Here is a 288,358-nt window from a genome sequence, read left to right on the forward strand (position 1 = left end):
ACTGACTCAAGAACACTTCTTCCCTGTTGTCATCAGACTTCTGAATGAACTTACCATATATTAAGCTTATCTTTTTCTACACCCTCTCTGTAACTGCGACATTATATTCTGCACCCTCTCCTTTCCTTCTCCCTTATGTACTATATGAACAGCATGTTTTGTCTGTATTGTGCACAAGAAACAACTTTTCATGAATAAATCAAATCAAAAGTTGAATAGGGATGAAATGGCTGTCAGAAGAGCATGAAAAGTAGTACAGGAAAGCACAGTTGGATTGCAATTGAGTCTGTGTTTATATGTACCCTGTTTGTGAATTTTCCCTCACCCGATGAAGGAGCAGCGCTCCGAAAGCTCATGATTCCAAATAAACCTGTTGGACTTTAACCTGGTGTTGTGAGACTTCTTACTGTGCCCACCCCAGTCCAAGGCCGGCCACTTCACATCACAGTTGGATTTAAACATAGGTAGCAGTGTTTATTTTCAGAACTTGTGGCAAGATGCCATGTATTTACTTATAAATGCACTGTCAACCTCCATCAGTGAGTGTTCCGACTGTATAGTGGAACGTGCTAACCCGGCTCACATTCTAGCCACCCCCACGGAGCCGTTGTGACGTCACAGGGGATTCAGGGGACGTGGCACGCGGAGCTGGCGGCCGGGGGCCGCTGTGATTGGTCACAAGGCAGCGTTTGAAAGGCGGCCGATTGAGAAAGTCCTGGAGCTGTTTGTGGGCGGCGGTTTGGAGTTCGGTGCTCGCGCCCGGTCCCTGGCAACCGGCACCTCCCCTCCCCCCCCCCCCCCCACCCCGGCAACCAGCACCTGGGCCGCCCGCTCGCCAACTCGGCCGGAATGGCGTCTGCTGGCAAGTGGGAAATCGTCAATAAGAAAAACAAGAAAACCACTTTGACTAGAAATGAAAAGAAATCGGCTCGGAAAGCTCTGACCGAGAACATGCCTCGGATAGACCCAATCCGTGAGTAAGAAGCCTCTCTAGAGTCAGTGGCCTTCCCAGCGTGGCTCCGGAGGGAGAGGCCCATGTGCCGGTTAAACCTTACACAGCACTGCCTGGAAATGGTGGCGGTCCCTGGGCCTCACCGTGCGCCTTTAGCGGTTAGCTCACGTACTCTGTTCAGAGCTGACACTGAGCATCTTAATTCGGACAGGTTGACATTTTGATTTGAATCAGGGTTGTAGTGTTGTTTCTCGAGACACTGTTGTAAGTCTTTTTTACGCTGCTATAAATTGTGTGTTTCAGCTAGTGTTGGTTTCTGTAGCAGCAGCGCGGGAGCATTAGTTCTCACTTGGATTTTACCGTGTGTTTGTAATTAGACCCTCGACAGTGATGATCATTTTGGTGAAGTGTCAATGCTGCTAAAGTGTGACGTTGCTTTTAAGTCTAGCCCTTGTCTTGCTAACTATTCTGGATATTATATCAATTAAACTGTTTAATATCTGGCTTAAGTACGCAAGTTCTGTTGGGCTAGCTTGTTTTAATTCTATTGGGTGAATTGAAAATTTAATGTTGAAGGTATCTTAGTAGTGTTTGCCAGCACTTTAAAAAAAATCAAATTCACATGATAAGAATTCAGTTTCTGATATTTTGTTTTTCTTGTTCAGTAGAACTGCTCGTTTTCAATTTAGGATCGGCCAAATAAGCAGTTAGTTAAAATTGGTATGAGGGGATTTAAATTCATGCCACAATGACTCTAAGGAACTTTCCAACACTGAAACAAGTTTAAGATGACTTTTGAGAATTGCCAGTGATGGTAACTTTAATGTGAAATTAATACCAATTGAATTTTTAAAATAGTTTGAAGTGGTGTGTTTGTTAATACTACATGTATTAATACTAGCATTCCAGTGCTATGCAAAAAAAATCTACTATAGAATTTATAGCTTTCATCTTGTCTCATCCCTTTTGTGCACTTGTCATTTGATTGGAGAGTGGATAAATAAAATATGTTGAGAGCATAGCCCTTCTCTGGTTGCTGTGATTTTTCTCATCTGTTTTGTCTCTTCTGAAAATGGTGATTCCTTGCTGGCATATGATTCAATGGGCATCTTGTATTTTGTCCAGCTGACTGCTATTCATGTGAATGTTGCTTGGGTACTTGCCTGCAGACATCTTTGCAACTGAGATTTAAAAACAAATTACTGCGGATGCTGGAAAATCTCAGCAGGTCTGACAGCATCTGCGGAGAGAGAACAGAGCTGATGTGTCAAGTCTGGATGACTCTTTGTCAAAGCTCTGATAGTCAATTAACTATACAAATGTTTAACTTATTTGTATAATCAGTTTACTGAGCTATTTGGTTTTATTTTTTTTAAACTACTGCCCGTCCACTTATGAAAAATAGTTCTAAAGTCTGCTCCAGAGTAAAGCTAAGTATAAATTGAGAGCACATGACCATGAGATGGGTGACTGCCTTCAGGAAGCCACCATAGGCTAGTTGAAATTAGTGCAGAGACCACTCTAAAATCAATTTTTAGTAATTAAAAGTAACAAATTAAACTCTCCCCAGCATATTTCACAAATGATTACCTCCATGAGCCTGTATTCATGGTTGCAACTTTATGTCGCTCAGTTTTCTTTTGTTTAGCAACTGCTAAATACTTGGGTCTTAAAGGTTTTTAATCGATAAGGGAATCTAGGGTTATGGGGATAAGGTGGGAAAGTGGAGTTGAGGATTCTAAGATCAGCCATGATCTCATTGAATGGTGGAGTAGACTCAATGGGCCGAATGGCCGCCTTCTATTCCTATGCCTTATAGAAATGTTTAATGGTGATTTTACTGTCTAGTACAGCAGTGATTTTAAAAGGACCAGATGGCATATGATGCATATCAGAGTATTGGTTCGAGTAGAACTGCCTTTGTTCTGATTGAAATGTGTCGTGTCCTTGATTATCTGGGTTTTTTTTCACTCGGATGATTTTAATTTTGCTGGTTCTTGCCTGTGTCGTGCCTACAACATTGTTGAAAGATTCTGCCTATTGAAGTACAAGGAATAATTTTTTCCACAGCCAGAATTAAATAATCCTCAGTGAGGCAGAGTTTTGTAAAGCAAAAGTCAAGTTGGGACACCCTTTTGCGGCTCTGACACTGCCTAAGTTGTGAGACCACAATTTATTAATGAGTTTATTTTTCAGTTTTCCTGTATGTAATTCCAAAACAAAAGGCTTAAACACATCTCCCTTTTGCATAGGCTCTTTTGTGAATGCTGCTTGAGAGATGCACTTCTGTCTCTATAGGTTTTTTTCCACCAAAGGTGATAGACACTGAGTGCATTGGCCTGATGCAAAAGGTTCTTGCTATAAGGTAGTAACTTCACCTGGAGCAAATGGTTGTGGAATATGTGAGCATCAACTTTGTGCTTAGTCTCTACAACTGTTTTTTAAAATTCATTTGTGGGACGTGGGTGTTGCTGGCTGGTGAGCATTTATTGCCCATCCCTAGTTGCCTTTGTTTAGAGGGCAGTTGAAAGTCAACTACGTTGCTGTGGCTCTGGAGTCACATGTAGGCCAGACCAGTAAGGACGGCAGATATCCTTCCCTAATGGACATTAGTAAACCAGATAGTTTTTCTGACAATAGACAATGGTTTCATGGTCATCAATAGATTCTTAATTCCAGATTTTTTTTATTGAGTTAAAAGTCTGCCACCTGCTGTGGTGGGATTCAAACCCAGGCTCCCAGAACACAGTTTTTGGATTAATAGTCTAGCAATAATACCACTAGGCCACTGCCTCCCCAAAACATTGGAGGATGCAGGCATCCATCCTGCTACTTCTCACATGCTAAGCAAGTATCCTATCCTTTGAGCTAATCCCTCAGATTAAGTGCCCTGCAGACATGATAATTGCCCTGCATTAGATACTGATGCATTGTGCAGCATCATATTCTCTTACTGCAGAGTGACGCCAGCAGCGCAGGTTCAATTCCCATATTGGCTGAGGTAATTCATGAAGTCCAACCTTGCCCCCTCGCCTAAGGTGTGGTGATCCTCACCACCAGTCATAGCCTATGGTCATCTGCGACGATAGTGACTTTTCCTTTACTCTGTTACTCATTGAAAGATTCTGGCAATATGTAGCTCTGGCAGTATCTCTACCATGTTTTGGATGTGGAACTTCTGCCTTTTTTGAATCTATTGGTTTTATTTTCTTTGGATATTAATGGACCTGCTATATTTCCAACCTTGATAGTTTTGTGTTCCTCAGCTGTTTAATTTTTAAGTATTTCATAAAGTTCACTTTCCTCTTATTTTTGCTAAAGTTACTGATTTCTTTTTTCTCCAGCCTGCAGGCAGCAATGGTATGGCTGCTTTTATTGCCCATCCCAAGTAAGCTCTGAGGAGGTGGAACTCCACCTTTTGTAGTCTGTGGTGATTTGTGCTCCCACAATGGCTAAAGGCAGAAACATTTTTTTGACCTGGCAATAATGAAGGCACAATACTCTTATTCTCTGGACAGCCAGTTAGTGAATGATGGTGCTGAGGCCAATATTCATTTAATCTTGCGTTTGTTACAGAAATAAATATTGCCAACATACCTGCTAAATCAACCGCACTACAGTTTCAATAAGATTTTGGTTTGCTTAAATGAAACTACAGTTAATATTCATGTGCATGCAATTAATTACAAACTATATACAAAATAACACTTAAAAATGAGATGGTATTTAAATTGGAGAGAACTTGAATGACTGTGCACTTATGGTGAATTTCTTGCCATTGGTGGTGAACGTTAGGCTGGGAGATGCTTTGACACAAGCTTGATGAGTTACTGTACTGCAGTAGTTTACACTGCAACCAGAATGTTGTTAGTGGACCTTTTCTTTTTCACAATCCATTTGGAATGTGAACATCACTGACAAGGCAATGTCTATTTCCCAAACAATCCTTCAGATGGTGATGGTGAGCTGCTATTTTAAACTAAGTCCATCTGGTGTAGAAAGGCATTCCGGGCTTTTGATCCAGCAACAGTGAAGAAATTATGATATTTCCAAATCAAGATGGTGTTTATCTTGGAGGGGAACTTGCAGGTTAGTTCCCATGCCCCTGCTGCTCATCTCTGCCGAGATGGTGGAGGCAATCAGTTTGGAAGGTGCTATTATCGTAGAACCTCTACAGTGCAGAAGGAGGCCATTTGGCCCATTCAGTCAGCACTGACTCTCCACCAGAGCATTTTACCTAGGCCCATTCTCCTGCCCCCACCCCTATAACCCCAAGTATTTAACCTACGCCTTGAGATGCTAAGAGGCAATTTAGCATGGCCAGTGCACATCTTTTGAGTGTGGGAGGAAACCAGGCAGAGACAAGGCAAATGAACCTATTGAAGGAACCTTGGTGAGTTGCAGCACTATATCACGTAAATGTTGCATGCAGCTGCTACTGCATGCCAATGGTGGTATGAGTTAATGTTTAAGATATTCGATGAGGTCAATGATCAAGTGGGTTGCTTTGTCTTAGGTGGTGTCAAACTTTTTGTGTTGTCAGAGCTGCTCCTGACTTGTGCTTTGTTGTTGGTGGACAGGCTTTTGGGGAGTCAGATGAGTTACTTGCCACAGAATTCCCAGCCTCTGACCCTGTTCACAGTATTTATGGCTGGTCCAACTCAGTTTGCTGCTGGTGACCACCAGGATGTCATTGGTTTGGGATTCAGTAATGGGAATTGTAATGTGTGTTGAGGGGAAATGGTTAAGTTCTCTTTTTGGAGATGGTCGTTGGCATAAAGGTTACTAGTCACTACCGGTCCAAGCCATAATGTTGTCCAAGTCTTGTGCATGTGGGCACAGAATGCTTCAGTATCTGAGACATTGAATGGTTCTAAGCACTGCAATCATCAGTGACAATCCCCACTTCTGACCTTGTGATGGAGAGAATGAAGGTCGATGATGGCTTGGCTGAGGGCACTACTCTGAGGGACTCCTGCAGTGATGTCCAGGTGCTGAAATGATTGACCTCCCAACAACTGCAACGATCTTCCTTCGTGCTAGGTATGACTCCCAGCTAGTGGAGTATTTTCCTCCTGATTCTCGTTGCCTTCATTTTTGCTAGAGCTCCTTGATGTCACACATGGTTACGTACTGCTTTGATGTCGTGGGCAGTATTGTGTATTGTACTATGAAGATTGTTTCACAGATGCTTGTTGTCTTGTCCAACTGGTCACTTTGAGTGTTGGCAGGCTTTTGACTGCAGGGGACGTAACTACAAAGAACAAAGAACAGTACAGCACAGGAAACAGGCCCTTCGGCCCTCCAAGCCTGTGCCGCTCCTTGGTCCAACTAGACCAATCGTTTGTATCCCTCCATTTCCAGGCTGCTCATGTGACTATCCAGGTAAGTCTTAAACGATGTCAGCGTGTCTGCCTCCACCACCCTACTTGGCAGCGCATTCCAGGCCCCCACCACCCTCTGTGTAAAAAAAAAAAAATCCCTCTAATATCTGAGTTATACTTCGCCCCTCTCACCTTGAGCCCGTGACCCCTCGTGATAGTCACATCTGATCTGGGAAAAAGCTTCCCACCGTCTGTTGCTGTCTTCACATATTGTCCAAATGAATCCAGTACCACAGCAACAAACTTTTTTTGCTCCTTTTGGACTGAGATCATTTGCCAATTCTGACAATTCAAAGTGTATCTAATTGTTCTGCATAACTGTTGAGAACCATAGAAAACTGATTTGAGGGTGAATGATAAAAGATAACATGAGGAAAAACACTTTTTTTTAATGCATGGTTATGATCTGGAATGCACTACTTGTGTGATCAGATTTGATCATGGGCATTCAAAAGGGAATTAGATAATTACTTGCAAAAAATTGCATGGTCACACATAAGAGTTCATAAGATATAGGAGCAGAATTGGGCCATTTGGCCTATCAAGTCCTCTCTGCCACTTGATCATGGCTGATATGCTCCTCATCCCCATTTTCCTGCCTTCTCCTCATAACCCTTCAACCCATTACCAATTAAAAATCTGTCTAACTCCTCAAATTTACCCTTTGTCCCAGCATCCATCGCACTTTGGGGTAGCGAATTCCAGATTCACAACCCTTTGGGAGAAGTAGTTTCTCCTCAACTGTTTTAAATTTGCTACCCCTTATCCTAAGACTGACCTCTCATCCTAGAATGCCCCACAGGGGAAAGCATCTGCTCCACATCTACTTTATCCATACCTTTTATCATCTTGTATACCTCAATTTGATCTCCCCTCATTCTTCTAAATTCCAGAGAATATAGGCCTTAACTGTTCAATCTCGCTTCATACGACAAACCCTCATCTCTGGAATCAATCTCCTCTGAAATGCCTCCAATGCCACTACATCTTTTCTCAAATAAGGGGACCAAAACTGTGCACAATACTCCAGGTGCGGCCTTACCAATGCCTTGTATAGTTGCAACTTCCTTACCTTTATATTCTATTCCTTTAGCTATAAATGCCAACATTCCATTCGCTTTCTTTATTATCTGGTGTACCTGCATGCTAGTTTTCTGTCTTCTGTCCATAAGCCAGTCACCTATCCAATCAAATGAATTAACCCTAATCCCACGTGATCTAACCTTGTGAATTAACCTTTTGTGCGGCGCCTTATCAATTGCCTTCCAGAAGTCCCAGATATACTACATTCACAGGATTCCCATTATCCACTTTGTTTGTTACATCCTCGAGGAACTCTAGCAAATTAGCCAAACATGATTTTTACTTCATAAAACCATGATGACTGTGATGGATAGGGTTTTGATTTTCTAAATGTCCTGATATTGCTTCCTTGATTGAGTCTAACACTTCCCCAACAACAGATGTTAAAGTAACTGGTCTGTAATTTCTCACATTTTGCCTCACATGGAAAAGAAATGGGTGGGTTGTTCTTGCAGAGAGTTGGTAATATGTAGCTCTGGTTCTGATTTCTGTATCCAATGCCTGTTCTGCCAAAATAGTGAATTTGGACATAACAAAGTATTCAAATTCATAATGCCCAGAGCCAGCTTATTCATTTGAGTCTAAGCCAGAATTGAGCATAAGAAATGGAAGGATTAACCTGTTTACTTGGCTTGTGCTTTAGTAAGTCTCCTGCAATGTTTACCAGAACAAATAAGCACTCAATGCCAATATGACTCAATAACAATCTCGACACTTTCTTTAATATTGTCAAACATCCAAGCCACTTTCACTGGGAGAATCATCAAATAACTAAAGAAATTACCACGCTGGTCAGCTGAGAGTCTTAAATCTGCTGGACTTGTATGTTTATCTCATGAAAATAGACTGGCTAATTTTAAGTGAGCATCTTGCACTTTATAGACAAATGAATAAAAAAACATTTCCACAGTTCTTTGCTTGATGAAATTTGGTGAGGAGCAATTCTAAGTGCAGATAATATCCCATTATTATAAAATTCACAAGTTCAATGAACATAACCATAGAATGGGGCGAGAATTGAGTTGTAGACTTTTTTTCTCTCCCCCCCCCCCCCCCCCCCCCCCTCAAAAACTGCTAAATTGTGATTTTGAGCCTTGCTTTAGGCTTGTTTGTTTTATCATTGTCATCTAGGTTGTACTATAGAAATAGAACCATAGAAAATTACAGCTCAGAAACAGGCCTTTTGGCCCTTCTTGTCTGTGCCGAACCATTTTTTGCCTCGTCCCACTGACCTGCACTTGGACCATATCCCTCCACACACCCCTCATCCATGAGCCTGTTCAAGTTTTTCTTAAATGTTAAAAGTGACCCCACATTTACCACTTTATCCAGCAGCTCATTCCACATTCCCACCACTCTCTGCATGAAGAAGCCCCTCCCAATATTCCCTTTAAACTTTTCTCCTTTCACCCTTAACCCATGCGCTCTGGTTTTTTTTCTCCCCTAGCCTCAGTGGAAAAAGCCTGCTTGCATTCACTCTATCTATACCCATCAAAATCTTATACACCTCTATCAAATCTCCCCTCATTCTTCTACGCTCCAGGGAATAAAGTCCCAACCTATTCGATCTCTCTCTGTAACTCAGCTTCTCAAGTCCTGGCAACATCCTTGTGAACCTTCTCTGCACTCTTTCAACCTTATTTACATCCTTCCTGTACTCTTACTATATTTTTGCTACTTCTACACTACATGTTGTTTTTGTTTTAGTGACGTAGCCAATCAGCGATTTGGTTCTTTTGCTGCCCACTCCTCATGCTCCTTTTAGTGATGCTAGGCTAGGATTGCCAACTCTGGAGGTCACTTGATCATGTGACATCTGTTTGAAACTTATTGCATTTACTGTGTAATGTTAGGACCTCCATAGTTGAATATCTTTGCAGCCTGTGCCAGCAGCAGTTGTTACAGGAAGTTCAAAGAACTAGGAAGCTTCCTGGATACCAACCAAGGGTGACATCTGCAACTGTGATGAATCGCAAACTCATTTTTGTCACAGATCACTAGTGTAGGTGCTTGGAAGGCTCCTGGGTAATCCAAACTGACCACCTTGCATCCAAATACCTGAAAATCAATTGACTAAACAAATTCATTTCTTGTGCTGTGATGAATGTAAGTTGGTGTAAATCAACATTGCAACTCTTCCAACTTTTTCAGGAGGGAGAAAGCAACAGTTAAGATGAAATCTGTTTGGTACCCGAGACATCTGAAAAAGATGTGAGTAATACACAAGTCTGTGAATGCCAGGTCATGGCAAATGTACAGGATAAGCTCATATTTCTATAATTCCACTTAACAGTTTCAGAGTTTGCAAGCTGTATTTCTGATTACATTCGAATAAGGATTTTTTCGAGGCTAGTTGGTTCCGCTCTATACTGCTGACTGTTAACCTTACTGAACTGGAGTATGACAGGCTAATCTTAAAATGGCAAGTAAGGAATGGTTGGGAATCTGAGATAGACGGCTGTATCCAAGTAGGCCAATTCAGATATGGTCCTTAGATGGTTCTGTATTGCAAGCAGCACTGCCCAGGAACCATTCTTAGGATTACTGTCTTGCAGTCTCTCCCATGTGGAGAGTCAAAGGCTGGGTATGCAGTTAATAGAAGCAGCAGGAACAATAAAAGCATGAGTAGTATTGTGTGCAAGATATGAGCAATTCTCAATGGAACATGGAGAGGATGTCTTTGTGAAGAATCTCTTTAAACTGATTGTGAAAATCGGACTCAGAATTATGATCGTGCTTTTCATCAGTTTCTGAGCATGTACAAACATGAGACCTGGTCCTCTAAACTTAACAGCTTTAACTCGAACAATTCCTTACACAAGGTTTCAGCGGCCTATCTGGTCAGGTTTTTCTAAGAGTGCAGCCAACTATTTGGGATTGCCAAAATGCAAGGCCATTTTAAATGTGTAATAAACTTTGAAGCAATTTTTTTTCAAGTTCAGGGTCTGCAACCTGTGCCTCCAGAGCCACATGTGACTTTGGGAGCTGCAAATGAGATGTTAAACCTTGCCAGTGGGTCGCATTAATGTGAGAAAAATCTTTTTTCATTTAAAAAAATAAGGTAAAGAACTGATTTGTTATGCTACACTTCAATTTCAAATAGTTATTTTAATGAAAAACATCATACTAACATACATATGACTATAGAATTAGGAGCAGGAGTGGGCCATTCGGCTCCATCGAGCCTGCTCTGCCTTTCAGTAAGATCATGGCTGATTTGATTGCACCTCCACTTAACATTCTGCCTACCCAATAAACTTTGAATCCCTTCTTAGTCAAAAACCTATCTACCCCCACCTTATTCAATAACCCTGCCTCTGCTGCTCTCTGGGGAATCGAGTTCCAAAGATTCATGATCCTCAGAAAAAACTGTTCTCATCTGTCTTAAATGGGAGACTCCTTTTTAAAACTGTTTCTCTCTGCCCTCCCCTCCCAAAAACCCCAGTTCTAGTGCTTCTCAAGGGGAGAGCATCTCTCTCTGCATCCACCCTGTCAATTCCCTCATGACAATCTTGTGTTTCAATAAGATCACACTTCATTCTTCTAAACTCAAATGGGTACAGGCCCAACTTGTCCAATCTTTCCTCATAAGGTAATCATCTATCAGTTGAACCTTTTCTCAACTACTTGTAATGCATTTATATTCTTTCTTCCTAAAGAGACAAATTGTTCACAGTACTCCAGATGTTGCCTCACTGATGCCTGTAAAACCTAAAATCCCTATTTTTCTGGACAAAAGCAAATTACTGCAGATGCTTTGACAAAAGGTCACCTGGACTCGCAACATCAGCTCTTTTCTCTCCTTACAGATGCTGCCAGACCTGCTGAGATTTTCAACGTTTTCTCTTTTGGTCCCTATTTTTCTATTCAATTCCTCTTGCAATAAACAACATTCCATCTGCCTTCCTGATCACTTGCTGCAATTGCAGACTAAGTTTTCCTGATTCATGAACCGGGGCACCCAGATCCCTCTGTGCTGCAGAGTTCTACAATCTTTCTCCGTTTAAATAGTATGCTGCCTTTCAATTCTTTCTTCAAAGTGGATACGTTCATGTCTTCCCACATTATATTACATCTGCCATTTTTTTTTTATCCACTCACTTAACCTATCTATATCCCTTTGCAGCCTCATTGGCCAGAGTTTTTTGGCTGTTGTTGCTGATGGGATATTCTGGTCCTCCTGACAGCAGACCCCCTCCATGGGTTTCCCAGTGGCCAGAGGTGCATTGACGGGATCAGAAGATCATATTGCTGGTCAAAGGTAGGCTGCCTCCACTGCTGCGAGACATGCCGTATGGGGGAAGGGGTGGCGGTGGGGTGTAATCCTGCCCCTTGTGTCCTCTTCACAAGTTGCACTCCTTTCTACCTTTGTGTTATCAGCAAAGTTTCACAACCATACACACAAATTAATGGCTAAAAAAGTGTCTTTCCTCAAGTAAACAAAGATGACCTTACTGGCAATCATTTCTTTTTAGTCAGAAGGAATAATTCAGTGGTCTGCTTTAATTAAATTGGGCAACATTGCCTTCATGTAGTGTCATTGATCTTTCAAATCAATGGATTGCCGTTGAAGTGAGGTACAGAGACATGTATGCAAATGAGGAATTTGTGTATAACAAACTCCCCTGCAGTTGAGTGACCCAAATAATTGATTTAAATTGAGTGAGGAATATTGGGTGAGGGTACTGGAGCCCTTTTGTTCTTTGGTTAAAGCTAGAGGATCTTTTACGTTCACCTGAGCAGGCAAACTGCTAACATCATTTCTCTTATAAACCAACTTTGAAATGCATTTTTAGGTTTTCTACCATTTGATCTGTTTGGCTATTGTCTCCTACCAAGGTAGGGAGCAGCTTGCTTCCAGAACTCTGCCAATGCTCACTTTGTTCAACAGTTAGACATGAAATATTAGAACTGGATGGAAACAGTGGGGCTGAAATCCCTGGAGGCTTATGTTGCTGTTTTTGTGGTGGAATGGGAGTTGAGATACAAACCTTGCCTCTGTCTCAAGCCTTTATTCACAGCAATCCCATGCCTCTGCCTTTTTGTCTGTGGGAGGGGTGGTGGTGATAGAGGGGTGGGTTAGAAAAAGGAGAGGCTATTGTCAAAATGACTCCTAACAACTTGGAGAGCATGAAGGTCAGGCTGTGTTGGCTGAAAGAAAAAGTACCTTTTTATATTGTGGTCCCCACTATTGGAACTACAAGGACTCCTTCATCCTACCAAGTGTACTGTGGAGAGGCAAAACTGGTGGATAGTATCCCTTTGTTTCTTCAATTGGAAGAATCACAAGATATGCACGCTGCGTCTTCTTGATATAGAAAATGCATGATTTTCTAGTCATTAGTCGATTTGTATAGGCGCGTGTGCCTTCCTAATCCAAAATAACACTTTTTCATTCTGCTCTGTGTTTTCTCTTTCCCATCTGAACAAGAGCAATCTAGTAAACATTAGAGGACTGAGCCAAATAATTCCTGCTTTTATTTTCTCCTCCCTGATACTAGGATATTCAACTCTATTGCAGAGTTCACAATGCATTAGTCGAGATTTGGTCGCGCTTTCAGCATGTCATGTGGGAATTTGCCATATGGAAATGTTAGTGTTTGTTTTCAAATGAGTAATATTTCCACTCAATTTCTCTGGACAGCTTGTCCTATCATGATATGCAGCCTTTATTTATTTGAAATCTAATGGAATTGCAGTTGTGTTAATGCTGTGGAGATGTCTAATTTTATTGCTTAAACATAACTGTTAGCAATATTTAGTTGGTCCTGAAAAGTGGCTTCAGTTATGTTTGGTGACTAGGAAATCAGTCTGTCAAATATAATTTCACCTGATGGACAATTTTCTTTTCTTTCTGTAGCTCCTTTGAAACCTTCTGAAACCCTCTTTGAGCTTGGATTTGAGAAAATGGGGAAGAAACAAAACAAAGAGCAAGTTCCTCCAATATCAGCTTCCGAGTACCAGCAGCAGAAGTCTTCCTCTGGAGGAAAGATGATCAAGAAACCCAGTGGTGATGCAGGACTGAAGCACAAGAGGTTTCCCTCTTTGGAGGCTGCTGTTAAAGCTGTATGGGCACAAAAATATATTCCTATTTTCTGGCCTTTCAATTTTATAGATTTCATTTGCTGTACCAAAGTAGTTTCAGTTGGAAACCTAGTAAAAGTTTAGCAAAATTGAATCCTTAGCCATCTTTTCTTGGAAATTGTTATTGGTTGAATGTCACTATTTACTCCTCTTTTGCAATTCGTGTTCAGTAACATTTTAAGAATGGAATTTTGGCATTCTCACACTATTTGACATAACCAATATTGGATGTTAGTCTTTGGACATTCAGCTTTATTTCATTTCAACTTCTGAGCTATGTTACTAAGCTATGTATTGTGCTATTAAGCTATTATGTTTTTATTTTCTGGCAAATTAAATAAAGTGATTTTGATGTCACTTTTGAAATTGGAGAGCTTGAGCCCCAATATTTAACTCCGGGTTAGTGGCCCCATTTGGAGTGCCAAGCTTCTGCTGAAGCATTATCTATCTTGTTTTAACCGCGCCTAGTCAAAAACTCTTCGGAAATGCTAGAAAATGTCCAGTGTTGCCTAATAGAAATTGAAGTTATTACCATATAATCTAAAATGTAGCTATTGTCTCCGCAGCTCGATTTGAAAGAACTTCAGGAGCAGCTGGATAAAAGCCAGAACTTGTTTCCTGGAAATCCATCTGTTTGGGTGAAGGATTTGGCTGGATACTTGAATTATAAGTTGCAAGCACCAGAGACAGATCCTACCGTCAGTCAATATTCCTTTGGTCAGTTGGATTTTAACATATTAATGTTGTATTATGTTAATTTCCCTTGCACTGAATTTACAATCATTATAGACTCAGTTATTCATTTATGCACTCACTGTTGGTGTGCACCTGCATGGAGGGGAGGGGGAATCTTAATCCACTAAGGTTGATAAATATTTTAAAATTTCCTACAATTAGTGGAGAACTGCTTGGATGAATATTTAACCTTTGTGGCTCATTTGCAAAACCAGAGCCAAAAATGAGCAAACATGTTTGGTCCATTCCTGAGGATTATCAACCAATAAGGCAAGAATGGGCATGTCCACAACCATACTCAAAGATTACTGGTGGGCAGCTTAAAATGGAGCAGGATTTATCTTTCATGGAAACGATGTACATTCCATGGTTCCAGTAACCATCACAATACATTAAACTGGGATTGTATTTTTGCAATGATATGATTTTCTAAAAAATAGTTTGTATTAAAGATTTGTACACTGCCATCTTTGCTAACTTAATTTTTGACCAACTTATTATTTGCTAATTTAAGGTCGGCCTGTCTGATAAATCATTATCCGTTTACTCTGGCAATGTCTTGGTCGTGACATAATTGGTTTCATAGCTGTTTGTGTCATTATCTACCTTGTATTTCATCAATGTCCCGTCCCCTCGTTTTCATCTGATACCATGTGCATTTCCCAGCTGACCAAGTGGATTTCTCATTTGTGAATCTCAAGAATTTGAGGTTGATTTGTGTGACTAGCACAATGTTGACATTTTAAAATAACTGATGCTTGCTATTTCCCCTGACTTCTGCTGTGTAAACACCTGACTTCTGTTCAATCTCCTAGATGCATGATTAAAGGTAGGAATGTGGTTGAACAGAAATGTAGTTGTCTAAGTATAGAAGTCACTGAGAACTGGTTGATGGACACAAAAAATAATTAAGGCTAATAGAATGTTGACCTTTATCTTTGGGATTGCAGTACAAAGGGGAAGTTATGTTACCTTAAAAGAATTCTGGTAAGTCCCTTTTTGGAGTATTGCATTCAGTTCTGAAAATGCATCTTGAGAAGATATAATGACCTTTGAGGGAATGCAATACAGGTTCACCAGAAAGATGTTAGAGGTTAAATTATGAGGACATTGCATAGATAGGCTTGTATTCCCTTGGATATAGAATATTTTAGGTTCTCTGGATAATCAAAGTTGTTAATAGGGTGAATGGAAATAAACTATATTTCTTCTGACGGGGGGAGTCCCAAGTGGGAACATAACTTTTAAAATGAGACCAGGTTATTCGGGGGTGGTGACAGAAAATATTTCACGCAAAAGATAGTGGGAATGTGGTACTCCTGCGCAAAAAATTGCAGAGTGTTAGTTGAAAGTTTCAAAGGAAATTCTCAAGCTGATGATATCAGGATCCTTGTAAATAAAGTTGTCATTTGTGGTTGCCACTCTAATCAACTGACAGTAGCAATAGGAGTTTGTTGCAAATGGGAGGCACAAGTGCTGCTTCATGAGTTGCATGTTGCAGTGGACATCTTATCTCCGTATAAAATTTTAATCTTAAATTGGGAGCTAACATCCTGTTGTAAAGGAGAGTTCAATGAAGATGTATTGCATTCCTCGTTGATGCCAGTTCTAAGATATTGAGCACAATATTGACACAACAATTCATTCTTGACACATGTGGTGTCTAGATTAATTCTGTAGTGTAATCACATTTCCTCGTAAGTTTATGGGGTTGATGGAGGTTTCTTCCAGTTTGCTGATCTCTTGAAGATGTTTGATTTTAGGGAGAGCTCCATGAATACTCACATTTTGCCCTGGTGATGACTTTGTTGCAAGTGTGTGGAAGAAGGGTATTGAAGCTGCACCATTTATGATCAACAAGGCAATGAAAGGCATATCAGATCCTGAAACAATAAATGTGTTGTATTTGTGCTGGTGTTTCATGTCCAGACTTGCAGTCTTGTGTCAATTCTAAATGTTTAACATGCCTCCTTTACAAATATTAAAATTCTATCTTGCAAGGCAAGAATTCTTACCTTGTTTTCAAATCTTTAAAAATGTGTTTGTTTTACAGACTATCCATATAGCCTTGCTAATAAGGAGCTTCGGAATACAATCAAATCACTGTTGGCAAAAACATCAGATAACCTGGAACACTTCTTTGACCACTGCATCTACACTATGTTGCGTGAGCAAGATAAGGCTGCAGGTAATAAGACCATTTAAATACCTTTAATATTGTCACTATAAATGTGATATCAAGTTCAATTAAAATCTTTTGGCCTTCTCTTAGGTTTAGCTTGAAAGCATTGTTCCGCTTGACACCAACTTTAGTTTTTTTTCTCTCTCCATTTATTGATTTTCTTAACTGTTGTCTTGCATAGAATATAAGACTTTAGCATTAATCCTTCAAAATTTGGACTACTTTAATGTAATTCCAATTTTTGACAAACTCCCATTTTTAATGTCCATAATGCTTGACTAAAAAGTTAGCTGACAGGAAGTTTTTTAAATTATGAAACCATAAATAACATAAGATTATATACTGGACCATGGGGTTGGACAGATGTCTTGTGAAAAGTAATGTTGCTTTTCAAAATTGTTCACTGCTCCTACTTATTTGAGAATTAGTAAATGTGTTTCTCACAGAACTTCTGAAGCATTTAACAATATACTTTATCAACTTACTAGTGTTTTTGTAGCATTGGCATTTATTGCTAATCTCTAATTGCTTGAGAAAGTGGTGGTGATGCCACTTAGAACAGCTGTAGTAAGTGTGGTGAAGTTGCTTCTGATGCAGATGGGAAGTTCCAGCATTTTGATCCAGTAGTATTGAAAGATATAGTTTGGTGGAGAACGTGGAAGGTCATGGTAGAACCATAGAACATTACAGCACAGAAACAGGCCTTTTGGCCCTTGGCTGTGCCGAACCATTTTTGTGCCTAGCCCCACTGACCTGCACCTGGACCATATCCCTCCACACCCCTCTCATCCATGTACCTGTCCAAGTTTTTCTTAAATGTTAAAAGTGAACCTGCATTCACCACCTCATCTGGCAGCTCATTCCAAACTCCCACCACACTCTGTGTGAAGAAGCCCCCCCTAATATTCCCTTTCAACTTTTCTCCTTAACCCATGTCCTCTAGTTATTTTCTCCCCTAGCCTCAGTGGAAAAAGCCTGCTTGCATTCACTCTATCTATACCCATCATAATTTTATACACCTCTATCAAATCTCCCCTCATTCTTCCATGCTCCAGGGAATAAAGTCCTAACCTATTCAACCTTTCTCTGTAACTCAGTTTCTCAAGTCCCGGCAACATCCTTGTAAACCTTCTCTGCACTCTTTCAACCTTATTAATATCCTTCCTGTAATTAGGTGACCAAAACTGCACACAATACTCTAAATTCGGCCTCACCAATGTCTTATACAACCTCACCATAACATTCCAACTCTTATACACAATACTTTGATTTATAAAGGCCAATGTACCAAAAGCACTCTTTACGACCCTATCTACCTGTAATGCCACTTTTCATAGAATCATAGAATCCCTACAGTGCAGAAGGAGGCCATTCGGCCCATCGAGTCTGCACCGACCACAATCCCACCCAGGCCCTTCCCCCACATATTTACCCGCTAATCACTCTAACCTACGCATCCCAGGACTCTAAGGGGCAATTTTTAACCTGGCCAATCAACCTAACCCGCACATTTTTGGACTGTGGGAGGAAACCGGAGCACCCGGAGGAAACCCACGCAGACACGGGGAGAATGTGCAAACTCCACACAGACAGTGACACGAGCCGGGAATCGAACCCGGGACCCTGGAGCTGTGAAGCAGCAGTGCTAACCACTGCGCCACCGTGCCGCACTTTTAGGGCATTATGTGTCTGTATTCGCTGATCCCTCTGTTCTACTGCACTCTTCAGTGTCCTACCATTTACCTTGTATGTTCTACCTTGGTTTGTCCTTCCAAAGTGCAATACCTCACACTTGTCTGCATTAAACTCCATCTGCCATTTTTCAGCCCATTTTTCTAGCTGGTCCAAATCCCTCTGCAAGCTTTGAAAACCTTCCTCACTGTCCACTACACCTCCAATATTTGTATCATCAGCAAACTTGCTGATCCAATTTACCACATTATCATCCAGATCATTGATATAGATGACAAACAACAATGGACTCAGCACTGATCCCTGTGGCACACCACTAGTCACAGGCCTCCACTCAGATAAGCAATCCTCCACTACCACTCTGGCTTCTTCCATTGAGCCAATGTCTAATCCAATTTACTACCTCTCCATGTATACTTAGCGACTGAACCTTCCTGACTAACCTCCTATGTGGGGCCTTGTCAAAGGCCTAACTGAAGTCCATGTAGACAACATCCACTGCCTTCCCTTCATCCACTTTCCTGGTAACCTCCTCGAAAAACTCTAATAGATTGGTTAAACATAACCTACCACGCACAAAGCCATGTTGACTCTCCCTAATAAGTCCCTGTCTATCCAAATATTTGTAGATCCTATCTCTTAGTACTCCTTCCAATAATTTACCTACTACTGACGACAAACTTACCGGCCTATAATTTCCCGCATTACTTTTTGAGCCTTTTTAAAACAACGGAACAACATGAGCTATCCTCCAATCATCCGGCACCTCACCTGTGGATACCGACATTTTAAATATATCTGCCAGGGCCCCTGCAATTTCAACACTAGTCTCCTTCAAGGTCCGAGGGAATATCCTGTCCGGTCCTGGGGATTTATCTACTGATTTGCCTCAAGACAGCAAGCACCTCCTCCCCTTTAATCTGTATAGGTTCCATGACCTCCCTACTTGTTTGCCTTATTTCCATAGACTCCATGCCAGTTTCCTTAGTAAATACGGATGCAAAAAACCCATTTAACATCTCCCCCATTTCTTTTAGTTCCATACATAGCCGACCACTCTGATCTTCAAGAGGACCAATTTTATCCCTTACTATCCTTTTTCTCTTAATATACCTGTAGAAGCTCTTAGGATTATCCTTCACCTTGTCTGCCAAAGCAACCTCATGTCATCTTTTAGCCCTCCTGATTTCTTTCTGAAGTACTTTCTTGCACTTTTTATACTCCTCAAGCATCTTATTTGCTCCCTGTTGCCTATACATGTCATACATCTCTCTCTCCTTTATCAGAGTTCCAATATCCCTCGAGAATCAAGGTTCCTTATTCTTATTCACTTTGCCTTTAATCCTGACAGGAACATACAAACTCTGCGCACTCGATTTCTTCTTTGAAGGCCTCCCACTTACCAATTACATCCTTGCCAGAGAACAGCCTGTCCCAATCCACGCTTTTTAGATCCTTTCTCATTTCTTCAAATTTGGCCTTTTTCCAGTTTAGAACCTCAACCTGAGGACCAGATCTATCTTTATCCATGATCAAGTTGAAACTAATGGCGTTATGATCAAAGTGTTCCCCTACACACACTTCTGTCACTTGTCCTAACTCGTTTCCTCATAGGAGATCTAATATTGCATCCTCTCTAGTTGGTACCTCCTATATATTGATTTGGAAAATTTTCCTGAACACATTTTACAAACTCTAACTCATCTGGACCTTTAACAGTATGGGAGTCCCAATCTATATGTGGAAAATTAAAATCCCCTACTATCACAACTTTGTGTTTCCTGCAGTTGTCTGCTATCTCTCTGCAGATTTGCTCCTCCAATTCTCGCTGACTATTGGGTGGTCTATAATACAACCCCATTAATGTGGTCATACCTTTCCTGTTTCCCAGCTCCACCCATATGGCCTCGGTAGACAAGCCCTCTAATCTGTTCTGCCTGAGCACTGCTGTAACATTTTCCCTGACTAGCAATACCACCCCCCCACCCTTCATCCCTCTGCCTCTATCACGTCTGAAACATCGGAACCCTGGAACATTGAGCTGCCAGTCCTGCCCCTCCTGTAGTCAAGTTTCACTAATGGCTATAATGTCATAATTCCATATGTCAATCCACGCCTTCAGCTCGTCTGCCTTCCCCACAATATTCCTGGCATTGAAATAGACACACCTCAGATTATTACCACCCCACACAACCCTTCTATTTGTGATTTTGCATGAACTATTAACATTTATTTTCACCCCCGCTCCACTATCTACTCTGGCACTCTGGTTCCCATCCCCCTGCAGATCTAGTTTAAACCCTCCCCAATAACACTAGCAAACCTCCCTGCAAGTATATTGGTCCCCTTGTAGTTCGGGTGTAACCTGTCTCTCTTGTACAGGTCCCACCTGCCCCAGAAGAGGTCCCAATGATCTAGAAATCTGAAACCCTGCCCCCTACACCAGTTCCTCAGCCACGTGTTCATCCATCCGAGCATCCTACTCTTACCCTCACTGGCACGTGGCACAGGTAGCGATCCTGAGATTACTACCCCCGGGGTCCTGTTTTTTAACTTCCTACCAAGCTCTCTATACTCACTCTTCAGGACCTCCTCACTCTTCCTTCCTATGTCATTGGTACCAATGTGTACCATGACATCTGGCTGATCACCCTCCCACTTCAGAATGCTGAGCACGCGATCAGAGACATCCCTGACGCTGGCACCCGGGAGGCAACAAACCATCCGGGAGTCTCTGTCACGACCACAGAACCTCCTGTTTGTACCTCTGACTATCAAGTCCCCTATCACTACCGCTCTCCTCTTCTTCCACCCTCCCTTCTGCGCTGCAGAACATTGTCCTGAGAAGATTGGTCTCTTTCTATCTTCCTTTTGTGAAATGTGTAGCTCCAGTCAGTGGAAGGTTTTTTGATCTCTGATTTCAATTTTCTCTGGCTTCTTGATGCCACACTTGATCAGACGCTGTCTTGATGCCAAGGGCAGTTACTTTCACCTCGTGTTCATGTTTGAACCAAGGTGATTAATGAGGTCTGGGGCTGAATGGTTCTGGCAGAATACTAGTGTCAATGAGCAGTTTGTTGATTGGTGAGTACTGCTTGATAGCACTATGCTATGATAATGGCTGTAATTCTCTCTTGTAGCGAGAATGTACCTAGATAATTTTGCATTGATGCACTCAATAAAATACCACAGACTGGTTTGCAACATTTGAAGCCTTGGGATTAAAGTGGCTGCATGGATACAAAAATTGGTAAGAAATCTATTCCTTTCAGACTGGAAGGAGGTGCAGTTGTGTCCTTCAGGGGTTGGTATTCTGACCGCTGCTCTTTATGACGTTGTATGAGTGACCTGGATTTAATTAGAGGACCGCCATTTCAAAGTTTGCAAATGACATGAAACATAAGTTGTAGGGAACAGAAGATGAAACCAGATTTGTGGAAGTTGTAGATTGGTGAGATGGGCAAACACATGGGAGGTGAAATTTTATACACAGAAATGATGAGCTGTAGATTTTGATATGAAAAATGAGAAGGTACTATAAACTAAAGTGTACAGTTTTAAAGGTGGTGCAGAGACAGCCACAAGTTTCCCTCCAAGTGGCACCATCTTAACATAGAAACTGGAATGGACCATTCAGCCCATTGAGCCTGCTGTGCCATTCAATACAATTGTGACTTCAATGCCTTTTTTTACACTATCCACATAACCCTTTACATTATTGTTTTGATTTGGAACTGTGTCCACCATTCCTCCACTGTCACTGTCAAAGTCTTGAAACTCCCTCCTTAACAGCACAGTGGTTTAATCTTTAGAGGACTGCAGAGGGGAATTGGGAATGGGCAACAAATGCAGCCCTTGCCAGTGATGCCCTCACCTAATTAAATATTTTTAATAAAAGCAGGCCTGTGGGGAACAGGAATGGGTGAGTCAGATAGCTTTTTTAATGTGCTGTCATAAGCACCATGGACCAAATGGCTTTCTTCTGGCCTCTGCTTTCTATGCAATGTCAGTGTTGTAGCTTGACTAGAAGACTGCCTAGTTATGAATTGCAGATCTTTGACATTGTGGCTGGGTTGTTGTGGGGCCCCAGTGGATTCTGGTTCTTGTTGCATGGAGTGAATCTAATCGGCTGGAAAATGATACCTGTCATGATGTGACCCTTTGAAGATGCTGGGAAGCATTGTTTACACTGTGTGCTTCTGCCTGAAGTTCGTTACAAATGCTTGACCCTTGCTTGTTGCGCTCATAAGAACAAAGAAAATTACAGCGCAGGAACAGGTTCTTTGGCCCTCCAAGCCTGCACCGACCATGCTACCCAACTTAACTAAAAAGAACAAATTGTCCTGGGCTCTGCTAATGTTGAGAAAAGGTATGTTCAGAGAGCTACTTTTTCCTGTTAGCAATTGTCTATCACCTTGCATGACTGGATGTTGCAAGGCTGCAGAAATTTAGCCCAATTCATTGGTTGTAGGATAGCTTATAAGCATAATGTTTCGCTGTTTAATTGTAGTCTTCGGTAAATTCAGGTCAGGTTGTTTGTTTAATTCCTCTCCTGTAAGAATGTACAGCCAAGTATTGATTCTGTTCCACTAATAAATAAACTGGAGCCAGATGAGTTTATAGAAAACTTATTGCTTTACAGATTTCCCGTATTGATGAGAGACCTGGTAACGTATATAGCCAAAGTAAGGCATGTTCAAATGCTATCAAACATTCTATTATTTCAAAAAACTTGCTTCTTTCAGGTGAATCCCTGCATGGCTACAGAATTTGTATTCAGGCTATATTGCTAGACAAACCTAAAATTGGAACAATGAATCTTGGAAAGGTAAGCACAGATCGTGCAAATGATTACAGCTTTGTTTTATATTTTGAGGCATATTTATGTACAAGTAGTAGTTGATACTTAGTCTGCAATGCTTGCAAGAATCTTAAGTACAAATTATGTACGTCTCCATGTGTGGGTAAGGCAGTGTGTAACAGGTAACTGGGTACCAGCGGGCTGTTCCTCCATTACATTTCTCTCTCCCCATCACATTCTTAGCAGTTAACATACTGAAATTTTAACAATTTGAGGCTAATGAGGCATAAACTGTAATCTTTTAGCGACATGTTGGCTCATTTTCTTTTGAGACATATTGAAGCTGTACTCTTTTGGAGACTATGATTTTTGTCTACTTCAAAAGTCTCTGGACTGATGAGCAGTCTAATCTAATCAGTTTTGCAGTATGTGCAATGAGACAAAGGTTGGCCACATTTTTGTGGGGGCAGCACTCCGAAAGCTAGTGGCTTGTGCTACCAAATACACCTGTTGGACTTTAACCTGGTGTTGTGAGACTTCTTACTTGCTGGCATCTCCACATCTCATTTTTGTTGTGATAGAAGAAAACTAAAAATATTTATTTTTTGAAGTTAACTTTAAAATATTCAGCTAAAGGTACAAAACATTCCTGGGCAGTCAGTGCTTAGCTTACAACCATCTCTTTCAGAGCAACAATACTGATGGCCAGTACACCATTCTTTTTTGGTCCGGAATGGTGCCAGGGCTAGAGACCATGTAGAACTATGGGAAAATGTTGTAACCAGTTCATTAATGTCAGTTGGGCAAATTTAAGACACGGGTAGGAGAATTGCTCATTTGCACTTGGCATAAGGAACAATTTCATCTGCAGGATGTGATTTTTGCACAGTTCGCTTGTTAGGATTTTTTATGAGAAGAGTAAGGGGTAGTTTTGAGTGGGCTGGTGGTAGGGAATCTTGACTACTGCCTGCAGATGTCATTTTGAGTGCTGCCAATGATTAAAATTCCTACTGAAAGGATTGTCTGATTGTGGACATTGCCATAAGATGTAAGAACAGGAGTAGGCCATTTGGCCCATCGGGTGTGCTCCACCATTCAATGAGGTCATGACTGATCTGATATTATAATCCTCAACTCCACTTTCCCATCCTACCCGCATAGTCCTTGATTTCCTTATTGATTAAAAATCTATCTATCTCCGTCATGAACATACTTAACCCAGCCTCTGCAGTCAAGAATTCCTCATATTTGTTGCCCTCTGAGGGAAGAAATTCCTCTATCTCTGTCTTAACTGGGCTCCTTGCTGTTAGAACCAGAGAAAATAGTCTAAATTCTCCCACAAGGGGAAACAATCTTTCTGTATCTACTCTAAGTGCCCTGAGAATTCTATATGTCTCAGTAAGGTCGTGTCATTTTTCTAAACTCCAATGTGTACTGGTCCAACTTAATCAACCTAAGAAAATCCCTCCATACCCAGGATCAACCTAGTGAGCCTTCTCTGGACTGCCTCCAATGCCAGTATATCCTCCCTTGGATAAGGGGACCAAACCAATATTTTGAGTGTGCCTAACGAGTGACTTGTATAATTTTAGCAAGACTTCCCTATTTTTATACTCCATTGTCTTTGAAGTAAAGGCCAACCTTCCATTTGCCTCCCTATTACTTGCTGAACATGCTTTTTGTGATTTATGCATGAGGACCCCCAAAACCTTCTGTGCTGCAGCTTTCTGAAGTTTTTTTCTATTTAAATAATATTCAGCTCCTTTATTCTTCCTACTAAAGTGCATAACATCACATTTTCCTACATTATTTGCCATGCAAATGGCAAGTTCTGGCTAAACTGAAAATTATTTATCTGAATTATGTGAAGTTTCAATAGTTTATGAAAAATTAAATGTACTGTTCATGAGTTGAACTAATAGCTCAGCAAGTACTATAGACGGGTGGAATAATAGGCTTTACACAGACTAAGAGCTGTTTGCTGTGTCAATTACTTGCATCCTCCTTCAGTGTCAATGGAAAACATGGTGTTTGATAGTGGGTCTTCTGGGGTATTATTAATACAATATTGAGATTGCCAGGTTTTAATAAGTTTGTGACCCATTAGAATGATATGTTTGGCTGGCTTTTGTTTCATTTCACCTCGGCTGTATTTTATATAGAAAGAGAGGCCTTTGACTATCAGTGGCTAACTAAGGAAGTTTACTGTATAATACTGTGAAGATTAGTGGTAAGTCAGAAGATTGGATAAATTTTAGAAACCAGCAAAGAAAGATGGGGGTGGGGTGGGGAGGGAGAAATTGGAATCAGAAAAAGATGGCTTGAAGTATAAAGCCAGAGAGTTTCTATAAGTATTTAAAAGGAAAAGAACTAAGTGAACATTTGTCCCTTGGAGGATGAGACTGGGGAATTAATAATGGGAAAGAATTAAATGGCAAAGATGTTGATCAGGTTTTTTTTTGTCATTCTCCCCATGTCTGTGTGGGTTTCCTCCAGGTGCTTTGGTTTTTCCCACAGACCAAAGATGTGTAGGTTAGGTGGATTGGCTATACTAAATTGCCCCTTAGTGGACCTGGGTGAGGTACTCTGTCAGAGAATGAGTCTGTGCAGACTCGAGCTGAATAATCTTCTGCACTGTAGGGATTCTATGATTCACTTTGGACGAGGCCAAAAACACCTCAAGAATACTTGAAAATGAGGTAAAATGGAGAGAGGAACACAATTGGAAAAGGTACTGAGAAAACTATTGGAACGAAAGGCCTTGGGCTTGATGGTCTGTATCCTAGGTTCTTTAAAAGATCTGGCTGCAGCGATCATAGATTCATTGATTGTGATGTTCCCAAATTCCTGAGTTTCTGCAAAGGTCCCAATGGATTGAAAAATTACAAATGTAACACTTCTGCTCAAGAAAGGAGGGAGATAAGTAGGAAACTTCAGTCCAGTTAGCCTAACATCTGTCACAGGAAAATACTAGTATCTATTATTAAGGAGGTAATAGCAGGATGCTATTTCTAAATTGGGCATAGTCAACATATAAGAGGGAAATCATGTTTGAAAGAAGTATTGGATTTCTCTCAGCAAGTAACAGCAAGGTGGATAAAAAATAACCTATAGATATTGAGTACTGGGTTTCTAAAAGGTATTTGATAAAGTGCCGCATCAAAGGTTACTACACAAAATAAGGGCTCATGGTGCAGGATGTAATGCATATTGGCATGGATAGCAGATGGTTAATTAATAGAAAATGGAGATTTGGGATAAATGAGTCATTTTCAGCTTGGCAAACTGTAGCTGGTGGAGTGCCACAGGGATCAGCTCTAGGGTCTCAGCAATTTACAATAAAGGGACAATGTATGGTAGCTACAATTGCTGATGACATCAAGATGGTTAAAGTAAGTTGTCAAGGGGAGGTAAAACATTTACAAAGAACATAGATAGATGAAGTGAGAGCAAAAATTTGGCAACTGGAATATAATTTGGGGAGAAGTGTGAGGTTGTCCACTTCGACAGGAAGAATGAAAAAATCAGTCTATGATTTTAGTGTAGAGAGACTGTAGAAGTCATGGTACAGAGAGACCTGGTGTCCTGATGCATGAATCACGACATGTATCTGGGTACAGCAAGTGATTTGTAAGGCAAATTGAATTGGCATTTATTTAAAGGGGAATGAAGTATGCAAGCGGTAAGCTACAGTGGTACAGGGCCCTTAATGGGAGTGCATCTGGAGTACAGCATATCATTTTAGTCTTAAAGGCTATAGAAGCAGTTCAGAAAAGGTTCACTTGACTGATTTATGTGATAAGAGGGTTAGCTTGAGGAAAAGTTGTTCAGATTTGACCTGGATCCAATGGAGTTTAGAAGAATTAGAGGGCATTTTTTATTGTAACATACGATCCTGGGGGAATTTGATGGAGTGGATGTTGAGAGGCTGTTTGCTCTTTGGGGGAAAGTCCTAGAACTGGAGGATGCAGTTTAAAAATTAAGTGGGGGTGATTAAATCATCATTTTTGATGATGAGGCAATATTTTTTCTTGGGATCATTCGTCTGTGGAATTCTCTTCCTCGGCAAGCAGTGTAGACTGAGTTGTTGAATATATCTGAGGATGAATGAAACAGATTTTTGACCAAGGGAGTCTCGGGTTTTGGGAGATAGACAGAAAAGTGCAGTTGAGGCCACAATCAGATTGGCCAGGATTTTACTGAATGGTGTAGCAAGCTGTAGGAATCAAATTGCCAACAACTGCTAATTCTCATGTTGTGGAGGTTGGTGGTAGAGTGTACCATGCCGACACTATAGTTATGAAAGCCCACAAGACCTCTACTTACTCAGAAGACTAAGGAAATTTGGCATGTCAGCTACGACACTCCAACTTTTACAAATGCACCATAGAAAGCATTCTTTCTGGTTGTATCACACCTTGGTATGGCACCTGTTCTGCCCAAGACTGGAAGAAATTGCAAGAGGTCGTGAATGTATCCCAATCTAGCACGCAAACCAGCCTCCCATCCATTGACTCTGTCTACATTTCCGCTGCCTCGGCAGAGCAGCCAGCATAATTAAGGATCCCACACACCCTGGACATCCTTTCTTACATTGGGGGAAAAAGATACAAAAGTCTGAGGTCACGTACCAACCGACTCGAGAACAGCTTAAGTTGATCTTTCTCTACACCTTAATTATGACTGAAACACTACATTCTGCACTGTCTCGTTTCCTTCTCTATGAATGGTATGCTTTGTCTGTATAGCGCATAATAAAAAACAATGCTTTTCACTCTATACTAATACATGTGAAAAATCAAATTTAAGGTTAGGGCCCCAGTGGAAAAAACTACATAATGTTTTTTTCCTCCATACTTAACGGCCCACAAATAATCTTTCAACTTTAAATAAGTCCTGCATTTGAATTCCAATTTTGTTAGCTACAAAGCAAAAAATAATTTGCTCTTGTCGCTTATCCCAATGTTTTATTTATTTTTAATAAAGTGGTCATTTTAATTTTTCAGTACCTGGAATTGCTGAGATCCCAACATAACAAACCAATTAAATGCCTCAGTATCATGTGGGCCCTGGGACAGGCTGGGACAGATTTGGCAGAAGGATTAAAGGGTAAGAAATCAATGGTGATCCTGGGATATTTGGAAATAGTTTGAATTGAATTTGTGCTGTGGTTAATACTATCCAATTTATTCATATTTCTTGCACCCCTCCTTGGGTTTCTGAAGTTACTGCTGCATACACTTTAATGTTTAAAAAGTAGACTGCCGTAACTCTTAATTGAAACAAGATTAATTAGGAGGATCTTTGTACAAGATTTCCCCTCCTTTTTGGTTTTAATCTGAGAATTTGAACAACATGTTTAGATAGTTCAATTTTAATAATGCAAGACATTCTCTATTCATTTGCAATATATTGTGGTTTAGAAAAGTTGTTCTCTTCTTCCCATTTTAGTATGGCTTAACATCATGCTTCCTGTACTGGGTGTTAAAGCTCTGTCTGCCTATGCAATTAGCTACTTGGACAGATTGCTAATGTGAGTAAATGCAGAACTTTTTAAAATAAACTTCAATATGTGGAAAGCCTGTATCAAAATCCACCATATATGCATTGTGTGGCTCTGCTGTATCTAACAGCAATTTTAATACAGAAGATTGCCATGTGCTTTCTCTGTAAAGTTATTTGGTGATTCTTTTCTCTGCCAGTTTATTATGTATGTTGTAATTGGCTTCAAGTGCCACTTGTAAAGTATTTAATTGCACAAGTATCTGGCATGAAGGGGCTGGATAGGGTAGAGGTGGAGAGATTCTTTCCACTTAGAAAGGAAACTAGAACTAGAGGGCACAGCCTCAAAATAAAGGGGGGTCGGTTTAGGACAGAGTTGAGGAGGAACTTCCTCTGAGGGTGGTGAATCTCTGGAATTCTCTGCCCACTGAAGTGGTGGAGGCTACCTCATTGAATATGTTTAAATCACGGATAGATGGATTCCTGATTGGTAAGGGAATTAGGGGTTATAGGGATCAGGCGGGTAAGTGGAACTGATCCACTTCAGATTAGCCATGATCTTACTGAATGGCGTGGCAGGCTCGAGGGGCTAGATGGCCTACTCCTGCTTCTTCTGTTCTTATGGTTAGCTCAGTGATTGACATTGGATTCAGAACCCAAGATCTTAGTTCAAATCTCATTATGGCAAGTTGTGAAATTAAATTCTGTAAAGTCTGCCAGTTTGTTGCCTGATCATTGCATTTGCTGGGTGGTTATAAAAACTTAATTGGCTCACTAATGATGTTCAGGGAAAGGAGAAATTTGAGTTACTCTGAAGTAGAATAGACAGACATGACATGTACAAAACATCCACCTTTTCTCAACATGGAGTATTTGAGGCAAATGCAGCTTCCCTTTTACTTGCCTCAAGTAGGAGTGACCAGACTAATTAATACAAAGCTAATCTTTATTCTGAAGCAGACAACTACTTCTCCCAGTAAAAGATCAAATAGCAGTAGAACCCAGTGTGATGTTTAATAGTAATATGATCTGTTCCCCTTAATTGCATCTGCATTCATTGTAAAAATGAAAAATTCATGGGAGGAGAACTTAATTGTGCCCTTGCCGCCACTGAAAATTGCAAAGGAAAAACTCCATAGCTCTGTCTAGAATGGTAGACAAGTTGCATTCAATTTCTCAGTGCCTTGACTTTAGAATGGACTTCAAAGTTAAATGCCATTGCATGGTTAATCTCTTAATATGTTTAGTTAATTTCTTATTTAATTATGTAACTGTTAATTAAACCTTCATGACAGTAACTATTCCCTTGTATCTATTTATCATTCTCAGGATGCATTCCAATCTATCCAAGGGATTTGGAACTATTGGACCAAAAGACTTTTTCCCATTGCTGGACTTTGCTTACATGCCTAACAACTCACTTTCACCCAAGTAAGTTAGAATTTTAATTCTGATACTTGTTTAAGAAAGCTGCAAGTTACTGAGATTGTTCTGGTCTGTGCTTGAAGTTGCTTAATGACTTGACTGTGCATTAGATTTTTTTTCCCGACTAAATATTGGCACAGATTAAGTGTACATGAAAAATGTTGTGAATATTTATTGTGCATTGAAAAATGTAAATCTGTTTTTGCCCAGTTCCCAATCCCTCTAGAAAAGTGCAATATAGATCTCCATATGCACACAGTTTAAGCCAGCCTAGTCGTCAATTGATAAATGCTGGTACAACCATAAGAACTACACAAATTAATTAGTGTTTAATCGTAACGACATGCACTTTCCTGAGAATCTTCAACCGCATATTTATTATTTGACTGTTTTAAACCAGTTAATGGCATGTCTTTAATTGCTCTGTTGAGTTTCTTGTTTATATGCCTTTTTCTTTTGGAGCTCAGGAGCAAGTTAACATATTAGGCTAGTGGCACTTGTACCTCAACCATTTCACCTCATTCTATTCTTGGAAGCCAAGCTTTATTTGTGCCTTCAGTATTCAAAAGTTTAAAAAAAAAATTCTTGTGTCTTTTTCAAAATATGAAACCCCAATTCCTAAAATATTTATTGCTCTGTTGACAAATTAGTGTATTTTCTGACACATCCTAATTCTTTCAGTTTACAGGATCAGTTGCGCCATCTTTATCCGAGGCTGAAAGTGTTGGCATTTGGTGCCAAACCTGACTCTACACTGCACACCTACTTTCCCTCTTTCTTATCCAGAGCAACCCCCAACTGTCCTCCAGAAATGAAGAAAGAGGTAAGTGATGAGACTCTATTTTTGATATAAAATGGAATTTTAATGTTACCAAAAACTGAACCAACTTTGGTTTGGGTTTTCCCATTAATGCATTCACATTATTTAACAAAAAGACAAACTTGTCGAAGCTTATTGCAAATTCTTTTTACAAGGTTGAGGAAGGATGTTTTAAAATTATATTCAACGCTTGAAAAAAAACGTAATTGTTTTAACACCAAATGAATTTCCAATCCATCTGAAACATCTTTAAAGAAATCACTCAAAGCTTCATAACAGGGATATTGAATTCTTAATCTTTCATGAATTCTAATACTTCATATTAAATGTATTGAAAATAGTAACTATGTATTGAGATTTATCATTTCAAACCATTTTGACAGTCTCTAATTCTCCCCAGCTAACAAAATAACTGAGCTGAATAGGTTGAGAAAATCATAGGTTCCTGACTCAATTAAGTTAGCCTTAATCTGCTCTGTTGAAATTTAACAGGTGTCAACATTAGTCTCCATCACCACCTCTCTTCCCCCATGTTTTAAGTAGCTTGTGCACATTCTTTGTCTATCTATGCTTGTGTTTAAAAAAAAAAATTGCAATTGAGCAATTATCCATTAAAATTAATCTAAGGGGTCAGCATTCTGAAATGTGTCATAATAAATGAAGAAGAAATTGCTTGCATGCAACTAATTTATTTTGCGTTATCTGTTTATTGGGTCTCGCAGTTGTACTAGCTGAGAACTTAACCTCTCGTTGATCAGTTGAAATGTGATGTATTTTTGTATTCAATTAAGCCATTGATGTAAGTTATTAAATAGCCTGAATCGCGCATCTTTTATGAATTGGGATAATATGAGCCTAATGTCCCTTTTGCTCAACTTTCAGCTCTTAAGTTGCATGGTTGAATGCTTGACCACAGATTCCAACAGTTTCAGCGTTTGGAGACAGCTGTACACTAAACATCTCTCTCAGTCCAGGTGATTATTGCAAAAGCTTGCAAAGAGGTGCTATGGAATAATTGTCATCCTTTTTTTTTCTCTAGCATCCATATGTAGATTTAAACTGGCATAATCAGCTGATGTTTGTCATACCCAAATCCAATTTGTTAACTGGAGTTCTATTTTGAATGAGCTGATCTATTGTGGTTGGAATTCCGTAGTAGCTTCCCATGAGTGCTTGCATTTTTTGAGATTTAAATTATTTATTTATTGGTGTCACAAGTAGCCATACATTAAAATTGCAATGAATTTACTGTGAAAATCCCCTAGTTGCCACTCTCCGGCACCTGTTCAGGTACATTGAGGGAGAAATTAACATGGCCAATCCATCTAACCAGTGCATCTTTTGGACTGTGGGGCGAAACTGGCGCATACAGAGGAGACCCATGCAGACTCCGCTGGGATCCAAGCTGGAATCGAACCCGAGTCGCTGGCGCTGTGAGGCAGCAGTGCTAACCACTGAGCCAGTATATATTTTGAGAAGCCCAGACTATAGTTCTCAACCACTTTTCCTTTGACCGTGAATACACTTAGTCCTGGCAACGTTTGGACCTTTGCCACAGCACAATGAGCAGCAGGATTATTTAGGATGCCTGTCTCCTGCCTCCCCTCAATCCTCAAACCAGAGTGTTCTGAGATATCCTACTTTCAGTTGTAGCTACTGAATAATCCTGGTTCTAATTCTTTCACTTTGAAATGCAGCTACGAATTTTCAATCGCCTCCGGTGTCTTGGTTTGCATATTATGTTGGCAATTCCCAGCTGTACTACTTGGGAACAGTTCCATACTCTGACCTGAAGATATTCTGTTAAATCTTTTTTAATCAGCGAGTAGCTGCAAGAGGTTTACAATGTAAAGGAGTGAATTTAGGCAGTAGCTACTGAAGCGCACTGACACTTTGATAGGTGATTTGCTTCACGCTGTAGAGCAGGGCAGTTCCTTTCATACATTCAGTATTTTTTCGCAATGGAATTATCAATGGTATGTGAGATGTCAAAAAATAATTGTTTTCATTAATTAACATTTCTATTGTTCATATCTGAAATATAAAGTAAAATCTTGTTAATTGGAAGTTTTCTGAATTTACTTTCATCCCAGGCCTCCAGTAGTTATTCCAAATGCTTTGTTCCCTTCAGCATATTTGATCTGTGCTGAAAACCTGCTTTAAAATGTTGACAGTGTCAACTGCTTTAACTGCGAGCCTGTTTTGATGTACCAAGTTCTTTTTCTTTGAAAAAAAATCCTTTCCGTGTGCAATTCTCCCTTGAGAGTAGTTTGATTCTATAAACTGCATCTTTTGGTTCATTATGCAGTTCGGCTTAAATATTTTTGTATTTATTATCTGTGCCTTATTGCATTTTCCCATGGTTAGGGTTTCTAGTCCTGATTTCCTGAGAATAGCATTAGCAACATTTACTGTCCTTTGTTTCTGATTGTAGCACCTATATTCATGAAATATTTTAACTGGAATATCAGAGGTGCACTTGTGAATGGTGCACTATCAATTCTCAGTTGATTCTTTTCTTTCAGTCTCCTGCTCAACAATCTTTTGGAAACCTGGGACAACACGCCAGTCAAGGTATTTTTTTCATTTATTTTCAATTGCAGCTAATCGCTTTTTAATTTGCACATCCAGAAAATTGTGTTTGAACCATTTTTCTTTTTTGTTTGTTCATGTAATATAGTATTTTGTCTTCAAATATTTCTTCCCCCAGGAATAGTATCTTTTTTTTGTCTTGATTGGAAAACCAGCGTTCTGCCATTTAGGCTGGATATTAATTCAATTGGAAAAGGGAACTTCTTGCAGGTTGATGTCCAGACATATTCCAAATTCAGAATCATCAACTTGGGCTTATCCTGAATTTTTGTAAAACTCAGACTGAGATGAGATGCCATGTTGAATTGTTTCTGCAGTAACTATTGAACAACTGACCTTTCATTGTGCATGGAGTTGTGCTGTTTTGTGCAGGTGATCTTCTGACACCGCTCCATTATGCCACTGGTTTTCTCTGTTTTGCTTTTATGTTTTCTTGTTCCAATAAAATGTTTTTACTGCAAATACTTACAATTTTGTGCTGAAAATCTAGTTCTTTTCTAGAGTATTAGTCTGAAGTTTGTTTCCTTGGTGATTTTTTTTCAAGTAACAATTTTCAGATTTTTATTGCAATTCTAAATTATCAATGAGTAGTAAGTTTTTAAGGTATTTGCATTTTTAATGCATGGGAAACTCCTTTTTGAATGTAGTCCCATCCAGGCTCTCTGTCGTGGGATCTAAATGGTGCGGTCAGATTTTTTTACCAACTATGTTATGTACTCTGCTGTTTGTGCATGGAGAAAGCTCCCCCCTCAGTGAGAAATTAGAAGCAAGTTCTAAACCAACTATGTTCTTGAGCACAGAGTTGGCTGCAATCATGTTTAAATGTCTCGAGCATGCACATATAATGGATTTACAACACTGAAACACTTGGTTTTGGTATTTATCCTCCATGTGTGCAATGGTTCTAATGCCTTGTACCACCTTTGTCCCCATCTGCCATCACTTCCCTCTGCTGCCTCCACAGGTCTCCCCAAACTAGCTCCCACCTTGTAACCATCTACCCCTTATCATGATGAGAATGTAATAATTGCTGTTTTCTTCCTCTGAACAAAGTTTTATAAGAGGGCGAAAAGGAAGGCTAATTCCATTTTGGAAGTAAAAGTTTTTGGACCATTGGGGAAATGTGACTAAAGGAGTGATCCAGTTGCATTTTATTTTTGGTGTAATAGTTTCTATCTTTGATGTACTTTTGAAAGTAAAATTGAAAACTCCAAATAGTGCGTTATGAAATATGTTCATGGAAATAAAATTGCTGATCAAAGTGGGGAAATTATAATGACCTGGATTTGCACAATCAAGAAGATGCTATGGACTTAAAAATGGCCAGATCCAGTTTCGGCTGATGAGGCAAAGGGGGCAATGCATGATTCACACATGAAATTCAAGCTCAGTGCTAAGTTCAAATGGATCCCATGTTGGCTGTTTCAAGGACCTTAACCTGGGTGTCGCAAATAGATGGAGTCGACATAATACTTTAAGGGTGGATAACATCCATGTAAATTGTATGAACTGATTTTTTTTTTCAGTCTCTGTTGGACTGCTTTGCTTGATAGGCCATCTGCTACAAGTTAGAATAAAACAGTAAAATCTAGTTATGCAGTTTGAGTTTTGTTCACTTTACTATGGGCTATTATTATATCATTATCAATATTTGGCTGAGTTTCAAAATCTACAGTTAACTGTGTGTGCATTGGAGTGAGAGCTGTTATTCGATTGTTAGCTCATTTTTTTATCTCCATGTCTCGGTCTGCCCATGGTGGATACTAGGTGGGTGGGTAAGAGGGACCATGGGAATTGCATGAGGATGACAGGGGATTTAGAGGTGTGAGGGCTAGAGGACCTAACAGCTTCTGAAACAACAATGGTGAAGTCCCATACAATGCTAGCTTTTCTAACTAGCTTGCCTTTGCACTTGCCTGCCCCGTTGGCACCTGCACTTTGCTTCCAGCGTTTGTGGACTAAACTCAATCCCCCACGCAGCTTGCCCTGGATAGTGAAAATAAGGCTAAGTGACTGGACCTATGGGCTGTGACAAATTTTGAATGTGTGCTGGATGTAAAATCTTTATTTGGATGAGTATATTTCTGTGTAGTCTATATTTTAAACCTTAATAAATTAGTTTTTAATATTGAATTTTCTTAATTGTAGGTGCAGAAAGCTCTGCAAGAAACTGTTCGCTCATTTAAAGTTACAAATGAAGAACTGTCTGGCAGGCAAGGTGCCACAAATTCACAAGAAATACATTCCTGCAATACTGCATGCAATGTAAGAAGTTAAATGTAATGATACTTGCCAGAGTAGGGAAAGCCGCATTATTCCATTGTTCAGTTGAGTTGGATTGCCCTTGTCTGGTTTATACTTCAGCCCTTCCAGTTGTAACCTCAAAAGCTTTTCTTGTCTCCATCTTTTTGCCTCTGGAATACTTGGAGATCTACCCATGCCCCCTCCTGTTTTCATCTACTTGCTGTCCCTTGTCAACAGCATCTGGATCTACATGTGCACTGACAACACCCAACTCCTACCTTGCCTTCAATACCGAAGTGAGGCTTCTTGTCTGATATCCAACACTTGAAGATTGAAGACACCATCTTTGGCTACCATCATAAACTCTGTTCCCTGGCCATTGTCTCATCCTGAACCAGATTGTTTGCAATCCTAACATCCTTAATTGGTTCTAAACTGAGCTTCTAACCTTGTGTTCCACATCACAATGGTAATTTACTTCCACCATTTAATATTGGCAGTATCTGCATAAGCTTTGATTTTTTTTTTGTGTGCTGATAAATTCATGCTTTTGTTCAACTATTCAAATGCTTTGTTTTTCACCCTTCATAAACTAGAGTTTATCTGAAACTGTTGCTTGTATCTTAACTGTCATGAGTCCTGTTCACCCATCACCATTTGTGCCCTTTGATCCACCAACTCCTTAAAAAAAATCCTTGTGTTCAAATCTGAATTTACCATCTTTGACTTTGACTTCCTCAACCTTCAGTACTCGTGTTCCTCCAAATCTGGCATCTTGGGCAATTCGCGTTTCTTTCACTTCACCTTTGTCTGCTGTGCCTTCATGTGCCTCTGCCCCAGGTTCTGCAGTTCATTTCTTAAATCTCTTTTTGAGATGTTTTTAAAACCAAACTCTGACCAACCTTTCAGTCACCCATCCTATATCTCCTCCTTTGGCTCAGTATCAATATTTCTTTGATTATGCTTCTATGAAGCATCCTGGATGTTTGCAATAACATAAGCACTAAAGTTCCAATTGTTACAAGTAGTGGCTTCTGCTCTGAACCCTAATTGTAATTTTGTGATGGCTATTAACATTCTCTCCTCAATTTTCAAGAACCTCCTGCAGAAGCTGAAGGGTGGTGGATTCCCATGGTTCCGTCTGTTACTTGTGCTAATGATTTTTGCGGCAGGCTTTGTGATGCACGATATCAGAACACATGGATCCTTCAATGGTTCGTAAATCTATGTTAATATTGAATATTACCACTTTTTTGATGAAGTTTAATGCTTTGGTTGCAAGGATGTGTTGCAAAAATCAGTATACTATGTTGTTCACAATCAACGATTGCATTAAGGTTCATGTTTCCTCCTAAATAAAGGATGTGGAAAAATGAGTTCTGATATTTGTTACTGATTTTGAAAAGTTCATTTAAAAGAAATTGCACTGACTTGTTCAAAATTAAACATCTGTAGCCTTGAGACAGAATGTTTTATGCTACGTTTTCATAGTTTTATGTTTCAATGTTTTAAAACTCTACGGTGACTTACTGTTGTTGCTTATGGCTTGTGGTATCGATCTTCTATTGAAGGAAAAATTTGCATAATTTGTACTAATTTCTGTTAAATGGAATAATTGAACAGGCTTTTTTGACTGCATTGTGTAATGAAAGTTAGATTATCTTGCAGAGAAATTTCAGACGAGTGATCAAGTTTATTTTACGCTAAATGTGGTTAAGTTGGATTGGGTTTTTAAAACCAATTAGATGAACAAAGCTGGATGGTGGAGAATAAAAGATACGATGTTGGATAATAAACATTTAAAATAATTCCATTGTCAATGAAATATTCCCTTGCAGATTAAATCTGCACTGGAAAAGTAATTGAAGTGTGGCTATCTAGAGAAGTTAGAAACAGTATTTGAGGTTTTTGCCCAAAAAAGGGTATTGACTGAGGCTTTTCAGATTCAGCAAAGGATGTCCAAACAATTGAGGAAGGAAATAAACGGGAAGTGGCAATAAATACCAAAACAGGCTATGAACTTTGACATGTAAAAATGAAGGTAAATGTGAATCCCTTAGTCAAAAGGTGACAACATTATAAGTGGAATGACTGAAATTAAAGATTTTCCCTGTCTTCACTGAAGGCATATACCTGCTTGAAAATGCTAGGAACCCAAGATCCATTGAGAGGAATGTAAAATAGTTATTATTCAAGAAATAGTACTAGAGGAACTAATGGGACCAAGACCTGACAAATCCCTGGACCTGATGATCTTCAGCATAGGGTCTTAGAGATGGAAGATACTCAAGGCCCACTAAGTCCTAGATTCTAGAGTGGCCCCTGTAGATTGGAAGGTAGCAAATGTAATACCAGATTTGGGTTCTTGGGATTGGGTTAATATATTAGCACGGATTGACTAACATAACAAAACCGGGCCACTTTCAGGACGAAAGGTATATAGCAGAGTGCCTTAAAAGTCATTGCTTTGATCTCAGTATTTAGGATTGACTTAGATGAGGGGAGCAAACATAGGCTTATCAAGTTTGCTGACTATACAAAACTTGAGTGGGAAATAAGCTGCAAAGGGATATAATGCTGTTGTGAAGGGAGTTCCAGGGTGATTTTGATCTAACGACAGTGAAGAAGCGGGGTACATAGTTCCAGGTCAGGATGGCATGTGACTTGTAGGAGAACTTGCATGTGGTGGTGTTCCCATGCATCTGCTGCCCTTGTCCTACAAGTTAGTAGAATTGGCTTAGAACATCTTGTAAAAGAAGCCTTGGTTGTTGTAGGTAATAGACTGCCATTGAAGCAAGTTGCTTTGTCCTGGATGATGTTGAGCTGCTTGAGTGTTTTTGGAAAGTATGCCCTCACACCTCAGACTTGTGCCTTCTAGATGGTGGACAGGCTTTGGAGACTCGGAGTGAGTTACTGAAAAATTCCCAACCTATCACCTTTTTTAAGCTCAGTTTCTGGTCAATGGTAATCCCTAGGTGGTTGCTAATGGTAGATTTGATCATGTAATGCCATTGAGTGTCAAGGGGAGGATGGTTAAATTTTTGTTTGTTAACCCAAGAAGGTCGGAACAAAACGTTTAGGCAGAACTGAATGATGGGAGGCCTTCAAAGGTTTGGGTATGGAGTTGATGCATTCCTTCTGAAGGAGCATGGAAAAGCATTCAAAGCTGGGGCTCCGAGCTAAAGGTTTAGATACCACTTAAGACCGACTGAAATGGTGTTGATCTTGAGGCTTTTAGCTTAAAAGCTTGTTTTAAGATAATTGATTAAGAATACAATTTAAATATATTGAAATTACTTCAATTGGTACAGTTTAATTTTCAATTTATTTAATCTGTGATGGTACCACTATGCATAGTCCTTTATTTATGATTACAGAATGCCTTTATGTTGCTGTAACAGTATTTGTCCGCATCATGAATGATGCTGCATCAAATTGGATACACATTGCCACAAATAGTCAGTTTTGTTTGAGAACTTGAAGTTAAGTAGCTTACTTTTAATGCTGGTTATTTTCCACAAACAATTCAATTAAATCTTCAAATTGTCTCATGCTTGCTTGATGAATTAAAAGTTTGGCAATGCAATGGAGATTTTTAACAGACTTGAGGCAAATAAAATTTGAACACTATGTAATCATGACTGCATCCTTTACCAGAAATGGTCTCCAAATTTGACTGCAGGAATATATTGTTGGAGTAAATCCGAAATTAAAAGATACAAGATGGTTACCTGGCACAAAATGGACTCTGTGAAAAGATATTAAGATGTGCTGACTTAGGCATAGACATTGCACAACGAGCTAAATCATGTTGTCTAATTACTACAGGAAATAAACCAGACCTTGAGGTCCAGATGATCACCTTAACTTAAGATAAGGCAGAACTAAAACAATGAGTTTTGTTAACAAGATCAGTCATTGATAGGGGGGGGGCATACTTGGATAACGATGTGATAACTGCTAATGTCTGTACTTGTCCACTATTTGAAAATGTATAAAAGCTCAGCTGCCATTTTAAAGTTGAGAAGGTGACCGTACACTGCGGAGAGCCCAGCACTTCTCTCAAGCTTTGTCCGATAAACTGCATGTTGAATCTTTAAATCTGACTCTGAGTGGTGATTTTCCCACAACAATATAGTTTGGTGGTGGCTCCGATTTGGGTAAGGAAGCTTCCTTTACGGGTGGCCTGTTGGCACTACTGCCTCGCGGAGCTATGGCCTTCGGGTTTGATTCTCGGCTTGGGTCATTGTCTGTGCGGAGTTTCCTCCCACAGTCCATTTTCTCCCTGTATACGCACAAGTGACAGTGTACGACTATGGAACATCCAGTAATGGACACAGCTACTCACCTGTTGGCCACACTTAATGGTTTGATGTTTCAGGAGTTTTTCTCTAACAGATTTGGGTAGGTGGCAGGGTCCAAGGATCAGAGGAATAGCAGTGAACAGCAATACATGTTTTAATTGGCTTTCTAAGCAGTGCCCATTTGGCGCTATTTATGTCTGTCATATTGTGTGACAACTTTCCATCAACACAAAATTGCCATTAGCTTTGCATACATTCTCTTTGGCACACCACATGTAGTGGGCTCCGTGGTTAAAAATGTGGGGAACTGATGGCTCCAGATACATGTGGGGCTGACATTATATATTGCAGTTCTTCTGATCATCTTGGTCAATCCTGCCAGCTACCTAAAGGTATTCTGCACATTGGTTATTTGGGAAATTTTAAAGAAAAACTCTAGCTAGAAATATCATTTGAGATATTGAATTGAATTCTAGGCTGAACACTGGGGCATTTTCATAAGCTACTCGCTTACTATGATCTGAACTGTTTGAAACTGCTGATGCCTGTAATAGAAAAATGTGAATTCCATTGTTACTGACTGATCTATTTAAAGATTTTTTTTTTCCCTCCCAAGCATCATCATCTGCTCATGTCCTACAGCAGTCCGGAATGATGTCTGTCTCTCAGCAGGCATGGAATAAAATATCTCATTATTCCAAACAGGGATACAGGTAGGTGCAAAATGGGTGTGCTTGATCCAGATTGCCCTTGCCACTTTTTTCAGCTGTTCCTTCATACAAATAAAACTGAGCAAGTACAGCTGGACTTCTATTATCTATTATTTTGTCTTGTCCTTGTTAGCTGTTGGCCACACTTAATGGTTTGATGTTGCAGGAGTTTTTCTTCAGTAACTGAAATTTCCATGGTCCTAAATAATATACAGACATTAAACCCAGACAATTGAGCTTCTCTGTCTATAAAGTTTTAATTTGGAAATTGCTGATCTCGAACTTGAAATATTCAGCAATCCAAAGTTGCCTTTAGTTATTCTGCCATTCGCCTTAAATGGGTGCTCTCTGGTTCTTGACCTCTCTGCCAACAGGAACAGTTTTTCCTACTTTCTGTATTAAATCTCTTTTCAAATGGCCTGGCCCCTCAATCACCTCCTCGGGAGGACAAGTCTAGTTTCTACCTGACCAATCTCCTTTTTTGGAGGCAGATCATTATTCCTTTCAGTTTTGCCTCCTAACCTTTCATTCCAATTTACCTGAGACACATCCATTCTCAACCTATTGAAATTAACCCTCTTCTAATATCTTTACTCTAGATTATGGTCTTTGCCTTTAGAATACCTAACTTGAAACATATTTGCTGATCGCTATCCCCTAAATGTTTCCCTACACTGGATATGCTTGACTCGACTCACTTCCCAGGACTAGCTCCAGCAATGCATCCTTGTTGCTCTGTAACAAACTGATTAAGAAAACTTCAGAAACCTCCCCTTCTCTGCCCTTTACATTATTACTATCTTAGTCTGTGTTAGGATAATTAAAATCCCATTACCACTTTTTTTTCCTCTATCTTTCCCATGAGTTAATGGTCCAGGATATATCTAGTAGTGTAATAACAGTTGTATTGTTAATTCTAACCAAATAAATTGTTCTCCAGGACATCTTTGCTCTTTGGCACTGCAATATTCTCAATGAATACTGCCATTCCACCATTCTTTTTTTTTCCTTCCCGACATATATTCTACCCCGAAATACTTGGCACACAGTCCTGCCATTTGTCTTATTGCTGCATTATATTCCAATGTGCCCAACTGTGGCTGCAGTCTGCCTACTTATTTACCACGTTTTGTATGTTTATGTACATGGTATATTGCTGATTTTAGAACTTTTTTCACCACCCCTTCATTTGACCCCACCGAATAACTTACTATTTCTTACTCCAGTTCTGTGTCTCTCTGCCAGCCCTTAGTGTACTTTGTTTCTCCATTCTGATACTACATCGTGGTTTCTGTCCTTATACTCCTGATCATTATTTTTGCAGTTGGATAGAAACAAATACTCCTTATTACTACTCAGAGGCTGTAACAATATTTGGACCAAACCTTGAACTGGTTTGGAGAAGGCTGACTGAATTATTTGTATATGTGAAAGAAATATTGTCAAGTCACATTGCATGGATCACTGAAAATCTACCCAGACTTATTGAGTGGGTAAGTATAATGTTCTTACAATAATTCTATACGTGCAGCAGGCTTTGAGGGAATGTTGCATTACAGCAGCTTGTAGATTCTGCCAAATGAATCAATTAAAATGAGATTTAGTACAGGTTTTTTCTCCAGTTTTTGCTAGAATCATGTTCAAACTTCCGCACTGGTAAATTGACAAGATCACTAGTTTCCCTTGTTTTGAATGTTCTACATGAAATGTCGGTGTCTTGTATAAGTGATTTTTCACACTGCAGTTTAAGAAGCAAAATGGGACCCAATAGTCTCCATTTTCACACTCTCTCTAGTGCTCTAGAATAAATTACTCAGTTTTTGTTGTGTAAGATCATTTTGCACAGATTGTTAGTAATCTTATCTGGGGATCAACAGTAGAGTGCCAATTAAATCATGGTTCTCAGTTATGTAACATTTAAAAATCCCATGTAAAGGTTGAGTCCTAATGGCTGAGTATTTCTTTAAACTCTCCAAATGTTTACTTTAAAAAAAAAAGTACTGGTAGTTTAGGTCTCTCTTCGCATGTTTCTTGTTCCTTTTAGTGTATTGGGCTGTGATAATGACCACAGGTACAGAACAAAGCTGTTTATGTATCCATAGTAGCACATACATACCTTAATCATTTTGCACTGCTCCTCTTATTTTTTTACATTCCTGGGGGAGAGTAATACTCATTTGAAAGTAGTGACTTTGGTTTTTGGCTGTTGTTTTGTGGACTTCTGAAATACAGGGACAAGGACAAAATCTGAAGTATGGATTTAGCTTAATATTTTGGTGTCTAGGTACCATGATTAACTTTTTGTTTTACAGCTTCATTCTAATCTCCCAGATGTGGTGCTGCGGTTTGTAGAGTATGTTAAGGAATTGCTTGTCTTTGTACATCAGAATTACCTATTTCCAGCCTTGGAATATATGAAAATGGTAATGAAACAGTGGTGGAAACAGCTTGCTAATTCTTGCGAGTAAGTATCTCAGCTCTCTGTGTACTTGTCAATTGGATTGCTTGCAATTAAACCCTAAATTTTCTTAGTTGGCAATAAGATGCTAACCTGACTTGCTGTTGCGTATATAGATGTATCTTAGCTATTCTCTTGGGTACAGTTATGCTGGCCATACAATAGATATGAATAATTAAATTGCTGGTGTTCCACAATGATTGCACAACTGAAATACAACAATAGTACTCTACTGCAGCCTTGACTTTTACTGCATGCCTCCTGGATGTGCTTTTCTGATCTCTTTAATAGCAGTTTTAAAAAGCACTAGCGATAAACGTGTAGATAGGAATTGCTGAGCTGCTTTACTTTACAGGCTGCCAAGCAACAAACAAGTTCCTTATGCTTAGCTGATCACATTTTTCCTCAAATGGGGGAGGGACATTAATAAACCATGTGCCTTGTTCCTTCTGAGGGCTATCTTTTTGCATCACCTTATTAAAAACTGACCACCTACATTATTTTGCTTTTGGATACAGACTAATTTTTAGATCTTGGGGCGTTTCTTGATTGCAAGTGTCCCCCAGGTGTCTATAGCAAAATGATTTTCCGTTATGCTTGTTATTGGATTCATTGTTCTCTTTTCCTCCTCTCCCTGATGCCCTTTGAGCTTAAAATGGACACCTGCCCTCAAGGAATGTGACTATCTTAGTGAATGGGCATGATGGAGCAGTTGACATTGTTATTTTCTCAGTGAATCCAAAGCGGCCTGGCTGGCTTCAATATACACTTGCCATGCTGGGGGTGGGGGGGGGGGGGGGGTCTTATTTGAATCACTCATTTGTGTTCTCAAATACAATCCTGAAACAACTTGATTTCACAATCCTTTCCATGAAAGAGACATTTCAAATATTTATCTAATTCTCCTTGGATGAGAAACAAATTGCAGAGATATAGGGAAAGAGTGAGGGAGTGGGACTAAATAGATTGTTCTTTGAAAGAGCTGGTGTAGACTCTAATGACCAAATGGCAGCCTCCTGTGCTCTTCTGATTTCAAAATTCAAATGTTGTTCTGTTGCCAGAAAATTGAGCAATTTAGCCCTAAATGAATTTGCTGTTATTTTTATTTATTGTCACATATATTAGCACAGTGAAAAGTATTGTTTCTTGTGCGCTATACAGACAAAGCATACTGTTCATAGAGAAGGGAACAGAGTGCAGAATGTAGTGTTACAGTCATAGCTAGGATGTAGAGAAAGATCAACTTATTGCGAGGTAAGTCCATTCGAAAGTCTGACAGCAGCAGGGAAGAAGCTGTTCTTGAGTCAGTTGGTACGTGTCTTCAGACTTTTGTATCTTAATTTAAAAATTTCCCTGTTAGGAACAATTCTGTTTCTTTCTGCCTGTCCTTTGAAAGAGATTTCCTTAATGTCTCCTGTGTAGGATCAAAAGTATTGAACAATAGTCTATTGTTCTGAGTACACTAAATTAAAATCTACAAATGTTTGTGTACTTGACCTCAAGCGGCATAAATTGATGAAACTCAACCTTAATCTCGGGGGAATAATTTTTAAATTAAACAGTTATGAGAATGGTCTATTATTTCATCTTGTAGCTCTTTTAAAAACTATTTGGCTGTGGTAATTAGTTCTTCCTCACCAACAATACTATATTAATATGCTACATGTTAAGTTCAGTTTACTTGTTTGCTGTTCTTTAATGACTCATTTTGTACTGACTGGTATGGATACTACTGTCTGGCACCAGTTTGCATTGCTGCTTAATGAAGGGCATGTGGAGCCATACATTTCCTGTTCTATGTGGTGTTAGTTTGTTCCATAGAACTTGCATTGCTCAATTGCTGTAGGTTGCACTCTTTAGTTTTGAGGAGTTGGTGCTGCAACCTTTGGAGATATGATTAGTTGTCGAACAGCATTGCTTATTGCAATGAAGTATTTTCAATGTTTTGTTTTAAATAAGCTTATCTGATCTCTTGGTTGTGTTCAAGATGTTTTAACCATAAACTGTGATGCTTTCAGGATGCTGAACTTGAATTGTTGGCATTCCATTATGATTACAGTTTGGAACCACAGTCTGATCTAGTTGGAACTCTACATTTATAAATTTCTATATTTAATATGTTTATGCAACATCTTGCCTGTTAATCTTCAGGGGTGAAATCAGCTGGAACTGTATGAAGACACATTTTGTGAACACTACACACATAACGTGGAGTTATCTACAGAACACAACGATAGCTGTCAAAAACTGGGCCTCCTCTGTGATTTCCAATCACTAAACAGAAGCATATGCCACTTTGGTAGTAGCAGTTCAGTTGGAGCATTCTTGAAGAGAGTTATCCTTGTTCCCTGCTGTGGAGAGGATTTGAAATTGATTTGAACTAAAAGTATAAATGCCACTTAATTCTTTTGCTTTTGTTATGACAATTTTTACCTATCAAGTGCATGTATTTTGTACCCACTTTTTTCAAAATTGTTAAAGATGTTAACTGTTGGTGTCTTCTATATTGACTTTATGCATTCTTTTCTGCACATTACAACATTGTTTAAACGTTCAGGAATGTTTAACATGGTGTAGGAACACAGCTGTTCATATCTTGCTGCAGTAATTAGACTTTTGATTTCAACATGGTTTAATAAGATTACAGTATTTTTTAAAAATCCGTTGTCATACAAGCCGGGTATGCTTAAAATGTAATGGGACACTGTATTTTTAAGTAACTGCAACAGTAAAAACTGATAAATGTGTTTAGTAGACTCAGTGGTTTATTTTTGATTGTAGTAATTAAAGCAGTGTGTGCTGCATGACATCTGTCAAAGTTGTATGTAAAATATTTTGTCATGTTATCAGATTTAGCTTTTTAGTTAAACAGTACTCAACTTTGGCTATGATATTTGAAATGGGTTCCAATCTTTTGTCTGGAAACCATTTTTAATTTGACAAAACTTAGTCTTCTAGGCAATGGAGTATTTCTAATTTCTTTTCATGAATATTGTAAATCCCAATACATGCAGTCAACATTTTTGAATTGCCTCTAGTGGTTATTATATCTTTAACATCAGACATGCATCCTCCTATCAATAGTCTAAAACTCCATTCTTCAGTAGTAATGAAACGATAACCATATAAACTTCACTTCACTGTCCATTTTGAAGGCATGATTAGGTTACACTAAACACTTTTTAAAAAATCTTCCTCCATCATGGTGTGGCAGAGATATTTTAAAGCAAGTACCCCCTCTCTCTCCTTGCACCCCTACCTGCTGCTGTTTCTATCTTGCTGCATTTGTAACAGTTACCAGACCATCAATCTAGTATAAAAATGTAATTAAGATAACTGTCTGAATTGACTGGACATACCAAAAGAGCAAATTTCCAGATAACATCTTGTCAGTTGCCCTACTAATGATATCAGTGCTGTTATAGCATCTAACTTACTCCTTCATGGGCGTTGTAATTTATTGACTTGCACAAAGTACAAAACTTTACCTGCAGAATCTCCATTTGTTCTATAATCTTGCATGTTGAGACAGTTTTTGTATGGCATTCAAATTACTTATGATTAACGTATGCCCAGGTCAAGTCAATATATTTGATCTGCGTGTATGAGGGGTACTCGTTATTGCTGCTGCATTTATATCTAATATTGAAGATGACTTGTATTAATAAAATGAACATTGCATAAAGAAAATAAGTTATATTGTGACTCAGTTTTTGGATGACGAAATATATTGTGTATGCCTGATGACATTGGTGTTTGGTAATGTGTGCAATTATTTCAAGCATGATTGTAGGCTGCATGATTGTATCATTACTTTAAATAGTGGTGTTCCAGATTCTTGCTAGGTCTGCCCAGTTCTCTCAGCTGGATGATTGCATGGTTTAAAGGAAATTGCTCCAACTGCATCCTGCTCTTTGAAGATTCATTTTATTGGCAGTTGATGTTTTTGCTATCTTAATCGAGCAAACCTTTCAGATACAATACGCTTAGATGTACAAACACATCTAAACTTAACTTTTTAATTAAAAGCATGCATTTTTTGCCAAATGCTTTATGAACATTTTTCAAAAGGAGACCCAAGTGATGTGAAGGTACTTGCAGAAATGTTTTTGCTCCCTTTTAGTATAATTTTTCCATTAGAATTTTCCATTGACAACTAACCTCAGTGTTGCAACAACAAATATTCTTCCAAATGATCTACATTATTGGAAAGGACAGGAGGATTATATTCGGTGAAAAATGTGCTGAAGATTGCATCAGTCTTTATGAAAATGTAGTCAACATTTGTACTGTTTAACTAAATGGAATAGATGTATCAAAGTTTGAAATATAGTTTATGGTTTACCTAAGTACATTAAGTTGGCAGTTATATAAAAGGTTGTTTCCCAGTCATTGCAGTTTTCCTTCTACTTCTGCTTTCTCTTCCAACCAAAGTACTAAAAGCAAATTTCTTGTTTGCAATCCAATTTTACAGTGCAGTAGTCATTTGGCCCATCACGTGCCTCCATTTGACATTTTTTTTATAATTGATTTTTGAGGTGAAATACTGTTACCTTGTTAATTGACTAATTTATTAAAGGGTAAATTTAACCCAGAAAATTATATGTACATATTGATTATGGGACCAGCGTGATGAGTGGTGAAGATTATGCAGATTGGCCAAATACATGTTAATCCTGCTACAGAACATGAGCTGTTTCGATGTAAATTTCAATCATGAATTTATTTCTGGTGACAATAAAAAGGCTATTTAATCAATATGTTGTCCTTTTTTATGCTTGTAAGTGTCACGTCTTGCCTTTTCACTTTGTACCAATATCTCATTGTTGTTTCAGGTTACTGTACATCTGGGCAATTCATTCTTCATGCCTGGTCAGGTGGAATAAGTTCCATTGTCATTGAACCAGAGGAGAGTGGGATAGTGGAAGCCCAAGCTCCTACTCTGGGGACATGGGTTGAAATTCCATACAGCAGTTGGTGCAATTTGAATTTGATCTTAAATTAAAAACCATTCTCAGTAATGGTAACTATGAAACTATCAATTGTCATAACACATCTGGCTCATTTTTAGCGAATGACATCCACACCCCATGAAAGCATACATTAAAAAAATTGCTGGTAGATCTAACATGGTGCGAGGCAACCTAGGCTTGTGGGCTGCATGAGTGGCCCTCACCTCACTGGGCTGTAAGATTGAAATCAGGCATGTTCACTAAGCATAAACCACTAATACCGTAGAATACATTTTAATACATGTAAAATATTTTGTGATACAATGTTTAATTATATGAAAATTTCAATTGGTTAAAAACAAAAACATTTGATTGGTTGTGGTAGGAGGACACGGCTTTCCATGTGTGCAATCAGCATGCACTTGTTTTTGCTTTACATGCTCATCAGTATATGAATGGAAACTAGCAGAATTTGGTCAACAAAATGTTTCCAAATGCTCGTGGGCTGCAGGTTGCCCACCTCCGATATAGCAATTGTTCGGAGTCTCTGCAGTGTTAGAACCACAGCTGATAACAACACCGAGCAAGCTGGATCTCGGATTGAAATCCATCTTGGCTGATTGTAGTTGTTCTTTTGTATTGTAAAAATCTGGAGGGCTAGTTATTGAACTCAAAGCACGTAACTCCAGTGATAACTTTTTTTTAAAATTTGAAGAATTCGTTTTTATTAAAGAAAAGATAAAACTTAAACACACAAGATAAGATATACAAGATCTTACAAAATAACCCCCAAAAATGCTTTGCACAAACTACCTTTTTGGCAACAACCCTTATAAATTAACTGAAAAATCCAGGAAAGATTGTAATGTCTTTATAACTTTTCATTTCTTAGACTGGAGACAATTTGACTTTAAAAACCTCTACTTTGATTAACCCTGCCCTCCCCACACGCACACACAGCTTTCCTTACCTACATAGAATATATGCAACCATGGCAATATAAAAATAGTAAGATGTCTCCCCAACACCAGGTTAAAGTCCAACAGGTTTTTTTTGGCAGCACAAGCTTTCAGAGTCTCCGGCTCCTTCAGATGTGAGGAGTTGTGTTCACAAATGGCATATGTAGACACAAACTCAATTTACAAGATAATAGTTGGAATGCGAGTCTTTACAGGTAATCAAGTCTTAAAGGTACAGACAATGTGAGTGGAGAGAGGGCCAAGCACAGGTTAAAGAGGTGTGTATTGTCTCCAGCCAGCACAGAGATTTTGCAAGCCCAGGCAAGTCGTGGGGGTTAAAGATAGCGTGACATGAACCCAAGATCCCGGTTGAGGCCGTCCTGGTGTGCAAAACTTGGCTATGTGTATAAAAATAAACACATTTCATCACAGTACAGGGTCACCTTAATTTCAAGAAAAGAGGCTTTTCCCTTAAGATATCATCCAACTTTCTACAAGGTCCATGCTGATACATATATTTCAAGGCTTGATTTTGATGACGCCTTCCGTTCTTGAAAGGAAGTAGAGACAGTACTTAATGAATTATTTCTGGCTGATGAAACAAGTTTATTGTCTGCTGGGAATGGATTTACATTGCTCGCTAAAAGAGAAAATCAAAGGAAAGGGCCCCATTTCATAGTGGCATCTGCTAAACTGAACATGTGACTATTTGAGGATTTGTAATTCCAGTTCTTTTGCACAGTAAAGGGAAGATTTATACCATTCCTTCATTATTAAGAATGTGGGAATGAGATTGCAATGACACTGGCAGTGTTCAATGCTGATACTTGGTGAATCAAGCTATTGTGCCCAATTTCTATTGCATTCTCGTAAAGGACTCATGGGCAGTACCTTTATTTATCATCTACCACATTACCAAGTCACTAACAGAGCGTCCTGAAGTCCAAGTCAACTGTCCTCAATAAGAATTGACTTTTTGGAGATATTAATAAGAGACAATTCGAGACGCCAGCTTCTTTTTCTCTCAATCTTAAAGTAGGATACCATTAAACTGAGGAGATTGACAGCCACCACTTCCAAATGAAATATTTTGTAAGATCATTTTTTAAATTCTAATTTGAACACGGGGCAAGTAGTTTTAACAGTTAATGAGTTATGTTTGCTGGTAATGAGGGCGGGGTGGGGGGTGGAGAAGAATTAATACTTAGGTGTCTCTTGATATACAAGATTATATCATAATTTTTCATGTTAACGCCTTGGCGAGGTGCTAAAGCAGAGGTTGTAGTTAGTTCACTATTGCTGAGTACAATAGAGGAAAGGTATAAATTGAGTGACTGATATGTGGTCAGTTAATATAAATGTCTTGGTATATGTCCAGTGTTTGTAGCGCTGACTCCAAGTAGCAAAACATCATGGATGGGAATTGCTCACAATTGACCGACTGAACTATTTAATAATGGTAGGATGTAAGGATTTTGGAGGGTTAGTTTAACAGTTAAAGAACAAAGACAATGATTTTGAGGATGAAGTAGCAAAAATTTGGTGGAGTAATGTGTACCTGATAGAGGAGTGTATTGTGATTGGGTAGTGAGCAGTTAAGGAGGGAGAGTATTTTTTAAAATATTTTTATTGTAGATTATACCCCATTTTTACAAACAGTGCAACAAACCTTCAAGGATTGGTACAGTACAGCATAATCATTTTTCCACATATACATACAGAAAAGACCAAATATAGCAATTGGTTTGGAATATCAATTACAGTTCATTATAATCATAATTGTAATCGCAATTGGCACCTCCATATGGATAATGAAGGGTATTATACAGAGTAGGGTATATCAGGCTAACACGATGAAGCCATGAGCACATGGCACAATGGTGCACACTATCACACACAGGATAACAAGGACCAAGCTACATAGCATTAGGGAGTCCCTACTGAGTCAAGTACAACCAATTGGAGCCTCAAATAGCACCTCAAAACCTCCAAAAAATGAAAGGATACAACAGAAAAAGGGGAACATCAGGATACAACCCCAAAACCAAGACATGGCATTACAGTGTACATTCTCACACACAGGATAACAGGAGCAGAGCTATATAACCTCATGGGAAGAGTACAGATAAAACAGAGCCTAGGTAACTAAACTTACCCAGGACCCCACAAATAACAGAATACATTCCATCAGGAAGACCTAAACCTATAATATAATCTCCACACCTTATCTAAGTGCAAATTTTCAAATAGCTGCTATTCTTGCCTATACATCCAAAGAAAGTAAGGGATATTGATCCAGAGAAAAGAAGAGCCAATAAGTCAAAGATTCTCACACCATGCTTGGGCTCACCACAAAATAAGCCTCATTTATCTGCTCAGCCGGGAAATTTAACCCATTTCCCCACCAACTGAGAGAGAAAAAATCGTCAAGACACCCACAGATGGGATATCTTGAGGAAAGATATAATCTTCGCCTAACAAGATGATGGATACCCATTGGGGCCAAATATAATAAATCAGAATCTATATTCATTACCTGACCCAGATAATGAAAGGAAACCCCAGAGGGAGAGAGGAACACCAGGATAAGATCAAAGATACAAGATGTGATTTGACACTCTGCACTCTCACATGGAGGATCTCAGGAACATAACCACATAACCTCACAGGAGAAACTCAGATAATGCGGAGCCCCAGTTTTGGGTTCACACTCAGGCCCTGTAAACAACAGGATACTATCCCCACATGGGAATTTAAACCTCAAGAAGGAGGTTTGTCCAGAAGTCCCCAAAAGGGGAGGACAGTCTGCACCCTCATCTAGTATATACTCTGCAGGGTCTGGGAAAGGATAATCAAAGATGCTACTGCCCTATAACCCTATCCGGCCAAAGTAAGCATAGAACAATGACACAGTTAAAAGAAGGGTTGACAGGCCAGGAGTATTCGCGTCACCCCTGGGCTTCAAACAAAACAAACTTCCCCTTTCTCCAGTCACATCTGAGATGTTATTCAGACCCCACCACCAACCCATTTTTCCCCCATAAAGGAAACCCTAGCAACAGGAGGAAGAATCGCCCAGGCATCCATAGCTGGGATATCTCGGAGGAGGACAAGAATCTCCTCCCAACAGGATGATGTGCTCACCATACATTCCAGGAGCCAAACTACCAAGCAGCCAATATCACAACCCACACAGCAAACCCACAACATCCTATACCTCCTGCCACAAAGCCAATTTTGGATCCAATTTGCCAAATTGCCCTGGATTCCAAGAGCTCTTACTGTTCCCATGTGGAACTTTGTCAAAAGCCTTACTGAAGTCTACATCAATGGCATCCATACACCTTGTCACCTCCTCGAAAAATTCAATCAAATTTGTTAGACATGATCTCCCCTTGACAAAGCCATGGTGACTATCCTTGAGTTATCTCTGCCTCTCCCAAATGGAGATCATTTCATTCCCCGAGACCTTTTACCTATAATTTCGCCACCATGGATGTTAGACTTACGAACCCATAATTACCTGGTTTTTCTCCACTTCTCTTGAATTATGGTACCATATTCGATGTCTTCCAGTCCTCTGGCACCTCTCCTAAGGACGGTCACCTCAGCACCTCACTGTACCGCAAGCCCACGGATAACCTCATGATGCTCCACTTCTCCAGCTTCCACCCTAAACACGTAAAAGAAGCCATCCCCTATGGACAAGTCATCCGAATACACAGGATCTGCTCGGATGAGGAGGATCGCAACAGACATCTCCAGACGCTGAAAGATGCCCTCATAAGAACAGGATATGGCGCTCGACTCATCGATAGACAGTTCCGACGCGCCACAGCGAAAAACCGCACCGACCTCCTCAGAAGACAAACACGGGACACAGTGGACAGAGTACCCTTCGTCGTCCAGTACTTCCCCGGAGCGGAGAAGCTACGGCATCTCCTCCGGAGCCTTCAACATGTCATTGATGAAGACGAACATCTCGCCAAGGCCATCTCCACACCCCCACTTCTTGCCTTCAAACAACCACGCAACCTCAAACAGACCATTGTCCGCAGCAAACTACCCAGCCTTCAGGAGAACAGTGACCACGACACCACACAACCCTGCCACAGCAACCTCTGCAAGACGTGCCGGATCATCGACACGGATGCCATCATCTCACGTGAGAACATCATCTACCAGGTACACGGTATCTACTCTTGCAACTCGGCCAACGTTGTCTACCTGATACGCTGCAGGAAAGGATGTCCCGAGGCATGGTACATTGGGGAAACCATGCAGACGCTACGACAACGGATGAATGAACACCGCTCGACAATCACCAGGCAAGTCTGTTCTCTTCCTGTGGGGGAGCACTTCAGCAGTCACGGGCATTCAGCCTTGGATCTTCAGGTAAGCGTTCTCCAAGGCGGCCTTCACGACACACGACAGCGCAGAGTCGCTGAGCAGAAACTGATAGCCAAGTTCCGCACACATGAGGACGGCCTAAACCGGGATGTTGGATTTATGTCACATTATCAGTAACCCCCACAGCTTGCCTCCTGGGCTTGTAGAATCTCATTAGCTGTTCTGTCTGGAGACAATACACATCTCTTTAACCTGTGTTGAATGCTCCCTCCACCCACATTGTCTGTACCTTTAAGACCTGGCTGGCTTTAGAGATTCGCATTCTAATTAGTATTCTGTAACTTGATTTCTGTGTCTGTGCACTGTTTGAGAGCAGATATCCACTCCATCTGACGAAGGAGCAGTGCTCCGAAAGCTTATGGTATTTGCTACCAAATAAACCTGTTGGACTTTAACCTGGTGTTGTGAGACTTCTTACTGTGCTTACCCCAGTCCAACGCCGGCATCTCCACATCATGACCTCTCCTGCAGCCAGAAAGGATTAGTGTCACAGCCCCTGCAATCTTCCTTCTTGCCTCATACAGCAGTCTAGGATACATCTCATCTGGGAATTACCCACTTTTAAGCCCTCTAGGATCGCTAACACCTCCTTCCACTCAATGCTAATCTGTTTAATTATATCACAGAGCTTTTAATTATATCACAGAGCTCCTCCCTGCTTTCTGTACCTAAATTGTCCTTCTCCATGGTGAACTCAGATGCAAGCTACTTATTTAATACCTCACCTTCGTCTTTTGGCTCCGCACACAGATTGCCACTTTGGTCTCTCATGGGCCCTACTCTTTCTCTGGTTACCCTCTTGCCCTTAATATACTTATAAAACATCTTGGGATTTTCATTTATTTTGCCCGCCTGTGTTTTTTCATGCTCCCTCTTTGACCCCCTAATTTATTTTTTAAGTACCCCTCTGCACTCTCCATACTCCTTAGAGCATCCACTGTTTTCAGCCTCCTGTATCTGCCAAATAAATGTCAGTAAAACAAAGGAGATAGTCATCGACTTCAGGAAGCATAGTGAAGAACATGCCCCTGTCTACATCAACGGGGATGAAATGGAAATGGTTGAGAACTTCACGTTTCTAGGTGTCTAGATCACCAACAACCTGTCCTGGTCCTTTCACACCAACACTATGGTTACGAAAGCCCAGCTACGCCTCTACTTTCTCAGGAGGCTAAGGAAATTTGGCATGTCTGCTATGTCGCTCATCAACCTTTACAGATGCACCATAGAAAGGATTTTTTCTGGTTGTATCACAGCTTGATATGGCTCCTGATCTGTCCAAGACTGCAAGAAACGACAAAAGGTCGTGAATGAAGCCCAGTCCATCACGCAAACCAACCGCCCATCCATTGACTCTGTCTACACTTCCCGCTGCCTTGGAAAAGCAGCCAACATAATTAAGGACACCACGCACCCCGGATATACTCTCCTCCACCTTCTTCCTTCGGGAAAAAGATACAAAAGTCTGAGGTCACGTACCAACTGACTCAAGAACAGCTTCTTCCCTGCTGCCATCAGACTTTTGAATGGATCTACCTCATATTAGCCTGATCTTTCTCTACACTCTAGCTATGACTGTAACACTATATTCCACACCCTCTCCTTTCCTTCTCTATGTATGGCATGCTTTGTCTGTATAGTGTGTAAGAAACAATGCTTTTCATTGTATACTAATATTTGTGACAATATTAAGTCAAATCAATTCAAATCAAAAGCCTTCCTTTTTTTCCTTATCCAATCCCGTATTTCCTTGACATCCAGGGTTCTCTGGAATTTTGGTCCCACCTTGTATCTTTATGGGAACATGTTGGCTTTCTCTCTATTTCCTTTTTAAAATGACTCTCACTTATTTTCCTCCAAGTGGTTGCTCCCAGTCCACTTTGACCAGAGCCTGTCTTATCCTATTAAAATCGGACTTCCTGCAAGTCAGAATGAATTTGATCAATTTAATTCAGTTATTTTATGGAGTAAGCTAGAGTAGTGTGGCTTGGACTTTCAAAAGAAGTTTGAAAAAATATCACATTATAGATTTGTAGCAAAATTAAAGCCGATGTGACTAAAGGGAGAATGAATAAAAATTGGCTAAGGGACAGAAAGCAGAGATGAAAGATTGTTTATCAGACCTGAGGAAGGTACACAATGGTGTTAGACCGACTGCTCTTTATATATATATAAATGAGCAGGACTCCTGCCTAACTATTTCTTGCTGCAGTGTTCCCTGTCCTAATCCCTTGTGCACCTTGTTGCTCTAATATGAAATCTGACCGTAGGCTATTACTCTTCCTTCTCCAAAGCTCTGAGCACTCGCTCCATTGCTACCTGACACTTGAGCTAAGCAACTGCTGCTTCATCTGCAGTGACCCTCCTGGACCCTTCCACGTGGTGGAGCAGGTGCTGCACTTCACACCTTTCAGTCATTCCCTTCCTCCTACCCCACCAGTGTCCATGACCACCGACCTGAAATCTAACTTTCAAGCGGCTACAATTTCCTCGTCCATTTGCAGAATGTTTTAATGTTCAATGAACTCTGGGCACATCTCAAAATTGCAACACTGCTCAGGACATGGCGCGTGTAGTGGAAGGGTTAACTGCGCCTGCGTCCTGGCTCATTGATAAAATGTGAATGGCGCGAACAGAATGATGACTCGTCGGCTCTGTGCACACATCAGAGCGCGAGGGCAGATCGCTCACCAGCGCCTTCGATAGCTCAGCTGGTAGAGCGGAGGACTGTAGCTGTTCCGTGGCCATCCTTAGGTCGCTGGTTCGATTCCGGCTCGAAGGACATTTTTTTTTATTTTCCCCCCCAACTTCTCGATAGCGACACGGGCAGCCTGGAAGGAGAATTAATTAGCCATGGGAGCAGAACGATACTGCCTCCGCCGGTGAACAATCAGATTTGGGCCGGGGTGAAGGACGCCGTAATGAAATGCCTCCCCCACTCTTTCGGACTCGTGGAATAGCAGCGCACGCGGAGGCCGAGGCAGCGCCTCCCTATGTTCACCCTGAGGTAGTGACTGCAGTTGGTATTCATTCTTCAGCCATTTTCGTGTCCTCATTGCTGTACGGGGGATTAGCTCAAATGGTAGAGCGCTCGCTTAGCATGCGAGAGGTAGCGGGATCGATGCCCGCATCCTCCAATTTTTCTTCCGCAAAGGGCATTGATTTTCTATCAGTGCTGTCCAATACAATTAAAATCACCTTCAATTGGAAAGTATGCTTCTTCTGTTCTTATGATATGCTCTCAATTTTGGCATGTGTGGATAGCCTAAATGGCCCAGGAACAGAGGTGGCGCAGGCATGGGAAACCAAGAAAGGTTGTCAATGCCCCTGGAATGGGACACAATGATTTTCCAACACCAGCCCCTCCACCAATTAACTACCAATTTCACCAGCTCTCTCTACAGAAAGCCAGTCTCCACTTGAAACAGGAGTGGCTGATGGAGAAATAAATGGGCAGGGTGGGTGGGAGAGAATGTGGGGTTCTGAGGAAAAGAGTGAGGAGTTGGAAGAGAATGAAGAAGGGGGCGGTGAGGAGATAGAGAGCAAACTGGGGATTAGAGTGGGGGTGTTAGTGTATGGTGGGTAAGGGATTGGAGTGGGGTTCAGTGCAGGGGTTGAGTTGGGAGATACTGGACAGTGAACAATCAGTGGTTAAAAAAAAAGAGTGGCATGGGCAAGTTGGGCCAAAGGGCCCGTTTCCACGCTGTAAACCTCTATAACTCTATGACGGGATTTTACGGTCTCATCCAAAAATTCCCACCCGAGGTCAACAAAGATTTCCGTTGTCGAACCGTCGCCCACGCCGATTCTGTGGCGGGCGAGGTGGTAGAGTTCCGGTCTATAATTCTAAGTAGGTTAACATTGGGGGATGGTGGACAGGAGATTGGGGCAGAGGGTACTTCGATTTGATTTGTTATTGTCACATGTATTGGATGGGAGGGGGATGGGATGGGATGGGGAGGGTTTTTCTTAGTGGATGATCAAAGTTTTGGGGTGGGGAAGGGGAAATTAGGCTTGGGTGAGAGAGAGTAAAAGTTAGTCCGAGAACAAAGAACAAGAACAAAGAACAAAGAACAATACAGCACAGGAACAGGCCCTTCGGCCCTCCAAGCCTGTGCCGCTCCCTGGTCCAAACTAGACCATTCTTTTGTATCCCTCCATTCCCACTCCGTTCATATGGCTATCTAGATAAGTCTTAAACGTTCCCAGTGTGTCCGCCTCCACCACCTTGCCTGGCAGCACATTCCAGGCCCCCACCACCCTCTGTGTAAAATATGTCCTTCTGATATCTGTGTTAAACCTCCCTCCCTTCACCTTGAACCTATGACCCCTCGTGAACGTCACCACCGACCTGGGGAAAAGCTTCCCACCGTTCACCCAATCTATGCCTTTCATAATTTTATACACCTCTATTAAGTCTCCCCTCATCCTCCGTCTTTCCAGGGAGAACAACCCCAGTTTACCCAATCTCTCCTCATAACTAAGCCCCTCTATACCAGGCAACATCCTGGTAAACCTCCTCTGTACTCTCTCCAAAGCCTCCACGTCCTTCTGGTAGTGTGGCAACCAGAACTGGACGTAGTATTCCAAATGCGGCCGAACCAACGTTCTATACATCTGCAACATCAGACCCCAACTTTTATACTCTATGCCCCGTCCTATAAAGGCAAGCATGCCATATGCCTTCTTCACCACCTTCTCCACCTGTGACGTCACCTTCAAGGATCTGTGGACTTGCACACCCAGGTCCCTCTGCGTATCTACACCCTTTATGGTTCTGCCATTTATCGTATAGCTCCTCCCTACATTATTTCTACCAAAATGCATCACTTCGCATTTATCAGGATTGAACTCCATCTGCCATTTCTTTGCCCAAATTTCCAACCTATCTATATCCTTCTGTAGCCTCTGACAATGCTCCTCACTATCTGCAAGTCCTGCCAATTTTGTGTCGTCCGCAAACTTACTGATCACCCCAGTTACACCTTCTTCCAGATCGTTTATATAAATCACAAACAGCAGGGGTCCCAATACAGAGCCCTGCGGACCACTAGTCACAGGCCTCCAGCCGGAAAAAGACCCTTCCACTACCACCCTCTGTCTTCTGTGACCAAGCCAGTTCTCCACCCATCTAGCCACCTCCCCCTTTATCCCATGAGATCCAACCATGAGAGTCACAGTTTACACGAAAAAGGGCTTGTTTCAAATAGGTTCACCAAGAAGCAAAAGTCTAGAAACACTTCATAAGCTAAACATGCAGAAAAGGCATACAACACAACAGTGGAGAACAATTTACTGGTCCCAGATCAGAAGCAGGCAGGGAAATGCTGTTCTCCATAAACCAGCAACCCTTTCAGAGCAGTTCACTGGTCCTGGATCTGACAGATGGGTGGAAGAAGAAGCATGGTGCTGATCTCTGGAGTTGGAGGTGACAGGCTCTTCTACTCTGGGTCTTCTTTACCCGAGTGTAAGTCCAAAGCCAGCATAGATTCAGATCAAGAAGTATAGATCCTCTATCCAAAGTTTTTTTTATCCCCTCTTGAGAAAGCCCATTTATATACTTTATTTCTAGAGGCTGGTGAAAGGTAAAGCACAATCACCTTTCAGATGTTCAATTTGCAAGGGGGTGATACTCAAGGTAGATTCCTCTCATTTCAGTCTGAACACCATGAAGTTAGTCAGCTTCTGGCCTTTCACTTGCTAGAACATCATGTTTAACCTTTACCCAGATGACTGGTTTAGGTATGGACAGGAGGTCCGATCTTATCTGGTTTCAGGAATGTCCTATGCCAGGGCTTTATGCTGGAATCATGTCCTTGACAGAGATCTGACGAAGGAGCATTGCTCCGAAAGCTTATGGTATTTGCTACCAAATAAACCTGTTGGACTTTAACCTGGTGTTGTGAGACTTCTTACTGTGTTTACCCCAGTCCAACGCTGGCATCTCCACATCATGACTACCATCGACGCCACAAACTGCCGGCTCCAAGTGGAGAGGATCTCCAAGAAGATCGCGTATATCGACACAGACATCAAGTTTCTACAAACATGCAAGAAAGCAGACAAGATACCGAAAGGACTACGGATCACGAACCCACTCAGGTCAACCTTTAACACGGACTACGCTGAGAGACTGTGCCGTCGCACCTCTCTCACCCTCCTCAAACACCTCATACACCAACTCTACAGCAAACGCCGCAGCCTGGAAACCAAGATCGAATCCATAGTCTCAACCTGCGCTCAGGACGCAGACCAGCTGCGAAACTCTGCCAAGCAGACGAGACAAAGGAACTACACCATCTACATGCACACCAAGAACAGGAAACTTGAGAAACTCGGCATCACCACCAGCAGCAACCAAGCCTCCCCCGGTACCACAGTAGAAAACAGTACCACTGCAGGAAAGTCCATTGTCAACCTATCGGACTACACACTTCAGCCAGATGAAATCGAAGTTCTCAGCCGAGGGCTCAACTTTTGCCCCACTACCAAAATAGACCCCATCAGTCTCGCAGCGGACACAGAGGAATTCATCAGGCGAATGAGGCTGTGCGAGTTCTTCCACAAACCCCAAGAGGCCAACAGCGAACACAATGAGACAGCTAATGAACCGGAACAGCAGACAGAGAGACCCGCAGTGCAACCGAAGAGGAAAGAGTCGAATTGGACTCCTCCGGAAGGCCGCTGCCCTCGACTTGACATGTATGCCCAAGCCATCAGGAGGTGCGTCAACACCAAATTCATCTGCCGCACTCACAAGACAGCACCGAACATCACCCAAGCACAACGCAACGCCATCCACGCTCTCAAGACCAACCGCAACACTGTCATCAAACCAGCAGACAAAGGAGGGGCCATCGTCATACGGAACAGAACGGATTACTGCAAAGAAGTGTACCGACAACTGAACAACGAGGAACACTACAGACAGTTACCCACAGATCCGACCAAAGAACACACCCGTCAACTCAACACTCTGATCAAAACCTTTGATCCGGACCTTCAGAGCACCCTCCGTGCTCTCATCCCACGTACTCCACGCGTTGGAGATCTCTACTGCCTCCCAAAAATACACAAGGCAAACACACCCGGCCGTCCCATCGTTTCAGGAAACGGAACCCTGTGCGAGAACCTCTCCGGCTATGTCGAGGGCATCTTGAAACCCATTGTACAAAGAACCCCCAGCTTTTGTCGCGACACTACAGACTTCCTACAGAAACTCAACACACATGGAGCAGTTGAACCAGGAGCACTCCTCGTCACAATGGATGTCTCGGCACTCTACACCAGCATCCCCCACGATGATGGCATTGCTGCAACGGCCTCAGTACTCAATGCCGTCAACTGCCAGTTTCCAGATGCAATTTTACAACTCATCCGCTTCATGCTGGATCACAATGTCTTCACCTTCAACAACCAGTTCTTCATCCAGACACACGGAACAGCCATGGGGACCAAATTCGCACCTCAATATGCCAACATCTTCATGCACAGGTTCGAACAAGACTTCTTCACCGCACAGGACCTTCAACCGATGCTATACACTAGATACATCGATGACATTTTCTTCCTTTGGAGTCATGGTGAGCAATCACTGAAACAACTATATGATGACATCAACAAGTTCCATCCCACCATCAGACTCACCATGGACTACTCTCCGGAATCGGTTGCATTCTTGGACACACGCATCTCCATTAAGGACGGTCACCTCAGCACCTCACTGTACCGCAAGCCCACGGATAACCTCATGATGCTCCACTTCTCCAGCTTCCACCCTAAACACGTAAAAGAAGCCATCCCCTACGGACAAGCCCTCCGAATACACAGGATCTGCTTGGATGAGGAGGATCGCAACAGACACCTCCAGACGCTGAAAGATGCCCTCATAAGAACAGGATATGGCGCTCGACTCATCGATCAACAGTTCCGACGTGCCACAGCGAAAAACCGCACCGACCTCCTCAGAAGACAAACACGGGACACGGTGGACAGAGTACCCTTCGTCGTCCAGTACTTCCCTGGAGTGGAGAAGCTACGACATCTCCTCCGGAGCCTTCAACATGTCATTGATGAAGACGAACATCTCGCCAAGGCCATCCCCACACCCCCACTTCTTGCCTTCAAACAACCACGCAACCTCAAACAGACCATTGTCTGCAGCAAACTACCCAGCCTTCAGGAGAACAGTGACCACAACACCACACAACCCTGCCACAGCAACCGCTGCAAGACGTGCCGGATCATCAACACGGATGCCATCATCTCACGTGAGAACACCATCTACCAGGTACATGGTACCTACTCTTGCAACTCGGCCAACGTTGTCTACCTGATACGCTGCAGGAAAGGATGTCCCGAGGCATGGTACATTGGGGAAACCATGCAGACGCTACGACAACGGATGAATGAACACCGCTCGACAATCACCAGGCAAGACTGTTCTCTTCCTGTGGGGGAGCACTTCAGCAGTCACGGGCATTCAGCCTTGGATCTTCAGGTAAGCGTTCTCCAAGGCGGCCTTCACGACACACGACAGCGCAGAGTCGCTGAGCAGAAACTGATAGCCAAGTTCCGCACACATGAGGATGGTCTAAACCGGGATGTTGGATTTATGTCACATTATCAGTAACCCCCACAGCTTGACTCCTGGACTTGCACAATTTCACAAGCTGTACTGTCTGGAGACAATACACATCTCTTTAACCTGTGTTGAATGCTCCCTCCACCCACATTGTCTGTGCATTTAAGACCTGGCTGGCTGTAGAGATTTGCATTCTAATCAGTATTCTGTAATTTGATTTCTGTGTCTGTCCCCTGTTTGAGAACAGAGACCACTCCATCTGACGAAGGAGCATTGCTCCGAAAGCTTATGGTATTTGCTACCAAATAAACCTGTTGGACTTTAACCTGGTGTTGTGAGACTTCTTACTGTGCTTACCCCAGTCCAACGCCGGCATCTCCACATCTTGGCAGAGATAACAGGCCGCCCGGGGGAATGTCACAGATGAGTGACTATTCCCCCACATAGTACAGGGTTCTGACTGAGCTCCATTTGAGCCTGACAGGAGGGTTCTGGAGCTCACAGGGAAAATTTTGCCTTAAAGATCAGATCAAGGAAAACAATAGCAACTTATATTTATATAGCATATAAATACAGAAGATTCTGGAACACATAACATCTGTGAAGAAAAGCAAAATCACAAACTTCTGATGAAAAATAATCAATCAGAAATGTTAATTTTACTCTCTCTCTTTCTCTCTTCACAGATTCTGTCTGACCTGCTGAGTATTTCCAACATTTTCTGTTTTTATTTCAGATTTCAATCATGTCCCAAGGCACTTCAAAGGTCTATTATAAATTAAAATTTGACACTGAGGCACTTAATGTTTGGCTGCTAGCAGGTTCGCAATTTGTGTTAAATTTGTCATTGACAATTTAACCACTTAACTATGAAGGCTACCCCTTGATGTGGGTACAGATTGAGTTTCCTGGTATCACTTGTCTGACTTCTTCTTTGATGTTTTGCTTTCTCTCTGAGACCCCTGCGGCTGATTGCTATCCATGATGTGGAGATGCCGTCCACTTGGAGCCGGCAGTTTGCGATGTCGATGGTAGTCATGATGTGGAGATGCTATCAACAGCCAACTTCATCTTTGAAGATCATCTTCTCATTTTGGCTCAGCTAATCCTTTTTGTTCCAGTAACTAAAATTGTTTTCATACAGTTTGCAAGATTATTCAGGCAGTTTCAGTTCTTAATATGTCTTAGTTTTTACAGGTTTGTTCTTGACCCTTTTTCTCATTTCTATTTTTTCCAACTGAGGGATTCAGTTCTTTCTCCCTGACCTGAATTCCTCCTGCCTTTTGGTTTGAGCAGTGCCGGATTTAGACTTGGTGAAGCCCTAAGCTATATAAAGCTTGGAGGCCCCTTGTTAAAAAGTTACACAAAAAGGTCTCACAAAGGTACGTACCAAAACAGGACCTTGGGTCGCCACAAAAAAATTGAAAACATAATTATGCCTTTTAATTATTTAATAGCAAGGTATTTAAAGTGAAAAGTACAAATTATTTTCAAATGAATGCATTGACTGATTACATACTTATCATTTGGCTGGCTTGATCTCTCTCATAGATTTTGGTAATTTTGGTAATTTTCTGAAATTTTGTGAGGCCCTAAGAACAAAGAACAAAGAACAATACAGCACAGGAACAGGCCCTTCGGCCCTCCAAGCCCGCGCCGCTCCCCGGTCCAGGATTGAATCCTGAATCCAGGATCCCCGCCCAATTTTCCAGCCTATCTACATACCAATATCCTATCCACCGAGCTGTCCCTCACAGCTACGATGCTTTGTTCATTACAACCTATTAACTCACCCCCACCCCCCCATTCCAGACCATAAGCTGTAGCTTGTTTAGCTTATGCCTAAATCCGGCACAGGGTTTGAGGATAAACATGAAACTAAATCCTAGTGATCAAATAAAAGAGAATTGCCCCAGTCACCTCCTTGACATTTTCCATTCAATTGGGCAAGCATGTGTCAGAACTGTTTGATCAGCCACATCCCTCTTCACATTTCTTACCGTAAGTAGTCTCACACACCAGGTTAAAGTCCAGCAAGTTTATTTGGTAGCACGAGCTTTCGGAGCATTGCCCCTTCATCCGGTGCGTGCAGGATTTGTTTCGCAAACAGGGCATATAGAGTCATAGAGTCATAGAGGTTTACAGCATGGAAACAGGCCCTTCGGCCCAACTTGTCCATGCCGCCCTTTTTTTTTAAAACCCCTAAGCTAATCCCAATTGCCTGCATTTGGCCCATATCCCTCTATACCCATCGTACCCATGTAACTATCTAAATGCTTTTTAAAAGATAAAATTGTACCCGCCTCTACTACTACCTCTGGCAGCTTGTTCCAGACACTCACCACCCTCTGTGTGAAAAAATTGCCCCTCTGGACACTTTTGTATCTCTCCCCTCTCACCTTAAACCTATGCCCTCTAGCTTTAGACTTCCCTACCTTTGGGAAAAGATATTGACTATCTACCTTGTCTATGCCCCTCATTATTTTATAGACCTCTATAAGGTCACCCCTCAGCCTCCTACGCTCCAGAGAAAAAAGTCCCAGTCTATTCAGCCTCTCCTTATAACTCAATCCATCAAGTCCCGGCAGCACCTAGTAAATCTTTTCTGCACTCTTTCTAATTTAATAATATCCTTTCTATAATAGGGTGACCAGAATTGCACACAGTATTCCAAGTGTGGCCTTACCAATGTCTTGTACAACTTCAACAAGACATCCCAACAATATATCGACACAAACTCAATTACAAGATAATGGTTGGAATGCGAGTCTTAACAGTTAATCAAGTCTTTACGGATGCAGACAATGTGAGTGGAGAGAGGGTTAAGCACAGGTTAAAGAGATGTGTATTGTCTCAAGCCAAGATAGTTAGTGAGATTTTGCAAGCCCAGGCAAGTTGTTGGGGTTACAGATGGTGTGACATGAACTGAAGATCCCGGTTGAGGCCGTCCTCATGTGTGCAGAACTTGGCTCTCAGTCTCTGCTCAGCGATTCTGCATTGTGTGTCGTGAAGGCCGCCTTGGAGAACACTTACCTGAAGATCAGAGGCTGAATGCCCTTGACTGCTGAAGTGTTCTTCAGGAAGTGTTCTCTGACAGGAAGGGAACATTCCTGCCTGGTGATTGTCGAGCGGTGTCCATTCATCCATTGTTGTAGCGTCCGCATGGTCTCCCCAATGTACCATGCCTTGGGACATCCTTTCCTTACCAATTACATACAGTCGGAGGCTCATCATCCTGACTTTCAAGTCTTCTTCAAAACTGTTTATTTCATCATTGTTTTCACAAACAAACTTCCCTCAAACTTCTCAGCTTGCAATTTTGACAGATTTGCCATCCTGTGACACCAGTGTTAATCAGACATTGGATAACAGTCTGTAGAAAATGTTCTTGTATTCATAAAATCTCACGTTATAGCATGAGGAGGAGTCCACTCTGTTCATCATGTCGGTACTGACTCTGCAAGACCAACTCAGTTAATCCCACTCCCCTGTCCTTCCCCTAAGGCCCTGAACATTTCTCTAGAATGGCCTGGATTTTATGTTCAGTGGCTAAGCAATGGTATTCATTGCTGACCTCAACCTCATGTGGCCACTTACCTGATACAATGATGGCTGGGGGCTCGGAATGAGAATTTCACTGTTCAAGCAGGATGGTTCCCTCATGTTGTAAACTCCAATATAGCTCTCCATTGTTCTTTAATTGTGTATGGAAAGGGCAGAACATGTTGGTGCGAATACTTAATTGATGGTTCATGGAATTTTAGTTTTAGAAATTAAAATTTAACTGTGGGAAACATGACAAATGCAACTAAAGCAAGCTTGGAGCTGATTACATTGTAGATTGGGGTCTTAAAGGATCAACAGCTAGAAAGGTAAGAGCTATGGAACAGCAGGTGAGATTACTTAACTAAAGAGCTGGAGATGTGGGCCAGAATTCTCCAACTATTCACACCCCGCTGCCACTGCTGCTGACGAGAATGGAGAATTTGGCATTCAACCAAATCTCCATTCACTGCTGCGGGACCAGAGAATCCCAGCTGCGGGCGAGGTTGAAGAATCCGGCCGGTGATGTCTGAAATGCTTGGAAGCACAAGAGCAGTCCAAAGAGATGTTTTTAGGGAGTTGGATCTAAATTATTTTAAAACATCCAGTGGACCCCGAAAGGTGGTAAAACCTATTTACTTCATCAGATCAAAGAAGAAATTGTAAATCATGAATAGTTGACCTAAAGTTTGGAGTATGTTAAGTCACTATGGAGATGGGTGGAGCTTAAGAAGGTTCGCTGGTTTCAATTTATCTGTGTGTTTGCTGGGATAGTTTTTTAGTTGAAGGTTGGGCTGGTGTATGCAGTTTGCAGCTCACTAAGAGAAGTTAGCCAAAATAAATGACACTTAAATAGACCTCCACTATAAGCAGAGTAAAGAACTAATGTCATCATTGACTGCATGGAATGTGGATGAAGCTTGATCTCAGTTTGAATGTTATGAGGGAACAAAAGCTTGAAGATTGCCCAGTTTAAAACTAGTGGGAAAATCTATAGTGGGCTTCACAGAGTCTTATTGCAAGCGAAAGTAATCAGTTGAATTAGCTTAGATGTACTGGAAAGTAATCAGAATAGGGGACTTGAGACATTCACAGTAAAGAGATGATGCATGTCAGTTTCATCTCTGAGAATAGCTGGAGTTGAAGAGAATTCTCCAGAGGACTTTGGCAAACTTATAGTTGTTCCCTAAGGAAATAAATAACTTTAAGATATCGTAACAGGTAAGATAATTCTCGGGGTGGGTAGGGGGCAAGTAAGAAGTAAACCTATGGGCCTGGCAAACGTGGGTACAAACTATAGTGTTAGCTTGATCACATTTGTTTTGTTTAATTTGTTCTATGCACTATAAAGTTTGTGTTTTGTTTGAAAGGCTTGAAACCTTGCGGATTACTTCTGTTGGTTAAAATAGCTGTCCGTATTTCTCTTTAACTGTGAACAGTCCTGGTTAACTGGATTGCAACAATGTGATGCAATTAATAGACGCCCACATAATCTATCATAACTATGCTGTCACAGTACCTGTCATATGTATGTACACAGGATTTTATATAAATCTGAATATAATCACATTAAAAATGTCAAATATAAATTTGAACAATAGGTAATTATAAAACAGATAAACTTGAGCAGTTATTTTATAAAGTCATCAAGTTATATATATTTTTAAAAGTCACTTAATGATATTGGAAAGATTTTTAAAGTAATTTAAACTAAATGTAATCATTTAAAAAGTTACGTCAATATTCAGATCCCTTCCACATAACTTTTGGATTGCTACACTGTAGTACACATAGAAATAGCTGCTAATCTCACTGATGGAACATTCATAGCTTCACCATCATTACCCCCACAAAATCCAGGCTGATGTTCCCTGGTGGCCTGACTTTCAACAGTAGCTGGGCAGAATTCTGCTGCAGTGGAGGAGTTGGAAAAGCCAGAATGAGGTAACTGGCAGCCACGATTTGGAGAGGAGGTTGGTGATCCGAGACTGGACAGCCAATCGTTGTTGCTGGGCAGGAAAAAAATGAAAGAGCAAACAAAAGAAGAATAGCTGCAGAAAGCATTAAAAAAAGAAAATGATAAGGCAAAGTCACCAATCTGTCTCACACGGTTTCTTAGACCCTCTCTATTGTATGTCCTCTGCAACTTCCCTGACCCATATTAATTATGTAATCTTTCCAGGGTGGCACAGTGGTTAGTTAGACTGCTGCCTCACAGTGCCAGGGACCCAGGTTCAATTTCCGACTTGGGTCACTGTGCGAAGTCTGCACGTTCTTCCCATGTCTCTGTCGGTCTCCTCTGGCTTCCTCCCACAGTCCGAAAGACGTGCTGGTTAGGTGCATTGGCCATGCTAAATTCTCCCTCAGAGTACCCGAACAGGTGCTGGAGTATGGTGACTTGGGAATTTTCACAGTAACTTCATTGTAGTGTTAATGTAAGCCTACTTATGACACTAGTAAATAAATGTTTAAAATCACTGCCAAGCAATCATTGACTGATTTCTAATTGTGTGACCTAACAAATCTTGCTGAAGTTCTCCATAAATCTCATTGTCCAGTAGTATTCAGATGACTATTCTGTTCATTTTACTTTTAAATAATCTCATTGGCATTTGGTTAGCATCTGAGAGGTTTGAGAGGACTGTTGACTAATGCAGTTAAGTGGGCCACGTTGTTTAGCAGATTTCAGTCAAGACAATAATGTATCTTTGGCCCAGCTAACTATTTGATCATCTCTTTGGTAACCTTTGCTTCTTAATTTTGACTACTGTGACTCGTTATTTCAAATAACATGACTGAAACATGATTTCTGCCAATGGTTCATGGCAACAACTGCTGATTGGTGACTGGCAGTCAGTAAGTATGGTAAGGATGGTATCACAAAGACAAGCTGACATCACTGGGTAGTTTCTGCAAAATATTCTAATGAGGGTCATAAAATATAAATTAGGAGGGAAAGATTGGATTATTTTCTTCTCACTTATTCCATGTTTAACAGAAATGTATGCATTACAAACAAGTAAGCAAAGGAGTAGCAGTAAAAACATGTTTTATATTATTATCTTTGAACAAGGCCACATGAGATTCACTGATTTAAAATTCAAATAGGGAATGGCAGAAGACTATGTGAGGGTGATGAGTTGCTGGCATATGAGGTTATATTATTTCCGAGTGAGTAGGGCATGATGGATGAATGGCTTTGTCCCAGTCTGTCTCATATGTAGGAAGAAGAGGAAACTGACAAGAGCAGAGATAAGGAAGGAGGCAGTTAATTGGAGAAATGAAGTGAAATAAAGGTAGGCAAATTTTAACAACAGAAGAAAAAGAGAAAATAAAGTGGGAAAGAGACTGAGGTGCAAACAAAAGAACTGAGCACCTCATTAATTTCTTTAAGGACCTTGGTGGGCAACAGGATAGATAGCATTTGTCGAGGATAGAGGATCGGTAATACATACATCAATCAAAGCTATTCTACCCAATCAGAAAATCGGTAAGATGTGACCAATAATGTAGGTCCTACTTAATAGAAGCCAGAGGGAAAGTTTGCCTTATATAACAGCCAAAAACAGGGGTAATATGTATACCCAGATAAGTAAATCCTGAAGGGGACCATCTAAAGGGAAAACGAGAAGGTGGTGGGGGCAGGGCTATACCCCTTAACATACCCAGGGACAGAACCTCTGATTTTGTGAACTTAATTTTATAGGCTGGGAAAAAGCCAAATCTAGCTACCACACCAATGATAGCAGGAACAGAGATATTCAGCCTAGAAACAAACAGCAACACATCATCTGCACAGACCGTAATTTTACGCTGCTTACCTCCACTAGTTAACCCACAAATCTGGGGGTCATTTCTGCTGGCCTCCACCAGAGGTTCAATAGCCAATGTAAACAATAAAGGAGATTAAGGGGCATCTCTGCCTAGTCCCTCTCTGAAGGGCAAAATCATCAGACCCATCACCATTTGTAAAGACCAATGCCAGTGGTCCCCTGTAAAATACCGCTACCTGAGTCTAAAAAAGCCAAAGCTTCAGAAGGATTGCCAAACATCTTAATGGATCCTTTGAAAATAACCCTCAGGATAGCAGGATAATGTACGGCATACTGTAATCCAGAAGCCTTCAAATGATTTCTAACCTTATTGAACCCTCTACAACGTTGCTATATTGCCATCAAGAAATCTTGGAAGAACGAGACTTCACTCCATCATAGAGCCAAATCTCACCACATCAGGCAGCTTCTAATACTTTTTGGCGATCCCTGAAGTTATGCAAATGCATGATAATAGACCGTGGAACATTAGTTGTCCCTCGGCCTTGAGGCTAGGTACAATGTACTCTTTCAAGCTTAATACACCCAGCCTTCATGTTGAGGTAGCCAGCTCTCAAAAATATAGCAAGGAGCTTACCCTCAACTCCCCCTGGAAAATCGATCACACAGATGTTCTTCCTCTCTGACAAACCATGCAGCTGATTCATTAATGATTGCAACTGGGCCTCGACTGAAGAAGCAGCGCTCTCAACATTAAGGATTCTTTCTTCTATTTCACCAAACCTCTTGCTGGTATTCTGCAGTTCATCAGGGTGAGCATTGATATTCTGCTCACCACAGGAATCGGAGCAGGCGAGGAGCGGACAATGGGGAGGTCCGTTGACCTTGGGTGGGATTTTATGGTTTCGGGACGAGTGAGGCCATAAAATCCTGCCCACTGTGTCAAAACACTGAGTTTGTCTTCTATAACTTTAATAATATTGGCATTCATAACCTGCTATGCCTTGGACCCAGAGCCTGCTCCTCAACCAGGTCGCCATTTTGAGGGCCCAGCTCCATCCCAAATGCCCCCGACTGCTCCTGTTTATTCAGGATTTTCTTGACACTCCTCAGCATTTTGTCACCAAAACACCACCAAAAATCTTCCAAGAACATAGCATGAAAAATTCATTCCAGGATAAGGTGATTATGAGCTGTGCATCAGAATGAAAGAAAGGATTCAAAAATGAGCAGCTCCAGAGTTCACGGAAAGACAACTATTCATAAGAACACAAGAACATAAGAACTAGGAGCAGGAGTAGGCCATCTGGCCCCTCGAGCCTGCTCCGCCATTCAATAAGATCATGGCTGATCTTTTTGTGGACTCAGCTCCATTTACCTGCCTGCTCACCATAGCCCTTAATTCCTTTACTGTTCGAACATTTATCTATCCTTGCCTTAAAAACATTCAATGAAGTAGCCTCAACTGCTTCACTTGGCAGGGAATTCCACAGATTCACGACCCTTTGTGTGAAGATGTTCTTCATCAACTCAGTGCTAAATCTGCTCCGCCTTATTTTGAGGCCATGCCCCCTAGTTCTAGTTTCACTTGCCAGTGGAAACAACTTCCCTGCTTCTATCTTATCTATTCCCTTCATAATCTTATTTGTTTCTATAAGATCTCCCCTCATTCTTCTGAATTCCAATGAGTATAGCCCCAGTCCACTCAATCTCTCCTCATAAGCCAACCCTCTCAACTCCGGAATCAACCTAGTGAATCTCCTCTGCACTACCCCTCCCAAGTGCCAGTATATCCTTTCTCAAGTAATGAGACCAAAACTGTACTCCAGGTGTGGCCTCACCAGCACCTTATACAGCTGCAACATAATCTCACTGTTTTTAAACTCCATCCCTCTAGCAATGAAGGACAAAATTCCATTTGTCTTCTCAATTATCTACTGGACCTGCAAACCAACTTTTTGTGATTCATGCACAAGGACACCCAGATCCCTCTGCACAGCAGCATGCTGCAATTTTTTACCATTTAAATAATAGTCCATTTTGTTATTATTCCTACCAAAATGGATGACCTCACATTTACCAACATTGTACTCCATCTGCCAGACCCTTGCCCACTCACATAGACTACCTATATCTCTTTGCAGACTTTCAGCATCCTTTGCACACTTTGCTCTGCCACTCATCTTAGTGCCATCTGCGAATTTTGAGACACTATACTTGGTCCCCAACTCCAAATCATCTATGTAAATCGTAAACAATTGCGGTCCCAACACTGATCCCTGAGACACACCACGAGTCACTGATCGCCAGCCAGAAAAACACCCATTTACCCCCACTCTTTGCTTTCTGTTAGTTAACCAATCCTCTATCCAAGCTAATACATTACCCATAACACCGTGCACTTTTACCTTATGCAGCAGCACCTTGTCAAATGCCTTCTGAAAATCCAGATACACCACATTGTCCACTGCGCATGTAATGTTCTCAAAGAATTCCACCAAATTAGTCAAACATGACGTGCCCTTCATGAACCTATGCTGCATCTTTCCAATGGGACAATTTATATCCAGATGTCTCGCTATTTCTTCCTTGATGATAGATTCAAGCATTGTTTCTACTACAAAAGTTAAGCTAACTGGCCTATAGTTATCTGCATTTTGTCGACCTCCTTTTTTAAACAGTGAACGCTTGCATCATGGGACCCAAGTTTTAAGACTTTTACTGTAACATAAACTAAAGCAACATTGACTAAACATAAACATTTCAGTGGACAACATAAACTCTAAATTACAAAAAAGACTCTTCCTCCCATGTACATTCAGAGCAACTGAAAATTTCCATCCATGATTATACTTCAATTTCTCCCTAAGTAGACACTCTATTCTCTTGGAGCCAGTCCAAAGTGATTCTTAGCTCCCGAGAATTTGCTTCTTTTCTTTTATCAACTCCTACTCTCTCTACAGACTTTCACAGTGATGTTTGAACTGAAGATACTTCCCTTCAGCAGGAGCTATATGAATCATCCAGCCTTGTTTAGATCCTCATGAACCACTCCCTCCAAAATGAGCATGTGCCCTCACCCACATTCTTGTGTGATGAACCAAAGGGACTTGATGTCTCTACATCTCTGCTCTCTCTCTGAGATCCTTGTAGACTGACGTTGTGAGGTTCAGTGATATTTTAAGGAAACAAACTGACATGGTTTCCTCTGGACTCTCCCTCTCTCAAAGTCCATCTCCATAGCAACGTGAGTTGCATGGACGTTGGATCATGCTAATTAGCTTTCCTTTAGATTCCCAACTTCATTCTATCTTGAAACTAAATAGACAACTTAAAGTATAGCCATTTACAAAAGCAGCCATTCCTAACACCTTCGTGGGACTTTGGCACTAAGGTCTGGATTAATGATTGAGAATCTCTTCACCATTTTGAAAATAGCAGATGAGCCTGAAATGTGGAACTCCACCCCCCCCTCTGCCCCCCCAAACACAGCACCTAGCATTTATATGGGGATAGAAATTGGCCTGGGTCAGGATTCATGCATAGATATTTTGCAGAGGCAGCTGCCCATTTAAATCACTGGCTGCTTCACTCATTTGTGATTTTGTTGAGTCAGTTGTGTGAAACATATGTGCACAGCTAAGTCCCAATAGAAGCAGGTGTGAACTTTGTGGAGTCCTTTGAAAAGGTGGGGTACTCCTTTGGAGAGGTAGAGTACCCTTTTGGATTTGGTCCCAGGACGCCTTTGGAAGAAGTCAGGTGTCCTTTGTGGGAGGGGAGGTCAGATGCCTCTTGGGACAGACAAGGCACCCCTTGGAATTGTTAAAGATAGGATGAATGTTTGTAAAAAGTGCATAAACTCATTGGGGGCAATCTTACCTTTGCATCCCGTCGGTAGAGAGGTGAAAAATCAGGTTCGTGCCCAATTTCTCGCTATCGCGATCTTACCAGTCCCGGATACCTGGCAAGATCAGCCTCGCTAGGCAAGCCTCCCAGAAAGAAAACCATGATTCAAGAAAAAGGGACAGAGTTTTCCAGGTTGATGATTTAGTTATGGCCAGGAATTTTGATGGTGGACCAACATCAGCGGTAGGCAGGATTATGGAAAGAACGGGACCAGTCTCATACATTGTTGAAGTAGAGTCGCCATGTAAAAAAACATGCGGATCATTTGAGGAAGAGCATTGAGCCTGATATAGGGGACCAACAGGTGTGTCCTGCAGTGGACTTGGGCATGCCAGCTACTACTGATCCGGTGGCTCTTGTGGTTAATGCGGAGCTGAGGAAACCCGTGGTTTCTGAAGTCAAGGATGTAGAAGCTATTGAAGAGTATATTGAAGAGTATATTGACTCTGGATTGATGACTTTGCATTTTGCATCTGCCTGCCCAGATTCTACATTCACTGAAGGATCCAGTACCGTTCTGAGAAGTTCCTCCAGAGTCCGGAAGTCTCCGGACCCATTCACTTTGTGAATGGACATTTTCTCTTGGGTGTCCCTGATGTGTTATCGTGTCCTGCAAGCCTACATAAAATGATGATAGGTGGACTCAGGAGTTGGGGGGGGGGGGGGGGGGGGGAAGAGTGTGATAACGTGGATGCATTAAAGAGGTGATTCTTTGAGGGCTATGTGATCAGGCCAGATTTTATGGAGAAGCTGCGCAGAAAGCCGAGCAAATCGAGAGCAAGGGTGCACGTCCTGGAGGAACCTCAGTTGGAGCAAAAGAGAAGAGTAGACTTGTGTATTAGTTGTGTCAGACCTTTATCTTGCATATATATAATATTGATAATAAATTGTTCACTTTTGAAGTCACAACGAGTTGCCTTCAACTTTACTACAATCATCATTGTGAGAACAATGTGACTGAATAATATTATTTTTATTTGCTGCTCATTAATTGTTGGTAACCATGTGACCAGAACAGAAAATTACATCACAGTGATAACATCACATAATAGTTTTGAAAAATCTTCAAAACAGTGTTAACAAGATCAGAAATGGAATATAAATTGTCCACAATACTTGCTATGTAATTATTCTAAACTTCATTTGCAATGATTTGTATTAAAATATGAACAATAGCATAGCAGGAACTATATAAAGCTGTTGTGCAATATGCAAAATACATCAACTATGCTTTGTCAAACAGAATTATGGACAACATCCTGCAAAATCCACTATTAATTTTTTATGATGTTACATAAAGAAACAATCAGTGTTAACAATTTTCATGCCTAACTTATTTACTTTTTTCATGATCCTTAATGGGTCTCTTCATCATATGAAGCAGAGGTAACCTCACCATATTACCTCAGGGTATTTGAAACATTTCTCTCTCCTACTTGTTAAGATTTGTGTTTTTTCAGTGCTGCTTTACTGCTACATGTTATTAGGTTGATTTGAAGAAAAGAGAACTATGGTGTAAATGGAATACAGTGTATAACTGCTGGATGTGATACTTGTGTAATGAACAAGTCTAACTGTACTCATTATAGCATGTCTTGAAATGAGGGTTTTATTCAAAAGTGCAGAGCCGATTTGATTTTTAAGCTGTCAATTAATTGTTAAATTATTGGAAAAATATAGTTTTCCCAGCCTGGAAACTCAGAACGGCCAAGCACGTTGTTACGTTGTGTTCAATCGCTCCATAATTAAAACCATCAGAACATTTTTGGTTTTAAATTCCACGTGAATATTCTCAGTGTATCGGTGGTAGATTCAGAGACTTGAAGGGGATATCATGAATATTTCTAACATCATTAACAACTTGTTTTCATGTAATGTCATTATACTGAAACATATTAAAGTATTTCACAGCGGTGTATTCAAGAAAAAGTCATCATTTGTAGGAAAATTCTACAATAGCTTTAAATATTTCTGTCGATACATAAAATTGCATTCTAGAAGATCTTGTGTTATTGTGTCCTTTGGCCTTGTGGTTTTGATGTTGCTTTATTCTCTCTCCATCTCTTCAGTTTTCTCTTCTCCCTACCCTATTTCTCCGATGGCTACTCCCATGCTTCCCTCTCTCCTCATCTCTATTATTGGTCTCTGCGCTCCACAATTTTGCTCTCCAGAATTTTTCTCTCTCTCCCTCCTAATAACTCCGACCCTGTGAATTTGTCTCCTGATCATGTACGCACAGGGAAACATCAAAGAGTGGGGGCTGGGAAGACAGCCATATTGCAGGGCCATAAAGATGTGTATTAGATGTGTTAACATGCAAGGAAAAGCAACAAATGTGTACAAGGGAGGTTAGTGGGTCAGGGAAGGGTAAGCAGACATGAAAATAAAGATCCAGCATGAAAATGAGGAATTGAAACTCGTATGAAATAATTTTTCTTTTTACTGTGAAATGAAATGTGTCAAGAGAAGCATAAAAACAGAAAATGGTCAGCTGTTATCAGAAGAAACTGGGCAGGAGGTTGTTGGATAGGAGGCTATATTGCACCATTTGGTGGCATGACAGCAAAACTTTACAGGTCAGAGTTAACAGGATGAATATTAGAATTCCCGCAGAAATGTTTACATCTTAGTTGCTTTTATCCACATATTGATAGTATCTAGATATGTAGTGATGGTGTGTAAAATGTACTTTGCTTGTGACAGCAGTTCTACAATAAAATGTATGATCCATTCTTGCTAGCTGTTGGGATTAAATGTCATTCATCTCATTGCTGTTGTCTACATAAGGACGCTGCATTTCTAATAATTCATGGAATGAACTGTTTTGAAATGATTCAATATGAGATGTGATATAATTGCAAATATGTGAAGGTGTAGTGGGGCAATGACTCCAAAAAAAACATTTTAAATAAAATATTGGTTCTGACCATGATTAAATATGATGTGGAGATGCCGGCGTTGGACTGGGGTAAACACAGTAAGAAGTTTAACAACACCAGGTTAAAGTCCAACAGGTTTATTTGGTAGCAAAAGCCACACAAGCTTTCGGAGCCCCAAGCCCCCACTCACCTGAAGAAGGGGCTTGGGGCTCCGAAAGCTTGTGAGGCTTTTGCTACCAAATAAACCTGTTGGACTTTAACCTGGTGTTGTTAAACTTCTTACCATGATTAAATAGCCAGTTATGACATCAAGACTGCAAGAATAAAATGACTACACATAGGGCTGAATTTTTGTAAAGGTGGAAAGGGTCTCAGGCTTAACCAAATGGTACCTGAGATCCAATCCTGGATGTCCTGCCCCTGAATCTGGCATCCACCATTTTTGCCAGGGCTGGAGGGTTAGGGAATGGGCTGGGTTGTAGTTTGCACATCTGCGGTTCATTGAGGTAGCTAGCTGCACATATAAAAGTGCAGCCAACTTCAAACAGATCTGATTTTCGCTAGTTGTATGTCTGAAACATGACTTGTTGGCATTTCATTTTTCAGGAGAATGTCTAAAAATATGGGATTATTTGAAGGGGTCACGCACCATTTTGGATAGGTCAAGGAACATATTTGGGAGAGGTCAGTTACCATCTGGGAGAGATCACGTGTCCTTTGCAATTGTTAAGGTAGATATGAATTTGAAAAAATGGAGGGTAAACTCATTAGAACTGTCAATCTGCTTGAAACCGTCAAGTTGACAAATCACATTGAAGTTGACAAGCTGTCAAGCTATTTAAATATCTTCACCTTTACATTGTTTTTAATACTCTGCAGTTAAAAAAAATCAGTGTTTGCTATTTTATCTATTTGTTGACATATGCCTGAGAGCTTATGGATTTGTGCTACATAACTGATTTTGCAACCTATAATTATTGCAGTAGGGGGCTTGTCAGCTCCAAGTGTTAATAAAGTCTTTGAAGTGGGGCTATGAAAACAAATGCTAGTTTTTCAGGGAATAAGCACTTGAATGTAACATTTGTTTTTATAAGAATTACATTGTTGAAGGAACGCAAATATAATGAATAGGAATTTATGAATGAGATTTTTAAAATAGTCTACAAAAGATGCATTTCACCTCACCATGGATCTTAAGGTCTGCCCATGGTAGATACTGGGTGAGTTGGCATAGAGGGTGTAAAGGAAAAGGGCAGTGGGTGTGGAGGCATGGATTGGCATGAGTAGGCACTAAGTCAGCATAGGGGCTATAGAGGATCATGTGGTTTGGGTAGAGGGGCAAAGGTTAGCATTTTGGGTTGAAGGGCCATGCGGGGTGGATAAGGGAGCATAAGTTGGCATGGAATGTATGAGGGGCTGTGGGGAATGGATAGCGGGCATGAGGTGGCATGAATAAAAGCAAATTACTGGGATGCTGGAATCTGAAACGAAAAAAGAAAATCTCAGCAGGGCTGGCAGCATCTGTAAGGAGAGAAAAGAGCTGACGTTTTGATCCAGATGACCCTTTGTCAAAGCAGGTGGCATGTATTGGCGCAGATAAAAAGGAATAGAGTGGCAAGAGTGAATGTTGGACCCTTGGAGGACGAGAGGGGGGATTTAATAGGGGGAAATGAGGAAATGGCTGAAACTTTAAATAAGTTTTTTGTGTCGGTCTTCACGGTGGAAGGCACAAATAGTTTACCGAATATTAACGATAGAGGGTTGGTAGGAGGAGAGGTACTCAATACAATTAATGTTACCAGGGAGGCAGTGCTTGGTAGACTAACAGGACTGAAGGTGGACAAGTCCCCAGGCCCGAATGGAATGCATCCCAGGGTACTGAAAGAAATGTCAGAGGTAATAGTGGATGCGTTAGTGGTTATTTATCAAAATTAGTTGGATTCTGGGGTAGTGCCGGCGGATTGGAAAATGGCTAATGTTACGCCGCTGTTTAAAAAAGGAAATAGACAAAAGGCAGGTAACTACAGGCCGGTTAGCTTAACGTCTGTAGTTGGGAAAATACTGGAATCCATCATTAAAGAAGAAATAGCAGGCCATCTGGATAAGAATGGTTCGATTAAGCAGACGCAGCATGGATTCATGAGGGGAAAGTCGTGCTTGACGAACTTGTTGGATTTTTATGAAGATGTGACTAGTGCGGTTGACGGAGGGGAACCGATGGATGCGGTGTTTTTGGATTTCCAAAAGGCGTTTGATAAGGTGCCTCACAAAAGGTTGCTGAAGAAGATTGGGTCACACGGAGTTGGGGGTAGGGTGTTAGCGTGGATTGGGGATTGGCTATCTGACAGGAAGCAGAGAGTCGGAATAAATGGATGCTTTTCTGGTTGGCAGATGGTAACTGGTGGCGTGCCGCAGGGATCGGTACTGGGGCCTCAACTATTTACCATTTATATAGACGATCTGGAGGAGGGGACTGAGTGTAGGGTAACAAAGTTTGCAGACGACACAAACATAAGTGGAAAAGTGAATCGTGTGGAGGGCGTAGAAGGTCTGCAGAGAGATTTGGACAGGCTGAGTGAGTGGGCGAGGATCTGGCAGATGGAGTATAACGTTAACAAATGCGCGGTTATTCACTTCGGAAGAAATAATAGCAAATTGGATTATTATCTAAATAGAAAGAAATTACAACATGCTGCTGTGCAGAGGGACCTAGGGGTCCTTGTGCATGAGACACAAAAACCCAGTCTGCAGGTGCAACAGGTGATCAAGAAGGCAAATGGGACGTTGGCCTATATCGCAAGGGGGATAGAATATAAAAGCAGAGACGTCTTGCTGCATCTGTACAGGGCATTGGTGAGGCCGCAGCTGGAATACTGTGTGCAGTATTGGTCCCCTTATTTGCGGAAGGATATATTGACCTTGGAGGGAGTGCAGAGAAGGTTCACCAGGTTGATACCAGAGATGAGGGGTGTTGATTATGAGGAGAGACTGAGCAGATTGGGTTTGTATACGTTGGAATTTAGAAGGCTGAGGGGGGATCTTATAGAGACCTATAAGATAATGAAGGGGCTGGATAGGGTAGAGGTGGAGAGATTCTTTCCACTTAGAAAGGAAACTAGAACTAGAGGGCACAGCCTCAAAATAAAGGGGGGTGAGTTTAAGACAGAGTTGAGGAGGAACTTCTTCTCTCAGAGGGTGGTGAATCTCTGGAATTCTCTGCCCACTAAGTGGTGGAGGCTACCTCGCCGAATATGTTTAAATCACGGATAGATGGATTCCTGATCGGTAAGGGAATTAGGGGTTATAGGGATCAGGCAGGTAAGTGGAATTGATCCACTTCAGATCAGCCATGATCTTATTGAATGGCGGGGCAGGCTTGAGGGGCTAGATGGCCTACTCCTGCTCCTATTTCTTATGTTCTTATGTAGATAACACCTGGGGAGTATGTGTGTGTGTTGGAGCGGTGGAGGTGGATGTGAGGGTGAGGGAAGGAGGACTGTTTGTCGCTTTTTTGTAACAACTAGGATGAGGCTGGATCACTGAGATGGGCCTTTTACACAGCCCACCATGGAATCTGGCAGACCTGTGGCTGCCTCCATACTTTTTCTAGGAAGAACGGCTCCAACTCCAGTTAGTACCCTCTTCTCCGAGGAATTAAATCCAACTGTCTGGAAGTCATGTTTGGTATTATAGAAAATGCTCTGAACAATAACTGGATGAGGAATTAGCTTCAACTAAATTTTATAAAAATGTTAGCCTCTTTCATCCCAATCTAAGTTATTTTTGTTATTTGAAATCATATGAATTTTGAAAGTTTCTTGGCTTCTGATGTTTAATTAGTGATAGCTGGAGCACAGAGAGAGTTACATTTCCAGGAAGCCACTGCGAAACATTGCATTCAATGTTTACAGAGAGCTCTCAGATACCAGACATGGGAACCACCTCTGACCTCACAATCTAGTCAAGCCTGTCTCTGCTTCTTCTCTCGTTCCCTTTTTGCAGTTTCCAAACTCCACCACATCACATAAGAGTGACATCCTGGCCCCAACTCCATTTTTATTTAGCAGGTTTTCAAGCCGTACCTCCAAACTTTTTATATTTTTTCTTCAGCCTGTGATATGCACAGACTTGTGACAACTGAGGGAAAGGAGGCAGTAGAGTCAAAGGACAAGGAATAAAGAGCACCATCATCTGCAGGTAAGGCAATGAAACTTAGGAAATGGGGAAGGTGGAGAGGATGCAGTTGAGGCAGACGATGCACTATTATGGAGGAAGAAACTACACCTGTGAAATGTACGATGAGGCAAATGACAACAGGACAAGAAATGCTAGAAGATTTAAAGGATGGCATAGATCACAAAAGATCATTGACATAATAGCAATGAAGTATTATAGCATGCAGAATGTGTTGTTGACAGGAAGCTGTAGAATGGGGAAGTGGTAGTGCAGAGGGAGGATATGAAATGAATGGTTAGCATGACGGTAATGGGAAGAAGCAGGGTAAAGCTTTGGTTTACCTCCGGCAAAACTGCTGACTACTCTAGCGTAATTTTGAAGAGGAAATATAACCATTCAGTCTATTCCACACTGCTGATCATCTTCATTGCCCACCTCTTCCAAAGCAAGTGCAAAGAGTTCATTTATTTATGTCACTAAAATTTTGACCATTTAGTTTGCCGTTTTTGCTACTTCCCTTTGCTCACCAAGACATAACTCCCTGCTTTTCTTGTACATTTCTCTTGTTCTCTCTCCAAGCTCCATTTGAATTAAACTGTAGACGATCCAACTTCCCTTCTAGTTCCCATTCTAGCTGATATTCCAGCTAGTTCTCTCTTCTCAGGTGCTATTCTTTCTCTTCCATATCAACCATCATCACCCCCCTCCTCAAAAGACCTACCCTGAACCCTAGCAAACTATTGCTCCATTTTCAATCACTTTTTCTCTCCAAAGTACTTGTATATACTGTCGGCTCCCAAATTTGTGCCCATCTCTCCTCCAACGTACTGCTGGAATTTCTCTAATCATGTTACCGCCCTGATATTGCACAAAAATGTCCCTAATCAAAGTCATTCTGTGACTGTGGCCATGTTGCAATATCCTGATTTTGTCTTCCATGAGCTTTCTGCAGATTTTTCTACCCCCCCCTGTCCTCCCCAACACATTATCTTCATAATCTGGCTCCTTGGAACTGTTCTGTTATAATTTTACCTATCCAATTAGAACCACAGCATCTCCAGAAATGCCTTTGCGTCCTGCATTTGCCTTGTTCTTCCAAAAATCTACCTTTGGCCTGATGTTATCCAGACTTGGTATACTGAAGATACCCAGTTATACATCTACACCACCTGTTTTAACCGCTTCACTTTTGCGATGGTGCTAAAGGAGATAATGAACAAATTGCATAATGCAGATCACCAAAGCTTGAATATTACATTATATTCTGGTTGGTAAGAGACAAGAAAGACTGAAAAGCATTGGAGGCATCATAGATAAAAGCTGTTATAGAATCATAGGCTGGAATTTTACTGGCACGCCAGTAAACCGGAATCGGGGCAGGTGAGGCTTGCAGAATGGAATTCTTCATTGGCCTCGGGCAGGATTTTATGAGACTCGCCTGAGCAAGGTCGTAAAATACCAGCCATAGACTCTTACAACACAATAAGGAGGTCCTTTGGCCCATTGTGTCTGTACTGGTCATCAAGCACCTATCTATTTTAGTCACATTTTTCAACACTTGGTCTGTAGCCTTGTACGCTGTGACATTTCAAGTGCTCATCTAAACGTGTCTTAAATGGTGTGAGAGTTCCCACCTTTACCACCTTTTCAGGCAGAGTCTCAGATTCCCACCACCCTCTGGGTCAAAAGGATTTTCCTCAAATCCCCTCTAAATCTACTGCCCCTTCCCTTAAATCTATGCCCCCTATTTATTGATCCCTCTCCTAATGGGAAAAAGTTCCTTGCTATCCATGTCCTTCATAATTTTATACGTCTTCATCATGTCACCCCACCCCACCCCAGCCCAACCAGCCACATTTCACAGCTGAAGCACTCCAGCCCTGGCACCATCCTGGTGAATCTCCTCCGATCAGTATAGAGTGTGGTTTAATTATTAGTTTTGTCAGGAAGGGTTGGTTTCCATTGTGTCCACTTGGTGGCAATAGTGTTCGCAGCATTCTTGCCCCATTACCAGGGAAACTCCAGCGGAAACCTTCCCAGGTTGGCAATCACGACAAAAGTAGAAAAGAGGAACGGACAAAAAAATGCTGCAAATACTTGGCAGATCTGGCAGCATCTGAGTGACAGTTCCGGCCTGGTTCCAGCATTTTCTGTCTTTATCTCAGACACAGTAAGGAGTCTAACAACACCAGGTTAAAGTCCAACAGGTTTATTTGGTAGCAAACGCCACTAGCTTTCAGAGCGCTGCTCCTTCGCCACCAAATAAACCTGTTGGACTTTAACCTGGTGTTGTTAGACTCCTGACTGTGTTTACCCCAGTCCAACGCCGGCACCTCCACATCATATCACAGACATCCAGAATCCGCACTATTTCAGAGTGAAAATGTAACGCCAGTGAAGTCTCCCCAGAATTGCGCATGCACCAGAAACCCTGCCTCGCAAGAACTCCAGGTTAAAGTCCAACAGGTTTATTTGGTAGCAAAAGCCACAAGCTTTCGGAGCCTTAGGTATTGTTAAACTTCTTACTGTGTTTACCCCAGTCCAACGCCGACATCTCAGAAACTCTGCCGCCCAAGAATTGCGCATGCGCCGGAAACCCTGACTCCCAAGAATTGCGCATGCGCCAGAAACCCCGCCTCCCAAGAACTGCACATGCGCTAGAAACAGTGCCGCCCAAGAAGTGCGCATGCGCCAGAAGCCCTGCCCGCCAAATGCCCGTTCGGCAAACTGCGCATGCGCCCTTTAAATGGGTCAAACCAGTTTCTTTTACTGCCGTGTGACTGACCAATCATTGCTCAGTTTACTCTTGTGTGTGAGGTGGCCAATGAGGTGGTTGGTTGTTGATGTCAAGCAGAGTGAGGGGAAGTTGGCATTGGTTTGTTTGTCGGAAAAACAAAGAGAGCCGGAGGGAGGGAGAGACGGAGAGACGGCGGCAGGCAGCAGCGGCGGCCGGTGACCAGAACACCAGGCGGCTCGGGGTGCGGGAGAGGAGCGGCGAGGGCTCGGGAGAGGGGGCGAGCGAGAGGCGGCGGAGGGAGCGGGGCAGCGAGGAGGAGGAGGACGGGGGCTCCCCGAGTCGCCGGCAGCGGGAGGCGGAGGTCAGGAGGCGGAGGGAACGGCACGCCGTGACCCAGAGCCGGAGAGAGCGGCTGATCGAGCGCCGAGAGTCACCGCCGGATAGCGGCTCCGAAGAAGAGGTGGCTTCGGCTTCGAGCCGGACCGAGACCCCGAGGGATGGGAGCGGCAGCCCCGGGCTCCGGCTGAGCCCAGCGGCGGGGAGGCGGCGTTGCCGCTGAGCCCAGGTGAGCGGGGTCGGGAATCGGGCATTCCGCCGGCACGGCCGCGATCAGGGTGACTGGCCCCGACCGCTGGTGGCTGGTTCCGCTGATCGGGTTATTACCGCTGAGGGTGACTGGTTCTGCCGGTTGGGATATCGCTGATGAAAGATTGATTGCTGTTCCCAATCGGAAATATTAACAGAACATTGATAACTGCCCCTCACTAATATTACTAATGAGTCTGACTGGTGATCTCACCACTGAGGATGACCAGGAGCTGACAGTAATTCATGTCAATGTGGGGAAATGACTGGCATTGGTAGACGTAACTGTATCATTAATGAGTGCATTTGGCACTGATAATTACTACCGGTTAGTGACATCAATATGGGGTTAGTCTTGCATTTATTTCTGAAAAGAAAGTCAATAATCAATTAGCCGTGGCATTAGCAACCAGGACAGAACCGCTGTAATGTCAATAACATGTAACGTTCAAAGTAACTATTAACATAGTGGCAGTTGTAGATCTCGGATTTTCCTGTGGCTGTTGGTACCACAGCTCTGTGCCCCCACAGTGTTATTGACACCACGAATTTTGCCTTACTTAGGAACATAAGTAGGACATTCAGCCCCTTGAGTCTCCTCTGCCATTCAATAAGAACGTGGCTAATCTGTTGTGTTTTGAATTCCACGTTCCTATGTATGTCTGATAACCTTTGACACCTCGCATAACAAGAATCTAACAACCCTGCCTTAAAAATGTTCAATGACCCTGCCTCCACTGTCTTCTGAGGCAGAGATCCAAAGTTGCCCAACCCTCGAGGAAAAAAAATCCTCATCTCTGTTCTCTAAGAGTGACTCTAATTTTAAAATAGTGCGCTCTAGTTTTGGACTCCCCCACAAAAGAAATCATACCTTCTCTGCTCATCTTGTTAAGAACATTCAGGATCTTTATATATTTCAATTAAGTCACCCCTCACTCTTCTAAACTCCACTGAAACAAGCCCAGCCAGTCCAAAAGAACCGGCACGTTTTCAGTTCATTTACATCTTTCTTTAAATAATGAGACCAAAACCGCACACAGTATTCAGCATTTGGTCTCTCTCACCAATACCCTTTTATATCTGAAGCATAACATCTTTACTTTTATGTTCATTTCCTCGTAATAAAGGATAGTATTCCATTAGCCTTTCTGATTACTTGACTTGGCCACAAGAGCACCTAATTCCCTCTGCACCTCAGAATTCTGTAGTCGTTCTTTGTTTAAATAAAGATTATTCTTAATCTTTCCTGCCAAAGTGAATAACTTCACATTTTCCCACATTACACTGCATCTGACGGATTTTTGCCTACTCGTTCAAACTGTATATTCATCTAAAAATTCATTGTTTTCACAGCATACTTTCCTAACTACCTTTGTGTCATCTCCAAATTTAGCTATGATGTCTTCGCTCCCCTCATCTAAGTCATTCATGTAAATTGTAAAAAGCTGAGGTCCTAACACAGTTCCCTGGGGGACTCCACTTGTTGCATTCTGACAATCGAACAAAAACCCATTAATGAATACTGTTTTCTGCCATCCAGCCAATCTGCTATCCATTCTAATATGTTACCCCCTTCACCATGAACTTTTATTTTCTATGTTAAGTTTTGATGTAGCACCATACCGAAATCCAAGTACGGTAAGTCTACATGTTCCCCTTTATCTACAGCACACATTATTTCAAAGAACTCTAATATGTTGATTAAACATGATTTCCCTTTCACAAAGCCAAATGACTCTTCCCGATTACCTTGAGTTTTTCTAAGTGCTCTGCTGTTACTACTTTATTGATACTAACACCGTCCCCATGACAGACAACAAAGCTAATTGGCCTATAATTTCCTGCCTTCCCTCCCCCTTGAATAGAGGGAGTCACATTTATGACTTTGCAGTCTGATGGAATCTTTCCAGAATCTAGTGAGTTTTGGAAAATTAACATCAACACATCTACTACCTCATTCGTCATTTCTTTTAAGACCCTAGGATGAAGTCCATCTGGACCTGGAGAATTGGCAGGCTGCAGCTCCATCAGTTTCCTCAGTACCACTTCCCTGGTGATTGTAATTTCACCAAGTTCCCTCTCGCTTACACCTCCTGATTTACATATATTACTAGAATGTGCTTTGTATCCCCTGTAATGAAGACAGAAGGAAAATATTTGTTCATTTTTGTCTGCCATTTCCTTATTATCTACTGTTAGCTCCCTATTCTCACTCTCCAGCGGACCAACACTCTCATTCCTTATTCTTTTCCTTGTTAAATAATGTAGAAACTCTTGCTATTCATTTTCATATTTCTTGCCAGCTTCCCCTCGTATTCTAATTTCTTCCTTCTGATTAACCTTTTCGTCATTCTCTGCCTGTCTTTATATTCTGACCAATCATTTAACCTGCCACTCATCTTTTGTGCAGTTGTATGTTTTCTTAAAGTTTGATTTCCTAGGAATATACCTATTCGGAAATACCCCTATAAATGTCTGCAACTGATGGCTCAGATTTCATGCCCACATAGTTGCACTTATTTAAGTTTTAAAATATTCGTCATAGACCCAATCTTCTCCCTTTCAAACTGGATGTAAAATTGAATCATATTGTGATTGCTGCTACATAAGGGTGCCTTTACCCTGATGTAATTAATTGATCCTGTCACATTACATAATATCAAGTCTAATATGATCTGCTCTCTTGTTGGTTCCAGAATGTACTGCTGTAAGAAACTATCAAGCAATCTATGCATTCCTCATCTTAGGTTACTACTGCGAAGCTGATTTTTCCAGTTTATATGTAGATTAAAGTCACTCATGATTATTGCCACCCTTTTATCACAAGCACCCAATATTTCTTCTTGTATACTTTGTCCTACATTGTGGTCCTGTCAACCATTCTCAAGTGATTTATTTCCCCTAGCTTTCCTCATTTCAACCCAGACTGATTCTGCCACCTGATCTCCTGAACTAAGGTCATCTCTAACTATTGTACCAATGCCTTCCTTGCGCAACGCTGTTACCCCTCCACCTTTACCTATGTTCCTATTCTTATTGAATGTCATATATCTTTTCACATTCAGAACCCAATCCTTGTCATCCTACAGCCATGTCTCCATAATGGCTCAGTAAGAAGTCTCACAACACCAGGTTAAAGTCCAACAGGTTTATTTGGTAGCAAATACCATAAGCTTTCGGAGCTTGCTGCTCCTTCGTCAGATGGAGTGGTCTGACGAAGGAGCAGCAAGCTCCGAAAGCTTATGGTATTTGCTACCAAATAAACCTGTTGGACTTTAACCTGGTGTTGTGAGACTTCTTACTGTGCTTACCCCAGTCCAACACCGGCATCTCCACTCCATAATGGCTACCAGATCATATTTGTTTACTTCAGTGTGCGCTGTCAGTTTGATTACTTTGTTATGAATGTTGTGTGCATTCAGATACAGAGTCTTTAGTTTTTCTTTGGTATCTTTACAAGAACAAAGAACAATACAGCACAGGAACAGGCCCTTCGGCCCTCCAAGCCCGCGCCGCTCCCCGGTCCAGGATTGAATCCTGAATCCAGGATCCCCGCCCAATTTTCCAGCCTATCTACATACTAATATCCTATCCACCGAGCTGTCCCTCACAGCTACGATGCTTTGTTCATCACAACCTATTAACTCACCCCCACCGCCCCATTCCAGACCATGTGATCTCCAGGGAGAGGCGAAAACCCAGAGTGAAAACCCCAGGGCCAATATGGGGAAAAACAATCTGGGAAATTCCTCTCCGACCCCCTGAGGCGATCGAAACGAGTCCAGGAGATCACACTGGCCCTGATCGGAAAATGCTTCCCAACCCTATTCATTTCCACTTCCACGAACACCATATGAATTCCCTGCCCCCGAGACAGGTTCCCAACTATCCGCAGTCTCGCTCTGTACTGGCACCAGCAAGATGATCATAGAATGAAGCCTTGAAACGAGAAACAAAGAACAATTAGCCCACGCCGCTCCCTGGTCCAAACTAGACCACTCTTTTGTATCCCTCCATTCCCACTCCGTTCATATAGCTGTCTAGATAAGTCTTAAACGTTCCCAGTGTGTCCGCCTCCACCACCTTGCCCGGCAACACATTCCAGGCCCCCACGACCCTCTGTGTAAAATATGTCCTTCTGATATCTGTGTTAAACCTCCCCCCCCTTCACCTTGAACCTATGACCCCTCGTGAATGTCACCACCGACCCGGGGAAAAGCTTCCCACCGTTCACCCTATCTATGCCTTTCATAATTTTATACACCTCTATTAAATCTCCCCTCATCCTCCGTCTTTCCAAGGAGAACAACCCCAGTTTCCTCAATCTCTCCTCATAACCAAGCCCCTCCATACCAGGCAACATCCTGGTAAACCTCCTCTGTACTCTCTCCAAAGCCTCCACGTCCTTCTGGTAGTGTGGCGACCAGAACTGGACGCAGTATTCCAAATGCGGCCGAACCAACGTTCTATACATCTGCAACATCAGACCCCAACTTTTATACTCTATGCCCCGTCCTATAAAGGCAAGCATGCCATATGCCTTCTTCACCACCTTCTCCACCTGTGACGTCACCTTCAAAGATCTGTGGACTTGCACACCCAGGTCCCTCTGCGTCTCTACACCCTTTATGGTTCTTCCATTTATCGTGTAGCTCCTCCCTACATTATTCCCACCGAAATGCATCACTTCGCATTTATCAGGATTGAACTCCATATATTTATAACATCTAGCCTTGATTGTCAGTATATTCTTAGGCTTTTCTGTTTCTCTCTGTCCCTTCCTGCCATTCTCTGACCCTTATTTTCCATTTTACTATTTTCCTTTCTTTCTTTGTCTCTATTCTTTGATGTACCATATCTTTCTACATCCTTTCCACCCCACTATTTAGTTTAAAACCCTCCCTACCTCCCTAGCTATATAGTTTGCATAGTTCCAAGCTTGGTTCAGGTGTAGACCGTCCCAATGATGCAGCTCCCACTTTCCCCAGTGACAGCACCTCAAACCTATTGACCAGTTGCAGAGACTGACACACTCTCAACTAAAATCGACTGCTTTATCCGTTAAAACCTGCCTAAATGTAATTAAATTCTGAATGATCTAGCATCTGTTTACCTATGCAGATCCATATTGAAGAATAACTTGTGCATGAAATGAGAGAATACTCTTAACCATCCAAGTTCAGCATCTAACTTGTCAATGGGACCATGCAAAATTTGTTACCATCTTTACTTCTGCAACTCTTTAATGTATTTTGTTAAAATTAGCATGTCCTGTCTTTTTCATTCAAAGGCCATCCTGCTTTGTGACAGCTGTATTTTTGCAGCCTCCAACTGCTGGTTGATGTTGCATTGTCTTTGCTCTTCAAAATGTTCTAATATTTTTCAACTATTTCCGCAATAACAAACTTGTGTCTAAAAATAATTGTTATAAAATAAAAAAAACATATTTTACAAACATTTTGTATCTTTTAATGTCTTGGAGGCTAATCCCTCCCACGTGCTCAGGATGTGTTTTGATAGTTTTACACAGAACTATGTATGGTAATGTGATCTGAATTTGAATCATATGAAGAATGTATGTGTGGTGTAGTCAGCTGTATGAGTGAAATATTTTTCTTCCAGCAGCTTTTGCCCAATTTTCAAAATTGTCAAGAAATGCTAGAGAAGGTAGTGCAACTGATGTTTAATGAACTTCCAAAATATGTTTGCCAATGATCACATAAGCTTAAATTAAAACCCGTGGGAGGCAGTGGCTTAGTGGATTCAAAATAAGCGAAGGGCGAAAAAGGCAGAGTAGTGGTGAAGGGTTGTTTTAAAGACTGTAGGGCAGTGCGCAACAGGAGTCAGTATAAGGATCACTGCTATTTTTGATATTAATGATCTGGATAGACAGGGCATAATTTCAAAGTTTACATGTGACACAGCTCTGAAATGCAGCAAATAATGAGGAGAAATAGATGTCAGGGAGATATAGATTAACTGGTGAAATGGACAGATGCATGGCAGATCTAACTTAATCTAATGTGCTGTGTAGAAAATTGCAAAGCAATATTAGCTAAATACAATTTTTAAGGGGTGCATGAACAAAGACCTAGATATGTACATAATGAATGCTTTGACAGAGTGAGAAAGCTACTTAAGGTCTATAATATCCTTGGCTTTATAAAAACAGTAGAAAGGCAAGAAAGTTGCCTTAAACCGAAGTTGCTGGTTAGACCCCCACTGGAGTATTGTGTCCAAGTCTTGACACTGCATTTTGGGAAGCACGTCAAGGTTTTCAGAAATGGTGCTGAGGCGACTCACTGGAATGGTACCAAAGATGTGGGACTTTAGTTACATGGAGAGGCTGGAGAAACTTGATTGTTCTCCTTTTGAACAGAGAAAGTTAGAAGTGATCATAAAAAGATTTTGACGAGTGAATAAGAAATGGTTTCCAATAGCAAAAGGGTCAGTAATCAAAGACAAAAATTTCAGGTAATTGGGAAGGGAACCAGAGTCAGTGATATATTTGAGGGAACCTGCTCTTAACCAATTGGCTGCCATGCTTCCTGCATTTCAACATTGACTGCAATTCAAAAGTACTTTATTGACAGAAGTGCTTTGGAACATTGAGGTTGCGAAAGATGCTATATAAATGCTAGTCTTCATAAAGAGAATCTTTTAACACACAGTTATGTTTCCAAAAGAGAAAATGCTGGAAAATCTCAGCAGGTCTGGCAGCATCTGTAAGGAGATAAAAGAGCTGACTTTGAGTCCAGACGACCCTTTATCAAAGCTGATTTGTTATGTTTATTGCCTGAAAAGGTGAAGAAAGCAGATTCAAAAAGGGATGATTTTAAAGTTGTGATCTTTGGTTATTCATCAGAGGGAATAATTTTTCTCTACTCTATGAAAACCTTTCTTCATCTTGGATCACCTTTTCAACCATCTCTGCTCCAACAATATCCACTTAACAAATCGCTTATCCCAGGTAAAACCTCTAAAATGTTCTTAAGGCCTTTTGTGAAGTGTAGTGGCCTGAACTGAGAGCAGTTACTAGTAAATCAATAACTAATGATTTATAAAGCTCCAACATGAGCTCTTTGCTTTTGTATTCTATTCAGAAGCCCTTAAACCTGAATAACCTACGTACTTTTGAAATCATTTTATCAACTTGTCTTGCCAATTTTAAGTATCAGTAAATATACTAAGGCCTCTCTGCTCATCTGTACCTTTTTACATGTGCCATTTAGTATACTGTCTTTGCATACTAGTCCTCTCCAAAGTGTATCACTTCACTTCTTTGCATTGAACTCCATCTGCTATGCTTCTTCCTGTTTAACCACCCTGTCTATTATCCTGAAGTTTATAACATCACTATATACTACGTGGTGAAGTTCCATATCATCTGTAAACATGATAATATGGCTCCCTAAGTCGGAGTCTCATTTATAAAAATAATGCATCTAAAACTGACCCTTGGGGGCACTATTGCATACTACCTCCCAGTTTGAAAATCATTCATCGTCCACTTCCTGTCACTGAATCAATTTTATATCCATACTGTCACATTCACCTAAACTTCTTGTGTGATACTTTGTCAAATGTTTTCCAAACATGTCTATGTATAAGATTTATTGAACTATTTGATCAACTTTTTTATTGTCTCTTGAAAAATTCAATCACACCTCACATTACTTTATGCTGTCATAACAGTTGTCCAGGTCTTCCCACTGTTATTGTCCACCTGTTTGTCACTCTGAGCAGAATTAAATTTTCCTCTCTTTCCAACTTTGTTCCTGCCTCTCCTACAGTTCTGCATTCAAGGCTTGCTTCTCAACCCAAGCTGGTGATCTTTTGGTTGCACCCTTGATTTATCTTTTTGACCATTTAAAATCTATTTTTGTCCAGTGCTTTCTTGTGTTGTGGAGTCTTTCTTGTTTTTCCAGATTGCTCACTTATGGAACAGGGGTGATAACATTTACAATCTACATTCATCCATTCCCATATCCAGGAATGACTGTAAGATTGTCATAGAGCACGGAAACAGGTCCTTTGGCCCAACCATTCCATTGTGACTGGAGTCTACTATTTGAACCCCTAATTCTTTCAGCAATGTCAAAGACATCCTCTTTGATGCAGGTGACTTGCTTTTTACTGAGTGTTGCCAATCATTTAAATACCTGATTATCTACTATCATCCAGTTTCTCTGCACCTTCCTCATTTACTGTGATATTAGCAGCAGCATCTTTGAGGACCGATGCAAAGTAGCTTTTTGGTGTATTCGCAAGATTTTAATTTTGGCCCATCATTGGCCCCACTCTTACTTTGAATTATGATCCTAACATTTATCACAACTTTTTTTTCCTCTTTCATTTTTAATCCCAATTTCTTTAGTTATTTAGGGGCTCTTTGAATTATCTTCCTTTCACCCTTCAAAAGAATATTTTAGTCTGTACCTGAACTATCCACTCCATGAAGATCTCATTATTGTTTTGCCTGATAAACTTTTTTTCCATTCGACTTGAGCCAGACATCTTTTCAGCTTCAAGAAATTAACCCTGTTCCAGTTGAATAGCTTCACCATTGATTACTCCTGATCCTTTTCCAAAACTACATTCAACCTAATGCTCTCCCAATGAAAGTTGCACCATAAGGCCATTTCATTTTCTGAAACTAGATTGAGCATTACTTGATTCCTCATTGGACTGCAAAGTACTAATGAACAGTTTTCTTTTCTCTATGCATTTCAGTTCCTTTCCCTTTATACTGTTTCTCCACCTGAGACCCAAGTTTATATTGGGATAATTGAAATTCCCTGTTATCATTACTCCATTTTCACACCTTTCTGAAACCAATTCTGAATTGTTCAGCAATGGATTACAATGTGAAACATATGAATGAAGTCAAGAAGTATGGTACATTGGGTACTTTTTAAAGCAAAATTTAGAAGTAGGTTATGGAAATGAAGATTTCATGAGTACTGAGGCAAAATGAAGTAGTGGCTTCCTAACAGTGTGGACACCAGATAACAGATAAGGAGTCGAGGGACAGGTGGGTGGAATCGATCAGCCCTCCAGTCCTCCGTGATTCTGTGTCTCTATCCTCATCCTCCAACATAAATGAAGTTGGAAGTGGGGATATTTACTGATAGCACATTGATCAATACTATTCACAAGTCCTCAGATAAACAGTCTGTGCCTGCATGGAACCAAACCTCAATACGTTCTGTCTTGGGCTCCAAAGTGGAAAGTAATATCTGAGCCACGCAAGTGTCAGACAGTGACCATCTCTCCTTGATGTTCAATGATCTCACCATTGCTGAAACCCCCACCATCAGCATCCTGGGTGTTGCCATTAACCATAAACTTAACCGGACAAACCATATAACGCTATGGCTACAAGAGCAGGTCAGAGGCTGACAATTCTGAGGCAACTAACGCACCTTTTGACTCCCCAAAGCCTGTCCACCATCTACAAGGCACAAATGAAGGATGTGATGAAATAATCTCTACTTGCCTGTATGAGTGCAGCTCCAACAACACTCAAAGCTCAACACCATCCACGACAAACAACTCATTGATTGCCAACCCATCCACCACCTTAAACATTCACTCCCTCCATCACTGACGCAGTGGCAGCAATGTGTACCATCTTAACAACTCACCAGCACTTTCCAAACATGTGACCTCTACCAATCTTCCTAGGGGGCAAGAGCAGCAAGTGCATAGGAACATCACTACCTCTAAGTACTCTTCAAAGTTGCACAGTAACCTGACTTGGAAGTATTTTTCCACAAATATATTGTGCTCCTTTGCTGTCACCAGATCAAAATCCTGTAGCTCCCCCCTGAACAGCAGGGTAGATATACCTAAACCACACAAACTTGGCTCACCAGTACCTTTTTAAGGGAAATTAGGAATGGACACTAAATGCTGGCTTTGTCATTGACATTCATCTTGTAAATTAATTTTTTAAAAACCTGGTTTGCAGTAATTGCAACAGGTAGACGTTCAAAGCACAGCAAATGTTGCCAAACTTAAATCACTTAATATATAATTAATTGTGATGATTAGTGGTTGGGAATATTTTAAAGACAATCTGGGACAAATTAGGCTACCATTTTAAAAAGTCTGGGGTAATAAATGAAAATCAGCAAACATTTTTGAAGGAAAATAGTGCTGGACTAATTGATTGAATTCTTTGAAGTAATGGAGTGGGAGGGTTGATGAGGATAGTGCAGCCAACATTGTGGACATAGACTTTCAAAAGGCATTTGTCAAAGCAGAAGGTATTTGTCAAGTCAAATAGACTTGTTAACAAAATTTAAGCCCTGTAAAATTAAAGGTACTGTGGCTGTATGGATACAAAATTGGCTCAGGGATGGTGTTAGGTTGTTTTGCAGACAGGGTGCAAGTATATTGATGTTAGTATTGGGATCCGTGCTCTTTTTCTTATAGAAAGTTAACCTGAACTTAAGTATACAGGACATAATTTCAAAGTTTGCTTATTACACTAAACTTAAATATAGTAAATAATACAGAGGCTGGTAACTTGGAAATATATCGTCGTTCCTTCATAGTCGCTGGGTCAAAATCCTGGAATTCCCTCCCTAACGGTATTGTGGGTCAACCCACAGCACATGTCTGCAGCGATTCAAGAAGGCATTTCAAAGTCCAAAGATGTGCGGGTTAGGTTGATTGGCCGTGCTAAAATTGCCCCTTAGTGTCTTGAGATGGGTAGGTTAGAGGGATTAGCGGGTAAAAATGTAGGGATATGGGGAGAAGGGCCTGGGTGGGATTGTGGTCGGTGTAGACTCGATGGGCCGAATGGCCTCCTTCTACATTGTAGGGTTTCTATGGCATTTCACCATCACCTTCTCGAGGGCAACTAGGGATGGGCAATAAATGCTGGCCAGCCAGTGATGCCCACGTCCCACAAATGAATAAATAAAAATAGACTTCACAAGGACATCAGATTGGTGAAATGTGAGGACATCTGGAAGATGTAATTTAGTCAAAGCAAGTGTGAAGTAGTACATTTTGATAGAAGAATAAGGGAGAGTGAATGTGAATGAAATTATACAATTTTAAAGGGTTATAGGAACCTGGAGAAAGTTTGTGCACAAATTTTTGAAGATGTCTGGACAAATTGATATAAAAGATTTTCAAAGGCGTAAAGGATCCTTGGTTTTATTGTTAGTCATTGAATACAAAACCAAACCAAAATAGCCTAACCTTTATACAATACTGGTTTGGCTCAGCTAGCTAATTGTGTTCAATTACAGGCACCAATTACTTTAGGAAAGATACCAAACCATTGAAGATGGTGCCAAAGATATTTAGGGAATTGTGCCAGGGTTGAGGGATTTGAGTTACATGTACAGACTGGAAAAACCAGAATTGTCTTCTGAACAGGGAGTCAAATGGAAATTTGAGGGAGGTGTTCAAAATCACTATGCACTTTGATTAAATAAATACGGGGAAGTGGTTTCTGTTGGCAGCTGTCCAGTCAGCAGAGAATACAGATTTAAAGGTAATTGGCAAGAACTGGAGGCAAGCTTGCCACACTTTGTTCTTTCAGGTCTATTTCAAAGCAACAATTTCAGATTGCAAGTTCTGTCCCTTCGACTTGTTTTCTTTGCATGTTTACATTTTTCTCTTATTTTTGCTTTCTGATAGCAGCACATCTCCTCTAGGTTCATCTTTTATTTATTTTCTTGTCCCATCACTATTCCCTTTGGTCCTGTAAGAATAATTCTTGTCATTCAGTCTCTCTTGTCTTGCACTCTATCACACATTTCCTTTTGTCCTTGTCCCACCCTCCATTCTGCCAATGGAAGCAGTTTCTCTTTATTTTATAAAAACCATACACTATTTTGAACATCTCTATCAAATCTCCCATAACCTTGTTTGTTCTAAGATGAACAACCTTAGTTTCTCCACCTAACTGATGACTTCTGTCACTGGCAAAATTGCGGTAAATCTACTCTGCATATTCTCCTTAAGGCCTTTGACATCGCTTCTAAAATGTGATGCCCAGAAAAGGCCACCCAGCTGGAGCCTTACCAGTTTTCCTTTTATACAGGTGTACTATAACTTGATTGTTTTTGTACTCTGTGCCTTTATTTATAAGGTGGAGATGCCGGCGTTGGACTGGGGTAAACACAGTAAGAGTTTTAACAACACCAGGTTAAAGTCCAACAGGTTTATTTGGTAGCAAATACCAATAGCTTTCGGAGTGCTGCTCCTTCGTCAGATGGAGTGGAAATCTGCTCTCAAACAGGGCACAGAGACACAAAATCAAGTTACAGAATACTGATTAGAATGCAAATCTCTACAGCCAACCAGATCTTAAAGATACAGAGTGGAGGGAGCATTAAGCACAGGTTAAAGAGATGTGTATTTCTCCAGACAGGACAGCCAGTGAGATTCTGCAAGTCCAGAAGGCAAACTGTGGGGGTTACTGATAGTGAGACATAAACCCAACATCCCGGTTTAGGCCGTCCTCATGTGTGCCTCAAACAGACCATTGTCCGCAGCAAACTACCCAGCCTTCAGGAGAACAGTGACCATGACACCACACAACCCTGCCACAGCAACCTCTGCAAGACGTGCTGGATCATTGACACGGATGCCATCATCTCACGTGAGAACACCATCTATCAGGTACACGGTACCTACTCTTGCAACTCGGCCAACGTTGTCTACCTGATACACTGCAGGAAAGGATGTCCCGAGCCATGGTACATTGGGGAAAACATGCAGACGCTACGACAACGGATGAATGAACACCGCTCGACAATCACCAGGCGAGACTGTTCTCTTCCTGTGGGGGAGCACTTCAGCAGTCACGGGCATTCAGTCTCTGATCTTCGGGTAAGCGTTCTCCAAGGCGGCCTTCACGACACACGACAGCGCAGAGTCGCTGAGCAGAAACTGATAGCCAAGTTCCGCACACATGAGGATGGCCTAAACCGGGATGTTGGGTTTATGTCACACTATCAGTAACCCCACAGCTTGCCTTCTGGACTTGCAGAATCTCACTGGCTGTCCTGTCTGGAAACAATACACATCTCTTTAACCTGTGCTTAATGCTCCCTCCACTCACATTGTCTGTATCTTTAAGACATGGTTGGCTGTAGAGATTCGCATTCTAATCAGTATTCTGTAACTTGATTTTGTGTCTCTGCCCTGTTTGAGAGCAGATTTCCACTCTATCTGATGAAGGAGCAGCGCTCCGAAAGCTAATGGTATTTGCTACCAAATAAGCCTGTTGGACCTTAACCTGGTGTTATTAAAACTCTTACTGCCTTTATTTATAAAGCCAGGGATCTCGTATTATAATGTCCTAACTATGTTAGAGGTTGGCGTTTTAAGTAAAAAGAAAAAGATGTGGTTTGTACACGTAGATTCAAAATCAAAACAACAATTTATTGTAGGATCGGTTGCTTGTACAGAGTAGAAAATGAAACTGGAAAACCCCAATTCCATCACCATCCAATCATGTGACCAACTCTTAAAGCAGTCATGCAACCACTTAAGTGTATAACATATATATCTTTTGAACAGTCTTTTGAACTAGTCCCGCCACTCTCAAAAACTTGTGTATGCCCATCCTGGGTCTCCCTGTTCTTGCATTCCCTTTTAAAATGTGCCATTTAGTTTATATTTCCTCTCATCATTTTTCCTAAAAAAAAATAATCAGTTTACACTATTGTGTTAAATTTCATCTGCAGTCCATTTTACTATCATCCACTCACTTTTTATGATATGTCTTTGTTAATGACTATTCCAACATACTCCAGGCTGGCATTCCATATTCTACCGTTCTGTAAACCGCAAATCCAAAACTCTGCAGCCCATGTCGTATCACGCAACCCTATTCACCCATCACCCCTTTGGTTGCTAACATACATTGGTTAAGCAATGCCTGAATTTAAAAATTCTCATCCTTGTTTTCAAATCCATCCATAGATTTCTAACCTTCTCCAGTCTCACAACCCTCTGAAATCTCTGCACACTGCTAATTTTAGTCCCTTTAGCTGATCCTAGTCCCTTTAGCGTCCCCGATTTTAATAGATCCACCAGTGGTGGTTGTCTTCAGCAGCCAAGGCTCTAAGCCCTGGAATTACCACCTTAAACCTTGCTGTCCCTCTACCTCTCTGCTCATTTTAGACTCTCCTTAAAACCTACTACTTTGACCATTCCTTTGATCATCTGCCCCAATATCCCTGTATGTGGTTTGGTGTCAGTTTTTGCTTTATAACACACCTGAGAAGCACTTTGGGATGTTTTATTATGCTAAAGATGCTACATAAATATAAAATATCGGAAGAGGCTTTAATATTTAAACTTATTCACTTCTCCAGGCAGTAATCTAGATAATCTGACAGTAGTTTCAGGGTCCAGTCATAGTAGAAAAATGGCAATGGCAAAGGAAGGACAGTTATCAAAGGCAAGCAGAAGTGCATTTGACATGTCACTGCTGGGTATTATATAAAATCAGTTCTGAGTATTTAAAATGATACCGGCCTACAAAGAACAGTACAACACAGGAACAGGCCCTTCAGCCCACCAAACCTACGCTGATCATGTTGTCCTATCCAGACCAACCGCCTGTATCCCTCTATTCCCTGCCCATTCATGTGTCTATCCAGATAAGTCTTAAATGTCACTAACGTGTCTGCCTCAACCACCTCACTTGGTAGTGCATTCCAGGCCCCACCGCCCTCTATGTAAAAAAAACTTTCCCCGTACAAAGGTAATGAACCTTTCCCCCCTTACCTTGAACTTGTGCCCCCTTGTAATTGTCATTTCTCCCCTGGGAGAAAGCTTCCAACTGTTCGCCTTATCTATGCCCCTCATAATTTTATAAACTTCTATCAGGTCGCACCTCAGCCTCTGTCTTTCCAGAGAGAACAATCCCAGTTTATTCAATCTTTCCTCATACCAAGCAAAATCCTGGTAAACCTTTTCTGTGCTCCCACCAAAGCCTCCACGTCCTTCTGGGTAGTGTCCTGAGTTTATTTTGGGGAAATATTTTAAGATTTCTGCCTGGACCACTTGATGTCCTTTCTTCCCCCTTGGCCCCCCACTACCTCCATGAATGTGTTCGGAGCTGTTACTGGAAATAATCTCAATTTTCTTATCTGGTGGTTAAAAATTGTGGAAGGTCATTCAGAACAAAGCATTGGCTTGGATATGCTGTGTTGGAGGAGAATTGAATAGCTTCTGTAAAAGGTGGCAGAATGTATAAGGCCACTGCCTTTCTGTGAAAGAGGCCCGATTTCTGAACCTTGCTTCTGATCTCACATTGGGGCTTTCAAGTCTCGCAACTCTTCTAAACATCCATGTGCTCCCAGAAGAGATTGCAGCTTTTCCTAAAGTTTACCAGGACAGTCTCTTTGGCTGTCATGGGCCAGACAGCTTGCACTGTGTTGTGGGTGTTGATCATCATCTGTAAGTGACCAGTCTGCAAAGGGATATGATTGGCATGGATTTCAAACATTGTAAACTTCAGACAGCTTTTATTTACTTTCTCTGAAATAGTGTACATTTTACAGTGGAAGGTTAGTGAAACTTTTGTAGGATCTGTAGTGTGCAAATATTAATACTTTATTACATTGAGATCCAGCCTATACATGAGAAGCCATGAGTAAACATAACTGCATTTTGAATTCAGTAGGTTTTCCATTTCAATTGATTTCTGTTTCTCTAGTTTGGTGTAATCTCTACTGGATAACAGAACCCAGCGATTTAAGGTTTCCTTATACAGCATGTTAATTTGCGTATTCCCTAGATTTACACATTATTTTAGTACTTCTTCCTAGAGGAAAAATTAATAATGCCATTAGGATTTGACAAATTACAAGGAGATATGGTTTCCTTTTTGATGATTCTGTATCCATCTTTTAGGTCTTTTTCTGCATTGATTTATGTTGGAAAATTATTACTTTGCAATTTCTATAACAACACTTGATTTTTTTAAGAGCTTGTCTCTTAATTTATGAGATAGTGGGTTTGGCATGACTACCACTGATATGGTGTGATATCCAAGGCAATTGATCTCGATGCTTAATTTTAGGTAACTGTTTTTGTCTGCTTAAATTTACTGTAATTCTATTCAACTCTAGCACTGCTTTCTGAAATTCTTAGGAATAATTGTTTTCTTTCCTTGCTTAGATCTTCCAGACACAACTGCTCTCACAGTGGTGCGTAAAAGAATGAAATATGCCTTGAAACGGTCTCTCTTGCCAGAAAAATGGAAATTCGATGTGGCGGCTTACTTTTTAGTTCCAAGTTTGATTCTGGAAACATTGCTCAAGTTGAAAAAGTGGAACATCCTGAAGGAGAAGTGGATTCAGCTCCCAGTGGCAGTACAGGTGCAGGAAGTTTAGGAAATGCGTTAACTACTCCAGATTGTGAGTTTAATGTGTGGACCAAACCAGACTGCGCTGAAACGGAGTTCGAGAATGGTAATAGGTAATCCTACAAGTTTTTTTCTGTGCTTGGTATAATTGGGGATTTTATTATCAGGTTAAAGTGGCAAATTATCATTGGCCATAATCATTTTCTGTCATATCTTTTGCATATAAATTTGAATATCTGCTTTTAGTGTAGTAGGAGGAATGGGGAAAAATTGCATTATAATAAGATGTATCTGATAATACTAGCTATTACAGGTGGAATCACCTTGTGGCATACGTCTGTGGAGGAGGTTTCAATATTTTTAATTGCTGATCAGGAGTATTATTCACCAATAACATTTTAATAAGTGTATTAGATTGTAAATTGTATAAATAGATTATTTGTAATTTCAGTTCTTTGTACTGTAGGGGAAAGCCTATTGTAGAACTACTTACAATTTAAAATTCCTTTTAAGGCTTCCACAAACTTTATTAAGCTTCTAACTGCATACTCATCATTTGACAAGTTTCTTTCAAAAAATAATCACTTAGGAACTGTTAGTTTTAGGCTCTTCTCTGCCCCTTTAAATAATTAGAATAGAGTGTTTCAGAAGCACGTGAAAGTGGATACACATGATTTGTCAATGATGCCATGACTTTGGCCTGTCGCTACTGTGACCTCCACTCCATAAACTCATACAGCCATAGAACATGACATTTGTCTTCCGTAGGAAGAGAAATGTCCCCGATTCACCTGTTAATTGTGAGATTTTAAAGTGACTTTTGAGCTTTACTTATGAGTTGGAACTTGTACCCAAAGGAACTGAACCAAAGGTCATTGGAGTTTGGACAAACAGGCTTAAATGGTGGATGAGCTCTGTGTCTTGTTCTGTATTTGATTACTAATTTGCCATCCTATTAAAGTCATATTTCTTCTTATAAATGAAATTAAATGCTTTATTGTTGCAGAAAGGAAAAAGTGGGCAATATATATTGCAACTTCCTTTCTCTTTTTTTGCTATTTCTAGGCTTCCGCCTAGGCATTTTCTCAAGTTCAGCATCACCTGCACTCATTATGCATATCTTGACTCCCCTATAATCAAGAATGTGCATTTTCCTGCCCAATATTTAGGTAAACATTAGCAAGATCCAGAGATGATAACTTATATTCTGGTAACCATTACTAAAAATATCACATATTGCACATGGTTCTGTTTTAAAAAGCAGACTGAATATGCGTGCTTCACAGACCAAGGCGCAGGCTCTGAATCAAAAAAGTGGTTTTATTTACATAACAAATGAATAAGCAGATCTACATTTCCCCAGTCCCCTCAGTGCATAAAATGGTAAAATAGTTTACTTTCTCTCAACATAGATTTTAAACAGAAGTTTACTTATAGCCTTAGTTTGATCTAGTTCCTTTTAGTAAAATGACCCAAAACCTATTCTTATCCTTGGCGATGCTGTGCTTATCTTTCCCATATTGGACCGAGTTCTTCAGTGGGTAATTCAGAATTTGCACCCAGAGTTGGAATATTTTCAGATGATGTTATGGTTATTGGACACCATGAACATCGAGACCAAGGTCTTTCTGTATCAACAGGTGATATTCTGCCCAAATCTTGGAAAATTTCCACTGATCAAATGTATGCCACGATACTGCATGAGGCCGATCCTCCTTATATCATTAAAGGTTTATTGTATATTTGCAGTGCTTATTTGAGCTGGATCCAATTTGATGTGAGTGACTGCCAGCACATCCTTTCTCAAACTACCAGCATTGCTCCTCATAAATTGGCATTGCTTTAGTGTGGCTTGTAAATTGTCTGTGGGATGTCAGAATGTGGCAATGAAGAGCAGAGATTGAAGCTTTGTATGGTTTGAGTCATTCTTTACAATAGTAGGTGATCTTGCAAGCAATAATATTTGTTGAACCCTACAGGGTTGTTATTTGTTTTATGGTTAATGAGCTTATAGGAAAACAACTTCAGCTACAGTAGTTCAAAAAGAACTAGGCCGTTGGACTGTTATACGAGTGAGCAAAGTAAGAAATAGTCCTCGTGAGATCATGGGTAAGAAAATGCAGATCAGTTTCTACAATGTATGAAGATGGGACCCAACAAGGTAGCTGATCTTGTTATCCCTGTTCAGAACTTTGTACCTGGGTGCCTTTAACTAATGCATAGGGTTTACTAAGTTATTGTCCGTTTGCTTGGGATGTTGCTGTACACAAATTTATTGCTTTCCTTGTTACACATATGACCACATTGGAAAAGCATTTCAGTGGCTGGGAAAAGTATCAGACAAGTGGTTTCTTTACAAATTGAATCCGCCAATATTTGTGGTAATATGTAGAGATGGATTGAGAATTGGGTGGAAGGGCGTAGGCAGTTAAATTAAATTTATATCTTTTTGGAGACTGCTCACCAATGGTGTCCTGTAAGAATCTGTTTTTGGACAGTTCTTTACTGTTTTATTAATAGTCTGGATATGGGCGTTGGGGGAACAAATGTATTTCAGGTGGATTTTGATGTCTTGGTTTTGGACATAGTATTTTTATCTGTCTGTTTTTTCTATGCAAGTACTTTGGTGTGTTTAGAGGATGTGCAAGAATCTATATAAATGCAAGTCTTTTTCTTTCCAATTTGTGCTTGTGTAACAGTAAGTTGTTTGCTTACTTTCTCTAAATGACAATATAAGGATACAGGAGAGCAATCACAATGATTGAGGGAATGAAGAGCTTGAATTATGAGGACTGATTATGCAAATTGGAAACATTGTGACTAGAAAAGTTTGATAGGTTTGCTGTTTTTCGAGTTAGAAAAACTAGACCCATGATTAGCTATTTCACTTTGCCAGAAAAATACATGCATTTGAAGGCGATAAATTCAACTGTTAAACTGTGAAAACATTATCTCAGTGAGCAAGGGTCAATAAGTGGAACAGGTTCTCGGGAAAAAGTGGAAGGAGTCAGGATTGATTTATTAATCAATTAGTTAGATTCCTTTCAAAAATTCAATTATGAATAATTTGAGACATGATCTGTTATGTGATATATGCTTGGAACTAACAAATGACTTTGGATCTATGACTCCCATAGTTTTCTACCACTTGAATTTTCCTCGTCATGTCAGTTAAAGGCTAATTGACAGATTGCTTGCCTTGATTATTCAGCAACTACATTATTGTTATATCATGTGGCTACCAAGATAACAGTTGACAAACAAATGGATCATGACCAGCAATGCTGATGTCCTTAAGAAAATCAAAGTTAGACTTTGTTATATTCAGGGATAGTTCTTATCCGAAAACATTCATTGACTGGGGTTAATGAATTCAAGGAAAATAATTAGTAATAGCAAAAAGATATTTTGCTAAATTTTTTTTGACTAATTTGTAGTTGTGTTCTGATGCATGAATTCATGTTACGTATTGACTGGCATTAATCTTGTCTTGCTTATCTTCAGGTCCTGGTTTTATTTCAGTGTGAAGGGAGGAATTCCTAGTAAAGTTATTAAAATCAATATTATGAATATGAATAAGCAAAGTAAACTGTACTCCCAGGGAATGGCGCCATTAGTCAAGACTGTGCCTGGAAAGCCACGCTGGGAACGTGTACGAGAGAGACCAACGTATGAGGTATGGACATTGTGAAATAGAGATTTTGTACAGAGGATCACGGCTTATAAGTTCACCTTTTGAAGATTTGAAAAATCCTTCCAAAAACAGGGGGTGACTTATAAACTGAGCATAAGATGTGAAATCGTGTGTGTTGGTGTAGGTTGTTCCCATTTTTGAAATGTGAAAAAAAAATCTGTTCATCTACTGCCATGTGCAGTTTGCTCTGTTTCGTTGTCTTACCATGCATCTGCTTGACAACATGTTCTGTATTGCCTGCTTGATTCCATGTGCTGACATATAAAGCTTGAGGGGCTCAATGGCCTACTCCTGCTCCTTGTTCATATGTTTGTAAAGCTGATTTTCCAGAGTTTTAGAGAGCTAAGAAAGGAGAAAACTTATGCTAAATGCACCAGAAACCTGAGTAAATTCTATGAAAATTACATTTGTGAAGTGAGTGCTGCATGGTGAAATGAGAGTGCTTTGGAGTTGGGTGAAAACAGAGAGTTAGGTGATACAAGGAGAAGGTGAAGCTGAAAGACTGAGCTCAGTCTGGGCAGGAGCGTAGTGTGGCAGAGCTTCATAAACACAGAGTGAAGGAGGGAACAGATTTAGTGAGTAGTGGGTAAGGCTGAGTCATTGTTACTAGACTATAGCACTTACCTTTTTTGACGGCGACAGGTTAAACCAGTGTTAGTACAGGGACAGATGGCGGCATTCTGAGGCGTCGTCACAGTCAAGAAAGTGACGTGGGACCAACAGGAACAACTGATTGGTAAATAAGTCCAGGTGGGTATTTTCAAACTATATATTGTAAGTCATTGTTTAAGCAAGGGTAGGAACAGATTTGATTTTTAAAAAAGTCTTATAAAGTTCTACATTAAAGGGGCTTAGTCATGACGGAAGAGCTCAAAGCCATCGTTTGTTCCTCCTGCTCTATGTGGGACGCCGGGCACATTTCCAATGCCCGGGACAAGCATGCGTGCAGGAAGTGTGTCCAGCTGTGGGTCCTGGAAGCTCGAGTTTCAGAGCTGGAGTGGCAGCTGGGGACACTGGAGCATCCGTGACTTTGAGAGCATTGTGGATGGCACCTTAGAGAGGTGGTCACACTGCAGCTGAAGGGACTTGAGGAAAGAAGGGAATGGGTGATACCAGATAGTCCAACAGAAACAGACAGGTAGTTCAGGAGTCCCCTGGGGTCCTACTCGCAAATCAGTATTCCATTTTGGATGTTGATAGTGATAGGGGATTCTATAATCAGTGAAACAGCTAGGTGCTGCTGTGGCCATCAGTGTGACTCCAGGATGGTGTGTTGCCTCCCAGGTGCCAGGATCCAGGATGTCACTGAACAGCTGCAAGGCACCCTGAAGGGAAAGGTGATGAGGCAGAGGTCATGGTACATGTTGGTACCAATGACATGGGTAGAAAGAGGGATATGGCCTTGCATCAAGAATTCAGGTAGTTAGGCAGTAGGCTAAAAAGCAGGACCTCTTGGGTTATAATCTCTGGATTACTCCCAGTAGCATGTGGTAGTGAGCACAGCAGTAGGAGTATAGTGCAGATGAACGCATGGCTTGAAAGTTGGTGCAGGAGGGAGGGTTTTAGATTCCTGGATTACAGAGACCATTTCTGAGGAAGGTGGGACCTGTACCAACAGGGCGGTCTAAATCTGAAGCAGAGCGGGACAGACATCCTTGTGGGTGGATTTAGTAGTGCTGTTGGGAGGAGTTTAAACTAATTTAGCAGGGGAGGGGAAACAGACTGTTAGCAAAATAGGGACAAAGCATAATACGTAACACAATCAAGTCAGAGGGAGTACAGCTGTATTAAGTTTCAAAGGAGTTAGGCCAGGCTAGATGGCCTCTCATGGAATTGTGATATAGTAGCCATCACAGAGACATGGTTGAGGGAGGGGCTGGATTGGCAGCTCAACATTCCTGGATGCAGAATAGTCAGGGGAGGGGGTAAAAGTGGAGGAGGCATTGTGTTATTAGTTAAGGAGTCAGTTCCTGCAGTAAGGAGAGATGATGCCTTGGAGGGGGCATCAAATGAAGCTTTGTGAATGGAGCTTAGGGAGTAAAAAAAGGGCAGCCACATTGCCCATTGTTTGTTTTGACCCCCCCGACAATCAGCGAGAAATTGAGGAGCAGATATATACACAATTTGGGGAGGTGTGTAAAAACAATAACAATGGGGAAATTATATTAGGTGATTTCAACTTTCCCAAAATTAATTGGGATAAAAATAGTGTTAAGGGCTTGGATGGAGTGGATTTCTTGAAATGTGTACAGGTGACCTTTTTAGGTCAATATGTAAATGCTCCAACGAGGGACAGTGCAGTGCTGGACCGAATTCTGAGGAATGAAGCCAGACAGGTGGTTGAGGTGGTAGTGGGGGAGCACAACATGGTAAAATGGGAAGAGGATAACCAGGGAAAGAGCTCATTACGAACCAAGGGGCAATCTATGGGTGGAACCAGAGGACATCGGTAGAGTGTTAAATGAGTATTTCACATCCTCCTTCACCCCAGAAAATGAGGGTGAAGGTATGTAACTCCGGGAGTGAGACTGTGAGGTTCTTGAGCAAATTGACATAGGGAGTGACAAGGTATTGGTGGTGTTGGCAGGCTTAAAAGTGGACAAATATCCAGGTTCAGATGAATTGTGTCCCAGGCTGTTAGAGATAAGGGAGGAGATTGCAGAGGCTCTGACCCAAATCTTTAATTCCTCTCTGGCCATGGGAGAGGTACCAAAGGACTGGAGAACAGCTGATGTTGTTCCACTATTTAAGAAGGATTGTAGAAATAAGCCAGAGAACTACACCCCAGTGAGTCTCACATCAGTGATAGGGAAGCTATTGGAGAGAAGCGAGGTTTGATCAGGGACAGTCAGCATGGCTTTGTCAGAGGGAGGTCATGCCTTACAAATTTGATTGAAATTTTTGAGGCGGTGACCAGGTGTGTAGATGAGGTTAGTGCAGTTGATATAGCCTGGATGGATTTCAGCAAAGCCTTTGACAAGGTCCCATATAGGAGACTTCTGAAGAAGGCAAATGCAATTTGGTTACAAGGTAATTTGAGGAGGTGGATTCAAAATTGGCTTAATTATGGGAGACAGAGGGTGATGACAGAAGACTGGAAAGTCAGTGTCCAGTGGTTCCTATGTTTAGTACTTCTCTAATATTCTGAATTAACTTCTTTAACAAAATCAAATTGTTTTTGATCAGTTGCTATAAAGCCATTTTGCTGCACCAATTTCCTGAGTTTGTGTTTAGTTTGGAAACTACAGCATGAAAAGTGATGCAATGTTGTTCTACAGGTTAAGTTAACTTAATCGTTCATGAAGAACAACAGCAAACCACATTTATGCAGTGTCTTTAATATAGTAGAACACCAGGAACTTAATGTATATAAAGATAGCATTGAACCAAGTAAAGGGATTTTAAGGCAGACCATCAAAGACTAAGAACATAAGAACATAAGATAAGAAATAGGAGCAGGAGTAGGCCATCTAGCCCCTCAAGCCTGCCCCGCCATTCAATAAGATCATGGCTGATCTGAAGTGGATCAGTTCCACTTACCCGCCTGATCCCTATAACCCCTAATTCCCTTACCGATCAGGAATCCATCTATCCGTGATTTAAACATATTCGATGAGGTAGCCTCCACCACTTCAGTGGGCAGAGAATTCCAGAGATTCACCACCCACTGAGAGAAGAAGTTCCTCCTCAACTCTGTCCTAAACTGACCCCCCTTTATTTTGAGGCTGTGCCCTCTAGTTCTAGTTTCCTTTCTAAGTGGAAAGAATCTCTCCATCTCTACCCTATCCAGCCCCTTCATTATCTTATAGGTCTCTATAAGATCCCCCCTCAGCCTTCTAAATTCCAACGAATACAAACCCAATCTGCTCAGTCTCTCCTCATAATCAATACCCCTCATCTCTGGTATCAACCTGGTGAACCTTCTCTGCACTCCCTCCAAGGCCAATATATCCTTCCGCAAATAAGGGGACCAATACTGCACACAGTATTCCAGCTGCGGCCTCACCAATGCCCTGTACAGATGCAGCAAGACATCTCTGCTTTTATATTCTATCCCCCTTGTGATATAGGCCAACTCCCATTTGCCTTCTTGATCACCTGTTGCACCTGCAGACTGGGTTTTTGCGTCTCATGCACAAGGACCCCCAGGTCCCTCTGCACAGCAGCATGTTGTAATTTCTTTCCATTTAGATAATCCAATTTGCTATTATTTCTTCCGAAGTGAATAACCTCGCATTTGTTAACGTTATACTCCATCTGCCAGATCCTCGCCCACTCACTAAGGGGAGTCTTAAAAGAGTTGAAGAAGTGGAGAGGCTTGGTGGACTTCACAGTTTAGGATATAGGTAGCTGAATGCATGGACTGATTAAAATTGGGGATGGAAGAGGCCAGGATTGGAGGAACACGCGATCTTGCAAGGTTGTAGGGATGGAAGAGATTACAGAGTTGGAAATGGCAAGGCTGTAGAGATGAGAATTTTAAGATTGAGGCATTGGTCAACCAGGAACCTGTGTTGATCAGTTCAAACGTAATGCGATGATCGTAGTGCAATTGATATAGATATATATCTTGTTTTTATGTTTAAGGGTAATGTTTAGAAGTTCAGCTGGAAGGAATGCAACTCAGATGCTGGGAGAGCAGGATAATTGCTCATCTTAGCCTTGCAAGTGGTTAAGTTCACTAGAGTTAATGGACAACTGTTTGCTTAAGTTCTCCTGGGATTTCTGATTAGAATTGACAGGGTCATGTAATAGGGTTTATGTGTAGACCTGGATCTGTAGCAGAGAAGCAAAGAGCTCTTGCAAAAAGCAGTTTGGTTTGCAGCTGGTCGAAGTTAGAAAGATTTTGCAGGCTCTGGAACTCTATCTCTCTCTGAAAGCCCTCAGACTGTTAACAAATGTTAAAGCAAGTATGCTTGGGTTTGCTAACCATTTATTTAAAAGTGGATTTGATTTATGCATGAATGGGGCTTATTTGGAACTGTCATCAGCTAGAAAGTAAAGTTGCTTCCTTTCACTTTTTAAAATATTGTCCAACTGTGAATGGTTAAGCTGCTTCATTTGTTAGAGTTATAAATTTAAACTGTTATTAAATAAAGTTAGTACCACTATTAAAAAAAATCCCGACATTGTAAGTGGAATCATTCCTGGAAGAAAGTATTCTTTCCTCACACTTCTGCCAAAATAGAAAAATTGTTGGGGGTCTAGTCTGGCTTCATAATATGACATGGGGTCCTGGTCTGGGACCCTAACAATGTGTGCTGGGTAAATGAGATATGGTGTGAGATAGGACTTGGGCAGCAGTGGTTCTGATTAACTCAAGTTTATACAGGGTGGAAAATAGGAGACTGGCATTAGACTCATCAAACCAAGAGGTAGCAAAGGTAAGGAAGATGGTTTCAGAAGCAGAAAAGCAGAGGTAGGAGAGAAGTCAGGCTCCTGGAGGTATAAATAGGTTAGCTTTGTGCTAGAGTGGATATGTGTTTGGAAGTTCAAATTGGGTTCCAATATAACACCAAGTTTGTAGTCTGTCTGGAGGACTGGAGTCAATGGCTAGTAATCAAGTTTGCAGCACAGACTGAAAATAATTGCTTCTTGCTCATCTAGTAGAGGTTGTTGGACAAGCGATCTGACAAATTATAGACAGTGGCAGGATTGAGAGAGGTGGTGGTAAAGTTGAGCTCAGTACCATCAATGGACATCTGGAACTTACTGTTGTGTTTTTGGATGATGTAGTTAATGGGCAGTAGGTAGATGAGAAACAGGGTGCCAAGGATAGATCCTTGGTGAACTGCAGCGGTAATGGAAAAAGAAGCCATTGCAATAGATTCTGTGATACAAACAGGTGAGTTCACCCAGCTAGGGGTAGAGGAGAAACACTGGAGGGGACTGGTGTACTCACCTGTGCCAAAAACTGCAGAGTTAAGAAGGACAAGGAGGAACAATTTATCACGGTTACCATTACATAGGATGTCACTTGAGTTTCAATACTGTGGAAATCAGAATGGAAGGACTGAAGTATGGAGATTGAGGTCCTTATTGGTTTTTGGTAGTTTATGCATAGGTTTAGCAGCTTTTTTTGCAAACATTTGATCTACTTTGCTTTCCCTCTTCCTCACCTTCTCAACCAGCATTTGTGTGGGTGCCATGGTTAAGACTGTGAACATCTTGGTAGATGTTTATCCCAATCCTGTGCCAGTAAAGGCATACCACAAAGTTATACATATTAGTGCTGGACTTAATTCACAGGGAGGTTAATGTGAGATATTGACCGGAATTCTCCAGTCTCGCATGCCCTGCTCCCACTGCCAGCAAGAAGGGAGAATTTGGCACTCAGTCAAATCTCCATTCACAGCAGCTGGACTGGATAGTTCCAGCTGCGGGCGAGGTCAGAGAATTCCGGCCACTTTCCAGGAGCCTATCGTCCAGCCACTTGTGGTCATTCACCAATTGTAGGGTATCTCTTCCATGCCACAAGTAGCTGGCTCATTTGAACATTAATAATGGTGTGCTTCGTTCACACAGGTTATTTTTCAATGAATTGCTACGTAGTGTTGCCAGGGAGTGTTCTTCCGTTTTGACACAATGAATATTTTTCTAGAGTTTGTTGATGTACATTTTAAGTTTTATCAGAATCTTGCTGAAATGTGTGGATTTGTTTGTTTTCTTCATTGATGCTCTAAATTGCTCCCCTGAATTGTTAAGATTCACAGCATATTTTATTGTCTGTTCAGATGCCTGCCAAATCCCTGCAGGATGGGTATTCTTTAAACATTTTGTGCTGAGCATAAGTCTATTCCGAACACTTACAATTTGTATGAGGATGTGGATTTAGATCTAATCACTAATCCAAAAACAAACCATTGGAAAAATTCCCAGTAATTGAGCTACAACGTTTGTTTGCCACTTCATCGTTCTGGATAAACTTTATTGCAGATAACAAACAGATTAACCTAATGCTGGTGCATTGCTGTGTTTAGCAACAAGATTTAGGAATATATTCTGATAATTATTTTGATGTAAATGTTTCCACTTTCAAGCTATTGTATTATAGCAAGTGCAGCACTGTTGCATTGTCACTATAATAGCCCTTCAAAATGACCTAACCGTTTAAGACCATAAGACATAGGAGCAGAATTAGGCCACTCGGCCCATTGAGTCTGCTCCGCCATTCAATCATGGCTGATATTTTTCTCATCCCCATTTTCCTGCTTTTTCCCTATAACCCCTGACCCCCTTATTAATCAAGAACCTATCTATCTCTGTCTTAATGACCTGGCCTTCACAGCCTTCTGCGGCAAAGAATTCCACAGATTCACCACTCTCTGACTAAAGAAATTCCTCCTCATCTCTGTTTTAAAGGATCATCTCTTTAGCCTGAGGTTGTGCCCTCTGGTTCTAGTTTTTCCTACTAGTGGAAACATCCTCTCCACGTCCACTCTATCCAGGCCTAGCAGTATCCTGTAAGTTTCAAAAAGATTCCCCCTCATCCTTCTAAACTCCAATGAGTACAGACCCAGAGTCCTCAACCGTTCCTCATACAACCAACTCTTCATTCCAGGGATCATTCTTGTGAACCTCCTCTGGACCCTTTCCAAGCACATCCTTCCTTAGATATGGGGCCCAAAACTGCTCATGATACTCCAAATGGGGTCTGACCAACCTCAGAAGTATATCTCTGCGCTTATTCTAGCCCTCTCGACATGAATGCTAACATTGCATTTGCCTTCATAACTGCTGACTGAACTTGCACGTTAACCTTAAGAGAATCTTGAACAATGACTCCCAAGTCCCTTTGTGTTTCTGATTTCCTAAGCATTTTCCCATTTAGAAAATAGTCTGTGCCTCCATTCCTCCTTCCAAAGTGCATAACCTCACACTTTTCCACATTGTATTCCATCTGCCACTTCTTTGCCCAGTCTCCAAGTCCTTCTGCAGCCCCCCTGCTTCCTCAATACTACCTGTCCCACTACATATCTTTATATCATCGGCAAACTTAGCAACAGTGCCTTCAATTCCTTCCTCCAAATCGTTAATGTCTATTGTGAAAAGTTGTGGTCCTAGCACTGACCCCTTACACTTACAATTTGTATTTTTTTGTTTCCATGGAATGAAATATCTCTTCACTGATGACCACTAGTCACCAGCTGCCATCCTGAAAAAGACCCCTTTATCCCCACTCTCTGCCTTCTGCCAGTCAGCCAATCCTCTATCCATGCCAGGATCTTATCCTTAACCAGCCTATAATTTCCCATCTGCTGCCTCCCTCTCTTCTTAAACAGCGGTGTTACATTCGCTACTTTCCAGTCCTCTGATACCCTCCCTGCCTCCAGTGATTCCTGAAAGATCACCACCAATGCCTCCACAATTTCCTCAGCTATCTCCTTTAGAACCCTAGGGTGTAGTCCATTCAGTCCAGGTGATTTATCCAACTTCAGACCTTTCAGTTTCCCCAGAACCTTCTCCTTAGTGATGGCCACTACACTCCCCTGTGCCCCCTGATTCTCCTGGAGCTCTGGCATCCCACTGGTGCCTTCCACCGTGAAGACTGATGCAAAGTAACTATTCAGTTCCTCTGCCATTGCTTTGTTTCCTATTATTACTTCTGCAGCCTCATTTTCCAGTGATCCAATGGCTATTTTTGCCTCTCTCTCTCCTTTTATATATTGAAAAAAACTCTTCCTATCTTCTTTTATATTACTGCTAGCTTACACTCATATTTCATCTCCCCCATTATTGCTTTTTTAGTTGTCCTCTGCTCGCTTTTAAAGGCTTCCCAATCCTCTGGCTTCCCACTAATCCTTGCCACTTTGTATGATTTTTCTTTTGCTTTTATGCTGTCCTTGACTTCCCTCGTCAGCCATGGATGCCTCGTCCTCCCCTTGGCATGTTTCCTCCTCCTTGGGATGAATTTCTGTTGTGCCTCCTGAATAACTCTCAAAAACTCCTGCCATTGCTGTTCCACTGACTTCCCTGCGAGGCTCCCTTTCCAATCAACTCTGGCCAGCTCTTCCCTTATATCTTTGTAGTTATATTTAATTAATTGTAATACCATTACATCTGATTCCAGCTTCTCTCCCTCAAACTGCAGGGTAAATTGTATCATATTGTGATCACTGCTCCCTAAGGGTTCCTTTACCTTAAGTTCCGTAATCAAGTCTGCCTCATTACACATCACCAAATCCAGAATTGCCTGTTCCCTCATAGGCCCTGTCACAAGCTGCTTCAAAAAACCATCCCTTAGACATTCCACAAATTCTTTTTCTTGGGATCCATGACATACCTGATTTTCCCAGTCCATCTGTATATTGAAGTCCCCCATGATTATTGTAATATTGCCTTTTTTATATGCCTTTTCTATCTCCTGATTTATTTTCTGCCCCGCATCCTGACTACTGCTAGGGGACCTGTACATAACTCCCATCAGGGTCTTTTTACCTTTGCAATTCCTCAACTCTACCCACAGAGATTCTATGCCTTCTGATCTTATATCACTTCTTGCTATTGATTTAACTTCATTCCTTACTAACAATGCAACCCTGCCCCCTTTGCCATCTGCCTGTCCTTCTGATAGGACACATATCCTTGGATATTTGGATCGCAGCCCTGATCCCCTTGCAGCCATGTCTCTGTGATGCCCACAACATCGTATCGGCCAATTTCAATGTGTGCAACAAGCTCATTTACCTTGTTCCGTATACTACGCACATTTAGGTACAACACCCTCAGTTCTGTATTGGCCATCTCCCTTCTCATACTTGTCACCTTTTTTGCTCTGCCTGAGGTTAGATTCCTGCCACCTTCTCTACTCTCTTGTTCTATTATGTGGTCTGGAAATTTTACTAACTTCTCCTGAGCCCTCAGCTCCATTAACCTGCAGGGGGTGAACTCCAATCCCTTTTTTTGTTTCCATGGAATGAAATATCTCTTCAAGAAGAGTTAATATTATTTCCACTAAAATCAGTATTTTGCAAATATTTTCCTGAGAATTATGTATTATATTCTCTCAATTGTTCCTCCTTGTATCGCACTCTTGATTGCCATTAGGTGAGGGTAGTAAAGCAAAGTGATCGTATGGGAGACCATCAAGCATTAGGCTTTATTTCTAGAGGGATAGAATTGAAATGTAGGGAAGGTATGCTAAAGCTGCATTGAGTACTATGTGCATATTAGAAAAATGATATAGAGGCACTGGAGAGATTGTGACATGATTTACAAGGATGATACCAGAAAGTTGGGGAGAGTAGGGGGGAGGGGGGTGAGGAAAGAGGGAGGCTGAGGGGTGACCTAATAAAAATCTTTAAAATTATGAAAGATTAGATAGAGTGGATACAAAGAGAATGTTTTCACTTGTGGGAAAGGCTGAAGTTGGGGTTCTTCTTGGAGTAAAGGAAATTGAGGTGAGATTTAATAAAGGTTATGAAAGGTTTAAATAAAGTAGGTAAAAAATATGTTCCAGTTAACTGATGGTATGAGGGGTTTAAGGTTTAAGATTTAAGGTTTTGGGCAAGAGATGGAGAACGGATGTGAGGAAGAACATTTTTACTCTGGAAGTAGTAATGACCTGGAACTCGCTGTCTAGTGGTGGAAATAGAGAAGATGAATGATTTCAAAAGGAAATTGGATGGGCACCAGTACAAAATATACTTCAGGGATACGGGAATAAAATGGGAAATGGGACTAGTCAGGTTGCTCCACAGAGAACTAGCCTGGACTCAATGGGTTGATTGGCAACCTTATGTGCTCCAATAACCCTGTGCCATTTTGAGTCTATGCAAATAACATTTGGCTAATTTAGTTCCTTCCAGTCAACTTGTTTGCACTTAATGTGCCTAATAGCTGCTTGAATCAGTGATGTGCTGCCTGTGGAAATGTTCATTTCTATGAAATTTTTGTCATTACTTTTTTGCCCTTTTCTTTTAACTTAGATGGTGGAAAATCAGTTTATTCTGTCCTTCATGCATCGTTTTCTTGACTATCGTGGAGCAACAACCTACTTTGCATTTTGCTTTCCATTCACATACTCTGAATGCCAAGAGATGTTGATGCGACTGGATGAAAAATTTGAATATTGTAAACACCTGACCATAAGGAGGTACGGGGCATTCTGGGAGTTTCAGTGGATTACCTTTTGTAATTAGTTTTTGAACTAATAGCCGTAAGATGTAATTGCTTTTTGAGAATCAACTTGTCTATTAGGTTTTTTATTCACTAATGGTTTTATGCAAGTTTATGTTCACTTCAGTGGACTTGCTTCCCATTAGCTCATTGTTCAGGAAGGCCATGCGAGAGTCTTTTGTATATCTGGTAACTGGGAAAATTTGCACAAATACACAAATGAAAAATTAAACCTGATTGTATTTTAAAAATAACTGCCAATAAATTCCAAAGGCAAAGTGCGGCTTATTTATCTGTCCGTTCTGCCTAGTATTTGCCAATTTCTGGGGATTACCAAAAAGGAACAGTGACAGAGACTCATTGCAATAATTACATTGTGAGACTAAACCATGCTATTTGAAAAACTTAAAAGAAGTAGCCTACAACTTTATTTTAGCCAATAGTTTCCTAACATAATTTAGTTGGCCTTACAAAGAAGGAAGATCAAAGGAGGGCTAATATTGTTTTCTGTTGCTAGGTTCTAAGTTTTATTTCCTTATTACTGCTGCTAGTCTTAAATATGTAGACCCTTACTCTCCAATTTTAGTCCTGCCTCAGTGCTAACACTACTACCTCCGAGTCAGAAAGTTGATGATTTATCAGTGGAGGAAGAGATCATTAGATCAGAAATTTGTTCTGTTAACAGCCTCATAAATTTGCATAAGGAATCTGTTTATCAAATGCCAGTACAAATAATCTAAATTTTAAAATGATCCCAATTTAGTTTCAGATGAAAAGAATATGACTTATGACAAGTAGAATCTTTGTCATTACACTGAAGCAATCGTATTGTGAATTGTCAAGTCATTGCCAATTTTACTTGACAGTATTTCATAGAATCATAGAAACCCTACAGTGCAGAAGAAGGCCATTCAGCCCATCGAGTCTCACATTGTAAAATGAAAATAGTCTAAATATTGAGTGATGCTTAATTGTTATTGTCATGTCCCTGATTGTCTATTTCATCCATTTTGGCAGTTCTCCATTTATTACTCTATAGAAGATGGGTTATTTGGTCTTGTATTCAGACACAGCACTCCAGTGTGCCTAATCGTAGTGTAAATAACATTTCAATCTGGCGATCGCGATATCACTTGGATATTCTGGACAACAGGAAATTTTCATCCAGCTTTTAGATATGTGCCTGGAGTTCAAGTATATTGACAAAGAAGTCTGTCCCTGCTGAGGGTCTGAGCCTGTTTCCAATGCTTCACATATCCTCATCAATGAAATGTGTTTCTATGTCTGGGGGAGTCGGTTGGTGCAGGAATTTCTGATAATATGTGGTTTTCTTCTTGAGTTCTGGTGAAGAGGGAGCTTTAATAGTCTTGGTATTGCCTTCGTAGTTCCCTAGTGGTGGTCTGGAGATGTTTTTGTCTTTTGTAGTTAGGAGCACTGGTGTAATGCATGATTTCAGATTTGTCAAATTGGCAGATCACCATTTTTTTTCTTGCAGTGGGTTTTGTGGAGATATGTGCCTGTTGTCTGATCTTTGGAAAATAATATTGCATTTCAGTCTGAGATTTTGTCTTAAGTTAGTGTAGATATGAATGCCTACAGTGCTTCTAGGCTTTGGTTGGTTGACTGGTGCTGAGATTCTTTTTGATTTGTAAGCGGCTGTATTTTTGCTGCCCAGGGCAGACATTTGAGCTCCTTGCTGTCCAGATGTAGGATGGAGGCAAAGGTTGCTGTATATACTCACGATATGTTTCTTTCTGACTAATCTTTCTGAATATTGTTTAAAACTCTCAACCTTCAGATGGTGGGCTTCCTTGAGTTAGATATGCTATACGTTGATTTAAAATATCAGCAGTTCTGGTGAAACTATTCAGGTATAAAGTATTTGGGTATTGGAACTATATCAATGTTCGTTCACTTCTGGGTCAAAGTCCCGGAACCTCCTTCCTAACAGCACTGTGAGTGTTCTGACGATACATGGACTGCAGTGGTTTAACAAGACGACTTACCACCACCTTTCAAGGACAATTGGGAATGGGCAATAAATGCTGACCAAGCTAGCAACACCCACTCCCTATGAACAAGTAGAAAAAAATTCAAATGTGGAGTAAAAATTGTCTCACTCCCTCAACAATGTGCCACAACATCTTCACCATCGTGACTTTTGTTTTTTTTCTTTATTTCTGTGACAGCCAGCCCTCCGCCCCCCCCACCCCACCAAGTAAGGTTTGATTTGATTTATTATTGTCGCATGTATCAATATACAATGAAAAGTACTGTTTCTTGTGTGATATACAGACAAAGCATACCAGTCATAGAGTACATAGGGGAGAAGGAAAGGAGAGGGTGCAGAATATATAGTGTTACAGTCATAGCCAGGGTGTCAAGAAAGATCAACTTAATATAAGCGACGTTCATTCAAAAGTCCGATGGCAGCAGGGAAGAAACTGTTCTTGAGTTGGTTGGTACGTGACCTCAGACATTTGTATCATTTTCCTGATGAAAGAATGTTGAAGAGAGTATGTCTTGGGTGTGTGGGATCCTTGTGTGGGCTATGTTCACAACCTTTTGCAGTTTCTTGTGATCTTGGTCGGAGGAGGAGCCATACCAAGCATGATACTTCCGGAAAGGATGCTTTCTATGGTGCATCTGCAAAAATTGGTGAGAGTCGTTATAGACATGCTGAATTTCCTTAGCCTCCTGAGAAAGTAGAGGTATTGGTGGCTTTCTTAACTATAGCGTCAGCATGGAGAGACCAGGACAGGGCGTTGGTGATCTGGACACCTAGAAATTTGAAGTTCTCGACAATCTCCACTTCATCCCCATTGATGTAGGCAAGGGCATGTCCTCCGCTATGCTTCCAGAAGTTGATGACTATCTCCTTCGTTTTACTGACATTCAGGGAGAGATTATTGTTGTTGTACCATTTCACCACATTAATGCTGAATTGAAGGTGGATTTGTGCTGTAGACCAATTCTGACAAAGAAATGAATTTAGACCACTCAAACCCATTTTCATGGGATCCTTGTGGCAAGTAGATACGTGAATCTTTTACCCCTTCGGTCTGGGCTTAATTTGAACTCTGATCACCAGCAAAAGGACAATTTATAACTCACTGTGCAACCAGGTCCTCTTTTTAGATGTCTGTGATATTAAACATGCAGAAGTCTGTGCTGGATTTTGGAGCTCCCACAGGCTACTAGCCAGTACATGAAAGTGAAGTACTCATTATTGTTCCTCCAGAGAAAGTATCTCTTTGTCCTCTTCTTTGTACATGGGGAAGTACTTTGAGTTGAACATGTACAAGCACTCTTGCTGCCTTCTTAGAGTACTCTTAGTACTTTTTATTTACATGGATTATTAGTTGAATTGTGTGAAGAGCCCAGCTTGTAACTAGAAAATTTTGTTTCAGTCCTCCAGATACTACTTACTATCACCGTGAGCCTCTGTGTTATTCCTTGGACAAACGACGTATTGATCTTATTACCATTACATCGTGTGATGGGATGACAGCAGAATGTGAACCACGACTTGAAAAGCTTTTTCCGGATCACTCCACTCCTCGTCCAAAGCAGTTCTCTGGAAAACAAGTAAGAAAATCCAACAGTCAATATTTCAGTATAAAAAGCTATAATAATTACAGGTACGACAACAATCTGTGCTGATAGACAAATGCAGTTTAAGGTGAATTTCTGCTTTTGATTTATTGTTGTGGGTAGTTTTATAAAGAGAAGTATTAATTCATGTGCGAGACAATGTAGAATCTAAATGTAAAACTTGTTAGATTTTCTGGACATTGTTGATTTTATTTGTTTTTAATTCATCTAGATTCAGTCAGGTGTTAACTGTCCAGTAATGAACGTAAAACCATTATTTGAAAATTATTCCTATCTCCAGTTTAGCAAGCTTCATGTAAAGCTGTTCTGCAACATAGATAATATTTCTTCTAATCCTAATGGGAAGTCCAAACCTAGATTTTCTGCTGCAATAATAGGTCCAATTTTTGGTTACGTGCTGTGTTGATTTATTCTGATATGGCCCAAGGACAAATTTATTTGGCCCAGGAATGGCACCCAGTCAAATGGCGCTCATTCATATGTATGATCGTTTGGTTGTGTATTAAATTATTTATATCCAGGATATTTTTCTCTTGTTCTAGGTATTTTTCCTCAGCAGTCGCGTGCATCCTGGTGAAACTCCTTCCAGTTTTGTTTTTAATGGCTTCCTAGAGTTTATTTTGCGGGCTGATGATCTTCGTGCTCGGATGTTGAGACGAATGTTTGTGTTTAAACTTATACCCATGTTGAATCCAGATGGTGTAGTGAGAGGACATTATCGGTAAGCCTGAATTTATTAAACTGTTGTTGTGTTATTCAGCCGGGAAAGTGCTGTGATTGTGTCTTTGAATACCTGTTTCTGACAATTTTATCATTAAACAATGTAGTATATAGCATGACAGCCCAATTAACAAATCAACAGTATCAAATTCTTGTTTACATAACATGTAAAGAAATTACAGGGCTATAGAAAACAGTAAGAGAATGGGATGAATTGGATAGCTTTGCCAAAGAGTCAGCACAGGTATAATAGGCAGAATAGCATCCTCCTGAGCTGTATCATTCTTTGGTTCTATGTTTGTATTTCTCAGGACAGATTCTAGAGGCGTGAATCTGAATCGTTTGTACTTGGATCCAGATTTTAATTTGCACCCTTCAATTTATGCGGCACGAGCAGTCATCCTTTATCATCATGTTAACAATCGTGTGAATCCAGATAAAAGTGACTGGAGAAAGCTCTCTTCATTGACATCCAGTGGTCCTTTATGCACAAAGGACTTGAATCATTCCATCAATACAACTTCTATCTCCTCTGAGACCACTCTGTCAGAGATGGAGAAAAGCAAAAATCTGAAAAACTTTGAAAATGGGGAAATGGATTGCATAATTTCCTGTAAAGATCTTGACCAATCAGATGCATTAATTCAAGGCAAAGATAACAACGGGCAGCCGCTTTCAGAAACACTTAATGGGAAAATGAATTCATCCAGTGGTGATGGTGCCCACTGTGAGAAGGCAACTGATAGTTGTGACTCTTCAGAAACTGCTGAGCACATTCCTCCACATGAGAGTGGAATTGCATACTATGTGGACCTACATGGACATGCTTCAAAGCGGGGCTGTTTTATGTACGGAAATTCTCTTCCAACTGAAAATAACCAGGTTAGTATTCAGAGTATTAATGTTCAGTAAATGCATAGAACAGCATTGTGATTTTATTGCACTCGGGGAGCTGAATTTTTCTAATATTTTCCTTACACTTCACTACTGGGCTTCAGTAAATAGTTTTTATGTGAGTGATGTCAGCGCACAACAGCAAGTGTTGCCTGATGTCACAAAGCTTTGGATAGAAATGACAAAGTTGGTGCAATCTGCTTATTTGAAAATATTATAGTGCATTGACTCAGAATCCTATGACGTTAAAAGTGCAACATTTGCTTTCTCCCTAATATTTTGTTCACGTACTTATCCACAAAGATGACATTTGAAGGGTTTTTAAAGTGTTAATATTATTTAAAAAGCTAATATCCACAATACAACATGAAAACTAGCCATTTGACCAGTTTGGTAATGGCAGTATTGTGAAATATCCAAAGGTGCTTTTCATATGAGAGTAATCAGACAAAATTAGACAAGTCAGCCACAAAATAAAATACTAGCACAGGTGATTAAAAGCTAGCCATGGGTAGATTTTAAGGAATGTCATGTAGAAGGAGAGAGAGGTGGAGTGGCTGTTGGGAAGGAGTTCCAGAACTTAGGGCCTAGACAGCGAAAGGCATGGCTGCCAATAGCAGAGCAATGGAAATTATAGAATACAAGAGGCCAAAAGTGGGCGAATGCAGAAATCTGAGCGATAGCCTGTTATCATCTCTTTTTTGTTCCATGCTTCATCATCCCTTTTGCCATTTAATCTCTGCTGCCTTCCATCCTGTTACAGACCTTTCGTTTTCCTCTCCTCGCTCCCTTTGCTTAAAAATCTACATCCCTAATCTTTTTCAGTTCTGACGAAAGATCATCAACCTGAAACATTAACTCTGTTTCTTGCTCTACAGATGCTTCTTGACCTCCTGTGTTTTCCATAATTTTCTGTTTTTATTTCAGATTTTCAAAGTCAGTTTTTTTGTGTTTTTTTTTATCTGGTTAAGTAGAGGTTGGGTTCAATTCCCTGAATGGTTGGAAAATCCTAATGGGTTTGTGTCACACTCAGTTCAAGCTGTCAAGTTTGTTGTTACTGCAGTGACATCTGATACTCATAAGCAAAGCCAATAAAACACCATCATTGGAACTTTCCAGGTATTTATTTTATTAATTCAAAGGATGTGAGCTTCTCTGGTTCAGCCAGCATTTCAGTGCTCATCCTGAATTGCCCTTCAGAGGTAGTGGTGAGCTGCCTCCTTGAACAACACATGCACTATTCAGATTTTTGCAAAGAGCTGAAGTGGAGATGACCAGTGGAGACAACCAATTCACGTATTTAGTGCACGATCATCCAACTTGACTAGAAATCAGATTTGTAAACATGGACCCTCCTTAACACATAGAAACCTCAAATGTAAATTTCTGGTTGCATCAACGCTGTTACTATAATATTAGGACATGTTGTTCACTGAAGATATAGCTCTCAAAAGCTTTGATTTCAACTTCACAGCCATCCAAATCTTCATTTGCTGCTTCAATCAGAGAAACAAACCTTGAGTAAAGCACCCTTTGTTGTCAGTTAAAGCACAATAGACACTCTTGGCCAATTTATTCACTGCTGATCTAAATAGATATTGGCTCCGAAATACTTGAAGAACAGCTTGAGGTTTCAGTTGCCTTTTTAAAGATTTCAAGCCTTCAAATAGTTTACAGTTTTGTGAAATATTTAGTTTCAATTATTGTTTACTAAGTTGTAAGCTTAATTATAAATTTTCATCAAATGTTACAAACAGTAAAATCAAACAATTTTAGCTTCTGATTAGATGACAAAACTCTTGACTGTTATTTCAAAATACTTATACTTTCATGGGTCTGAAGATTAATTTTATGTGCTAGTCACTTTTCAGCTGCTCGGTCACAAATATGGTAAATACTTCATTATAATAATTTTATTTTTCCTCATTATCCATATAGATGGAGAATATGTTGTTTCCAAAACTGATCTCCATGAACTCAGCACACTTTGATTTCACGGCTTGCAATTTCTCTGAGCGAAACATGTATGCCAAAGACAAAAGGGATGGACAATCTAAAGAGGGAAGTGGGAGAGTGGCAATTTATAAAGCTACAGGAATTATTCACAGGTGGGATGATCGGTGTTTAATGTAGCTTTTGAGTTAGATTGGGTAAAAATATTCTTTGGTTCATTTCTTTTGCTTGCATAGCTTTCAATAAAATTTTTCAAATATTTTATATTGTTTATGCTGTGTGAAGGAATACAGAGATTAACATCTGAAAATCTTAAATTATTCAGATCTTAAACTTAAATGTTTCAGCTTAAAAAATTGACAAAAAAAAATTGAATATCCTATTTGTTGTATATATTAATTTTATTTGTGATGAGTACAATTTTGTAACAAATCAAATCTTTTGATCTCTGGATCCTCTGAGACCGGATGTATGATCAAAGATGTGTGCAGAGATTCTGTAGAAGTCCTGACACACTGACCTCTGTGGGAATTGCCCAGAAAGATTCAACTTCTGATGGGCAATTTCCCTGCTCCTGGGACTCTATGAATGTGGAATCAGGGTCTTATCAAGAACAGTTAACCAGATTAAAACATTTGGGTCACTACACAATTGAGCCCCCTCCACCCTGACCAGACCAGATAACCACTCCCAACTACCTCTCTGACCTGAATCTGAATATCCCTTCATCTGTGTGTCACCCACCTACCATCTTGACCACCTCCCCCTTGCCCCTGTACCCACCTTATCCATTCACCCATCTATTTGCAGTCCCTTACTCCCCTATCTACCGAGTCCCTTTTCCACCTACCTGCATTGTCCCCTTACCCACTTTTACCATTACCCATCTTGCCCATCTATCTATTCACTCACTAACATTCAGACAGGATGTTACCATATTATAGCCAACACTGTAAAAAAGTGACTGTATCCTGTCTTTGCCCATCTCTCCTTCACTTTGATGGGGTTCTCCATTAGATGCTGTACTGTGCATTGCTGTAAAAGCAAGACTTGGAAATACAAAGCAGCATCAACTTGGAGGAGTCTTCAAGCAAAATGCAAACCGGCAATTGTTGCTGCTGCTCGGACTGTCCTTGCCAAAGATTCTGTTCAAATGTAGTGTTTTAACACGTGTTACATTTTCTAAAACTTGCATCTGTCTTCATAAGCAAGCCTATGATTTGTAAATACACGCCAAGATAGGTTTGATCTAGGCAATAAATACATTTTCAAACTAATTTATATTTATTTTGCTCTTATATACGTACAAACCCACCCTACTAAAAAGTATTTGTTAGCCAGTAGAGCATTTACATTTCTCTTGATAATCTAAAAACATTTTGAAGTCTACTCATTATTTAATGTCAATTATTTTGTATGTATATTCAGAAATAGACAATATAGTAAAGCATTATTGTGATTATTTAACATTTTTTTAAAAAGTGGCTGGTTATTTGTAACTTCAGTTTGTTTTGTTTCCTGCTGAACAGAAAATTGTACCGCCTCCTCTAATCTGAAAAGTGATGCCTTTGACTGAGTTTCTAATTACATTGCAGTCTTTCAATTGTGGTCAGTACAGTCTGACTCAATCAACTAGTGACGCACTAGCTGCTGCTGTCCAGAATCCTATTTTCCTGATAAGGCTTTATGCCTGGTGTGATTCAAGGTGGTTGTACCTTATTGTACAAAGGAAAGCAGAACAGTTGATATCCTTGTAATTTTTTTTGTCAGCATAAATGTTTACCCTAATAATCTCATTAGAGAATTTTTCCCGGAATTATTTTTAAATGTCTATGTTCTTTTCCATAGCTATACCTTAGAATGCAACTATAATACAGGCCGTTGTGTGAATTCAGTTCCTCCTGCATGTCATGACAATGGAAGAGCTAGTCCACCACCATTGCCTACTTTCCCACCTAAATATACTACAGAAATCTTTGAGCAAGTATGTAAAGTTGCAAGTTTATAATGTGTCATATATTTTTGAATTTGTGATTCATGTACAAGGGCACCCAGGTCCTTCTGAACATAAGCATTTACTAGTATCCCACCTTTTCCAAAATACCTGCTTTTCCACTCATCCTACCCAAATTGATAATTTTCACACTTCTCTCTCCCCACCTCCATTATACTACATCTGCCACCCTTTTTCCCATTACTAAACCAGTCCATATGCCTTTACAGTTTATTGAGTCGTCCTTGTGATGTACTTTCTTTCTTAGCTTTCTATAACCAGCAAACTTGGATGTGTTACTCAAGGTTCTCTCACCTAAGTAATTGACTTTGATTGTAAATCACTGAGGTCCAAACACTGATTCTTGCAACATTCCTAGTTACACACTACCAACCCAAAAATAACTTGTTTCTATTTTTTGTTGCCTTTCAGCCCATCCTCAATTATTGCTAATATATTATTCTCAATCCCATGGGCAATCTTGTGCAGCGACCTATTGTGGTACTTTATCCAGTGTCTTCTAAATATCCAAATATGCCACATTCATTGGTTCCCCTTGTCTGCCCTGCTGGTTATACGCTCAAAAAACTCATAATAGAATCATCAAACATTTTTATTTTATAGAATGGTGTTGATGTTAGGTTCCTCATTCATTAATCCCTTGGTTTCCCATAATTTCTGATGTTTTTTGTGATTTCTATTGTGAACACAAAATATTTAACATCTCTGTTATTGTCCATTTTTATCACCATCTTACTTTGTTACATCGTGCTCTAATCTTTCACTAATCTCTTCCTTTTTGCATACTTGTGAAATCTCAATCATTTTTTATATTTCTTATTAGTTTACAAGCATCTCTTTTCTCCCTCTTTAATCAATTTCTTTTTTAAAACTCCTAGTCCTTAATACTCTTTTTGGCAACGTTATAAATCTCTTTTAATCTAATACTGTACCTAGTTTCTCTAGTTAGCCTTGGCTGTATCACTTTTCCAGTTGTTTTTATTCTTCAAGGGAATGTAAATTCATCAAGATTTCTGTTTTTTTTTAAATCTTTGCCATTGCTGACCTATTATACCTTTTATTCTAACTTCAGCTCCTCTTCCTTCATTTTTCTGTAAGCGGTGTTGTTTAAATTCAAGATTCTAGTTCTGGATTTAACCAAATTGCTCCCAAACTTAATATGAAACTCTACCGTACTATGATCACTCTTCCTTGGGTGATATTTTGCTATTAATTAATGAAGTAACCATTACACAATACTTGATCTAAAATGGACTGTTCCCTAGTTGATTTTGCAACATGCTATTCTAGAAAATGGTCTGAAATGCATTGCATAAAATTGTTCTCAAAACTACTTTTGCCAATTTGCTTTGCTCAATCTATTATATTGGAGTAAATATAATTGCATTACATTAGTGCTTTACCTTTGTTACATCCTTCTCTAATTTCCTTATTTGTACTCTGTCTTTAGAGGGTCTATAAACTATGTCAGTGTTTTCAGCTGTTTATTAATTCTTACTTTTATCCATATTAATTCTATATCCTGACCTTCTGGTCTAAGATCCATTCTCCTAACTGCCTTTATCTCACCCTTTATTATCAGGGCTGCTCCACCTCCTTTTCCATTTCACCTAACTTTTCTACATACCTTGACATATTTATTTCTCAACCTTGGTCATCTTGCAACCAATTTTCTATAACTGCTACTAAATTACATCCTTTATCTCTTTTTCTGCCATTGTTTCATCTGTTTACTTAAAATGCTTTGTCAAACTCTGCATGACACAATTTATTTTACCCAGGTTGCTACTCTGTAGCTTCAACTTTGTTATACATTCTTATAAATGTACCCTTATTATAAATGAATCCTCCAACCTCCCTTATTAATTTAAAGTTTCACCTACTGTCCTAGTTATTTGAATTGCCAGAACATAGGTCCAAGCCTGGTTTTAGTGGAGTCCATCCTAATGGGACAGCTCCCTCTTGCCCCAGTACTGCTGTCAATACCTCATTAATCGGAACCCGTGCCTCACTCTGTTGATACTGTTTCTTTGTGAATTAGTTTGGCACTTGGCACCTCATGTAATGTTCAAAGCGCAGAATCCTAGCTACTTTGCTGTGTGCAAATTGGCTACTGTGTTTCCTCCATTACAACTGTGACTGAACTTCAGGAGTACTTCATTGATTGCAAAGCAGTTTGAGATGTTGGTGGTATTGAAAAGCTTTTTATAAATGCAATCTATCTTTTTCTCAGTAAGTCAACTAATTTTCAAATAAAAAAACCCAAATATTCCAAATATGCATAGGGACAATTTTTGGATTGGTTTTTGCTTATTTCCAGGTGCATGCTATTTTGCTACGCAATCTGGAATATAGTTATAAAAAGAATACTTTTGAATAATGACTTTGTGACTAATTGTATATGTGATGATGTGCATCCTTTGTTTTTTTTTCATTCGTGGGACATGGGCGTCGCATTTATTGCCCATCCCTAGTTGCCTTTGAGAAGTTAGTGGTGAGCTGCCTTCTTGAATCGCTGCAGTCCACGTGCTGTGGGCTGACACAGCAGTTTATTGGCAGCAAATTGAGAATCGTATAAATTATTCGCAGAATGAGTGTTCAATAGGGTTCACGCTATTTACCATTTACAGAGTTACATAACTATCATGGTGATGGGAGACTGGGTAACCTGTATTCTTATATTTGTTTTATTGTTGATGAAAACCTGCAAATATTTTAACTGATGTCTCTACATTATAAGGTCTCCAAGATAGATTGGGAATGAAAGAAGTGAGGGGTTCAATTTCTATTTTGAAAACCAAACTTGGGTGTTCAGTTTTTATTTACATGCAGTATTTTCAGAAATCCTGAAACCAGATAAATACTGTTTTCTTTTTAATTTACTGTTTTATTAAATATGTTGAAATGCTCTAGTGGAAGTTAGATTTAAATAAATCGGAATTTGTACAGCTAAAATTTAGCATGGCTTGGGCAAGACGCATGTTCAGTTGTGATGCATGCAGTTTCTGGTTTTGGATTAGTTTGTGTTACTGGTCAAGAACCTTCAAACTTGAACTGTAGAAAATTGATGAACAAATATGAAATTTGCAAGATTAAAGAATTGATTATCAAATAGTGACCTCCCGATTAGCCATTTTAGCCAGCCACATAACAGCAATTAATTGTAAGCAAGTAAAAAGCAAATGCATTTTGAGAGCTTGAGGTTGCCATGGTTAGCTTAGATGTTCAAAGGTTCCAAAATATGAATTGAGACATGACTTAAAGAACTGTTGTCTTCCATTTGGTCAAAGAATTATTCACCTGGGTGGGTCCACAAATATTTGGTAATTTTGAGAGGGAATATGAGGGAAAAGCATAGCCATTGTATGAAAGGAATTATTTGATCTGTTAAATAGCTATCTGTTCCCTCAATTCCTCAGGTGGGAAGAGCTGTAGCCATTGCAGCCTTGGATATGGCTGATTGTAATCCTTGGCCAAGAGTTGTTTTGTCAGAATATAGTTGTCTGACTAAACTTCGTGCATGGATGTTAAAGCACATTCGAAATACAAGAAGCATGGCATTGTCAAAGAAAAATATTACAAGGATTTCTAAAGGTTCCAAGTAAGTCACAGATTGATCAGTCATAACAATTCCTTGCCAGTAATTTTACAAAGTTACGCCTTAGGCTCTCAGCATTGAAGTGTCATTTTAAAATCTATAGTGCAGAATCAAATTTGTTGATAGTACTGGCGTATTTAAATGACCTGTGACACAATACAGATATCTCCCAATTTATGTGCATTCTAATAGCATGTTTTTGTTTTAGCGCAGTTTGCAAATGAGAAAACTTAACCTGAGAAGTGCGGCTGGCTTTGAGCTTCATTTTTGTTTAAGACTGGTAACTGCTCATGCTCTGTCTGCTTTCTAAGTGCTTTACTCATCCCTCATTGCACCTATTTGTTGCTTCCCTATCATGAACCCCTCACTCCCACCTGCTCACCACCCCTCTCCCAATCCTGTCATTCCCTTCTGCTCTCCATTTCCCTCTCCTGACTCTCTTCACTTTCCCCACTCGCTGCCTTACTCACTGTCCTTTGTTTCCCCTTACTCGCTGCCCCTTTTGCAACCCCCTCACTTCCTGCTCCTCGTTGTTTTTACAATCCCTTCGCTGCTTCACTCTTGCTGCCCCTGTCCTGAGTCTTTGCTCAAAGTGGGGGCTTGGAAGAGATGTGGTAAGTGAGGTGGCAATCAGGAAGCTGCTAGTGGTTCAGGAGAGCAATACGACAAGTGGAGCAAGATATTTGGGAGGCGGTAAGCGAGGGACAGAATCTGTGAACAGGAGAGAGTGAGGTAGTTGGCAAAGGTAAATGGTCAGTGGGAAACAGTGAGGGGGAGGTCGGGGGAAAGAAGAGGCAGTGAAAGAGAGGGAGCGAAGTGGCTGGGAGAGGGCTGAGAGATTTGACAATACAAGATCTCCAGTTAATGTACATTCTTAATCGCACATGATGGACCCTGCATTAACACTATTTAAAAGGGTCATCAGCTACATAGGTTAGTTTTATGAATGATTTCTGCTGGCAGTTGCCAAGATTGTGCAAATATTCTGTGCATTCTAGAGTCCTGTAGAGTTGGCGAAGTCTACAGGAAGTTGTGTGGCAAGTGCTGTCAAGTTTTTTGACTAAACAATTCTGTACAAGCTTGCTAATTCCAGGTGTGCAGGCAAGCTGGCATTTCCCTTGAAATTTAAGATGGCTGGGAGAATGAGCAGAAGCCATACAGAACAGTGCAAGCCCCTGGCAGAGGGAGGAGGAAGGGAAAGAGGCTCTCAGCAAGAGAAGTCACTGTGCCAATGGTCATTGATAACATCATAATTGCATTGTCAGAGGTTTCAGCAGATGTGCCCATTCCAGCAGTCATCTTGCACTAGTTGAATTGAAGATCTTGTCTTAGCCACGTATTAATTTTAGTCATGATTCAACAAGGTGCGCAATTGGATTTGGTACTTGCATTAGAACACTTTACTTTCAAAATCCCAAGTAAAAGTAGAATTGGTAATAGCAGCAACTAGGTTCCTGGTTGCACTGCCAAAGCTGCATCATGTTGACCTGGTGTGTCTGCATCTCTGGTTAAATCCTGCTTGACCTTTACTTCGCAGGGGGAGGGCTACTACAGATGATTATGCTTTTTACTTTAAAAATATTGTTGTGGTGTTACTTTTATTGCAGTGCAACTAATTAAAACTTTGTGATTGTTTGGTATGCTTCCAAATGAAAAATTATTTTCCGAATGCCAAAATGATAAAATAACTACTCTGTAAACAAAGTTTAAATGTCCACGTATACTTGCAACTGAGCTTTGAATTGAATTTATTCTGAGGCCATTCTCACTGAGTAATTGATCTATTTGGGCTTTCTTGTGTTTATCTTTTCTTTGCACTTGTGTATATAATTTTTGAAGTGTGGTCTTTAGGTGAAGCAAAGAGAACTTTATATGCTTTAGTATTTAAGGTGACATTGTCCTATCAAAGAGAAATAATTATTTACTAAGTTGATATTCGTGTGCTTTATATCAGACATTTCAATATATTCGTTCTCTCTTTACTCGAACATAGTGGGTTAACATCCTCAGCCTCTGAAAATTCCCTCAGCAAAACAAAGAGTAATGGGAATGGCATCTCTGGAAACAGCAATGGGCACCAAAATCCATCTCCAATTAAACCATCTACCAGTTTCACATTTGGCTCCAACCCTGGAACGACCAAAGGGGCCTGTGCACCAGGATTAAATCATAATCCTCCAAAAGGTGGCCACAAAACACTCGGACCAGTGAGAGGTAAGATGTCCTCTGGTAAATACTGTAAACCGTAACTGAGATATATCTGCAGAAAATATTTTTTCACAGCTGACGACCAGCCTTCCTAATTGTTCCTTCCTTGGCTTCGTGTTCCCTCCTATCTTACTTCTATTTTGTTTTTAATGTTTTATGTACTTTGCGGTTTTTTGGTAGAGCTTGAGGTATTACAAAAGGATTTAAGTGAAAAATTGGATGTATTTAATATTGAAAAATGGAAAGTGTTGCATGTTGCAAATTGGCTAAAGTAATATTACTTTGATAAGAGAGAACTGAAATCCGAATTACCTTTCCTTACTGTCCGTAATCAGTGCGTTTTGGAAAAGCAAATTGTGTATGTTTCTTAACCCGAGTGTTTAAATAACCAGCAGCAAACTTTCATAAATAAAGAGGATTATGTATTCACACATTCACCCTGAAAATCTAATGCTACATCATTCGCACACAGCTGCACACACACCTACACACTCTCTCTTGAAAAAGTACAGTTAAAGAGAAACTGCATTTTTACATGTCGTAAACAAAAAAAAGTTTGTAATTCACATGTTTGGCTTATCTTAAGAGAAAAATGCATTGTAGGCCCAGCAAAAAATGCATTTTCATTGCCAAAGCGTAGTCTAGGTGGATTCAATACTTGGAGTTGTGTATCAGAATTATTGCAGGATCCCCTCGAAGTTAATAACTTGTAGTCTTCTTACCAGGAGATCAAGTTCCTGTACTGGTGGACTACTCCTTACTGGACTTAAAAAGCAACAGGCTTGGAAACAATATTGCAGTTTTAAGGCATAGATGTTGCTGCATTTTCTGATATTGATTCTTGCTGTGTGGTTTGCAGACTGACTGGTTTCTCCATAATTCTTGGGGTAATAAGGTGAATGATCTGAAATCAGTTTGGGTCAAATGACCACATGATCAGCACTTTGATTATTCACCCAGAATAATTTGAAGTTCGAAGCAATTGCCATTTGAAGCCATGACAGTGGTAGATGAATAGTGATCATTCACACTTATTTATGATATTAACTGGTTTCTGCACTCTTTTTATGGATCAGGCCCGCAGACCATAGGTTTAGGCGTCCTTAGCTTTTGAATTTCGGATGAATCCACAATCAAGGAGTTTTGAATTCCGCAAGTGGTTTTGTCTTGGTATGTCCGTTCAAGGGAAGCACCCCACCCATGGTCATTCATTTAGGAATCTACTGCAGACTTCAGAATTTTCTGAGTCTTGCAGAAATTGCAAAAATCACCTGACCCTCAGCAGCCTTTTAATGACCATTTATTTAAAAATGAAAAGATTGTTCCAGAAAATTTACACTGAATACAGTCCATGTTTCAAGTTATGAATAGGACTTGCCTATACTGGACATGACAATGATGTCTGAAGCAGATTGGAAAAGTTTTAGAAAAGCTTAATCTTTGCAGTTTTTGCATGATAATCAATTCCCTGAAGTTCCTCACTTGTATTTCTTGCAAATGACCCAGCTATAATAAAGAATAAACTTAACATTCCACCCTAATTGGATTCATGTTTAGACTCCGACATGTTTCATGCATTATAAATACTATTGGGGACCGAGTTGGGCACTGGTCCCCAAGCCAATGATATAGTTATCCATTCTTGCACTTGGGAGACAGTTCCATTGTCATTCCATTTTTTATTCATGGAGGTGACCTCCGAAACAATTGTCATGGGGTTTAACTTTGAATCACATTGAACGAGTATTGAAATAAGGTTTATTGATTAGTCACAAGTAGGCTTACATTAACATTGCAATGAAGTTACTGCGAAAATCTCCTGGACGCCACACTCCGGCGCCTGTTCGGGAGGGAGAATTTAGCATGGCCAATGCACCTAACCAGCACGTCTTTTGGACTGTGGGAGGAAACCGGAGCTCCCGGAGGAAACCCACGCGGACACAGGGAGAACGTGCAAACTCCACAGACAATGACCCAAGCTGGGAATTGAACGCGGGTCCCTGGCACTGTGAGGCAGCAGTGCTAACCACTGTGCCACCGTGCATTAAGTGAGTTCTCATAACATTTAATAATAAGTGAGTAATGATAATGCGAGTTCTCATAACATTTTTCGTTATCAAGTGCATACTACCTCAGTGCCTCCATTATTTATTTGTGTCTCGGAGATAAAACTACTTTCCCTGTTCTTGCGTTGGGACTAAGCCTGTTCCTAGTTATTTTTGGAAGGGAGAAAGGAAAGAGCTAGTTGGTGAAGCTACTTAAATTAATGTAGATTCCAAGTGATATTTGATGGTGGATAAATATAATCATGCTAAGTACAGATATGTGAAACCCCTTCCTGGCCTATGTGTACAGTCTAAAGAACATTTTTATTATGTAAATACATGCTGCTCTATGGAATCCGGTGTATATATCCACTTCAGGCAGTACTAAGTGGAGCAGATAAACTAGGATGGAGCAAACTAAAGTTACCTATTTTCAGATTCATTGCTGGAACAGCTTTTGTTCTTTTGATATATCAAATAGTGTGGCACTACCACCAAGCTAAATGGGATAGATTTCAAACAAATCTGGCAACTCAAATCTGGTCATCCATGAGGCGCAGCTCATGGCTCAGCACATCTCTCTCACTACCATTACTGTCAACCCTGGTTCAATGAAGAGTGCAGGGGGACATACCAGGAGTAGCACCAGGCATACCTAAAAATGTGTCACCCTGGTGAAGCTACAACACAGGACAGGGTGCATGCCAAACAGCTGAAGGGGCAAGCGATAGAGCTAAGCGATCCTACAACCAACAGATCAGATCAAAGTTTTGCCACATCCAATCATGAATGGTGGTGGACAATTAACTCACTGGAAGAGGGGGTACCACAAATATCCCATCCTCAGTGATGCGGGATCCAGCAAATCATTGCAAAAGACAATGCTGAAATATTTGCAGTCATCTTCAGCCTGAAGTGTAGAGTGGCTGATCTATCTTGGCCTCCTCCTGAGATCGCTATCATCACAGATTCTAGTCTTCAGCCAATTTGATTAACTCCACTTCATATCAAACAACTACTAAAGCCACTAGATACTGCAAAGGCTTTGGGCCGTGACTACTTTCCGGCAATGGTACTAAATACTTGTGCTCAGACCTAGCTTTGCCCTTAGCCAAGTTGTTCCAGTACAGCTACAACACTTGCATCTGCTCAACTTTATGGAACATTGCCCAAGCATGTTCTGTCACAAAAAACAGACAAATCCAAACTGGCCAATTGTCACTTAATCAGTATACTCTTGATCATCAAAGTGATGGCAGTGGTCATCAACAGTGCTATTAAGCAGCATTTACTCAACAATAACCTTATTGATGCTCAGTTTTGGCCCTGCCAGAGCCACGCCATCCTGACCTCATTATAGCCTTGGTCCAAACATAGACAAAAGAGTTAAACTCAAGAGTTGAGGTGCGACTGACTGCATGTGACATCAAGGCAGCATTTTACCGAATGTGGCATCATGGAGCCCGAGAGAGTCAGTGGGAAGTGGGGAAAACCCTCCACTGGTTGGAGTAATACCTAGCACAAAGGAAGATGATTGTGGTTGTTGGAGGTCCATCATCTCAGTCCCACGACATCACTGCAGGAGTTCCTCAGGATGATGTCCTAGCCCCAACCATCTTCAGCTGCTTCAGCTGTAGAAGGGTCATTCAGATCGAAAATGTTAACTCTGTTTTTCTCCACAGATACTGTTTACCTCGCATTTTGTTTTCTTTTTCATTAACTACCTTCCTTCGTCATAAGGTCAGAAGCAGTGATGTACATGGATGATTGCACAATATTCAACACAACCAGTCGTGACTCCTCAGATTAAAGTAGTCCATAATTCATATGCAACAAGGCCTGGACAATATTCAGGCTTGGGCTGTTAAGTGGAAGGTAACATTCATGCAAAACAAGTGCTGGGAAATGACCATCTCCAACAAGAGAGAATCTAACCATCTCCCCTTGACATTCAATAACATTGCCATTGCTGAATCCTGCACTATCAAGATCCTGTGGGGGGTTACCATTGACCAGAAACTGTGGCTACAAGAGCTCAGTAAGAAGTCTAACAACACCAGGTTAAAGTCCAACAGGTTTATTTGGTAGCAAACGCCACTAGCTTTCGGAGCGTGCTGCTCCTTCGTCAGGTGGAGTGGGAGTGACGAAGGAGCAGCACGCTCCGAAAGCTAGTGGCGTTTGCTACCAAATAAACCTGTTGGACTTTAACCTGGTGTTGTTAGACTTAGTGTTTACCCCAGTCCAATACTGGCATCTCCACATCATGGCTACAAGAGCTGTCAGAGGCTGGGAATTCTACAATGAGTAACTCATCTTCTGACTCCCCAAAGCCTTTCCACCATCTACAAGGCACAAGTCAGTAGTGTGATGGATCATTCTCCATCTGCCTTGGAGAGTGCAGCTCCAACAACTCGAGCTTGACACCATCTAGGACAAAGCAGCCTGCTCGATTGGCGCCATCCACCACTTTCAACATTCACTCCCTCTGCTACCAACGCACAATGGCAGCAGTGTATACCATCTAAGATGCACTGCAGCAATTCGCCAAGGCTCCTTCAACAGCACCTTCTAAACCTGCGACCTCTATTACCTAGAAGGACAAAGGCAGCAGATGCATGGGAACACCATCACATGTGAGTTTTCCTCCAAGTCTTCGTCCAAGGCACCCACTATCCTGACTTGGAACATATTGCCACTCCTTTGCTGTCACTGGATCAAAATCTTGGAACTCCCTAATAACACTGTGGGTATTCCCACAGCACATAGACTGCAGTGGTTCATGAAGACAGCTCAACACCAAGGGCAATTAGGGATGGGCAATAATTAGGCTGGCAATTATGGGCTAGCAATGCCCATATCCCACGATTGAAAGAAAAAGGTATCAATCAGCTACTGATTCAGTAAAGCTTTGTGTTTCAAAAGGCCCTTGGATTGCAACTAGTTCAACTGAAAGCATTGATGTTACTAATTGTGAGTGGTTGAACTATACATTGAGCTAACATATTTAAAGTGGAGTCCTAATTGACACCACCAGGTTTTCAGTGCTGTAGTGGTCCTATTTGAAAACATGTTATTGACACTTCCTAGGTCTTATTGCATAGCCAGTCATTTAATAATTCCAGAAAATAAAATTAAAGACAATGGATGGAATTTTACAAGATTTTTTTCTAAGGGCCTGATTTCACCATTTTGATTCTAAGTGCCGAATCTGGGCGTAATACAGATCCGACCTTGAAATCCGCTTTCAGCCGGCTCCATAGAAATCATAGAATCATAGAAACCCTACAATGCAGAAGGAGGCCATTCGGCCCATCGAGTCTGCACCGACCACAATCCCACCCAGGCCCTACCCCCACACACTTACCCGCCAATCCCTCCAACCTACGCATCTCAGGACTCTAAGGGGCAATTTTTAACCTGGCCAATCAACCTAACCCACACATCTTTGGACTGTGGGAGGAAACCGGAGCACCCGGAGGAAACCCACGCAGACACGAGGAGAATGTGCAAACTCCACACAGACAGTGACCCGAGCTGGGAATCGAACCCAGGACCCTGGAGCTGTGAAGCAGCAGTGCTAACCACTGTGCTACCGTGCCGCCCAGTCGGATCCATGCTGTGGGCGGGGCTTAGCGCTGCCAGAACGATCGGAGCTCTGAACTGCGCATGCGCAGTTCGAAAGAAATTTGAAAAAGCGTGCCCAGGTCGGGGGAATAAAAGCAGAAAGCGGAGAGAGCGGCTCTCGGACACAGATCATCCTCTGGGGAGGGAGGCAGGTCAGATGTATCTTGAGGGGGGGGGGGGGAGGAGGAGGCAGTGGGTCAGTGATGCGGATCATTGATGTGCCTTGCACTGGAAGTCGCTCCTGTGCTAATTTTATTCTGGTAGTCACAGGAAGATGGAATCTTGTAACCCTGTGATGACTTCCACGATTAGGTCGCACATCCACTCTGGGAGGAGGGATTCGTTCCTCCGGTGGGGAGGAGGGATCGCCCGCAGAGTGACAGCAGACACCCCTGCCCCTCCCTCCCCACCGATTGCCCGCAGAGTGGCAGCGGACCCCCCTGCCCTCCACCAGAGATCCATCCGCCCTCCCCCCACCAGTGAGTGATCGGGCCTCTCGCACCCCCCCCCCCCTCGCCAGAGAAACATCTGACCCGCCTCCTCCTCCTGCCCCCCCCCCACCACTCCCCCAGAGGATGATCTGGGTCAGAGAGCCATTGCATCCTCTGAACCCACTTTGTTCCCCTGCAAAATAAAAATCGGCTTCGGATTTTTATTTTGCAGGTCGCTAAAAGCGCGGATCCGGAACGGAACAGAAGAAGGTAAAATGGGAATTGATGATAGAGTTGGGCGGGCGGTTCATTAAATCGATTTAAATGCATGCTAATGCATTTAAATCGTCGGGCCGCCCGATTCGGGTGCGGAACGGATCCGCGTCCGAATTGGGTGTCGGCAAAGTCGTGATTTGCTCGGACGCGGGTGCAGATCGCGATAAAGGCCTCGCACCCGATTTTACCGTGATTTTGCGCCCAAAAATGGGCGCAAATTGTTGGTAAAATCGGGCCCCAAGTGTCTGGCGGGCGTGAAACTGGGAGATTTCCAGATCCGTTTTTTGATGCGTCTTCAGGCCCAATCTTATTCACTCTGGCTTTTAAATTTTGGGTGAGTCTGTTTCTCGCTACAGAAGGCAGTGTGCGGGGCTTAATGCGCTAGACAGCCTGTAGAGGGAGGTATTGTGCATGTGCAGACCTCTGATGTTGCATATGCACATTAACAGTAGCAGAGGTCTGACACACTGAGAGTACTGTCAGGCCTCTGCTTCTGCAGGTTGCCTCAACCAGCTCCCTCCTCCCCGCAATCGCGGGGAGATGCAGCCACTGCTGTCCTGCCTGCCTAGGTGCCAGGCTAACATTGCCAATGTGCCAAGGTGGCACTGCCAAAGGGGCACTCCCACCTTGCCCTCGGCCTCCTGGGGAGGCTTGAATGACCTCTGATTCCACCAGCGAGGCCGACACAACTATTCCTTGTTCAAGGGGAGCAGGTGTTTACCTTGCCGGAGAGAACCACTCCTGGCGAGGTAATAAAGGCAAGTGAGCCTGGACGATTGAGCGCTGGGCTCGCTAAACATGTGCAAAACATGATTTTAATAAATTTAAATAAATTAACCAGCCTCTTGCCCATTCCCGGCGAGAGGCTGACCGCGCTGGAAATCTGGATGTTGTAAAATCGCGTTGGTCACAAAAACCAGCACCATTCACTCTAGCTGCTTTAGAGCCAATTTGTATGGCATTTTCCCAATGCTAGAGGTGGTAAAATCCCGCCCTATATTTTTTTCCCCAGCACATTTCTGGCTAATGTATTTTGAACTTTTGATATGTGTTTATTTGTTCCCCTCCACCCACCACCGATCTGACGCAAATGCATTAGAATCTGGAAACTTTTAGAAGCAAGTTTGAGTACAGTTTTGTTCTGGTGCCTTAGCAAATTTCTGGAGTAAAACATTTATATAATGTATACACTAAGGTATTAGGTAAACATTAATCTAGTTTGTATATGGTTTCAGGTAGAAGTTGCATGTAAATTTTTTATTCTCTGTTCATTAATTTAGTAGTGTTTGTGTTTTGTTCATTTAGAAACTAGAGCACAGGAGAAGCGTCGTCAGCATCAGGCTGTGTTGAGAGCAGCAGCAGTCAACAATCCCAGCAGCCAGCATAGCTCTTCAGTGCATCGGCACATGCAGTGCCCAGCATCTGTCTCCCTCAACTTCTCCAAAGACCCATCCCAAGTCCAGCCTTCCAGCTTAAGGCCTTGCTCTCTGCCAACCTCCTTCAAAATGGCAGGTTTGTATGCAATCCAAACTTCAAGCATTTCCAAGTTTTACCCATCTCTAAAATCCATGCCCAAGCCAGGCCTGTTAAGCAAAGCCTTTGGCAAACACCTTTCACCTCTGCTTCACCCCAACCTACCTTCCCTGGGGTTACTGGGTGAAAGAAACAGTATTTTGGGATCTTCATATGTCCTCAATAGCCAGCAGAGAAGGGACAATCAGAATTAAGGAAAAAGTATGGTTAACCAGAATAAAATACATAACTTTATATTTTCATTGTGAAAAGAACTGTTCTAAAAGACGTAGTACAGAACTGAAGTATTGCTGAAAAAAAGAGAGATGTTGAAGCTGCAAATTTCACAACATAATGACATTAAATACTGCAATTGGACTGTGTTTGCTAAGTGTGCTAAGAATTACACCAACAACCAATATAAGATTATCATTTGGGCTAACAATTTGCATCACTTATGATTACTGGAAGCCACATGTATCCATACCTGTCCTCTGCAGGCAATAGGAGCATGTTCAGGCATTGTGCCTTTTTTGAATTAAACAAAAGTGTGAGGGACAATAGTTCCTTGGTGCATTCTCAATGGCAATGCCTTGACCAAACACAGTCAACTTGCCAACCAATCAGCACCCTTTTCTCATGCGGTATAATGCTGTTCCCTTTGAAGTTTGGCATTCTTGCAGCTGTTCGGATGAGTGCAAGATGAAAAGCTTCAACAGCATGTCTCTTTTTTTTCAGCAATGCTCATGTTATTAAAGAGGGGACCCAGTATGATTCTATTATTCTGAGGGGTTCCTAGTATAACAATTTATGCATTCAGTTCCACAAGTTGGTAAGAGGCCAATTCAGTTAAGAAATACAATATTAAATTCATCTCTCTCACTTTTCTGTTTTGGACCATTAACACTAACCAAGAACAATATTTCAATAAAAGTAACTAAGCTCTTCATTGTTGACAGTTTCATCAAACAAACATAAGTGAAAGAGGTAAAATATCAAATCACCCTGTGAAAAATGTTATTATTTTAGTGGCCTCGTGTGCTAATTTGTGTTCCAACTAACCAAGTCAGAGGAAATTTTGAAGTAGTTTTGATTTCTCTTCAAGCACAACCATGCTTCGAATGTTTATTCTTACCAAAGGGAAAATAATAATTTGCTTACAGGTTTCAATATGATCAGGGATTAAATTACATTAGCATTAGAAAATTTAGCCAAGACTTAATTTTACAACAGATTAATTTGTTAACATTAAATTGCAATGTTGGCTCTATTTTCTGCATCTCTCTACACTTATTAACATTTGTCACCCTAATTATTGACTCAAAGGACTGGGTTTTGTGAGTTGACAATGGACCTGCCATCAAGAGTTGCCAGCCTATTTGGAGGGCCAGCAGCTTTTCAGTCTCAGCAAGACCGTCGGGAGTGTTGGTCATTGGTGGGACTGCATTTAACCGAGAAATGCAGTGATGGATGAAAGTTTTGGAATAAGATAAGTGGGGCTGACTGAAGTGGGGATCAGTCAGACAGGCTCTGAAGAAGGGCAGGTGGGATTTGTGATAGCTGGGCGATGTTGTCATCACGGGGCCCTTGCTTGGGCCCCATCACCTAATTATAAGTCCATCCCCACAAAGGCCAGAAGGAAGAGGCCACTAATAGGCCACTGAAATGGCACAATTGGCCGCTGGAAGGGTGGGCTGTCCTCTACGTCCCCATTGCAGGCAGAATACCATGATAGCAGCAAGGTGACGGGCATTCCACCCCTTCTGCTTTTTGTCTCCCCCACCCCACCACCATCACTCTCTATCCAATTGCAGCCCCATAAAATTCTGTGCACATTTTATGATTAATATCAAAGAGCTAAGAAATTTAAACTCTTAGCTGCTCCCTCCACCAAATCCAATTGTAATGTTTTTGCCAATTTTTATATTTTAATTCCTGTGATTTTTCTATTTCCCCAAATCCTCTCCTTTGGTTTCCTTCCATAACCTGCAGTGATGTTGACCACATTGTATCTCTCTGCTTTTTGCAGAAGAGGCTATTCTTTATCTGAGACTAGACTGAATGTGGAGGGAACTTAAATCTGACCCAGTCTTCGCCCATATTTCCATGTTGGGTGACTGGATCCTCCTATCTTGTCTTTGCTTTTAGAAAACCAAGCTCCATTGTCATGCCTCGAGTGTCAGCCCAGATAAGAATAGAAAGTTTAGCACAAACCAAGAGTATAAGCTGTGACCTGTCTCGCTCTATTTTACTGACTCCACAGTTATTTGTGTTTACCTACTGAGCCCTATTGACTCCAGATCATAGGTTTTGAAGTTACAATTTACCAGTGATGATAGTTGATTTCCCTTTCCTTTAATTTTACCAGTTGCAAGTATTGCAAGAGTGTGTCCCATCATTTCATTGCCTCACATGAGGACAGTAACAGCATTATCAATAATGAGTCTGGGAAGTTACCTTAGAAATAATTGAGGTGGTGACCTGTTAGTTCATCATGTTGGAACACCATACCCCAACATGCAGTGGTAAAACACTCTTTTAATATTGTATTGCCCTTAGCTTTCCATTTCAGTCATGGCTCTGTGAGGAGGACTAAATGGAAGCTAGTCATTTACCTGAAGGGTAAACAAAGAATGGCTTTTGATGGTTTTAATATACATTGCTTTTGTTCTCCTCTGCTGGATAAAGCTGGTATGTCCTCAGGGACTGATGAGTGAGATATCAGTATGCATTTGACAAGCAAGTGAAAGCAGTGTTCAGACTTTCATTAGATGCTTAAGTACTGCATAATTTGCTACTTTTTAAACAATAAAAGGATGCTATCTCATTTAGCTATGATAGGTTGCTGAAAACTTGGTCTCAGGATTATTTCACAAAAGTCATTGTAAAATTCTCCAATTTTCTTTGTAGCATTCTTAGATCTGGAAGTTGTGAGAGAGGACTTAGAGGGTTGCCATTATAATGCCTCTATTCCAAAAGGGAGAAGCCAGGTGGCTACAGACCAGTCAACCTAATGTTGGTAGTGTGTAAGCTTCTGTAGGTCATACTACAGAAGGAAATAATGGAGTATGTTGATAAATATGTGGATGATGTGTGTGAAAGTTTTGAAAGGAGTTTGCTGATGTGGAATTTGGAAAATTTATGAATAAAAATAAGGCATGGTTTAAAGTGTGACAGTATAGATAAAGGATAGAAAATAAATAGTTGTTCATGTGTGTTTTTCTGTCTGGTGGTATATAAACTGGTGCCTCATAGGGGTCTGCTTTATGATTTTTTTCTACCTTTCTATCTTTATTTCTTTTATTGATCTCTCTTTCTTTTAAATAAGGATTCAGACTCTAGTGTGGGACAGCAAATCAAAACGTTGTTGACAAAAATAGCTAACTGATGTAAGAACCGACCTAACGCTTTGGTGGGCAAAGTGTTAGACTTCCATTGCAGTCTTGTTGAACATCCATTCGACAGGAATCTAGAGCAGCCTGATGATAAAACCCATCAGAAATTTCTCCTCTCTCTTGCAGGGTTGTGCCTGACCTTCACCCACTACCTTCCTTTTAAAATACAGCTGAGAGCAGCCTAATGTATCATCACTGGGCACTTGGTCTGTAGTCCAGGAAACCTAGCATCAAAAATATACACTTATGAATGGTGCAGTGTTTTGAAATGCAAATGTTTGGTTAAATTTAATCTACTTAGCCTTGCCTCATTGGTAGCCTTGCTATTGCCTCTGAATCAGATGGCTGTGGCTTCAATCTCCACTCTAAACACTTGAGCACATAATCTGGAGCAACACCTTGCTACAACAGGTATCCTCATTTGGAAGAGAGTTTAAAGAACCTGTCTCTCCTCTCTGATGGACTTTAAAGATGCTGTGATGCTTTCGAGCAGAGGAGTTTTCTCTATGTGCTGGCCAACAATTATTCCTCAACCAATATTACTAAAACAGATTATCTGGTCACTTATCTCATTATTGTTTATGATACTTCACTGTGTGGAGGTTGGATGTCACTTTTTCTTGCCTTGCAACAGTGAATACACTTCAAAAATGCTTGGCTCTGAAGAGCTTTAGCATTTCCCGAGGTCATGAAAGGCACTATAAAACTACTAATTACTTCTTAGTTTGCTTAATTTCATCCAATGTGAATATGTGTGGCAGAAACCAGGAGCTGCCCACAACATTTGATGGGAAATTGGAAAGTTGGTTTATCCCTGGCTTTTGCTATGATACTTAGAAAGGTAGATCACTTGGCAATGAAGGAAGCAAGGGAATTGGTCACTCATGACATCTTTGGAGTGTGGGAGGAAACCGGAGCACCCGTAGGAAACCCACGCACAGGCATATGTTGAACCATTTAGGGGAAAGTAAATCAAAAAGTAGTGTAATTACTTAAATTATTTTTATATGTTTATTGTTAGTGGAACTATAAAATTAACCAGGCAGGAGAAGCTGCTTTCATTTTGGTTTTAAACTAAAATCGAATTTTACATTTTTTAGAATTCATAGAATCCCTGCGGTGTGGAAGGGAGCCATTCGGCCCTTCGGGTCTGCACCGACCCTTTGACAGTATCTTACCCAGCCCCTCTCTCCTGCCCTATCCGCATAGCCCCACACCATTACCGTAGCTAATCTTCCTAACCTATTCATCTTGGGACTCTAAGGGGCAATTTTGATGGTCAATCCACCTAGCCTGCACATCTTTGGACCGTGGGAGGAAACGGGAGCACCTGGAGGAAACTTGCGCAGACACAGGGAGAACATGCAAACTCCACACAGTCACCCGAGGCCAGAATTGAACCTGGGCCCCCTGATGCTGTGGGGCAGCAATACTAACCACTGTGCCACAGAGGAGGAGGAGGAGTTATTTTTAAAACTTTCATATTTATAAACATTCAATGGTTTGAAGCTAGTGTCTCGAGTTAAATAAAAAGTTACATCAAATATTATTTTTGAAAATATAACCACTTGAATCATTTTTGGCTGCTGTGGTATTAAAGTCAGCAAACTTGGGTGAGATGCTGAAATGCCTCTCTTATAGTTACCATGATTTTACCTGAGTCATGTACTAGTGTAGCATGGGACGGTACATATAGTGGAAGAATAGGTTATTCTCAACTTCATTTGATGCATGGTCCAGGCACCATCATGTTTGGCACTACATACATGCCAGATTTATTCTAATAGCGGCTTAATATTTTGAACAGAATCAACGTGATGTCATTGTACAATATGAGTGATAAATCTTTCCTTTCTGGAAGATAAATTTTCAATAGTTATTTGCTTTGCCTCAGCTGAGCTGTATCAATTACATAAACACCGTGTAAACCTTTTGAATTTCATTTAATATGGTTGTAAAATCAAATTTAAAACTACCTGTTGTAGAGTGAGAATGAGTTCCTTATGCCAAATGCTGTACTTGCTTGGAAGTTCAAGGTGGCAAAGAGATTTTTTAGGAAGATCTAAAAAAGATTTATAATATTTAACATGGTCAGTCTGCCCCAAATATGGAATCCTAGATCAGTAACTTCAATAAAACTTCAGTTTCCAGAACATAGAGGGAAAGAGATGTTTCTCAGGACAGTGTTTTTCTCTTTGAAGCTCCTTGTGGCTTCTTAATCAATTGGAATTGTTCAACAAGGAAGGAAATATAATCTAAGAGTACTGATTTAAGAAGATTCATTTGTGAAAACAAAATATTTTTGTAAGTAGAATTGTCTCTAAAATTGAATAGTCTGAGCAAAAAAGACGTCCTAGACTTTACCTTTTCCTTTCAAAATGTACAAATTAATCGAGCAAGGATGAAAGGACATTCAAAATAAACACCGGATAATTTCAATTTACAATTTCCTAACAAGCTGAAGAATGTAGGCACTTATGGCAAACACAACTGAAGCATCTTCATTTAATTGTCATTGTATATTGTGGAGATGGTATTATGAGTTGAGGGCAGGTTTGTCATGATGATGTCACTGGAACCTGTAAGCAAATATGGTTTACATTTAAAATTACTTTTTAAAAAACTAAATATTGATCTTGGCCTAATCAATGCACGAATAAAGTTTATTTATGCATTACTTATGACCAGCAGAGTTGGTTGAGTCATTGGGTCAGCCTGCTGAATAGATGCCTCAAATCCCAGGGATCATATTCATGTTGCCTCTACTTCTACTAAGCATGGAGAATAAAATGCAAGGGAAATTTAATTTTCCTGATTCTTGGGACTGATCACATGAAGTGGGACCAGCTGAATGGACAGCGGAGTCTTTTCGGTTCCTGTACTTTATGTTCCTATATCTTGGACTTGGTGCAAGATTTTTGAAAGAAATCCTATTCTTAACTCCTTTGTCCGTTTAGGTCATATTATCAGATTTTAGTTTGAATGGATTTCTATTCCAATATTGTAAATAAACAGTATTTGTTTCACTGATTTGTACAGTTGCCAGGTTGTGATATGAAATGCACACAATGCCTAGTAGCATAGGAAAAACTTGAAAAGTAACCTTATAAGGTAAAGTCAAATGTGAAATTTACTTCTGTATAAAAATTGTCACTTTAATGAAAACATTTCAATTCTTATTTTTGTCCGTCTGGCTGGGGAAGCAGTTACAGTTTGATGCTGTGGTTAACAATCCAAAAAACAATTTCAGTACTGAACTAAAGGAGTCATAACAGCTATTTGTCTCATGACATGAAGTAACTTGCAAGTTTATTCAATAAGCCTATTTTTACCTTGCTTAAAAATCTCATCCCATTAGGAGTTAATCGGGAAAGTAAACTTTTTATCTTTTTGTCACACTGCACTTTATATTAGAATTACTTTGTGCTGTTTGTTTTTATTGACAAATATCTGGAAACATTTTAACCTATTATATCTGCATTTGAACAGAGAAGTGAAGAATTGGACCATATTCATGAATTCTGTCAAAGATTTGTCATGTGTTTTAAACAATTGCCACTAAATTACTAAGTTAGGATAGAGTAAACGGGTTGAATTGAAATAACCAGCATCAACAGTTTCTTTTAAGTCTGTTGTGCTAATGAGCATAATGAGTGAAAGTATATTCATTAATAGTTGTAGTCCCAAAGCCTGCTTCAGTAGATGTTGCAGAAATGGATTTGAATTTGAAATTACTTACTGCAAATAATAAACTCTATTTCACTCCAGTGTGCCATAAATAGATCTGTGTTAGAGATTGTAGAAACGCTTTTGAGTAGAACCTTAGAAATTCTTCACTCCTACAATGCACATGCATTTGGCAGTTATTTGCTAAGTAATATATGAACCTTTTTGGGGGAAAGATTTCTTCAGGATTCAAAAGACCAGAATTGAATTGGTTCTCCCACTTTGAAGGGCCAAGTACATGGTTTGCTCATCCTGATACCAGATATGCTAGAAATGCAAAGATTGAGGCCACTGACTCTTTCTCGTGTCAGTGTCCCTGTAAATTCCCATCTCTCATACGTCTAACATGTATGAGATCATTCAAATTTGAATAGATTGCACAGGAAAGCTTTACCTGTACATTTAATACTAAATGCCATTAATAATTTTATGATATTGTTTGCCTGTTGATTGCCAAATTTCCTTGGTGTGACTTGAGGCCATTTTGTTTTTTGTGGTGTGGCCAAAAACATTTTTATAGCAACAGATTAAAACTTGAGAACAAGTAAAAACTGGAACCAGGACCAAACTGGATCAGCTTTTTACACAATTGTAATCTAATGATAAGAGGATAGTTTTATTATATACAAAAGGCATGTGTGCACATCTGAATTGTTTCATTTGGAGTCTAATTTTGCTTTGATTAACAAACTTAACAGTAATCCAATAGCTTTGATTAATCTGTTACGTTATGTAGTAAGCTTCAACTATCCAACTCTACTCTTACCAATGTAAAATTATCGACTTAATGACAGAAAATTTAAAATAACTCTTTTTTGATTTGCTTATGTTGAATTCATTCTCTAGAGGGATCATTTAAGCAATGTGGAAAGATCACCTGAGTAATCGTATTCTTGACTCTGTAGTGTTAAAGATAACCATTTATAAATCTTTTTCAAAAATATTCTGATAGCCAGGTGGGATTTTTAGTGAAGTCTTTCACTAATTCCTTTTCAGTGTTTGATACTGGCTTCACCCTTTAATGTTAGTCTGATTTACTAAATTACATTGATTTGATTTAACAGATTGTGGGAAATTTATTTATTGACTTATGCTTTTACTTTTGTGTTGTGATGACATCGCTTCTGTTAAAAGTGCTCTTCTAAAATTGGCAATTTACCTTGTGTAAACATGCATAAGACTTCAGAATTGTCCACATTTAGAAAGCCAACTGAGCAGTTTTAAAGCAGTAATTTTTGTAACTGCAAACAATGCCCAAATTATAACTTTTCAGTGACATCAGTCTATACAACAGCTGAAACAAATGCCTTAAAACTGGAATTAATCCATACTTATATTGTCACTGCTTTAGTTTTTTGCACTAATTTCACTGATATTCTGTGAAAGGAGTTCATCTAGTAGGTGTAGTTTTTGCATTTTAATTTTTGTGTTTCAAATCATTTTTCTTAATAGTTTCTTCCACTAGCATTCTCCGGTTAGAGAGTGCAAACGTGACATTATCCCACTGCTACAGTATATGTGGCTACTGATGGCAGAAAGAGAAATGAGGCGTTAAACCTTCCCACTAACCCACCTTCACAGAAGCAGTAAAAAGCAAAATATTGCAAATCTGAAATAAAACAGAAAATGTTAGAAATACTAAGTAGGCCTGGCAGCATCCGTAGAGAGGAAAACTTTTTCTCATTCTGATGCAAGGTCATTGGCCTTAAACATTGACTATGTTTCCGTTTCCACAGATGCAAGCAGGCATGCTGAATATTCCCATGACTTGCCCTTTGTCTCACTTCAGTATGTTCCCTCAGATACATCAACTAAAATTGGAAGCATGTCTCTCTAATTACAAAATGTCAACTTTACAGCAAATATATTCTTATAATAAATATTTCATTATACATCTGACTCTATAGAAAGAACCCCAGTGGTGGGTCAAAGATGGATTCATAGAGTGCTATTTCATCATTTTCGTATAGACTGTGGAGTATGCTCAACAATTCCGTATTCGTTAACGTTGAAACAAATTTTTTATTCTGCTGATTACTGTTAAGTTTTGAAAGCTGTTTAAGTGCAGTTATATCTGAGGACCACAGTGAAACAAAGACCAGACAAAACTAATGCTTAATCCTCTGTGTTGTATCCTAGAATATGAAGTATGCTGCTCAGGGGGTGGGATGGTTGTTGGGGAGTGCGAGATGAAACTGCACAATTGTTTATGGCACGGAAACAATTCAGAAAATGGGTAGAGATATACACCACCTATCACAAAATGAGGAAACTATGGCCATATAACAAAATTAGAAAACTGACAAATAACAAAATTGGTATAAACTGACATAAATATGCTCTTGCAATTGGAGAAAACTTACTGTTATAATATAGGTCCATCATTTATAACAGCATAAGTACAAAAGCAGTCAGGCTAATGTTGGGAAGCATTAAATTTGTCTGCAGTAATTTATTTATTTACCCCTCTTTTTCACGTGCCAATTTGCTATGTTTGAAAAAAGCCTTTGGGTTTTACTGTGAGCAGTTCACATTTTCATGCCTATTACTTTTTTGTGTAATTTGAATGATCTTGTTATCTTTTTGTCATTTGTGTGGAGTCTGTGAAATTGCCTCAAATGTGTGTTTTTTTGGTAAATAAACTTTATTTGTATGTTTTTGAAAAAAATACTTTCTCTTGCATTGTTCCCTTCTTTCATTTGTGATTGTGCATAAACATACGATAATTGAAGTATATAAATCACAAATACAAAATCACAATACCGTGGATGCTGTAAATCTAAAATAAAAACAGGAAATGCTGAAGATACTCAGCAGGTCACACAGCATCTGTGGAAAGAGAAATAAAGTTAACATTACAGACAGGGAGCTTTCATCAGAATTGGGCAAAATTAGAAATAATTTCTAGGTTTTGAGCAAGTGAAGAGGAAGTGGATGACAAAGAATAAAAGGGAAGATGTGTGATAGGGTGAAGGGGAGTGTAGGAGAGAATAAGTGACCAAGTTCATGATGCGAGGTTAAAGTTAGGGGTAATGGGACAACTAAAGAAACAAAATATGAAGAAGTGTGTCTGGCAGGATAATGAATAGCTGCTGTCCAAATGTGAAGAAAAAGATAAAAGAAAAAAAAACTCACCAGCACTCAATCAGCAATTCCTGATGCAGACGATGATTCTTTTTATTGGATTGCTGTGTGGAAGTGAGATGTCACTGTTGGCTCTGTGTTTGTGGATGGCTTATAAGCCCCACATTATCCTTGTAGGCTCTCCAAAAGTGAGAACATCAGCTGTTGGCGAGTAGAGTTGGTGGCAGATTGTTAGCTTGAACAGCTGCCCTCTTTTTCTGCTTCTCTTGTTCTCTTTCAGTGGCTACTTGTTACGAACGCTGCTGGTGTTATATGCTCGTTGGTGTATGCAAGTGTGTTCCAACTTGAAACACTAGTTTATAGTGGTGTATATTTGTTTGGATTAATGTGAGGAGCAACGTACAACCCAGTGAGAAAACAGTCTAGTCTTTATGTAAACAATTAATAAAGAGTAAACACACACAGACTAATATATATTATGACACTTAAGTACATTTAATAACTGAATGCACTGTTTAATTTGAAATTACTTCATGTTCCCAGAAAATAACTATGTTCCCTGGACTTATTAAGACACCCCTTTTCCCAAATGGCATCCACTTTAGTAATGCTATAAGTCAAAGCCAGCTCACAGTTACCACACAATACAGGTTAGGTAACCAGGTCTGGGAAACCTTGTTTTGCTGGTTCAGCAAAGGTACAAAACTGCATTTTTTGAGGAGAATACCTGTAATCTGCTGTGGCTCTAAATGTTAGATGGAACTGGCACCGTGGCTATTACTTCTCAATGAGGGTACGAACAATTATACCATTTAGTTGCTTTGGATTTGGCTGTCTACCCCTCAAATTCCTTGCTTTTAGAAGTCGTTCATTATACAGATCCACTGATCACTGATGAACAGTTTTTATTGATATGGCAATTTGCACCTCAAGTTCTATAAATGCTTGCTAATCTTGTTACTGGGTATATCGTATCTCATTATTCCTCTTGATGCCTATCAGTTTGTTACTTCTCTGTTATGTTTTTTCATCTCAAGTTCAACTGTTAGCCATGTTAACTTTCCCAAATTCTTAAACACTACTCGTTGATTGAAAGGTCTTGACACTTTTTTAATGATGAATCATCATTTTTGTTATTGGGCATCTGCTTCCCATGTGTTGATAGTAAAATACACCTTCATGGAGGCTTTGTGATGTTCTTTGTAACCCCTCCTTTAGCCCCCTGGAGTAGTAGAGCACCTGTTTGGGCAATTTTGAGTCAGGCATCCTGAATACATGTTCCATCCATCTCACCTGATTATGCCCTCTTTACTCAGCATATCTGCATCTTGGAGGATGCTCGTTTTTGTTCTTTTGTCCTCAATTTGAAATATCCTTCTACGTCAGCATTGATAATTTTGTTCGCGGGTTGGATGTAGCATCTATCAAGTGAACAAGCTTTAGCATGGATGAGAAGTGTGGGGAGAATTATTGACTAATGGACTTTGAGTTTGGTGTCAGGTCTGATAACATGATTCTTGCAAACGCGAATACTATACAAAATTTACCAGAGGCTGAGCTAGCACATTGGATTTGATGGTGTACCAATTCATCAATGTCAATTTTTTGGGATGGACAGTTTCCAAGATATGGAAAGTGAGGGACCTTTTCCTCATACTTCTCAGTTGAAGGCATTGAATTTGATACATTTGGTGTGAGTTTGCAGACTGCTGCAGAGACTTCCATGCCAGAATGGGGCTCTTGAGCCACACAATACACTAACTTGGAGTTGACCACCACTGTCTTAAAGGACAGAAGGCTGCCACATAGAGCAGAGAACTTTGTCTTGCTGGTGTTCAGGGCACGTCTCATGTTGTTGTTCACTTTGGTGAATGTCAACCACCTGTCGTTCTTATTCAGAATGAGCACTAACTTATACAACTTCAGCATCTTACAGTCCTGCCATCTTGGTTGTGGTCTTCAGCCGATTAAGGTTGAAGAGTTTACTATCAATGTGATATGTTATCTTCGTGTATGGAGTGGGGGGAGGAGGGAGCCTGCCAGTCGTAAGTTGCAACATTGTTGCAAGAAAGATAACAATGACGCACCCGTGTTGATGCCTCTTAACAAGGAAGAGGTCTGCAGTGGAACATGGCATAATATTGTTATTTGCATATTACCGTGTAGGCAGTGGATGATGCTTGTGAAATTACTGAGGCAAACACTTTGAGTGATTGAAGAAATCCATCTACAAAGGGATATTCTGCTCTCTCCACTTTTCCTGAAGTTAAAATGTGTGTCAAAAGCCACACTGGGACTCTTAAGAGGACCTTCTCTGCAATTGGCAAGAGGTGATTAAGGAGTAATCCAGCTTGGATTTTGTCAACCAATGAGAGCAATGCTATGCCCTTGTAGTGAGTACAATTAAACTTGCCTTCTTTATTGAAGATTGTGATCATCATGGCATCTCTATGGTCACTTGAAATTATTCTGACAGAGCTTCACGAATAGGGCATGTATCCAAGAGATCACTGTTGTCTCCACATTTTCAGTACTTCCTCAGGGATCTTGTCAAGAAGCTTTGTTGCTTTTCATTTGATTGACAGCAGTTATCACTTTGTCAAGTATTGGATCATTGTCTAGTTCACTGATGCATAGTATTGTTTACCCGACAACAGGATCTAAACTTCATAGAAATGAACATACGCCTGCTGGAGAACCTCCCACAACATACAATTAGACCAGCGCTGAGTTTCTATTGAATTTTGTTTTTTTTCCCCCTGTCTTGTTCCCTTTTATTCTTTGTTTTCGCATGGCAGCTGCACATCCTTCTATTTACACCTCCTAGCCACATTGTTTATTTGCCTGTCCCATTCCAACTCCCTTTGGCCTAACACCATGAACCCTTTTGTTATTAAACCTCTCCTGCCCACACCCTATCACAGAGTTCCCATTTTGTTCTTTTTTTAATTCTTTGCCCATTTCATTTACTCAAGTTATTACATTTCTAACTTTTCCAATTTTGTTGCAAGGTCACTGACTTGAAATGTTTGGCTGATTTTTCCCAGTCACGTGGCAACAGACTGGGGGGCAGAAGAGCTGGTAATATGGCAGGGATAGACATAGGGAGGGAACTCAACATCTTACTGCCATCATTGCATATTACCAGAGGCAGGGACCTCAATGGCCAAGTGAGCCACTTAAGGGCCCAGTTGAAGGCTTTCAGCTCTGAATGCAGATGGTTGTATTAGTCATAAGTAGACACTTAGTGTTGTTATAATACAGAAGGAGCCCCATCAAGTCCATGCCAGAGAGAGAACATCATTGCGGTAATACATTCTATTGAGAACCTTCTTTGGCCTGAATTTCCATGAATCAAATTCAGTTTTCTTGTGCCATTAATAACTGTTAAAGTGCACTTACTGCATCTGATGAAAGAAGTAGATTTAGAAAAAGGTTATATCGCTGTTTCATGTAGCTTCGGCCTTAATTAGTCTTTGAGGCAAAACAATATTTCCCAAGAAAGGAACCTAAAGGTTGAAGGGGCATAAAATTTAAAACTAAACGGTGGTGAATTGACACTCCTGCATAAGAGTGCAATGAATTTCATATTTCTGTCAGTAGAAATTATGCACGAAATGGTGAGGGCAGGTCACTTCATGTAGTTTTTCTGCACTACCTTGGGTTTGTCTAAAAAAAAAAATTCATTGGTAAGGCCTTGATAGGAGGTCACTTGCTTTTACTATATTGAGGAATTGGGTTTTTAACCCCACTGCTGTGTCTTGGGAGTTGCCAGGACTAAAAACGTAATCTCCCATACATTGTTGTGATCAATCCATTACAATTCCCAATCTCTCATTCATTTAGTTTAATATGCTTTTTTCAAAAAACCCAATTATTTTAATATCTTCTAATTGGTGTTCAGATTATTTCCCTCATTGGAGATTGTATTTCTTCCCATCAGACAAATGAACAGAAGCCCAGGATATAGCGACAGATTTTTTTAAAGCAGGATTATAGGAAAAAGAAACATTGAAAGGGCAAATAGTATTCTGACTTTTATATGTAGGACATTGGATACCAAAGCAAGGGGGGGACTGATGAATGTAGCTATTTGTTATGCCACAGTTAAAGTGCTGTCTACAACTCTCATTATAGAAAAAATAACTTTTGAATCACAGAAAAGATGTGTTGATTTTTTAAGATAATGCAGTCAATGTCACAGCCATGAACAATGTCATTTGTGACTGGTTATCAGTGCTGTGACTGGGGCAATAACCACAGGGTAAGAAAGATTGATAATTTGGGAGGCTATAACATCTTCAAGGAGAAAATAAAGTTTGGAACTGAGGTGTAGTTGGCATGGATAGAAGGTTTTTTTTAAAGTGAAGGGGGTGGTATCTCAGGTGATGGAACCATTTACAATATCAGCTAACATGAAATCCAGAAGGGACAGTGGAAATAGAGTCAAGGGAGCAGGAGGTGGGACCTTTGGCTAGAAAAGGACACAAGGGTAGCTGGGACAGAGATATGAATTAAGCAACAGGACAGGGCAATGTTTGGTTGGGGAATGGGGGCAAGACTGCTGAACAGAACGTCCCAGTCTTAGTGGCATGGTTCATGAGCACCTGGCGCTGTTTGTAGGAAGGCAGGCTGACAGGGTAAGGAAGAAGCTGTTAAGAAAATTACTAAAATAACTTTTGCTCTGTGACGATCCTGAAGCCTTAGGCAGTGTTTGCAGAAGAGAGTGAAGTCCAGTGGCACTTGAGACAGTTCAGCAAGATCTGTTGATGACTGATTATGCCTGTGTGTGACAGGTCTACTCAAGTTGGTGTACCTTACATTTGAAAGAAGGAGGATAGCTATACAAGTGGAATAACTAAATGGGAGACAGTAAAGGTTTGTTTTTGTTTGGGGGTGGCGGGAAGACGAGGACATTGAAGATGGAAGTGAGAGAGTGGCAGGGGGAATGAGAGCTCCAGAAGTATCGTGACAGTTAGGACTTTGTGTGCAATTGTAAACGATTTGGGAGACAATTCTCTCCTCCCCCCCCCCCCCCCCCCACCCCACAGGAATGGTGCAGAAGGAAATGTAGGTAGCTGTAGCTACAAGGCAAGGGGAGTGTCTGTGAATACAAGTAGGAAAGTCTAGATGGATATCATGGAAAGAGATCTGGATGGAGGTTTGTGGAGTGATACACCTGCACTTTAAAAGGTGAGAGGGGTTTCAAGGTGAGATGTTCTAAGGGAAGAAATTAAAGGGTGACGTGGTACAGGCCACATGGTTATCACAAAGGCAGGCAGTGAGGCTTTAGCAAATGAAAAGATACCGCAATCCAGGAGCCAAGTTTTACTAAAAGCCAGTAAATCAGCCCATTAATCCATAGTAAGGTCATAAAGACAAGGGCATTGTTTGTGAGTAAATTAGCATTTTAGATGGATTGATCTTTGAGCATCCAAAGGTGGGTGTGTATTTGTAGCTGGGAAGAATAGAATGGACGAAGGGTTGTTGAGGGAATGTGCCCCTAGCAGGAGCACTGAATGGGAAGGACAGTGAGTGAGGAGGATGGGACAGTCAGCATTGTGGCTCAAAAGAAGGAAGAGGATGCCTCAATAGGCAATTTAGAGAGTGGCAAGAGAAGAATATGGGATATCTGTGATTATTCAAGGGGAATTCAAGACTGGGATAACTGCACAAGAACAACAGTAAAGGAAGTAGTGGTATTGGTTTGTGATTGTGGAGCAAGAGGGGATGAATCCATGGTGATGTGACAATGACAAGAAGGGGAGGTGAAAAGAGTGATGATAGCAACCAAGCACAAGTAATCTGCTTTAAAAGTCTATAATGCTAAATGGAAATGATTTTGTTAGGGGAGAAATTAATAACTTCTCAAACTTTGATTTCCTCAACATCTTTCTTTGTTTAATCTGCATTTTGTATTCTGATATAAATCAACTCCTATCAGTTTTTTGGGCATCTCTTAAGGACCAGCTTGTAACTGAGATGTTGATATTTAGGAAGAGCAAATATTTTTTATGAACTTTGATGCGAGTGTAAAACCACAATCTTGTTCTCCATCAACCTTTCCCCTGTAGGTGTGGATTTTCATGAAGGAGACAGGAAGTGAAAGTCCACAAAACTGTCTCCATTAAGGAGACCTCCCTCCACCATATTTTTATTCTGTGGAAGCAGGGGCATAATGGAGTCCAGATGATGAGGTCAGCAAGCTGGAATGAATGTCGTGCATTGCTAGGACATCAACTCAATTCTAATCATGAATGTTAGGTTCTCACCCCTCCTTAGTATGCTGCTATGCCTTGTTCATACCCCCTCATCTCCCATGTTGCACCTCACCTTGTGCCTTCTATACCTGTTCTTCCACTATGTGTAGAACCAAAGAGCAATTGGCAAGTCTCTGAAATACTACTGAAACTGACACAATTCTGCTTGTCTCAGTTTCAGGAGCATTTCAAAATCTTCTTAAAAGCTGCTCTTCTTACAACCTTTTAAAAGCTGTCAACCAATCACACCCATCTATAGTATCAATGACAAAATCTTTTATCCGCTGCACATCTCATAATCCGTGTAAATAAAGACACATTAAAAAAACTCTTCAAAGAATTATCAGGTTATTATCAAACATTACAAATATCAAACAACTATCACATCCCTGCAATTAATATCAACATTACCTTAAGGGGTGAGTCTATTCACCATTCTTGAAACTCAGCCAGGCATTCATAAAGCCATCCAGAAACTGTATCAACCAAGCAGACTAAACAGATTGCCAGACACACCTTTCTAGATAACCTCATTATGAATGCTTGGCTGACTCCAAGAACGCAACCTTTGGGACAATACTCACACAGCTTTCAATAATCTGATCTTTGAAGTGTTTATTTTCAATGCCTGTGGGTATTGCACAGGATAAGAGACTTGAAGTGGATAAAAGCTTTTTGTCATTAACACCCTGCAATGGAGCCGGTAAGGGTGGGAGTGCAGCATGTGGGCTTGCTACTCGCAGCCTTTTCCGGTACCAGCAAGAATTGCTAGAATTGGCAATGTAGACAGGAATCCCAGAATCTGGTCCCACTCACCATTTTTAATGATTCTCCGAATGGGCCCGTGTCCACAAAAATCTGGCTTATAGAATTCATATCACTGTGACCTCCATTTTTTTTGTGAGCAAAATGGGCATTTATTTGGTTTCTGTATCTCTCTGTAGAGTTCAGGGACTTTAAGCTCATTTGATGGATCATGTCATATTTTCTCAGAGACTTCAGTTGGGCTATTGCATCGGAAGATCTGGATAAAAATTCCTTCATCTTTCAAAGAAACCTTGGTACAGGCATTTTTAGCAAACACTGCATTGCTTGGATGTCATGTTGTATTAATCGTTTTAGAGCCAATATACTTTAGGAGAAGGACTAAAGAGTTTTACAATGCTGGGCAACTTTTATTCAGTAATAAAATAAGAAAACAAAAATGATATTGAATGGATGCCGTGATAGGAAAAATGGTGAGGGAGGTGTAATCTGAATCAACTTTTGAAATCAATCCCATTTCTAAAGAATGTAGGACAAAAGTGGATTTTATTACGTATGGATGATTGCCAGGAAAACACACAATCCCACCTGAGTGTTTCAAAAGTACAGGATTTTCCTTTATTCTCCGTTGGTAAGGCAGTGACGTAGAGCCAGTTCTGACTAGACACAGAACATGAAATATTGGATAAGATCACTGATCCATCAAGCCTGCCCTTTTCACATGCTATGAAGTATACTAATAAAATACTACTCAGAATTTCTTCAAAGCCTCCCCCTGACCTTCAAGGGCAATTAAGCAAAGCCCTGAATATTTATCAAAATTCCACCTCCCTAACATGTCACACCATCATTTATTTTCATTTCTGATAACATTGCAACTTCCAATCCCATTTCTAACCAGAGTTCCAACAGTCCTTTTTGAAGTCTTTAAGCAACTTTCAATTGGCTCTGTTTTTTAGCAGTCCAGTACACACGGACATGGAAATAGGCTGTTCAGGCTAACCAATCCCTGTTCATCTTTATCCTCCACACCATAAAGTAGGCCTTGTTTCAAGTATGTGTTACAAAATGCATTTATTCCTTTTATCCTTCAACTATCCATTTAACCTATTCATAAATGCTAACACGGGCCAGAATTTTGCATTGCTCGGGCGGGTGAGTGAAATCGTGAGAGAAGACATTGGGCATAGAATCATAGAATCCTACAGTGCAGAAGGAGGTGTACCACAAGGATCAGTGCTGGGTCCTCTGCTATTTGTGATTTTTATAAATGACTTGGAGGAGGGGGCTGAAGGGTGGATCAGTAAATTTGCGGATGACACCAAGATTGGTGGAGTAGTGGAGGGCTGTTGTAGGCTGCAAAGAGACATTGATAGGATGCAGAGCTGGGCCGAAAAATGGCAGATGGAGTTTAACCGTGATAAGTGGGCGGCACGGTAGCACAGTGGTTAGCACTGCTGCTTCACAGCTCCAGGGACCTGGGTTCGATTCCCGGCTTGGGTCACTGTCTGTGTGGAGTTTGCACATTCTCCTCGTGTCTGATTTCCTCCGGGTGCTCCGGTTTCCGCCCACAATCCAAAGATGTGCAGGTTAGGTTGATTGGCCATGCTAAAAATTGACCTTAGTGTCCTGAGATGCGTAGGTTAGAGGGATTAGTGGGTAAATATGTAGGGATATGGGGGTAGGGCCTGGGCGGGATTGTGGCCGGTGCAGACTCGATGGGCCGAATGGCCTCTTTCTGTACTGTAGGGTTTCTATGATTCTAAGTGCGAGGTGATTCATTTTGGTAGGACAAATTTGAATGCGGATTACAGGGTCAAAGGTAGGGTTCTGAGGAATGTGGAGGAGCAGAGAGATCTTAGAGTTCATATCCACAGATCTCTGAAGGTTGACACTCAAGTGGATAGAGCCGTGAAGAAGGCCTATAGTGTGTTAGCGTTTATTATGTGGAGATGCCGGCGTTGGACTGGGGTGAACACACCAGGTTAAAGTCCAACAGGTTTATTTGGTAGCAAATACCATTAGCTTTCGGAGCGCTGTTCCTTCATCAGATGGAGTGGAAATCTGCTCTCAAACAGGGCACAAGTCTCTGTGCCCTGTTTAAGAGCAGATTTCCACTCCATCTGACGAAGGAGTAGCGCTCCGAAAGCTAATGGTATTTGCTACCAAATAAACCTGTTGGACTTTAACTTAGCGTTTATTAACAGGGGGTTTGAGTTTAAGAGCCGTGGGGTTATGCTGCAACTGTACAGGACCTTGGTGAGACCACATTTGGAATGTTGTGTGCAGTTCTGATCACCTCACTATAAGAAGGATGTGGAAGCACTGGAAAGAGTGCAAAGGAGATTTACCAGGATGCTGCCTGGTTTGGAGGGTAGGTCTTATGAGGAAAGGTTGAGGGAGCTAGTACTTTTCTCTTTAGAGCGGAGGAGGTTGAGAGGCGACTTAATAGAGGTTTATAAGACGATGAGGGGGATAGATAGAGTGGGCGTTCAGAGACTATTTCCTCGGGTGGCATAACTATAAGGTTCATGGAAGATATAGGAGGGGTGTACGAGGTAGATTCTTTACTCAGAAGGTGGTTGGGGTGTGGAATGGACTGCCTGCTGTGATAGTGGAGTCGGACATTTTAGGAACTTTCAAGCGGTTATTGGATAGGCACATGGAGCACACTAGAATGATAGGGAGTGGGATAGCTTGATCTTGGTTTCGGAAAAGGTTCGGCACAACATTGTGGGCCGAAGGGCCTGTACTGTGCTGTACTGTTCTATGTTCTAACGTCATTATGCTACGCGATTGGGCCAGAGATTGCTCCAACTGTGTGGATGGGCACCCAATTTTTCTGCATCCAGCTCTTTCCAGGGGTTAGTGGGAGACTTGTACAGAGTGTCACATTCAGCTGGCCGCAGCTTGTAACTGATGCTCTGTTCTGATAGGGTTCCACATTCGTCCATTACCAGACGGACAAAACCAGCCAGTCTGAACGAGCCAGAGACTTCACAGCTATTGAGGGTGCCATAGACTGTACCCATGTGGCCATCAAGGTGTCAGCAGGTCAGCTGGGTGCCTTTGTGAAGAGGCAAAGTTATAACTTCACAAACATTCGAATAGTGTATGACCACAGTACTGAGATCTGCAAGTCTATGTGACCCTAACAGCTCCCATGATGCATATATACTACGGCACTCCCAGGTTCCAAGGCTATTCATGGCTCCAGCTCAGCTGGATAATTTGTTGCTGGGTGTGAGAGGGTATCCATTGCAAAGATGGCTCATACACCACTCCAGCACCCCTAGATAGAGGCAGAAGCGAGATACAATCAGAGTCATGTCTGTACATGGGTAGTGGTTGAGAGGACAATAGGGCTACTGAAGATGAGATTCCACTGCCTGGATCATTCTGGGGGGTCCTGCAGAACAAGTGTCATATTGTCCTGGTCTGCTACATTCTGCACAACCTGGCACTGGCAAGGGGAGGGCCCCACTTGAAGATGAGTTTACTGAGGCAGCTCCACGTGTCTCAGAGGAAGACTCCACAAGTGGGTCTGATGAGGAGCTTGAGTGAGGACAAGAAGGCAGATGTGGTGAACCTTCAGCGAGGTAAGCATACAAGGGAGGCCTTGATTCAACACCCCTTCAGCAAGGCTGCCAAGTGTTGCCTTCCATATCAGTGCTAGGGACCAGCTCCTTCACATGCACTTCTGAGAATACAATACCATGACCTCAAAGTCACCTCACAACCCCTGTAATAAAGTTTGCTTCCTCTGCTGTCCAACATCAAGCACTGTTGAGGCCTGCATCTGAAATGGAAAACATGAAGGACACTCAGGTCATTGCAGCACAGTATTTTTTATATCGAGCAGACTAGAAAACAAGGAACAGAACATAAAATGGTTGGCACAGTCAGAAACAAAACATTACTTTAATGAAATGAATTAAAGCCACTCATGAAAACCCATCCTGTGTTCACGGTGCCTTAAATGTACGATTGTGGGTGCTGCATGTTGGTCACCCTGTCCCTCCTGCCTCATTGGCAGCAGCATTGAAGACAGATTGCTGACTCTGCTGTCGTGATGATCTTGGTGGTCGTCCTCTGGCTGGCAGGGCCTGAGTGGGCTCTGTCTGGGAGGATATGGTTTTGCAGGTAGAGGGTGGACTAATGAATGCACTTTTGTCTGCACCAGCTGTAATACCACCAAGTACACACGAACGGCTAGTGGGGTGCCCAACCTGCTCATTTCTAGCAACTTTGAGATACCCTAGAGCTCGAGCGTGAGCGCGCACCAACATCATCAAGTCGCAAAGAGGCAGGTGGCTCGGAGGAAAGTAGATAGATGCGAGACTGATGAAGACTGCAAACAATGTAGGGTTTGCTCATCTCAAAATGCCTCATATTGGTGGATGAACAAGGGTACGACTAGCGACATGGTTGTGCACTCCTCAGAAGATGCCATGACCACTGGCAGAAGGGCAGAGGAGCTGCTGCCATCTCCAGAGTGCTATGAGAGGAGCCCATGGAGACGACAGGAGCTCATCCACCAATATGAGGCATTTTGAGATGAGCAAACCTGACATTGTTTGCAGTCTTCGTCAGTCTCGCATCTATCTACTTTCCTCCGACTTTGCGACTTGATGTTGGTGTGCGCTCGCACTCGAGCTCTAGGGTATCTCAAAGTTGCTAAAAATGAGCAGGTTGGGCACCCCACTACCCGTTCATGTGTACTTGGTGGTATTACAACTGGTGCAGCCAAAAGTGCATTCATTTGTCCACCCTCTACCTGCAAAACCATACCAGAATTCCATCACAACCCCCGCCCGAGAACCATGTTGAGGTGTCCATCAGATTTGTATATCTCACCCTTATGTGCACCCATAGCTAGCAGTCTGATCTTCCAGCCTTGGCTGGCACAGGCCCCTGAGCATCATCAAGGATGTTCACCCTTCGAGACTTCTCCACACAGTTCTATGTCAACTCAGTATTCACCCTTCGCGAGCACAGAAAATTATTAAACCTTTTGCAGCACTGGAACCAGATGTGGTGCACCATGTCATGCCCACTGATCTCGACTGCCATCTCTGACCAGGTGGTCTTTACCTGGTCATTAGGACGTCACTCCTGGCATTCTGCCTTTACAAGAATGCCCTCCCACCTGGCATGTTGAGCGGTTGCTGAGACTACAACTCCACACAATGTTTATATTGTCTCCTGGACAACTCTCTGAGGCTTCTCAAGAACTCCTGGCAGCCTTCAGGGAGCTACCTCAGCCACATTTAAAACCCCTACCGGCTCCCCATTGGATCTGGTGTCTGCCACGCTCCCTCCCCACTGCCGCAGCCCTCTCCAATGTCAGGGGCGTTTCACACTGGGCGGCTCTTAATTAGCCAGTCAGCATGAAATCACAATTTGTCTTGCGTTTGTGTCTGGGAGTGAAGTCTATTTCTTGGACTTTGAGCTAGGCCTCATTTTTCACAAAACCGATTGGTGGTCATCATGTTGCTGTTTGTGGGAGTTGGCACGGTAGCACAGTGGTTAGCACTGCTGCTTCACAGCTCCAGGGTCCCGGGTTCGATTCCCGGCTCGGGTCACTGTCTGTGTGGAGTTTGCACATTCTCCTCGTGTCTGCGTGGGTTTCCTCCGGGTGCTCCGGTTTCCTCCCACAGTCCAAAGATGTGCGGGTTAGGTTGATTGGCCAGGTTAAAAAAAAATTGCCCCTTAGAGTCCTGAGATGCGTAGGTTAGTGGGATTAGCGGGTAAATATGTGGGGGTAGGGCCTGGGTGGGATTGTGGTCGGTGCAGACTCGATGGGCCGAATGGCCTCCTTCTGCACTGTAGGGTTTCTATGATTCTATGATTTCTATGTTACATTTACAAGAGTGACTATATTTCAAAGTACTTAAATAACTATAAAGTGCTTTGGGGACATTTGGTGGCTGTGTAAAACTCTATAAATGCAAAATGCAAAAAATGCACTTTCTTTTTTGGTTTCTATAAATGCAAATCTTTCTTCTTTCATTGGAATTTACTTATAAAAAAACTTGTCCAATGAATAAGCACCAAAGGCCTGTGCTGTCAGCCGTGTGCTGTTTCTTCAAAATGAAGTGTTTAAAGGCAGTCACCTAGATCTTTCGTAGTTTGAGGCTGAGCTAGAAGGCCGTGCATCGCAATTACCAAAATTAATTTATTTTTTAAGTTTAAAGAAGATTACACAATTTCTACCAAGCTCCTTGAGCAAGACACTTAAAGCAACATCATGTTAGACAATGGCCTAACCTCTAATTTATGTGGAGCATAAGTTAAGCTTGACAACTGAATATTCTGGTGGTTTTAATATCAACTAGATTGATGGGCAAACTGCATGTATGTCACTCTGTTCATGCCAAAAATTATGTCTTTCTCTCACTTTATTGCACTTAAGGTATCACTATTCCTTCATGATCTGATATTGATATTGAATATTGGTTGTTTGCAGAGCTGCTCAAGGACTAATTTTAAATGTGGAAAGAATAGTAGGAGTTTCTGGATATACAATCTTACTTTGTTCCATGGAAATAAACAGTGATTAATGAAAAGTGTTCATTTCCTCTGGTGAAATCCCTTTATGCAATAATTCTGACACTTTTGTTGCATGTTGCCATTTTGATGAAGCTATTAATAGATACATGCAGTTTGCTAGGACATTTCTGACTCTGACAAATATACCAATCCTCCCTAGTAAAATAACCTGAGGAGAATGAATGAAGGAAAGTAGGTTATTCACCAAATATAATTTCCCCCTTATTTTTTAATTGAATAACTAAAAATCAACTTCCTGACTTGTATCCTTTATTATTTCCTGATGTACTGACTATGTTTGTAATATAGAATAATAGAATCCCTATGGTGCAGAAGGAGGTCATTCAGCCCATCCACCCTAACAACAATCCATCCAGGCCCTATCCCTGTAACCCCACATATCCACCCTGCAAGTTCCCCTGACACTAAGGGGCAATTTAGCATGGCCAATCCACCTAACCCACACATCTTTGGACATCTTTTATCTTTCGTGTCAAATGAGTTTAATTAATTGGGAAAAACTTGAATGTTTTGAATGGAAGTTGATTTAATTTTGAAAATGCACCTGTGAACCTTAAGATCCATGTCCGTAACATTTCAATGATTCCCTTCTATTAAACATGCCTGGTCCCATTGAAATTCATAAAATATTGAACAGGCGGTAGAAAATGATAGATTTTCTGGGTCATGTCACACCTAAACTGTCGTTTTAGCTTGAAGACTTTTGCAGCATTATTAGCTTTGTGATTTACTAATCACATTTAGTAAAGAATGTTCCTGGAAACATTACAGAAGAAAGGTTCTCCATGGTTATTTTATGTGTGGATGAAGATCATTTCCTTCCCAGTTTTCCTTGTTTTTCTGATGTTTTCATGGTGGCATAACAACTAGACCTCTTCCTATGCTGTACAGAGCCAGTCTTTAGAGTGCATATGACGAGAGCGAAGATGTGCCAGTGTGTGTAGGCTAGCAATGTAATTATGCACTTTCTCTCTTGTTCAGACCATCCTCATTGAGTTCAAACAGAAAAGTAATTTGTTCAGTTTGGAAGCAACACATTTGTTGAGTGGAATTACCAATCTAGTGCAAAGAATAAACAATATCTCAAGTGTGATTGTTGGCAGAAGAATTGATCCAACTGAAAATTACTGACAGTTTCTGAAATTCATTGTCCTTCAAAAATTGTAAAGGCAAGAAATGAGAGTCAAATTAATTTCCTGAAATATATCCTTTCAAGTCTGAAGGGCAAGACAATTGTATGGAAAAAGGTGAAGATATTAAAACCTGCATTATGCTGACTGCTTATATTTACAATTATTAACATTATAGGATTCAAAGGCGTGTCTGGTGTACTTAAAAATGGCATTTCTCATGAAATATTAGAACATTCTCAGCCATTGGAAAATAGTACAGATGCTGGAAGGAAAATTCAACTGCAGGTACAAAGCAATTATTTTTTAATCCATTGGAAAATACTTGGATAAGTTTGAGATTAAAACTAAAGTAGTGTCTTATTCAAAACCTTGTTCGACAAAAATACTTTGTTCAAACTGTTAACCACAGGAGAGAAATGTAGTTCAATTCACAGTAAAAGAAATGCAATTTTAGAATATTTTTGCCAAATATTATACTTGCCTTTAAGAACTTACAGACTTTATTATGAGAATAATGTTTGCAAAAATTGTTGCAAATAGTTATTAAATATTTGATATTTCTGCATTCTTTCCTGCATCACAATTCCTTTACACAGTGGTCTTATCCTCTCTCATAAACATAATAAAGTCACCAAAATTGCCTTTTATATTACCTATGCATGTTTTGATATTTCCATTTAGCACTGCTATTCTTTCTCCACCCTCCTGCACACTTTATAGTCATACTGCTTTTCTTCAGTACTCCAGTCCTGCAGCCTTATCTTTAACTCCAGAACTATCCTACTTGTAGGTTTAGATTGAATCTGTCTTGTGGTTGCCATTTCCAACTTATTCTTCTCTCTTGGCTATCCAGTAAAATTTTAATATAAATAATAATTCCAATGAGATTGAATTTCTAAAAGTCACTCTTGCACAACCCATTAGTGCCTATCTAAATAGTGCTTACCTATCCTAGTGTTCCTACAAAGTATTTCCTCAGTAGCTAAAGTTGGGGAGGCAGCAGGCTGCTGAGCTCCCATTGAAGACACCAAATGGTAGTGTTGACCAACCTTGAGAGACTGGCTACAGACTGTGTAATCTCAACATGGGTCTGGACACTATTGCCCAGCTGGCTGTCGCACTAACAAAGGCACTGGCATAGTGGGTGGTGAGGAAGCTGGCATGACACAGGATAATCAGGTTTTGATCCTAGGAAGACACCGTCCTAGGATGCTCTCCTCAGCATTCCTGGACTCAGAGCAAAACAGAGTGGAGGAGAAAGGTGATGCTTCAGAAGCTCGTGTTAACAATTACCCCCAGAGCCTAAATGAACTTATTTGTCAACATGTTGACTACTGTGGAAACTATTAGAGCTTTAAGTCAATGTTTCATCGTGATGGGTGCCACTGTCATATTTATCCAACTGATCACTTGTTCCACGTCAGACAGAATAGTTTCCATGCTCAGCCAGAAGCTAGAACAAGTTGATGCCAGAATTCTCTATACTCTGGATCATTGTGCGAAATCTTTCCGGCAGACTTTCCAGGTTCTTCCTGGTGTATACCTGGGCCCTTGAAATCAGCATGAGTTCTCTGCAGCAGAACTAATATGTATTTGTGCTCTCTGGTGAACAGGAACCTGTTTGTCCCTCACACTGCCATACCTCCTGTACACATGGCCAATGATTCATCACATGAAGACACCTCTTCCAACTCCCCTCTAAAGTATGTCTAGTACAAGTCTCAGAACTGGTGTTTGATAGGGTCAGAGAGAGTGATGGCCAGCAGTTTTTGCTCCAGAGAGGATAATGTGTGCAGGTAGACTGTACCTCAGATTAGTGACCAGCTTTGTTACGTTTCTTTTAAGAATATTGTTGACATGGTGGAATAGTTTGTTTGATGTGGAAAAATATGATTGCAGTAGTTGTGGGAGTAGATAGGCCAAAGAGCAGGATGTGGAGTGAATTGATTTCAGGAGAGTGAAGGGATAGGGGAGGGGATTACTGCAAGTAGTGAGGCTGCAGGTGATGGAGGTGGCAGGAAAGAGTAATAGATGTGAGAGGTAAGAATTTTACTTCGACAACTCTAAGAAAGTTATTATAGCCATGTCCCGGAAGCTAAGCCTTCAGGAGTTCACCTCCGATGCCACTTCTGGTAACTTGTGGCGGAATTATTACCCGAAGGGGTCAGGGTCTCCATAGCTCTGTCCATTGCCTGAACCAGTGCTTCGAAAGTGACAACGGAGAACCGAGGCCCTGGACTGAGGTTGTTGCAACAATTTATCTCCTTACTAATGTTCCTCGATGTGAGCAGTCAGATCTCACCACTTGTTGAAGAGATGCTGGCTGGCTTTAAGTAGTGTCAGTGAAGTCCAAGCTCCTCCCCCACACCACTCATCTGCTCAGTCCCCCCTACTCCACCACACCAAGCACGCAGCCAGGGACCAGTGTGAATATTGGTGGCTGCTCCCTGAGCTCACAGCAACAGCACAACCACATGAATAGGTGTACAAAGCTGGCATCCTGACCCTGTGTGCACAAGGCCCATTTTTGGACATGATCAAAATCTTAAACCATTGAATCTTAGATTGTTAAAAATGAAACAAAGTCACAATATTGGACCAGTAATTGCAATTTTTTTGTGGATTAATTTCTTAACTGCAATGAACAGCTGATTATGAATTAATTGTTAATGAACCCAATCTTATATTTCTAATGGTTTTATTTTGTTCCCTAGAATCCATTGAAGAAAAACAAATTTAAATTAAGGACATCTTTAGATATTACCAGGTAGTAGAATACTTTTTGTTCCTCTTAACCAGTTTATTCTCTCTCAAAATCTGCCCCTCTCCCCCCACTAACTCATAGCTCTTGACACCAATCAAAGTCAGTTTAGCAGGACATCAGTTCTCAGTACAATTGTGTGCAGTTACATGCTATGTTATGGCACTCAAAGTGCCACAGAACTAACGAGCTCCACCTCAGATGGCTTCTCCCATCCTGGTAATCATGGCAATCAAACTCTATCAATTAGTCTACAACAGACCCTGACAGGATGAAAGGAAAGCCAGAGTAATTGAAAACTTTGGGAACCATGAGTGGAATTCTCCCAAAAAGATTCGAAGTGCCGAATTCACGTAAAAACTGGAGTAAAACTGCCGCTTTTTTCAGCGGGATTTTCAAAATGAATCTCCCACACTCTGTGCATCACAGAGTGGCCTAGCGTGAATCATACTGTAAAGCTGGGGGTGGGGCCTATCCCCACTGGAGAGGCCGGCAGCATAGCGCTGAGCAGACCACTGCGTATGCACCGATCTGCCAACACTGTCAGTACAGTAGCCCCGCACTGCCAGCCTCCGGATTGCTGGCCAACCCCGCAACGCTGCCCCACTGATCCACCCCATCCCCGATCGCTGGCCTCCCGGACATATCCGGGCCAGCCCCAATCCCCTCCACCCACCCCCCCCCCCCCCCCCCCCCCCCCACCGGCACTCCCGATCCCCCCCAATTCCTGCTGTCCCGACTCCCCCAACCCCCGGCAGGCCGACACCCCCCCCCCCCCCCCCCCTCCCCAACCCGATGGCCAGCCCTAATTGCTGTCCTCCCTCCCTCTGCCTACAAACCCAAATTCAGAGTGGCAGCAGGAACTCCCACTCCCACCAGACTGCTCCCCGCTAGTGGGGAGCTGTTGAAAACCCCGCTGGAGTGAAACTCTCCTGGCGGGGGGGAAAATGCTAGCGGGCCCAGAGATCTCAGTACCAGGCTCGCTAATGGAATGTAAATCCCAATTTAAATAAATTCAGCTCTGCATCGATTTCTGACGCGGAGCTGACAATGCCGGAGGGGGGCCCCACACAACCACCATAAGTCCAAACTAGCAGTATTTAATTAATATCTTTCATTAAACGGTGTAAGTTATGTCTTGAGTCATGAATATAACTGTGACTAAATGCTGGAAGGTAATGTTAAAAAAAAAGATTGTATATGATTGAGGCTAGAGTTTCGAAGTCCATCCTTTTGTAAAGATTCACAGTGACCATTTCTCCTTTGAGTTCTAAGTGAATCAATCCACGATATAACCATACTTTAAAATTAGTGTTGAAATCTAGACATGGTACTCCAGAGAATGACCTGTGTGAAAGATGTCACTTTGAAACTAAAGAATTATTGACAAATCCAAAATAAGGTCTGCTCACTTAATGGCAATGCATATAATCAGGTAAAACAAATTGATTACTAACTTCACAGATAAAGAACAATTTGGGACTGTCTTGCAGTTTGCAATGTTCATGTGCTTTGGGAAAAAATGTTTTTGACACCAAATTTGCTTTTGGTAATATTACTGCAATTCTGTACTTAAGCACTGAGTAAAACAGACAATGGTAATATTGCCGTTAAAGTGACTAATTGGTGTAAACCTACACAATAACAAAACGGAAAATGCTGGAAATACTCATCAGATATGTTAACTTCTATGGAGAGAGAAAAACAGAGTTAATGTTTCAAGTTAGTGATCCTTTCTCAGAACCAGCATGCTTATTTTAAACCAGGCAGGGAAAAGGGCGAAGAGGGGAAAAGAACAAAAGGGAAGACCACTGACAGGAGAGATTAAATGACAAAAAGGAGGATAGTGCAGGGGAAAAAGGTGGTAGTGAGGAAACAAAAGATGTATATAGTGTTTTAAAGTTTATTTATTAGTGTCACAGGTAGGCTTACATTAACACTGCAATGAAGTTACTGTGAAAAGTAAAAAGGGCAGATGTTGTACTTCCTATGCATTGCCAAAATATTTTCAAAGATATGATGAGGCCTAGCAAGTTATTGCCACTTATACTTATATAGTGCCTTCAGATATAATGTTACATCCTAAGGTGCTTCAGAAGAACATTATAAAAGGAAATTTGGCACTCAGCCTCCTGAAGAGATGTTGGGCAGATGCCCAAAAGCCTGCTCAAAGACCTCATTTTTAAGGGGTGTCTTTAAGGAAGAAGGAGAGGTAGAGAGATGGAGAGATTTAGAAAACCAGAACCTGTGCAGCTGACAGCATGGTCAGCAATGGTGGAATGATTAAAATGGAGGATGCTTAAGGGGGATGAATTAGAGGAGTATAGATACATGGCTGAAGCAGATTAGAAAGATAGGGAAGGGGATGAATAAAGGGATTTGAAAAGGCGGGTGAGAATTTTAAAATCTCGGCGTTGATTAACCAGGCGAGAATGTAGGTCAGTAAGCACAGGGATGATAAGTGAACAGGACCTGTGTAGGTGGGATGGCCAAAGAGTTTTGGATGACTTCTGGTTAATAGCAGGTAGACTATGGGAGGCCAGCCAGAAGTAATGGAGTCAAAAGGTAACAAAGTCATGGATGAAGGTTTCAGCAGCAAATGAGCTGAAGCAAGGGTGGAGTCGGGCAATGGTATGGGGTGGAAATAGGCAATCTTGGTGATGGTGTGGATGTGTGGTCAAAAGCTCATCACCAATATTACAAACTGTCTGGTTCAGTCTCAGACAGTTGCCAGGGAGAAGGATGGAGATGGGGTTGGTAATAGAGTTTGTGATGGGGACCAAAGAGAGCGGCTTCTGTCTTCTCGATAATTAATTGGAGTAGGTTTCTGCTCATGTCTGACTGGCAGTCTGGCAGTTTAGAGACTGTGCAGGGGTTGAGAGGGGTGGGAGTGAGGTGGAGTTGGTTGTCATTGACATACATGTGGAAACTGACATTGTATTTTTGGATAATGTCACTGAGGGGCAGCATATGAATGAGAAACAGGAGGAGCCAAAGATAGACACTTGGACGACACCAGAGGTAGCACTAATACAAATTATTTTCAAATGAATACATTTACTGATTACATATTTATCATTTGGCTGGCTTGATCTCTCTCATAGATTTTGGTAATTTTGGTAATTTTCTGAAATTTTGTGAGGCCCCTGCGGATTGTGAGGCCCTAAGCTGTAGCTTGTTTAGCTTATGCCTAAATCCGGCACTGACTGCAGAAGTGAGAAGCGAAGCCATTACAAATAATTCTCTCTCTGCGATTAGATAGCAAAGAAACCAGGCAAGGTCAGTGCCACTCAGGTGGAGATGGATTCAAGGAGGATGGTATGATTGGCTGTGTCAAAGGCTGCAGACAGGTCAAGAAGGACAAGGGGAGATAGTTTACCTTCATCACAGTCACATAGGATGTCAATTATGACTTTGATAGGAGTAGTTTGGTACTGTGGCAAGGGATCTAAAGGTTGGATGCTGCAACTCAGCAAAGCTGAGGGGCCATTGTTTAAAAATAAGGTATCGCCCATTTCAGACAAAGGTGAGGAAAAACAATTTCCCTCAGAGCGCTGTGAGACTTTGGAATTCTCTTCCTTAAAAGGTGGCTGGGTCAGAGTCTTTGAATATCTTTAAGGCAGAAGTAGATAGATTATTGATAAGCAAGGGAGTGAAAGGTTATCAGGGGTAGGCAGGAATGTGAAGTTGAGGCGGAGCAGGCTCGAGGGGCCAAGTGGCCTACACCTACTCCTAATACATATGTTCATGTGTTTTTTATGTAAAGCTTATTTGACAGCAGCTAAAACTGTTGACTTTCGTTACTCCAGAAAGATAAAAGGAGTTGAATGGGAAAAACATCAGTTCCGAGTTTCCCTTTCAAGTCACATACCATCCTTGACTTGAACATATATAATCATTCCTTCATTGTTACTTGGTGAAAGTTCTCCATTTCCCTATCGAACAGCTTTGTGGGATCATCATCAAAGCAACTGCACCACTCCGAGAAGGTCTGCTGTCACCTTTTCAGGGGAAGTTCCGCTGAAGTTTGAATCTGCTAAAACCATGCAACGACCAGTAGAGAATGATAGTAAATTTCCTGATGCATGCTCAGTAGTTTTGGCTCGTGGGGTTACCTAAAGCTGAATGAGAAGAATTTCAGCCTTAGTGAGAGGGCTACTCTCCCAGGTTGTGTTAGCGAACCAAGCTGGCTCACCAACGATCAGCAACATCCTAGAATCCTGGGGACTTGGTTCAGGTATCTGGTTAGCTACAGAGAGTTAACTTCCCCCTCAGCTTTCACCACTAGACATGTCACATAATGCTTCCTAAACCTCAAAGCAACACAACTCGCCTGTGCGCCTCTCCCAAGAGAATCCGCATTAACTTCTTCTTAGATGCTCAATGAGCTTAGTTTTGAGCCCTCTTTTGGACAACAAACATTTGGATTTTTTTTGTCACGAATGGCATAATGAACAGTGCAACTTCTCAGCAATTGAGAACCTGTCACCTTCACCCTCTTCACAGTTTCCGGGGATGGTAATGCACTGGAATTGGGTTGTTAAGTCCTGCCTCCCCACTGATGATTACATCCAGTGGGTCAGTGGCCTTCTCTGTCAGAAGGTAATAGGAGGAAGGAAAGTTTAAGGCAAGATGGGGAGCTGGCACTCAACTGCCCTGTTCAATTTTCTCACTACTTTTGCTCCGAACAGCCTGGATTTGGAATGGGATAGTGAAAGAAAGTCCAGTTTCATAAAGATGAATTGGCATGCGTTATGCTGACAGGCTCATTGGATACAATCCCACACCCTCCAGTTGTTGTCTATGATCTATGGACACTTGTTCTATGGATGCACATCAAATACAGTTTTAATTACAATCTTAGAAGCTATATGCAGCTTATCTATATAAAGGCATACATAGGCTGGAATTTTACCGCCCGGCCTGCCATGGGAATCGGAGTGGGTGAGGGACGGACCATGGAAAGGTCGGTAGACCTCAGGTGGAATTTTACAGTTTTGGGATGAGCGAGGCCATAAAACCCCATCCTAGAGTTTATTTTATTTCCCCAGAAATAGTATTTTTTCAGAATTTAAATGATAAATTTTGCAATCTTTGTCTGTTTCTGGTCAGTGGTCACGAAACAAATGTTGGGTTTCTGTTTTGTTTTCACTCACAGTTCTGAACAACAGCCAAGGCCCAGTAGAATCCCAGTGAGAAAGAGTGACGTGCTTACATCCCAGGGAAATCTGCGCCTGACCTCCCGCACAGTCAGTCATAATCCTGTGCTGAAAGTGTTGAAAAGTGTGCAGCCAAATGTTACACAAGAGTCCAAAGGATGTAAGTGCGAGAGTCGTTGTTTGAATTAGCATGAACAGAAGTGGCAGAATTGAACTTTGTGCCGCACCACTATCTGTTTCTGTATCACTTTGAAAAACCACCCTTAACCCCTACACACTGTTTTCAGTCAGATTGGCTGGCAGCTCTTGTAGCACCAACAGCGCCAGAGGCAAGTAGTGGCCACTGCTGAGAATTACTTCAAAGGTGAGTCCAGGCATTATAGTCAGCAAGAGTTCAGAAACCCTAGTGAGGAGGTAGGAGGGTGTGCGTGGGGGTGGTGAGGGTGGGGTGGTGGGGAGGGTTTAGAGGCTGGAGGGAAACACAAAAAGAAGTCTCACAACACTAGGTTAAAGTCCAACAGGTTTATTTGGTAGCACAAGCCACAAGTTTTCGGAGCACTGCCCCTTCATCAGGTGAGTGGGAGTTGTGTTCACAAACAGGGCATATAAAGACACAAACTCAATTTACAAGATAATGGTTGGAATGCGAGTCTTTACAGGTAATCAAGTCATAGAAATCATAGAAACCCTACAGTGCAGAAGGAGGCCATTCGGCCCATCGAGTCTGCACCGACCACAACCCCACCCAGTCCCTGCCCGCTAATCCCTTTTTTTTTCCCGCTAATTTACCCGCTAATCCCTCTAACCTACGCATCCCAGGACTCTAAGGGGCAATTTTTAACCTGGCCAATCAACCTAACCCGCACATCTTTGGACTGTGGGAGGAAACCGGAGCACCCGGAGGAAACCCACGCAGACACGAGGAGAATGCGCAAACTCCACACAGACAGTTTCCCGAGCCGGGAATCGAACCCGGGACCCTGGAGCTGTGAAGCAGCAGTGCTAACCACTGTGCTACCGTGCCGCCCGGTACAGACAATGTGAACATAGCTTTAACTATGTTCAATGTTGGAGCATCCCCAACCCTCTGGAGTAGAGAATTCTGGAGACTCACAACCCTCTTAGTGAAGACATTTTGTAGCTCCATCCTAAATGAGGTAAATGCCCCTTATTCTGAGACTGGACCCCTGTGTCCCCAGCTAGGGGAAACAACCTCTGTGTCCGCCATGTCAAGACTCTTCAGAATCTTGTATATTTCACTGAGATTACCACTCATTCTTCTAAACTCCATAGAAAGTGGAGGATCTTGAGCCCATGCTCACCATCTTTGCAAATGCCAGTGGGGGCTCAAGATCTGGAAGTTGCAAACCTCGCCGGCGAGAACACGGTTTCGGATCTTCCCCGCCCTTTGCTGTGACATCATCAGGTTTGTTGTGGGGCTTTTGATGTTCAACTTATTACAGACTTTGTTCCCTTCAAGTAGACAGATGAAGAATTTCAGAGTTTAAAATCGGCTGTTTAAAATCAGCTATAACAAGGGCCCTAGTATGCCCTGGTGACACAGTCCAGAGCACCGGATACAGATTGTACACAACACATACACCTCCAGATTCAATTACAATTAATTAGCATATACCAGTCAGAGATGTTCATTCGTATAGAGGTTATCTATATCCATTTACAACTATTGATTAGGTTTACATAAGGGTATAGTTTTCCAATTGCAACTTGTGCAGGTCTACCTAATCATAATATTATCAAGCAATGATGGCTATATGTCTGACCAATGGTATATCAAACTCCCAATCCTCCCATTTCCATTGTTCCTTGTTCTAATGGGCACAAATGAGCTGAGGCTGCACATCATTCAATTAAATTCTTGCGTGCATAGTACATGACTACAACCTCCCTTGGAAGTATGAGTTTTATGGACCTTGATGCTTATCTAGGTCTGCTTTAATCAAGATCTGTGGTTTTTCTTATAGCAGCTTGCAGCTTTTAAATTTGTATGATTGTTAACCTTCATTCAGGGACAAGGTGTCATTATTGCAATCTGAATCCACTAAGATTGACTCTGCTTATAGAGCCGGGATAATTCTGAGACTAAACGTAGAAAACGACACAAAGGGAAAGCAGATCAGACATGGGTCTACAGCATTGTAGAATGGATTTCTCAACCCAAGTTACCTCCTCGATTCACAAAATTAACCTGAGTGTTCCCTGATCTGTATTCAAATGCATACGTAGCTCAAAATGGGGCACATGGAGCTGGATCTCAATTTATTGGTTTCACTATATTTGCAGTCCTTTTGTAGCTGGAGAAGCACAGGCATCTGATTTTATCATTCAGACAGAGGAATCATGTTGGTTGCAGTTTTCTGCATCTGCAATGAAAGTCACCAGTCTTGCTGAGTGAAAATCAAAATGCTCACTTTGCAACCCTATGGTGTCAGATTTATTCATCCAATCTAGCATGGAGAATCTACCAGCGACATCTATAATTAACTTCATGGCCTGAACTTTTCAGATGGTGGGGGTTTCCCTTCCCGCCATCCCTGCTGACTCCAAATGTCCCTCAACCACTTCACGCTCAAATCAGCGTCAGCTGGCTGCAGTTGGGACTTCCGCCCCTTAATCAGAGCAACTGGCCGTTCTCCCATTACCGCAGCAACAAGAGCTGCAGCGGACAGAAGAATGGACAGAGACAGAAGACTGAAGTGGACATAAACTGCATCACAGCTCATTTGCAACACTTGCCTTAATTCAAGTAAAAACTCATGTCTAGAATGAACTAAACAGTGAAAAATGTGTCTTCCAAATTTGGAATTCTGATTTCTTCATGCATATTGCTATGTTTATCTAGTTAATGGTATCTGCACTTCACCATAATTCATTGCATGCTCAAGTCTTTTGGGATATTTCTTGATATGTGATGAGACACTATATAAATTCAAATCTCATATAATTATTATCTTTTCATTAATTCAGTGAAAATGCAAACATTGGGAACATTGGAATGGATGAAGAGGAACGAAGTAAAACATGATAAAGATTATTTTAGCAACATTCATTTTTAGAGTTTTAGGTTCAAATATTGAAGAAGTAGCAGCTTGGAATTAAAATATTTACAAAATGGTTTGTTCCTAATTTGACCAGGGATATGACTGGAAAATAATCCATGTTTTCTCTGTCTTGGCAGGTAGCATATTGGATTGTTCTGCAATGACCTTGACTCCATCAGTACTGAAATGTACTTCTGAAGACTCTGTACGCACAATTATTAGTGAAGCAGAAACTCAGCTGGATATTTCTGAGAAGGTATTTGCATACTTGCAATGTCAGCTATGGCTCAATGGTAGTACTCTTGCTTCGAGGTCAGAAGGTTTTCGGTTCAAGTCCCATTCCTGGACTTGAGCACAAAAATGAAGTTTGGGGGAAGTGCTGCACTTCCAGACATGTCCTCTTTCAGACAAGGCCCCATCTATCCTCTCAGGTGGACATATAGGATCCCATGGTACTATTCTGAAGAAGAGCAAGGCAGCTACCCCCAGTGCCCTGGCCAATATTTATCCTTCAATCAACATCTCAAAAACAGATCATGTGAACGCTATCACATTGCTGTTTGTGTGAATTTGCTGTGCGTAATTTGGCTGCCACTTATCCTCCATTACACCAGTCACTACATTGCAAACACATTTAGTTGGCTGTAAAGTATTTTGGTCATGGAAGGCGCTGTATAAATCTGTCCTGCACAGGTCAATGCTAAGTTTTCTGTAGTAGTGCATTTAAGCTGTTTGCTTCACAACCCTGCAGTGAGTTTATTCTTCCAATATAACCAGCATGGAGGTCCGTCAACCACATGTATGATTAGTTTTCTCAGTTTAGGACACCCTTGCTGAAAACTAAATTGGCACTTTTTCTGAATCATACTGTAATAAATTGTGCCAAATAGAGCAGCTTTCTTTTTTGAAAGCTAAAATCATTCTTACTTTGAAAGGATTCACCACAATTAAAATCAAATTTGAATTCAACGTGAATCACCAAATTTAATTTTGCTGCAGCATTCCTTCTTTCTTATTTGTTCCTTTTATACATAATCGTCGGATGCTTCCCAATGCAATACTTTCATAAAATAAGACAGCATTTTTATTTGCACAGAGTGGGTGTGCGTTTTCTGTAAAGTTATTTAAGAATGCCCTTGCTGCCATACCTGTGGTGACGTTCACGAGGGGTCATAGGTTCAAGGTGAAGGGGGGGAGGTTTAACACAGATATCAGAAGGACATATTTTACACAGAGGGTCGTGGGGGCCTGGAATGTGTTGCCGGGCAAGGTGGTGGAGGCGGACACACTGGGAACGTTTAAGACTTATCTAGACAGCTATATGAACAGAGTGGGAATGGAGGGATACAAAAGAGTGGTCTAGTTTGGACCAGGGAGCGGCGCGGGCTAATTGTTCTTTGTTTCTCGTTTCAAGGCTTCATTATATGATCATCTTGCTGGTGCCAGTACAGAGCGAGACTGCGGATAGTTGGGAACCTGTCTCGGGGCAGGGAATTCAGATGGTGTTCGTAAAGCAGAAGTGGAAATGAATAGGGTTGGGAAGCATTTTCTGATCAGGGCCAGTGTGATCTCCTGGACTCGTTTCGATCGCCACAGGGGGTCGGAGAGGAATTTCCCAGATTTTTTTTTCCCCATATTGGCCCTGGGGTTTTCACTCTGGGTTTTCGCCTCTCCCTGGAGATCACATGATCTGGAATGGGGGGGTGGGGGTGAGTTAATAGGTTGTGATGAACAAAGCATCGTAGCTGTGAGGGACAGCTCGGTGGATAGGATATTAGGATGTAGATAGGCTGGAAAATTGGGTGGTGATCCTGGATTCAGGATTCAATCCTGGACCGGGGAGCGGCGCGGGCTTGGAGGGCCGAAGGGCCTGTTCCTGTGCTGTATTGTTCTTTGTTCTTTGTTCTTTGTACTGCAGCAAGGGCATTGATTTATGCCAATGCTTACACTATTCTCGCCTTTCTACCTCTGAAACTAGTGAGCGTTGCTGGGGCAATGGACCTCATCTAGTTACTTGAGCCCAGATGGTGTGGTTTGGGCGATATGGCAATGGGAATATCAATGGTGAGCTCAGTTCTGTCTTTGCTCTATATCCACACATAGAAGGGATCAGAAATCCTAATGACTGTTACCTAGGAATACTGAGACATGTGGTACTATGGCACAGTGGTTAGCACTGCTGCCTCACAGCGCCAGGGACCCGGGTTCAATACACAGGTTAACTTACAGAATTTAGTCATTCTCTGGCATATTGGCTGGTTCATTTTGTTCCAAAATACTGTTATAAACTGGTAATGTATCCACTTGTCACCACTGGATTACTATAGCAGCACTTTGTTAGTGTGGAGCCAAGTGGATCTCTTTTTAAATGTATGTTTGATTGACAGTTGTATTTGAGTGAACAAGCACCGTTTTGTATCATGTGAATGATTCACAACTTACTTCAGTCATGAAGTTTGTTTCTACCAATATCTCTTGAAATTTTAATTTTAAATGGTTCTGAGACTGACTTCCTCCAGTTCAGTGGTCAATCTTAAGCCGTCAGGGTTAGGAGCAAGTCAAGTTAGTAAACCATTGCATAATACTAATCAGCATGTATTTGGAGCTACAGATTTATATAGATCTATCTTGAAAAAAAATCTGTTGTCCGCCATAATCTGTGAACTATAGTAAAGTGTAGAATTATTGAAAAATCTGACGTTTGTGTTTAATGCACACTGCTGCTCTGCTCAAGTCAACCCATTTTCTCAGAGGATCCATGTAATTGCTCATTAACAAATGGAAGTGGCCAAATGCCTGATTTATGTTTTGGGTTGCCGCCATTGTTTGGCTTGTTTCTATTTACTTGAATGGCATTCTGGCTCGAAGAGGCTTCACTTTGTGAGTGACTTGGAGAGAGTCAGTATTTAGTTTTTTTTCCAAAATTATTTATTTAGAACCATTTACATCCAAGACCTCGTGGTAAGTACATTATTTTCCGGACACAGACTGTTCTGTGTCTTGTTCCCATGGAGTCTCCTGGTCATTTGACACTGATGTCATGTTACATCAACGTGACCATCATTATCTCATTAATGATTAACCCTTTACTTACATCTCTTCCCAAATATGATCTGAGAACTGTGACATTATTTTGATAAACTACTTACGTTACATTCCCACCGTCTGTAAGTCTCATGTACTGTTTATACTTTCCATCTAACTCCTACTTCATCCCACTCCAAGTCACTTCTGCCAAAGGCATCAATCCCCAGTAGCCCTCGGCTCTCTTGGAGGACGTGTAAGGTGTGTGTGTTCCATTATCTTCTCCTTGGAAGGTAAACACATTGGTGGAGTGGCATAGCAGCTTCTCGTGACAGCTAACTCCTGGACTATAACTCTTATGATGATCTGAATGTGAAGGCAGTGAGAACCAATCAATGGAAATCTGATTCAAGACAGAACCCTCCAGGACTTGAGTGATCAAAATTCATTGAAAAAAAACAAAGAACTGCAATTCTCTCTGTTATCTTCTTCTGTGTCGCACACTGAGCCATGAATGAATTTGGAAGATGTAATGAAGAACGATAAACACCTTGAAGACACTGCAGAATACGAGGAAAGGAAGACTTCCCTACTACTCTTAGGGTAGGAATTTCATTTCCTATAGCTGGTAATAACATTTCTGTACTTGCTTCAGTATGAGCTGTTTCACTGCAGACAATGGGATGTTGGAGTCAGCAGGAGAAAGTAGGATTGCGCCATCATTAACAATGGAATAAACCTTTGAAACAAGAGCAACAGGAAGTCCCTGAGTAGTATTTTTCAGCTGGAGATGTCTTGTGGTTTGGGCCCCTGCATCTTTACTGAAAGAAAGCTTGAGTGCATACATGACTTGCTGATGAGATCCAAGTGTGAGCTACAGCTTAGATTTGTGCCAATTAATAAGCTCTGAACTTTCATTTTCGGTTTGATTCAGTTTGGAGTTGAGTGTCTCGTTCTCCCTGGGTAGCTTCTTGCTGCTTGCAATTGTTATTGCCTGTCATTGGTGGAATAAGTAGACAAATTCACTTCTTTATTACCTTCTTCAACAAAAAGTGATTCCCTTCAAAAGAGACAACAAAACTTGACGATCATTGACAGTGGAGTCAAAGAGTGAAGTAAGATCTAGGACCTCTTCCTTCAACGGGTTTTCTGCTTCTGTAGCAACTTGACTCTCTTGAACTTTGTCCTGAAAGAACAAACCAAGGTCTAGAATCTCATCTAGTGGATGGTCACCATCTTTGTTAATGTTTCCACCTCCCCAAGCATGTCTCCAATGGACAAAGACCAGCTCACTGTGTAATGTATCGACTTCAATTTCTGCTGCAGTTTTCAGCTCTCCCAGTCCTTGGAACAACTTTGGAAATTCAGTTCTGAAAATTGCTCTGCTGTCACCTATTGATGTCTGATCTACCTTTTTTAAAGACTAAGTCCGGAGCACGCTGTGGTGCAGATATTCAAAACTGGTTGCTTTTGTAAGTTATGAAGAATTTCATTAATTTTATCTTCATGCCTAAGGGTTGCAATGAACTGAGCCTTCACTTTGAGGTCTGTGCAGCCTGAAACTTGTAGCTGTGACCCCAGCCCCGGTGTATAGTTTAAATTCTGTTCTGTATCCTTGGACTTCTAGCTCAACAGGCCAGAATTTCTATCGGGATCATTGATTTCTCTTTAAAATAGACTGGTTGAAATGCAGTATTTCCAATATCCTGGACTTCAAAATGGTTGGAAGCACATTCCAGCTTTCTTCCTTTAAATTGTGCTTTTGATCTGCAGAATTGTTTAAAATGTCTGATCTTGCCTCAGGAAAAGCTTCTGCCCCCCCCCCCCCCCCCCCCCGCCCCCACCTGCTGGGCATTCTTTACGACAATGCTGCTTTCTGGTGCCGCATCTGGAACAATTTAAAATAGTCGGAAGGGTTTTTCCCCACCCTTAGGTGGTTTTGGCTGCCTTTCTCATGGGCTTTTTGGTGTGTCTCCTGACTTTGGGCTTACGTACTGGGTCAACCCTCCACATCTTCCCAAAATAAACCCAATCCTGCTTTGCAACTCTACTTGTCTTGCAAACTGTTTGGCCTTCACTAATATCCCTGGTTTACAAGATGTCTGACAGCACCTTGTTGAGCACGGTGACTACAATGCGCTCACAAATTAACTCATGTTTTAAAGCTTGTAACGGCAACTGCTGGCCAGTTCTATACATGTCATGAATAAATTAGTTGCTGGGTTCATGCAGTCTTTGGCCCATTTCATTGGGTTGCACCTGTTCAATATCTGATTCTTCTCAGAGCAGAGGTAATTATTGATGGCCCTCAAAATCTCTTCATAGGATGCTGAGGTCTCCTCGATTCTTTGCCTCCCCAGGACATCATCAGCTATGGCCCCAAGTGCATATGTGTTTGAAGGGCTATGGAAGGGGTAGTGGCTGTTCAGTGGCTGCCAATATTGGGAGTGGTTCATTCACCATCCCCTACCAAGGTACATTTTATATTTGTTCTTCTTCTTTGTAGAAGTTCTTTGGTCTTCACTCATGGGTTCATAAGAACTAGGAACAGGAGTAGGCCATCTGGCCCGTTGAGCCTGCTTCGCCATTCAATAAGATCATGGCTGATCTTTTTGTGGACTCAGTTCTACTTACCCACCAAATCTGTGGCCTCAGTTTTCTTAAACTGCAGCATCTAGCACTGCCACCGTAGCTTGGCTTGTTTCCAATTACTTGTATTGTCTTCTGGTTCAGTGAGATTTTATTACTTGTATGTGTCTTGGAGAGAGTCATTATTTTGTAATCTCTCTGAACTATTTATTTTGACTAATTAACTTCCAAGACCTCACAGGATGTACATTATTCTCTGGGCACAGAGTGGTTATCTGACCCTGATGTCATGCTTACAACATCATTGTCTAATTAACATAACCATTAACCCTTTACTCTACAACTCAGATGGTCATTTGGGACTTTTGAAAAATTTCTGAGGCCAACACAGCATTGGGATGTTTCTCAGGCCTCCTTGAGGCACAGGACATAATTCTACCAAACTAGTCATTTTGTTGCCATTCCCATCCAGAAAATGTGCACGAAGAACCATTTTATAACCTTCACTTTACTGTATCTAACTGTTGGTATATCTCTCATGGCATTGTTCATGGTGTGTCAGGTGATGGGACATTTTAAAACAATCCAAATGTGGCATGACTTGCAATGTTGCCAGTGAATATGTAATGGCAGTGGGGTAAAACTTTTAATTATATAAATGATCAAAACCTTGCATACTAAAATTCATTTACAATTTGATATACTTAAAGTGATGATTGGACCGAGTTATTTAATTGGGAAGTGGCTGTTTTACTGTAAATATTACCTAAGTATTATAGTTGCCAGGTTGACAAAACAAGCAGTAACAAAAAATAAATGTAATACACAAAAGTGAAGCGAAGTACCTCAGTTTAGGACTTTTGTACTGACCTGAAGTAGTATCTTAAATTGGTTTTTGTTGAGTATACTTTTAAGAAAAAATGGAAATAAATTGTGCTTTAATTTCCCACAACATATTCAGTTTCTATAACTCAACTGTATTCAATCTCACGCAATGTTTTCAATAGCCACAGATTGTGGAGGAGTGAAACAATGGTTGCAGACTGAAATTAATGAAGTAAATTATGCAGCAATGTACTTAACTCATGTAGTATTTGAAATGCATTTTAATGCTTGAAGAAAATTATTCCAGTCGTTCTGATTATTATTATTTCCATAGTAATTCTTGTACCTTTTTCTACAGCTTTCGTTGGCAACTGGAACAGAGCAGATTCCCACGTATAGACAGATAATTTCATTTTGTACTGATGGCTGATACCATAATTATTCTGTTTCTACGGTTTGTATTGAAACTTTTATTGTGTGCATTTTAGCTTGGCCTGAAATGAGTATGTCTGGTGTCACTTTACCTTTATTTCCATGTGTTTAAATTGGTGTGCAGAACTGTTGCTGCTAGCTTGAAGCTAGCCTTCTACCTATATGCCTTCAATATAATGCAAAAGTGATTCTTGAGTGTCATGGCAAATAAGCTAGGGTATTTTGTGCAACACTATCACAACTTCTCACGAGATAGTTTAAAAACACCTGACCAATTTAAAAACATCTGACCGACTCTTAACACTGATTATCAGAGCTTTCATCAGAAACTGGACGTTTAAGAAGCTGATCATACTTGAAACCATTTATGTCCCCTTGAGGAAGTAGTGGAGCTGATTTTGCTAGCCCTTGTCTCCACCCCCATCAAGTACTATTCACTTGCCTGGGTGGAAGAACCAGTAAATAGGAGTGATGATCTGATGATCCTGATTGTGCGATCTCTTTTAATCCTTTCAATAAGGGCCTGGGATTTCTCAAAGTATTGAAAGTAAAATTGGTACAAATGTTTGTTGTGTTATAATATCATAGCGTCACAAAAAATCTGGGTTCGGGCAGAATTGAGAGATGAACATTCCATGTTACAAAGTAGGGGAAGGCAGGAAGAAAAAAAGGTAGAGTGGTGGTAATATTCAAAGATACATTGCAGAAGTCTAAAGTAGGTTCGAGACAAGATTGAATCTTTTTGGTTGGGGAATAAAATGGAGAAAGAGCCCTGTAGGCAAATTAGATACAAATGGAAGCAAGAGGGGATGTAGGATATAAGAAATAGGAAGAGGAGTAAGCCATTAAGCCCATCGAGCCTGCTCCCTATTCTGTCAGGTCATGGCTGAACTTTTACATTAGAAATCATAGAAACCCTACAGTACAGAAAGAGGCCATTCGGCCCATCGAGTCTGCACCGACCACAATCCCACCCAGGCCCTACCCCCATATCCCTACATATTTTACCCACTAATCCCTTTAATCTACACATCCCAGGACACTAAGGGGCACTTTTAGCATGGCCAATCAACCTAACCCGCACATCTTTGGACTGTGGGAGGAAACCGGAGCACCCGGAGGAAACCCACGCAGACACGAGGAGAATGTGCAAACTCCACACAGACAGTGACCCAAGCCGGGAATCGAACCCAGGCCCCTGGAGCTGTGAAGCAGCAGTGCTAACCACTGCTACCGTGCCGCCCTTAACTTCACTTTCCCATGCTTTTCCCCTTATCTCTTAATTCCCTTAGAGCCTAAAGATCTGCCGATCTCAGATTCGAATATACCCTTTGATTGAGTATTCACTACGTTAGGGGGGCTTTAGTTGTTCACAAATAGGTGAGGGTAAATGGATGGTAAAAAGGAGGGATTCCCATCATGTGTCCAGGGAAAGAGGTAATGCTGGTTTTATTTAGTTCTAAGAAATGAATTGGACAAGTTGACATCCTGGGGCTAGGCTAATATTTAGGAAACAATGACTATAGCATAACTAAATTTCATGCAAAAATCGAAAATGGGAGCAGTTAAAATAAAAGCATGTGACTGGAGAGAGCCAATTTTAATTAGATGGAAGAGAAATTAACTAGAATAACTTGGTAAATGGGAAATAAAAATTGACAGCTAAAACAGTGCTTAAACACACAGACAAGGGGTGATTGGAGTACTGACTGAACATTTCTGGAAAAGAAGAAAAGGTGGTATCAAAAAAATTGAAGTTTTTCAATGAAACAATAAATGAAGCAATTTTTACTTGTAAAATAAAAGCCTCTAACAAAGCCAATTGTACAAAAGAAACTCAAGTGCAGTAAGAAGGATTAAAAAATGGTTTATAAAGTTAAGAGGTGATGTACGAAAGATTGACAGGCATTTAATACAAAGTCAAAGAGGTTTAAAAGATTATGGAGCTGGTTAGGTATGAGGAAGGAAATCCTGGCCGAATTCTCCAGTCTCACACATCCCACTACCGCTGCCAGCGAGAACAGAGAATTTGGCGCTCAACCAAATCTCTGTTCACTGCAGCAGGACTGGAGAATCCCAGTTGTGGGCGAGGTCAGAGAATCCAGCCTCTAAATAGATATTCTCTGACTACTTGGCCTCAGTGTTCACAGTAGACTGCGGTAATGGGAATGGAAGGGTATAGGTGGTGGTTATTAGGCAGGGTAAGGAGAATTGAAGAAAAAATGATTAACATGTTGCTCAAAATAGAGTAAGAAGTTTAACAACACCAGGTTAAAGTCCAACAGGTTTATTTGGTAGCAAAAGCCACAAAAGTCAAAATAGAAACAGACATGGGGCTATGAAGGCACCCATCTTAGAAAGTTGAGTGAAGTTAGTGATAGCCTCCGACCTACACGTGGCTCCACTCCCACAGTAGTTTGTTCACTCCTCATTTCCTCAGGGAAACTAGGCATTAGCAACAAATACTGCCTTGCTGGTGTTATTCATACCACACAGATTCCTGCTGAAATTCTATACCAACAAAAATGAGTTATCTGAACTGGGGTTATAGGGGTTGCAATATCAAAGTTTGCAATGATACAAAATGGAATACATGATTAACAGTGAAGTAGACTGCAAGTAGCTTCAGGGAGACATGGACAAATTAGTATATTCGGCAGATATCCATTGAGATTTTATATGAAGAAGTGTGAGGAGATAGATTTTGGGAGAAAAAGTAATGAGAGAACATATATATGAAATGATAAAACCAGGGGGAATGAAGGCATCTAGGTGTTCAAATATATAAATCTTTGAAAATGAGAGGACATTTTTATAAAGCACATGGGATCCTACGTTTTAATGATAGAGGTACTGAACAAAACAAAATCTAATGGTAAACCTATACAAATCATTCGTTCGGCTGCAGTTAGAATATTATGTCTAATTTTAAATTTATTTCTTCAGGAAGTACACAAAAGTCATGGGGAAGATGTGGAAGGGCATCCACGAAGATGAAACTAAAGATAAGAGAAGGAATATTTTCATTACGACAAAGAAGTTTAAGAGGAGATCTGATAAAAATGTTCAATAATATTTCAGTGGGAAATTTAAGTCATAAAGACCTGTAGAAAACCAAACAGAACCCACAGCAGTTTTGTTTTTAAAGAAATTAGATAAATATGTGAAAAATAAAACATTTAAAAGAATATAAAAGGGAAAAGCAACAGAACTGAATGCATAGTTCTTTCGGACAAGTGACACTAACTTAATGGGCTGAATGGCCTCCTCAGCTATAAGATTTTATGATTTTGCAAAGTTGAATCCGTGTTTGGAAGCTTGAATATTCCAATGTATCAGGCAGGAAAAACTCTTTTGTATGCATATTCTAACAAGCAAATAATTGCTAACGATTATACTAGAATCGCTGCAAATTGACTTCTCATAACTAAACTCAGAGTTGGCACTGCCATTTATGAAATTTTGAAGCGTCTTGAACAAATTTTAAGTAAACTTTGTAATTTGTGAAGTTAGCATATTGTTGTTTCCAAGAACTGTTAACATGATTTCTAAAGTTATCCTTTACAACACCCACAATTAATACAATGCCAGAAATATGAGAGATCGTAACAATGCCACAAAATACGCATTTAGAAATCATATGAAGTCCTAACACAATTAAAGCAGTGTTGTGCAAATAGTATGAACATTACATTTTTGAAACATTTTTGAGTACATTTCAGTGCAGTTTATGATGCTTGTTTAAGGTTTATCATTAAGTTGATTTTGTTGGGATCATTGGCACATATAGTTTGTTTATGGACATAAAAGAAAAAAACCAAATGCTCTTCGCCAAACATGCAAGCAATCTTAAATAGGTTTAATTATATCAATGTTGCATTGTGTGCTTTTTTTTCCTGCCACATGAGATCTTTGCAAGAGTTGGCAAAATGTTTTGGAATAATATGTTTTCTTTGTGATGCACTCAAAACTGACAGACAGCATAATCATGGCTCATGAGTTTGGAGTGCAGTGTTAATTCTCAGTAAGTCCCTTTTCATCATTAAACTCTCGGTTCTGAAATCAGCCTGCAGGTTAGAACCATGAACTTGATTACTTAGAAATCAATTGGTGTAGACCGGGATTAGCAATAGAGATGAGCAGATCTGTATCTGAACTGTACTATGTCAATTGACGTTCTGTGGATCTCCTTAGGATGAACATCCTGAGGTGCACAAGATAGACCCATGATAATTTATTCAGTTAGGTAAATACCATTAAATATACGTGTCACCACCTTAATTGTTTGTAACTGCCTAATAACTGAAACCTACTTGACTAAAGGATGTAAAACTTGATCCCACTGGGCTTCATTGGATTGAGTTTGTGATATCACCACAGCAAGAGACTATGACTAATTTATTTGTATCATACCTGTTTACTATATCAAACGTTACAAAAATCCTGATCTGTAGTAATTCCACTGGGATATAGTATTTCTTGCTGTTTGCCATTTTTGCAGTATACTAATCCAGTCCCTGCATTGGTTAGGAGCTGTGCTTGCAAAGCAGCAACTCCAGCCTGAAGTACGCTTGGGAACCGTCAGTACTGTTTTGTCGTTGTAAAGCATTCCATTGCAAATACTCCTTTTAAGCAGTCTTTTTGCAACAAGATACAAAGTGCCTACTGGAACGTATAAAATCATAAATTTTCCAGCGCATAAACAGCCCATTTGGCCCTCCAATTCAGTTTTGTACAAACTAACAGAAGAAACTAAATAATTGTTGTATAGCAGTTCATAACCTGTGAGATCTTGGTTAGGGAGATTATCCAGTTTTTGTTTCCTAGAAAGTGGATCTTTGACTCCTTTACACCTCCTTCTCTTCCCCCAGGTACCATGCTCTAAGTGGGCGCTGGCGATCATGGACTTCCATTGGATTGGTCTATGATTATGCTTGGCAAAGTACGACAGTAGTTTGCCGTTGCCTTTTGCAGTATAGTAAGAAGTCTCACAACACCAGATTAAAGTCCTTCAGGTTTATTTGGAATCACGAGCTTTCGGAGCACCGATCCTTCATCAGGTAAGCAGCGCTCCGAAAGCTTGTGATTCCAAATAAACCTGTTGGACTTTAACCTGGTGTTGTTAGACTTCTTACTGCGCCAAGCCCAGTCCAACGCCGGCATATCCATATCTTCTGCAGTATGGCTGACCAGAAAACTCTCCTGTTTCCTTTACATCACCTATTTATTTAGAACCTGTTGAATGTTTGGTTTATTCCTACTTTAGAATTCACTACTGATATAGTTGTTGTTAGCTTTAAAATTTACATTTGACAAGTTTCTGTAATTTGAATATTTTCCTAATATATTTTTGAATCAAGAATTGTTACACTTGCAAAGTGTAAATACCACTCTTGAAGAGAATGTAAAAGATGGTAACTTCTGAGATGAACTTTTGTACAAAAAATTATTCTGCAATATTTTATGAATCTAGACTAATTGTGGAAATGGTTACAATGAACTGTAGCTGTAAATATGTTGGAGTCTAGTCCTGTATATCCATGTTAAAAACATTTTAGTTATTTATTGTGCAGGAATAGTATTTCTATCTTTCAACAATTGACCAGTCAATGTAAACTTTAATTGTGCAAATGATGTTCACTTGAATCCCTAAATTATCACTGTGAAATAATTCTCTATAACAAATGATGAATAACTCTGACGCCATCAATTATGGTAATAATATTTCACAAAAGAGGCATTAGTCATTGTACTGGTTTGAATTCTCCCATAATTATTTACGACATAAATAGTGTGAGAATTAATTTAAGATCTGGGTAAAACTCAGACATATTTGCTTGATTCTGAACTCTTTTCCCCATTTTGCAGCTTAATTATTTTATTCACTTTATATATTTGCACAATTGAAAATTTCTGGATACATTTTTGCTGTTGTTACACTTAGATTTTTATAATGGCATCTCCCTCTCCATAGACCATATCTGGCAGGATATTTGGGTAACTGATTTTATATACTTTGTTTTTCTTTGTAAGAATATGTTTGTCTTTTTCTAGCAATATTTTAATATTTTGTCAAACAGTTCAAAATAAAACCAACTTTTTTTACTTTGTAAAATGAGTATTGACAAACTAAATTGAGCAATGGAAATCAAACTCACTATTGTAAATGATCTTGAATCTTTTCTCTCTTCTTTGTATCAGACAGTAATTTACACTCTTCACCTCTTTCAAATGTTGTGTGTAATCTACATGTAATTTAAAGGAACAGTTCACATTGTCCTGGATGATTATGTATGTCTGGGTAAGGATACCAGCCAAATGAACTGTGCAGCTTTTCTATATAGTTCCTGTCACATACAATTCATTTATTTAGGAACAAGATGCCAAAGGTTTCCATTGTGTTTAAGAGATATCCTATCATAGATTGCATTTTTCACAATCACTGTACATCTGCAGATGACTCTTTCCTATTAAGACCTATCACAGATGAACAATTTCCACTTTTAGTGCAACTGAGTATCAAGGGGGGTTTCGGGTTTCTTTCAAGACCATTCTCATTTATTTTTATTCTCTCGTTTTGTTAACTGGATAAAATAATAGGGTAAGAGAAGGTTCCCCTGATAATCTAGTAGGTATCATTACTCATGTTAATTGGGGGTGTGGCTGCAAATGGACAATTAACTATTTTTTCTTATTTTAATGCACAAAATTATGATAAATTTCTATGGACCAGCTTTTATTCAGGACAAAATGTTGATATTTTTAAGACTGAAAGTAATGTTCTGATCAGTGAGTGGACTGTTTTTCCTTCATGAATTAAACATTACACACACTTACAAAAAATAACTGTTGTAACGAAAACATATAAACATATAATTTCCTTATTCCTATGTTTTAGGAATATAATTTTTAGTTTGGGGATTGAATTTTTTAAATGTCAAATAATTGAAACATCTAGTTTGAGAAGTTGGAAAATGGTTGTAATATTTATTAGTGTCACAAGTAGGCTTACATTAGTACTGCAATGAAGTTACTGTGAAAATCCCCTAGTCACCACACTCCGGCTCCTATTCAGATACACTGAGGGAGAATTTAGTATCGTCAATGCACCTAATCAGCATGTCTTTAGTTAGGTGCATTGGCCATGCTAAATTCTCTCTCAGTGTACCTGAACAGGTGCCAGAGTGTGGCGACTAAGGGATTTTCACAGTAACTTCATTGCAGTGCTAACGTAAGCCTATTTGTGACACTAATAAATATTAAATAAGCATAGGTCACACTTGAATTACAATAATTTTCCAACTTCTCAAACCAGATGTTTCAATTATTTTACATTTAAAAATTCAATCCCCAAGCTAAAAGTTATATATAAGATTGAAAGTTGGAACTGGGAAAACAATGAACAATTGGCAATCCTCTCTTAGCTTTGGAATGGAGCCACTGATCTGGTAAGATTGCAGTTGTCCCCATTAGAGAGATAAATTATCACGTGCAACCTAGAATTGGATGGATGTTTTGGAAGATAAAGTTAATTAATTTAAATCTATATGTGACATCCCAGGTGTGCCATGGGGCTAGGTTGCAGGCAGGTGTTCATTTGTTTTGGGTTTATCTCTATGATTCCCAGAAGCAGCTTTGAATCAGAGGCTGTAGACCAGTCGCAGGAAGCTATCAGAAATCAAGATTATTTCATAATTTTGAGTCACTGAGCAGGATGTGGTGAGGTGCATGTTTGAGCTTGGGTGCTCACAATCGTGAAGTGCCTAATAAGATTTGGAGGGCTGCACAGTGGATGCTGGTGTAGTGACCCCAAGAACTCTTATTTCTCGGAGAACAGCAGAGACATTGAGGGCAATCAAAATGCATTCCTGAGAGCTGTGGCACACCCTGTTGGGTTCAAGAAGTGAAGGAACCCTCATGATCCTGTAAAATACAGGGGTTTCTTGTAGAACAGATAGTGCTCTTTTTTGTCATTTGGTTTGAAGAGTAAGTGTTTACGAAATGTACTGTTAAGTTTGTACTGCTTGCTCTGTTCAGCTCCTGTACACTAAAGGTTTTTGTTTAAAATGTGAAATCTTGTGGCACAGTTCTTTTCAGTTAATTGCCGAGGTGTTCATACTTATTTTTAGAAGTTATTGGTCTCCCTTGCGATCATAACACTGTTTGATATAAAACAAGTTTGCACAGTTGTTTAAATATTTGAAATGAGATATTATCTAGGTATGGTGATTTATCATGTTTGTACCTGTGATTTACAAAGATAAAAGCAGATTGACTATACAGATATGCACTTGAAATGCTGTAACCTACAAGCATGCAAACCAAGAGTGGAAAGTGGCATTGGACTGGAGACTCTTTTTTTGGGCTGGCGTGCACACAATGGGCTGAATAGCCTCTTTTGTGCCGTAAATTTCTATGACTTCTATTTCAACTTGGTTGAAACTTTTAACAACAAGAGCAAGTCAATGTTAAAGGATGTAGTTGCACTTTATATTATACCATTGACGTTATCCATCCATTGTGTCTACAATTTGGATTTGGTAATAATTCTGTTCTGTGCCATTTCAGCTAGTTAGATCCTTGGAGTACTTAAACAAAATTAATCATTTGAAATAGCATCACCTAACTAATTTTGAAAAATTAAAAATCCTTCAATTTAGAGTATGAACATTCTTTTTGATTGACATTCATATTTTTTTTTTACTTTTTATTTTGATCATTTATTAAACTGTTTAATAAACATGAAGGATGCTCTAGAAATTAGAATTTATGTATGTGCCAATATCCTAATTTACCAATATAAAGTCAAATGATTTGTACAGTTGAACTCTGAAGAAGCAGGGTGAAAGGACAAGGCTCTTCATTGATGTGGTACTGCTTAGGAATTATTCTTCCAGAATGAAGGGCAGTAAAACATAAGATCTTGTACAAATTGTTTTGGCAACATCTAAAAAACTAATATCAGATTGTGAACGGGAAATTCACTTTCCCTCAAAGCTGCAACCCCTCTCCAACACCCACCTTAAAGCACTGCATATGATGCATAAAAATCCTCCAATACTTTAGAAGCAGGTTACTTTTGTCCAGGTGATTTTTGTAATGCTATAAAGGGGGTTTTACAGTGTGGGTGAGACTAAAACCTCTGATGTAAACCCAAGTGTATCACAAAAAAGTAAAATTGAACTGATAGAAAAACATATAATAAATTTCCAAAGGTCTTTTGAAATTGTTTCATTCAAATGTAAATGGCCAAGGCTGCACAATACATCTCATGATCATTCAATTACCTCGTCGCAATGTGTGTATAATATGAAATTATTGCACCAATTTTACTGAATCATCTGTGCCTGTGCTAGCAAATGGTGTGAATTCACAGAATGCTGAGACTTCCGAAGCAAATGATGGGGGTGGCACAGTGGTTAGCACAGCTGCCTCACAGTGCCAGGAACCTGGGTTCAATTCCAGCCTTGGGTGACTGTATGGAGTTTGCATGTTCTCCCTGTGTCTGTTTTATGGGTTTCCTCTGGGTGCTCTGGTTTCCTCCCACAGTCCAAAGGTGTGCGGGTTAGGTTGATTGACCATGCTAAGAAAAATTGCCCCTCACAAGGGGACTAGCAGGGTAAAAACATGGGGTTACGGGGATAGGGCTTGGGTGGGATTGTTGGCAGTGCAGGCTTAATGGGCCGAATGGCCTCCTTCTGCACTATGGGGATTCTATGAAATACGGTTATCAGCAGATACTATGAAAGGGAAATGAAGATGTTTCATAACTCCTGTAAATAGCCAGCATCTCTATACCAGTACAGAGTTATTTTGGCCAAGCTTTATTCCAAAATTATGGAACTATATACTTTGGGATAGATTGTTCAATTTGAAATATAGAGCATCAGGTTGAAAGATTTTTGAATTACCTTCAAATAAGTTAAGACAAAAGATTGTAGAGTTTGCACAGTTTTACTAATTTTATAAATCTGCAATAAGATAGCAGTTTCTATAATTTTAGAAATTCATTCTTTTGCTTCATATTTGTGGAAATAAATCAGGATGTTTTAATGTTTACTTTGGACTTTTCAAAAATAGCAAAAAATAAGGCAAAGAGAAGTTACACAGAATGGAAAAATAAATGGTGTGTTTATCACAGCACTGTTGTTCTCTGTTATACTTTGAGGGTCTAAAATGCAAATATATTTCACAGAATTATTTTAAGGTACAAAGAGAAATAGTTTCAGGGTAATGAGAAGCAACTTTTCCAGCTCACGTTAATGGATGAGCATTTAAATCAGAGGATAAAACATTGAAGAGTGAAAATTAGAAGGAACAACGCTAAGAAGGGGAAATTTTCAGACAAAAGAAATGAGCAATGTGAAAATAGATCTGTATAAAAGCTTTTGAAAATAAATATGTGTGCAAAAAAATTCTTCATATTTGTTTATGAAAATGTTGTAAGCTTTGTACATTTTGATATGGTAATATCTTTACAATAAAAATTGATCAAGTCCTTTCAACTGAATCTGTCGTTAACTTCATAGCCTATGAGTCTGTTGGTTACTTCAAATTGACCAATTTTCTTCTTCCACTTGAATGTTCAAGTCTGTTTTTATTCTTCTCTTTATTGGATGATTTCTATTTTTCATTTCCGAATTATGTAAAGAGTTTCAGCCCAATCACGTTCCAGAAAACATTCCGAGGCAGACAGTTTACCAAACTTTTCACTAAATGAAAGCTTCCACAAGCTTGTCCAAAAGATTCTCTTGGCTTTCTATACCAAAGAGTTCTGCACCATTGTCCCTGACTTCTGAACTCTGGCAATTTCTGCTCAATCCCTATGTGCTTAATGTTTGAAGCCATCCTAATGTAACCACTTATGGGATTATAGTACCAAGAGGTACTATAAGACCAGCTGACTGGTAGGCCCTGATATTTGTGGAGAAGATGCAGGGAGTGATTTGATTTAGTTTATTATTGTCACATGTATTAGCATATCGTGAAAAGTATTGTTTCTTGTGTGCTATACAGACATACCGTTCATAGAGAAGGAAATGTGAGAGTGCAGAATGTAGTGTTACAGCCATAGCTAGGGTGTAGAGAAAGATCAACTTAGTGCGAGGCAGGTCCATTCAAAAGTCTGACAACAGGGAAGAAGCTGTTCTTGAATTGGTTGGTACGTGACCTCAGATTTTGTATCTTTTTCCTGATGGAAGAAGGTGGAGAGAATGTCTGGGATGCGTGGGATCCTTAATTATGTTGGCTGCTTTGCCGAGGCAGCGGGAAGTGTGGACAGTGTCAATGATGGGAGGCTGGTTTGCGTGATGGATTGGGCTACATTCACAACCTTTTGTAGTTTCTCGCGGTCTTGGGCAAAGCAGGAGCCATACCAAGCTGTGACATAACCAGAAAGAATGCTTTCTATGTTGCATCTGTAAAAGTTGGTGACAGTCGTAGCTGATATGCCAAATTTCCTTAGTCTTCTGAGAAAGTAGAGGCGTTGGTGGGCTTTCTTAATTATAGTGTCGGCATGGGGGGACGAGGACAGGTTGTTGGTGATCTGGACATCTAAAAACTTGAAGCTCTCGACCCTTTGTACTTTGTCCCCCTTGATGTAGACAGGGGTATGTTCTCCTTTATGCTTCCTGAAGTCGATGACAATCTCCTTCGTTTTGTTGACATTGAGGTAGAGATTATTGTCACTGCACCAGTTCATCATATTCTCTATCTCATTACTGTACTCCATCTCGTCATTGTTTGAGATCCGACCCACTACGATGGTGTCATCAGCAAACTTGAAAATCGAATTGGAGGGGAATTTGGCCGCACAGTCATAGGTATATAAGGAATATAGCAGGGGGCTGAGAGCACTGCCTTGTGGGGCACCGGTGTTGAGGATGATCGTGGAGGAGGTGTTGTTGCCTATCCTTACTAATTGTGGTCTGTGAGTTAGGAAGTTCAGGATCCAGTCACAGAGGGAGGAGCTGAGGCCCAGGCCATGGAGTTTTGTGGGAATAATGGTGTTGAGTGTAGGGCTAGGGAGATGGCGTCTGCTGTGGACCTGTTGCGGTGGTAGGCAAACTGTAGTGGATCCAGGTAGTTCGGGAGGCTAGAATTGATTCATGCCATGACTAGCCTTTCGAAGCACTCCATAATGATGGATGTCAGAGCCACCGGCAGATAGTCATTAAGGCACGTTGCTTGGTTTTTCTTAGGTAACGGGATGATGATCGTCGTCTTAAAGCAGATAGTGACCTCAGATTGTTGTAAAGAGAGGTTGAAGATGTCTGCGAATACCCCTGCCAGCTGATCCGCGCAGGATCTGAGTGCACGTCTGGGTACCCCATCCGGGCCAGTCGCTTTCCGTGGGTTGACCTTCAAGAAAGCTGCTCTGACATCTGCAATGGTGACCCCAGATACAAGTTCACCCAGGGCTTCCAGGGTAGAGGGCATGCTCTCGCTGACCTCTTGCTCAAAATGGACGTAGAATGCACCTCTCATCAGGGAGAGGTGCGTTGGAGCCGGCGAGTGCAGTACCAAGGATGACCCAGAAAACCTGAGGATGCTGAAGTTCTAGCATATTTAACAATAAAACAATTTAACTTTCTATTACTTCTTGGTCAGTTTAAATGACCTTGGGGGTAGTCCCCTTAAATCAGGCCTTGAGTTCAGGGATCAGGGTAGATTATAATATATATGTGGAATGGATTGACAGGCTGGGGTCCTTTTGAAAAAGGCGGCTGAGGAATGACCTACTGGAGGTCTTTAAAGCAATGAAATATTTTGATAGACTGGATACAGTGATAATATTTCCTCTTGCGAGGAAGAGTGTAACTGGAGGCAACCAATATGATAATCACCAAGAAATTGAATAGGAATTCAGAAGAAACTTCTTGACCCAAAAAGTGGTAAGAATGTGGAACTCACTACTACAGCGGTTGGTTGAAGCAAATAGTATAGATGCATTTAAGGGGAAACAAACAAGTTGTTTTTTGTTTTTTGTTTATACTTTTCCAATTCAATCAAATCAAATCTAATTCAGAGTCTCAACAAGTTGAGACATTTCAGATCCAGGCTGACAAGACAGGGCGAGCGACCAAACCACCCTGTCCTGGGCCTGATCTACATGAGCCAAGCTGATTGGAGAAGGGGGAGGTTCCTCCTCCAAGACTTGAGCTCATTTGCATCTTAGCCAAAAGGCCGAGATGCCGCTTTTAAAAATTGCTTCGTATGAAACATATGAAGCCTCAGCATAACCTAATGACCTCGACCAAGTGCGGCCGACCATACTACACTTGATCTTAGCCAAAAGGCCGAGAAGCGAGAAGGGGAAACAAACAAGTACTCAGGACAGATATTTTGTCTCTTAAATTCAATCATAACCATAGAGTCACAGGGAGTGATTCTCTCATCCTACTTTTAGAGTGTAGCGGGCCAGGAGACTCAAGTGGAGGCTGTTTTGTGGGCTCCCCGCTGGGCGCCATGGCCTCTAGGCGTCTCCAGCAGCCGGATTTCTGGCGCCATCAGTTCAGCGCTGGAAATCAATGTGGAGCTGAATAAATTATTCAAATTAGCATTTTAATCTATTTAACATATAATGAGTGGGCCTGGGACTGGAATCGCTGGGCCCGCTAGCCTCTCCCTCCCCCAACAGGAGCGTTTCACTCCAGCGGGGTTTATTATAGTTCCCCATTTGCAGGGAGTTGGTGGCCGGACCCCGATGGAGTGAAGGGAAGCTATCGAGGCCCCAGAGGGTCGGGGGTAAAGAGGTGCCCCCTGGGCATTGCCCACCTGGTACTGCCCAAGGGGCACCTTGGCACTGCCCATTGGGGCGGGGCCTCTGGAGGGTGATCAGTGGGGGTGGGGGGTCCTGTTGCCACTCTGCACTTGTGCTGGGTGACAGAGGGAGGGAGGCCAGCGATCGGGGCTGAGCAATGGGGGGGGGGCGGTCAGCCTGCTGGGGGCTCGGGCCTGCGGGGGGTGGGGGAGAAATTGGGACTGCAGGAGGGATGCGGGGAGTGCAGGGGAGGTCGGAGCTGAAGTGGAGGAGGGGGGATTGGGAGATCGGGAGTGTCAGGTGAGAGCGGGGTGGAGATCGAGGCGGGCTGGGGACGGGTCAAGGCTGGCCCAGACACATTTGGGGAGCAGCAATCAGGCCGCGGACGGGTCGGTGAGGCAGCGATTTGGGGTTGTGCAGCTGGCCAGTGATTGAGCTGACCAGCGATCGGGAGGCTGGCAGTGTGGGCGACTGAGCATGCGCCGATCCTGGCACTGACAGATCAGTGCATGCACATTGGCCCGCTCAGCGCTATGCTGCCAGCCTCTCCAGCGGGCATAGGCCCCGTCCCCTGATTTTTTTGCGAGATTTACACGAGTGCATTCTGCAGAATGTGGAGATTCATTTTGAAAATCTCACTGACAAAACCAGTGGGATTTACTCCAGTTTTTACGTGGATTCGACGCTTCAAATTTTTTTGGGAGAATCGCCCCCACAGAGGCCCTTTGTGTCTGTGTCACCCATCAAGTACCCATCTATTCTAATCCCATTTTCCAGCACTTGGTCCATAGCCTTGTGTGCTATGGCGTTTCGAGTGCTCATGTGAATCACTGCTTTTCAAACTTCTTTCTGGCGATCCACTTTTACCAAATGGCCGACTCTTGTGACACATTCACTTACTACTTAATCTGACAGGTGAGCCTGCTTGGTCCTCATGATCTCACTCCAATCAGGTTCACAGGACAAAAGGGCAATGCACATATCAGGTTAAATTTCTGCTAAGAGCTTGAGCTGATGATTTCAGTTCATGCTGCCTCCTTTGAAAAAAATCCAAAGGTTTGTTCACCAGATTGCCATGCTTAGTCTCCAGATGCCTTTGCAGTTGAGGATTTTAAAGTCTCATTCGCCAGTGTTTCCCCACATATAACACATGGGCTTTGTATGCTGATTTGCCTCGGCACAATGAACAAAACCGTACCTCAAAAAAAATCTTCTTTATACTGCTTTGTCTCTGATTTTAGTTTTTCCCTTGCAGGCTGTTCACCGGAAGTCCTGGCTCGCTGCTCATAACTAACATTGGTACTGCTCTGTCCTGTCCTGGACTTGCAGACCAGCTCAGTCGGCAGATCCAGATGCACGACCCTGGCCAGTTTATCGGCTATGGATGTCTCTGGCCCTCCCTTTCGTGTAACAGAACAATCCATACCTACAATCAGTTTAATAGAAAGGGAAAGAAAATTGGCACCAAGTATACATACATACAGGACACTTGGTTACAAGTGTGGGTTGCGTGGTGGCACTGTTGTTAGCATCGCTACCTCACAACTCCAGAGACCCACATTCAATTCCAGCCTTGGGTCACTGCCTATGTGCAGTTTGCACGTTCTCCCCAGGTCTGCGGCCATCGAGGCCCCCGGGAGTGCCGGGGGATGCCCGCTGGACATTGCCACCTTGGCACTGCCCAAAGGCCAAAGTTCTAATGCCCTGGGGGTGACTTGGCACTGTCCATTGGGCATCAAGCAGTGCCAAGGGGTGGGGCCTAATGGGGGCAGGGCCTCTAGGGGGAGGGGTGGGGGCCCTGCTGCCACTCTGCAATTGGGCTGGGTGACAGAGGGAGGAAGGCAGCGATTGGGGCTGGCCATCGTTGTGGCGGGGTGGGAGGGCTGCCGTTGCGGGGTGGAGGATTGGGAGATCAGGGCTGCCGGAGGGGGTTCGGAGATTGAGGCAGGCGGCGCTGGGGGAGGGTATTGAGGCTGGTCTAGACATTTCGTGGGGCCAGCGATCGAGCCATTGGGGGCTTGGACTGACAGATCAGCACGTGGCCAGTGGCCCGTCAGCATTATGCTGCCGGCCTCTCCAGGGGGGATAGACCCCACCCATTGATTTTCAGCCTGATTCACGCTGATGCACTCTGTAGTGCAGAGTGTGGGAGATTCATTTTTTAAAAAACTTGCGGAATTCACTCCAGTTTTTAACGCGAATTCCACACTTAGAATTTTTTGCAACGATCACCCCGCCCGCACGCACGCAATATTGTTCTTTTGCAGGTGACTTTGGCCTCTTTTAAGGAAAAATTGAAGCCAAATTCCACCATCTGTCGTGGCGGGATTCGAACCGGTGAGCCCAGAACATTAGCCACGTTTACTGAATTAATAGTCGAGTGACAATACCGTTAGTTCATCACCGACGCGGCAGGTGGCTTTGGTACCAGGAGTGTCCTCTCCTACGGCTCGGAGGGGGGTGAGGTACCGCCATTGCCCTACAGATGGGGCTGTGCGCGGAGGACACAGAGCTGAGGCGCCACCCTGCAGGTGGCGCGGTCGTGGGAGGACTACTGAGGATAAAGTGCTGCTCCTGTGCTGCAGGTGGCGCGGTCGCGGGAGGACTGCTAAGGATAAAGTGCTGCTCCTGTGCTGCAGGTGGCGCTGTCGCGGGAGGACTCGGCAGGGTGAAGTGCTGTGTCTGTCCCTCGCTGCCGGTGGGATCCTCGGAGCGGGGAGCGGCGCGGCTGCTCCGGTCGGTGTGAGCGGCCCCTACCTCTCGGGAGCCATGTTTTCCTACGAGTATGTCACAGAGGAGCAGCTCGCGGGGTTCGACAAGTACAAGGTAACCAGCTGGCGCCTCTCTTAAAGGCGAGGGTCAGCCCGCATTTCTGTCGGGTCAATCCCTTGTCAGGGTGCAGCTGGTGGGCAGGAGGGAGCCGCCGTCCCCCCCCCCCCCCCTCCCTCCCTCTGACCGCTGCGGAAACACAGCGGCACGGCTGCACTCCGGTGGTGTGGCCGCCTCCCGGGGTTGGGTGGGGTGTTGGTTTTTCCTGCTCGGTGCTTAGCCAAATGATGCCCAACAGTCAGTCTCCTCATTGTGGGCGAGAGAAGATCCTCCTGCGCTTTAGTCCAGCAGAGGAGCTGCTGTCTTCAGGGAACCGAGGATTCATAGTTTTATCACTGGTACTTACAACAATTGTTAATTTTATAAAGTATTTACATAATTGAAACAGTACATGAGTAAAACAGGCCATTGGGTCATTGCCTGTACATGTGCTCCACCCTAATTCATCACCACCACCACCATCCCTCCTTTCTCTCATGTAGTGGTTTCGCTTCTTAAATGCTTCTATATGATTTGTATCAACTGTTCCTCCTGGTTCCTCGTTGTTCTGAGTGAAGAAGCTTATCTTGAATTCCTTGCTGGATTTGTTGCTGACCATCTTATAATTATGGCTCTTGAGTTTTGGACTTCTCCCACAAATGGAAACATCATCTGTACATCTACCATATTGAACTCACTCACTTTTTGATGCCTCTGGTTTTTTTTGTTCCAGAGAAAACAGCCTAGTTTACGCCATCTTTATTGATAGTTGTACTTGCATTTGGTATCGTTGCTGTAATTCTTTTGGGTGCCTTTTCCAGTTCTTATTTTTTTGTAACAAGGAGATCAAAACTGTTTGTGGTACTCCAAGATAGGTCCAACTGAGGCTTGGTGCAAGTTTAACATGTCTGCCGTTGAATTCTATTCCTTTCAAAATGAACCCCAATGTTTTGTCACTTTATATGATTTTGATAACCAGTGTTGCAACTTTTAATGAGCTATGAATCTGTACCAATACAGATTCACCCCATTTGGACTACTTGACAAGCACGTGACCTTCTGAGTCTTTCTGCCTCATACCCATCTGTACTAAAATTCATTGCCATTTACATGCCCACTCCTGCGTTCATTAATTTAGACCTTAGTTTCCAGGTGTTTTGTGAAAGGCCCATTTTCTCATTTGTTTTGGCAAAAAAGTTGGTAATGTTCTCAGTTTTTGTGTGTACATAAATGCCATCTGCATACTGAAACTCTTAATGAGTTGAACACTTTCTCATTTGTTCAATGAACACGACAAATAAGCCATTCAGCCCCTTGAGCTTGCTCTGCTATTTGATAAGATCATGGCTGAGCTGATTATGATCTTAATTATACTTTCCAACTATACTTTCCATCTACCTCCTATAACCTTTGACTCCTGGTCAATCAGCCTTAAAAATATTCAGTGAACCAGCCTCCATCTTTCTCGAAGAAAATTCCACAGATCAACGACTATCTCCATCTTAAATGTGAGACCCCTTATTTTTAAACTGTCCCCTCATTTTAGTCCATCTCACAAGGGAAAACATCCATCTTGTATGTTTCAACTGGATTAGCTCTCAATCTTCTAAACTTCATTGGTTATAGGCCCAACCTATCCAACCTTTCCTCGTAAAATAACCCAGGAATCCCAAGATAATCCCAGGAATCAGTCAGTGAACCTTGTGTGAACTGCTAATGCAATGATATCCTTAAGTAGGGAGAACAAAGCTGTACACAGTACTCTTGATGTGGTATCATCAAAGCCCTGTACAACTGACGCAAAACTTCTCTACTTTTATATTCCATTCCCCTGGCAATAAACAACAGTATTCCATTTGCCTCCTTAATCTTGTGTTTAATCTTTGTAGAACAGTTTGTAATTCATCGACCACAACACCAAGAGCCCTCTGTCTTCCTTCTGTGATCTCCCTCCATTGAAATAGTATACTGCTTTTCTATTTTTCCCATTAAAGTGGGCAAGTTCACATTTTCTTGCATTATATTCCACATGTAACATTTTTGGCCATTCACTTAACTCCCCTATATCCCTTTGCAAAGTCATGTCCTCTTCACAACTTACTTTCCTACCTTTGTGTCATCAGCAAATTTAGACTCTAAATTACCTCAATACCTGGGGGTCATTTGCTGGAGGAGAGGTTCTGTTTTGCAGTGAGGAAAATGGAGAAAAGAGGTGGCACAATGACACAACGCTAAGGTCCTCTTCCAACAGGCTCCCAAAGCAAAACACCTTTTCCTGTGTGGATCATTTTCCTTATCTTGGGATCTTTTTATGAAGGATGAAGTTAATCATCACCTTCAATGTGCCAGCTCAGCCTTCGATTGACTGAGGAGATGAGTATTTGAAGACTAGGATCTTAAACCTAAGACTGAGATCATGGATTACTGTAGTAGTGATTGCTGCACTCCTATATGCTTCAGAGACTTGGGACAACCTACGGCATGCACCTCAAAGAACTGGAGAAGTACCACTTTCGCAAGATCCTCCAAATCCATTGTAAGGAAGAGCAGTCCAACAGCCGTGACTCATTGAAATGCTAATCACAGGATAGGACATGTTGCGTACATGCCTGACATCAGACACATGAAGCAACTGTTCACTCACGACTCTGTCACGGCAGGCGATTCCTTGGAGGAGAGCTAAAATTCTTTCGACTTGCCCTCAAAGCATCCCTGAAGAGAGAAAATGACTTGTCCGAGGCACTGGCTTGTGACTGACCAAAATGGAGAAGGATCATCCAAGAAAACACCAAATGCATCAAGGAAGTGTTGCAAATATGCAGAGGTGAAGTTGAGGTAATGGAGGGAGCCATCCAAACAACACATCTACTCAACATTTCAAACACTACCTGCCCTGCATGTGCCAGTGTGTGCAGGTCATGCATTGAACTTATCTATCTGAGAACCCATCAAATCGAAGTGGAAGTAAATCATCCTCTGTCCTGAAGGACCGCTTAAGAATAATGTACTCAGTATTAACTATACTCTGCAATTTGATATGGTGGTGCAGGCAGCAGACTGGAGAATAGCATGTTGCATTTTTGTTCAAAAAAGGTGCAAGGAAAGCTCAGCAACCTCAAGGCCAGTCAGTTTAACCATGTTGATGAGAAAGCTTTTTGAAATAATGAGACAAAATTAGCAATCATTTAGACAAATGTGGATCAAGTAGGGAAAGTCAGTACAGATCAGTTGGTAGCAAATAGTTTTTAACTAACTTGCTTTAGTTTTTTGATGTGAGAGGGTTGATGAGGCTCATGTGGTTGATGTGATGTACATGAACTTTCAAAAGGCATTTGATAAATGGATAACACTTGAGAAAGTGTGCAGGATTCTGGACCTAAGAGGCAAGATGGAATAAAATCGGTTTATTGCATGTTAGAAAAACAAAATGCTGGAAAATCTGAGCAAATCTGACAGCTTCTGTGGGGAGAGAATAGAGCCAATGTTTTGAGTCAAGATGACCCTTCATCAATGCTGTTGCTGGTTCAGCCTCAACTGGAGTATTGTATCCAATTCTGGGCACCACACTAGGGAGTAAGTGACAGCATTAGGGTACCGATATGAATAGTTCCAACAATTGTGTGGATAAATTGGAGAAACTGTTCTCCTTGACAAATAGATTGAGGAGATTTGGATGTTTGCAAAATCATGAGGGATCTGGGCAGAGTGGGTAGGGTGCAACTGTTCCAGTTGCCAGAAGGATTGAGAAGTAGAGGACACCGATTTAAGGTGATTAGCACAAGAAGGGTTAGGTGGAATGGCCATGCTAAATTGCCCCTTACTGTCGGGGACTAGCTAGGGTAAATGCATGGGTTATGGGGATAGGGTCTGGGTGGGATTGTGGTCGGTGCAGACTTGATGGGCTGAATAGATTGTAGGATGATACATATATACAAGAAACTGACCTGATAACAAACTTTATGTAGTGTGATTAGGATCCGAAGTGCACTGACCGAGTGTGTTGGCAGATTCAACTGCGGCCTTCAAAAGAGAATCAGATAATCTGAAGTAAAGCTATTTGCAGTGCTACAGGGAAATGATGGGGGAATGGGTCTAAGTGCGTTGTTGTCCCAGAGAGCTGAAAAGGACACAGTTGACAACAACCCATCCCAAATGGCCACCTTGTGTGTGCGACTGTTTTGATTTGTCAATTTATGTAAATAGCAGACATCAGTAATCTCAAGTCTGAACTTTGTGGAATACCATTTCCAACCTTCAACCAATCTGAGCAGCTACCTTGAACCAATCTTGAAAATCAAATTGTGAAAATCAGATTTACTTCTGTACAAAGAACATATGAAAACATGCATGAGGATTCCACTGGTTATTGCTGTGATAAAATGGACTTTTCAATGTGGGTCAATTATGTAACTTGCAATAAAACTTGATTTTATTACATCTTGCGTCTTACCTTTTTGTAACCATAGCATCTCTAGCATTTTCTTTTCTCTTTTTTTTTTGTCCTTAATGACATCCTTCCAGCCTCTGTTGTTAGACTGCTTGTCCGGCATCTAATCTTTGAGAAGCTGCAATTTTTCAACATTGGTAATACCAGAGTGTCATCTTGAACCTCCAGAGCAAACTCCACTGCCTTGCTACCTATTTTATCCCCTTTCCTGACCACTGTTTGAGGTTGCAACCTCAATCTTGAACTGAGTTCTCCACCCCACATCGTCAACATCACTAAAATGTCATCCTTCCAACTGTTGAACTTCATCTACTTCCATCTGCTGCTGAAACCCTCATCTCTGATTTTTGTCACCTTCAGTTGACTAATCAGGTGATCTGGCTAACCTGTTGTTCTCCCTCTTTAAACTCAGGTTATCCAAAATTCCCGCCTACATATCCAGTTCTACATCAAACCCTGTTGAGCTGTCTCCTCCATGCTGACCTGCAATGGTTCTCAGTCCACCAATGACTACAACTTAAAACTCGTCATTCTAAATCCCTTCATGACATTGCACAGACCTATATTTATAACCTCTCCAGCTTGACAACAGCCCATCCCAAACTTTCGATTCTGCTGGCTCTGACTTTTTGTGCATTTTCCATCCCTTATTCCACGGTTGTCAGCTCCCTTGCCACTGACTCCATCCTTCTTTCTGGCAACTGTCTGAGGCTGAACCAAACTGTTTGCAACCTTCGGTGTAATTTTTGACAGACGAGCTTTCAACTACATATTGGTGCAACTAAAAACCATCTGTTTCATCACTTGCCTCAGCTTGTAGGCTGCAGAAAACTTCATTCATGCCTTTTCCTCCAGATGATTATTCTAATGCACCACATAGATATTACATTTTTAAAAAAAAACATTTTGGGACATGGGCATTGCTGGCTAGATCAGCATGTATAGCCCATCCCTGTTTTCCCTTGAAGGTGGTAATGAGCTACCTTCTTGAACCGCTGCAGTCCCTAAGGTGTGAGTACACATAGTGCTGTTGGAGAGTTCCAGGATTTTGACCCAGTGATAGTGAAGGAATGGTCATATAGTTCCAAGTCAGGATGTTGAGTGGCTTGGGGGTGGCGGGGGGGGGGAGAAACTACCAGGTGTTGGTGTTCCCAGGTACATGCTGGTCTTGTCCTTTTGAGGTGATAGTGGTTGTGGGTTTGGAAGGTGCTGCCGAAAGAACCTTGGTGAGTTCCTGCAATGCATCTTGTACATGGTGCACATAGCTACCACTGTTAGTTGGTGGTTGAGGGATTGAGTCTTAGTTGAAGGGTTAGCAATCAAGTGGACTGCTTTGTCCTGGATAGTGGCGAGCTACTTGTGTTATTGGAGCTGTACTCGTCCAAGCGAGTATTCTGTTGAACTCCAGAGCATCATCCTAACCCTCCCCATCTTTGTAATCTACTCCAATCTTAGAAACCTCCAACATATCTGTCGTTCTTCAATTCTGGCCTCTTGCACATTCCAGATTTTAATTATTCTGCCAGATTAGTCCCTAAATGCTGGAATTCCTTCCCTAAACTTCTGCACCTCTCGTATCTACCTTGGTTTCTTTCTTTAAGATGCACCTTAAAATTCCTTGACCAAGTTGTTTACAGCTGCCTAGTCCACGCGTACTTTGGGGTACCCTGCTTAAGCCCTCCACCTCTTTGTGCCTTTTAAAGCCCTCTGTAAAATTCAAGTTCTTAGTTGCACCTTCCTAATCCTTTGGCTTGTTGCCAGTTTATCCCAGAATTACCTTGGAACCACTTTCATACTGTTCTTGTGCAGTGGATTTTTTGTCTTCAGTTCATTAGTTTGTGTATTGGCTAACTGGTGTAATATAGTATTAGCAGCCCCAAGTTTCTTCAGTGTGATCTGGTTGTCTTGCTTTGGCACGGAGAGCATAATTAAACAAGGAAGTGGTGTAATTTTTATGACGGTTTTGTGTATCTTGATACTGGAGCTGCTTGTGAGAGTTGGCAATCTGGCTTCAATATTGGGGCAAAGGTTTCTTGTTTTCTTCACTTTTATAGATTTAAAAACTTGCACATCCCTGAAAGGAGTGTGTGTGCAGTAGCTTAATATTTTGTTACATGCATGGCAAACTTTTGTGAACTATCTGAACTATTACTGTCACTTTGCTGTTATATTTTAGAATCGATTTTCTACTCCGAACTGTAGTCTGCAATATTTTATTTGCATGAAATCTTATTACTTGGAGTTGAAGTCCATGCAGGAGAATGTACATTACCTCCTTGGAATTGTGACTATCATATATTTGAATCATTAATACCCCATATCATTGTGGAATATTTTCAACATATTCAGTAAAACGTTTGCATGTTATTTGGCAAGTTGCAGTTTTACTTGCATAGTGATGAAGTCCAGGAGTAAAACATGATGGTCTTGGGCTTTACTGTCTTTTTCTTGAGGGTAGTTTTAGCAATGTTGTAACATCAGCTATTAAGTTTGATTTTGATGTGAAACCACCTGATTGCTCTTTAGACATTTAACTGGAATCATGCGGACAAGGTAAGCTCTCGCTACTTGAGCAATCGTATGGCATAATGTTATTCTCAGGATGTGCTAGGCTGGGATTTAATACTGAGCCTTGTTGTCCTGCGAAGATGGTAACTGACTAATTTGTCACGCCGCTTCAGGCATCAGTTAAAAGTCAACCATGTTGGTGTGGATTCGTGTCACATGGAGGCTCACTGGTTTTCTTCCCTAAAGGACACCAGTGAGGCAGTTTGGTTTTTACACCATTGACAGCTTTCTGCCACTTTAATGGAATCAATGTTTTGTTTATTTTTAAAAAAAAAATCGACATTTCACATTCTCAAACTGCTGCAGTGAATTGACAATTCAAGTCTGTTTGTATCACAGTAACATTAACAGAAAGCAGACATGGAAGTGAGCTGATGAAGGCTCAAAGTCCACTGTCTTTGGGGTGCCGTTGAGCAGTGTTTTTGTGCAGGCATGAGTAAGGGTACACGTAGCGGTTAATTTTACTGGGCTGAAAAGCAACCTGGAACTAACAGTATAGCTCTGGTTTCTCAACTCTCACGGGTTTATTTGGTAGCACAAGACACAAGCTTTCAGAGTGCTGCTCCTTAAACAGGTGAGTGGGAGTTCTGTTCACAAACAGGGCATGTAAAGACAAACTCAATTTGCAAAATAATGGTTGGAATGCAAGTCTTTACAGGTAATCAAGTCTTAAAGGTACAGACAATGAGAGTGGAGAGAGGATTAAGCACAGGTTAAAGAGATGTGTATTGTCTCCAGCCAGGACAGTTAATGAGATTTTGCAACCCCAGGCAAGTTGTGGGTGTTACAGATAGTGTGACATGAACCCAAGATCCCAGTTGAGGCCGTCCTCATATGTGCGGAACTTGGCTATCCGTCTCTGCTCAGCAATTCTGCATTGTCGTGTGTCGTAAAGGCCGCCTTGGAGAACGCTTACCCGGCGATCAGAGGCTGAATACCCGTGACTGCTGAAGTGTTCCCCAACAGGAAGAGAACACTCTTGCCTGGTGATTGTCAAGCGGTGTTCATTCATCCGTTGTCGTAGCGTCTGCATGGTTTCCCCAATGTACCATGCCTCGGGACATCCTTTCCTGCAGCATATCAGGTAGACAACGTTAGCCGAGTTGCAAGAGTATTACCGTGCTCCTGGTGGATGGTGTTCTCACATGAGATGATGGCATCCGTGTCGATGATCCGGCACGTCTTGCAGAGGTTGCTGTGGCAGGGTTGTGTGATGTCGTGGTCACTGTTCTCCAGAAGGCTGGGTAGTTTGCTGCGGACAATGGTCTGTTTGTGCAGTTGTTTGAAGGCAAGAAGTGGGAGTGTGAGGATGGCCTTGGGGAGATGTTAGTCTTCATCGATGACATGAAAGCTCCGGCGAAGATGTCGTAGCTTCTCCACTCAGGATATGGCGCTCGACTCATCGATCGACAGTTCCGACGCGCCACAGCGAAAAACTGCACCGACCTCCTCAGAAGACGGACACAGCGGACAGAGTACCCTTTGTCGTCCAGTACTTCCCCGGAGCGGAGAAACTACAACATCTTCTCCGGAGCCTTCAACATGTCATCAATGAAGATGACCCTGCCACAGTAACTTCTGCAAGACGTGCCAGATCATCGACACGGATGCCATCATCTCGTGTGAGAACACCAGCCACCAGGTACACGGTACATACTCTTGCAACTCGGCCAACGTTGTCTACCTGATACGTTGCAGGAAAGGATGTTCCGAAGCATGGTACATTGTGGAGACTGTGCAGATGCTATGACAACGGATGAATGAACACCACTCGACAATCACCAGGCAAGAGTGTTCTCTTCCTGTTGGGGAACACTTCAGTCAGGCTGAAGTCAGGACATTCAGCTTCTGATCTTCGGGTAAGTGTTCTCCAAGGCAGCCTACACGACAACGCAGAATCACTGAACAGAAACTGATAGCCAAGTTCCGCACATGAGGACGGCTTTAATCGGGTTAATCTTGGGGTCATGTCACACTATCTGTAACCCGCATGACTTGCCTGGGCTTGCAAAATCTCAACTGTCCTGGCTGGAGACAATACACATCTCTTTAACCTGTGCTTAACCCCCTCTCCACTCACGTTGTCTGTACCTTTTTAAGACTTGATTACCTGTAAAGACTCGCATTCCAACCATTATCTTGTAAATTGAGTTTGTGTCTTTATATGCCCTGTTTGTGAACAGAACTCCCACTCACCTGACGAAGGAGCAGCGCTCCGATGGCTTGTGCTAACAAATAAACCTGTTGGACTTTAACCTGGTGTTGTGAGACTTCTTGTTGTGCTTACCCCAGTCCAACGCCGGCATCGCCTCATCATGGCTTCTCAACTCTCAGCAGTGGCTTATCTCCAACTAGTATTTTCTCAGGAAAAGCTCCTAGGGTTTTTTTTGAATAGACTCTCTAGATCTTAATCACAGATTTGAAGGTATAACACTGAATAGCAATTAGAACATGGAACAATACAACACAGGAACAGGCCCTTCGGCCCACGATGTTGTGCCATACGTGACACCAAATTAAAATGCATCTCTTCTGCCTGCCCTTGGTCCATATCCCTGTATTCCATGCATATTCAGGTGCTTATCTAAACACCCCTATCATATCTGCCTGCACCACCACCCCTGGCAGTGCGTTCGAGATACTTGCCACTTTCTACACAAATGAAAAACTTGCTCCTTTGAACTTTCCCACTTTTTAAGCGCATGCCCCTAAGTATTAGACATTTCAACTCTGCGGGGGGGGGGGGGAAGATTCTGACTGTCAACCCTATCTATGCCTCTCATTTTATAGACTTCTATTGGGTCTCCCGTCGGCCTCCGTCATTCTGGAGAAAATAACAACCCTAGTTTTTCCAGCCCCTCCTTTATAGCTCATACCCTCTAATCCGGGCAGCATCCTTGTAAGCCACTTCTGCACCCTCCCCAAAGCCTCCACAGTTACAGTTTTAATTGGATGTCTAAAATTATAGCACTGTTGCATTTGTTCCCAGTGAGGGCAATAATGCGTTTGCCACTTCTGTGCAGTACCAGAAATAATTTGGTGTGTTGGTATATTTTTGAAACGAAAGACATGATGACTTGGTGCCTGCTCTGAAAAAGCCATAGCCAAAATCGCTGATTTAGGGATTGGATAATAAAATGTATAGAATTGCAGAATTCAGTCCCCAAAATGCTGGTTTAAAAAACCCAGACCCTGTGTAATGAAAACAGAATTAGACATTCAAGCTTTAATTTGGTGGCGCATATTCTAGTTGACTGGGTGAAATTCAGTGCCTGAGAAAATATCTAATCCAGGTAATGTTTTTCCAATTTTGCAGATTTAATTTTGGTCAAAGTGTCTTTTTTTTTGTTAACTAGAGTAAGCTATATTTCAGCCACAGATGACTACATAGACCGAGATGGTAAAATAACTGTTGCAATAGAACTCCGTGATGCATTTTGCTTCTGATAGCTCCAACAGCAGGTACAATGTCTGTGTAACTGCTGGTTTGAGTAAATTTACCATTTCCACTGCTGGTGTTTGAAATGGAAATTTGGTATAATGTTTTCTTTCTTGCTGTATTGTAAGTTGCAAAAACAAACTTTTTAAAGTAGGGCAAAAACCACTGAGGTTATCTACTTTTTAATAACTATCTGTCCAGATTTGCCTAGCTAAATTCTTCCACATTGGTGTCTTTAAAAATATATATTATCTACAGGCTTAGAGTCTGCTTTTGTATGGAACATAAATTATGCCACTACTCTGCCCCTCAATTACATTCGGGCAGAGATGACTTCAACATTGTCATGGATGATTCACAGCTTCCAGCTCAGCGTCCTTGGCCCTGGTATCTTTGCACAGTTGTGTTTTAGGAGAGTTCATAGTCCTCTGATAATTGCCACTGGGTGTCACTGGGAAATATCTTGGTTCTTTGGACATATTTGCATGGTTGCATCTGTTTATCACTTTGTTGATGCATTCTTGAGTATTAGCATGGATTGACGTAAGCACTCATTCACCTGAAGGCCAGAGAAGTTTTGATTGTAGTGGTTGGAAAGATGATATTTAACTCTTATCCTTTTGTCATTTACTTTACTAAACTGTATTTCCTTTTTGGTGGTGTAAAAATCCTCAAGTAATGCAGGTTTTGTGTAAAAATGTAGACGAGGCGATATCTGAAATTAGCTTTACACCTATAACCTAAATATGTTTGTTCTAATTTTATTATTGTTCAAACATCCCCAAGTGATTCATCCATAGTGTTTATTTAGGCTTGGATTTTGTTACCAGTGGAAAAGGGACTGCATTATTTTTGGTTGACTTGGAGAAAAGCTGCCTAGAAAGATTTAGTAGGATGCATGGCATCAATCTCTTCTATTACAAGAACAGAGGATGCTGAAAAACAGCACGTCTGGCAACATTTATTGGGAGAGAAAGCAGACTTAGAAAGATTTGAGTCCTTTGACGAAGACTCATAGGGCTCAAAACTTTAACTACTTTCTCTCCTAGACATGCTGAGTTTTTCCAGCATCCTCTGGTGTTGTTTCAGATTCCAACATGTGCAGTATTATATTTGGTTTTCCCCCTATTACGATAAGAGTTTCATTTGGTGTCATCTTTTAGGGGGTTTTCGGGTATCCAAAACAATGAACCAGCAAGCAGATTGAGCAGTGAATCAAATTGGAAGAATTCTTGCAGCAAACCAGGAAGTGAACAGTACTGATTATCTTTCAGTTTTAATCATTTTACAGAGAGCTTAATAAAGATTTGGACCGAAATGTGCTCCAAATAGAAACTGAAATAGCATGAACTTTTAAAGTTTAAAAAAGTAAAAATCTATGGAAATTTAATGACATTCCAGATCCTAAAATTCTTTCAGGGCCACTTTAAGTAATTACAACTTAGTATATTATTTGAAAGCTCAGTTATGCCTTGTTCAACTTGTATAAAGAATGGCACAGTAGTTAGCACTGCGGCTTCACAGTGCCAGGGACCCGGGTTCGATTCCCAGCTTGGGTCACTGCGTGCGTGCGCGCGTGTGTGTGGAGTTTGCACGTTCTCCCCGTGACTGCGTGGGTTTCCTCCAGGTGCTCCGGTTTCCTCCCACATTCTGAAAAACGTGCTGGTTAGGTGCATTGGCCAGAACAGGTGCCAGAATGTGACGACTAGGGGAATTTCACAGTAACTTCATTGCAGTGTTAATGTAAGCCTTGTGACTAATAAAATAAACTGGCTTTTATAAATCGTAAAACATTAAAGTTCATGTCAAATCACTGATTCTATGGTGATTGCCTCTGGAGGTTGCAGCAGCACGTTTTGTGGAGAAGCAGGATATTATGACAGCAACTTGCAGATGAATTGTGCACGTACGGACAGCAGATGTTGTTGTCAGTAATGACAGCAAATGCTGACAACTTTGCTGTCATTACAACTGCAAATTGTGGGCCATTAATGGTGAACTTTGTTGCAGTATTCCCTGTCAGCCAAATATTTATTGAGTGGGTGGGGTGAACTTCATGTATGTACAAACACATGTTTTCATTTTTATGGCATCTGATGTTTTGAAATTATCACTAGCTTACTGTTCCCATAGAATGTGTGGGATAATGGAAATAATTGCTTTTATTTTTTAAATCTATTGTGCCTTCAAAACTCAAGTGTTCACTTGCATGCTGGATAGAAATATAAGCGTCAAGAACTGTGGTGTAGTTGAACTTGCTTCTCATGATTATCAAGCAGGGGAACAGACGGCTTCTCATTTCTGATTTTCTTAATCGTTTTAATGTTCTGATTTGTGTTCTCAACTAAAAAGGAACTTCAGCTGCCCTGCTTCATTTATAAGAATTGTTGGTGGAAATGTGGTTTCATTTGAGACTTGGTTTGCATTAAATATTGCTCTAAATTTCTAATAATGTGGCCGAGCAAAGCTCGTTGTTGAATTTAACAATTGGTGGTTGACCTGTTGCATTTTTATCTGTTGTGTATTTTATTGTTCAACATTCCTGTAGATATCTTCAGTACTTGTGATTGTAGCGGCCTTATTTGCCTTTGGGTTGGGATTTAGTTCACTGCTGATGAAACATTTCAACATATCTTTTATAGATGCAGTGCCCAGAGGGAGATGACGGTGTGGGAGAGCCTTTGAAAGCCAAAGTAGTAATTTAGATTCTTTAGGAATTGCATTTAATTGCTTTAGGTTCTGAAAGCCTGGAGGGCAAAATTCACTTCCTATAACCTTGTTTTTTTTCTTTCCTCAACTTTAGAAACCTTTTAATTGTATGTCTGCAACTGAACAACATGATCATCGTGGTGAACTCCCCCATCAAACCCTTGCTTTGTCAATTTTCTCTGCTTCATTCCCCCACCCCTTGTGAAGTGCAAGTTTAGTTTTTGTCAATCATCCAATTATACTGAACAATTTACTCTCTCAATACTATTTAAAAACCTGGCAAATAACACTCTTTAAAAATGTCAACGAGTCAGTTTATTCTGTTTTGCTCTGTGCGCATGCAAATTGATGCCACATTTACCACAAGTTCTCTATTTTCTAAAAGTAAATGCTTTGCAATGTGGTGGATGCCCTGAGAACATGATGGGGTTTTATATAAATTCAACTCCATTTGCAGAGGGAGTTAATGGTATTCTTAAGGGCCTAATTTAATTTTTATTTTTTCCCTAGTAATTTAGGTAGAGGTTGTTTCTGTTTAACCAAGTCCGGAGCTGCTGCTTTTGCCTCCAGTCTTTTGGTTGCTGAGCCATTACCCACATTCCCGTTTTGGATAAATGCTGAGATTAGTCAAATTGAGGTTCTTATTTCGTCGAATAATACTAGTGAAGTAAAATACTGCAAATGGTGAACCTGAAACCAAAACCAATTCTGTGAACAGTCAGTAGACCTGGTAGCACCTGTGGAGAGAGGAACAGTTTTAAAGACAACCTATCCAGTTCTCTTGAACTGCTCCTGTCCTTGTGCTGCACATACATCCACCGTGTTCCTTGTTGGGCAGTTCCAGGTTTTTGACTTGGCGAAATGAAGAAACAGTATTTTCAGATCAGAGTAAGGTCACTTGGAGGGGAGCTTGCAGCAGCTGTTCCCACATGCCAATTGCCCTTATTTTCCAAGGCAGCAATGGTCACTGGTTTGTAAGACCCTGTTGAAGAAACCTTGGCAGGTTGTTGCAATGCATCTTGTAGATGGTACACATGGTAACCATGGTGTGCCGGTGGTAGAGGGACGGAATGTTTATGGTGATGGATGGGGTGCAAATCAGGCAGGTTGTTTTTGTATTGGATGGCGCAAGCTTCTAGTGTTGTTGCAACTACCTTCATCCAGGCAAGGGGAGAGTGTTCCATCACACTCCTGATTTGTACCTTGTAGGGCGGCACGGTGATGGTGGTTAGCACTGCTGCCTCACAGCACCAGGAACCTGGGTTTGATTCCCGGCTTGGGTCACCTTCCTGTGCAGAGTCTGCGCGTTCTGCGTCTGTGTGGGTTTGCTCCGGTTTCCTCCCATGGTCTGAAAGACATGGTGGTTAGGTGCATTGGTCGTGCTAAATTCTCCCTCCATGTACCCGAACAGGCACCGGAGTGTGGCGACTAGGGGATTTTCACGAGCTTCATTGCAGTGTCAATATAAGCTTACTTGTGACACTAATAAATAAACTTAACTTAAAAACTTAGATGGTGGAAAGACTTTGGGGAGTCAGGATGTGATTTGCTCACCACAAGAATTCCCAGCTTCTGTTCTCTTGCAGCCACAGTATTTATGTAACTGGCCCAGTTGAGTTTCTGGTCAATGGTGACCCCCAGGATGTTGGTTGGAGGTGGGTGGGGGGGCGGCGGGGTGGGTGTAGTGTGGTGAATTCAGCATTGGTAATACTGTTGAATGTCATGGGGATGGTTAGAGACATTTTGTTGGAGATGGTCATTTCCTGGAACTTGTGTGCCATGACTGTTACTTACCACTTATCAGCTAATTACTTAGTAGGAGTTGCAAAAAGAACTGAACACAGCAATATTCAGCAAGCATCCCCACTTCTGACCTGATGCGGGGAAGGTCATTGATACAGTTGAAGATGTTTCAGCCCAGGTTAGTGCGCTTGAGCTCCAGTGATGTAATCATGGTTTACTTTCCCATGTAGCTTTGCATCATCACAAACTTCAATATGCTATAACCTCAGTAATGTAAGTTGTAAGGAGTTAAGGCTCAAACACTGACCCTTGCAACATTCCACTAGATATACTTTGCCACCCAGATTTGTTAATCCTTTTGTTTTCTGTCCATTAGCCCAACCTCGCACTATGCTCATATTATTCCCAATCCCAGGAGAGTTCATCCTGTGTAACACCCGCTTGTATGCACTTTATTGAATGCCATTTAAAATGCCCATCCCACTATTTTATAGTAAGTAGTCTCACAACACCAAGTTAAAGTCCAACAGGTTTATTTGGTAGCATGAGCTTTTGGAGCGTTGCCCCTTCATCAGGTGAGTGAAAAGTTTGGTTCACAAACAGGGCATATATAGACACAAACTCAATTACAAGATAATGGTTGGAATGAGAGTCTTAACAGGTAATCAAATCTTTACAGGTGCAGACAATGTGAGTGGAGAGAGGGTTAAGCACAGGTTAAAGAGATGTGAATTGTTTCCAGCCAGGACCAGTTAGTGAGATTTTGCAAGCCCAGGCAAGTCGTGAGGGTTACAGATAGTCTGACTTGAGGCTGTCCTCATGTGCGGAACTTGGCTAACAGTTTCTGCTCAGTGATTTTGCGTTGTCGTGTGTCGAGAAGGCCGTCTTGGCGAACACTTACCTGCAGATCAGAGGCTGAATGCCCTTGACTACTGAAGTGTTCCCTGACAGGAAGGGAACACTCCTGCCTGGTGATTGTCAAGCGGTATCCATTCATCCGTTGTCTGCATGGTCTTCCCAATGTACCATGCCTCAGGACATCCTTTCCTGCAGTGTATCAGGTAGACAGCGTTGGCCGAGTCACAAGAGTATATACAGTGTACCTGGCAGATGGTGTTCTCACATGAGATGATGGCATCCATTTCGATGATTCGGCATGTTTTGCAGAGGTTGCTGTGGCAGGGTTGTGTGGTGTCGTGGTCACTGTTCTGAAGGCTGGGTAGTTTGCTGCGGACAATGGTCTGTTTAGGTTGCGCGATTGTTTGAAGGCAAGTAGTGGAGGTGTGGGGATGGCCTTGGCGAGATGTTCGTCTTCATCGATGACATGTTGAAGGCTCCGACGAAGATATCGTAGCTTCTCGGTTCCGGGGAAGTACTGGACGACGAAGGGTACTCTGGCCGCCGTGTCCTGTGTTTGTCTTCTGCGGAGGTTTGTGCAGTTTTTCACTGTGGCATGTCGGAACTGTCGATTGATGAGTTGAGTGCCATATCCTGTTCTTACGAAGGTGTCTTTCAGCATCCGCAGATGTCTGTTAGGATCTGCTCAGATGAGGAGGATCACATTTTATCTTTATCATCCTCATTACACCCTAAAAAAAATAGATTTGTTCAGCACAATCATAACTGACTTGATTAGTAAAGCCCATTCAAAGCACTTGACACAAAACAAATGGATAAGCATCCATATGTTAGTGTGTTTGAAGTGGTCGTACTAGACCATAACATTTATATTGTCATTTTGAGGAACCAGCTTGTAGGTAACATTATAAAGGGATTGCAAGACACTTGTGAAGCAATATTAACCAATATAGAACTTAGAAATTTGTAAGTTTGCCCAGTGGGTTAGGGAAAATTTAAGAATAAAATTAAATTCCCCTTAAAATACACACACGTTTACTTCCAATAGAAACAGATTGATACTTTAGACTTAGTGAATTGGTCTTGCTAATGGATACGGTGTAACTGCTTTTAGAAACACTTTGATAATTGCATCAAGCTATTGTTTAATATGGAGGATGGTGTAGCTGCTTGATTCATTATGACAATGCAATACATTTTAACAATGTCAGGCTTGCTTTTGTTTGTCTGTTAGCTAAGCCAATGTAAAGAGATTCCTTGAAAGGTTAATGTGTGCTGTTTCTTTGGGATTTGGTGCTATGCTTTCATGTTGAGTTGAATAAAAGATAGAGTGGATGCTGTATTTATTATGTGGGTGTCCCATAGGATATTTCATTTCAGTGATTCACAGGGTTTTCATTCGTCATTTTGGGTAAGTGTAATTATGTTATGGAATGCTGTACTTAACATAGTTAGTACATTGAGAACATATATCCTGAACAAAATAGAAAATGTTGAAGAATGCACCAGATTAGTCAGTTTTTGACGATGTAAGAATGTTTAATCCTTCAGGTTAGTTCCTTGATGTTCATTCACAATATCCCACCTGAAATATTTGTCTTTTTGCCCTTAATTGGCCTACTTTAAATTGCGATCCTCAAGATTTTTGAGAATAAGAAAAACAGTCTGAAACACAACACCTGCTCACTAACTGAAACTGTTAGCATTGCAATGTTTGTTTTCTTGTTGTGTCTTAACCTGGCTCACCTTCAGTTTGTGAATTTCTAAATATTAACTGGTTCCTTTTAGTGAAGGCTACCTGTAGTGCAGCAAAAACTACCAAAGCGAAGGGTTCTTGAGAATATTTGGTCAAAGTCCATTATCAAAAAGGCAGTATGTCGCACTCATTCTCTCCGGATCCTCTCAAGATTTAATTTAAATGTGTCTAAATGTGCTGACATCTTGCCAATCAGGTCTGCACTGGAATAATGGACATGAATGTAAATATACTTTGATCTGTGGTACTGCTATTTGAGTGCACAACGTTTGATGTTTAGGATAAGTCTAAACAGATTTTATTGCTGGAGGTGCAGTTTTAGCATTGAAATGTGAACCAAGCTATTTCATAATTGTCTGATATACCGCAGCAGTTGCGACACCATAGCTGCTATAATGTATTGCACCATTTGAAACAATCTGATTTCATTAACTGAATTTTTTAATGTCCAAAATATGGTTATCATATGCGGAGAAAATGCTTGGATTTTCATAGCATCATAGAAACCTTACAGCACAGTAAGAGGCCATTCGGCCCATCGAGTCTGCACCGACCACAATCCCACCCAGGCCCTACCCCCATATCCCTTTTTATATTTACTTTCTAACCTACGCATCTCAGGACACTAAGGGCAATTTTAGCATGGCCAATCAACTTAACCCGCACATCTTTGGACTCATTTTATACCCTCAAAACTAGAACAGAAGTTATTACCAGGTGCTTGCCTTGTTTTTGACTTGATCAGTTAATTTAAGAGAAGCTCAGTATTACCTGTGTTGCCACCTGTCAGAACAATCATTGTAAAATTTAAAGTACATCCAGAAATTCTGACCATTAATCTGATTTGCAAAGTTGTAACTGTAATTTTGTTGTACGTTTAAAGAGAGGTTTTTCATATGCCAAGCCAGTAGAAAGACTGAAGTCTTTTTCCCTGCAAGAAACTTGCCATGATTGTTGCAGAATGTGTAATCTTCTAGATTCAACTAAATTAGGTGTTCTTAATTTTATGCTGTCGTTTTGTAAAAATATATCTGTTCTTAGACTGCCCCCACCTGAGTATTATTTGGCTAGTCCACATATCAAACAATTGAAAAATTTGTGGAACACCTGCAATTGTACTATAATTTTTATTCATTCTGTTTCACTTATTGAACTTGTTACAATCCCAGCTGTGTTCACTACTGGACAGTCAGGTCCTAGAGCAGAACCCTAGCTCTATCAATTGTAACTTTTATTTTTTTGTTTAGAGGTTAACAGAATTGCCAGTAAAATAATACATTTATTAAATAAAAAAAGATTATCTATTACATGCTACTTCACTCCTCGCTATAACTTTGCAGGTATATACAGATTATAAGGATTGGACAAATGACAGAACATGTATTGTACTCTCATGTTCTCAGTAAGTATGCAGTCCATGTAAACCACTCGGCAAAATGTGGTCAGACAAAACACACTCAAACCAAATGACCGATGTCACCCAGTACAATTTTCTCTCTTTCCCCCTCTACCCCTACCCTGTTCTGTACTTTTCCTTGTTCTTTGGCTCTTTTTTTTCATTTTTTGGTTTCTGGCTGTTCTTGGCTTCTAGGCTTTTTTAAAAATTTGCTCGTGGGACATTGGCATCACTGGCTGGCCAGCATTTACTGCTCATCCCTTGAGAAGGTGGTGAGCCGCCGCCTTGAAATACTGCAGTCCATGTGCTGTAGATTGATCAACAATGTCGTTGGGGTTGGAAATTCCAGGATTTTGACCCAGCGACTGTGAAGGAACAGCGATTATATTTCCAAGTCAGGATAATGAATGGCTTGGAGGGGAACTAGCAGGTGGTGGTGTTCCCATGTATCTGCTGCTCTTGTCCTTCTAAATGGAAGTGGTCGTGGGTTTGGAAGGTGCTGTCTAAAGATCTATGTTGAATTGCTGCAGTACATCTTGCAGATAGTGTACACTGCTGCTTCTGAGCGTCGGTGGTGGAGGGAGTGGATGTTTGTGGATGCGGTGCCAATCAAGCAGACTGCCTTGTCCTGGATGGTGCCAAGCTTATTGAGTGTTGTTGGAGCTGCACCCATCCAGGCAAGTGGGGTGTATTCCATCACACTCCTGACTTGTGCCTTGTTAATGGTGGATGAGCTTTGGGGAATCAGGTGAGTTACTCGCTGCAGTATTCCTAGCCTCTGACTTGCTCTTGTAGCCACTTGTTTGTTGCACCTTACTTTATTGTCCTGCCAGTACTAGCAGCCTCTGTGAACAGCATCTTTTGTCTTGGGTTATCTGGATCCAACTGAAAACAACTGCCTCTACATTTCAGTGAGGGTCTCTGGTTGCTAAGCAACAAAGTTTTTTTTTAAACCTCTATCTTTCATTACAATGAAAGCAAACTTTAAAGCTAAACTAAAGTTTTAACCTTTTCTTAGCACACAAGTTCAGAAACACAAGTTAAGCTTAAATGTAAACTGAGACCTCATTTCTAATATCCACAATACAAATACAAATGGTTTAAACCGGCTCCATTTCCTAACCAATTTATCAATTGATCACTTAGGATAGTTTATTGTTGGAAAATGTGAGCTAATCTTTGCTTCTGATGTAAACACTAGCATTCTGGAGTGTTGTCAGACACTATTCTTATCTTCATTGCAAAACGGTTTCTACTTTCAACCGTGCTCAATGTGGGGTGCAAATGGCAGTTAGTAAATTGAATTATCTCTTCTTCTGATTTCCTGTTCCTACCAACTGCTGGGTTTGGAACAGAACTGCAGATTTCAGACTCAAGTGTAAATATAGTCTTCTGCAGTGCTGACTTCTTCAAAGGAAATTTTGTTTGTCAACAGAAAATAAAGCTAGCCAAGAAAAGAGTCTCCCAATTTTTGTCACTCCTGGAGGTAGATTAATGGGTCTATAGCAAATTAAATTGCTTTTGTTTTAGTATATTGTGACAATACAGGTTCCTGTAAGCTGTGATTGTATTTTGGAAAACTTGCAGTGTGCTTCAGAGCAATTCACTGCATTTCATTGATGGGAGCATGAATGCATTCTTAATTGAGCAGAATGTGAATGCAACTGCATTTTCTTTCTCAAATAAAACACTTTCTGAATAACCAGTCTCACCTCAAGGAAGACAAAGCAACTTTTTACACTGTTCACCCATAATTGTATGATACATTGGAGTCGATACATATTTTGGTCAGGAATTGAGTTTTGTACTTATTGTCCCGCAAGTATTAATCTTTACTGTGCATGTTACTCCTAATTTGAATTTTTTGTTCTTTGAGGCAAAAAGATGTTTGTACTGGGAATAAAACATTTTCCTCCTTGGATTTTTACAGTCTGTTCAGTTATAGTCCATACTAGTTTGAGTGTCCATGGCTTTTTTTCTATTTGAACTGTGTAGTGCATTTGATAGAGACTTGAGGTCATGAATAAATTTAATTCTATTTTGTGCTAAATTCCACATATCTCAAACCGCAGCTACTAATCTTGGTGCTTCGATTTAGAAGTTATTCAACATTGGTGCAGCAGATTTAAAAACCCTTCTCAAATCTCCAAGCCCATTAAATTTAACTAGGAAGATAGCAAGTTTAAGTACAAATAGGATTGAGTTGCCTGGACTTCAAATGATTTATTTTCAGTGCTAGGGAGATGCAGTAGGGTCTGCAGTATAGTCACATCTCTGATTAGTAAATGCAAAATTAGAATGTAGCTACCAAAGGTAAATATATACTATATATCCACTGGTCCCTTCTAGCTCGAATTACAGATATTTAATAGCCATAACTATTACAACAATTTACATTTAAGAAACAACTTATATTTATGTAACACCTGCCATGACCTCAGGAGATCGCCAAGTGCTTTGAATTGTAGTTACTATTTTAACATAAAGACAGATGCCAATTTCCACGCAACAAGGTACTAAAAACAGCAATATGGTGATCAGATCTGTTTTAATAATGTTGATTGAGGCCAAAATATTGGCCAAAAATCAGACAGCAATCCCTGCTTTTATAAATTGTGCTGTGGGATCTTTGGCATCTCGCTGAGATCTGTTCTGAACAATAGCACCCATGACAGTGCCAATATGGAGAGAGAGCTCCCTCAGTACTGAACTGGAATGTCAGCCTAGATTAAGGCCCAGATCATCAGTCCATATTGGATAAGGAGCACCTGACACTGACTCCAATTTAAACTGCCCGCTTACCATTTCACACTGGAGCTTTTACACTTTCTGATGCCAGCTCCATCAGTTGATGCATGGGCGAACACAGTTGGGAGGCAAATTGTTGAACGTTATTCCAATGCAGCTGTGCCCCCTCTCCTTCTCATGAACAGAAGACGCACCACTTGGGTCTAGAATAAATAAGAGTGCTAGAAAAAGTCAACATCTGTGGCGAGAAGTTGATGTTTCGCACCCAATGTGGCTTTTTCAGAACCCTGTCTTCTGATCCCACCGTCCAGGCAGGGGAAAGCCAGCAATTGGAACTTTGAACTTCCTGTAAGTATAGCAAATGTGCCTCTGTCAGTACTTCCGCAGGGTCCTGCGGCACATCAGTGACCTAAGTGGAGTTGGAGGACTCTCACCCTATTGGATGATTTGGGCTGATTTTGTTCAAGTGGTGATCATGGTGGGGTAGAAGAAGTGATTTGCAGAAGTGAGCATCAAAGTAGAGTTCGTTTGGTTGTTAAAAAGAAATTGGGTTCCTGAGGAGTAGGCAACAACTGAAGACCGGAAACAGAAAATGCTGGGAAATCTCAGCTGGTCTGACAGCAGCTGTGGGGAGAAAATAGGGCCAACATTTCGAATCTAGATGACCCTTCGTCAGAGTTGAAGACTAGACTTGAATTTGTGAAGAAGTGGTGGTGTAGGGTAAACCTGGGCAGTAAGAGATGAGCTGGACCTTTTTGTTCCGATGCTTGGAGATCAGAGTGAGTAAAGCATTGAGTGGGCTTGGAATCCAGAGCCAGGCTGAGGAGTGAGCGACTGTATTCAAGTTAAATTGAAGTTTAAAATCCTTTATACAACATGTGAAAGCCAGCAGTTTCCAATTCCGTCAATTCAAGTGAACTGGGGTCTTTGCTGCAGCCTGTTAGTGGGTGGACAGTGAAAATTTCACATTTTATGCAGTTTGAGTAAATCCTCTCAAACTCAGCTAACCTGGCACACTGACAATTAGCATTAATGTTCAGTAATGGAGATTCACTTTGTGGCAGTGAGAGGTTGGAAGTTTTTAAAAATGCTGTTTCTAGTGACGAGATATGCAAGCCAACAGTTAACACTTGTGGATAGGAGAGATGTGCTATTGTTTTGGCTACAGCCCATCATTGGCAGTGGAAAAATTAACAGCTATCAGAACAATGGGGAGGGAAATGAGACACCAAGAAGTCAAGAACAGCTTTATTTATATAGCACTTTTAACTAAACGTCCAAAGACACTTCGCAAGCAAAATTTGGCACAAGACTTTAGGACAGAGGACCAAAAACTTGCCAAAGCAGTAGGTTTAAAAAATGTCTTGAAGGACAATAGAGAAATGGAGAGATTTCAGGATGGAATTCCACAGCCTGGGGCCTTGGCAGTTGTAAGCACAGCCACCGGTGATTTAAAAAAAAATAATTCATTTGTGGGACATGGGCGTTACTGGCTGACCAGCATTTATTGCCCATCCCTAGTTGCCCTGGAGAAGGTGGTGGTGAGGTGCTGCCTTGAATTGCTGCAGTCCACGTGTTGGGGACAAATTTTAAATTGGGGTTGCTTGAGAGACCTGAATCGGAGGAGTGCTGATATCCTGGAGATATGTGGGCTGGGAATGATCAGAAATATAGGGTAGCCGTGGAAGGTGCAGGCTTCTCTGAGGATGCATGCCAAATTTTATAATTTGGTATGCCGAACCCATTTTAAAATCATACACTTTGTCCTTATGTTCATGTTGTCTTTATAACTGGCTTGCCTGCAGAAGGCAGAGAGTGGCTGTGGAGGGGTTTTTCTCTGCATGGAGGTCAGTGACCAGTGGAGTGCCCCAGGGATCTGTTCTGGGACCCTTGCTGTTTGTCATTTTCATAAATGACCTGGATGAGGAAGTGGAGGGATGGGTTGGTAAGTTTGCTGACGACACCAAGGTAGGTGGTGTTGTGGATAGTTTGGAGGGATGTCAGAAGTTGCAGCGAGACATAGAATGCAAGACTGGGCGGAGAAGTGGCAGATGGACTTCAACCCGGATAAGTGTGTAGTGATCCATTTTGGCAGATCCAATGGGATGAAGCAGCAGTATAATATGAAGGGTACCATTCTTAGCAGTGTAGAGGATCAGAAGGACCTTGGGGTCCGGGTCCATAGGACTCTTAAATCGGCCTCGCAGGTGGAGGATGCGGTCAAGAAGGCGTACGGCGTACTGGCCTTCATTAATCGAGGGATTGAGTTTAGGAGTCGGGAGATAATGCTGCAGCTTTATAGGACCCTGGTTAGACCCCACTTGGAGTACTGCGCGCAGTTCTGGTCACCTCATTACAGGAAAGATGTTGAAGCCATTGAAAGGGTGCAGAGGAGATTTACAAGGATGTTGCCTGGATTGGGGGGCATGCCTTATGAGGATAGGTTGAGGGAGCTTGGTCTCTTCTCCCTGGAGAGACGAAGGATGAGAGGTGACCTGATAGAGGTTTACAAGATGTTGAGAGGTCTGGATAGGGTAGACTCTCAGAGGCTATTTCCAAGGGCTGAAATGGTTGCTACGAGAGGACACAGGTTTAAGGTGCTGGGGGGTAGGTACAGGGGGGATGTCAGGGGTAAGTTTTTCACTCAGAGGGTGGTGGGTGAGTGGAATCGGCTGACGTCGGTGGTGGTGGAGGCAAACTCGTTGGGGTCTTTTAAGAGACTTCTGGATGAGTACATGGGATTTAATGGGATTGAGGGCTATAGATAGGCCTAGAGGTGGGGATGTGATCGGCGCAACTTGTGGGCCGAAGGGCCTGTTTGTGCTGTGGCTTTCTATGTTCTATAATTTTCTGTGACCCCATAGACACTTTCCTATGTAAACTTGTCATTCTAAAATTACACCATCAGCCAGAAATTTAGCTGAACTGGATAATTGTTCTTTAGAAAAGAGATGTCAGAAGTTGCAGCGAGACATAGATAGAAAATACACCTAAATAGGTGTATTTTCAGTCGACGGAAGAGGGTGCTCAGTTGGTCAGGCTCTGCTATTTTTGTGCATGACACTGACTGTTGTCACTGGAATTGAGAATTTTGTATTTGTAAAGCATTATTATTTATGTAGCACCTTGTGTCCTTGGCTCTTTCTATTCTACTGTTGTTGAATACGGTAACCTATTTAAGCAAACCAGATTAATAGAAACTAGAGACAGTCTTACAGCATGGAAACAGGTCCTTTGGCCCAACTTGTCCATGCTGCCCTTTTTTTAATGACTAAGCTAGTCCCAATTGCCTGCATTTGGCCCGTATTCCTCGATAGCCATCTTACTCATGTAACTGTCTAAATGCTTTTTAAAAGACAAAATTGTTCCCGCTTCGCTACTACCTCTGGCAGCTTGTTCCAGATACACTCCACCCTGTGTGTGGGGAAAAAATTGCCCCTCTGGACCCTTTTTGTATCTTCCCCCCCCCCCCCCCCCCCTCACCTTAAATCTATGCCCTCTAGTTTTAGACTCCCCTACCTTTGGGAAAAGATATTGACCATCTAGCTGATCTATGCCCCTCATTATTTTATAGACCTCTAAGATCACCCCTAAGCCTCCTACGCTCCAGAGAAAAAAGTCCCAGTCTATCCAGCCCCTCCTTATAACTCAATTCATCAAGTCCGAGTAGCATCCTAGTAAATTTTTACTGCACTCTTTCTAGTTTAATAATATCCTTTCTATAATACGGTGACCAATTCTGTTCACAGTATTCCAAGTGTGGCTTTACCAATGTCTTGTACAACTTCAACAAGACGTCCCAACTCCTGTATTCAATGTTCTGACCAATGAAACCAAGCATGCCGCATGTCGTCTTCACCACCCTGTCCGCCTGTGAATCCACTTTCAAGGAGCTATAAACTTGTACACCTAGATCTTGTTTTGTAACTCTCCCCAACGTCCTATCTTTAATTGAGTAGTCCTGCCCTGGTTCAATCTACCAAAATGCATCACCTCGCATTTATCAAAATTAAACTCCATCTGCCATTCATCAGCCCCCTGGCCCAATTGATCAAGATGCCGTTGCAATCTGAGATAACCACCTTCACTCTCCACTATGCCACCAATCTTGGTGTCATCTGCAAATTTACTAACCATGCTTCCTATATTCTCATCCAAATCATTAATATAAATAAAGGGAAAGACTCTTAGTATGGTAGAGGATCAGAAGGACCTTGGGGTCCGGGTCGATAGGTCTCTAAAATCGGCCCCGCAGGTGGAGGAGGTGGTTAAGAAGGCGTATGGTGTGCTGGCCTTTATCAATCGAGGGATTGAGTTTAGGAGTCCGGGGATAATGATGCAGCTATATAAGACCCCACTTGGAGTACTGTGCTCCGTTCTGGTCGCCTCACTGTAGGAAGGATGTGGAAAAGATTGAAAGGGTGCAGAGGAGATTTACAAGGATGTTGCCTGGATTGAGTGGCATGCCTTATGAGGATAGGCTGAGGGAGCTCGGTCTTTTCTCCTTGGAGAGACGAAGGATGAGAGGAGACCTAATAGAGGTGTATAAGATGTTGAGAGGCATAGATCGGGTGGACTCTTGGAGGCTTTTTCCCAGGGTGGAAATGTCTGCTATGAGAGGACACAGGTTTAAGGTGCTGGGGGGTAGGTACAGGGGAGATGTTAGGGGGAAGTTTTTCTCAGAGGGTGGTGGGCGAGTGGAATCGGCTGCCGTCAGTGGTGGTGGAGACGAACTCAATAGGGTCTTTTGAGAGACTCCTGGATGACTACATGGAGCTTAATAGGATGGAGGGTTATAGGTAGGTCTAGAAGGTAGGGATGTGTTCGGCACAACTTGTGGGCCGAAGGGCCTGTTTGTGCTGTAGTTTTTCTATGTTTCTATAAATGACAAATAACAGTGGACCCAACACTGACCCCTGAGGGGCACCGCTGGTCACAGGCCTCCAGATTGAAAAACAACCCTCAACAACCATCTTCTGTCATCAAGCCAATTTTGTATTCATTTAGCTACCTCGCCCTGGATCTTGTGCAACAACCTTATGCAGTACCTTGTCAAAGGCCTTGCTAAAGTCCATGTCGGCAACATCAACTACACTCTCCTCATCTACCTTCTTGGTTACCCCTTCAAAAAATTCAATCAAATTTGTGAGACATGATTTTCCACTCACAAAGCCATGTTGACTGTCTCTAATCAGTCCTTGCATCTCTAAATGCCTGTAGATCCTGTCTCTCAGAATACCTTCTAACAACTTATCTACTACAGATGTGAGGCTCACCAGCCTATAGTTCCCAGGCTTTTCCCTGCAGCCCTTTCTAAACAAAGGCACATTTGCCACCCTCCGATCTTCAGGCACTTCTCCTGTGGCTGTCGATGATTCACATATCTCTGCCAGGGGACCTGCAATTTCCTCCCTAGCCTCCTACGATGTCTTGAGATTCACTTCTTCAGGTCCCAGGGATTTATCTACCTTGATGCGCTTTAAGACTTCCAGCACCACCACCTGTTATATGTACACTCCTAAGACATCACTATTTATTTCCCCAAGTTCCTTCGTATCCATGCCTTTCTCAACAGTAAATACTGATGAGAAATATTCATTTAGAACTAGAAACAGGAGTAGGCCATTCAGTCCTTCGAGCCGGCTCCGCCATTCATTTTGATCAAGGCTGATCATCGAATTCAATATCCTGATTTTTCTCTTCTCCAACCGCCCCCCCCCCCCCCCCCCCCCAATATCCCTTGATCCCTTTAGCCCCAAGAGTGAAATCTAATTTCTTCTTGACGCCAAAATGTTGTCTGATTTCAACTACATTTGGTGGTAGTGAATTCCACACATTCACCACCCTCCGGGTGAAAAATTTCTCCTCGCCTCAGTTCTAAAAGGTTTGCCCCTTAACCTCAAACTATGACCCCTAGTTCTGGATTCCCCCACCATTGGGAACATTCCTTCTGAATCGACCTGTTTAACCCTGTTAGACTTAAGTTTCTATGAGATCCCCTCTCATTCTTAACTCCAGTAAATATAATCCATCCAACTTAGTCTCTCCTTATATAACAGACCTGCCATCCCAGGGATCAGCCTGGTAAACCTTCGCTGTACTCCCTCTTTGCAAGGACATCCTTGCTCAGATAAGGACACCAAAACTGCACACAATAATCCAGATGTGGCCTCACCAACACCCTATACAATTGCAGCAAAATATCCCTATCCCTATACTCAAATCTTCTCGTTATGAAGGCCAACATACCAATTGCCTCCTTTACTGCCAGCTGTACCTGCACGCTTATTTTCAGCGACTGATGTACGAGGCCTCCAAGGTCTCGTTGAGTATTCACCCCTCTCAATTTTCAGTCTTCCTATTGTTGCTGCCAAAGTGGATAACCTCGCGTTTATCCACATTCTGCATCTGCCATGCAAATGTCCCCACACTCTGCCTGTCCAAATCACGCTGTCGCATCTCTGCTCACAGCTCACTCTCCCACCCAACTTTGTATCATCTGCAAATTTGGAGATAATACACATTCAGTTCCCTCTTCCAAAACATTAATATATAATGTGAACAGTTGGGGTCCAAGCACAGATCCCTGCGGAACCCCACTAGTCACTGACTGCCAATCAGAAAAAGACTCATTTATGTCAACTCTTTGCTTTCTATCCATCTGAAGACGTTACCTGCAATCCCATGTGCTTTAACTTTGCATATGTTATATGAGACTTTATCGAAGACCTTAAGTCTAAATAAACCATATCCACCGGTTCTTGGTCAACTCTACTAGTTACATCCTCAAAACATTCCAATAGATTCGTCGAGCATGATTTCCCTTTTGTAAATCCATGCTGACTTTGTGTGATTTATACCACTGCCTTGATAATACTCTAGCAACTTCCTCAGTGCTGACATTAGGCTCACTGGTCTATAGTTCCCTGTTTTCTCTCTACCTCCCTTTTTGAATAGCGGGCTTACATTAGCTGCCCTCCATTCTGTAGGAACTATGTCAGAGTCCAAAGAATTTTGGAAAATAACTACCAATGGATCTACTATTTTCAGGGCCACTTAAGTACTCTGGGATGAAGATTATCAGGACCTGGAGATTTATCCACCTTTAATCCCATCAATTTCTTCAAAACCATTTCTCTACTAATTTCTATTTCCTTCAGCTCCTCACTAAAACATGTTTCTCTCAGCACTACTTGTACATTATTCATGTCTTCCTTTGAAGACTGAAGCAAAGCAGAAATTTAATTCCTCAGCCATTTCTTAATTGCCTGTTATGAATTTTCCCATTTCTGACTAAGGGGCCTGCATTCGTTTTTGTCAATCTTTTTCTCTTTACATATCTAGAGAAACTTTGTCACTTTATATGTTCCCCGCCAGCTTACTTTCATACTCTCTTTTCCCTTCTTAATCATTCCCCTGGCCCTCCTTTGATCTTTAAACTGCTCCCAATCCTTAGGCCTATTGCTTTTCTTGCCAATTTGTATGCTTCTTCCTTGAATCTGATACTATCACTAATTTCCCTTGTAAGCCATAGTTTGGCCACAAGTCCCTTGCCACTCTTGCGCCAAACAGAAGTAGGCAAGTTCTGGAGTTCACCTATTCGTCCTTTAAATGTAAGCCATTGCCTGTCCACTGTCTTTCCTTTCAGTAATGTTTCCCAGTCCATCATGGCCAATTCATGCCTCCTACCATCATTGTTCATTGTTACCTTTATTGAGATTCAGGACCTTGGTCTCAGGATCAACTATGTTATCCACCTTGACACAGAATTGTATCATATTGTGGTCACTTGCTCCCAAGGGTTCTCTCTCAATTAGATTGCCAACTAATCCTTTCTCATTGCACAATACCCAGTCCAACATGGCCTGCTCTTTTGTTGGTTCCCCAAAGTGTTGATCCAGAAAAAACATCCCGTATACATTCCAGAAATTCCTCCTCTATTGTACTGTAACTAATTTGATTTTCCCAATCCAAATGCAGATTAAAGTTGCCCATAATCACAGATGTTCCTTTAACACATCTCTGATTTCCTGTCTAATGTTTTTCCCAACATTACCACTACAGTTTGGTCTGTATATCACCCTCACCAATGTTTTTTTGCCCCTTGTTTCTTAACTTGACCCATATAGATTCCACATCATCTATGCTAATATCTTCCCTCTGTCGTTTAATCATCTTTAACCAATAATGCAACTCCACCACCTTTTCCTTTTTCGTCTGCCCTTCCTAAACACTGAATAGGCTTCAATGTTTAGTTGTCATCCTTGCTCACCTTGGAGCCATGTTTCTGTAATGCGAACTATTATTAATAACCAGGTAATCTGTTAGTGATGGTGTGGTGGTATATTCCTCCAGCTACCTGCAGAGCTTGGTTCCTGACCACCACCTACAAATATGATCGCTCCAGTGGGCATGTCTATATCCTGAATCTGTTGAAAGAGCTCTATCTAAACTGAAGGGGAACCCCTGCGAACCTTATAAAACCCTGGTGGATAGGGTTGTAGTGTCACACTTGATACAGTGTCAAAGCTAAATATTATGGTAACACATCTGGGGTTTCACATTTCTAGTGTCAGGATAAGGGACTTGTAGCAAAAACATTTTAGCCTTCTGTTCATTTTGCTGGCGTGCTCTTTCTGTGTGTCACAAAATAGCTAATGCTGAAAACTGGAAATGCTAGCATGTTAGGCAGCATGTGTGGGGAGAGAAGTAGTGTTAACATTTCAGGCTAATGACGGTTTCATGCTTTTTTTTTAGTAAAAAGTTATTTGTCACAAGTAGGCTTACATTAACACTGCAATGAAGTTACTGTGAAAATCCCCCAGTCGCGCCACACCAGTGCCTGTTCAGGTACAGTGAGGGAGAATTTAGCATGGCCAATTCACCTGACCAGCATATCTTTCAGACTGTGGTAGAAAACCAGGGTATCTGGAAGAAACCCACACAGACACGGAGAATGTGCATACTCCGCATAGACACTGACCCGAGCTGGGAATCAAACCTGTGTCCCTGGCATTGTGAGGCAACAGTGCCAACCACTGTGCTACCATGCAATTCGTTGTATTTTTCAATTATTTTATTATTGCTCTCTTATGCTGTCAACTCATGGATCGAGTTGGAAGGAATGTCTGTTGAAATTACTGTTATTTGGTGCTTGTACAGACCTAGGCAATGAGCCAACACAATTATATCTGGGGATATTAAAGATATTTAATATTTACATCTTTTGTGCATTCATGGGGTGTTGTGCATTTACCCATCCCTAATCGCCCCTAACTGAGTGAGTTAAGAGTTGAGCATGTTACTGTGGGTCAAAAGTCCCAAATGAAGACCGATTCCTTTCCCTGAAGGACATTGTCAACCAAGTGAGCTTTTACATCATGCTGTGAGTTGCATAGTTACTGATCAAGCTTTTTATTCCAGATTTATTTGTATCTGAATTTAAATTCAACAGTTGGTATGATGGGATTTTGAACTATGGGCTTTGGATTACTAGTCCAGGCCTTTGCATACCAGTCCAGTAACATAGCCACAATGCTACCATCCCGCAAAATCAAATCTTGGGTCGGGGAGATAACTTGTATTTCTATAGCACCTTTTAACGTAATGGCGTTCCAAGGTGCTTTTCGGGAATAATTTATGAAACAAAATAATGCACCGAATGATACAAGGTAATAACCACCGCGCTACCAACCTGAGCATAATTACATAGAGGTTACAAGAAAATAGTGAGTAAACACTTGGAACAATTTATGAAGGCGTACACTGAGCAACCCAAAAGGTATTGACACAACTTGGATGACACAGTAGTGGGCGGCACGGTAGCGCAGTGGTTAGCACTGCTGCTTCACAGCTCCAGGGTCCTGGGTTCGATTCCCGGCTCGGGTCACTGTCTGTGCGGAGTTTGCACATTCTCCTCATGTCTGCGTGGGTTTCCTCTGGGTGCTCCGGTTTCCTCCCACAGTCCAAAGATGTGCGGGTTAGGTTGATTGGCCAGGTTAAAAATTGCCCCTTAGAATCTTAAGATGTGTAGGTTAGAGGGATTAGTGGGTAAAATATGTGGGGGTAGGGCCTGGGTGGGATTGTGGTCGGTGCAGACTCGATGGGCCGAATGGCCTCCTTCTGCACTGTAGGGTTTCTATGATTTCTATGACACATTTGGTAAATATTTTGTTTTTGGCCAAAAACAATCTCAAAGTTTTACAGCACAGAGTGAGACCATTTGGCCCATCGTGTCTGCACTGGCTCCCGAAAGAGCTACCCAGCTAGGTCCATTCTCCAGCCCCATCTCCATAGTCCTTTAAATTCACTACTTTTTCCAATGTGTATCCAGCTCTCTTTTGAAACCTCCTATGGAATCTGCCTCCACCACTCTCCCAGGCAGCGCATTCCAAATCCCAACAACTGAGTAAAGTAGTTTCTCCTCATCTCATTCATAGCTCTCCTGCGGCCATCTTGAAATTGTGACTCCCTAGTCATTGACATACCGAGTGGAAACAGAATATCCTTTTTTTACCCCATCAAAATTGTTCTAAATTTTGAACACCTCAATAAGGTAACCTCTTAATCTTTTCTGCTCCAAGGACAATAAGCCCAATTTCTCTAATCTCTCCTTGTATCTAAAATTCCTCATTCCTGGCATCGGTCTAGTAATCATCTTTGCGCTGTCTCTTCGACTTTAATATTGTTCCTCAAATAAGGTGCCCAGAGCTGAACACAATACTCCATTTGTGGTCTGACCAATGATATTTGTAGAGGTGTAGCATCACTATCTTGCTTTTAAATGTAATCCCTCCATTTATAAACCCAAGGATCCTATAAGCCTTGTTTAACTGTTTCAACTTGCCTGGCCACCTTCAGAGAATTATGCACTTGAACCATGAGGTCCCTCTGTTCCTGTACTTCTCAAGTTGTACTATTTGAGCCTGTATTGTCTTCCCATGTTTCTTCTACCAAAATGCATTTTGTCACATTTCACTTAATTGAAATTCATCTGCCAGGTGTCTGCCCATTTGACCAACTTGTCACCGTCCTTCTGAAGTCACTCGGCATCATCCCCTCAATTCACTATTTTCCGAAGCTTAGTATCGCCTGCAAATTTAGAGATTTTGCCCTCGACACTCGTCTCTAAATTGTTTATATAAATCAAACCAATCTCCAACCCATTGACTCTGTCTACACTTCCCACTGCCTCGGCAAAGCAGCCAGCATAATCAAGGACCCCACACATCCTGGACATACTCTTCTACCGCCTTCCGTCGGGAAAAAGATACAAAAGTCTGAGATCACGTACCAACTGACACAATAACAGCTTCTTCTCTGCTGCCATCAGACTTTTGAATGGACCTACCTCGCACTAAGTTGATCTTTCTCTGCACCCTAACTATGACTGTAACACATTCTGCACACACTCGTTATAGTCTCCATCAGTTTTCCCATTGTTGATGCCAAGCTGACATGTCTGTAGTTTCCTGGGTTATCCATTGCCCCTTTCATAAACAATGGCATCACATTTGCAATCCCCCAGGACTAATCTTGTGTTCAGAGGAGCCTGGAAAATTTCTGTCAATGACTCTAATTTGTTCCCTTGGCGCCCCCCCCCCCCCCCCCCCAGCGATCTAGGATGTATCCCATCTGGGCCTGGCACAATACTGCTCAGTTGTTCAAAACCCACATTTTCAACTGGGCCATTGCCACCATCTTCTAATTTGTAAAGACACAGCAAAGTACTCGTGGTACCTCTGCCATACCCTCTGTTTCAGTGAGCAGTTTACCCTGCTTGTCTCTTATGGGCCCCACTCTACACTTCACTAATCTTTTATCATTAATATGTTTGAAGAACATTTTACGATTTGTTTTAGCACGAACCAATCTGACTTGTACTAGTGCCATAGAAATGCATTCTAAGAAGCAAACCACACAGTCCAATTTTAATGAGGTTATATTTTAAAAAAAAAACACACACACCACAAGGAAAATGACTTTCTCGTCAAACCCAAAATTCTGGGCTTAATTTTGCATCTGATTGGAAGAGGTTGAGATGCCTTCAGGTGCTTGGATTGCATAAATTAATGAGGTGTCATGTAATTAATTAACACTGTCCTTCGTCCTGCTTGTTGCAATAGGAGCTTAAACACAAATTGAGCCACAGCAACTGGAGTGCATAAACAGCAGAAAGGTGGGCAGGGAGGAATTGGATACTTGTAGCTAATGTTCTGTGATGGTTTCTGTAAAGGCTGAATTGGACCCCTCTGCTAGATTGCCATTTATTCCTTTCAAGGTTGGCACTATTTTAAACTGGTCAGACAATGTATATTATATGTATATGAAATAGCACCTGTTGGGTGGAGGTACAATTCATTAACTGCTTGAGCTTTTTCTTTTGTGGCTTTTGATACTTCTGACCCACCCAAGATTTGCCACATGTTTCAGTGGAGTAACAGGTTTGTTAAGTAACCTATATACACAGTAGTGCAATAGATGGTGTATTTAATTGCACAATAACATAAATATCTTTAAAAGACGCTTTGAAATGGCATTTAGGCAAGTTTGAAAAATGTGCAAGATTTATAAAATAGTGCCAGCTAAAATCATTGGAGATCAATCTCTGCACATTGCCTATAACAGAACAATGTCCATACTTCAGATTTTTTTGATGTGACGAGATCTGTTGGAATTATCCAGACATTCTTATTCAACTTGAGATTTTACTTGGAAATTATTTATTCACTTGAACAGTTCCTTGGTATCAAGCTACTCTGGTTTGATGGGAAAGTCCAATGTGTGATCTGCAGACTTGAGTAGATGAGTTGTTAGGAGGTTTGTACATGCTTTCTGATACCTTGACTTGATCTCTGCTGTTCCCGAAGAAGTCTGTCCATCAACTTGGTGACTTCCCAAATGGACATGCCCTATTTTGGTCAATCAAAAACCAGTGACTCTTATGAGTTTGCATGTGTTTGACCTCTTCAGGGATGCTTTGAGGGCATTCCTAAAATATTTCCACACTCATCATGGGAGTCTCCTATTGTGGCCAAGTTCCAAATAAAGCCGTTTCCTTGGGAGTGTGGTGTTGGGCATACAAATGACATGTATTGCCCAGCGGAGTTGAGTGATTAGTATCTCGATGCTGGGCATGTTAGCTGTACGGAGGACTCTCCTTGCTACCTGCCACAGGGAAAATAATTGCCTTTTCAGTGATTTGAAAAACTCCTTCCAGAGTTTTCCAGCAATGCAGTTTTCACCCATTGAGAGGCATCACAGATATGATCTTCATTAGGTGGCAAATCCAAGAAAAGTGCAAGGGATAGCACCAACTGTTGTCTGTGGCATGTTTGCCTTTGACTCTGTTCGCTGTGAAGACTTGTAGAGTATCCTCCTTGATGCCCAGCTTATTCCCTGATGAATTGTATGCCATGATTCTCACTAATGGAACTACCACAGACCCTATCTCAATGATGACTGGGATCAGACAAGGCTCGATCAATCACACCAACCTTTTCTCTATCTGATTTGATTTGATTTATTATTCACGTGTATTAGTATACAGTGAAAAGTATTGTTTCTGCACACTACGCAGACAAAGCATACTATTCACAGAGAAGGAAAGGAGAGAGTGCAGAATGTAGTGTTACAGTCATAGCTAGGGTGTAAAGAACAACTTAGTGCGAGATAGGTCCATTCAAAAGTCTGACGGCAGGGAAGAAGCTGTTCTCGAGTCAGTTGGTACGTGACCTCATACTTGTGTAATTTTTTCCTGACGGAAGAGTGTGTCCGGGGTGCGAGGGGTAATTAATTATGCTGGCTGATTTTCCGAGGCAGCGGGAAGTGTAGACCGAGTCAATGGATGGGAGGCTGGTTTGTGTGATGGATCATCCTCTTACTACAGTGCTGCATCACCTCCAGCAAATTCCCCACAGGCTTGGCGATAACTTACAAAATAGATGGCAAACCGTTCAATCCAGAACCAAAATTGCTCCAATATGCAGAAGACACTTCTGTGTGCACTAACTCCAGGTCACTGTGACCCCTTCTCTGAAGCATATGAAAATATGAACCTTTCACTAAACACCTGGAAATCTAATGTCCTCTTCCAACCAGCTCCCCCAGCACAACCCCTCTTCTCATTGATCAAAATCAGTGGTGAGATCCAGGATAAAATCACTTTCTAATCTTGGAGGGCTCATCTCAATAAAGGTTGTTATGATAAAATTCATCCTGTCCTCCAATGTGCTAGCCCAGTTTTTGGCAGACCAAGAAAAAGGATCTTTGAGGATCAGGAACTCTGATGAGATTAAGGTCACATTTACCAAGCCTAGTGATCCCAGTACTCGTATATGCTTTGGGGACTTGGACAACTTGCAGAGATGCCTTTCTGAGGTTCCATTAACTAATCCTTCGAGAGCATAACTTTTCTTTACAACTGTTCTTAGGAACTTTTGTATGTACTGGTAGTCAAGCTCATTGAGCTGTCTATTCTCTTATTGTGCACATTTAAAGACAAAGGATGAGATTCTTCGGCTTTCCAGCCGGTGGGAGGTGGCACGTTGTTTGCTAGTGGCGGGATTCTCTGGTCCTGCTGCTGTCAATGGGAATTATTTTCTCTCTCTCCCAGACCCCCCCCCCCCATTTTCTTTGCTTTAATATTTATTGCACTAAGGGATTTTCAATCTGCTGTGAATAGTATGCAAAGAGTATATAGAATAGATGCTGCCTCACAACACTGGGACATGTTTAATTCTAGTCTTGGGTGACTGTATGGAGTTTGCACGTTCTCCCCATGTCTGTGTGGGTTTCTCCCGGGTGCTCCAGTTTCCACCCACAGTCCAAAAGGTTTGATTTTGATTTATCTCATTGGTATACAGTGAAAAGTATTGTTTCTTGCGCGCTATACAGACAAAGCATACTGTTCACAGAGTACATAAGGGAGAAGGAAAGGAGAGGGTGCAGAATGTAGTTAGTCATAGGTAGGGTGTAGAGCAAGATCAGCTTGATATATGGTAAGTCCACATTCAAAAGCCTGATGGCAGCAGGGAAGAAGCTGTTCTTGACTCAGTTGGTATGTGATCTCAGGCTTTTCTCTTTTCCCCAACAGAAGTGTGGGTTAAGTTGATTGGCATGCTAAATTGCCCCAGAGTGTCAGGGGAACTAGCAGGGTAAATGCATGGTGTTACAGGGATAGGGCCTGGGTGGGATTGTTGTTGCAGGCTCGATGGGCCAGTGGCGGCCTCCTGCACTAGTGATTGTGTTTTTTTTTAACATGGTCCAGCCTCTCCTGTATGGGCTATCACCTGTTAAACAGTAGGTGAAGATTGATCTTTTTTAGGCAGTTCACAGGCGGCTGCTCCACCACCAGCATCTTCTAGTTCTGATGAAAGATCTATAGGTATACTTTAAAAGAAAACTGCTGTGGATGTAATATTTGAAATACTGCAAAACTCTCAACAACCTGAATCTATTTCTCTCTTTCCACAGATGCTTAATGTGTCCAGCATTCTGTGGTTTTGTTTTTAAGTGCAGTTGTTGGCAATCTCAGAATGCGGCTTTTCACAATTAAAAGTAGTGACTAGGTTCACTTAATTCAAATAGAGGAACCAGTAGTTATTGATGGCTATAAATTTGTTCATTGTTTAGCATGACCAAAGGTGCGAGCTCTGGGTGTTAACTATCCTTGATTCCACCTGCTGTGGATGAGGTAACTTGCAGCAGGCCTGTCTGGGCGCAACATTATTTGATATTGGTGAAGGAAAAGTAGTACGATAGATAACTCCCTCCCCACGAGTACAGTAGTCATTGGCTGAGCACTGGTGTTTGCAGTACGCAGTATATTCCTTCACTCCCAGTTTACGCACTGATATGTAGTAAAATATGTAATAAAAGAAAAACCCAGCAACAGTTTTTTAGTTATGAAGAAACCTTATTTGGCTCCCATCTTGCAATAGTTACCTTTTTTGCCATTTAAAAAGTTTAAATTTGCAAATGCTAAGATTCAGATCTCAAAAGTCTTTACATGAATTTTGTCTTTTTATTTCCTTTGCAGTATAGTGCAGTGGACACCAATCCGTTGTCTGTATATGTTATGCACCCATTTTGGAATTCTGTAGTCAAGGTAAGAGCACATTACTGTAAACTTTGTGTATTGCTGGATTCTTGTGTGATTTCCTTACTTTCAGTGCAGCATTAGAGATTTGGCAGAAATATTTTTTACCAGAATAAGAAAGAAATTGTCCCAGGTTACCTTGTAAAATATTACTTTGTTGGAAGAGAAGACACAGGTTTTCTGCCATGTCGGAGATAATCTTCTGACTATACTATACCTGTACTGTAGTCTGAAGAACATCACTCAGTGCCAGCAGCTTCATGTTCCATGGGATGGAAGGATGGGGCATATTGGGAACAGTGGAATTGGGTATCACTGATATGGAGATATTTGCTGAAGGCCCAGATGGTGAGAATGACCTGTCAGGGGTGAAACCGTGATCAAACAGGGGATGAGGCTACCCCATTGCACTTGGGTGTGCTGGCCACTGTGATTGTGGTTTGCCTAAGCTAGGATAGAGTAAAGGATCAAGTTCAAGCTTTACCTGTTGTAATTTTTCAAAGCCATCTCGGCCTTTTGGCCAAGATGAAGTGTTAGATCAAGTCCAGGAGGGGGTGCAAACCTCATCCTGTCAGCTTGGATCTTGTTTGATCAAGCCCAAGATGGGATGCAATGTCTTGTCAGCTTGGATCTTGTTTATCCCTCATGATTGGACTTGATTTGAATTGACTTTTTTGATTAGAATTAAAGCACTGAAAGGTACCAAAAAAAATGACAAGTGACAATTTGGATCTTCACTCATTGCTATAAAATGATCCACTTTTTAGAATGTGTTGCTTTAAAATAAAAATAGTGGACAGCCAACCTGGCCTGACATATTTAATACTTTTGAATTGTGTATGAAGATTAGTTAACCTAAAGTAGAGAATGTCTGGTCTCCATACTTATCAACCTTTTCTTTTTTGCTTTTATAGATTTTACCTACGTGGTTGGCACCAAATCTGTTGACGTTCTCTGGTTTCATGCTACTTGTGCTTAATTTTTTTATGTTGGCCTATTTTGACTATGATTTTTTTGCTTCAGGTAAGAGCTTGGTTTCTGTGTGTTTTTTTAAAAAAAAATATGATGGAAGCTGCTTAGAATCCCTACAGTGCAGAAAGAGGCCATTCGGCCCATAGAGTCTGCACCGACCACAATCCCACCCAGGCCCTACCCCCATATCCCTACATATTTTACCCACTAATCCCTCTAACCTACACATCTCAGGACACTAAGGGCAATTTGTAGCATGGCCAAGCAACCTAACCCGCACATCTTTGGACTGTGGGAGGAAACCGGAGCACCCGGAGGAAACCCACGCAGACACGAGGAGAATGTGCAAACTCCACACAGACAGTGACCCGAGCCGGGATCGAACCCAGGTCCCTGGAGCTGTGAAGCAGCAGTGCTAACCACTGTGCTACTGTGCCGCCGTTACTTAAAAGGTAACACATTTTGTAGCCCCAATGCACAGATGCCTTGTTTACATCGCACAGTTCATTCTGACACCAGGTAAGTATACACTCGCTGAACCACCTCAATTGTCTCCTATTTTCAGCGTGTAGCAGACAGATTTCTTCTGCTATCATTTGCATTGTGTTTATTTATTATGTTAATTGGAACTGCAGATCCCCATACAAAAGCACATTGCTGGCCTGTGCCAGCTATATGCATAATTAATTAAATCTCACATTCATAACTGTGTAATGCTTTGGTACCAACCCAAGGGACCCAGTACTCCTGCACCTGGTTCCCCCTACTTGCATTAAACACACTGCCATACATTTTGTGGGGTATCCATGAGCAATTTGGAGGGCCCAGAATTGCTGTGAAGTCTCTTCAGCTGCCCTGTCTTATAGCCTCCTCAGTAAGATTTCCACTCCATCTAACGAAGGAGCAGCGCTCCGAAAGCTAATGGCATTCGCTACCAAATAAACCTGTTGGACTTTAACCTGGTGTTGTTAAAACTCTTACTGTGTTTACCTCAGTCCAACGCCGGCATCTCCACATCCATAGCCTCCTCGACAGCTGCTCCTGAACTCCTCCATGTAGAAAGCTCAACAAAAACATAAAATGCTAGAAAATCTCAGCAGGTCTGACAGCAGCTGTGGAGAGAGAATAGAGCCAATGTTTCTAGTCAGCATGACCCTTCATCAGATGTAGAAAGGGCAGCCTCACCTAATAAATGACTTGCCTGCTCTTGTCGTGGCACTGAACTACAAAGCCTTACATGCCTGTGCCTTGAACAGATAAGACTCCTGTTTTAGGATATTCTATTTTTTTTCCCCTATGGGGAGGGTTTTGGGATTGATTAATGTTTATGTTGTGTTTTAGAGCAAAGTGAGTTTGCACGTTTGTTATTTTAAAAGAAACTGACCACAGGCATTGAAGATGTGCATTAAATCAGATTGGCCATTTTATAGAATGACACATCTGATTATTGAATATCAATTGTCTTCTCCCAGACGCATTAGCCCCCGTTTATTTTGATTGTAACAGATGTTTTCCATACTACACCCCCAAGGAAGGAGAGGTTATTGATGGGCCTTCTTCTAAATTACTAACTGGGAGCAGGACAGCATCTCAGCCCTCCCCATGGCTGTGAGAATAGAATGAAAAGACACGTGGACAGTCAGATTTTAAACACGAGATTGTGAGGTATATGACTGAGACTTGGAGCTGGAATCATAAATGCAGGAAGTGAGGTTAGTGGTAGTCTGCAAGAACATTGCTCTTTACATGTTAGTAGCCCTTTGCTAGGCATCCATAAATTATGAAGGAGCAGCCAATATCTCTCGACCCCTTTGTGTGTTTCTGTGTACCATTTGCTATAAGCAAAAATAAGGAATTAACCCACCTACATTGGCTGTCACCACTGATGACCATCACACATCTCAAACTCACAAGGCCACTCTGCATCACACAATATTTTAAGAGACGAACAGTGATTTATCTTCTGATCTACCCCTCCAGCTTTGTAACTCCCACTGGCCTTGGCTGGGCAGGTTGAGCAGCTAGGCTGTTGAGTGATTAATTTGTGGGACCGTTGAGGCACCTGCTGTCCCACCTGTGTATTGGCAGACCTTTGCTTGTGAGATCTTAAGATGATTAGTGCAAGTTCATAGCAATGCCACTATTACTTATTTTCCTGTTGTTGGGTGTGGGGGTTGTCAGAAATCAGACTCTTGGAATTAAATGAATAAGACCTTCACACTTCTAACTGCCATTCCTTTCCAACCATAATGACCATTTCTCTGTAAATACTGAGCAGCTCTTATGGCTTCTTGCATTTGACCTGTATGCTGCAGGTGTTTAATTATAAACACCAAGGCTAACACACTTTATGATATCGCAGTGCATGCCATTGACTGACAAGTGAAAACACCACAGGCCCCTTTCCAGTTAATGAACTGTCAGATGTAATTGTTAACAGTTGAATGAAATTAGCAGACTTGATGAAAGTGGCCATTTTCAATGACCTCACATTCTGGACTTGCTAATGCACATTTTTTGTTTGTTTCATAAGCATGAAGACACTTGTTCTTGCTTTCAGTGGCCTTGCATAGTAATTTCTGCTTAAGCTGGTGTTTTTATTTCCTCCTTAAAGCCCTTGTATTTGAGTTCTCTCTCTCTGGGCAACATGCCTCTGCTTGTATTTCTCATGTTCTTTTGTTAGCAGAAGCAGTTCTCCGGGACCATCTTTCACTTGCTCTCGTGCTTTCCTACCCCCAGCTTTCCCACCCCCTAACTCACGCTCACCATTTTCTATTCTGCCCTACTTATTTCTGCTCCATTTCTAATTTTTCCATGTATTCTTGCATCATCAGTAAATTAAAACATTGTTACCTCAATGCCTTCATCTAAATCATCATTAATTTTCTGAAGAACTCCAGTTCCATGTCATTCCTCTCTATATGGAGCTCCATCCATTAATATGCCACTAACTGGCTGAGATTTGAAATAATTTAACGCCCAGCCGCGAATCTGTTCACCAGTCCCAAATGCCAAATACCTTCTTTGCCTCCTGAGCATCAAAGGATTCCTGAAGTTGATACTTTGTCTGGGCTACTATAATCCACCAACTTGTAACAATCTCTCTCCACCAATTGAGGACAATGAATATTATTTTTGGATTTGGCCACGACTAATTGCAGTCTTGTTGCTCATGGTTTAAGCTTTCATGTGTTTATAAAGTTACAGGGTAAGAATGTTAAGCATAAGTGTTAATTACTCAAGTTTTCTATAGGAACACATACTGTTACTTTGCTAATATTTCTGTTAGCTTTCCAGTTCTTGGAAATCAAGTGTTTTTATTGTTTCTGATTGACATTTGAATTTGTATATTTATCATCTTGAAACAGAACTTTACTGTGAATAGTTGAATACTTTTTAGACTATTAATAAAAATGATCAGATGGTTAAAAATTGGTGCAAGCCTTCAGTTTTTGAATCTTTTCTCGGCGCTACTTAGAATTCATGGTTGCTTTATTGCCCAGCGAAGTAACCTTTTAACTGAGTAATTTCAGTTTTTATAAAGAATGTAGTTGTGCTGTCAGAGATCCCATGAAAAGCCTTCCCAACTCCCTATCTGAGGAAAAAGGGGACAGTTGAATTCTGTTTCGAGCAAAATGCAGATATTGATTTCTGATAACTTAAAAAGGAAAACTTAGTTCTGTGACACACATTTTGTTGAGTAAATGCTTGGAGAATCTTGATTTCCTTTTGGAGAGTGACCACATGTTCTTCCCCTCTTTTTGTTATAGGCGCAGGTTATACGCATGTTCCCAGTTGGGTATGGATTGCTGCTGGTCTCCTAAACTTCACAGCATATACGCTAGGTCAGTACTTCTCAAATCCTTGCAGTTGAAGGACCCCTTTTTCGAATGGATTAGTCACCATAGAATCCTCATCTGAATTATAGTAATGTATATTACTCATAGTATGAAAATGCAGTATGTAAATAGTCTTTTAAAAATATTTATAAGAAAACATTTATCTAGTGATACCGGGGATAAGGGTATGCCTGTTTACTGCAGAGCTTATCTTGTCTATAAGATTGTAGGTCCCCTCTCTGGACCTTAGTGTCATTGAACTGCTGATCACCCAACTTCCTTTACTGGCCTCTGCTATTCTTAACCATCATGGGCAATATTATTCCAGTCTCTCCAATCTAATTTAAATCTTAACTACCCTATGCAGTCCACTCAGTAGTTTGAAATCACTGCAAATTAATTCAAAAATACCTTTCAGCACTGAAGTGCAATAAATGCCAGCACTGCCCACTTCCCAAAAATGAATTGTTGCGAGAGATAGGGAAGAGGATGGTGGAAGGAAAATGTAAGATTCTGGATAGTCTAGTAGTCCCTTCAACTTGTAATTTAAGAAGTGATCTAGTGTGACATCAAGGAACCCCCCAGTAAAGCACAAGTCAATGGAAATTACGGGGAAAACACTCAGCTGGATGGGGGTCATAACTAGCACAAAGGAATATGGTTGTAGTTGTTGGAGATCGACCATCTCAGTCTCAGGACATCACTGCAGGAGTTCCTCAGGGTAGTGTCCTAGGTCCAACTGTTTCATCAATGACCTTCTCTCTATTATAAGGTCAGAAATGGAAATGTTCACTGGTGATTACACAACGATATGCCATTTGTGTCACCTCCGTTATTGAAGCAGTCTATGTCTGCATCTAGCAAGAACTGTCTGGACAAGATTCAAACTTGAGCTGTTAGTGGCAAGTAATCTTTGTGCTCTACAATGATCATCTCCAACAAGAGAGAGTCATAAAAAACATAGGATTGAGCAGAGTCAACATGAATTTAAAGGAAAATCATGTTTGGAGTTTGTTTTTGAGGTAGTGACTAGTAGAAATGATAATGTGGAGCCGGTGGATATGTTGTATTTGTATTTTCAGAAGATTGTTGATAACATCCCAAGCAAGAGGTTAGTAAGCAAAATTAGAGCACATGGGATTAGGGGTAATACACTGACATGGATTGAGAAATGGTTAACGGGCAAAAAACAATAGGAATAAAGATCATTCTCGGGTTTGCAGGCTGTGACTAGTGGGGTACCACAAGTATCAATGCTTAGTCCCCAGACATCCACAATCTATCAGTGATTTGGATGTGGTGACCAAACATAATATAATATTTCCAAGATTGCTGATGACACAAAACTAAATGGAAATGTGAATTGGAGGTTGCAAAGTGGCTTCAAAAAGACTTGGACAGGCTTAATGAGTCGGCAAGAACATGGCAGATAGACTATAATGTAAAAAAATATGAAGTTAACTTTGGTCGGGAAAAACAGGCACACTATTTCTTAAATTGTGAGAAATTGGAAAGTGTTGATGTCCAAAGGGATCTAGGCATTATTCATGAGTCAATAATTTGCAGGTGCAGCAGGCAATTAGGAAGGCAAATGGTATGTTGGCCTTTATCATTAGAGGATTTAAGTACAGAAGTAAAGAGGTCTTGCTGCAGTTGTATAGAGCCTGGGTGAGGCCACATCTAGAGAACTCTACAGTTTTGGCCCGCTTCTCTAAAGAAGAATGTACTTGCCGTAAAGGGAGTGCATCAAAGGTTCCCTGGACTGATTTCTGGGATAGTGACGTTGTCCTATGAGGAGATTGGGTCTGTATTCTCTACAGCTTGGAATGAGTTGTCATATTTTTCAAACATACAAAATTAATGTAGGGCTCAAGAGGGTGGATGCAAGGATGACGTTTCTCTGGCTAGAGAGTCCAGAACCAAAGAATGCAGTCTCCGTATGAAGGGCAGGCCATTTAGGATTGAGGTAGGAGGAATTTATTCACTGAGGGTGATGAATCTTTGCAATTTTCTACTCCAGGGGCTGGAGAAGCTCCGTCATTGAGTGTCTTCAAGACTGAGATCAGCAGATTTCTAGAAATAATTAACAAGGGACATGGGGTAGTGTGGGAAAATGGCATTGTGGTAGAAGTTCACCCATGATATGGTTGGGTGATTGAGCAAGCTTGAGGGGCCAAATGGCTGACTCCTAATTCCTACATTACTGTCTCCACTGTCCATTATCTGCAAGGCACAAGTTAGGAGTGTGATGAATAATCTCCATTGGCCTGGATGAGTGCAACTCCAACACTTAAGAAGCTCAACACCATCCAGGATAAAGCAACCTGCTAATCGACAGCCCATCCACCACCACCATTGATGCACAGTGGCTGCAGTGTGTGCCATTTACAAGATATACTGTAGAAACTTGCCAAGCCTCCTTCAACTACACCTGAACTTGTGAGCTGTACCACCTGGATGGACAACAGTAGCAGATGCATGGGACACAGCCACTTGGAAGTTTCCCTTTGAGCCCCACACCACCCTGATTTGGAACTATCGCCATTCTTTCACCGTTGCTTGATCAGAATCCTGGAGGTCGGTTTCAAACAGCATTATGGCTGTACCTATATCATATGGACTGCAGTGGTTCAAGAAGGCAGCTCATCTCTATCTTCTCGACGGAATTGGGATGGGCAACCATTGCTCACCTAGCCAGCAATGCCCATCTCTCTCAGAAGAAATTTTTTTTAAAAAAAGGTTGAGATGTTTTGGGATAATCAAAGTAGTTAATATGATCGATGGGGAATAGTAATTTTCTCCAGTGGGACGTGCAGAACCTGAGGGTATAACCTTAAAATTAGAGCTAAGCTGTACTGGGGTAACATCAAAAAGCACCTCTTCCCCAAAAGGGTAGTGCAAATCTGAAGATCTTGAGGTAGGTCAGTTGAAGTTTGAGATTGATACATTTTTGTTTGGCAAGGGTTTTAAGGATTTTTGGGTTGATGGAGTTGATACAAATCAGCCATTATGAATGCTCAGACAGGTTTGAGGGACTGAATGGCTTACTCCTGTTCAATTACTGAGGATGAATACAGTATGAACTTTATTTTTGTTGCCGACCAACATTGGCTTCCAGTTAAGTTACACCTCGACTTTAATTCTTATCTCTGTAAACGCCTCCAACATGCAAAGATGTCCGCGCTCCTCCAACTCTGACCTCCCATATTTTAATTGCTCTACTGTTGGTGGCCTTGCCTTCAGCTGCCAAGGCACTCGGCTCTGGAATTGCACTCCCCACTCCAGAAATCTCTGTCTCTGTCCTCTTTCCTCCTTTAAGGCACTCCTTAAAATCTACCTCTTTGACCAAGTGTTTGGTCATCTGCTACAATATCTTTTTGGATGACTATGTCAAATTTTGTTTTGGAATTCTCCTGTGAAGCACCTTGGGTATTCTACCATGTTAAAGATGTTGAATAAATACAAATTTTTGTTTAGAGATGTACAGTCCATGTTACATGATTTTCTTTTCCTAACCAGATATTTGCATAACCCAATGAAGAAAAATGAGGAAGATATTTGTAAAAATTGCTATATACCTGGATAGGTGGAATACAAGTAAAATACATGGTTATAAACCAAGTTTATTTCTTTTTGGGCAATACTATGGTGACTCTAACACAGTTTATCTCTATCAATTTCTGACAGACGGAGTTGATGGGAAACAAGCTCGGCGGACCAGCTCCAGCACTCCACTTGGCGAACTCTTTGACCATGGTTTGGACAGCTGGGCGTGTATATTTTTTGTAGTCACTGTCTATTCCATCTTTGGACGTGGGGAGGCAGGTGTCAGTGTTCTTACCCTTTTCTTCATTCTGTGGGTGGTGCTGTTTTCCTTCATACTTTCCCACTGGGAGAAGTACAATACAGGAATCCTTTTCCTTCCTTGGGGATATGACATTAGTCAAGTGGTAAGTGACTTTAAAAATAAAAATGTCTTGATTTATGGAGTAGTTATGTGAAACTCAATACTTCACACTATAAACACTTTTGATGTGCAGTGATAGCATGATACAAATATAACTCTATCTACTATCTACGTGTTTAGTTGTCACTTGAAGTGCATTGATTTTTGATAAACTGCCACACTTTATTGGATATCCATCAGCAAAAGTGATACTGTAATCTGGGTGTTCATCTTTGTTCTTGGTTTAATATTTGTGAATGTGGCTAATAGTTAGCAATTTTAGAAGTTTTATGCAAGTAATTATTCATAATGAAGTTTAAGATTGAGATTTTCTTGGAAAAGTTTGATATTTCATTGAATTATAACATGGCTGCAGCATAGAATAAGACCCTTTGGTACATTGATTTTTTGCTGGCTCTACAAAATCAATCTAGCAAGTCCTCTTCTGTTTGTTCCCTCTAACCCTGCAAGTTTCTTTCACTTAAAGTACTTATCTAATTCTCTTCCAAAGGCCAAAAGTGAATCTACCTCTACTACCCCTTCAGCCAATGCATTTCAGATCATAGATACATAGTTATACAAAGATGGATAGAACAGTGTATGCTACGGAAACTGATCATTTGGCTTAACTGGTCTAAGCTGGCACTTATGTTCGATACAAGCCTCCACCCACTTTACTTCATCTAAACCTATCAGTGTATCCTTCTAATCCATTATTCTCATGTGGTTATCTAGCCACCCTTTAAATGTATCTTTACTATTGGCTTCAACTACTCATTGTAGCATGTTACATGTTCTTACCATACTTTTGAGTAAAGAGGTTTCTTCTGAATTCGCTGTTGGATTTATTAGTTAATACCTTACATTTTTACTACTAGTTTGGATGTCTCCCACAAGTGAAAATATTTTTTAAAGCTACCTCCATCAAAATGCCAGCTGGTTCAGCTTTTCCTGATTAGTATATTCTCTTCGTTCTGGTATTCTCCTTATGATCACATTCACAACATTGCAATAGTTAGATGTTGTTTTCATAATTTGGAGACGAGAGCTGTGCACAGTACTCCCAAGTGTGGTCTAACCAAGCTTCTAAACAATTTTAACATCGTTACTTTGCTTTTCACTCCAAGTCTATACCTTTATAAATTAACTTAATACTTTTTGTTTGGGGTGTTAGGAACCGGCATTGCTACTTTGTGATTTGTGCATCTGTACCTCCTGAAATCTTTTGCTCCTCTAACCCATTTAGACACTTATTTTTCAATACGTACGTGGCCTCCTTAATCTTCCTAACCAAATGCACCACCGCAGACGTGGCTATGTTGAAATCCATTTTCTAAATTTCCATTCTGTGAGTTTATTAATGTATTCTTGTATTTTGTCACATTCTTCTTTTGTGTTAGCTACACCTCCCAATTTGGTGCCTTCTGCAAATTTTGAAATTATGTTTCTGATTTTGGAGTCTAAATCATTGTAAATTGTGAACAACCATGATTCCATCACTTGATCCCTGTGCAGCATCGTTAGCTGGCCTGATCAGCTACCCTTAACCCCTACCCTCAGTTTGAAATGGTCCAGCATTTGGAGTACTTTTGAGGCAAACTCAGAATTTTCTGCCTCTATCCCTCTGACTCTGACCACCACTTCAGGATTTGGTGCAAGTGCAGGTTGACCCTAAAAAGTAAATTTTATATTTGTGGACTGTTAACTGTCATTATGATTAATTCCTAGATTTTTAATAACTTTTTAAGACTCATGATATTTCAGCCCATATGGTTTGCCCCAAACTTTAATTTGCACTGGGAAAAACAAATTAAAATGGCTTGATTGATGCTTTTCATTTCCTGGTTGGCTTGTCTGAAAATTCTTCAATGGATAGCTAAATGATAAGTGCTGCACAACACTTGAATCGTCATTAAACTATGCTAGAATCAATTGCACATTGAAAGGTGACGTTCGTACCAGAGATTCTCTGAGGAGGCATTTTTTTTTAGTCAGCAGTGAGCACTCTTACTTTGTTGTTCACCTACAAAGTCCAAGCCACTAAAATCGTTGATCCCTGTTTACCTCCGCTTATTTCCTCAAGTCCCAAATGAGTGATCTTTAGGTTTGATATGTTGCTGAAAAACAGGTGAGTGCTCATAATGAGATGTTGAACTTGAAAGGCATTGTGTATGGGTTCAGCCATATTCTTCTGAGAGTTCAGTAAAAATCAAAGCTGTTTCTATAAATGTCAATCTGTTCTTTTAAAATTAAAGTATTTTAATGAAGACCAAACTGCATCGCCTCGAGGATATTAGTTTATAAAAAATTTTTTAAATGCGAAGATGCACTTCAATTCTCTGCTGTACTCCTTATGTCTACAATGTGGGAAGTGTGTAAGACTTTTATATGCTCAAGATGCAACTTGAATATGTCAATTAATGGTATTTTGTTTTGATTACTTTGTTGAATGGGCAATTCCATTTGGTGAAAATGTTTATACAACAAATTAATTGGCTTAGACTTGCCAACTTCTCACTACAGTGGTTAAGGTGACCATTTATAAAATGTCTTCTTTATAAAGCATGTTTATTTAATAATGAAATGATTTCGGTGTTATAAATCACACTCAACCACTCAAATACAGAGCATTTCAGAAAAACAGTTCACAAAAGAGAAGCCTAAAAAAGCTTACACCTCTTAATTCTCTTCCAGACCATTTCAGTTGTGTACATCATAACTGCCATAGTCGGCGTTGAAGCTTGGTATGGACCCATCTTCCTTAATTTCCAGTACAGAGATCTCTTCAGTGTCATGATTCTGGGTATGTAGCTTTAGTTAAATACGGTAAGAGTTATTTGTATGAAAACAGTATTAAAAATTCATAAAGCATGATGAAAACAGACTTGGGTTTTGCCTCTGCTTCATATAGAATGTAGATTTCTAACAATACAGAGCGAATGATCTTGATCTCAGTCCTGCTCTCGAAGGACAGTCAGTTGTATTCCTTCAGTTTGAGTAGTAGAAGGTTACTACCTTGTCCTTCTGACCCTGGAATGTTGCCTAGACCTGTCAAAGGAGTGCGTTTAAGCAAAATAACACAATTATATTCTGCATTAAAGTCTCTTTTGAAATGCTCAGCCGGTCAGACAGCATTTATGGCGAGAGAAACAGTTGACATTAAAGGTTAATGACCTTTCATCAGAACTAAACAGGAGCAGCATAGAATTGCCTAGAGCAACTTCTGGATATCCATGTTTCCCACACGTGTGGATTCCAGAGGTTGCTGTTGGTTTATGAAGAGTAAGGATACTGAATGCTGACAATGTTGCTGTCAATATCACCACAAAATCCAGGCCTTTAAATTTTCTAGTTTAGGATTGGCCAAACTTTGTGGACCATGTAAATGCATGAAATGGAGCGTCATGAACCACTTATGATGCTTGAGCACAAGAAATACTGAAGCATTGTTCCCATCTTAAACATACCATTTTTCTTTATTAGGTGACTTGGATGTGAAGATTTTCTCAGCCTGCTATTGTAAATTTATTGAAATATAGGCCACTTAGTTTAATGGATATATTCTGCTTATGTGTTGAAAGTTACTTCTATCTTCTAGGTTGTGCCTTTATCGTCACATTTCCTGTGAGTTTGTATAATGTTTTCAGGTAAGTGTCTGCTTTTGATTAATTAAAAGTTGTTCCATATTTGTAAAGTTTTGTCAAGTCTTAATGTTATAATTTGAATATTTTATAAAAATGTTAAGTATTTTAAAAGCTAATGGTTGATGCTGTGGCATTCCCTGCCCAGTGAAGCAGTTGAGGCTACCTCATTGAATGTTTTTAAGGCAAGGATAGATAAATCTTTGAACAGTAAAGGGATCAAGGGTTATGATGAGCGGGTGGGTAAGTGGAGCTGAGTCCACAAAAAGATCAGCCATGATCTTATTGAATGGCAGAGCAGGCTCGAGGGGCCAGATGGCCTAATCCTGCTCCTAGTTCTTATGTTCTTATGCTTTGAATAACCTCACTGAGCACTTGCTGTCATTCACCTCAATCATAAATTTGGTCTGTATCAGTCTCATTTATTATTTATTCTATTCTGATATTCTTTGACATTAATTTGGAGATATAATATCCAGCATGCTTACCTATTAAAGAGGTCTGAAATTCTAAATGCTACCGACGTTAGCTATGATATATTGTTGGGTGATCTCTTGCATCTGTAATCCTTAGGCCAAGTTATTAAGTGCATACAAGGAAAAGAAATGCCTTGGAAACTGAGGTTTTGTAAAATGTCCAAAAACAAAAGTAGAATAAAACTTTGGTGGGGTAGTATCATTTTTGGGGTTTGTTTTGAGCTCAAGGTTTGCATGTTTGTGGTGTTGTGTGCTGTACTGCATGATAAAGCATTCTGTTATAAACATAGCAATATAAATATTTTGGTCTAGGAAATTTGAGTAACTTGGGTAGAGTTTGACTACTTTGATTATCTGTGTTTTCCTTAATTCCTAGAGCATATAGGTCTAACACTCTGAAGCACCACTCCTTTTATGAAGCTATGCTGCCATTCATCTCACCAATATTGCTTTTCGGTCTCTGCACATTCTGGGTCTGTACATCACCATATGATGTTATAGAAAAACATCCAAGAATAGTATACTTCTTGGTTGGCACAGCATTTTCTAATATTACGGTAAGATCCAGTCATACAAATTATTTGTAGGATTTCTCATGGTTAATAGGAAGATAGCGTGATTGTTACTTTTAAGCTAATTGCTGAGAGATGCATGAAAAGAGGCGCTGCTGGAGTAGCAGTTAATGTACAGCATTCAGTGGCACTATATTTTGTAAGATAGTGGACATTAAGGGGAAATAAATCCTCAGGAACGGAAATGGTCATGTATTTCCTAAATAGCACATTAAAGGAAATTTATCTTTCATCATTACTTCTGATGTATTTGCAGCATGGTTGTCAATGGCAGCAACCCATCTAAAGATGTATTATTTACAGACCTATTCATATGTGAATGTTTATCATTTTTTTGTTTCTCATCAATTAAGTGCTAATTGGATAAATCTTTGAGGCTATTCTCAACAATGTTAACTTTCTGCTCCAGGCCATGCTGCCCCTCCTATTTGAGATTAAAAATGATGTATATCAAATATTGCCTGAAAGTTGCAGGACTGATGCCAACCATTTTATCAGTGAAATTTCTCTAATTTTCTTTGTTACCTCAATTAGTTTCCAATTGAGGATAATCCGAGTAGTCCATGCTAATGCACTTGTTAGTGAAGCACAATCTTGACTGATTTTATTTTTGCATTGGTTTACATTTTTTTTTGAGGGGTTGGGAGCTCACTTGCATAATTTAAATGAATGTAACATATTCATGCAGCAGTGTGCAGTTTCAAACACTATATATAACCTGGATGGACTTTCAGAATGTTGTTCTGTATCCAGTAGGTGTGGCTCTCTTTTTATATTGGTTACTTTGTGTAAACAGGGAGATTTGTTTACCATTATCTAACAATCTTTACTGATTGACACATGTTGGATATTAACTACACCCGCACTTTGGATGGGTAATCTTGAATGTTCATACTAAATTGTTGGATACTTTTTTAATAAGCAGGAAATTCTCAAATTTTGTGTTTCTGTAATAAAAATTGTGACCGTTTCCAGAAAATCCTCCCCCAGTAAGGTGGCAAAAAACAAGATTGACCAGTGGTCATTTCAACAATTTAGGTTCATGATTATCTTTAAATGGCATTGACCACAAGGGCAATTTAGGTTGTAAGAACACTGGGATTTATTATATTCTATATAATGTTTGACTGGATTTGTGTCTAGAAGTGAAGGCGAACCACAACTTGTCTTAACAAACTGGTCTAAATTAAACAGTTTGAACTTTATCAGCTATATGAACCTCCAGTTAGAATACATGCAAGCTCCTGAGTAACTCGTTTTTGCCAAATCATGAAAGAAGTTGGACAACAAATTATACATTAGCACCTATTGCTTATCCTCAAATGCAGTTAGCAGTACTTAAGTTTTGAGTAAGGTAACAGTTTGTAGATGGGAGTTTATTGGCAATTTAAATAAGGTTGTTGAGGCTATAAAGGCAGTTCATATGTCACAGTAATTCGATATGAAATTTACTGTTAAGATCAATGTTTAAGATTGATATTCATTGGTAATTTAAGATTAGACTTTTTAGATGGCTGACAAATATTGGACAGCTAGTTGATAAATGGATGTCATACAATTGACAGAGCAATATGATTTTTCACAATCATTTTCAATTTGAACTGCTTCATGTGATCCTTTGCTGTTGTCACTCAGCATGACATTAAAACAAAACAATGAACCTCATTAATATATCTAATCTACGTGGGGCTTCATGTTTAATTGTGGCAGTGCACGTGGAATCATGTGGTATCCTTTATTGAAGTTGCTTCACTTTTTAAAATTTGTAATGTTTTAGCTTTACTTAAATGTTGCTAGAAATTTGCAATCTTGGTATATAACTATAGCAGGAAATGTCTAATTTTGGTAGGGCTGCCAACTGTGATTAAATGTATTCCTGGAAGTTTCATCACCTTTCTTCCTCCCCATGCTCCAGCCATTTGTTCAGCCAGTGCATCCACCCTGTGATGTACTGCCTTCCTATGCTAATTGGAAAGCAAAAAGACCCATTACCCAATTGAAACTCAACTATCAGCCAACAAGGTGTTTTTTCACTCTTCAATATTTTTATATCTGGTAAAGAGAAATGTTCAAAGAAAATGACTTTTTTTAATGCCCTGATGATTTTTCTCCAGGGTTCAGCAGTGTCCTGGAGACTCCAGGCTGATCCTGGAGAGTTGGCAACAGTGTAGAGTGGCCTCATTATCACACAATAGATATTGCATACATTTCAGTTATTGTCTTCATTATATGTCCAAGAAGTAAATGGGAAGGGCCATATCTTCAATGGAGTGGCAGTTAGCGTTGGATTGCCTCTCTAATACCCACATATCTGTGCTAAAATTCTTAAGTGTCTGTCTCGCCCAACCTTCCAAACTCAGGCCGGGTGAGATTTACACAGTGCAGCCCGTTCCCTGCTCCAGCACGGAGTGAAGGAGGAAATACCCCCTTTTTTATGGCACTAATTGTTGGGGGGCAGAGGGGATGTCAGGAGTCTCTTGTGCTTCGCCGTTTGGGAGACATTCTGGATCTTTAAAATAGTTATGTTGAAGTTAGAAATAGTTTTATCCCTGCTCACTGTTAGTGGAACTGGAAAAGCCAGTTCCCAGTGTAGTTGTCCAGGGGAGTTCCCTGGGAACTTGCAAGTGGGATTCCCCCCCCCCCCCCCCAATCCAATGCTTGGGAGCCAGGAAGTTACAGACCAATTTTCACTACTCTTGTTTCTATAATCTATAAGAAAATTGCATTGATGCAGTGTGTTCATCTGCCATAACATTTCTGAAGCACAATCATGACTCTGTATTCAAACACAGCAGGTGATTAAGCATAAATTCCCACAGAGTGCAAAACACCATAGAATCATAGAATCATAGAAACCCTACAGTGCAGAAGGAGGCCATTCGGCCCATCGAGTCTGCACCGACCACAATCCCACCCAGGCCCTACCCCCACATATTTACCCGCTAATCCCTCTAACCTACGCATCCCAGGACTCTAAGGGGCAATTTTTTTTTAACCTGGCCAATCAACCTAACCCGCACATCTTTGGACTGTGGGAGGAAACTGGAGCACCCGGAGGAAACCCACGTAGACACGAGGAGAATGTGCAAACTCCACACAGACAGTGACCCGAGCCGGGAATCGAACCCGGGACCCTGGAGCTGTGAAGCAGCAGTGCTAACCACTGTGCTACCGTGCCGCCCATAAAAGTAAAAGAAACAAATGTTCTTATTGGATAAGCTTAGAACTTGGCTCGTTCATCAGGAAGGTTCCCTGTCCATTTTTTTGAAATATTGGTAATTTTTTTGGATTATAAAGAAGCGCTCTTGTCCTTTACTTGTATAAATGTAAGTAATTGCTTGTTTTCTTCTACCCTGCAGTGTAAGCTCATAGTTTGCCAAATGAGTAACACTCGTTGCCAGCCCCTCAGTTGGCTTCTCCTACCCTTGGTTGCTGGTGTGATCTTTGTGATCTCGGGTATCCTACAAGACAAAGAATATCATCTTCTTATTGTTTTGACAACAGTAATAACCCTTGCCCATATTCACTATGGAGTATGTGTGGTGAGTAGATTGTGTATTTTGCCACTTTATAAAATTTCTAGTTATGCAGTAGTTAAATAATTGCCTTTAATTGTAGTTCATAGGACACAGTAGCTTTAAAAGGAAATATTATAGAAAGATAAAGATTAAAAACCTATTTACCAACAATGATTGTTGGTAATTTCCATTTTAATTTTAGAATTAAATTAGAATTTTAGATGCTGGCTAGCTCAGTGAATTAGCATACACTTCTGGAGCTTAGAAAGTGGCCCAGAATGATGAGATAAACATGGTCCCTCTTTGCTGCTGTTTAGTTTTGTTTCTGATTAACCTCTCCATTACTGAGAAGATTTATGTCAGTTTAATTGGGTATATTTTCACTGCATTGTTGCATCAAGTTGGGTATTTGGAGCTTTTTGGCTTTGAGCTAGGCAAATTTTTAAGATGTCTTAAGTATTAATGATTTCCATAGTTGTGCTTTTGTTCTTGTGACTGAGTTTTGTCTCTATATCTTTGGTTCTTGTGATCGCAGCAGCCATGTATATTAGTGAATTAGAGAAAATGTACACTTTTCCCTGGGGAAACATGCCTTTCAAACTGGTGAACTGACAAACAGGGGTGCAACACTATTGTGATGAAAGGGAGACTGATGTGGGAAACATTCCAGCCATGAGTGACCAAACATTGAGTTAAAATAAATTGCTCAACGTGGGTGAATGTGCAAATAGCCCTAGGCAGTTTCAGAACAGTTTGTAATGAAAGTAAAATACCACAAATATCCTGTCCCTTTTTCAATTGAAAATGGAAGCAGGAATTAAATGTCATTTTCTAGGAACTGAAAACTTAAAAAAATTTGAGTGCAGTATTCTCATTTTGTCGTACACAGGTGAATCAGCTGAGCAAACATTTTAACATTTACGTCTTCTCACTGAAGAAACCGAATACAGAATGACTAGAGGAGGAACAGAAAATTGGCTTGCAGGCTTCTGAAGTATTGTAAAGAATGATCACCCCAGCAGCCTGTGAGTGCTTCAACCATCACTGCAAACTGTGTCCACTACCACCATCACCAACAATAGAAAACAGAAGATTCAGATGCTCCCTCTATAAGTATTAAAATATTGTTTTATAAGAGATTGACTGATAAAGGTTTAACTCAATTAAGTATGTAAATATACATTAACTGTGCACAAGCAAAGATTGTGTGCAATTGGCTGGCACTGGATTTTTTTTCTTTGGTGTGATGCTCCTTTCAGTGAAGTTCTATTATACCATTGGAGTCTTCAATAAAGTAGACAGTAACTTGTATCCAAGAAGACAGGCAAAGACATATTTCGGCAGACTTTCATTTTACAGATTCATCACCTAATCCTTGGGCAATGTGATTGTTTTTGCATCTTACTCATCGGAAGTTCTGTCCACATCTTTATTGCAACATGTGTTCTGAAAGACAATTCCACCTCACTTTTAACACTGGAGACTGAATGTTCACTTGCCTTTTATAAGCCCAATTGAGCAAAACTGCTGATTTTGGAAATTGCAGGTTTTTAAAAAGCTGGAATTATAATGGAGCCTAGAATGTAGGAGTTTGCCACAGTCCTTATTAAAAGCATGTATTTAAAAGTTTTTTTTTGAATGAGTAAGTTATATCATTTATGAAGAGAATTGAATGAAAATGTAAAGTAGTTTTTAAACAGTCGATTATCAGAAACAAATCAAAACCTCAAATTGCTGTTTTCACTTTTTTGTTTCAAATATTCAGTTTTGTGGTGGTGAATGCATGCCGATTTTCTACTATAAATAGTTTTCTTCAATGGAGGATTGTGCTTGAATGAAGAGTATACTAAAAGCCTCAGAGCAAGGTATACTTGGAAGGAACAAGCATGATTCGCAGTAATTGTGTTTAGTTTACAAAACACAGTTTACAAAACCAGAGGTTTTGTACCTAAACTCTGTTTAGCAAAGGCAATGAATATATTCTGTGTATTTTCGTATTTTGGCAATTACTGTCAGTCGAGGGATGGGGGAAATGTTCAGACAGATGTGCTTCATGGTGTAAGAATTCGTACTCTTGTTAATCCAATTTGATGGCTCCTTGTGTGTTAAGTACAATTTTCAGTGGTCTCTTTTCCATAGAGGTACTGTATCTCTTGGTGAAGCTTGTCATAATAAAACATTGCAATATACATTTTCTTATTACATCATTGTAATTTCTGTTCAAAATGTAGTTTGGACCAGTAGAATAGTATCAGTTCTAATATTTTGTTTACTATCTCATACTAATCACTTTGAACTGATTCCAGTTTCAGTTTAAAACAATTCAACTGGCCCAAATTAATTTATCATGAAGATAAAAATTTAAATATATTATATCTTCCATATGATGCTTGCAAATCTGCATAGTGCATCGATTTAATTTATAATTCAAAGTTGTGTTGTAGTTGCATACAATTCTATCAATAGTTTGTCTCCGAACATGAAACAACTGATTAAACTATTGTACTAACATTGACATTATTAAACCCTTTTTGTTTGACTGTTTTACCTGCATGTAGTATAAAAATAGGGAAATTTGAACCGCTTTTGTGCATTATCCACCTTTTGCAGGCTTGGACAAATCATGTTTTTTCATATTTAATATTTCACCTTTCGTTCACATGTTTATTTCTGATATTTTATACTAATGTCAGTATTCTTAGGGATGAATACCCAAAGTTCAGCTTTGGTGTCATTAAATCAGTTTGAAGCTGAACTTCAGATCATAAGTAAATAAGTGTTCAATTCGACCACACAATTTTCGACCAAACCACGTGTTTTTCCAAGCCCACTTATGGTTTGTATTCAGTGTTCGAAGGAGTCTATGACAAATAGTTTGACAGTCAACTAGACTATATCTTTGAAAGGTGCAACTCTATTCAATTATCATTTTTCTTGATCTTCAGCTTTGGTTCAGTGCGTGTAATTTATTCATTGTTGAACTTGTAGAATGAACTCTTAGAAGCGACTATTCAGAGTGCATTGGTTCAAATGGGAGACAGTGATCTAGCTGTGGTTTGGAAACCGTTTCTTGCCTGTATACTTAGACATGGGATACTGGGATGCAACATCTTTGTAGGAAGTTTTTGGTATATAATTTGAAGAGAAGCCGTTAGAAATGAAAGCAGTTGTATAGCACTAGAAACAAACACGTTTTGTACCAGATCCCATAAGGTCTGATTATTTATGGTTTCAAGCATCACTGTGTAATTCATACAGAAAGTAACTTAATTGCTACTCTCAGAATTACTACAACATTTATTAGAGACGTCATTGTTTGTTGGCTATGATAAGGTTACTATCATCTAGCTGTTTTACAGTCTATTTTATTTTCCCCTCTAGTTTCCATCTTTTTTGCAGAAGTGAGATTGTGTCCAGTGGAACATAGCTTAATAATTGTTTGATGTGAAGATTGTTGTGTGTGAACCATATCGATTCCCAACCAGCTATTGTTTTGAACAAAAATATGCAGGATACCATTTCTATTCTCGCTGTTGCTTAAAAATGGAATTGAAGGAATCCTTGTTTAAGGAGGTTATTTTAAATTACACCCAGGACCATGTTATTAGAGTAACATTACAAACTCTGACTTGGAAAATACAAAATTACTGGAGAATGTGCCTATTGTGGTGGTGTAAATGGGTTCTTCTGTTGGACACTGTAGTCATGTTAAGATATTTGAGTGACGGGAGGTGTCCACAGAGCTTGTGTGCTTCTAGGTATCACAGGATTTTGCTATATTTTTAAGTTCAGTCGAGTAACTTGTAAAAAGTACAATTTCTCCCTAAATTATAAGCTTAAAATGAAGTTCAATTAACCAGGTGTTGTGTGGAGTAAATGGTGAACATCCTTGCACTCTCTAGGGTAACATGTGGAACTGACTTTTTGTTTATTTAAAAAGGTAAATTTAGTATTGAATGTTTCCCCAATGCACTGCATATTAGTCTGTTTTTCTAAAATAGATATTTAGCGGGTGCCAATTTTTGATGTTTCTCCCAGCACCACAGTATTCTTTGGCCCTTTTTTGTTTTAAGTTGTGAAATATGTAGTGCAAAGACACAGAGCAGCTTATCGACCTTGTCTTTTTTCAGCAGTAGCATTCTAAATTTTCTAGAAAACTTCAAATGTTGGATATGTAGGGCTGATGGTCAATTTTTTAACTTTGTTTACATCCCCCTCTATTGGCACAATTGGTTAAACTGTTATTTAGCACTGAGGTCTATGAACATCTTTATATGTAATTATGAAATGCATGCAGTGACTTTTGCCTTTTGCGGTTTAAGGTGCAAGGTTGTTTCCATATATCCGAAGTACCAGAGGTCCTGTACAGTCAGAATGGTAAATTATTTCCACACACTACTTTAGTCTTTCTGTAATATTGATCCTTGACAGATATATACTGGATTCTGAAATACTTCTCAAGCATGACGTTCCAGTGTACTATGAGTTCAATTTGCGCACTGATTTTGAAGTGTTATTTGAAGGATTCAACTATATTGAGATCTGCTTTCTATCCTTTGAAAGCAGATTTTATTCATATAGGTAATGGAACATTTTGCTGCTCACTTAATACTGACATTTTAAATGTGTGGATAATTGTTTAACTGGTTTAATTATTTATGTGAATGCTTTGTAATTCCGAGAAGCCTGATTGCAGCTGAATATTCAGTGCAGGTATTCAATTATTATTATTGATGCCTAACTCCTCTTCCATACAATTAATTTAATCTGAATATCAATGTACGGTATGTTTTACTGCAGTGATCTTTTTTCTGAGACTGAGGCTGCTCATTTTCTGTCTCTTTTCACTCCCACATGTTTTCTTAAGTTTTTACAATCGTTTACTCTGAAACACGGGAGTATGAAAAGACAAGATGCACATGCTAATATATAAAACTTGGCTGATAATTAAAAACAGTTCAAGACTCATGGACTTGAAATCATTATTTCATGAATTTATCACAACATAATTTCTGATTAATGTGGCTAAGATTAATGTTTTCCCGAGGTGTAATATTAAGGAAAATCCTCAAGGTGCTCAGTTATGAATTTTCTTTCCTGAAAATCTAAAATGCTACAATATTTGAATCTGCATTTCCCATTCTTTTTTCTTGGATTAAACTGGTTTTATGAAGGGGTTTCACAAAATGGTGCATAACTTAAACAAATTTTACATTTGACAACCCCTTCTGTTAAAGTGAAAAGTTAAAGGTGAAATAAATTTGTTAACTGGTTGCAACTTAAGCTTGATGCAGTTTTCCAGTCGTTTTGTAAGCAGTGAATATACATTTTGTCTGAATCAATTCAGATTTGTTGTTTTGTCAGTCTTAGATACTTTAACCCCTTTATGACTTGTACTATTTTTCACTCCAAGGCTTTCAATTAGGTTGCATCAGGATTAGTTAGCAATTTCATGGTTGCATAGCAATGTTTTGCAGATCTCTTATTTTTAATGAACATTAAGATAAATTTGCTAAACACTGAGGGTTTTAATTTTAAATTTATTGCCTACCTTTAGCATTCCTAATTGGCATATATGCTCTGCATTGTCACAAAGTTGTTTTGTAATGTATTTGTCACTTTGATTCCTAATCTCCAGTTATTAACTGATTTAATTATTTGCATACATATCAAAGAGTTCTAAGTAACCTGAATTTTGCAGGTAGCCTTGATTAAAGAATGTTTAAATATAGTTAATTGCCAGGGCATTCTACCTTGCATTGAATGCTAGCTCTAAAGCAAAGAACATAACTTTGAGAAGAATGGGATGTGCACAGAAAAAAATGTACAGGAATGTCTTAATGTTATAAAAAATCAGTAACAAAAATTGTCTTAATTTTTAAAAATTAACTGGTATTTGTTGTGACTCAGTCCATGTTTTACCCCAGTGCAGAGGTCCCATTGATTAGGGAACAATAGGATAGAGCAAGTATCACTTTGCTGAATGAGAAAAAAGGCACAAAGAGAAAAAGGTGGCTAACTGCTACACCTGTCAATTAGGGGCTCGTGAAGGAGGGATGTCTGCTTTTTAAAACCAGTAACAGTTTATTCTTGAGCAAGAAGTTTTTTGTCAATGCAAGATTTGCTCTCATAGCCTTGAATCATATTTTCAGTGAGTTCAGCCAATCTTGTTGCAATATTTAATCTATTTTTAATTGGCTTATCATAGTGCATATTTGTAAACGTTATCCATCAGCCTTGGGAGAGAATTTTGAAAGAGCCAAGATTGCACTTCCAAAATGATGTGGTCATGGTGATGGTAAATTGGCAGTAGATTAAGTGACTGGTGTTAATTATCTTATTGTAATGGGACCATGTCAAATTGAGATGTAGCTGAGGAACTAAATCATCGTATTCAATTAAAATTGTTTGAATATGTGCAGTTCATTTGATTTCACTCCTAATTGCCAATTTGAGATTATTCTTGTATAACATACATCTCACAAACTGCTTAACTTATTGTTTCACAAGGATTGAATGTCTGATTTGCCTTTGTCCCTGACATCATAATTTTTATGAAGAACTAAGGAAACCCTTGCTGCCTTTGCTTGAACTACCCATTCTACCTCGTTAGCATTTATTAGCAATAGAATAACAACAGAGTGACTAATATAGGTCCAGCTGGTACTAATATCTTAAGATCATTACTATTGCAATGTTCTCTCCTGGAGATCATTATTTGTAACAAAAATAACATCTAAACCAGAAAGCATACAGTGTAAACTGCATGCACTTATTTGTAAACAATGTATGTAGATAATGAGGAACCTGTACAAATTTGATACTGTAAACTAAGTGTATGCTGACCCAGACATGTATTGCATGAAGAGGTACCTTGGTACACATTCTATAGCTCATTGAATTTGGTGTCGAGCATTGTCAAGAAATATAAGGCAGTATTTTGTTACATATTGTCAAGGTTTTGTATTCCACAATTGGTGCATTCATGCTTAAAATTTGAATGGACTTATAATTCAAAAATCAATAGAGCAAAATAGGATACAAAGTCCATTGATTTTTGCAGATCTTTGGTACATTAATTTCTTGATAGTTGTCCTTTTGATTTTTGTTTTCAAGTCATTAAAAGAAACACGTGATGTTTGTTTTCTCCATGAAGTAATGATCTACATTGTAATAAATAAGGAATTCACAGTACTGTTGCATACAGCCAACCTATCGTGTTCCCATTGCATAGGTATGGCTTGTTTGAAAATGTATCTGAGGTCATTCAACTTTTGTCATATATAGAAATATGACAACTTTCTTCCTGAATATTTTCCATATGCTGCCTCTTCAAAACTGTCTTCAGTTAGTTGCATTTCTTCCACTTTGCTAACCTGCCTCTCATTTCAAACTGAATTTGGCTGAGAACTTCACATAGCACACAGAATATGTCACATCCAATGGTCGTTGTGCACTGCTTTAGCAGAAGTAAAGTCCATCTCTGTTGTAGAATCCCACTCCCCTGTGGCCATCAGAAAAAATGTATGTCTGCTGTTGAATAAGGTCTATGGTAGCTTTATTTTAATTTGTAAAATGCTACTACACTATTTATTTATTGTAAAGACTAACTTTGTGGAAGTTTAATAAAGCTGGAAAACAATAGCAGTTTGATTTGCCTTTTCTTTCATAGGATACTGTAATGTGATTTCCTGAATGTAGCTGAAGTTATGCCAAGTATATATCACACTTTATTAAAAATGTCTGTCATACAAATCATTCATGTCCTTGCTCCTTAACTGCAAAATATATTAAAAGGATAATGTCTTCATGGAATAAAATCCCAAAAGTTTTTGATTAAACTCTAGATAAAATTTGCCAACACAATTGTTACTGTAACTTGGAGTTTGGATTTTTTTAATGTACTAGATCCTAGATGAACCTGAAGTTTTTTCCCTTTCAAATTTATGCAACTGGCCATGATGATTGGACTGTAAAGTTCTACTTCTTCAATATCACCTCTCTCATGGAAGAACAAACTATCTTCCTGCTGAAATTATTTGGTGATGGTTTAGTCAAGTCAAACATTTAATAGTGCATCAGTGTTGTTAGCATTAATGCAAGTCAGGTTTCTTGTAACACAATAGTCATGCTTACAACCAAAAAAATGTACCAATGGTATCCATGGCAAGCTTATGTACCTTGTAGTGTAAAAGGTATGAACTTAAATATGTTCCTGTAACACATTGACTTTTTAGCTCCTTGAGGTTTTATGCCTTTGTGAGATCATGTCTAATCTATGACTTAATCCCAAATGCCCACATTTGTCCCATATACCTTAGCAATTTTGGATAACAAATAATTTGTGGAAGAGAGTTTCAAACTTCTAGAATCTAGAAATGCAATAATCTATTATAAAGGATGTGATATATGGGTACTTAAGAAATAATGGTAGGATTGAGTAGAGTCAATATGGATTTCTGAAAGGAAAATCATTTTTGACAAACCTAGGAGTTTTTTGAGGGCATTACTCACAGGAAAGATAAGGGGTAACTAGTCAATGTTTTTTTTGGACTTTCAGGAGGCTTTAAGGTCCCAAGCAAGAGGTTAGTAAGCCATAGAGCATGTAGGATGGGGGTCATATACTCACATGCATTGAGGATTTGTTAATGGACAGAAAACTGGAAGGATAGCTGGATCATTCTCGGGTTGATAGGCTGTGACTAGTGGGTACAGCAAAAAAATCAGTTTCGTCCCCAACTGTTCACAATCTATTTCAATGATTTTAGTTGTGGGGTCCAAATAAAATATTTCCAAGTTTGATAAAACTTGATGGGGATGTAAGTTGTGAAGAGTATGCAGAGGTTTTACGGGTATTTAGACTAGTTGAGTGAGTAGGCAAGAATGTGGCTGATATGACCACAACATAATTGCTGAGCAAACCAAATCTCAGAAGGAAACTTGTCTTATGGGCCTTGCCCTTTGTGTTAAAATGAGCAAAGTACAGACCTCAGCAGAAAAGTCCTGAAATACTAGGATTTTAAAAATATTAAAAGAAAATAAGCACACAAGATTGCAGATATACAGTTAGTCTTCCAAAACATTCCCCCAAAAGAGACACTACTTTAGCAGACCCCTCCAGCCAACACTCGGATGTTTATAAAAATCCTGTCATATTACCCAAAGGAGAACTGCAGCTGTTTTAATAAAGGCTTACCACATGACTTTTCAAACTCCATTCCACTTTGCTGTGGAAATCCAAGAAACAAAACTGCTTTTCACAGTCCAAAACGTTTGTCTGACTGGATGTCTAATTCAAACTTCACCTCCCAGCTCAGAGCTGTTCTCCTCTGGGGTTTTTTCCACACAACAAATTCTCTCAACATTGACATAAAGAGGAGACATTTCCTCTTAGTAGAGTGGCCAATAACAAGGGAGCATAGATTTAAAGTAAGGAGATTGAGGGGATTTAAGGAAAAGCTTTTTGACCCCGAGGATAGCTGGAATTTGGAATTCTCTGCCTGAAAGGGTGATAGTGGTGGGAACCCTTACAATCAGTTAAGAAGCATTTAGATGAGAGCTTTACAAGGCTATGGATCAAGTGCTGGAAAATGGGATTAGAATAGTTGGGAGTTTTACAGCCAGTGCAGATATGATGGATCAAAGGGCCTCTTTCTGTGCCGCAAAGCTCTGATATGTATCCTTGAATATAATGTTTCCATTGTCCTCAGCACTTCTTTGAAAATAAAAATCCTTTGTTTCTATTTTGTCTCTGCTTTTAGGTCAATAGAAAGCGATATACTCTCGTCTGTTTTCCCATAGAGTTGAGAGAAGACACCAAGATGCAAAATGTTTCTTGTCACTTCTGAATTCCTTTTGATATTCAACAGCTGGAAATAAAACGAGGCCCATATGTATCTCCTGATGCAAATTTCTAAACTTAGTTTATTAACTTGTAAACCACTTGACCAGGAAAGTCTTACTATAAATGCATGTATCTCACACCTATACTTTTCTCAACTGTTCCAGACAAATAGTCTCCATTAACTTAATTTAATTAAACCATTTTAAGAAACGCACAGCCTCCTTCAGAGTAACACCTTATTCCCCCAAGACTATTTAAAAAAAAAAATTTCTCACCTCCCTGCAAAAAAACTGCCATAATTTCAAAAAGCTGGTGTCATTCTCTCAACCCATCTCATGACTTACTATATTTACATATACAAACAAAATCATTAGACTATAGTGCACATGTATCAACCATGAAAATATACACACGTCTGTTATAAAAATAGAATTAATTCCCATTCTTCATTTCCCAAGGTACAAACTCTTCTGAATTAACTCATGACAATACATCTGCAATTAAATTCTCTTGTCCAACCACACACAATTTGTAAATTGGTTGCAAAAATAAACACAACAATCTGGCATTTTTCAAAATTTCTCATGTCAAAGCATTGTGGTCAGTATATATAACGCTGAAGAATTGTTTGCAGCTTTAAAATGCTGCAAATCTAGCATCAAACTTAGTCTCTTTCTCTAGAATATTCCATCTGATGTATATTCAACCTAGAAATATCCTATTGACTTCTCAATTCGTAGTTCATCTTTTGTAGCCACACAGCATCAGCACTGGCGTCAATAGCCAACTTTAAATTGCTTTGTATAATCGGGTCCTGATTGAAAGCTGTACTAACAACTACACATTCTAACTGTTGAATGCATTTTGATATTCTTGTATCCACTGGAATTTTGTTTTTTTAGCAATCCAGTCAGTGGAGTAACTGCACTGTTGAAATTCAGCACCAATTTCCAATAAAAGCCACTCTGGTTGAGAATTCCCAAAACTCCCCTTTTTTTGTGGATACTGGTAATTCCAGAATAACTTACTTCTGCATCTTGTGAGGCCACTTGACCATGTCCAACAGTATGGCCTAAATGGGGAAAACTCCTACTTTTGATGAATACCATCAAATTATCAATATAACAGGATGATTTATCCGTGTGGAAGCAAGTCATCCTCGGCTCTAAGGGATTGCCCAAGAAGAAGTCGTTGCTAAGTGATATTGTTTCTCAAAGCTTTCCCAGTATTGATATCAAATTGATTGGCCTGTACTTGCTGAGTTAACACTCTTCCTTACACTCTGAATTGAACAAGGCTGTAACATGCAATTCTCCAGTCATCCGTGGGGGACACGGAGTTGGGGGTAAGGTGTTGGCGTGGATTGGCTATCTAACAGGAAGCAGAGAGTTGGGATAAATGGGTGCTTTTCTGGTTGGCAGTTGGTGACGAGTGGCGTGCCGCAGGGATCGGTGCTGGGGCCTCAATTGTTTACCATTTACATAGATGATCTGGAGGAGGGGACTGAATGTAGGGTATTCAAGTTTGCTGATGACACGAAGGTGAGTGGGAAAGCGAATTGCGTGGAGGACGCGGAAAGTCGGCAGAGAGATTTGGATAGGCTGGGCGAGGATCTGGCAGATGGAATATAACGTTAGCAAATGTGAGGTTATCCACTTTGGAAGAAATAATAGTAAATTGGAATATTATTTAAATGGAGAAAAATTACATCGTGCGACTGTGCAGAGGGACCTGGGGGTCCTTGTGCACGAATCGCAAAAACTCAGTCTGCAGGTGCAGCAGGTGATCAAGAAGGCGAATGGAATGTTGGCCTTTATCGCGAGGGGGATAGAATATAAAAGCAGGGAGGTCTTGCTGCAACTGTACAAGGCACTGGTGAGGCCGCAACTGGAGTAGTGTGTGCAGTTTTGGTCCCCTTATTTGCGAAAGGATATATTGGCCTTGGAGGGAGTGCAGAGAAGGTTCACCAGGTTGATACCGGAGATGAGGGGTGTAGCTTATGAGGAGAGATTAAACAGATTGGGTCTGTACTCGGAGTTTAGAAGGATGAGGGGTGATCTTATAGAGACATATAAGATAATGAAGGGGCTGGATAGGGTAGAGGTGGAGAGATTCTTTCCACTTAGAAGGGAAACCAGGACTAGAGGGCACAGCCTCAATAAGGGGGGGCCGGTTCAGAACAGAGTTGAGGGGGAATTTCTTCTCTCAGAGGGTAGTGAATCTCTGGAATTCTCTGCCCATTGAAGTGGTGGAGGCTTCCTCGTTGAATATGTTTAAATCACGGGTAGATAGTTTTCTGATCGATAAGGGAATTAGGGGATATGGGGAGCAGGCGGGTAAGTGGAACTGATTCGCTTCAGATCAGCCATGATCTTGTTGAATGGCGGGGCAGGCTCGAAGGGCCAGATGGCCTACTCCTGCTCCTATTTCTTATGTTCTTATCCCTGAAGCTAAAGACGATTGGAAGCTACCAGTGCAAATTCCACCCTTTTTTCCCTCAGCATCCTTGGACACATTCCATTGGTCCTGCTGATTTATTTAATATCTCTCATCAATGCTTAGCCTATGTGGAATCTCAGCTACTTATTTCAATACGGCTACCAGCATAATCTTTCTTGGTAAAGACAGATTGAAAGTACTAATTTAGCCTTACCCTCTTATTCCATGTAGCTATTCTCAGATCTCCTCACTTTTACTATTTATATGAAGACTTTTGGGTTTCCTTAGCTGCCAGTTTCTTCCATACTCAATTTGCCTCTCTAAATTTCTTTCTCATATTCCCCTCTGAACTTTTCATTCATTTTGGTTCTTTCTTGACATTCTGTTGTTTACCTGACATCTGTCACATGTGTCCCTTTCCAGCACTATCTTGCTCTTTATTGCTCATTATTCAGGGAGTTTTGGTTGTACCCAAACCAACCCCTCCAGGCCTATTGTTCAGTTAGTTTTGCCTGTCAATCTTTGATTCCAATTTATTTGGCACAGATCTGTTCTCATTCCACTGAAATTGGCCCACGTCCAATCAAGTATTTATTTTTACTCTAGATAGCTGCTTGTCCTTTCCCTGGTTAACCAAAATCTTATACTTCAATCACTGTTCCCTAAAAGTTCCTAACCAAACCTTGAGGGTGGTAGAACTGGAAGGAGAGATGATTCATGATTTCAGAAGGAAATTGGATGGATATTCAGGGGAATGAGACTGACTAGGTTATTCTAGAAAGCTGGCACGGACTCGGGCCGAATAGCCTCATTCTGTATCAGTGGTGATCTAGTGGTTAGAATTCAGCGCATTCATCAGCGTGGCCCGGGTTCGATTCCTGGTTGGGTAATGGAGATTTATTGCTCTCGACCAAACCGTTAAGACAAACCTGATTTACTTACTGATTGAAAAAAGGAAACTGCAGAAAGAGACGGATAGATATAGGCTGCAGTGTGCGAACTATAGAGATGGTGATGCAAAGAGCAGAATTTCTAGGGTAATGAACAGGAGATAGAGGGGATTTGAGGAAAAACCTTTTCACCAGAATGTGATGACAATCTGGAACTCTGTCTGAAAGGGTGGCAGAGGCGGGAACCCTTAGAGCATTTAGATGAGCACTTGAAACACCATAGCCTACACAGTTATGGACCATCTGCTGGAAAATTGGATTAGAATAGATAGGCTCTTTACAGTCATTGCAGAGATGGGCTGATGGGCATCTTTCTCTACTGTGAAATTCTGACAATGATTCTGAGGGACTTGAATCTAAAACCTTCTGGCTTGGAGCCAAGAGTGTGGCTTCCAAGGCAATGCCTCATTATGTAGCACAAAAGTCACAGTAGCGTTAAAGACTCCAATAATGTTTTGCCAGTTGTGAAACTTGTAAGGATTTGTGTAATGGCACAGTTATTGCCTTATACTATTTCCCATAGCTTCTGATAGAAACTGTCCATAATGTGAATTTATATCAGTAAGTACTCACACCACTGGTATGCATAAAGCAAAACTAAAGCTACCTAGACTGAAGCAAATGGGGGAAATTATTTATGTTTTGGCTTAAAGTCAAGCCTGTGGCATCCCATTTCCATTATAGAAGTTTAGGCACCTGTGACCCAAGCAATAGAGCTAACTAGAGGCCTTTGTTCTGTTTAAAAAGACGGGTGGCTTTTGCAACTGGATGAATTAAGGGGTTGAGGCTAAGAGGGTCAGATCAAGCCTGGGATGGTGTGTAATGTCTCATCTTGAATCTTGTTTGTCCTACAGGTGGGGACAGTAAGAAGTCTCACAACACCAGGTTAAAGTCCAACAGGTTTATTTGGTAGCAAATACCATAAGCTTTTGGAGCACTGCTCCTTCGTCAGATGGAGTGGAAAGTGGAGTGGAGTGACGAAGGAGCAGCGCTCCGAAAGCTTATGGTATTTGCTACCAAATAAACCTGTTGGACTTTAACCTGGTGTTGTGAGACTTCTTGCTGTGTTCACCCCAGTCCAACGCAGGCATCTCCAGGTGGGGGCCATGAATTGGATTTAATGTGAATTGGGTTCTGCGGTTGGGATAACAGTATCAAAAGGTTCCCCAAAACAAAGCATTGAGGGGAGTGACAGAAAGTGCTTTGATATCCAGTTCCCCGCACTGAGGGCTCTCTGTCCCCCTCTGAGCCACCAAATAAACCTGTTGGACTTTAACCTGGTGTTGTGAGACTTCTTACTGTGTTCACCCCAGTCCAACGCCGACATCTCCACACCCGGGACTCGAGCCAGGAGGGGGTGGGGATCATGTGTCCGCCCGAGCGGCGGCTGTCTCCTAGCAACCGGGGTCACCTAGCGACGGTGGTTTCTTGGCAACCGCGGTCTCCAGGCGACGGCAGCAACACCCCCCCCCCCAATCCGGCTCAAGGACACGGTCCCGGTGAAGCCCCGCTCGCCGCCCACCATGTCTGAGATACTCATACCCAAGGTCGAGGAGGAGCAGGCCCTCAGCGTGAATTCGGATGTTCCCGAGGAGAGGATCGCCGCCCGCCGGCTGCGGATCGCCGAGCGGTTGGAGGAGAAGAGACGGTGAGAGCGGCGCGGCGCGGCGGGGCGGGACGGGGCGAGGCCGGCATGTGTCCGCAGCTACCTGGGCAGCGGACTGACCTGGCCCGCTCCGATCTGTCCTTCCCCCTTCGCACTGGTTAGGAAGTTACTCGCCCCGTTCACTCACTGAAACTTTCACCAGTTCGCACTTTCAGCCTCACAAACAATAATAAAAAAATCTAAAGCAGCAAAGGCAGCTCCTGCTGGTTTCACTGATGTGAATTTACAGCCCCTTTCAGAGCATTAGGAAACGAAAGGCAGAGAGAACCGTTAATCTTGCACACCTGTCAGTTTTAACACATTTTAAAATATGAATAAATTCCAGTTCAATTAACTTCAACGCAGAAATCCCCCAAACACCAGCAGGCATTGGTAATTAATTATTGAAAGGAAACTATTGTAAGAACTAAATCGTTAACGACACCTGGACCAATTGAGATACCAACAGAAATCTCCAAGGACAGGACAATAAATAGACCTGGCTCTGGTTAATATTTCAGAAGCCGCATGACTGAAGAATACAAATATAGTCTATGCAATGTGCAAAAAAGCACAAACGTGGAACTTCTGATCAGTTAATGTTATGTATATTCTGCGGGAAATGCTTAAGAGCATGATATAGTATAATTAAAGCACGTCTCAGACGGATGCTGAATAGTACAGTACCATTTTAGTAATATATCAACATTTTTTTGGAATTCTTCGTTGATTAAACAAACAATAACGAACAAATTTAGTAATTGTTTTGACTTTCAGAAGGGATTTTAAAATATTCTAAATGCAAAACATTAAACATATTCTAGATGCAGTAAGTAGCCTCACAATACCAAGTTGAAGTCCGACAGGTTTATTTGGTAGCACGAGCTTTCCAAGCGTTGCCCCTTCATCAGGTGACTCAAATAAACCTGTTGAACTTTAACTTGGTGTTGTGAGACTACTTACTGTGCCTACCCCACTCCACATCATCTTCTAGATGAGATATGTGCACAATAAGGGTGTATTAATGCAAAACATTTTAAATGATTGATCATTGAAATTCTCCAGATAATATGATACTATTATTAACACACCACATTACAAATCATCTTCAATATATTTGATTGTAAGGCAAAATAAATTATTCTAACCACGTTATAGATCTATGGCTGCTCCTGTGCATATCCCTGACCACTTAAGGGCACCGAAAGAGGTCAGTTTCAAGCACTTTTAAATTTAGATGGTTCTTGGTTTGTGAGTGATCAGATTTTTTTTTGTTATTTCAAGGGATGCAGGTGTCACTGGCTAAGCCAGCATTTATTACACCCCTAATTGCCCTTGAGAATGTGTTGTATTTACAAGATAGAAGTGTGAATGAATAGTAGTATCCTGTTGTTTTAAATGTTTGTATGTGCTGTAATTTGATTACTTTTAGTTTATTTTTCTATCGAGTGTAGTTATTGCTTCATTCTTCTTTCGAGGTGGCTAAATGTACCATTTTAAATGTGATGAGGTCAACTTTTCACTTTGGGCACAAATGGAAATTACAACAAAAACACTCAAAATTGTGTTGGTCAGGCTGCAATTCAAGTTTCTGCTTAAATTTATTTACATAATCTCAAACATAACATTTTCCATGAACCAGTGCAATGAGGCAGTGTAACAGAATGTAGCTGCATAATGCTTTCCATTAAAAGGTATTCCTTGGTGCATTTAAGAGAGGATAACCTATTGCTGTTCAGTTCAGTTTAGCTGAAAATAGGTTTGTCACCAAAAATAAGCAAGTTGTCACCAAAAATAATTCAAGTTTCTGCTTAAATAATGATAAGGGTATGATTTGTGATAAGGGTATATTTTTCAGCATCCATGAGCAATCTGATTGATTGCTGCAGAGTAAATTGCATGATCTGTATTTTGCAATCAATAGTGAAGCAATTGTGCTCATTGCTGATCTCTAAGAAAGCTTCCCACAATTACCTGATGATTTCTGCGCCAGACTTCCCCTTTTATACTGTTCGTTTCACTGTAAGAATCTTTGAAAAAGTAATGAAGTGTAATTGGGTTTTTAATGGCATACTAACTTTATAATGGCTACTAACCACCTTCACTGCTCCTGAAAAGTTAATATTTGTGAAAATATCTCCACAGTAAGAAATATCCAACATTTTAAAAACATTAAAAAATAAAATTTATATTTTAGTTTCTCTCCCAATTTGATCATGATCATCATCTTCACTACCTAGATTGCATTTTTAAATATCAGTCCTTTTAACTTGGTTTGCTATCTAAGAATACTTTAATGTGATTGGTTACTTACATCATTGCTGTCCCACACCCAGAGATCCCAATGACTTAGTTCCAGATTTAAATTGACATTGGGAAAGGGGAAGTTTGTCACAGAAATCGCCAGGTGCTTGTGGGAAGCAGTGATTGCCTCAACAGCTCTGCCTCCTTTGTAGAAGGTGGTCATGATGAAGGAACAGCACTACGAAAACTTGTGATTTTAAATAAACCTGTTGGACTATAACCTGGTGTTATGTCCTTTGCAGAAGAGGAGAATCCCTGATGGCAATTTAAGGATTTCACCAGTGCACGTACTGACTCCTGAGGTGGCTGTCAGTTTTAGTGGAGTAATGATATAGCACAATTTGAAGAGCCTTCACAATTGATTAAATCTTGCAATTTTGACCTGGGCAATGGCCAGTTTGCCCACTGTGTGAATTAAATCTTGAACTGGCACACACATTTGTGGAAAACACGTACAAGCAGCTTTTGATGCGACCCATTTAAAATTTCTGACCTTTTGTGTTGGTTTGACTGCACTGATACTAGCGTAAACAAGTGAATGTCTACCCTTGCATAGTTTGGATTTCTTTCTGGTGAAATTTTGTGCTCATCAAGATAGGAATGTCTGTATTGGTGAACAGGATGCTTGTTTATTTTTGCTGCCTATTGTCGCCATCAAACACTCTCTAAGATCAGATAAAACATTGGAGAAACACAGAGTGATGGGTGCCTTTACTTCCTATTTTATTCCCATATTTTAGCAATATTCTCTTCCCAGAGCCTGAGAGCATGTCTTTCCATTTTCCACGTAGCTCATCCTTATTGAATGAGATGAGCAGGATTAGTGCATTTCGTTCGTGCATGCTCTTTCCAAATCGGACCAGTAAAGCCAACAGAAACTGAAGTCTTTAATCTCATCAATCTGGCTAGGATATAATCCAGGCACCTGAGACGATGGTCTGTGAATGCTTTACTTTTTAGCATTTAATGTTTTTCCCTGCAGCTGAGTTAGAAATCTCATTACCAGTGAGACCATCTAGCTGTGTATTACTTTTGTACCACAGTTCATGTACAATAATTTTGTTCTCTCAAGCTTCATGATGCATATATTTGATAATGCAGTCTGTAATGTAAGTAAACCCAAGTACCAGCTTTGGTCAATGTATTGATCTGCATATTGGAATTTGTAATTTTCAACCTAAACAATAATTGGCTGAGATTTCTTAATCAAAAGCACCTTCAGTTTTCAATGAAGGTTTGCGAGTATTAAATGCTGAAAGTTTCCCAGACATCTTTATTGTTGGAATCCAGTCTCAGCAATCACATAAATTTAATTTCACATTTGGAACCAACTATCCAATGAACTAGAATGAAATATAAAATATGCGCTTGAATATGGTTTATATGTTGATTGTTATTGTACAGTAGCTTTCAAAGTAACATGCAGTTTTAATGACAAAGCAATGATTTTATTTGTGTAGTCACTTACTTTCTGCAGCATTCAAGATGAGTAGATAATATTTCCAATTACACTTCAGGTTCTTTGGAGGTTAATTCCATGGAGTATCCCCAACTGGCTTCACCTTTAATTAAATTTTCTTGTTTCCATTGTTAATTAGTGTAATTGTAATTTTATTACATCAAAATTTCCATGACATATAAGGAATCAGTTGATTGCAGCTGGTTGGTTGTGTGGAATAGAGAATGCAGTACCACTTGGATTTTTTATGTCAGCTTTGGGTTCCAAGATGAGAGTTTAGCTATAGGATGCTGTTGATTAGTGGATTACTTTTATATTGCAGCATTCGGAATATTTTCCGAGATTTGTCTTCAGGTGTACTGAATTTCTCATGTGCTGCACTTAGATGATCCAGTCATCACTCCAAAAACAATAACTGCTTGTATTTAGATGGCAGCTTTAATGGAGTAAAATGTCCCATAATGGTCCACAGGAGTGCTATCAAACACAATTCGACACCAGATATTATGGTAGATGAGCAAAAGCTTCTTCATAACGTTTTAAACAACATCTTAAAGAAGGAAAGAGCACTCGAAGGTGGAGAGATTGAGGGAGGGAAGAAGTCTAGACCTTACAGCCGTGACTGCTGAAGACATAGTGCCAATCATGGAATATATAAAATTGTGGTTGCTCACAAGTCCAGAATTGGAGGAACAAGATTTCAAAGGGTTGTGGGGTTGGAGGAGGTTCTAAGGATAGGGAGGTGAAAGTCCATGAAAGAATTTGAAAACAATGGTAAGAATTTTAAAATCTGCATGTTGCTTGTCTGAAAGACTGAGTTTAGGGGTGATGGGTGAACATAGCTTGTTTCAAATTAGGACACAGACAGAGGAGGTTTGAATGACCTCAAGTTTAGAGAAGATGGGAAATGGGAGGCTTGCTAGAAATGTGTTGGAATAGTCAAATTTAGGGTAACAAAGACATGGATGAGAGTTTTAGCAGTGGATGGGCTGACCAGGGCTGGAACCGGGCAATATGACAGAGGTAAAATTAGGCAATCTTAGTGATGATATGTGGCTGGAAGCTCTCTTCAGAATCAAATATGGCACGAATGTTGTGAATCATCTCAGACAAAAGCCAGGGAGAACAATGCAATTGGCAGTTAGGGAACGGTGTTTGTGGCGGAGGGTGCAGAGATAATGGAGGAAACTATGTATCATCTGTACTGATTTTGGGTAAGGAATCTGACAATTTAGAGATGGTGGAGGGGTTGAAAGAACTGGGATGAGGTAGAGCTAGATGTCATCAGCATGCATGTGGAAACATACTGTGTTTTTAGATGATGTTGCAGAGGGATAGCATGTAAATGATAAATAAGAGGGTGTCATGGATAGATTCTTGGGGGACACCAAGAGGCAACCATGCAGGAGCTGGAAGAGAATCCATTACAGGTGATTCCCTGGCTATTGCAGTACTGGATAGGTAAGAATGAAAATGGGTGACAGAGAAGAGGTGTTGGTGGATGATGATGTGGTTACTCGTGTCAAAACTTGCAGACATATCAAGAAAATTGAGGAGGGATTGTTTACCTTTGTCACAGTTACATGGAAGAATATTTGTGACCTTAAGAAGGGTCATTTCAGTCTTGTGGCAGGAGTGGAAACTTGATTTCAGGCTCAAATATAGAGTTTCAGGAAAGAAGGTCTTGAATTTTGGAGGCAAGAGCATTTTCAAAGACTTTGGAGAGGAAAGGAAGGTTGAAGGTGGGATGGAAGTTTGCATGGATGGGTCGATGGTTTTTTAAGGAGAGGGGTAATGATAAGAGATTTGCAGGAGATGAAGTGGTATTTGAAGAGAGAGAACTGTTAACAATATTGACTAATATGAGAATCTGGAAGAGAGGTTGGATGATCAGCAGGCTGGTTGGATTAGGGATAGGGGAACATGAAGATGGCCTCATGAATAAATTGATTTTGGAGAGAGCATGAAGGAATATAGGAGAAGAATAAAACATGAGAGTTCAGGGTTCAGGTAGGCTCAATGGGTTGTTGGAAGAGAGGGAAGTGGCAGAAGTAGCTGATCAGATGGTTCCGTTCTGAGTGACAAAACTCACAGTTATGGTTAGTGAGGTTGGAGGAGACTGGTTTAAAAAGATGGTTTGCAAAAGAGAAAAGAAACTGAAGTTACCTTCGCATTCCAGGATGATCCTAGAATAGTGAACAGATTTAGTAGATGAGAGCAAGATCCAATAATATTTTATGGGGTTGAGCCAGATCTGGCAGCGAATAGCTGGACCAATTATTAAATCCATTCAAGTCTGTGCTTCTTGAATTTGAGGGGGTGCCCTACTGGGGGATACTGGCTTTACCCAAGCATCCACTGGTAGAAGAGACTATGTTCCCCAGTCTGTCAAGGTGTAAATCCCCAGGGCCTGAGCATCTATTCCCTAGTAGGTGGCTCATTTTCGCCAACCATGGGTGGTATCAGCCAAGAGGTAACAAGCTGTTCATGAAAGGTGCAGTGGTGGCAATGAGCTGAATCTGGGGATAGGGTGGAGTAGAAGGAGGGGATGAGTGAGTGGCGGAATTGTTGAGTGTGTGTGTGTGTAATGGTAACTTTCAAAAGTTTTTAATATATCTTCATTCATGGGATGTGGGCATTTCTGGCAAGGTCAGACATTGTTCCCTAACCATAATTGCTCTTGAGAAGGTGGTGGTGAGTTAATGTGCGGTCAAATTGGGAAATGCTTTGAGGCACTGCTATAGCCCTTTGCTTCTCTTCATATTACATACACTAACTGCACTGAATGCTGAGGTCACTTTGGTGATATTAAATAAATGCATTTCTCCATAGTTTGATGGTAATAGATAGTAAACAAAGGAAAGAATAATGTTTCTACACACTTGAAGTCTAATAATTCCATTTGATGTTGCTTAGAAGTATTTGCATTTCACTACAGATCAAAAAGGGCTATAATTACATGATTCCTTGGCACAAAAAAATTTCAGACTTCTTTGGCTGGTCTCACATCTGAAGAAGTCGTTTTGGAAAGGGTAAGAGGGATGTGGGTGGAGGAGTGGTACAGGCAAGTGACAAGAGATAACCTTATCTATGTTTTTGTCTGTTATATTTAAAAGATCTACACAATAAATGATCAAATCCTTTTTTCCAGGGAAGCAATGGAGAGAATTTATGGTGTTGAAGAGGAGGTCAAAGAGGATCTAGGTAAAGGCTGCAAGCAAGTTGTAGACTCACATCAGGTCAGTCATTTAATGTTAACATACACCTGTCTGTGTTCACCCTCCAGCCTTTAGTTGTCTTTACCTTGATATTCTACATTCATTACTCAGCCATAGCACATTGATTCTGCTGTGAGTGACTTATATGATGTAGAAAAAGTAAAATAACATGTATTCTGTGACGCAATGGATTGCAATTTTACCACCCCATTGACTTTGAATCTGTGGTACTATGTCGTCTCTGATGATACATTACTTTCTTAAATAATTTTGCCTTGGCTAATGAAGTAGGCACCAGTTCTTTGCTCAGCCCATTCTAAACTTGCTCAGTGTAGGCCTGTGCAGGAAATTGTATTATACTTGACGGATATCAAGGTGGAGTTGCAGTCAGAATTTTTACTATAATTGCACGGCTACTGAAACCCTCATCCATGCCTTTGTTACTGTGATAGTGTGTGTGCCATACCTGCCTAGTCTGGTGTCAGGGGGTACTTCACGTCACATGCCTGCACACTGTCCTGTTAGTACCCCGCAACCGTATCATGGTCTGGCAACAAGATGAGACTGTGCATCCCCTAGCCAAACAACTTTGGGGTGGTGAAGCTGCTAGCAAACTAGTAGAGGAACTACGAGTTTTTATTTTGCTGAGAAAAAGGTTTTAAAATCCCGACTTGTTGAAAAGGCTTTTTATTCATTGGCTGGAGTGATCTTTGAAGATGTTAAATCAACAGGTATTATTGGGCAACTAGAACACTACAGCTTTTGCAGAAGTAAATAAGCCTCAGCTGAGTAAACAGCTGAGATCCTAATAGCAGCAGTTAGTAGAAGCAGAGATACTGAGCAGGCCCATTATCAGTACTCAGGCCAACATTGGGCACACAATTTACCAAGTGTTAAGTTAGAATACTAGAGCTGCAAGAAGAAGGGGCATCTTGCCAACACATGTCAAAAGAATGTAAACAGAGAAAACCTTGACCGATAAAGATGACAGTCACAGCACACGATTGTTGAAAAGCACCAGGTCAATGAGGGGTTGATTGAGAGCCATACAATTTGAACTACAAAGATTTCCAGTTTAAATTTGCAGGGCATTGCAGCCCAAATAATGTTGGATGGAGCTCCAGTAAACATGGAGGTTGGCATGTGGCATCAATTCGTGTGATTCCTGAATCACCATACTGTCAAAAGTTGAGTCAACATCAGCTGAAGTTATGAATGTGAGAAAATTTCTACAATGGGATGTGTGTTGGTTCCCATCACATACAAGGAACAATGTATAAAATTGCCCATCATTGTAGTGAAGGGTGAAAAACCAGCCTTGTTAGGAAGAAACTGGTTAACAACATTTAAGTTCAAATGGGATGAGCTTTTGTGTGTGTAGAAGTAAGATTCACAAGATGGCATGATCACCAAACTTGCAAACCTATTCAAAGACACGGGCCCAACATACAAAAGGAATGCAAGACCAATTTATTGCAGGTCTTGTCTCGTGCCCTATGCTCTAAAAGAGTAAGTAGAGCAAGAAATGAAAAAACTTGAGACTGAGACTTTTTTGGGCTTAGTGAATTACTACAGTAAACGTATATCAATTTTGGCAACCATGCTTCATTCACTGAATTAACTCATGGGGAAGAATGTTTTGTGGATTTGGACAAGGGAGTGTGACAAAGTGTTCCAGTTCTGTAAAAGTAAATTGGGAGATGGGTACAATGCTTGTACATTGCAATGTGTACAAAAGGGATAACCTGTGATGCCTCTTCATACAGTGTAGGTGCTGTGATCTCTCTTGTGTTGGATATTTGTGAGGAGAGACCAACTGCATTTTTCTCATGCACCCTCTGTGCATACTATTGATTCTGGTAGAGGGGGCGTAAATGCACAGTGTACCTGCTCCTGGCTGCCTGTGCAATGCGTTGAGATATAGGTCAGACATACTGCCAGAGTGTGAGCTGCAGGGTGAGGAAGTATTAAACGTAGTATGTGAATGCTACAATGCATGCATTCCAGGCCCAGAATGTGAGGCAGCCAGGTCAGAGCATGGCTGCTGACTGGGAGGAAATCAGGTGGCTGACATCTGACTTCCAGAGAGTGCAGTTCACAAGCACCATGTGGAGGTACAACTGTGCTGCTTATATTTCCTCCTTCCCCTGTGATGGCACCTGCTTTCCATTCCAGGTCAGCCTCATTCAACAAGCATTCACCAATCCAATCTTTTCTCAAAGTTGACATATTTTCTGCCTCAATTACTAAATCTGAAGTGAATTCCACATCCTCACAACTTTGTGTAAATAAATTTCTCTTTCTTTCTTTTCTAAATCTTTTACATTAATTTTGTATCTATGCTATTCTCCTTCAGTTTTCCCACAAATTCTCATTCAGTAAAGTGTTATAAATTCTAAGGACTCAATATTTTTTTCTTAATCTGTTTTTAGTTAGCTTTACCTCCATAGAACTTCTTCCTGTACTCTTCCATATTGCTAATTCCTTCCCCTGAAAATACTCACCAAAATTAGCTCTTCAACCATGTATCGTTTTCCCTCACAGCTCTTCATGACTGTTTTGAATCTGCATCTCTTTTGTATATCTCCTTGGGGATCTTTGTTACCTTAAAGGTCCTTTCTAAATGAAAGTTGTTCTCATATCAGTTGTGGGAGATGGTGTTAGGGACTTTAGTTTGGAACCATAAGTGATTGATGGTTTGTTTTAATTTTTGAAGCGACTGATTACGCTCCAAAGAGATGGGACATCATTGGTCACAAATGTGCAAATTGCTGAAGACTCGAGGGAGATGCAGCGAAGAAACGCAGAAAAAGAAATGCAAAAGCATAGGTGAGTTGGTTATATTGTCTTTGCACTTTGCCATTTTTGCCAGCAGTAAACTGATGTTTTGGAGTTGTTGATGAGAAAAGAAATTTCCTCTGGACTTCTACCCTTTGGTGACAGTTGGGATAAAGTTCTAGAAGAAAAAGTGGGTAAGAGATTTTTTGGTGTAGTGGCATTGAACACAAGAGTTCCAGCACAGGTTCCTTGTTAGCATCCAGTAACAGGATTCCAGCTGGTTATTTTCTCCCTTTTTGTTTAGCCCTGGATGCTAAGATAAAGCTGCAACTGCTGCCCTAGTTTTTTGATATTGATTGACACAACAGATTAGGGATTGAATCTCTTATTGTCCAGGACGCACAACGCAGTGCTTTGAACCCTGTGACAGTTATTACATTTTCTGGTAGTGGCAACAAGAGCGGAACATTTTTGAAGATTGCTGCTCCTCTCTCAGCTTTTACAGTTCTATTGGTTGCTTGTTTTGTATTATGTCAAGCTAAGGAACTGAATGCTTTTAACAAAGAAAATGTTGAATCTTCGTAGAATTGGGTTAAATGGGCAAAGCACCATCTTTTTTTCAACAAAGGGTTTGACTTGGGTTTTCTTATTGATGAAGAAGAGAGACCATCTCTCAACCCACTATCCAGACCACTCAGTGTATAATTGTTGTGATTCTATTGTTGCACCTCTTTTAGGTGAAGTGTTTATTAGTCTACAGAGACAAAAGCATCATTTTTACTGACATCACTAATGAAATGAGAAAGTAATGTTTACCAAATGCACTTCTCTAGGAATCCAGATGAGCTGTTAGGAAAGGAGACAAATGCCCATTTATCATACTTGATGTTTATGTCCTCTGAATAAATATTCTTCTGATGTAACAGATCAACTAGCAATGCCAGAAGGGGTAACTTGTCAATGAATGTGGCCTGGTCTATGTTGAATATTCTAAAAAAAAAATGTGAATTTTGCTCTTGCTTCATGCTGAGCATTAAGGTTTGTAATAATTACAGAATGGAATTAAAGTTTCATAGAACATAGAACATAGAACATTACAGCGCAGAACAGGCCCTTCGGCCCACGATGTTGCACCGACCAGTTAAAAAAAAACTGTGACCCTCCAACCTAAACCAATTTCTTTTCGTCCATGAACCTATCTACGGATCTCTTAAACGCCCCCAAACTAGGCGCATTTACTACTGATGCTGGCAGGGCATTCCAATCCCTCACCACCCTCTGGGTAAAGAACCTACCCCTGACATCGGTTCTATAACTACCCCCCCTCAATTTAAAGCCATGCCCCCTCGTGCTGGATTTCTCCATCAGAGGAAAAAGGCTATCACTATCCACCCTATCTAAACCTCTAATCATCTTATATGTTTCAATAAGATCCCCTCTTAGCCGCCGCCTTTCCAGCGAAAACAATCCCAAATCCCTCAGCCTCTCCTCATAGGATCTCCCCTCCATACCAGGCAACATCCTGGTAAACCTCCTCTGCACCCTCTCCAAAGCCTCCACATCCTTCCTGTAATGTGGGGACCAGAACTGCACACAGTACTCCAAGTGCGGCCGCACCAGAGTTGTGTACAGTTGCAACATAACGCTACGACTCCTAAATTCAATCCCCCTACCAATAAACGCCAAGACACCATATGCCTTCTTAACAACCTTATCTACTTGATTCCCAACTTTCAGGGATCTATGCACACATACACCTAGATCCCTCTGCTCCTCCACACTATTCAAAGTCCTCCCGTTAGCCCTATACTCAACACATCTGTTATTCCTACCAAAGTGAATTACCTCACACTTCTCCGCATTAAACTCCATCCGCCACCTCTCGGCCCAACTTTGCAACTTGTCTAAGTCTTCCTGCAAACTACGACACCCTTCCTCACTGTCTACCACACCACCGACTTTGGTGTCATCAGCAAATTTGCTAATCCACCCAACTATACCCTCATCCAGATCATTAATAAATATTACAAACAGCAGTGGCCCCAAAACAGATCCCTGAGGTACACCACTTGTAACCGCACTCCATGATGAATATTTACTATCAACCACCACCCTCTGTTTCCTATCCGCTAGCCAATTCCTGATCCAATTTCCTAGATCACCCCCAATCCCATACATCTGCATTTTCTGCAGAAGCCTACCATGGTGAACCTTATCAAACGCCTTACTAAAATCCATATATACCACGTCCACTGCCTTGCCCCCATCCACCTCCTTGGTCACTTTCTCAAAAAACTCAATAAGGTTAGTAAGGCACGACCTACCTGCCACAAAACCATGCTGACTATCACCTATCAATTCATTACTCTCCAAATAACTATAAATCCTATCCCTTATAATTTTTTCCAACATCTTGCCGACAACAGAAGTGAGACTCACCGGTCTATAATTCCCGGGGAAGTCTCTGTTCCCCTTCTTAAACAATGGGACAACATTCGCTAACCTCCAATCTTCTGGTACTATACCAGAGGCCAACGACGACCTGAAGATCAGAGCCAGAGGCTCTGCAATCACTTCTCTTGCCTCCCAGAGAATCCTTGGATAAATCCCATCCGGACCAGGGGATTTATCTATTTTCAGACCCTCCAGAATATCCTGCACATCCTCCTTATCAACTGTAATACTGTCTATTCTACTCCCTTGCAACCCAGTGTCCTCCTCAGCTATATTCATGTCCCCTTGCGTGAACACCGAAGAGAAATATTGGTTCAATGCTTCACCAATCTCCTCCGGTTCCACACATAACTTCCCTCTGCCATCTATAACTGGCCCTAAACTTGCCCTAACCAACCTTCTGTTCTTGACATACCTATAGAACGCCTTAGGATTCTCTTTAACCCTATCCGCCAAAGTCTTCTCATGTCCCCTTTTAGCCCTTCTAAGCTCGCTCTTCAACTCCCTCTTAGCCAATCTAAAGCTTTCTAGTGCACTACCCGAGTGCTCACGTCTCATCCGAACATAAGCCTCCTTTTTCTTTTTAACCAACAAAGAAACTTTTTTGGTGCACCACGGTTCCCTAGCCCTACCAATTCCTCCTTGCCTGACAGGGACATACCTATCACAGACTCGCAGTAGCTGCTCCTTGAAAAAACTCCACATGTCGGACGTTCCCAGTCCCTGTAATCTCCTAGTCCAACCTATATTTCCTAATTCTCTCCTAATAGCCTCATAATTACCCTTCCCCCAGCTAAAACCACTGGCCCGAGGTTCATGCCTATCCCTTTCCATCACTAAGGTGAACGTAACCGAATTGTGGTCACTATCACCAAAATGCACACCAACTTCCAAGTCTAGCACCTGGTCTGGCTCATTTCCCAGCACCAGATCCAATATAGCCTCACCTCTAGTTGGCCTGTCTACATACTGAGTCAAAAAACCTTCCTGCACGCTTTGAACAAAAACTGACCCCTCTAACGAGCTAGAGCTATAACAATTCCAGTCAATATTAGTCAAGTTAAAATCCCCCATAACAATTGCCCTATTACTTTCACTCCTAAGCAGGATTGACTCCGCAATCCTTTCCTCAACCTCTCTAGAACTTTTAGGAGGTCTATAAAAGACTCCCAACAGGGTGACCTCTCCTCTCCTATTTCTAATCTCCGCCCATACTACCTCAACAGATAAGTCCTCATCAAACCTCCTCTCTGACACTGTGATACAATCTCTGACCAATAATGCTACCCCTCCCCCTCTTCTACCTCCTTCCCTACTTCGACTAAAACATTTGAACCCCGGGACCTGCAGCATCCATTCCTGCCCCTGCTCTATCCATGTCTCTGAAATAGCCACAACATCGAAGTCCCAGGTACTGATCCACGCTGCAAGTTCACCCACTTTATTGCGAATACTCCTGGCATTGAAGTATACACATTTCAAACCCTGCTCCACCCCACCTCTGCAATGCCGTGCATTGCAGTCCCCATCCATGCATCCCTCACTTTCAGCCCCACTACTCAGGATCCCTCCCCCCCCCCGAATCAGTTTAAACCTCCCTGCATGGCCTTAGCAAATTTACCCCCCAGGATATTGGTCCCCTTCTGATTAAGGTGTAGACCATCCTTTTCAGAAGATTAGAAACTATAATATTTAAATTTTCTTCATCCACACGCAGTATATGGAACTGATGCCTGGAAAAAAGCAGTCAATGCTTAATTAAATTTTTACTTTAAGAAAATATCATTTTACTCCTCCTTAACTATTGTTTACACCATGTTTGCAATAAATCCAATTCACTGAGGCTAGCAGGAAATTCAGGAGTGGTAGTGATGGAGATTCTTGGAAAAAAGCTAGAAGTTCATCTGTATGACTAAGTAACGTCTAACTGAGACTTGAATCTTTTTGTCCTTCTAAAAATTATCTGAAACTTTCTCAATATGCTATTCGTTAGCCATGTCCTGGCGGAGAAAGCTGAGACTGTTTCTACTTATCCTGGCTACATCATGGATCAATATGTTCATGATTTCTGCTGACAGTATCTGTAAGGTAAAGGCTTGTGCCTATTGGCACAGCCTCCTATCCTATAATATTTTTGAAAGGAGAAAGCAACATATTTGTAATGTAAATATACACTGAGTCATTTATACTGTGGTCTGGTAGTGGTTTGAATGTCAGATTGCTGTCAAATTGTTCATGAATTTACTTGATAAGATTTTTGTATTTAAAGGTAACTGTCTTGGTTAGGTACGAATAAAATCACATATTATGGCAGAGAAAATGATAAGGAAACCTCCAAGGTTCAAGTTGACATTGCCACAATAATGACATAAAAAAACTTTATATTTATATTGGTTGAAACTATTTCGGGTGGGATTCTCCCCAAAAGATTCTAAGTGTTGAATTCATGTGAAAACTGGAGTAAACCCCGTTGATTTTCAAAATGAATCTCCCACACTCTGTGCACTGCAGAGAGCACTAGTGTGAATCTCGTGAAAAATCAGGGGGCGGGGCCTACTCATAGAATCATAGAATTGTGGACAGTGCACAAGGAGGCCATTCGGCCCATTGAATCTGCACTGACCACAATTCCACCCTGGCCCTATTCCCATAACCCTTCATGTTTACCTTGCTAATCCGCTGACACTAGGGTTAATTTAGCATGGCCTATCAACCTAACCTGCACATCTTTGGACTTTGGGAGGAAACTGGAGCATCTGGAGGAAACTCACGCAGACAGGGGGAGAATGTGCAAACTCCACACAGACCGTGACCAAAGGCCAGAATTGATCCCGGGTTCCTAGTGCTGTGACGCAGCGGTGCTAGCCACTGTGCTGCCCCTATTCCCGCTGGAAAGACTGGCAGCATAGCGCTAAGTGGGTCACTGCACATGCGCTGATCTGTCAATGCCGAGATCGCTCCGATTGCTGGCCTCCCTCCCTCTGTCACTAATCATAGTGCAGAGTGGCAGCGGGACCCCCCACGACACCAATCTCCCTGCCAGAGGCCCTGCCCCCCCTCTGGCCAGGCCCCCTTGGCACTGCTGATGCCAAGGTGCCCCCTTGGGCATTGCCGCCTTGCCCCTTGGGCAGTGCCAGGGTCCAAATTGGCAATGCCCAGTGGGCACCCCTCACCCCTGACCTCCTGTGGGGCCTTGATGGCCCCCCCCTCACTCCAGCGGGGTTGGAACGCCAGCTCCCTGTAAGTGGGGAGCTATTGTAAACCCCGCTGGAGTGAAACACTCCTGGGGGGGGTGAAGACTCTAGTGGGCCCAGAGAATTTAGTCCCAGGCCCGCTAATCAGATGCACATACTAATTTAAATAAATTATACAGCTCCGTGCCGATTTCTGGTGTGGAGCTGATGGCGCCAGAAATCCGGTGCCCGGAGACTCGCGGAGGCTGTAACGCCCAGTGGGAAGTCTGCTAAATGTCCTCCGCTAAAGCAGCACAGTGGGCTGGGAGAATTGTCCCCTTCCAGTTTTCAAAATGCTGGATTTTAAAAATGTATTTTGTTGTTTGAAGGACTGCAAAGCTAGAGAATGAAGCAACAATAAGTGAGGAAAAATTTGAAGTCATCACAAAGAAATGGCTGACAGCAAAGGCCCGTAAGATTCCACAGGATCTGCGCGACATTCTTATCAAACAGCAGCAGCTCTGTTCTGAGTTAATTGAAGGAAAAAACAAGTTGATTAAAAGTTTGCAGAAGGTAACTTGTCACACATTAGGATGTTATGTGCAAATATGATGTTTAGCTTTAAATTATGCATTTTATTGTTGCAATTTGGGAATGCGGTAGTTATGAAACTGCTTCAAACCAGATTATACTATAGTGATTACTATTAGGAACATAGGACTTAGGAGCAGGAGTTGTCCATTTGGCTCTTCAAGCATGCTCATCATTCAGTATGATCACAGCTGATCGGGTTGTGGTCTTAACCCCACTTCCTTGTCTACCCTTCATAACTCTGGACTCCCATGCCTATCACAAATCTATCAAACTCTGCCTTGAATAAATTCAATGGCCCAACCTTCACTACTTTCTGAGTAACAGAATTCCACAGATTAATGAACCTCTGACAAACCTCTCCTCATCTGTCCTAAATGGGAGACCTCTTATTCTTATACCGTGTCCTCTAGCTTTAGTCTCGTGAGTGGAAACATCCTCATGGTACCCATTCTATCAAGTCCCCTCAGGATCTTTCAGTAATATCTCATCTCATTCTTCTAAACTCCAATGGGTATAGGCCTAATCTAATCAACCTTTCTTTATAAAATAAGCCCTTCCTCCCAGGAATGAGTCGGTGAACTCTCTCTGAACTGCTTCTAACAACTTAATCTTTTTTTTAATAAGGAGACCAAAAATGTACACAGTACTCCAAATGTGGTCTTACCAAAGTCCTGTACAGCTGCGGTACAACCTCTCTACTTTTATATTTTAATCAAGTTGTTTGTACAACAATGCTTTTCTTTGGATTGTGCATCTTAAGAACAGCTATTAACGTGGCAATTGTTTTATTCTTGCAGGCAAGTTTAGAAAAAAAATGGCAAGCTCAGTTAAAAATCCGCATATTCTATACGTATTACTCATTGCGTTGAATTGTATTTGCAGGAGCTGAAGTTGAGTGATGACCAGTATGTGAAAGACCTGAAGAAAGCAGCTGAAGACATTGACCTGTTGTTGGAACGGATGGAAGAACAAATAAAAACCTTAATCAGATCCTATAGAGAGGAAATCATACAGATCGAGGTGAGGCCAGTTTTTATTCTCTTCCATATGATCTGGTTCAGTTGGAAGAGCTCTGGAACATGTGGGAGTTTGTGGAACGTATTGCAGTATCAGACAACATACTTGCAATGTGAGCAACTTCAGCTTAGACTTGCTGAGATGGAGTCTGAGTTGAAGGCTTTGTGGGGCATCAGAAAGGAGGAGAGTTCAGTGGATACTTTTCTGAGGGAGGTAGTCATATACACCCCTTAAGTTAATTAGAACTTTAGGGTTGGTCAGTCATCAGGGATAAGAGGGTGTGACTGTGAGGTTAGGCATTTATGTGTGCAGCATGTAGTAATGGAGCAGCCTTGGCCCTTGACTTTGACCAACTGGCCTGAGATATTTGCGACCTATGTGGAGGAGCACAAGGACTGCAGAGTGCTTGAGCAAACTGACCATGGCACCACAATGCTGGAAGCCATTCTAATAGGGGAGTGTAAAGGGATGTGGTAATGATAAGGATATAGTCATATGGATGAATACAGTAAAATCGTTATTATCCAGCATTCACAGAATGGGTGATGCCGGTTATTCAAAAAGTTTACACCAATAATCATATGTTAAGGAAAGAGCAAGGCTGAAGCCAGTCTGTATATTAAGACAGGTTTATTTCCAAGCCATCAGAGTAAAAACATTCCCCCAATGCCAAGTGTGAACACCTTTTTATATTGTTGTAATGCAGCCCTAACATTTTTACAACCAGGGACAAGAGCTCTTGATTACCAATTTAGCAATTCCTGATTACCAATTTAAAGAATGTACTCTATTGTAATAGACACAATTTCAACATTAAAATGGAATACAGCGCACTAATATGCAAGTAGTCAGGAATAAAATGTATTCATTTTACATCTAATCGTCAACAGTATATTAGAAACATAAATTAAAATAGAAAATAATGCAAGGTACGTTTTGGATAACTTTGTAACTGCTCCTGATTGGTAAAGTGAGGACTCTTATTAAGAGAACATCAGAAATTCTGGTTAGTAGAGAATTGGGGTTGATAGCATGCTAGATAACACACAATTTACTGTACTATCTTCTGCAGCTATGATGTGGAGATGCCGGCGTTGGACTGGGGTAAACACAGTAAGAGTTTTAACAACACCAGGCTAAAGTCCAGCAGGTTTATTTGATAGCAAATGCCATTAGCTTTCGGAGCGCTGCTCCTTCGTCAGATGGAGTGGAAGTCTCCACTCCATTTCCACTCCATCTGACGAAGGAGCAGCGCTCCGAAAGCTAATGGCATTTGCTACCAAATAAACCTGTTGGACTTTAACCTGGTGTTGTTAAAACTCTTTCTGCAGCTATAACCAGGGGTTCCAATGATTGTGTTACTAGATGGTGCCAAAGCTAAGGAAATTTCTTTGCAGCTGGAGATGATCTTGGAGTGAAACCTTTACATCGGTGCCTTAAGTGATCTTTCCTGTGGCAGGAAAAGCCTCTTTATATCTGCAGGGGAGTGATTGCCCCTGTACCAGGGGTCAGACACTTTAGGAACATTTAAGCGGTTATTGGATAGGCACATGGAGCACACCAGGATGATAGCTTGATCTTGGTTTCAGATAAAGCTCGGCACAACATCGTGGGCCGAAGGGCCTGTTCTGTGCTGTACTGTTCTATGTTCTATGTTCTACCAGTAACACACTATTTCAATCCTAGGTGATTGATTGGCTCTTCTTGCTCTGTTTGTGGATGCATTTGCTTCCCATTTTAAAATTACATCTTCATTTTTGGCACCACTGCTGATCTGCAGATGGATCCTTAAAGGGACAATCAGCACACCTACTAAGGCTGAAATGCAGCATGGGAGCCTGATGGACCAATTAGCTGTTCTCAACATGGATAGCAGTACAAACATCACAATTTGTTTCAGCACCATTGGACTATGGAAGAATTAGAAAATGCAATGGACCCTCACTCCAAATCATGTCAGAGTGACCCTGTACTGAAAATGCATACATATGAACATTGGCTGAACTTTGGACTATGTTGGTTATGATGAATTCTACATTCTAAAAGTTTATTAAAAGTCATTCAATGAAGAATACATTTTTGGAAGGTACTGAAGTGCCCTTGATGTCTGGTTCTGCTATTGTTGGCTCTTCCCCTTCATTCAGCATTGACAGGTTTTCCATTTTGTTTCTGTTCATGACTTTTAAAAACATTTCTATGATATTCCTCCTGCAGTCTTTGTCCTCGCCACTGAGAAAAATAAATCTTTAGCCATTTTTGATAATTTATTGGAGAGATTCAATTGATCATTGAATGATTTCAAGCACAATGGTGGTGGATCATACACATTTAAATTTTCATTTAAGATTTGTTTGACACTGGGTTATTTCTCTCTTTTTATTTTGCTATGTTTCACAGAAAGCGTTTCAGCTGGAACGTCATGAGCTAATGAAAAGTAACCTTTTGTTGTGGGAAAAAAAAATGCAGATGCGAGGGGACAAAGAGGTAAATGAATATCATTTCTGGGAGGGTTGCATGTTTTAAAGTGTGCTGAAGAAGGCAAGCTAACAAAAATATCTTCTTGAAAAATGTAAACTTAAGCATTGTTCTGTTTTCAAACTTGACGTAGGCTATTTTTTTGACCTGGTTAAGCTCTGTGCACTGTCTGTCCTTTTAAGCTAAATACTCCATGCAATTTCAATGGAAATTGACTTCAGTCATCTGACGTGGCTTTGAAAATATATGCACCTTGTTTCCTGTGCAGCAGTTTGTTACTACATTCCATTTCAAATTACAAGCTTAATTCTCCTGATTGGTCTTTAAAGAGTGTGCTTTTGGAAACTGTTTTTAAAAAAAAATTAATCGGAGATTGATTTAAGGTTATTAGATGAAAATCAGACCAAAAATGAGAGAACATAGGAGATCAGGGAAACCAACAGTAAGTACGGAAATGCTGAAAGTTGTCAAGGTGACTTACTGATGTGGGGGCAGCTAAGTCCCATTGCTGTGTTGGCTGATTGGTGGTAATGTGCCAAATGGTGACCACTTTTTCATGTTTTTCTAATGGATATGAAGCTTTATACATTTGATTTATGATCAAATATAAAGCAAAGGATACTCTTAAGACAATTAATAACGTTTTTTATTCATCAAAAGGATGTGGACTTTGCTGGCTAGGCTTTATTAACACAAAAGAAGATAATTTTGATTTTTTGCAAATTTATCTGAATTTATTTTGATTTAAATCACTTATTTATTCATATTTCACTTCTATTTCGCGAAGCAGTGCAATTTCAATCATTTTTTTGTATACAGTAAGTGGAAGAACATAGAAATTTGCATTTACATACTTCTCCCTTACATCATATCACAACAAATTGATTTTTAAAGTGTAGTTACTATTACATAGACATAACAGCCACAGTACTCTTGAAAAGTATGATGTTTTAAAATTTGTGTTTGTTTGACTTATTCATATCTTTTCATATTAACAGATCACTTTAACATTTCCAATATCCATGAATTTTTATTGCAGAATTGTCACCATTTAAAGTATAATGTTGAAACACTTTTTAAATTATAGTTTCACAGAGTCCATGTTTTGTTCTTCATCATTTGCAATGATGAAGACTTAAGATACTGCATTTCAGTGATAATCAATTCCCATGATGAGGACCAGTCTTTTGTCTTATGCTTAAACAAAAAACACCGTTAGGAATTGTCAGTCCCCTAAAAAAAAAGACAGACTTATGCTTATTTTTACAATTTTGTATTCTGAGAAAGCATGTGTTATAATGAGTTCATTTTTTTCAGATTGAGTATATGATAGCCCGAATGCAGAAAGTGGAGCAATATGAGAATCAACTTCAGCAGTTGAGAGTTCAAGATGCAGAGGAATACAATATGATCAAAATTAAGTTGGAGACTGATGTAGAGGTATTTTAAAGAAGTGTACCATTCTCTTCCTTAAATGTAATTCCCATTGTGTTGCTTCCATTTTGTAATTCTGGTGATTATAAACATAAGGCATGGGATGACAAAAGGCTCACCAAACCTGCTCCTTCCACAAACCATGAACTAATTTTTTAGGTTCCACCTGAGGTGAATGACAAGGCATGAAAATACCATCACTGGCTGGCAAAACCAGTTCCCCGCTACCATTCCCACCACTGGTGAGTGTCACCAGGGTGAGTGAAGAACAGCCCCAGGAACCTGCCCAATCCATAAATTGTTGTAATTAAGGAGCTAGTTCAGAGCCATGCTGAGATCTTGGTAGTGATTCATGGCTGTCAAAGTCACCGTGACCATAAAGGATTTTGGTTCCTTCCAAGAATAAGCGGTGACCTTGCTGATGTCTCACAAGTGGCTGCACACCAACTTCATCTTGCAGGTCATTGATGCCCTGTTTGTGAGAACTTGCCAGTGTATTTAATCCAGACAGATGGGCCTTTCAGAAGCAAAGGGCAATGAACTTTGCTTCCAGCTGCCGGTTGTCATTGATATGGCCATTAAGGCATAGTGAGGTTCATCAACATGAAAAGCTTCCATTCGCTCAATATTCAGCTAGTCTGTGACCACAACAGAACTTCCTCAAATGTGTGTTCCCTGGCTGCTGCTCTGCATGACTAGAGAGGACCATCAGATGAGGTGCAACTGGAAACTCCTCTATACATCTCTGTGCCATCAGTGCCACTGACTTGCCAAGGCAACTTATTGTGGTCTGTATTCTGTGAAAGCGTGTGCAGTTTCTGCATGCACTCAGAATGCTGTTGCATAAGGTTGGCTACTCTCTGAATGGAGGAGTTCATATATTCAAAGCCTGAGTCATGGTGGTGCATATAGGATATATAGACTCCATTCTCTGCCTACAATCTTGCAATGCCTCAGGGAATTC

General features: G+C 40.9%; 4 protein-coding genes and 2 non-coding genes across 11 annotated transcripts in view; all 6 read left to right on the forward strand.

Moving 5' to 3' along the window:
- Nucleotides 1-680: 680 nt before the first annotated feature.
- tmem214 (transmembrane protein 214) lies at nucleotides 681-47,724 on the forward strand. 2 transcript variants are annotated; one of them, XM_078213038.1, is made up of 17 exons: nucleotides 681-973; nucleotides 13,280-13,485; nucleotides 14,070-14,220; nucleotides 16,292-16,426; nucleotides 22,858-22,940; nucleotides 27,920-28,022; nucleotides 28,365-28,446; nucleotides 29,745-29,846; nucleotides 30,522-30,663; nucleotides 31,543-31,634; nucleotides 33,186-33,234; nucleotides 35,401-35,517; nucleotides 36,593-36,710; nucleotides 40,417-40,513; nucleotides 41,835-42,003; nucleotides 42,823-42,974; nucleotides 45,120-47,724. In XM_078213038.1, exons 1-17 carry the CDS (start codon nucleotides 850-852, stop codon nucleotides 45,244-45,246), a joined length of 2,049 nt encoding a protein of 682 aa, XP_078069164.1. In that variant the 5' UTR covers nucleotides 681-849; the 3' UTR covers nucleotides 45,247-47,724. The 2 variants fall into 2 exon arrangements, with proteins under 2 accessions (XP_078069164.1, XP_078069165.1); XM_078213039.1 differs by having other exon boundaries at nucleotides 868-977.
- An 8,261-nt stretch (nucleotides 47,725-55,985) lies between these two features.
- trnay-gua (transfer RNA tyrosine (anticodon GUA)) lies at nucleotides 55,986-56,071 on the forward strand. Its single transcript is given in 2 exon segments — nucleotides 55,986-56,022; nucleotides 56,036-56,071. It is a non-coding gene; the product is annotated as a tRNA-Tyr (tRNA).
- A 282-nt stretch (nucleotides 56,072-56,353) lies between these two features.
- trnaa-agc (transfer RNA alanine (anticodon AGC)) lies at nucleotides 56,354-56,426 on the forward strand. The gene has a single exon. It is a non-coding gene; the product is annotated as a tRNA-Ala (tRNA).
- Nucleotides 56,427-82,989: 26,563 nt separating this feature from the next.
- Nucleotides 82,990-190,810, forward strand: agbl5 (AGBL carboxypeptidase 5). 5 transcript variants are annotated; one of them, XM_078213042.1, is made up of 19 exons: nucleotides 83,017-83,452; nucleotides 90,338-90,442; nucleotides 99,637-99,936; nucleotides 103,328-103,499; nucleotides 114,446-114,612; nucleotides 118,046-118,223; nucleotides 118,793-118,971; nucleotides 119,282-119,852; nucleotides 121,803-121,972; nucleotides 123,666-123,801; nucleotides 127,251-127,432; nucleotides 129,423-129,643; nucleotides 137,319-137,525; nucleotides 162,637-162,746; nucleotides 165,176-165,228; nucleotides 170,381-170,541; nucleotides 173,581-173,699; nucleotides 180,240-180,335; nucleotides 183,260-190,810. In XM_078213042.1, exons 3-18 carry the CDS (start codon nucleotides 99,716-99,718, stop codon nucleotides 180,309-180,311), a joined length of 2,919 nt encoding a protein of 972 aa, XP_078069168.1. In that variant the 5' UTR covers nucleotides 83,017-83,452; nucleotides 90,338-90,442; nucleotides 99,637-99,715; the 3' UTR covers nucleotides 180,312-180,335; nucleotides 183,260-190,810. The 5 variants fall into 5 exon arrangements, with proteins under 5 accessions (XP_078069167.1, XP_078069168.1, XP_078069169.1 ...); XM_078213041.1 differs by lacking the exon at nucleotides 90,338-90,442 and having other exon boundaries at nucleotides 82,990-83,452; XM_078213043.1 differs by lacking the exons at nucleotides 90,338-90,442; nucleotides 137,319-137,525.
- A 5,912-nt stretch (nucleotides 190,811-196,722) lies between these two features.
- On the forward strand, nucleotides 196,723-254,126 carry selenoi (selenoprotein I). Its single transcript, XM_078213046.1, has 10 exons — nucleotides 196,723-196,901; nucleotides 234,587-234,655; nucleotides 235,561-235,669; nucleotides 239,389-239,463; nucleotides 243,145-243,407; nucleotides 246,098-246,206; nucleotides 247,002-247,050; nucleotides 247,897-248,077; nucleotides 251,452-251,634; nucleotides 252,500-254,126. Exons 1-10 carry the CDS (start codon nucleotides 196,845-196,847, stop codon nucleotides 252,563-252,565), a joined length of 1,161 nt encoding a protein of 386 aa, XP_078069172.1. The 5' UTR covers nucleotides 196,723-196,844; the 3' UTR covers nucleotides 252,566-254,126.
- Nucleotides 254,127-266,361: 12,235 nt separating this feature from the next.
- Nucleotides 266,362-288,358, forward strand: part of drc1 (dynein regulatory complex subunit 1 homolog (Chlamydomonas)) — a 65,418-nt gene continuing 43,421 nt past the window's right edge. Inside the window, exons 1-7 of the mRNA XM_078213569.1 lie at nucleotides 266,362-266,491; nucleotides 273,403-273,490; nucleotides 276,186-276,298; nucleotides 282,264-282,447; nucleotides 283,351-283,488; nucleotides 285,883-285,969; nucleotides 287,278-287,400. Coding sequence (XP_078069695.1) covers nucleotides 266,367-266,491; nucleotides 273,403-273,490; nucleotides 276,186-276,298; nucleotides 282,264-282,447; nucleotides 283,351-283,488; nucleotides 285,883-285,969; nucleotides 287,278-287,400 — 858 coding nt within the window. The 5' untranslated portion in view covers nucleotides 266,362-266,366. The remainder of the gene's footprint in view (nucleotides 266,492-273,402; nucleotides 273,491-276,185; nucleotides 276,299-282,263; nucleotides 282,448-283,350; nucleotides 283,489-285,882; nucleotides 285,970-287,277; nucleotides 287,401-288,358) is intronic.

The sequence above is a fragment of the Mustelus asterias genome, chromosome 5 (assembly GCF_964213995.1).
Source record: "Mustelus asterias chromosome 5, sMusAst1.hap1.1, whole genome shotgun sequence".
NCBI lineage: Eukaryota > Metazoa > Chordata > Chondrichthyes > Carcharhiniformes > Triakidae > Mustelus > Mustelus asterias.

What these genes read in the sequence shown, in the direction of transcription:
- tmem214 (XM_078213038.1), top strand. Translation starts at nt 850, where the DNA reads ATGGCGTCTGCTGGCAAGTGGGAAATCGTCAATAAGAAAAACAAGAAA. An exon ending in TGGAGGCTGCTGTTAAAGCT is followed by an intron (nt 13,486 to 14,069) that starts GTATGGGCACAA and finishes TTGTCTCCGCAG; the next exon opens with CTCGATTTGAAAGAACTTCA. An exon ending in CCTGCAATACTGCATGCAAT is followed by an intron (nt 35,518 to 36,592) that starts GTAAGAAGTTAA and finishes TCAATTTTCAAG; the next exon opens with AACCTCCTGCAGAAGCTGAA.
- agbl5 (XM_078213041.1), top strand. Translation starts at nt 99,716, where the DNA reads ATGGAAATTCGATGTGGCGGCTTACTTTTTAGTTCCAAGTTTGATTCT. An exon ending in CTACAGAAATCTTTGAGCAA is followed by an intron (nt 123,802 to 127,250) that starts GTATGTAAAGTT and finishes TCAATTCCTCAG; the next exon opens with GTGGGAAGAGCTGTAGCCAT. An exon ending in TACACAAGAGTCCAAAGGAT is followed by an intron (nt 170,542 to 173,580) that starts GTAAGTGCGAGA and finishes CTGTCTTGGCAG; the next exon opens with GTAGCATATTGGATTGTTCT.
- selenoi (XM_078213046.1), top strand. Translation starts at nt 196,845, where the DNA reads ATGTTTTCCTACGAGTATGTCACAGAGGAGCAGCTCGCGGGGTTCGAC. An exon ending in TTTGGAATTCTGTAGTCAAG is followed by an intron (nt 234,656 to 235,560) that starts GTAAGAGCACAT and finishes TTGCTTTTATAG; the next exon opens with ATTTTACCTACGTGGTTGGC. An exon ending in GATATGACATTAGTCAAGTG is followed by an intron (nt 243,408 to 246,097) that starts GTAAGTGACTTT and finishes ATTCTCTTCCAG; the next exon opens with ACCATTTCAGTTGTGTACAT.